This window comes from Salvelinus fontinalis, chromosome 23 (assembly GCF_029448725.1).
Source record: "Salvelinus fontinalis isolate EN_2023a chromosome 23, ASM2944872v1, whole genome shotgun sequence".
Lineage (NCBI taxonomy): Eukaryota > Metazoa > Chordata > Actinopteri > Salmoniformes > Salmonidae > Salvelinus > Salvelinus fontinalis.
The window spans coordinates 36,323,374-36,611,731 of record NC_074687.1 but is presented as its reverse complement, the minus strand read 5'-3'; the positions used below and the strand labels follow the sequence as shown (position 1 = coordinate 36,611,731).

The 288,358-nt window shown below is 41.9% G+C and overlaps 5 protein-coding genes across 7 annotated transcripts; 4 read left to right on the top strand and 1 right to left on the bottom strand.

Annotated features, from left to right (window-relative positions):
* Positions 1 to 1,190: 1,190 nt before the first annotated feature.
* LOC129821217 (ATP-binding cassette sub-family C member 4-like) lies at positions 1,191 to 52,902 on the top strand. Of its 2 annotated transcripts, XM_055878601.1 has the most exons (32): positions 1,191 to 1,319; positions 1,404 to 1,497; positions 2,000 to 2,110; positions 2,432 to 2,552; positions 2,721 to 2,945; positions 3,182 to 3,271; positions 3,359 to 3,522; positions 4,363 to 4,488; positions 5,737 to 5,986; positions 6,331 to 6,441; positions 6,791 to 6,880; positions 7,384 to 7,575; positions 7,720 to 7,814; positions 8,031 to 8,117; positions 8,248 to 8,344; positions 8,706 to 8,927; positions 16,093 to 16,224; positions 16,394 to 16,431; positions 16,763 to 16,863; positions 17,331 to 17,477; positions 25,317 to 25,396; positions 35,401 to 35,551; positions 36,274 to 36,393; positions 36,504 to 36,614; positions 38,191 to 38,291; positions 42,730 to 42,921; positions 44,186 to 44,341; positions 47,584 to 47,673; positions 48,152 to 48,324; positions 48,658 to 48,763; positions 50,480 to 50,614; positions 52,108 to 52,902. In XM_055878601.1, exons 2-32 carry the CDS (start codon positions 1,424 to 1,426, stop codon positions 52,201 to 52,203), a joined length of 3,984 nt encoding a protein of 1,327 aa, XP_055734576.1. In that variant the 5' UTR covers positions 1,191 to 1,319; positions 1,404 to 1,423; the 3' UTR covers positions 52,204 to 52,902. The 2 variants fall into 2 exon arrangements, with proteins under 2 accessions (XP_055734576.1, XP_055734575.1); XM_055878600.1 differs by having other exon boundaries at positions 1,191 to 1,497.
* Positions 52,903 to 82,993: 30,091 nt separating this feature from the next.
* Positions 82,994 to 85,352, top strand: LOC129821216 (transcription factor Sox-21-B). The gene is made up of 2 exons (XM_055878599.1): positions 82,994 to 83,282; positions 83,488 to 85,352. Exon 2 carries the CDS (start codon positions 83,510 to 83,512, stop codon positions 84,239 to 84,241), a length of 732 nt encoding a protein of 243 aa, XP_055734574.1. The 5' UTR covers positions 82,994 to 83,282; positions 83,488 to 83,509; the 3' UTR covers positions 84,242 to 85,352.
* A 23,397-nt stretch (positions 85,353 to 108,749) lies between these two features.
* LOC129821215 (L-dopachrome tautomerase-like) lies at positions 108,750 to 116,589 on the top strand. Its single transcript, XM_055878598.1, has 7 exons — positions 108,750 to 113,758; positions 113,928 to 114,227; positions 114,354 to 114,726; positions 114,951 to 115,130; positions 115,218 to 115,359; positions 115,486 to 115,687; positions 115,804 to 116,589. The coding sequence occupies exons 1-7, from the start codon at positions 113,473 to 113,475 to the stop codon at positions 115,968 to 115,970; spliced, it is 1,650 nt and encodes a 549-aa protein (XP_055734573.1). The 5' UTR covers positions 108,750 to 113,472; the 3' UTR covers positions 115,971 to 116,589.
* Positions 116,590 to 121,330: 4,741 nt separating this feature from the next.
* LOC129821214 (L-dopachrome tautomerase-like) lies at positions 121,331 to 134,005 on the top strand. Its single transcript, XM_055878597.1, has 8 exons — positions 121,331 to 122,504; positions 123,720 to 124,019; positions 124,574 to 124,674; positions 124,767 to 124,933; positions 131,797 to 131,982; positions 132,109 to 132,250; positions 133,474 to 133,675; positions 133,819 to 134,005. Exons 1-8 carry the CDS (start codon positions 122,216 to 122,218, stop codon positions 133,989 to 133,991), a joined length of 1,560 nt encoding a protein of 519 aa, XP_055734572.1. The 5' UTR covers positions 121,331 to 122,215; the 3' UTR covers positions 133,992 to 134,005.
* Positions 134,006 to 135,564: 1,559 nt separating this feature from the next.
* LOC129821213 (glypican-6-like) lies at positions 135,565 to 249,427 on the bottom strand. Of its 2 annotated transcripts, XM_055878594.1 has the most exons (10): positions 248,871 to 249,427; positions 229,728 to 229,886; positions 197,610 to 198,001; positions 183,010 to 183,175; positions 171,783 to 171,913; positions 166,252 to 166,398; positions 164,745 to 164,774; positions 142,720 to 142,859; positions 138,442 to 138,617; positions 135,565 to 138,153 (listed from the first exon to the last, which is right to left on the bottom strand). In XM_055878594.1, exons 1-10 carry the CDS (start codon positions 249,019 to 249,021, stop codon positions 137,936 to 137,938), a joined length of 1,710 nt encoding a protein of 569 aa, XP_055734569.1. In that variant the 5' UTR covers positions 249,022 to 249,427; the 3' UTR covers positions 135,565 to 137,935. The 2 variants fall into 2 exon arrangements, with proteins under 2 accessions (XP_055734569.1, XP_055734570.1); XM_055878595.1 differs by lacking the exon at positions 164,745 to 164,774.
* Between the last annotated feature and the right edge of the window lie 38,931 nt (positions 249,428 to 288,358).

The following is a 288,358-nucleotide window of genomic DNA, read 5'->3' as shown; positions in this document are numbered from 1 at the left end:
TACATTCTGGCATGCGTTAGCATTGGGAAGTGTGGGTTTTTTATAAGGTTTTTTGACATGCTTAACTAACTATAAGCTAGTAGGGCTTCTTATGCATTAAAGTTTGAATTGCTGACTCTTGTGAACCTGCATTTTCCATTGTTCTCACTTTTACCAGTGCTCAGGGCCTAACCATGAATATCAGCCTGAAATGTGTGTGTGTTAGAGAGAGCGCTGTACTGTATGAAATATGTGTGTGTATGCAACAAATGTATCAGTAGTGTGGGCGCTGTACTATGTGGCCGAGACTGTGCTAATCTTAGAGAGACACAGGAGGGGGGTGAATCAGGAGACTGCTGACCAGACAATAACAGATAAACTATACACACGAAAAACATGTGAGGTTCTGAGTCATGCACTATAACCCAATACTATAAACGTGATCAGCAACTATATTATATGTGATTGAATACTATAACAAACGTGATTTGATATTGACAAACTGTTTGGGCGCCTGGATGTCTGTGTGTGTGTGCTGGAAGTAACAGTTAGCTCAGATAAGAAGCTGGGAAGCTGTAGTTAGCCTTGAGCGAGAACAGAGGACAATGTATACAGGTGCAGATATCTCAGACAATGTTATAAAACTGTCTGACCCCAGTCTTTGGGGTGAAGGAGCGTAATCTACACAGCAACAGCGTCGGGACATCATATGCGCTAAGGGGCCAGGACTGGCTTAAGGCGCCAACATCAACGATAGGCTGGGTGAGTCTAAACCACGCCCAGTCTCTACTCTGACAGGCCGGCTCGGAAGTGGGAACTAACCTCTGTCACGAGTATAATATAATATTTTTGTCAGAAACAAATCAGTTCTCTGTCTTATCCTGCGTGATGAAACATTGAACCCGTATACTGTATACGGAAATTGTATTTGCCATTTATTAACTTTTGAAATAAACAATTATTTTAACCAAGTTCAGGTGTACTATTGTTCCTATCTCAGTTGAACTTTCGCAACCCTAACAGAAGTCAGATAAAGCGTTTTTATCAAAAGCTATTACTTTCACATGTAAAAACACGGAATCCTACTCATTAGTACACGTTATTAATCTATGTCGCGTTTGTTTTGAGCCGACTTCGCCGTCGTCCAGAACGTGGCACTCTGCTCCAAATTGAATGCAATCAACGTTAACCCGGTTCACCCGGGGCATTAATCGAATCCCCTCAATGGCGGGGTGCGCGGTCGCACTGATGAAAACCGAGCCGCGGCTCTTATGCACAGTTCATTATCTAGCTTCACACGGGTCTTATTATCTGTGTCGATTGTAGGCTATGTGCTGCCGGTGAGAAAATAATTTATATTTTCTATTAAGTTGCCTTCTGTATTTAATGATATCTTTTCAGCTACATAGAGAGGTTGTTTTCAGTTTACAGTCACTGTCAGAGCATGGAACCTTTGCGGAAAGAGGCGAAGGATAATCCATCGGCTACAGCTAATCTTCTTTCCAAGATTTTCTTCTGGTAAGGAAAGTACAGTAACAGCAATGTTTGACAGCCATTGACCGACAAAGCCGACTAGGTTTTGACAGTTGCTATGAATGTTCAAGTGTGAATGACGCTTGCAGTATCGCTACGTGTATCCTACCAGCTCAGTTGCCATATCCTCCTAGAGCGCAAGGACGACTACCGGTAGATAAGGTGCTCAGACAATGGCCTCATCACTACTTCTATGAAAGTTTAAAACATAACTGTCTGTCCACAGGGCTGCTTGGGTTGATTGCTGCGAGTGTGCCTAAAGTAAACATTTACATTTGAACTGTATTATGGTACTTTGTTTATTAATCTAAAACGAATGTACAGAACATGCATTCAAATGTGTTTTAGGCCCTCTTTTTATGCATGTGTGACTAATAAAAAATCCAACATACGGTTTGTTAGCTGTATAACTTACACTGAACTTTACATTCATTATTTACTGTATACATGTACTGTACATAAACACATACTTGATCCTTGTCACCAGCTGGCTGAATCCTTTATTCCGTATTGGCTATAAGCGGAGGCTAGAGGAACATGACATGTACAAAGTTCTCCCAGAGGATGGATCTGAGAGACTAGGGGAAGATTTACAGTGGTAAGTCACACCTGAATGCGCTCCCAAGTGGCACAGCGGTCTAGAGCACTGCATCTCAGTGCAAGAGGCGTCACTACAGTCCCTGGTTCTATTCCAGGCTGTATCACATCCGACCATGATTTGGAGTCCCATAGGGTGGTGCACAATTGGCCCAGCGTCGTCTGGGTTTGAGCGGGGTTGGCCGTCATTGTAATAAGAATTTGTTCTTAGCTGACTTGCCTAGTTAAATAAATGCAACCAGACACATTCTGAGAGTTTGATGAATGCAGTAAGTTGGATGCTATGGCTGTTGTTTGAGTGTTACATTGCTATTGTCTGTAGGTACTGGGATCAAGAAGTACAGAGGGCTGCTAAGGACCTGCGGACACCCAAACTAACCAAAGTCCTCATTGCGTGCTATTGGCGGTCCTATTCTGTCATAGGAATATTTACTCTCATTGAGGTACCACAAACACTGTCTGCAGGCATTTACTTACAATTTTCACAGAGTAGCTTACCCGTGAATATGTAACTGGTGTGAAATGGCTAGCTAGTTAGTGATGTGTGCTAGTAGCATTTCAATCGGTGACGTCACTCTCTGAGACCTTGAAGTTGTTTTTCCTCTCATCAGGAAATTATCAAAGTGATTCAGCCAGTACTTCTTGGGAAGCTCATCCGGTATTTTGAGAGCTATGACCCTGACAATATGGATGCTCTGTATGAGGCCTGTGGCTATGCTGCAGGCGTCTCCCTGTCCACCCTGGGTCTGGCTGCTCTGCACCACCTCTACTTCTACCACGTGCAGCGAGCCGGCATGAAGATCCGGGTGGCCATGTGTCACATGATCTATCGGAAGGTCAGTAACCTCCATCTCTTAGATTAAAGCCTATATAAACAGGGCCCTGAGTTTTATATATTTTTTCCCCCACCTTGTCTCGTCACTATGGAAACACTCTTGGCTATAATGACAGGTCATTCAGCTAGTCATCAGCAGTTTTTAAAATATTTTTACAGTGCATGTTTATCACATGAGGCATACAAATTGACTGTTGCATGAATCTAAATACACACGGTCCTTTGATATCTCCAAAGGCCCTCTGTCTTAACAGCACAGCGCTGGGAAAAACCACCACTGGACAAATCGTCAACCTCTTATCCAACGACGTCAACAAGTTTGATGAGGTATGCGCTGAAAAGACACATTCAAGATATTTGCATATCAAATGACACTGCTCAATAACATACAGCTCTTCTCCTATCCTTCCACAGGTCACTATCTTTTTGCACTTCCTCTGGGTGGGTCCTCTACAAGCAGCAGCTGTGATGGTGTTGTTATGGTATGAGATCGGCCCATCATGCCTTGCAGGAATGGCCGTCCTGGTCTTCCTGATGCCTATACAGACTCTGTTTGGTCGCCTGTTCTCCTCTTTCAGGTACTGTACATGTACCATAATGTATCAATTCAAACTTTATTTGTCACATGCGCTGAATACAACAAGTGTAGACCTTACTGTGAAATGCTTACTTACAAGTCCTTAACCAACAGTGCAGTTCAAGAAGAGTTAATAAAACATTTACCAAATAAACTAAAGTAAAAAATAATAAAAAGTAACACAATAACATAACAATAACAAAGATATATACAGGGGGTACCGGTACCAAGTCACTGTGCGGGGGTACAGGTTATAGTCGAGGTAATTTGTACATGTAGGTAGGGGTGAAGTGATTATGCATAGATAATAAACAGCGAGTAGCAGCAGGGGGGGTGTCTGAACCAGTTTTGCTTTGGCGTTGTAAGTAACTACGCATTTCATGTGTGGATACCTTGACACTGTGAAATACTAGTGGTGGAGAGACTTTTTTGCCTTTTTGCTTTCATGCCAAGGGTTTTACAAACCTGTCTGGTTTATTACTGTATCCATGGGCGCGGTGTCCTGTTAGTCTGCTACAGTACTTGTTCCAGATAGGTTATTACTGTAAGTCCAGGTCTCTTCATTTAAGTGTAGATCAAGTGAGCTTTTGACCCCAGACACTTCCTCTAGGCTGCGACATAGCCATACCTCCTTACCGATCTACAAGGGTGATTCATAATTATGGCCCAGTTTTACCAAGCTTTAGTTTAAATATCAGTTGAAACTCTAAAATGAAAGTCAAAGTGATGAATGAAACATGAGTGTAAAATGAAAACAGTTTTTTCCTGTCATCTGCTGAATGGCAAACATTGCTCTGACTCAAATGCCTAGATAAAGTGATTTGTCTCTTACAATGTTTAGGGGCACAACCGCAGCCTTGACAGACAACAGAATACGCACAATGAATGAAGTGGTCTCTGGGATCCGGATCATCAAGATGTATGCCTGGGAGAAGCCTTTTGCAGCTCTGGTAGATGAAGTCAGAAGGTGAATTATATTTGATTAACTTATTTTGTGTTTGATTTACATGGTTTACGACGATTGATTCTGAATTGTATAGCTTGAAGTCATATTTTAACTATTCAAACTTGTATCAGAACAGTTCTACCATTTCCCAGTGCCTAATCAACCCAATTTTGCAATATGCATTTGAAAGTGGATCCTATCCCAACGCACAGTATTTCAAATGTTGAAGTTTGTGAGAATGGATATCCTATTGCCTCTCAACTTTGTGCTATTGTATACATTAATTAAAGGTAAACTCAGCCATATGATGTAGATGCAGAAAGTAAACAACATAGTGGGTAAAATTCCACAACTAAGAGCGTTGAAGCACGAGGCCCAACTTCTTTGCTGTTTTAGTCCCGTGGCTACTACGCTCTAACAGCAAGAAACAAATCTGTATGCATGTGCAGATACTGTGTGAGAGCGAAGTCTTTTGGCATCGTCATTTCGCTGAGTCTACCCTTAAGTCAGTCATCATAGTTAGCCTGGCCAGGCATGAGGACCTGAGCTAGTCAGAACCTGACAGTGTCCTGAGTTTGACTTTAAATGTTTTAGGTTAGAGTTTCTCAATCCTGGTCCTGGAGACTCAAAGGAACGCACATTTTTTGGGGGGCTTTTCCTCACTGAGACGTTGCATGCATAAACCAATGGTTGTGTGCCACTCATCAACAGTGCTGTCGGGCACCAGATTGCTAGAAGACATGATGTGGTTAGCTGATACAATACCTATTCTGTCATGCGCCAGAAACGTCTGAGCAGAGGAACACAACCTTAGTTTCTGCTGTAGAACTACAGACCTGATTCTACTAATCAAGGGTTTGTTGAGTTTATTACTGGAAGCAGGTGTGTAGTGCTAGGGGGAAGAAGAAAAAAAGGTCCCTAGAACCAGGATTTGTAAAATAAATAATTAAAAAAAACACTGTCAGATACCTAAATTAAAGACCTCTTGTACGACACACAAGTACTCTCTTCATTCAATAGAATGTAATCTACTGCCACCACTCTCCCCACCACAACCTTAGTCCCCCTATTCTAAGAGGGAACGTTAGACATGATCAACACGTTTGTTCTAATAGTATACTGTAGGCTAAACTCAAGAGATCAACATCAGATTACATCAGATTTGTGACCTAGCAGCCTTCTGCTCCTTAGGCATGGAACTCATAGTACTGTAATATCTTTGTAGCAAAACAAACATCTGAAAACCTCTCCCTCTCCTTGTACTTTCAGGAAGGAGATCTCCAAGATCATGAAGAGCTCTTACCTGAGAGGCCTCAACATGGCCTCCTTCTTTGTGGCCAGCAAGATCATAGTCTTCATCACCTTCACTGTCTATGTGTTGATGGGGAACAGGATCTCTGCCAGCCGGGTATTTGTGGCCGTTTCTCTGTACGGGGCTGTGAGACTCTCCGTCACCCTCTTCTTCCCCAATGCCGTAGAGAAGGTCTCTGAGGCTCTCATCAGCATCCGCAGGATCAAGGTAAATGCTCCTGGATTATATTTCCCCTAGCTGCAGATCTAGTGATCAGCTTCCTCTTCCTCCCATTAACAGTTAGTGGGGGAAATGCAAAACTGACCCACGATCAGCGTCTCAGGGCAACTTCACCCTACACTAAAGTAAATGCACACAGGAATGAACTAGGTACAGCTGGTAAAGTTGAGCATGATACTGCTGTGATTGGACACCTGTAGGCTAGAGTACATCATTATTTTACCTGATGCTCTTATATTCCATTCAATGCAGTGGTGTAAGGTTTATTATGTGCCTAAAATGTGTGTTGCCAAACGGCTCATTCCGGGTTTTTTTTTTCTTCTTTCTCACAGAATTTTCTTATGTTGGAGGAAGTTGGTTCGACGCAGGATCTTGGACTCCCTGTGGCAGAGAAGAAGGACTGTATGGTGGAAATAAAGGATTTAATCTGCTTCTGGAACAAGGTGGGGAAGCCTATTTCAGTATGGTTGTTTTGACCAAGACTCGAGCTGTTTCGGCATCACTAGAAAATAGTGCATGTACAAGCCTGCACCGGGATTTGATACCACGCTCCCATCTCTTATTTACACTCTAAGCCAACCATACAACCATCCTAGAAAGCCGCTAGCTTATCTCTTCGGTAAGGAGAGTTGACCTTCGATCTCAGGAAGGTGATGTCATGACGCAAATTACCAAGCAGTGTCTGCCTTGCTCCTTTGTACGTAGGCCTGACCTTGAAGCTGTATGTGTACAGTGGCCTATGTACTGTAAGGATGTTGTTCACCCACTCATGTTCCTCTGTGGTCCCTACAGGCACTAGACTCTCCGACGCTGCAGAACCTGTCTTTCACTTTGAGGTCAGAGCAACTCCTGGCTGTCATTGGACCAGTCGGGGCTGGAAAGGTCTGACTTTTTGTACTGTGAAAAGCTCACTACAAGTTAGAGATGAAGATGCATACAGTATGTGTTACAGGGCATATGGGGTAGTATTACTCAAAAACCTGAGAATATATCAATGATTATAAGAGCGAGGGTATTACCTTGCCTGTGTTTTTGTTCTTGACAGCTGGCTATGCTGAAAGCTTGACCTTAATCTTCATTAAACCCTTAAATGGGCAGTATGCCACTGCATTCCTTAATCGAATTACAATGTACTTTCTAGTCTTACACCTGGTAGTTGTACTGCTTAATGCCATATCTTAACTTCTGAGAGGCCCACACAGAATGTTGCTGCTCTCCACTGCTGCAGGAATAAAAGGCAATTGAGGATAAACAATATTCTGTGTGCGAGCCTCTCATTTCTTTATCCAAGTATTATTTTGGCATTGCCCCGGTTATCTCAATTGTGGGGTGTGCATATCACCATCTTTTTCTTCGTGTCTTTAATAACTTATCTCATATCTTAGTCCTCTCTACTCAGCACCATCCTGGGGGAGCTGACCCCGGATAAGGGCGTGGTCAAGTTCAAAGGTGAACTGACCTATGCATCCCAGCAGCCCTGGATTTTCCCAGGGACCATCAGGAGTAACATCCTGTTTGGCAAAGCGCTCCACCCTCAGAAGTATGAGAGGGTTCTCCGAGCCTGCGCCCTCAAGAGAGTAAGACTCTCATTGGCAAATATCTATCATCTGAATCATTGCCTTTCTCGATGCAATATATTACTATAAACGTTCTGTGCACTGTGTGAATGTGATTGATTCCCCATGATAAGTGTCGTAGTCTGCTACTGTTTGTATGTGTAGGACATGGAGCTGCTGCCTGATGGGGACCTGGAGGTGATAGGGGACAGAGGAGCCACCCTCAGCGGGGGACAGAAGGCCCGGGTCAGCCTGGCCAGGTACGTCTCTCTTTGTCCTTTATATCCAACAGCAGTAGTGGAACACATCCACTTTATATTACAAATTGGGCCACGCATTTTCCCTAGCCAGGTCACATGGTCAGGAAAACTGATTTCTTCTGTAATTATAACATGTATTGTTTTAAGTGAAACTTGTATTATAGCTGTGTGTCATTGGTTAAAGTGAATGAAGCTGTGTGTGTCCTTCCATCCCAGAGCAGTGTACCAGGATGCGGATATCTACCTGCTGGATGACCCTCTCAGTGCTGTGGATGCTGAGGTGGGGAAACACCTCTTTGAGCAGTAAGTCCTTGAGCAGCTGGGAACATTCCCACTAGCACAGCATCTCTCCCACATGCATTTTGAATCCTTTGACAAAACCAGTAAGCTATTTCTAACAGTTTGTTGTGCTGCTATCTGTCTACTTGCCTAGGTGTATCTGTGGCCTGTTGCGGAAGAAGCCGCGCATCCTTGTCACCCACCAGCTGCAGTACCTGAAGGCTGCAGACCAGATCCTCGTTCTGAAGGAAGTGAGTGTGTCTGTGTATATGCGTATGAGTGGCTCAAATGCTGTACCATACCATCTCTATTCATGGGTTGCACATTTCGTCACTCTTTTTTTTTTAGGTTTAAGGATGACTCCCGGCTGAGAGTTCAACTCAGTGCATAGCAATGTCATCGTGTTTTCAGGCCACTAGTGTAATTTAGACGAAACAGTCATAAGCCCCTGTTCAGAATGGCTGGGCATCTCTGGACGTTTGGGCACCAATATGGCTGCGGTGTCTGTAGAACATTCATAACAATGGCAGCGACGTGGCGGAGGTGCAAACCATGAATAGCACAACTTGGTAAACACACCTCAGAGGGCTGACCTAAGAACTTTCTTTCTAGGGTCACATGGTGGCGCGGGGTACGTTCACGGAACTCCAGGGCTCTGGATTAGACTTCACCTCGCTGCTGAAAAAGGATGAGGAGGATGAGGAGGAGGGGAAGGGGGGCACAGAGCCTGCCCCAGGCACACTCACCGGCTCCCCACACACCCTTTCCCAGAGCTCTATGCCCTCCCTCTCCTCCTCCATGCATTCTGTGATGGAGGGAGTGGACCAACCAGAGGTGGGTAACAGTGTAGTAACACCCTCCCCCCACACATTTCTGTCTGATCCCCTGGGAGAGCACACACCTTCCTATTCTGTCTTGTTTGTCAGAAGAATGACAGGGGATCATATCTGAGGTAGCATCCCAAATGGCAGCCTATTCCCTATTTAGTGCACTACTTTTGACCAAAGCCCATACTTTTGACCATTGCTCTGCCGTCTTCACCGAAGGTGCCTCTTCGGTGAGGCACCTGGGAGTCCTATCGGAGAGAAGGAAACGAAGAACCTGATGGAGAGGCAGACGTGGAGGCATCTTACTGAGATTGAGACGCCTCCATTACCAAGCATGCTACTCCCAAAAATTTCAGTCATTGAACAAATTGACGAATTGAGAGGGAGGATCTCCTTCTAAAGGGACATCCGATTTGGCCTTCCTCCTACATCCAAATGGATTATATACAACCAGCGGGGTTTACAGTTCATTGAGCGAATTAGGAAGCTGACTCTCTGGCAAGAACAAAGGTGGTGGTGTCTGCTTTATTACCAATAACAAGTGGTGTGATGGGAAAACATACAGGAACTTGCAAGCTTCTCCATGGTTTTGTATACACAATCCCGCCTACAAACAAAGACTTGAGGGAAGTTCTGGTGGTCGTGTCTGTTTATAAATGACTTCTGGCGCCGACAGAGATGGAAACTATGCAATATTTAGTTTTTTTACGTGTTATTTCTTACATTGGTACCCCAGGTAATCTTAGGTTTTATTACATACAGTCGGGAGGAACTATTGGATATATGAGCAACGTCAACTCACCAACATTACGACCAGGAATACGACTTTCCCGAAGCGGATCCTCTGTTTGGCCTACCACCCAGGACAATGTATTGGATCCCAGCCGGCGACCCAAAACAACGGCGCCGTAAAAGGGGCAGACGGAGCGGTCTTCTGGTCAGGCTTCGTAGACGGGCACATCTCGCACCGCTCCCGAGCATACTACTCGCCAATGTCCAGTCTCTTGACAACAAGGTAGACGAAATCCGAGAAAGGGTAGCATTCCAGAGAGACATCCGAGACTGTAACGTTCTTTGTTTCACGGAAACATGGCACACTCGAGACATGCCATCTGAGTCGGTACAGCTACCTGGTTTCTTCACGCATCGCGCCAACAGAAACAAGCATCTTTCTGGTAAGAAGAAGGGCGGGGGTGTATGCCTTATGATTAAAGAGACGTGGTGTGATCATAACAACATACAGGAACTCAAGTCCTTTTGTTCACCTGACTTAGAATTCCTCACAATCAAATGCCGACCGCATTATCTACCAAGAGAATTCTCTTCGATCATAATCACAGTCGTGTATATTCCCCCCCAAGCAGACACATCGACGGCCCTGAAAGAACTTCATTGGACTCTATGTAAACTGGAAACCACATATCCCGAGGCTGCATTTATTGTAGCCGGGGATTTTAACAAGGCTAATCTGAAAACGAGGCTCCCCAAATTCTATCAGCATATCGACTGTGCTACCATGGCTGGCAAAACCCTAGACCACTGTTATTCTAACTTCCGCGACGCATATAAGGCCCTCCCCCGCCCTCCCTTCGGAAAAGCTGACCACGACTCTATTTTGTTGCTCCCTGCCTATAGACAGAAACTAAAACAGTAATCTCCCACGCTCAGGTCTGTTCAACGCTGGTCCGACCATTCGGATTCCACGCTTCAAGATTGCTTCGATCACGTGGACTGGGATATGTTCCGCATTGCGGCGAACAATAACATTGATGAATACGCTGAATCAGTTTGCGAGTTTATTAACAAGTGCATCAGTGATGTTGTACCCACAGCGCCTATTAAAACATTCCCCAACCAGAAACCGTGGATTGATGGCAGCATTCGCGCAAAACTGAAAGCGCGAACCACTGCTTTAAATCAGGTCAAGGTGACCGGAAACATGACCGAATACAAACAGTGTAGCTATTCCCTCCGCAAGGCAATCAAACAAGCTAAGCGTCAGTACAGAGACAAAGTGGAGTCGCAATTCAACGGCTCAGACATGAGAGGTATGTGACAGGGTCTATAGTCAATCACGGACTACAAAATAAAAACCAGCCCCGTCGCGAATCGCGGTGCCTTGCTCCCAGACAGACTAAACAACTTTTTTGCTCACTTTGAGAACAATACAGTGTCACTGACACGGCCCGCTACCAAAACCTGCGGGCTCTCCTTCACTGTAGCCAACGTGAGTAAAACATTTAAACGTGTTAACCCTCGCAAGGCTGCAGGCCCAGACGGCATCCCCGGCCACGTCCTCAGAGCATGCGCAGACCAGCTGGCTGGTGTGTTTACAGACATATTCAATCAATCCTTATCCCAGTCTGCTGTCCCCACATGCTTCAAGAGGGCCACCATTGTTCCTGTTCCCAAGAAAGCTAAGGTAACTGAACTAAATGACTACCGCCCTGTAGCACTCACTTCCGTCATCATGAAGTGTTTTGAGAGACTAGTCAAGGACCATATCACCTCCACCCTACCTGACACCCTAGACCCACTCCAATTTGCGTACCGCCCCAATAGGTCCACAGACGACGCAATCGCCATCACACTGCACACTGCCCTAACCCATCTGGACAAGAGGAATGCCTATGTAAGAATGCTGTTCATCGATTACAGCTCAGCATTTAACACCATAGTATCCTCCAAACTCGTGATTAAACTCGAGACCCTGGGTCTCGACCCCACCCTGTGCAACTGGGTCCTGGGCTTCCTGACGGTCCGCCCCCAGGTGGTGAGGGTAGGTAACATCTCCACCCCGCTGATCCTCAACACGGGCCCCAAAAGGGTGCGTTCTCAGCCCTCTCCTGTACTCCCTGTTCACCCATGACTGCGTGGCCGTGCATTCCTCCAACTCAATCATCAAGTTTGCAGACGACACTACAGTGGTAGGCTTGATTACCAACAACGACGAGACGGCCTACAAGGAGGAGGTGAGGGCCCTCGGAGTGTGGTGTCAGGAAAATAACCTCACACTCAATGTCAACAAAACAAAGGAGATGATCGTGGACTTCAGGAAACAGGGGGCTGCTCCCTCTGCTATCTACATTGACGGGACAGTAGTGGAGAGGGTGGATAGTTTTAAGTTCCTCGGCGTACACATCACAAACAAACTGAAATGGTCCACCCACACAGACAGCGTGGTGAAGAAGGCGCAGCAGCGCCTCTTCAACCTCAGGAGGCTGAAGAAATTCAGCTTGTCACCAAAAACACTCACAAACTTTTACAGATGCACAATCGAGAGCATCCTGTCCGGCTGTATCAACGCCTGGTACGGCAGCTGCTCCGCCCATAACTAGAAGGCTCTCCAGAGGGTAGTGAGGTCTGCACAACGCATCACCGGGTGCAAACTACCTGCCCTCCAGGACACCTACACCACCCGATGTCAGAGGAAGGCCAAAAAGATCATCAAGGACAACAACCACCCGAGCCACTGCCTGTTCACCCCGCTATCATCCAGGAGGCAAGGTCAGTACAGGTGCATCAAAGCAGGGACCGAGAGACTGAAAAACAGCTTCTATCAGACTGTTAAACAGCCATCACTAACATTGAGTGGCTGCTGCCAACATGCACATTTGTGGCCTGCTGGAGGTCATTTTGCAGGGCTCTGGCAGTGCTCCTCCTTGCACAAAGGCGGAGGTAGCGGTCCTGCTGCTGGGTTGTTGCTCTCCTACGGCCTCCTCCACGTCTCCTGATGTACTGGCCTGTCTCCTGGTAGCGCCCCCATGCTCTGGACACTACGCTGATAGACACAGCAAACCTTCTTGCCACAGCTCGCATTGATGTGCCATCCTGGATGAGCTGCACTACCTGAGCCACTTGTGTGGGTTGTAGACTCCGTCTCATGCTACCACTAGAGTGAAAGCACCGCCAGCATTCAAAAGTGACCAAAACATCAGCCAGGAAGCATAGGAACTGAGAAGTGGTCTGTGGTCACCACCTGCAGAACCACTCCTAAATTGGGGGTGTCTTGCTAATTGCCTATAATTGCCACCTTTTGTCTATTCCATTTGCACAACAGCATGTGAAATGTATTGTCAATCAGTGTTGCTTCCTAAGTGGACAGTTTGATTTCACAGAAGTGTGATTGACTTGGAGTTACATTGTGTTGTTTAAGTGTTCCCTTTATTTTTTTGAGCAGTGTATAATGTTTACATACCCTACATTACTCATCTCATATGTATATACTGTACGCTATACCATCTACTGCATCTTGCCATCTTGATGTAATTAAATGTATCACTAGCCACTTTAAACAATGCCACTTTATATAATGTTCTCATACCCAACATTACTCATCTCATATGTATATACTGTACTCTATACCATCTACTGCATCTTGCCATCTTGATGTAATGTATCACTAGCCACTTTAAACAATGCCACTTTATGTTTACATACCCTACATTACTCTTCTCATATCATATGTGTATATACTGTACTCTATACCATCTACTGCATCTTGCCTATGCCGTTCGGCCATCACTCATTTATATATTTGTATGTACATATTCGTATTTATACACTTGTGTGTATAAGGTAGTTGTTGTGGAATTGTTAGGTTATATTACTTGTTAGATATTACTGCATGGTCGGAACTAGAAGAACAAGCATTTCGCTACACTTGCATTAACATCTGCTAACCATGTGCATGTGACAAATCAATTTGATTTGTTTTAAATGGTCTGACCAGTCAGAATCCATGCTCTATGACTGTTTTGATCACATGGACTGGAATATGTTCCGGGGTGCCTCTGGGGACTAAATCAATGAATACACAGTCACCGGATTCAGAAGAAAAAATGCATAGATATGATAGTTCCTTTCAAAAACCGTGGCTTGATGGCAACCGTGTAGGGAAAAAGGATAGCAATGCTTCTTATGAATACAGCAAGGAGACCGGGGACCATTGCATGGTTCAACAGTACAAATATGGCCTATGCAGATCGATCAAGATGGAGAGACACAAGTATAGGGACGAAGTGGAGGAGCAATTCAGTGGGTCGGACATGAGGCGTATGTGGCAGGAGCTTCTAACGATCATGAACGCCGCCCTACCGGATGAACTAAACGCCTCCTGCGTCAAGCATAACGGCTCTGAAATGCCGAGGAGAGCCCCTGAGTACAAGGGCTACGTCCTCACGGTCTCCACAGAGGATGTATGGAAGTGTTAACCCTCGCAAGGCTGCCAGCCTAAATGGTATTCCTAGCTGCGGCCTCAGAGTATGTGCAGACCAGCTAGCTGTTGTGTTTTCTGAAAATTTCTCTCTGTAGTTCAGGCTATTATCCCCATCTTCTTCAAGATGTCCACTATCATCACCATGCCCAAGAAAGAAAGTAACTGAACTGAATTACTACTGACCCGTAGCAATCATTTCCGTCATCATGAAGTGCTTTGAGAGGCTACTCAAAGACCACATCACCTCCTCCCTCCCAGACACACTCGACCCTCTCCCTGACAGATCCACAGACAGTGCAATCGCCATTGCACTGCACACTGCCTTTACCCACTCGGACAAAAGGAATGGATGTGTGAGGACGCTTTTCATCGACTACACCTCAGCCTTCAATACAATAGTGCCCTCTAAGCTCCTCACAAAGCTCACAACCCTGGGACTGAACTCCTTCCTATGCAACTGGACTTCCAACTGGACTTCCTGGACTTCCTGATGGGCTGCCCCCAGGCAGTGAAGTTTGGCAACATTACCTCCTCCACACTGATCCTCAACACGGGGGCCCCACAAGGGTGCGTCCTCAGTCCCCTCCTGTACTCCCTGTATACCCAGGACTGCGTGTCCTCACAGTTCCAACTCCAAGTTCGCTGACGACACAGCGGTGGTAGGCATGATCACCAACAACAACTAGAAGGCTACAGAGGAGGTAGGCACTCTGACGACATGGTGCCAGGTAGACAACCTCTCCCTCAACATCAGCAAAACAAAGGAGCTGATTGTGGCCATCAGGAGGAAACAGGTTGGACACGCCCCCATCCTCATCAATGGAGCCACTGTGGAGACTGTCAAAAACCTTCAAGTTCCTCTCCATACCCCTCCCGGTGAGCCGAAATGGTAAAACCACAGACTCCGTGGTGAAGAAGGCACGGCAGTGACTCTTCAGCCTCAGGAGGCTGAAATTCGGCCTGTCCCAGAGGGCCCACAGTGTTCTACAGGAGCACCATTAAGAACATACTGTCGGGCTGCATCACGGCCTGGTACGGCAACTCCACTGCCTCTGACCGCTAGGCTCTACAGAGGGTGGTATGCTCAGTCGAACGCACCTTTCACAGGAAGGCAAAGAAGATCATCAAGGACCTCAGCCACCCGAGCTACGGCCTGTTCTCTCCGCTTCCATCATTCAGACGCAGGCAGTATAGGAGTATCATGGCAAAAACTGTCAGACTGGCCAATAGCTTCTACCCCCAGACCATCAGGCTGCTGAATAGCCATGAGACAGCTACCTGCTTCCCTTCCCCCTCCTTCCCCCTGGACTTCCTACGCCTCATTCACTTATTTTCTTTTACCTGCACTGTTGGAGCTCGGAGCATAAGAATTTCACTGTACCCTGCGACTACATCTGATACCCTGTGACTAAAACTCATCTAATCTGCTGTAGTTAAAACATTTGTCTGCTGCTTCCTCTTTTCTCCCACTAGAGAGCAGTAGATGGTTTCACTTGATCTACCATCACAGTGGGCCTACATCAGGGTTCCCCAACTGGCGGGCAGATTTGTCCCGCGGGTAGTTTTATTTGGCCTCCCAAGTTTTTTTTTTTTCTGAGGCAAAAATAAAAAAGTACAATGTTTGTTGGACATAACAGGCTGTAAAAACACCACAAATCAGCTCCAAGTGATTTTAGTTTGGGATATCCGTTCCAAAGTATTCCCACGCATAATAGAGATCTATGTGATACATTTGTAAGCTAATCAAGGTTTGAAATTGTTTTAGTCAAATATTATAACTTGTTAATCTTCTTGCGGTCAATTTGCGGTCTACAAGTTATTTCCAATTATGTTCTGGTCCCCTGATCATCTGCGCAAGAAACAAATTGTCACGCGGCTGAGTCTTTCTGATTTATTCCTGGTCTACATGTACAGAGTAACGGTCATTTGCATGACTATTTGTGTGTGTTTTTAGCCAGTGCAACACGTGTTGGAGGAGAGTCGTTCAGAGGGAACCATCGGTCTCTATCTTTATCTGAAGTACTTCAGAGCAGGTGCTAACAACTTGGTTCTCCTGGTCCTAGTTTTCCTTAACCTGCTGGCACATGTGAGTGGCTTTTACACTACAACACAGTGAAGGTATTTTAATGTAGCAATAAAACAAAAATCACAAGTTGGCTATTGAACATTTTCTAACATACTGTCGGAGATCAATGTGATTTTAAGGAATAATGTGGACGGTAGAACTAATGTGCTTTTTCATATATATTTTCAAGATCACATATATTCTACAGGATTGGTGGCTTGCTTACTGGTGAGAAATTCAATGTTTTGATTCCGTTAATACCTAAGTTCAGTTGCTGAATTTGTCCCAAAAATGATATTGAGTTAACATCAGAACCTGTTTGCTTACAAATGAATGAAATAATTGGTCAGAACCATTTGAGCGCTCATGGTTGATTGGTCTTATGAAATACCATTGTTTTTATGATCCCGATAGATGGCGTTTTTGTTGACTTTGATGTGTTGCCGTTCAGGCTGACCTTTTATCCCAGGTTAGGAACATATTGCTTTGTACCCTGCCTCCAGATTTCTGCTTTCTTCTATTGATGACTTTGTGGCTTTGATTCCTCTGTGCCGGGCAGGGCCTCTGAACAGGAGCATCTCAATGTGACGGAGCCCATCCACAATGGCAGCAGTGCCACTCAGCAGCTGGACCTTGACCTTTACTTGGGTGTTTACGCAGGTGAGGCACAGTGAGCTCAGCTCCCTTTGTCTGCCACTGAGGCTCCGCACAACCCAGCCATTCACTGAGCACATCCCCGGGCTTTGGCTGGAGCCCAAGGCCTTCAAGGCCCAGTGTCTGTACTCCGTGTGTACGGGCCTCAGCTGCTAGGGAAGATAGGAGTGTTTTTCTTGTCTTCAAGAGTTGGATTGCTCTTAGGTCTGATGTGATTGTCTTCCCGTGACTCCTCACCTCTTCAGTTTTCCCTTCAGCCTGTGTTCGCAATCACTATTGGCAGCTCAGCCTTCAAGAATAAAAAGTGAATCACTGAGGGAGAGTTTGTAGTGGAATCTAGCCCCATTTGGAGTTTTCAGTCCCAACAATGGTGCAGTGAAGTGAACAGTTGACCTACTTGGAGAGGGGAAAAGTACTAATGTACTCTCCATATGTATTTGTATCTTTTTGTACCCTGTTCTGTTTGTGTATAGGTTTAACCGGGGCCACCATCATATTTGGCTTCCTGCGTAGTCTTGTGTTCTTCAACGTTCTGGTGAACTCAGCCCAGACCCTCCACAACCGCATGTTCACCGCCATCCTCCGCACCCCTGTCCGCTTCTTTGACGTCAATCCCATTGGTAAGGGGCCCAGCCATCTCAATGTGTACATTTCTTCAAGGACACACAGTATAACCACATCTGTTTAAACCACAGCGGGCCAGTTAATGTTTCAAGGCGAGATGCCATCCTTACCTATTTAGTTTTAAAAGTACAGTAGGTATGCTTACATTTGAGTCCTCTTAAATAACCATTCTGCCCACTAGAGTGCAGACTACTCCTGGGACATATCAGTTTCTGCATTGGCTTACATATATAGTAGGCTAGATGCTCACCTATGTCTGTCCCCACTTTACAGCTGCTCTCCCCCGAGGTAAACACAAAAACAGCTTTTAGACAAGTTATTTATATATGTTTAAAATTTCAAATGTTTGATTTGATTCAGAAATCAAATACATGCACTATTCTTAGTAATATTGTGTTATTAATCAATCTAAAGAAATCGTTCACGTAGTAATATACCTGCTAGATATGGTTACAATTCCTGGATGACTATCACAGGCTTATCTTGACTTTAAAGAGCTGCTTGCCACTTGTTAGTTATATGGGTACACTTTAGGGGTTAAGGACAATGCTGTCTATTTGGGACATCCCAGAGTTGATTTTTGTTTCAAAGAACCGCTTCATATAAACTGTAATCATAAAACCAATCACCCGAGAGTTCAATTGTGAGTCAAAATGCATGTGAAATAAGTCTGTGCTTAGGTGTGACTTATTTTGAAATGATTGAGAAGAGTGTTATCTATTAACCGTGAGCGCGAACCAAAAAGCAAACAATGATATTGAATGAATACTGTTTGCTCTAGGTCGTGGACAGAGTGTGGTATTTGAACGATAGAGCTGAGCAAATACATGGCCAATTGAACTGTATCAGAAATCTTTGTTTATTTAATTAGCTTTGTAGGCTGTAGCTGTTTGGACAGAGTGGAGTGGGCAGATGGACATGATTTTAAAACTGAGTCAACACTACAACTAAGATGACCGGCTCTAAAGGACACTTCCTCCTTATCTTAATGTACAAGGCTGCTTCACAATACGGCTCCAGTAAAATGACCGTTTCAACAAGTCTACCTAAAATTGTTCAAATTGATTCTTCCCCATTTTTAAATTTGACAATTCATCTGAAAGTTGTTGATGTTTCTGTGGTAAATATATATTTTCTCATTGCCTTTTTTCATTCATAACCCAGGTCAAATGTCATGGGCCACTTTGATAACTACTCTTTTTCTATGCCATTGTTCACCTGTCGGCACATAATTACTCAGGCTAATCTCTCCATAGTGACATGCATGTACAGCACAATCAGCACGGTTGGGCATTTTCAGCATGAAGGAAACTTATCAGTAGAATGAGTCATAATAAGTTGGTAGCAAAACTACAAGTATGATTTGAGGGTGCTTTTTGGTAGTGTTGTGGTTTCTGCATTAGAAGTGTGTGTAGTGATGCAGGTTTCTTTGGAGCAAACCGTGTGGGTCTTAATCTTTGGGTTTTGTTTTTGCTGCTGCCGTTCTGTTGTGTGCTCGTCTACCTGACAGCTTATCTGGGCGTGTACCTCCCTGGTAATCTACACATAGGAGGAGCACAAACAGTTTGAATAATGTAATCATCTGTTTAATAGCGCAGTGAAGGAGAGGCTTAACAGATGCTGCTGTCTGACTGTTGTTGTGTTGCTATCAGTAACCATTGATGGACTGGTCCAATCCTTCCAGCTTCAGCCCTAGACTGGAAAACACTCCAGTATGTCTGACTGGATTCAGATCAGAAACAACCTTTTTCTATTAGTATATAGGTATATAGGTTCTCCTGTGGTCTTGTGCCCCCCCCCCCAAAAAAAAATGTTATTGACAACCTATCAAACCACAACAACATATCTCTGCCTTTTTGAATGTCATTTCTAAGGTTTGTCTTTCTGTTATGAAGTCTTCTGAATCAGGCTGTACTTTTCTCATGCTGTAATTGTGAAGCAGGTACTCCCCTTGAATTAATAGAACAGATGATAGACAGAGCTATTGTCATCAGGGGTATTGTCAACGCTGGTATTACTGTCTCTCGCTGTTGTTTTTTCTCCCAGACTTGATCTGTGTGACTTTCCCTTGTGTTGCCAACAAAGTGTGAGTGATGCACGTGTTGTTAAGGATTTGACAACTGTTTACACTTGTAAGTGATGTGTGCTGCTGCTGAACAGGCCCTGTGTTTGATAAGTTGTTGGCTGACATACAGTCTTACTGGGAGTTAACCATTACCACTGCACAGACGTCTGTCTTGCGATAGATGTGGTTTGTACAACAATTGAACTAATCAATGGCGGATTATGATTGATGGATAGCTATTGTAGCTCCGCAATACTGTTTGGCTAAATGACTTGGTAGGCTTTTTTTCGTATTATACAAAGTTACTGGATTTATTGACAATCTTATGATGTCTCGATAGATTTAGTTGGTTATGATGCATAAAACGACATGTGAACTTTCACCCAACGTCCAGATATAACACGCTAGTTTTGTTTTTCAATATGATACTTATGAACGTGTTTTGTGATTATTATTTTTTTAAATCACTGCTCAACCAATCTGTTCCATTGAAAGCAGCATCATAGAGCAGTGGATGTGTTGAGCTGATGTTGATCCCTTTCATTTAGTGTAGTTGAGTGGGCTAACCCCCCCCCCACCCGATCAGCACAGTTCCATAGTGAAGTACCAACGGTCATCACTCACACATACATGCATTCAGGCAACACGCGCACACACTAATTTAAATACACACACACTCCCCTTTTAACCCCTCACTTATCAGCCAAGATAGTTCACCTCAGCGCCAGGTGTCAGTGTCTGTTGACACAGGGAAACGTCAATACAATGTCTATATAACGACGGGACAATCTAATTGTGTCTACGGAGGCAATGTTTTTAATGTCTATATTTGTGGCTCCAGTATCGGTGTATGAGAGAAGTGGTGAAAGTGCTGCAGAGAGGACGATGATATCGGAGTGTGCAAATTGAATGTGGAGATGGAGCCGTGTGTGTGTGTGCAGTGTGGCTGATATAGCTCCCCTTCGCTCACCACTTCCACTATTTAATTGCATGAAAGGGAAGTGGAGGAGATTGCAGGACCCTGGCGGTGTGAGCGGAGAGAATGGATTTAGAATGTATTAGTATTGGCAGCAAGGTGCCGGCGGTGGGGTGGGGAGGCGGCCCAGGCCTCTGGGCCTTCGCAAGAGTTCAGGTGAGTTGTAGCCCACCACCTCAGCAGCCTCCAGCCCCAGCAGCAGTCAGCCCGCTCCCCAATTCCCCTGCATTATCGCTTCCGCCTCAGTGAAAGGCCGGCCCAACAGCAGCGGGGCCCACACATGGAGTGGCTCATAGTGGCCCCCTTATCTAGATGTTTACAGGGAACAGCGATTTGCCACACGCCCTGCTCCAGCTCCAGACCCCACTGTTCCACTGCTTCAACTCTGATCGGAGAGCCCTGCCCGCCTAATGTCTCCACCCAAGGGGCCGCTACCTCGGTTGGAAAGGCCTGACATTTCGCCAGCCCCCTCCCCCAAAAAAGGGGTGCAAATCACCCCTGGAGACTAACGCCATGAGAAATGGTTTGATATTAATGCTGCTGATATCCTGAAATGTCTATCCCCCTCCACCACACAATAGGTGATATTGTTGACAGCAACCAGTCGTGATTGACGCTATTGTTCCGGACCTGTCTTACCTCATAGGCATTTCCATGCACTGAATGTCTTTGTGTAACTGTATCCCTGAAATGGATCTTACCGATAGTTTGTGGAGGGATGTCAACTGTATCACAGTTGAAAAGGCGAGCTGCTAGTAAAACAGCTGATTTGCTCTGTGATGCTCTCTGGCGTGTACCCCCTGAAACCATGGTATGATGTAACTCGGGGTAATGTATCCTTTTTCTGTACGCTTTGTTTGCTGGATTCACATGGATTTAGGTCATCTATGGCTTAGACAGTAACATTATACATGTATTATAGGCTCTTCCACAAACACAGTTTGACAAATAATTCACCCCCCTCCTGTTTCCAGAAGAAAGCGGAGAGACTAGGAAAATAACAGTCAGGCGCGTTACTTCCCCCTTGGCTTGAGCCCTCCCCTCAGGAAGTCTGCATGCTAAAGGGCCACTCACACTGTGAATAAGATTAGTCTGCCTCCAAGTGTACAACATGCTTACGCCACTTGACTTTGAATCAGCGCTGATTTGGAAGCATTGCTGGGTTGTAAGGGGGAATAATGCTCCGGCTGAGTTTATGCAATGGCTGTTATGAAAAGCCCTGGCCTCGTCTGCATGCATGTTTTTAGGCGGGAGCGGGGAGCGGCAGCGGTGGTTTTGGATAAAGCTGTAAGCTGCTTACGTCCGTGGAGAGTAGTGATTACAGGCCCACCACCATGGGACCCTCTGGGAGCCGCCGAGACAACTTTTAGGTCACCTCCACATCCCGCCAAACCTCCCCTCCATTCCTCCTGCCTTCCTATAGTCAGCTAGTTCCCTCCTGGCTGCTCTAACTGAGATGGCAGTGTGTTTTTAGAGAATGAAGCTCACTACAGGGAGCCGAGGCCCTGAATACTAGAGGCCTGCCTAGCGTACTCCATTTATGAACCAGATACTACTACACGGGCTGTTGCGGTGACTGTATTACCGCCACACCGGCGGTCACAAGTCATGATGGCAGTCAAATTCCACATGACCGTTTAGTCACGGTAATTAGACATCTCCAAGCTCTGATGCTGCTGCTGGTCATTAGTGGCCTACCAAACTTGCAAACTGGAGTATAGCCTACCTGGCTGGCATGAAAATATACCAGGGGGAAAAGCGTCCCCCATTCGCTATTTTAAGTGCATAGATGACATGTATTTTTTTCCAGCTGCCCCCGTTTCGATACAGGTGCATGATAATGGTCCATTCTAAATCGAAACAAATGTCACACATATATTATTTAGCATATGTGAAGATTAAATCAAGAATAGTCTGATGGTTGACAATATTAGCCTATCACTAGTGAATGGTGCCCAGCATAAGAAACAATGCCTTTTTTATTGTGACTTGTTCAAATCATAGTCGCACACCTCATGTAGCCTAGCCCATAGGCCTATATGTTTTAATAAGGTTTGTATCACACCTCATGTAGCGTAGCCCATAGGCCTATATGTTTTAATAAGGTTTATATCACACCTCATGTAGCCTAGCCCATAGTCCTATATGTTTTAATAAGGTTTATATCTCAACTAATGTGGCCAAATAACTTCTTTAAAATTAAGCACATTAATCCGCTTTACAAGGGGTGTAGAGGCTAACGTGTGTGTGTGTGTGTGTATGTATGTATATATATATATATACAGCGGGTGAATTTCAAGTTTGGGGAAGAAAATTTTCACCATAAAAATGCACCTTTATAATAAAAGTATTACATGCATAATTGCATTTGCGTTCACTTTTGATAATGGTGTTTTCCACTAATGAAACATTTGCGGTTATACTGTACTACCATGTGTGCATTGCTGCGCTTATAATGTGAAGAAATACCCTAATCAACATTTTAAGACAAACGTTCTGATCTGTTGCGTCAGCCACATTGCATAAAAACTGTTTTGATGCTAGTGGTTGTATTAATCTGGGACTAATTGCATACCACAACTGTCCCAGACTATGTTTGGAATATTTCTTTCTTGCATAGAATAGGTTGACTTTTGTACTATGGGGGATAGTAGATTGACATAGGCTAGTGGTTTAGCTGTTGGTTAGGACTACTCATCTTGTTGGCTGACAAAGTAAATGTGAACAGTTCTTCCAATTTCTTCAATATTCACCTCAGAATTGGATAAGGACGTGTGCAGTTGCGTCCCCGATGTGTCGGTCTTAACTTGTAGCCTGTGAGAGAACCAATCACCTGACAGAGAGCCGTGTGAGAGAGACGCTTTGGATTGCGCTGCACACTCCAGGAGAAGGGCACAACACAGCATTCTGGACCGCAAAAGGCATGGATTTTCTTTTAGGGTGCATTACGGTCACAAAGGGAATGCCACCATGAAATTTGAGGCATTATGTGCTTGTCAAATTGTGAATGAGAGACCATTGGCGTGTGTACAGCCTGCTCAAAAAAAACAAAGCAGAGCTCATGACTTTCAAACAACTTTTTTCAAATCATCTTTAGTCTCATGCAGCCTTACAATGTCTTAAAAATAAACATATAGCCAACAACAATTCAGCGTATAGGAGTACCTATTTCTTGGTTAACCGCTCGACACAGAATAGCCACATGCGGACTCGCTCAAATCGTTTGGAGAAAATATTTAGATTTTATTCAGCTTTGTTCAATCTTCATACTATAAAATAATGCCACGGAATTATAAGCTAATCTTGTCTGCTAAATGAATTAGCCGCTTGGCATAGCCACTTCAGGACCTAACATAAGGACATCTCAGAGTATGCTATTATTTTCTTCTGAAATAGAATACTTCTGAAAAGGTTCTTCATATCATGCTTCTTTAGACCTGTCTAAAATAATGGATTTGTGAATGTAGAGGCTGTATTACATGGATTTATTAGACTTTCTAAAATGGCTTGTAGGCTATGTGTGGAAGCTAGGAGATGCTACATGTGTTTATGTTAATGAATGGTCAGTTACCGTGAGACCGACAGTTATTTGCTTGACGATCACCGGCTGATGAAATGTTGTGACCGCCACAGCCCTAGTGGTGGCCTGACATATTGTGAGTGGGTTGTTAAGGTGAGTCATTCTGACTCTTATCTTGAAGTGAAGGGGATCACGATCAACGTGCAGTCTGTTAGTGTCCTTCAGCCTATTTAAGTGACCCTACATGGTGCTGAACAGCATCCGGCCACACGGTCCAATCTGAAGTATCCTTTCTCCAAGCCAAGAGATATGAGAAGCTCTCCTTTCTGTCCTGCCAGCCTCTCTGCCCATGGCTTTGGGATTAGCTATGACTGGGCCTTACAGTAAACTGTGTGTGCTTGTGTGCGTGTTTGTGTGAATGCAGCTGGAGTGTAATCTTATGTGCTCGGGGATCAGGCTGGGGAGCAAAGTTTGTAAAGGACGCATAATAAAGGGCGGCAGGAACACCTGCAGAGGCCCGCTCCCTCCTGCTCAAGAATAATGAACACCTGAGCAGATTGGACGCAACTCAATTAACGTCATTGACTCTGGCAGTCAGGACAGAAAGGCAGGTACGGCGGTTCGGTCTCCCCTTTGTTCCCAAACAAAAGGGTCCCCAACGTATTCAGTTTAGAGTAGGACAGGCTTTATGCAACCCAGACCAAATAATGATTCATTGTTTAATTTAGATAAGTCTCTATTTGTCCATCTGATATCGCCCTCTCAAGGTGTATACATCATTATATTAATATCGAGGCCACCTAGGTAACAGATTTAATTTCAATAGAAGCAGCAACCGACTGTTGCAAAATGAATCTAAAACATTGAGTAACGTCTTTACATTGTGTGCAAAGTCTGCGAACAAATTAGTCAGTGGATTAGAAATATAATGTCGTTTTGTTCCTCCCAATGTACGACAAGCTGACTTAATGGTGTGATTCAACAGAAGTCGAAATGAGTCATGTGTTTGCACACCTCCCTGTGAATAGAATTCATACTACTGTAAGTATTAGACAATGCCACATCAAGCTTTCCTAAGGTTTAACTGACATGAAACTCAATCACAACAATTTGTCTTTTTTCTTCTTTTTTTTTTGAAAGCTAATGCTAATCAACATCACACAGCATAGTGAAACTAGAGGCTACTACTTGACAGTACACACATGGTGCAGAATACTCTTTGGTCCACATGTCTAATATGTAACCTCTGTGCTCCATCACCTGTTGTGACCCAGGAAGAATCCTCAACAGGTTCTCTAAGGACATTGGTTACTTGGACTCCCTGATGCCCTGGACCTTTGTGGACTTTATCCAGGTGAGTCTCACCTCACTAGGTTCCTACTGCCTGCCTCTCTACTACTGCACGGGGAGGCCATTTCATGCCTGGCTAGTCCTGCTTTGTGGTCCGGGTCCCCTAATCTGGAAACAATTACTGTAGGATTACCCGCCAGTGCGGCCCAGCGCCCGCACAGATTTAATAAAAGTGTCTGCACATAGGCAGAGGGTGTGGCCACGGCCGCCTGGCGGTGCCACAACACAGGCCGCGTCGCCAGGGAACGTGTCAGGAGACTAGCAGAGTGATTGAGAGAGAGAAAGAAAGGTGCCACAGAGGAAATAGTGGCTACAACAGGAAGATGTGGAGGCGGTGGGAGAGTAGGAAGGAGAAGGTAGGAGGATCTCTGGAGTGGCAAAGAAAGGGAGTGTGAGTAGCAGCCATGTAATATGTGGCTGGATGGACGGAGAGGTGCTGGAAGGGAACAGTGGACGAGGAATGAGACAGGTCAGTTGAAAAGGAGACTGTCCTCTAGCATCCTCTCCTGGCTGCTAGTCCACTGCAGGCCTGGTAGCCAGAGCCCACCCTGACGCATAGCCAGGTAAAGTTACCCAACGCCACCACACAGCAGCGCAATAATCATCTCCCAGGAAAGAAAGGCCCGCGAAGATGAGCCAGCTCATGCACCTAGCACCACAAAAGAGGGAATGTTCGCCGCACAATCCAATGTAGAGCAGCAGGCATGGCTCCTTGGTTAGGGCCAAAGAAAGGAACAAAGCTGGGCTGAAAATGAATCCCTCCTCCACAATGCATGAGTGATGTTTGTGGCAGATACCCATCTCACAGGAGACAAAAGCCATCTTAACTGGTGAAAGCACAAAAGATCATAAGCACAAAGGCTTTTTGTCCACCATAGTTCCCCCATTTTTAATAATAAGGTGGATAATGGGCAGAGTAAAAGAATAGTGTTGCGGAAGGCCAGTAGCACCAACTGATAAACTGTTAAAGCTAGACTAGGTCATGACAGAACAGAGGCTTGTGTTTGTGTTGCACATACACTATATCTTCATGTTTAGCCATCTCTTATTGTAGAAACACAACAGAAGTTTAACAATGCGCAAATAACATACACTATCTTTTAATTATTGTAATTTGTTCTTTGGTTTGCTGTGAGAATGTGTAGCCTAGGCAACCCATGTTAGAACTAGGCTTTTGTTGATTTGAACTACCTGGTCAAATCTAATATTGGCGCCTAGCCAGATACCTTGCTGGTACTATGCATACACAATGTGATCTTATACTGCAAGATAAATAGGGGCTCATTGTGTGAGTGACAAAGATGGCATAATTTCCCTTGCAAAAATTTGGCATGTGTTTTTATTTTGCATCTGTTTTACATGTGAAATAGCTGTTTTCACATGTTGACCTTATATTTCACATGAAACCATATTTTCATATGTATTAAATTTAGAGTTCAACTGTTACCACCACTTTTTTACGTGAGTTGCACATGCAAAATTAATGGTTTCACATTTAAACGTTCATGTGAAAATCACATATGCAGCTTTACATGTGAAAAAAATAAATCATATGAAAATCTAACTTTCACATGTGGAATTGCAAGTTCACATGAGGTGGTGAAATTGTTTTCTCCTTACATGTGAAATTATGGTGTTAACGTGTTGATGAAGCTATATTTCCACACAGTATGGAATTGCAAATTCTGTATTAAGGTAACTTAGCCTAATAATAGTGTGTTTAAAATGATTTTTTCTGGTGTCTGAGCTATCAATTCAGAGAGTTACTGTTGCAGGCACACACCTCTCTTCTTCATACGTTGGTCAGTGACCGTTGGAAGAAGCCCAGTGACAAGAACAGAAACTATTGCTGCTTGTCTCCTTATTTATCCGTTTTAGAATTTAGCACTGTCAGAGTTAAAAAAAACAACATCCAAAATACATAATCTATTCAGGTAAAAAAAAATGTGATGTCAAAATAAGTTTACTTTGACGTGTGTTTTATCAATTTACCTGATTTTGCAAACCGTTACTTTGTACAAAATCTAGGCAGCAATATTCTTGCAGTGCTTTTTGTATATAAAAAAAAAATCTTACATTTCAGCTCAATTTGAGCAAATTATGAATTTGCGTTTTAATCACACCAAATCCTGCAATAAACTCAATTACATTTTTTTATAAATCATTTGACAGCCCAAGTTGACTTTCCGATATGAAAATGCACACGTGAAAGTGTAGTGGACATGAGTAGGTCATGATTGCTCATGGTCACATGATGAGGTAGCCCCGCCTGTGACTTCAACATTAGTGTTGGACCTCTTGGTTCAGTGGTCAAGACGTCAGCATCTCCCGTGGGAAACCCAGGTGTGAATCCCAGCAGTTACAAAATCACACATGTGAAATGTCTGAGTCATTTTTCATGAGTCAGACAGGCGGTTTGACGTGTGACGTTTCAAATGAGTTTTTCATGGTTTTCCCATGACATTTGTCTCATGTGATTTGCTCATGTGAAAAATTAATGTGAAACATCTCACATGTCCAAAAACCATGTCTGAACATTTAACCAAAACCACATGAACATTTAAAATGTAAAAATATATATTTATTTTTTTTACTTGTGAAATGTTTCAAGTGATGCATGGAATTATGTAATACATGTGTCTGAACCATGTTTTTACACGTGATTTTATTTTGTAATGTTGGACAAGTGCTTTTGTTAGCCAGCTCTTTCTGCTCTTGTTTGCAGGTGCCTTTTTATGGAGCACTCTTTAATGCTTTCAGGAAGGAAGATTTTATCAAAGTATTAGCCGGACAGAAAAGCTGCTGATCCTGACCATTGTTGCTCATTCTCGGAGGGACATTTCCCCACAGTCATTGTTTAAATGGTTGTCAGGGGTAATAAAGGTAAACTCCATAAACAATGGCCTAAGTGGTTTATCTCCCTCTGTGGGGAGAGGCTGCCTCTGTGTGGGGATTTGCATCAGAGCTGGGCCCTTTATGGTGGAGTGAGCACTTCACAGCCATCAACACTCCCCCATACATTTCCTAACAAGGGGATTCCCTCAACTTGGGGAACTCAGTTCCATTCCAAAGCCATATTTTTTTCACGGGTCTCATTTAGCCGCAATTTAGTATATTGAAAAAAGTGTCATTTTCTCTTCCCTTTATGTTATTTGGACAAAGGCAGAAATGTCAATTAAAAGCACCTCAGGCAGTGTAGACGGCCGGCCTTTGTGTGGACTTGACCTTTAAATCCTGGGTTGCCTGTGCTTTGAGTTAGGGGGCAGGAGAGGGTGGCAGGACAATACAGGAGGCTCTGAATGGACCCATCCCTTGTGAAGGCTCTTGCCCAAGTCACAGCACTAACTGTGGGGTCCCTGCCTACATTCATTGGCCATCAGTTAAAATGTAGTTTGTCAGTAGAATCTGGGTAAGCGACCAAGTCTGTTTGGACCTATCCCTACATTTTGCGTTGCTTTGGGGGGATTTTGAACGAAATATTCCAATTAGTTTTCTGGTGACCTTTTAGTTTGAGTGGGGCTGACCCCGGTCTCACCAGTTAGTAACAAGCAGAGGCCAATGCAGCCACCAGTCATAAATTACAGCAGTAAAACATCGGTGGTCTGGAGGAGGGAGGAGAACAGTCTGGGTGTACCAGAAGCACTTTGAACGCACACAGGGCAGAGGAGGATGGCCATTGTTTGAAAACACTGACGGGTGGATCAGTGATCACTGTATATTGTGGCACATTGTGTGGTGGGCCTCTTCTCTGGTTTTGTGGGATATGAGAACTGCTGACATAGCCGTGAGTGCTGTGTGAGATGGGGTTTCACTGCCTTTCTCTGGTGCCTTTACCAGCCGGGTGACAGAGGAAGTGAAGAATGCACTGGCTCCAGGCACCAGACATACCTGATTAGTCAGAGAAACACTAGGTGTGTGTGTGTGTAAATAGATAGATCTATCTATCTATCATAAATTCCTATTAAACATTGTTATCTGACAGGACCATTGTCTTGCTGCATATGGTGGAAAAACATGAGTGAGACAAAGGTGAGAGGCTGACAATATTCAGCAAACTAACTTGGGTTGTCAACTACACTTTAATTTAGAGCGTGTGTGTCTGTCTTTTTTGTGCATTAGGAAGGGGGGTAGTTGTGACTCTGACACCTAGCGGTACCACTCATAGTCATGTGATGGAGGGTAGGCACTGGCCACCTGTGAAAAGATCCCAGTCTCTGTGTGTGTGGTCTGGTCTCCCATGGCACTGGTCTGGCATCTCTCCTGACTCAGCCAAGCTGGACAACCACTGCTATGAGCCTGGGAACCTGTAGCGCGCGCACACACACACACACACACACCCTAGTCTACTAGGCTTTGCCCTGAGACCGCACCAACAACTCTGATCAGGAGGAGGATGATACCAAATGATGGCTTTGACAATGCGGTTGCTATTTTGTTATTGTGGAACATGCATTGTGGTTTCCTTCCTGTTTCTACGAAAATGCTCATTTGTTTGTTGATGGGTTGGTGTGTGTGTGTGTGTGTGTGTGTGTGTGTGTGTGTGTGTGTGTGTGTGTGTGTGTGAGTGACAGAGCGAGAGAGAGAAAAGGGCTGATTTGTATATTCTGTATGTGAGGGCATGCAGAGTGCAGGGCAGCTGCTTTTTGGTGGATGCTAGTGATTTATATGAGAGAGGGAGCATTTCAAAGCTTTCTCTTATTTCCAAAATGGGTGTGGAAATCAGCAGCTTGACTGAGCTCAAATAAGTGACTTATCTTACCTTTTCACAGCACACAAAGGCCTAATCCTGGGACTACTTGAACCGCCAATGTAGACGGCGACCGAGACCACCACAGTATGTGTCGGGCCCTCCTCACCACACACAAAACACATTGACTGCAGCTTTATGAAGTGAAAATGGCACAGAAAGGGAAAATGTGAAGGAGGTGTCCACAGTAATTTCTCCCAAAGAAAGGCCCAGCATCTGGGCATTTAGGGGTAAAATAAAGCTCAAAGCAGAGCAGAATGGATTGGGTCACTCCTATTGTCCCAGAGCCCAAGTGGAACGGCCTTGCTTTGTTTCAGTACCACTGACCCCTACATTTTATTGTGCCTACTCTGTCAGGGAAACCCTAACCCTACTCTAAGGCAAAGTGTGTGTGTTGAAAAAATTCCAGCGACGACGGAGGATTTCTTTACCCTTTTTCTCCCTCCATTTCCCGTTATGTATTTCTTTTTTTTTTTAAATCCCCCAGCGGCTGTCTCTCTCGCTCTCGCTCTCAAACACTGCACGCTGTCACTAAAGAAAGGGAGGATGAAAAAAGAGTTGTAAAGAAGCGTACCGAGTGCTCATGTCCGGAGGGATGTTTAATTGTCGGGAAGTGTTTATGCTCCGCTCTGGAACAACAGTCGCTATCAGCGCCCAGCACAAATATAGCAATTAACTTCAATTTTCTACATTTATTTGGACATCAAAGACATGATGGTATCACCTCCCAAAATAAAGCAATTAGGGGTCAGTGGAGATGTGAATGGTGTTTGGGCCCAGCAGTGTGCCCTGTTGGCATGAATGGGCTGCATGGCATCGCATACCTACAGTAGCTTTCTTCTCTGGCTAAAGGGCAATTAGAGGTAATGCTTTATTTAAACTGTTTATATACAAAAGCTTTTATCCACATTTATGTGTAGCTGGCTATAGCTCGCCTCGGACAGGGAGTTGTCCTGTTGTTCCTGTGTGAGGGGCTGAGGTCAGGGTCTATGTGATGTGGATGAGGACAGGGAGTTGTCCTGTTGTTCCTGTGTGGGGGGCTGGGGTCAGGGTCTATGTGATGTGGATGAGGACAGGGAGTTGTCCTGTTGTTCCTGTGTGGGGGGCTGGGGTCAGGGTCTATGTGGATGAGGACAGGGGGTTGTCCTGTTGTTCCTGTGTGGGGGGCTGAGGTCAGGGTCTATGTGATGTGGATGAGGACAGGGAGTTGTCCTGTTGTTCCTGTGTGGGGGGCTGGGGTCAGGGTCTATGTGGATGAGGACAGGGGGTTGTCCTGTTGTTCCTGTGTGGGGGGCTGGGGTCAGGGTCGATGTGGATGAGGACAGGGGGTTGTCTTGTTGTTCCTGTGTGGGGGGCTGAGGTCAGGGTCTATGTGATGTGGATGAGGACAGGGAGTTGTCCTGTTGTTCCTGTGTGGGGGGCTGGGGTCAGGGTCTAAGTGATGTGGATGAGGATAGGGAGTTGTCCTGTTGTTCCTGTGTGGGGGGCTGGGGTCAGGGTCTATGTGGATGAGGACAGGGGGTTGTCTTGTTGTTCCTGTGTGGGGGGCTGGGGTCAGGGTCTATGTGATGTGGATGAGGACAGGGAGTTGTCCTGTTGTTCCTGTGTGGGGGGCTGGGGTCAGGGTCTAAGTGATGTGGATGAGGATAGGGAGTTGTCCTGTTGTTCCTGTGTGGGGGGCTGGGGTCAGGGTCTAAGTGATGTGGATGAGGATAGGGAGTTGTCCTGTTGTTCCTGTGTGGGGGGCTGGGGTCAGGGTCGATGTGGATGAGGACAGGGGGTTGTCTTGTTGTTCCTGTGTGGGGGGCTTGGGTCAGAGTCTATGTTGATGAGGACAGGGAGTTGTCCTGTTGTTCCTGTGTGGGGGGCTGGGGTCAGGGTCTATGTGGATGAGGACAGGGGGTTGTCTTGTTGTTCCTGTGTGGGGGGCTGGGGTCAGGGTCTATGTGGATGAGGACAGGGAGTTGTCTTGTTGTTCCTGTGTGGGGGGCTGGGGTCAGGGTCTATGTGGATGAGGACAGGGGGTTGTCTTGTTGTTCCTGTGTGGGGGGCTGGGGTCAGGGTCTATGTGGATGAGGACAGGGAGTTGTCCTGTTGTTCCTGTGTGGGGGGCTGGGGTCAGGGTCTATGTGGATGAGGACAGGGGGTTGTCTTGTTGTTCCTGTGTGGGGGGCTGGGGTCAGGGTCTATGTGGATGAGGACAGGGGGTTGTCTTGTTGTTCCTGTGTGGGGGGCTGGGGTCAGGGTCTATGTGGATGAGGACAGGGGGTTGTCTTGTTGTTCCTGTGTGGGGGGCTGGGGTCAGGGTCTATGTGGATGAGGACAGGGGGTTGTCTTGTTGTTCCTGTGTGGGGGGCTGGGGTCAGGGTCTATGTGATGTGGATGAGGACAGGGAGTTGTCCTGTTGTTCCTGTGTGAGGGGCTGGGGTCAAGGTCTATGTGATGTGGATGAGGACAGGGAGTTGTCCTGTTGTTCCTGTGTGAGGGGCTGGGGTCAGGGTCTATGTGATGTGGATGAGGACAGGGAGTTTTCCCGTGTGGGGGGCTGGGGTCAGGGTCTATGTGGATGAGGACAGGGGGTTGTCTTGTTGTTCCTGTGTGGGAGGCTGGGGTCAGGGTCTATGTGGATGAGGACAGGGAGTTGTCCTGTTGTTCCTGTGTGGGGGGCTGGGGTCAGGGTCTATGTGGATGAGGACAGGGGGTTGTCTTGTTGTTCCTGTGTGGGGAGCTGGGGTCAGGGTCTATGTTGATGAGGACAGGGAGTTGTCCTGTTGTTCCTGTGTGGGGGGCTGGGGTCAGGGTCGATGAGGACAGGGGGTTGTCTTGTTGTTCCTGTGTGGGGGGCTGGGGTCAGGGTCTATGTGGATGAGGACAGGGAGTTGTCTTGTTGTTCCTGTGTGGGGGGCTGGGGTCAGGGTCTATGTTGATGAGGACAGGGGGTTGTCTTGTTGTTCCTGTGTGGGGGGCTGGGGTCAGGGTCTATGTGGATGAGGACAGGGAGTTGTCTTGTTGTTCCTGTGTGGGGAGCTGGGGTCAGGGTCTATGTTGATGAGGACAGGGAGTTGTCTTGTTGTTCCTGTGTGGGGGGCTGGGGTCAGGGTCTATGTTGATGAGGACAGGGGTTTGCTGGGGGAGGTAGGTCAGTGCTTATCGGGGCTCATCTGTGTGTAGTGTGGGTGGGGGTTGTGGTTTTCTCCGATACTGACATGATAAGCGGCAGACCAGGCAAATGCCTGAGATGAAACAGCTAAGGCCTTGGCGACAGTGTTGCCCAGGGGAGCAGGAGAGGCTGTGGCAGGACTCCTCTCTAATGGATCCTACTGCTTCCTAGACTCCTTCCTTCCTCTCAGATGACCCTACTATCAGACACTCACAGTAGACTGTACTGCTTTTGGGCCCAGCAGCTGTAGACCAGAAATAAATGGGCCCGAACAGGCTTTACACTAGACCACCACCAATCTCAGGGATGTGAAAAGGACTAAACTAGGTTAACGTACTGCACATCGTGACACATCACTGTAGCAAAGCTCCAAAATATTTTTTTGTTGTAAAATATAGTGTCATTTCAACTATTGACAGAAAATAAAATAGACCTACACATTTTGTTGAAACGTGTAAATAGTTGTGCCAGTCACTCAGTGTGAGCTTGGATAACATGCAGTAATAGTGTGCGTCGCTCCCATCTCACTTTGCAGTCCGGTAGCCTTCCATCATAGCCCAGATTGAAACTTATGTACTGTGAAATTCTCGGGATCAGTTGTGCTCAGTAGTTTCCACTCACTGCTTGATTGTGTGTGCTGCAGCGCGGCAGTGGTGGGGCTGGTAATACCCTCTTATCTGCACTGTAAACGGAATTGAGTGGCTTTTCATCATAAAACGACATTGAAAGTGATCATGCTTAAACGTGCTCTTAAGCGCCCGATAACATCCATAATTAAGGTGCTAAATTAAATGTTCATCTGGGAAGGCTAGTCTGAGACCATTGAAGGTAACATACTGATCCTAATCTGTTCCTCATAGAAGTCTTCTGAGTTTGTTTCTAATTTCAGGGTGTGAGGTTTCAATTTTTATCAGCTATCTAGTGAATATCAAATATGCCATGGAAGTATATCTTTAAGGTAGAAGCTGTATTGAAGGACTCTGTCTCATACCGGTTTATCACAATGCAATCTACCAAGTTAAACTGTTTTTAGTTAAATAAAACTCATTTTCAGATTTTTTGAGTTTTGTTTGTACTAAAAGAATGCTACATACAAAGATCATATTTGTGAAAAGAGTCTCTTCACTATCTACTCTTTCCACCAAGTTAAACTAATGAGAGTCGTCTGATATATAATGCACTGCAAGGTCCTCAATCTGTCGTCGGGCAGGAAACGGGTGTCTGCAACCACCAGGGTTTCCGGTGCTGCTGTGTCACTGCCTGGAGTCCCTCCCGTTCAGGCATCAGATTGCATGTGGCTAGTGGTCTACTTGTGTCAGGTCAGGTGGCCATTAACAAGAGTGATGAGTCATTGTGTTATTGAGGCCTATGTGAGGGCTATGTATTCTGTGTGTACTGTAGTATCAGACACCCACAGTGTGGTTCCCACAACTCTCAGCCAGTCACAGTGACTATACAATGCCTACTGGCTGGGGCCACAGCGACTTGGCGAGGGAGGTTTAAACCTCAGGTGTTGAAGGCAAAGCCCATGGGGGTTAGGGTTAGGGAGGCGAGCCACAGAGGAAGAGCGGCAAATTGTCACCTGCCACTAAGTGCCATCGTCCTCTCACCACTGTGACACACACACACACACACACACTAACACACACATTCTTCACAAATATGCTGCTGCTACTCTGTTTGTCTATCCTGATTGCCTAGTTACTATTTCCCCTACCTACATGTACACATTACCTCAACTACCTCGTACCCCTGCATGTTGACTCTGTACCAATACTCCCTGTACGTAGCCTCGTTATTGTTATTTTTTGTGTCACTATTTTAATATTTTTATGCACATTTTTCTTTACTTTACTGCCAACTGCCTTGTTGGGAAAGGGCTCGTAAGTAAGCATTTCATGGTAAAGTCTACACCTGTTGTATTTGGCGCATGTTGCTGTCACCTTCTGCCTTTGGAGCTGTGACAGAAAACAAGTGTGTTTCTTACATCATCCCTAGTGTAACGACAGGCCTCAAACTTCAGCGGTAGCCCGCAAGTCTGCAGGAGTCCATTTACTGAGCTGATGTTGCGCTCACCACACCGCTCTGTTCTCTCTCCCAGGTGTTCCTGCAGATCCTGGGGGTGATCATCGTGGCGGCCGCCGTCATCCCCTGGATCCTCATCCCCGTCGTCCCTCTACTCGTCGTCTTCCTGTTCCTGCGACGCTACTTCCTGCAGACCTCCAGGGACATCAAGCGCCTGGAGTCCACTAGTAGGCTTCACTCTCTTTAGGGACACGTCTGTTTAATGGTGGGAGACAAAGGGAGCGCTAGCACGGGAATGCTAATAGACCATTGAATAGCATTTGAAGAAGGCCTTGGGCATTAGCATAAAAGGATAAAGGTGGATGTGGCCCATGGGTTGCCCACACACACAGTTTCCTTAAGCGCTGGGAGTTCATGGCATCAGATACAATGGAGGAAATGCCAAGTGGGCCCGTGGCAGGCACTAGTTCATCCTCTGTATTCATCCTCTTTATTCTGGGCTGATAGCCCAAAGGCACACAGAAGGACAGGTCTGCTGATCTTAAGGAACAAAAGTGACTATTAAGAAGTTCCAATGGAACATTCAGGCTTTGTCTGTTTTTATGAAGCCTAACGTTAATATATCTGGACAACAGGAATGCTAATATTAGTCATTTTCTTTTTAAACCATTTCTTTCAGAAGCACTGCTTTTGGTAGCAAGGTGTACATGAAAATGTATGGGAGACGTGCATGAGGGGTTATCACGTTAACTGTCGTGTCAGCTGAGCTTTATAGCAAAACAGACAATTGAATGTTTTCATTCGTCTGTATTGAAGCCGGATGTAACCATCTTTGTACAGTCTAGAAAAATGGTGTGTTCTTTTGAAAGAAATGAATAAACACTGTGTATACTAGTGGTGTTTTAAATATTCACGTCTTCATTCAGTATTTGTTTGTTATCCTCTACAGCCCGGAGCCCAGTTTTCTCCCACCTGTCCTCATCCCTCCAAGGTCTGTGGACCATCCGTGCCTTTAAAGCCCAGCAGAGGTTCCAGCAGGCATTTGACGCACATCAAGACCTCCACTCCGGTCAGAACCAGAACTGACATCTAACCATAACTACTACACATAGAATTGCATGTTTTAATTTGGTGTAATAACTATAGTATACAACGAGTAACCATGCTGTTCCTTTGCAGAGGCCTGGTTCCTATTCCTGACCACATCCCGATGGTTCGCTCTGCGTCTGGATGGCATCTGCTCCATATTTGTCACCCTCACTACCTTTGGCTGCCTGTTCCTCAGGGATGGTACCGTATGGGTCCTATATCAACCGTAATGTTGATCACCCAGGCCATACGTATAACCATACATACAGTACCAGTCAAAAGTTTTTGACACCTACTCATTCCAGGGTTTTTCTTTGTTTACTATTTTCTACATTGTAGAATAATAGTGAAGACAACAAAACTATATTATGAAATAACACATATGGAATCATGTAGTAACCAAAAACAAACTATATTTGAGATTGTTCAAAGTAGCCACCCTTTGCCTTGATGACAGCTTTGCACACTCTTGGCGTTCTCTCAACCAGCTTCACGAGGTAGTCACCTGGAATGCATTTCAATTACCTGGTGTGCCTTGTTAATTTGTGGAATTTCTTTCCTTCATGCGTTTGAGCCAATCATTTGTGTTGTGACAAGATAGGGGTGGTATACAAAAGATAGCCCTATTTGGTAAAATACCAAGTCCATATTATGGCAAGAACAGCTCAAATAAGCAGAGAGAAACAATAGTCCATTATTACTTTAAGACGAGATCAGTCAATCTGGAAAATGTCAAGAACTTTTAAAGTTTCTTCGAGTGCATTCGAAAAAGCCATCAAACGCGATGATGAAACTGGCTCTCATGAGGACCGCCACAGGAAAGGAAGACCCAGAGTTACGTCTGCTGCAGAGAATAAGTTCATTAGTTTTAACTGCACCTCAGATTGCAGCCCAAATATATATGCTTCACAGAGTTCAAGTTACAGACACATCTCAACATCAACAGGTCAGAGGAGACTGTGTGAATCAGGCCTTCATGGTTGAATTGCTGCAAAGAAACCACTACTAACGGACACCAATAAGAAGAAGAGACTTGCTTGGGCCAAGAAACACGAGCAATAGACATAGAGAATCTTTCTTTTTGGTCTGATAAGTCCATATTTGTGATTCAATTTTTAATTTAAAAAAAAATTCTGTTTCCCACTGCCGTGTCTTTTGTGAGACTCAGAGTAGGTGAACGGATGATCTCCGCATGTGTGGTTCCCACCGTGAAGCATGGAGGGGGAGGTGTGGGGGTGCTTTGCTGGTGACACTGATTTATTTAGAATTCAAGGCACACTTATCCAGCATGGCTACCGCAGTATTCTGCTGCGATACGCCATCCCATCTGGTTTGCGCTTAGTGGGACTATCATCCATGCTTTGTAAGGGCTATTTGACCAAAGAGAGTGATGGAGTGCTGCATCAGATGACCTGGACTCCACAATCACCTGACCTTAACCCAATTGAGATGGTTTGGGATGAGTTGGACCGCAGAGTGAAGAAAAAGCAGCCAACAAGTGCTCTGTATATGTGGGAACTCCTTGAAGACTGTTGGAAAAGCATTCCTCATGAAGCTGGTTGAGAGAATGCCAAGAGTGTGCAAAGCTGTCAAGGCAGGATGTCTTCACTATTACTCTACAATGTAGAAAATAATACAAATAAAAACCCTTGAATGAGTAGGTGTGTCCAAATTTTTGACTGGTACTATATAATCAACCATATTCACCACAGGCTCTGCAGTACTTAGGTGACCATGGAGTACATTGAGTTGGTTTCTCTCTTTCCTGGTGTGACAGACTTGAAGGCAGGTGCTGTGGGCCTGGCTCTGTCCTATGCAGTAACACTCGTCGGCATGTTTCAGTGGGGAGTCAGACAGAGTGCAGAGGTGGAGAACATGGTAAAAACCTCCTTTATTGATTTAGACCTAAACTCAGCAAAAAAAGAAACGTCCTCTCACTGTCAACTGCGTTTGTTTTCAGCGAACTTAACGTGTAAACATTTGTATGAACATAAGATTCAAGAACTGAGACAAACTGAACAAGTTCCACAGACATGTGACTAACAGAAATGGAATAATGTGTCCCTGAACAAAGGGGGGGTCAAAAGTAACAGTCAGTATCTGGTGTGGCCACCAGCTGCATTAAGTACTGCAGTGCATCTCCTCCTCATGGACTGCCCATATGTGCCAGTTCTTGCTGTGAGATGTTACCCCACTCTTCCACCAAGGCACCTGCAAGTTCCCAGACATTTTTCAGGGGAATGGCCCTAGCCCTCACCCTCCGATCCAACAGGTCCCAGACGTGCTCAATGGGATTGATATCCAGGCTCTTCGCTGGCCATGGTAGAACACTGACATTCCTGTCTTGCAGGAAATCACGCACAGAACGAGCAGTATGGCTGGTGGCATTGTCATGCTGGAGGGTCATGTCAGGATGAGCCTGCAGGAAGGGTACCACATGAGGGAGGAGAATGTCTTCCCTGTTACGCACAGCGTTGAGATTGCCTGCAATGACGACAAGCTCAGTCCGATGATGCTGTGACACACCGCCTCAGACCACGACGGATCCTCCACCTCCAAATCGATCCCGCTCCAGAGTACAGGTCTCGGTGTAACGCTCATTCCTTCGACGATAAACGCAAATCCGACCATCACCCCTGGTGAGACACAACCGTGACTCGTCAGTGAAGAGCACTTTATGCCAGTCCTGTCTGGTCCAGCGACGGTGGGTTTGTGCCCATAGACGACGTTGCCGGTGTTGTCTGGTGAGTACCTGCCTTACAACAGGCCTACAAGCCCTCAGTCCAGCCTCTCTCAGCCTATTGCGGACAGTCTGAGCACTGATGGAGGGATTGTGCATTCCTAGTGTAACTCGGGCAGTTGTTGTTGCCATCCTGTACCTGTCCTGCAGGTGTGATGTTTGGATGTACCGATCCTGTGTAGGTGTTCAACGTGGTCTGCCACTGCGGGGACGATCAGCTGTCCGTCCTGTCTCCCTGTAGCGCTGTCTTAGATGTCTCGCAGTACGGACATTGCAATTTATTGCACTGGCCACATCTGCAGTCCTCATGCCTCCTTGCAGCATGCCTATGGCACGTTCACACAGATGAGCAGGGACCCTGGGCATCTTTCTTTTGGTGTTTTTCACAGTCAGTAGAAAGGCCTCTTTAGTGTCCTAAGTTTTCATATCTGACCTTAATTGCCTACCGTCTGTAAGCTGTTCGTGTCTTAACGACCATTCCACAGGTGCATGTTCATTAATTGTTTATGGGTCATTGAACATGCATGGGAAACAGTGTTTAAACCCTTTACAATGAAGATCTGAAGTTTATTCGTAAAAATCCAATTATCTTTGAAAGACCGTGTCCTGAAACAGGATGTTTCTTTTTTTGCTGAGTTTGTCTTGACTTGCCTGGCTGAAGAATAGGTGAATAATATAATTGTACTAGTCTCCTTTACTTGTATTTAGTTGTGCTAATGTATACAGTGCCTATTATACAGTTGAAGTCGGAAGTTTACATACACTTAGGTTGGAGTCATTAAAACTAGTTTTTCAACCACTCCATAAATTTCTTGTTAACAAACTATATCGTTTTAACAAGTCTGTTAGGACATCTACTTTGTGCATGACACAAGTAATTTTTCCAACAATTGTTTACAGACAGATTATTTAACTTATAATTCACTGTATCACAATTCCAGTGGGTCAGAAGTTTACATACACTAAGTTGACTGTGCCTTAAAACAGCTTGGAAAATTCCAGAAAATGATGTCATGGCTTTAGAAGCTTCTGATAGGCTAATTAACATCATTTGAGTCAATTGGAGGTGTACCTGTGGATGTATTTCAAGGCCTACCTTCAAACTTAGTGTCTCTTTGCTTGACATCATGGGAAAATCAAAAAAAGTCAGCGAAGACCTCATAAAAAAATTGGTAGACCTCCACAAGTCTGCTTCATCCTTGTGAGCAATTTAAACCCCATGGGACCACGCAGCCGCCATACCACTCAGGAAGGAGACGCGTTCTGTCTCCTAGAGATGAACGTACTTTGGTGCGAAAAGTGCAAATCAATCCCAGAACAACAGCAAAGGGACTTGTGAAGATGCTGGAGGAAACGGGTACAAAAGTACCTATATCCACAGTAAAACGAGTCCTATATCAACATAACCTGAAAGGCATCTCAGCAAGGAAGAAGCCACTGCTCCAAAACCGCCATTAAAAAAGCCAGACTACGGTTTGCAACTGCACATAGGGACAAAGATCGTACTTTTTGGAGAAATATCCTCTGGTCTGATGAAACAAAAATAGAACTGTTTGGCCATAATGACCATCGTTATGTTTGGAGGAAAAAGGGGGAGGCTTGCATGCCGAAGAACACCATCCCAACCGTGAAGCACGGGGGTGGCAGCATCATGTTGTGGGCGTGCTTTGCTGCAGGAGGGACTGGTGCACTTCACAAAATAGATGGCTTCATGAGGCAGGAAAATTATGTGGATATATTGAAGCAACATCTCAAGAAATCAGTCAGGAAGTTAAAGCTTGGTCGCAAATGGGTCTTCCAAATGGACAATGACCCCAAGCATACTTCCAAAGTTGTGGCAAAATGGCTTAAGGACAAAGTCAAGGTATTGGAGTGGCCATCACAAAGCCCTGACGTCAATCCTATAGAAAAGTTGTGAGCAGAACTGGAGAAGCATGTGAGCAAGGAGGCCTACAAACCTGACTCAGTTTCTCCAGCTCTGTCAGGAGGAATGGGCCAAAATTCACCCAACTTATGTGGGAAGCAGTTGGAAGGCTACCTGAAACGTTTGACCTCAGTTAAACAAATTTAAAGGCAAAGCTACCAAATACTAATTGAGTGTATGTAAACTTCTGACCCACTGGGAATGTGATGAAAGAAATAAAAGCTGAAATAAATAATTCTCTCTACTATTATTCTGACATTTCACCTTCTTAAAATACAGTGGTGATCCTAACTGACCTAAGACAGGGAATTTTTACTAGGATTAAATGTCAGGAATTGTGAAACTGAGTTTAAATGTGTTTGGTTTAGGTGTATGTAAACTTCTGACTTCAACTGTAAGTATTCACCCCTCTTGGGTTTCTTCACATTTTATTATTATAAAGTGGGATTCAAATTTACTTTTTTTGTCAACAATCTACACAAATTACTCTTATTTCAAAATGAAAGAAAATTCCATGTTTCTTTTTAATTAAGTTGAAAACCAAATATACAGTATCTTGATTAGATCATCTACTTCCTTAGTCAAATCATGTTAGAAACACCTTTTGGCAGCGATTACAGCTGTGAGTCTTGTTAGGCAAGTCTCTAAGAGCTTTGCGCTCTTGGATTGTGTAATATTTGCACATTTTTATTATTTTCAGAATTCTTTAAGCTCTGTCAAGTTGGTTGTTGATCATTGTTTGACAGCCATTTTTAAGTCTTACCATAGATTTTTCAGGCAGATTTAAGTGAAAACTAAATCGGCCTCAGGAACATTCACCGTCTTCTTGGTAAGCAATATGTAGAGTGGTACTCGATGATGTATTGTGTTGGATTTGTCCCAAAGATAACTCTTTGTATTCAGCACAACAGGGAAATTACTTCGCTACATTTTTTTTGCAGTTATTACTTTAGTGTCTTTACAAACAGGATGCATTTCTTTTTTCAGTAAATGATTTTTTCTTTTCACTCTTTTATATTAGTATTGTGGAGTAACTACAATGTTGTTGATCCATCCAAAGTTTTCTCCTTTCACCTCCATTAACCTATAACTGTTTTAAAATTAGCATTGGCCTCATGGTGAAAACATCTTTACCATCTTCCAATCGATGCTCTTTGCGATGCATTGGAACAGCACCCTGGCCTTTGTGGTTGAATCTGTGCTTGAAATTCACTACTTGACTGAGGGACCTTAAATGTAATTGTGTGTGGGATACAGAGATGGGGTAGTCATAAAATCATGTTAACCACCATTATTGCACATAGTGAGTCCATGTAACTTTTTACGTGATTTGTTAAGCACATTTTAACTACTGAACTTATTTAGGCTTGCCATAACAGTGGGTGACTACTACATTGACATTATTGAGCATTTCTGTCTAGATCAGTGACATTTTTTTTTTTTTTTTTTTAATCCATTTTAATTCCACTTTGTAACCCAACAAAATGTGAAAAAATACAAGGGCGGTGAATACTTATGATAGGCACTGTAGTTGATCCTGTTCCTGGTCACAGAATGAAATAGAACAGAATATTCCCTCATAGTTAATATGATCGTGATGTTAATGACCATAGAATAACAACGATTTTGTAATAATGTTCTGACACTCCCAGATGACTTCTGTGGAAAGGGTGGTGGAGTACACAGAACTGGAGAGCGAAGCACCTTGGGAGACAGACAAACGGCCTCCGCCTGATTGGCCCCAGCATGGTTTCATCACCTTCGACCAGGTCAACTTCTCCTACTATGCGGACAGTCCTCCGGTCCTAAAGGATATTACTGCTGTCTTCAGATCCAGAGAAAAGGTGCCCACTACATATTCTTCTGATATGTGTCCATGTTTACGACAATGCACAACACACCCCAACACAATTCAGTTGATATGCAGCCAGTGTAATAGGTGCGGTGCTGTTCTTCTCTGTGTGTCATTATTTTTCAAATCAATTATTTAGGGGACACCTTATTGTGCCGCTGATTCCCAAGGAATATACCATTTGTGATTCATGGAATACATATCATGCAATTAAGACTAGTCAAGTGGATCCATTTGTTCCCATTTGCATTCTAGGAGACCTGACGGTGACAACTGTTTATTCACTATATGAGAGAGAGGAGAGAAGATGAGAGGGAGAGAGGTAGAGATGGTTGAGGGTGATTGAAACCCAGCGTTTTAATGCAGGGGGTGTATTTTTGCATGGCCACGGTTCGCCAGGGCGGCTGATTTCACAATGGATGGGTTGATAAGTGAAGAGGCCTGGGCTCTGACAGCCCATGGGAGGGATCTTCACCCGATGCCGTGGGCCTGAACAGGCTTTGTGTGCATCCTGACAGTCCCCCTGAGACAACGCTTTCACAGGGAAACGAGCACCTCGCACTCTGAACACTCCTCTCTCTCTCTCTCTCTCTCACACACACACACACACAACATATGATTTGGTACATTTACTTTTAACTGTTAACTATGAATTTTCTACTATACATTTCCATACTTCCAGTGTAGTGATTCCACAAGGTGATTCATACATTTACTTTAGATAGCCTTTGCATTCTTTGTTTGAATCCAAGCGGCATTGTAATATTGCTGATTTTAGTTAGAAGCTCATCGTTGGGAATCTGAATCCGAGCTTATAGGCTACTGTAGCAAGCGATATGTGATTGATCCATGCGGAACATGGCTGATAGCACCTACAGAAAAGACACTGAAATGCATACGTTACGATAGCATCTTATACTATCATATCAACTTCAGCGGTATTCTGCTGTTTTAATGTCACACGGCTTGTGGGGCTGTCACCTTAACAACTGATGTGCTGATATCAAACAGGAAGGAACATCTCAACAAAGAGAATCTCTCATTCTGTTGGAGAACTGGCCATGAAAGGCAAAGGTTCCATCGTAAAGGACATAGATGATTCAGTTTACAATGGCGCAATGGGAAGTGAAGTAGACCTTGAATTTAGCACTTGGAAGTCAGCTTTATACATGGAAGTCTTGACATCAGATTTTATAGTAGAGAAAATGTGTTCAGAGAAAAACAAACTAACACTTTCTCTGTATGTTGAACTCTAGGTTGGCATCGTGGGGCGGACTGGCGCTGGTAAAAGCTCCCTGATCTCTGCTCTGTTCCGTCTGGCTGAACCTGATGGCAGGATTTCCATCGACGGCGTTCACACCGCCGAGATCGGCCTGCATACCCTGCGCCAGAGAATCTCCATCATCCCCCAGGTATGTACGTTCTCTGCCCTCTCACTGCCTATTGTAGTCTATTGGCTAGGCTGCATTGTATAGCACATCTTTAGTTTCTTCAGCATAATCCTGGAAGTCCTTCGATAGGACATTTTCTATAGTACACATGACATGACTATGGAAGCTTTAGAATGGCCAAAGAACATTACCTCAGTCATTTGTAGAGCGTTGAGTAAAAACGTTAAAGCCTGAATGTGGGAGTTTCAGGGTTCTCTGACATGATCTATTATATATCTTTAGCATTCCCCAGACATGATGCACATTCAGTGGGCTAGGTGAACTTCCATTGGTAACCCAAACTCTCCTCCCTTTGAGGTCTGGCCTGCTTTTTTACATCCCTGTTGGTTTCAAAGCAACAACAGACTGAGGAGAATTACAGTCGTCACTCAGGGGATTTTGGAAAGTGACACAAACGGATGCCTTGAGACAGTTTAACTTTTATTTCCGCTTGTTGAGAGTGATACGGCATTAGGAAAATGCCACCCCCTGGGTGAGTCAGCGCTCTGCGGCGGTGAAGACTCCCACAGCCCAGCTCTGAGAGGAGAGCAGAGCAGCTCTCTACCCGTCAGTGACAGGAGATTAGCCCTCTACCCCCGAAACATCAGCAAAGCTGCTTAGAAGACTTCTCTACCCATCCCCATCCTCACAGTCTCACATAGGCCTACCAACATCATTTAGCCCAAGTGTTGAACATTTCACACACTGCAGCCAAGGTTTCCCCAAAACAAGTTCATTAAAGGTTTTTGGTGTGGCTTTGATGGGTTTCTATTATCAATAGTTTACCAGATTAACTTTCACTTCTGTATTACAGCTGGTTATGTTTTACCACTACCAGAGTTATGCCAAGGTAATGTTTTCCTATTGGACGCTGCTCGTTCTGACAGGGGGACAGCCAGTTGCATCATGGGGTAAAGCAGCAAACGGGGTGGGGAAAGAGGGGGCATATTTAGATGACTTCTGTTCTGAACTCATAACTGAAACGTTGGCTTATCTAAGAGGAGCAGCACTGTATCTGTACACAAACCGAATAGAGATGATCTATCAGGTTCGATTATTGTCCTATTTTTCCGCTGTAAAAATTCAAGCATGAAAGACGCAGAGTATGATTTGCTATTACTAATATTACAAGGATTGGATTTTTTCTACTTATATTCCCATTTTTCACAACTTCCCTTAGAAACGGAAAAGGTCATTTGAACCCCCCCCCCCGTGTAAGTGATATTCACTCAGCCTTTTAAATGGAAAATGACTTGATATAAGATGCTTGTTGCCCTACCTTGTGATGTGGAATTCTCAGATTCTGATATGTATTCTATACATTGCCAGTGTGAACTTGTATTCTACAGCTTCCACCAGATTTGATTATGATAAACTTTTATTAGTATATGGCATTAAAGAAGAATCCATTTCAGGTTCTATTGAAATCTCAGGAATGACTTCACAGTAAAAAATGAATTCGGCGGCAAACAGAGGGCTTAGAATTGTTGGAGCACATAATCGGTCTTTGGAAAGCTGTGCTTGAAAGCAGTTTTTCCAACTTAACATTGAATCCTCAATTAAAGTGAGTCACAAAACTAGTTTGAATTGGGACTTGAGCTGGCTTAATGACAAGGCAGTCTGCTGGTGGCAGTGGTAAAGCTCATTGGGAGTAGAGAGGTGGAACAGTTTTTAGGCTGTAGAGAGAAAGGGATGAACTCCTGAATGCTTAAAATTCACAGCTCTGTTTTCAAGGAATCCGCTCAAAGTTAAACACTTGCCATGGGTTTCGAGACTGACACAAAAGTCTGTGTGTGTGCACGTGTGCGTTGTCTTCTCAACCTCATGTTAGTGGTGCTGTCACAGTGTTGGCTCAGGGCCTATGACCTGCATCAAAGCAGCCAACGGGGCATGGGTGATATGAGTCACTCTCACACAACAGTCTTCTTCTAACCACGAGACATGATTATGAGGATCACAACAGCAGTAAACACCTAGTGAGTCTTTCCAGTCACTGTGTGCTTCACTCCTGTTCCTGGCCGTATCTCCCAGTTGCCAGGTGAACGTTCTTCTCTTGATGGGTCAGATTAGCGTCTTGAGTAAACTTGATTTATTATCGTCTTCCCTCCACTGCATTGTGGATTGACCGTTTCTCCATATCCTCCTTTATCTCTATTGCTACTACACAGGCCTATACAGACTCGTTAATGTTTTTTTAAAGGGTCATTATGTCCTTTTAAAGCCTCATAAACTCTGTTGTGTGTCGCAGAAGAAAATCCCTCAAGTGTTTACTCAAGTGATAAAACAATGAGGAAATGATCCTGTGGAAATGTAATGCAGTTTTATATTGTTCTGTGTATGCTGTGACGTTTTGTTTATGGCTCAAAAGGAGAGTCCCCTGTAAGTCATATATTTTTTTTAATCGCTTTTATGTTGGGCTAGGATTTCTGAGTAAATATCTTCTAAAGAGACTTGGCATGAGGACGTGTATCTGTGCTCCTGTTTGCCAGGTTTACAGCAAACACAAGGGCATGCTGGAACAGTGCCTTCAGAGTGGCGAGCTATTTTGACTGCACTATAATAAAGAGCTGTATTTGCTCTCTTAAGGGTGGTTGTATGCCTGAACCTTGATACAGGTGTGTAGCTCACTGTAAATACACAGAGCTCCCACAGAACTTCTCCAAGCTGTTAAAAAAATAATTATATCATGGAGAAAAGTCAGCCAACTGAAGGATAACTCCTTTTTACTCATGCACACATTTGTCAACTAAAAACTAGGGATGTTGATTATAAACTTTTTCAACATGTAATTTAGAGAGGGCTCATCTAACTTCATGAATTTGAATGACATTGTGAATTATTTATTTTTTACAGCTTTTTGAGAGATTTAAACATTTATGACTATAGTTTACCTTTTAGGTAATTTGTGAGATGTTTTATGATTTACATGCACCTTTTCTATGTCCAGACATCCTCTATACAGACCCTCTGCTCTCAAACAAGACCACAGCACAAGCTACGGTTTTCCAAAGTAAAAAGATCAACTTAGCGTTGGCTAGTGGGCCGGAGCCGAGTATTGAATCGGGCTCCTGAGTGTGGCATTGCAGGCCCCATTGTGAACACCTCTCCCTCACACGTAGCGCCGCTCTATACAGCCTGTCTTAACCCTCTTCAAACGTCTCCCCCTCGTCATTATCCTAACTGGCCATGGCCTTCTCTTTCTATATCCATCCGTCCCCATGCAGGACCCGGTTCTCTTCACGGGCACCATGAGGAAGAATCTGGACCCTTTCAGCCAGCACACAGACGAGGACCTGTGGAATGCACTGGGAGAGGTACTCCAGCGTGGGCTCTGAATGCTTCCCCCTCAGAGGCCCATGGGGGGATCCCTCTGTCCCCCTCCACAATGCTGCCATTCAGCCTCCCTGCTCGCCACAAGTCATGGGGGGGAAATCCCATTAGGGCCGTGGGGCCCAGCTCAATGTGCGGCTTGTAACTGGGTGCCATTCAAAGTGCTGGGGAGATGTGTTGTGCTGCGTTTGCCAGTTAGTCACTAGAGGATGAAGGCAGGGTTCCCCCACACTGAAGGGCTCCAGCTCCTGCTCCCCAGTCCCCCCGCTCCTCAATGGGTTTGCTGGCCTGGATTAAAGCAAGAGGCTGGACACAAGGGAGCGGTGGCCAAGGTCATCAGTGGACCTGGCCCTGCATTGTGCCAGCCGGTTAATGGGTGTGTGTTGGATGTTTTTTTAAGATACCCCCCCGGGAGGCCTTTCTACAGGCGTAATGGAGGGTCCCTGCTTCCTCTCCCTGCAGGTGCAGCTGAGGACCGTGGTGGAGGAGCTGCCTGGGAGGCTGGAGACCGTGCTGGCTGAGTCGGGCTCCAACTTCAGCGTGGGGCAGAGGCAGCTAGTCTGTCTGGCCAGGGCCATCCTCAGACGGAACAAAATCCTCATCATCGATGAGGCCACCGCTAACGTGGACCCCAGGTGAGAACACTTTGAACACTTTGACCCGCATATTTGTGCTAGTTCTCATTGTAGTGTTGTAACTCAGTCCCATACATCATATTCCATTTTAGGACAAACTCATAATATAGAGGTAAAAATATCAAGGTTTAACACCTTGATGATTAAAGGTATGGCCCCTGGTTCTCTGACACTGTAACTCTATCCCATTTTACTTTAGTACAGCTGCACATACCTGGCTAAGGATTAGCCATTGTTTTGATGTGTAAAGTAAAATCCCTGCCCAGGGGTGTGTAGGAAGAATGTATTGTTTCTGCATGGATGCCGAGGTATTCTCTTCCCCTGCTCCTTTAGAACCGACGGCCTTATCCAGCAGACCATCCGGGAGAAGTTCAGGGAGTGTACTGTGCTCACCATCGCCCACCGACTCAACACTATCATCGACTGTGACCGGATCCTGGTGAGGCCTCCCTCCAGTGTTAAGTAACCATGTGGCTAGCACTGTGTGTGCATTTTCTTCACTGAGCCATTCACAGTACGCTCAATATGAAAAAGCTTGCACATATTTCTGCTTCCTACTATACAGTAGAGATCTTCACGGATCCACCTGTACCCGAGACCCGATCCGTGAACCGAGCAGGTCCGGATTCAGAATATGTGTAATTTTAACTGACTTGTCCGGAGAGACCCATGCAGATCCGACCGCGACGGGGAGAGGGAGAGACTCTTTTTACATGTAACTTGTTGTTGTTGGCCAATCATAAGTCATCAAAGCGACAATAGGCTACAGTCATAGAACCTCTGTGTGGGGGAAAAGGTTTGAGATATTTAATCAATGGATTATAATCAATAGAGATATATAATCAATGGAAGATGGATTTAAAGTGATGGAATTAAAAGTTAAAGGAGAAGGATAGGCTACAACGACCTTGAGCCAAAAAGTAGGCTGCTACTTTATATTCTGAATGGAGTTGTTTGTAACTGTGTAGGACGAGAGAGTGTATGCAGCCTCAATTAGCTTAACTAGCTTCTCGCGGTTTGATGCAGTCAAGACGTGTACTACGTAATCATATTGACTTTACAACCAGCCCAGTCAGTGAAGTACTAAGAGTTTAGCTTTAAGTAACAGCCGGCCCCATTACTCCCTAATCTCACCCCCTCTTAGTGGGGCCAGGTGGGCAGAGACTGAGAAGTGACCAGGCCAGCCCGTGCCCCCCATGCCCTCGTGCCAGTTGATCTTTGGCCTCTTCTAGCCCACTGCCTGCAGAGGTGCCAATTAGTGCCATTTGTGGCAGCATTTGTTTCCTGTCCTCCAGGACATTGGCTGACCCGGTAAATGGCTGTTGAGATGGGCAAGAGGAAAAGCCAAATGTCACACAGCGGGAACGTTTCCACACCTGTCCCCGTGTCAAACGCCCCCAGATTGTCACGCTGTTTGATAGAACAGATTTGGGACCCACCTGAATTGCCTCGTCCAAATGATTAAGCGACACCCCTGATGAATGAAAGAGTTTTCTTGAGTAGGAAACTCTTTAGTCTGCATATGTTCTACGGAGCTAGCTAAGGTAGAGAAATACAGTGTTCTGTTGTTGTTCACACAATGCTATGTGTTACTGTTCCAAAATGAGGCTTAAGATGTAACAGAGTGGGCTTTGCCTATTTTCAGGAGATCTCGCTCCTTTTAAAGGGAGACCGAATGTAATGCTAGGCCTTTATGGAGCTCCTTGAATAAGAGCTATTCTTTGCCTGTTTTACATTGCATGTGATGACAGAGACATGATGGTAATTTTCTGAAGCGTGCTGAAGGTGTGATTGTTGCCTTTGACACAGTTGAGGACCACCCTTGCGGTGCTGAAATGCATGCATGGATAAATGCATGGATAACCTTGCTTAGGCCTGATCTTCTGTCTGACACCGTCAGCGCACACTTTCACAGCAGCTACAGGGAATGTCCACAGCCCCGTCAGGCAATAACAAGCCCTGGTGTTTGTTGTTGGCGTGAGTCACATGAAATGGATGGTTCCGAGACAGCAGAGAACTACTGTTTCTCACTCGACCTCTATTGTCTCGTGTGGATCACTCACCAGTGAAACAGCTGAAAGGCTAGTTTTTAAGTATTAAAGTATATAGGCTGTGTGGCTCACGCCCTACTACTCTCTCCTGTGTCTGATTGCAGGTTCTAGATGCTGGGAGGATCCAGGAATATGATGAGCCCTACGTTCTGCTTCAGAACCAGGAAGGAGTGTTCTACCAGACGGTCCAGCAAACTGGCAAGGCAGAGGCAGCCTCTCTGCTCCATGCAGCCAAACAGGTAACCGACCCAGCCAACCCCGCCCTCCTCCTTTGTCCCAACTCAGTCAGCACTCTTAGTGCACACAGCTACACTCACCCTAATCCTTATAACACACACCTTATAACAACTGGCGTCCCTTTGCCCAAAACAACAGTCAGTCGTACACACAAGGGAGTTCTGTGAATATTTGTACTGAAAGTGTGTAATGCTATTTATGTAGCTGCATTTCTATATTCTATACCATAAGTTTTAATTTCATGCGAAAAATTTCCCTTTTGTCATTTTACATGACTCTGATATTATCTAATGAATCGTCCGTGTAATCTATTTCCAAAAATGTAATTTTGAAATCATTTCAGAGATCATTCTAGAAAAGCAGCTTTCTTTGCTCTTTATCTATTTTGAAATATTGGGTTTTAACTTTGTCTCGATTTGGGATAAACTTCCTATGGGGATTACTGTAATAGAGCACATCCTTATATTTTTTGCTTTGAAATTCATTTGTGATGTATTTCCCCTTCAGCCACTCTCCAGATAAGGGCTGGGTAGCTATTCATCGTTCAATTCCATTTTTATGTGCATCTGTCAGGGACTACAGATACGATATTGCAACTTCAAACAGGTCTTTGTGAAATAAGAAAAAGTAGGCATCATTTCATTTTCTCTCTGTCCCTGGTACAAATTTATCAGGAGAACTGTATCTCCCCAGCCACAGACTGAAATGGGTAAAATACTGATTTCAAAGACTCAGCACACTGTCGTATTATTTGGTATCGTCTTCTCCTGCACAGTGGCGGATTGGTAGAGACATTGTTCAGGCCCTTACGTCTCCTTTCTTTATTGTGGGTTGCTCTCTCCAGATCAGATTACTCCAACTCCCAGAACCGCTCTCTAGCACCACTTATTAAATACTGAGACGTCTCACAAACCGAGTGGGAACTTTCTATAGTTGTCAGTCAAGGTTTAAATACATTAAATCATCTGATACCAACCTCTCGTTCCTTTTGTCTGAGCAGAATGAGAATCCCTGAGTTGGGAGTGTATCTGATATTGTGGCTAACCGTTTTCACCTGTTTTCCCCTCTCCGTGTGCTTTCGTGTTGCCAAAATACTTGGTTTGTCATTGCCTCTTTGTGCCGGCTGGAACTAGATAAAAGGACACCTTTTGGCTCTCTGTGGAAAACAACAGTATTTCAATAGCCATTTTGAATGCGTGTTTTGTATGTATCAAGATCATTTTGCTTTAGATGTTGTATCTGTGATAAATTGTCATGTTAAACAGCATAGTCCGTAAGAAACCAGTGTGTTTGAAGTCTACATTAATGTTGTGATTATCGCCGAAGAATTTCAAAGTTCTTACGAGACCAAAATAACCACTTTGCGTGCTCCTGTGGGAGACAAATTCCTCAATCCAGTCTGAGATCCATCCTAAATCAGCCATTCACAGATTCTACCTCAATCGACAAGCTACAGTAGAATCTGTGTGACTCTGCTCTCCTTATACCCTTTCAGGTTCATATGAACAAAAGCCATCCCAATGTGATCAACGGACTGACGGACCTAAGACCGTCCGAGGGGAGCTGTGTCATCTTTGAGACGGCCCTGTGACACCGTTGTCTGACCTTTTCACCCCTGTAATGTGGCCCTCTGTGCTGGCCACACCATGAGGATGCCTCACACACTGTACCAGAGGTGACCAAATATTATCCAGCTCTTGATTTCACAATGCCTTCTTCAACACCGCTGGCAAAGGTGTGGCGATCAGGCGTTTTGCTTTAGCACTTTTCAGTTATATGGGGCAGTGCCCCACCAGTTATGATTTGGGTTAATACTTCTTTTTAAATACGCAAAAGTTTTAAAACAGGGACAAAGTAGGCCTACTGTTTTTTGATTTTCTTTTTTTAGACTCACCTGCCTTGCCTCCTAATCTGTCAATTCGCACACTATGTCCTTCTCATCGGAGTGCTGTGTGGGTGTTGACCTGTCAGATTCATGAAAATCACAGGTCACGCGAATCAGGCATGACGCACGTCTATAGACTCGGATATTATTTTAGCAAACAGGGTAAGAACTCACTCCCGACAGACCCAAGCAAAACCTCTTTACAGAAACATTGTAGCAGCCTACACCTAAACATTAGTGATCTGACATGCTGTATCAGTCTGAGCAACTGTAGGCCTCTATGCGACCTGTCCCATCTGGCTAGGGGAAATGAAGCGGTAACGTTCACAGCCTAAGCCAATTTATTTGTGTTAAGAGAAATTGTGAATATGATCCAATTTGGGATGGAACTTTTGGGGGGGGGGGGGGGGGTATTGGCCATTTCGATCCCTGGGCCTGCCCTACAGCGTTTCCAGTGGAAGGAAAGCGGTGAGAAGCAGTGGGCAGGAGAACCTTTGGGGGTGACGGGAGCTGAACAGGGTGGGACTAAGGTTGGGCAAATTGTATCACGACGCGAGATAAGTTTGGTTGTTTTCAAATCAAAATCCCCTGCCTAATGGAACAGCCAAAGAGAAGGCCAACTTTCCTAACAACTTTCCTAACTGCCAAAAATGCCTTTCACTTAAACAATAGGGATAAACAAGAAATATTAGTTTTAGGCTTAGCCTACTGGAATTCCTTACATTCTTGTTGTTTTCAGTAAAACAAAATCACCTGGGGTGACTTTAGAGCAAGCTCAACTTGCCCGACTGCTCAGTTCACTTGCCCCAGGCAATAGGGCAACCCTTAAGGTTCCTGCTATAACTAGGTTCTGGAGTTTTACCTGGTTACCATCAGGAGAAGAAAAAGAATTCCCCAGCCCTCTGGGAGCTGTGGTGCCACCTCGGTGTGTCACGTGATCAGCATACATAGGCTATGGGTCCATAACTGCCCAGGAGCAATTGTTTGAAGCAATGTGTGCCTTTTATTGAAACAAATGACTGGTTGTGTTGTATTGATTGTTTTGCGCTATTTGTTTTTGTATGTGTGTTGCATGGCCCCTGGGGTAGGATTATTCACAATCCTGCATTTGGTTGCATGTAAAGATTTAGGGGTGTGGAGTGTATAAAAAAAAAAGTAGCTTATACTGGTTGGATACACATTTTAGGTTATTCCGAATAAAACTAGCTGACAGTGGGTTTGACCAGTGAGTGAATAGTTTATAAGTCAAATTTGATTTTGTACTTGTTTAAAAATAAAAAGAGGAGACATGTCTTATTGTTTTCAATAATCATTGTGCCTTGATCAGAATACCGATCCTTTGTAATTGCACTGTGTTCATTGATTGTCTTTTAAGACCAGATCTGGTCTTCTTGCTCTCTGCGTAGAATTACTATTGCTACCTCTGTTTTTGGAATAAAGCTGGGGATGAAAAGCAGGTCAGAAGTAGATGGTTTGTGTGTTCGCATGTGTACTAGAGGACCACTCAAAGAGCTTATGAAATGATGCGAAAGGCATGAATGCTTTTGAAGAAAATCCTTGTGTGTACTATCAACATGTTTTTCCCCACTCTGATCATCTGAGCTACATATGCTGCTTATGTTATATGAATGCGGTTATGGAACTGTTACCATTGATTCAGTGTTTCAGTTTGTGTGACTACTACCATCAGATGATTGACTCTTAAACTTTATCAATAAGCCATGCAACAAATCAAGACACCATATGACCGTTAAAGATGCAATATGAATGTAATCCAATGAATAAAAACTGTATTAGTTGAATACTTAGACAATTCTTATTATTTATTTTAATTTTGCTTAGCTTTTTTATGATCTTGCCATGAGTAAATATACTGAACAAAAATATAAACGCAACATGTACAGTCTTGGTCCCATGTTTTAATGAACTGAAATAAAAGATCCCAGAACTTTCCCATTCGCACAAAAAGCTTATTTCTCAAAATGTTGGTGCACAAATGTGTTTACATCCCTGTTAGTGAGCATATCACCTCTCCTAAGATAATCCATCCACCTGACAGTTGTGGCATATCAAGAAGCTGATTAAACAGCATGATCATTACACAGGTACATCTTGTGCTGGGGGCAATACAAGGCCAATCTAAAATGTGCCGTTAAGTCGCACAACACAATGCCACAGATGTCTCAAGTTTTGAGAGAGTGTGCAATTGGCAAGCTGACTGCAGGAATGTCCACTAGAGCTGTTGCAAGTGAAAGTAATTTTTCTCTACCATAAGCTGCCTCCAATGTTTTAGAGAATTTGGCAGTACGTCCAACGGGCCTCACAACCGCAGACCACGTGTATGGCATTGTGTGGGCGAGCAGTTTGCTGATGTCAACGTTGTAAACAGAATGTCCCATGGTAGCAGTGGGGTTATGGTTAAGGGCGGGCATAAGCTACGGACAACAAACACAATTATATTTCATCAATGGCCATTTGAATGCACAGAGATACCGTGACGAGATCCTGAGGCCCATTGTCATGTCATCTCATGTTTCTGCATGGTAATTCACGGTCCAATGTCGCAAGGATCTGTACACCATTCCTGGAAGCTGAAAATGTCCCAGTTCTTCCCATAGCCTGCATACTCACCAGACATGTCACCACCTATTTAGCATGTTTGGGATGCTCTGGATCGACGTGTACGAAAGCGTGTTCCAGCAACTTGGCACAGCCATTTTAAGAGCAGTGGGACAACATTCCACAGGCCACAATCAACAGCCTGATCAACTCTATGCGAAGGAGATGTGTCGCGCTTCGTGAGGCAAATGGTGGTCACCAGATATTGGCTGGTTTTCTGATCCACGCCCCCACCTACAGATGCATATCTGTATTCCCAGTTGTGAAATCCATAGATTAGGGCCTAATGAATTCATTTCAATTGACTGATTTCCATATATGAACTGTAACTCAGTGAAATTGTTGCATGTTGTGTTTATTTTTGTTCAGTGTACAAACTGTCATAACCGTATAATTTTCTTTAGATAAATCCATATCTTAAGTTGTGTGAATGTCGTTTCACCTCAGGTACCTTACCCTTAGTTAGCAGCTGTGTCGAGCAGTCTTAGCCCTGACACCCCCAACACAACAGGCTGTAAGTGGTACAAGGTCAAACCATACACATAGTTGAACAACATTTTCACAATTAAACATTCTTAGTTTTTACCTTTTATTTTAATCTTCAAGGAATGTAACCAAATATGTTATAATTTAAATATACTATTATCTCTTCAAACTAGGAGAGGTACTTGACTCCTCTCAAACTGAGAGCAGTAATCATCCCAGATTTGGAGAGGGGTGTCAGTAAATATTTATGTCTAAATGGCAGTATTTAGCCTTGGTTAAGTAGGCTCTAGAAAGGAGCCGAGATGTGGGTTCGTGAACTGCAGGCCATTAGGTGCTTTAAAAGCTGACTGATTTACACAATTCATTAACGGCTGTGAATTTTCAGCCTCCGTCATATTAAATGGTTACTTACTCTCAAATAGACCCAGGGGAGTTGAATTGTTGGGTTGCGAATAGATTAAAGTTTACATTGAAACAGAAATTGAATTCCGAGGTAATCAATAGCATAATGGGCCAGTGAGAGGAGTCGGCTGCCTGAAATGAAATTTCCATATTTTTAATCTTAATTTTCCACTCTGTTTATCTGACAGTGTGGATGTGCAATCCAAACAGATAATGAGAGAGTGGGATATTGACACTGCGATCCTCTGGAGTGCTTGTTTCAGTGATTAAACGCTGTGATCTGTGATTACTTTGTGTCGGGTGTCAGGCTGGTGGCCAGGGCCCTGGGAGGGCTTCGGCGCACAGCAGCTGGAGCAGCCTGGCTCTCCGAGGTGCTAATACACCTGACACAGCGTTGACAGCATTCACAACCTATCTGGGACTGCAGCGCACGCCACCCGCCACAATAGGAATACTCGGGGCACAATCTACAATTACAGTCAGCGTATATCCCTATGCTCGCCCCTCGATAACGTCCGCCGCGAGAATGGCAACAACAAAGTTGGCACAATAAGTATTATTAACCTGATACCTTCCACGGTTCACATAATAGGGGGATTTTAAGACATATCTGAATAGGTGGGGAAGTAGCAATGCTGTCAACGTAGTGCTGATGTAGCTCTAATAAATAATAGCCTTCTGAGCAACAGAAAGAGAAACCTATCCGGCCACACAATGAAGTTAATCCCAAAGAAATCAAATACAAAATCAGAATCAGCACAATGAGGAGGCAATGAATGACATGATGGATGAATTCAGACTGTGTCAGTCAGCCCGTCTGCATTTTAAGAGACATATGATATGGTGGTTGCTGAATTTAAAGAGGTGTAAGACATTCTATTCTGTGAAAAGGTGTTTCATTATCAATTGAGTGAAACATAATGTAACAAGAAGTATCCATAACAAGAGAAAGTACTGCAAATTGTGGGAAGTTGTTTTGTTAGGGCTAATAAAGAGCTAGTCACGTGGCCATTTTGGATTGATGGGACAATGTTTTTGTAACTTTTTATTGTGCCAGCATTTTCTTTTGTGAGGGATACTGCTGTTTGACAAATGGAAGCAAATTGCATGGTGTAGGGAAGTGAATGGCAGGGAGGTGTTGTGTCAAACTTTGTGCTGAAAGACGACGTAGCGAGAGCCGCTGGTTTTTGTGGGCGGCTCAGACTTGACTGATCCCAGCATAAAGTAGTTGTTGAAGAGAGGGAGAAAAGGAAAACAGGATTTTGACAGGCTGTGGTGAAATTAGGAGAAATGACTGTGGGGGCTTTGTTCTTCCCTGGTGACATGGGGGAGAGATTGGGAGTCTTGAGGGATTCCCCTGAGACTGTGTGTTTAGCTTTTCTAAAGCGCCGGCAAACTGAATATCTGATAAGTTCCCAAGGCCTTTCATGACTGTCTATGTACCGCTCCGAAAAACAAACAACAAATGGCATCTTTTAAGAGACTTGCTCTGACACTGGATGAAATATGATATGAAGTGGCATTATATCTTGTTAAAAATGTTGTATTATTCCCCGTGTTGATTCCTGTCTGTTAGACTAGAATTATTACCACACAGTCTTGTTTATTTTCCCTGTAAAAGTTCAACTCAAGTGGAACTGAAAAACTGGGAGAACTATGTGACTTAACTTTCTCGATTTCCTCTAAAATCTTTGTAAATAAAATGGTTAGCCTTCACCCCACACTTTTAATCAGCATGTTTTGTATTCGTCTTGTATGTAAGGGAATAGATTCCAAAAGGTTGAAAACTTGAAAGGTTTGACATTAACACAAACGCTTCCATTAACACAAACGCTGACTATTTATTGTTTATGCCACTTTGTCATCACTTCCCTTTCTATTAGGCATACCATGCTGTCTCAGCAGTTTTCTCCCCACCCCTACCTGACCTTACTAAGACCGGGATACTAGTTACACCTCCAATTATATAGCTAGGTGGCATGTGTACTTGTCTGAAGTGCAAAGGTAGGCTCTCTTGGCTGCTGTATGCTCTATTACCCTAAACTGTCTTTGGACAGAGCCTAGCTGTCAAATCAAGATTAGTCATTTTTCATCGCAATTTCATGGAAATTAATCAGATGCAGCCACCACATTTTGTAATCAATAACACTTTGTAATGCATAGTTATGAAATTCCAGGAATGCATAATTTATAACAAAATATGTGATCTGTACAAAATTTGAGAGGTCACAATACTCACAAAATCGTGAGTTTCATACTTTTCCCCAAACTAGCTTCATGAAATAGCAACTATGAATTTAAAACATCACATACAAAGTAAGCCTTATTATACGGTGTAAAAAAAGTGGAAGATATTTTGTAAAAACAAACGGTTTTAGAGTGGCAATGATCTCTACCTGGTCCTGTTGCTTTGAACTGGCTAAGCCTGTGGCCTGTGTGAAAGGCCACCAAATAGGAAACCCTTTGTATGCTTTAGCTCTGAATCCTGTGCATGCTCCGTCACCTTAGCAAAATGCTGTCTGATTTGTCCGCTGCGAGAGGGAAGAGCAAAGTGGAGGGCTAGACAATAGGGAGGGCTTATCTCAACAGTAAATAACATTACTTATTGCTTAAAGCTTGAGGGAATGCTTATTGGTGATGTCATGCCTTTGTAGAAGATTGATGGAGCTTGAGGCAGGGTGTGTGTGTGTGTGTGTGTGTGTGTGTGTGTGTGTGTGTGTGTGTGTGTGTGTGTGTGTGTGTGTGTGTGTGTGTGTGTGTGTGTGTGTGTGTGTGTGTGTGTGTGTGTGTGTGTGTGTGTGTACGTATACACATGGGCCTATATGTGACAGTCTACAAGTTTTCCCTGTTAAACTATATATTACTTTAAAAGTGTGAAATGTATTTTAACTTGCTTTTAAAATTAAAGGATTTCCTGGTAAATCTTTCCAAATTTACGTCAGCGTTCCATCTGTCCAGGGCCTTTTAATCAGGACCTTGAGTGGTGATGTTCTGTGCATGTAAACGTGCAGCATTGGGTAAAGGTGCAGACAGCTTGTGTTCCCTGTTATTGTTGGCCTCCATTTACGTCAGTCCAAGGGCCCAGTGTGTCTTTTGGGCTTACTTTCTCATCATTTTTCCTAATGTAGAGACCCACAGGGTTGGTGGCAGGCCCACAATGGCGCCGTTGTATGGTTACTGTCAGCTCTCTCAAATAAGGCTTCCTGTTCATTAGACTTCTTTTCACCTCAGCACAATGCGCCGGCTTTGCTGCAATACTGAGTCGACGCCCATCTCTTCAATGCCATGTGAACAGTTCTAAATGGTGTTTATGCAAGCCATTGTTGCCTTTTGTATAGTCAGTCTTAATGCACAGTGATTCGTCTGCTTTTGTGGCCTGGGATACATTATCTTGCCTGTGTGGCTTCAGATGCATGCCTAGTCTTTCAGCCAGTAAACAGTCAGTCTAAAGTTAACTCCCCATGGACAATGGTCTAGATGCCTGATAAAGTGGGACAGAGTATACTAACTGGGCTGTTTCGTGTTGCTCTACAATTGCTCAAACAACTTCCGTTTGTCCATTCATTACTGTTTTAAACTGTTGTTTTGTATCTCTTCTCATAGGATTTCACGTTTTGATATTCCAAAAAGGAAATCGCACATTGTTCATGCAATGAACAGTTGTGCTTTTCACAAAAGTTTATTTTGCATAAGGTATTTAGTCACTTGCTTTTATCTTGCAGTTTTGTCACTGGAAATGTGATATGTATTTAATACCGTGACATTCTTAGATTATCGTGACACTATCTGCTGAAACGACTGTCACAGAATGCTCACACACAGGATGGTTTGATATAAGCCTTATGTCTTTATAATGCGTCTGAGTGAATCTGAAACAGTAATACAGATGGACTGCAAGCTAGATAATCTGACACGTATTACAGTCATAGAATGAAAAGAAACAGTCAAAAACCTTAGACCCCCCCCCCCCCCAATGAGCTTATATTGCCTGATAATGTCAAAATATTAGTCTTTAATGCCAAGAAAGGGTATCTGTTGCATGTACACAACTTTCTTGCTCAATCGACGCTACATCTGTTTGGAAGTGAAAGTTAGAAACGGAAAGTTTGAAACGGAGAAAACGAAGTAAAGGAAACAACTTCTCCGAGCCCCGGTCTTGTGTTGATGTCAATGTGTGCTATTGTTGTCAGTTGAACGACCCCCTTCTCCCCAGTCCCCTGAATTTGACACAGTAAACTGAACTAGTCCTGTCCTCGGCTAACTTTGTTTGGTGAGCTCACGACGTCTAAAGTGGCCTGTTGTGTGATGGTTTGTGCGCGACACTTGGGAGACATTATTTTCTTTTAAGTTGAGTCAATTTGGATGGAAAGAGAAGCTTGTGTTTTTGTGCTCCTGTGAAGGAAGTTAGATCCAGTTATTATCTGTAAGGAGAACAATTCTTTTGAAGACAAAAAAACCTTTTTGAAAAATGACACGGAACAAGAAAGGACAGCGTATCATGGTCTTAATCTGTTTGTAACATTGTTCTAGAGAGCATATGCATCACCCCCAGTGTGTAACCGATAGGCCTAGCCATTCTATCCGTGGATAGATGCACAAAAGCAGAAAATATCTGCAGCACGGATGACATTATACCCAGTTCAAAAGCATTCGCTGGAAAAGTATGCAGAAGTCTCCTCCATTGAAAAAGGCTTTTAATGCCGGCCAATGATTACAGGTGAGAGATGGAACTGATATTCAGGGCCATTATTGTAGGGAGATGTGGTATGTTTGACCCCCGCAGCATCCTTTACAACCTAATCTGGCCCAGCCAGACCCTGAGGAAAGGAATGTTATGATTGCTCTCAGTGACTTAATGGACACTGATACAATAATGTCACGCTATATACCTAGTTAGGTTACTCACCCTGGGTAGTCATGAGACGGTGTGCTGATAGATATTGTAGGACAGCGCAGGAGAGTCTCTGTGGAAGTTGTATTTATTTACAGTATGAATGTGTTGTAACAAAGTGTTGTATTCCTGTGGATTGTTTTGAATTTAGTTTTTCAAGCTATTGCTTGTGGTGTCGCTTAGTCATATAACATCCATTATCAAGTCAGGTGTTTTCCACTTTGATTTAATGAACTCGTGTGTTGTGGTGATTCCTTGTCTCCTGCTAGAACCCTGGAAGTGTGTTCCGTGGACTGAAGTAGGAGTGTTGACTTGTATCGCTCCTGGCTGATATTTTCATTAACAGCCATCTTATCAATTAATGAAATAATCTGTCACCTGCCCAGTTTCCACAGTAATGTCTTGTTTCTCATACCAGTTAATTGAAGAGTGCCGCGCTACATACTAATGCTATGTACATCGGAATAATCCCAGACAATGAACCTGTCTCTCTTATGTCCCCCTCAAAACCCTCTTAATTACACTCAACCGAAATAAACCAACGTTAATTGAAATGTGAGCATCCCAATTTGATTGCGGAAAAGTGTAAAATCACTAATGTTTTGTTGTTCAACTATGATCTGTTAGCTTATGGCCATTTAGCATCTCCCAAATGGATCGTTCTTAGCGATGCAACGGGGATATAATAGGAAGAAATCTCTTTACCGTGGCTACACTGAGGAGACAATGTATGCAACCCCTCCATTGATTTTGACAGTAGCATTAATATTCACACACCTCCAGATAATCATAGGACTGTCTACATGATTTGTCTTCATTGATTAAGTGTCATTTCCCAGCTCCTCACGTCATGGTTATTAATATTGTTTGCATTGATATTATATCCACGTTAACAACAATTCCACCAAGTGGGAGAAATTACTAGACACATGCAAAATAGCGTCACCTCTATGGCGCTGAAACCGATAGCTTTAATCAGAGTCACTTTTGATCCAAAATCTTTAGCATTTGAATCAATCTTTGTGGGCAGACCTTTTAGCCGTATGTATATTTGACCAGCGTGGTTTTAAAGAGGCAGTACCACACTGTCAGGTGTTTGCTAATAGTTTAGCAAATCGCAAATCATTGTAGGCATGGCAATGAGGTCGCATGGCCAAGTGATTACTTTGCTATGCAGGCTGTACTACCTACAGCTTAGGTTGCCTAACAACAGTAGTCAGTTGGTTGAAGGTTTGATTGATGCAGGTATAATGGGATATAGTATACTGAAAACAACTTGGCAGTAATAATGCACAAACCGGTATACCACGTACATGCACCATAATACTATCTGTGGGCTGTGAGGGAAATAGCTAACAAAAACCGATGGTAGTCTTTAGATGGTGTTCTAATGTTCGTCACAGCCTGTCTGTTGCTATTTGCATTTGCGTGTCTGATTGATAATTCTGACATGTTCCTAAAATCAGCCTCCTACAGTGGCACTCCCACCAACCACCATGGTGATTAGCTGTCTGGTAAGCTAACAACCAGAACACATGAACACACCACAAGCCTGATGCAACCCAGTACAATGCCAACCTGTTTTCTTCTGAGATGTACCCCACACAATGGAACATCCTGCTATGTTCTATCAAGGCCTATATGTCAAGACTTGTATTGTTATTTACACTGGATATGTTCTTACTCCTTAAGTAATGGCTTTAACTTCAGTGTATATTCAGTTTCCACCCAATATCAGACTCTTTTAACAACAAGGCATACGTCTGTTTATTTATTTAGTCTTTTAGGTTTTTTTTGGGGGGGGGGGGCAGCTAATTTCCCACAATTCTACACTTTGCCATGGGGCAAAGCGAAAATGTGCCATTTTAAAGCTCATTTCCTGCAATTCTACACATATTGCCTTTGGGCAGAGAGAGGGCCCCCCCGCCTTGCGGGGGTGTGCAGTATGCCAGTGACTACACCTGATTTGATCCTTTACAGTAATCCTTTACAGTAATCGAAAGGAAAAGCGTTCCTCCATATGGTAGAGTGTACTGGGTAGACTATCAGAGCTGTCAGAGGCAAAGTGGTTTCAGATAATCAAACGGTGCCAGAGGCTTTCTCAGTGTCTTAAGGAGTATTAGTAGTGTTGCGAGTGGCAGAAGGTTATCAGTAGCGTTAGCCCCTTATGTGTAAAGCCAACCGGTTCAAGTAATCACACTGACCTTCAGTCTGCTCAGTCTTGTTATCGTTGGTCAGACCGGAATGGTTTCTATGGGGAAAAATGAAAAAGATGACTGCTGCCTGAATACTTATACACTCAGAGATACAGTTTGTACAGTAGTCTGTCTACACACTCACATAGGAATACACACAGTTGTGTACATAACAGGGCCACAGAACAGGGCAGGACAATTTAGAGCGCGAGAAGCTAATAATGACAGCATTTCCTGCATTTTAGTGCTGTTGTTGTATTACCACAGAGAGGATGGAATAATTCAAGTACAAATCCATATGATGTGTTTGTTCAGCTTGGTGTACTTTACCTGGTATTGACCTTATGGAGGATTCAGGCCTATCGGATCACACTCCGGTAGGAGGCAAAACTAGCATGGGGCTGAAGGGTCTTATCACAAACATCTAAAAGTAGAGAGGTTTCCTGGGAAATGCTGCAATTTTGACTTAAAGATTTTGCCAGCAGACCAAACTATCTGTTCTCTCTATTTCTAAAAGCATTGATCATCGGGGCATAGCCAATATGGAGTATAATCCATTCCAGAGTCTATTCTATGGGTTTCTTATGGAAGCATATTTACTTAGGGCAGTCATGCAAATTATTACTTACTGCCCTGTAAGCTGATAACACAAATTAGATACCCATTAAAGTTGAACAATGTATATAGAATTAAAAAAAGATTGCAAGTGATACCTGAAGGGATGCTTAAGTCATATGGTATTAAATATGCCTCATGCTTGCAAACTTTAAAAGTGGGGAAAGATGTTTATCCCTGGCACTGTAGATGCATAATGGTAATCTCCAATGCACAGAGGCAGCTGCTAAGTGGAGGGTAGCTTATGAATACAAATGATTATAGGGACCGGGAAACATACTCACACAAAGCAGTGACACACCACCTTTTTTTATCAACAACCCTGTAAATGTGCATATGTGTCCACAAGAGAACCCTCAAAGTATCAAAAAAGCTATATTTATGGTTACAATGCATACACGTTTTGATTTGCAGCATTCCATTATGAGCTCCAAAATTATTGGGACAATGGCACATTTTTGGGGGCGGCTCTGTACTCCAGCACTTTGGATTTGAAATGATACAATGACTGTCAGCTTTAATTTGAGGGTATCTTTACCCTTGAGCACTTTTTGTACATAGTCCCCCCATTCTAGGGGACCAAGAGTAATTCTTTCTGTGGAGAATAGAATGTTTCTGAACACTTGTACATTAATGTGGATGCTACCATGATTACGCATAGTCCTGAATGAATGGTGAATAATGATAAGTGAGAAAGTTACAGACCCTTGGGGGTATGATATTTGCGTGTCTGACTTTGGTGCGATCTTTTTTTTTTGTAGACTAGACACGTGTTTAGGAGAGTTTCTTAAAAGTTTCGATTTTCTTTGGAGTTTAAGACCTGACCTGAATTTGGGTTTGAGAGGTGAACAATAGAGCTGTTAATTCGATCCTGCCACCTGAGGGGCCTGTGAAATCAGTGCTCTTCTCTGACAGCTACACCACTACTCCACTGGGGCTCCACCTGCACACAGTCACACTCCTATCAGATGTACCACTTTAATTAACGTGCCAAACTCCTGCTACAAGTCCTCTCCGAGGTGGCTGAGTAAATGTAGTGCAGGTTTAAAAGGTGACTGGAGGAGCTGCTAACACGGTTTGGTGGAGTTAGACAAGAAGCGGAGTGCCTCAGGGCTCTATTAAGGAACCCCTGGTAAATACTAATTTTGATTTGACTGTTTTCTTTTCCCAATTTCTGCTCTACCGGCTCCATGATAGGGATTCATCTTAAAGCCTCCTTTTGTCTGGGGGACGGTGGAGTCAGCAGTTATTCTCTAACTGACGACTTTGAATGCGGTGCTGTGAAAGTGATGAAGCTGAAACACAAAGGCAAATTAAGGGTACAAAAACACTCGCCATTGTCCCATTGTTGTGGGTCACAAATCGTCGAGTAAAAGCCACACAGCGTGGTCAAAATGTATTCGCCTCCATCCCTCTCTCCCTCCCTCTTCTCTCTCTCTCTCTCTTTATATTCATTAGATTCATTATAGGCCACAAAGGATTGCCAACAAAACAGCTTGTGATTTTAGTTGAATCCATCCCCCTCTGAGGCCTGCAGGGAAATTAAAGTAGGTGACTACCACTGGAGGGGGAGCAGCCTTGACACATCTGAAGCTTTCAGTGATGCTAATAGCCAAGCGTATCCAAAATACACAAGAGCTGACCCCAAACAGATTGTGGGGGTTTAAATCATTAGTTTGCAAATGAAGCAAAAAGTAGATGAGGTGAATGTAAGAGTCAGCCCCCTCTGAACCTTTGATTAGTGTTTGTAAACGCCCCTTTTTCTTCACACTCTCCCGCCCACAACCATTCCAGAAATTAATAAAGGAGACATAGCAACACTTTGGAGGGGAAACGCTTGCATCTCAAGCACCTGTTAAACAAATGCACTTAAGGCTGGAATCAAATTGCAGGCAGGTTCAAATTGCTACAAAATCTTCGTTTAGATGATGTCCCCGGGACCTGCTTATTACTTGAGATTTATATAGCATTAGTTCTGCCTCGCAAATGTGCTACATTCCACCTCACTGAAATATGAAGTGCTTCGATAAAGAGCTACAACAGATTCTCTCATTAAAAAAACCTAAACCTTTTATGCATTCATTAATTGAACTTGTGGCGTGCAGCACTGACATGCAGAGAGCTCTCTGCCTGTGCCTTTGGGCTCTGTACAGTGTAGGCTGATACTGTTAGGAGGATGCTGTGGTTCGTCTGAAGAGGATCGGGAAAGCAGCAGTGGACTCAGAATCTACAGCCTCTAAACTGCTGGTGATGCGTTGGATCCTATTTTATTGTGGCACGTCTGTTTATCATATAGCAGGTCTGAAATTTGTTGCACAATCTAACTACTTTAGATACTGAGCGTGTGGCATCGTACCTGTTGGTTTGTAGTCTAAAGTTTCAGGTTTGAAGCACAGACAAAACAAAAAAAAGACTAGCAATGACCTGCCATGCTGGTGTGAGTGGAGCGATTCAGGGTGCAAGCTGTAAGGGAAGCGCCACAAAGGCATTTCAAGTGTAGGAGTCCCCCTATTGAGCCTGCATGTTTCAGTTACCAGTCTGTTTTATTCTGGATTCTTTTCGATGTATTTACATTTGGCCCCTGCCGGAGAGGGACAGTCTATTGATTTATTGTCCCTGCTTCCTGAGAGTGGCGTTAAGAGTGCACAAGGCCATCCGTCTCCCGGCCCTGCTCTGCATCACTCCTGCATTGTGTCCCCTGCTCACTGGGCTCTGTCTCAGAGATAGGCCCTGTCCAAATATCACAGGGACCCCACAAGAAAAGGACCCCAAGCTATAGGCCTAAGAGAAAGTGCTCGTGCATAAAGTAGCCAAATCTGAATAGTGTCCATGGATCGTTTGCTTCCCACAGAACACTTTCTTTTTGGGATGGGATTCATTTAATTGCTCCCTCCAAAATGTGGATGTAATCATTTTGGAATTTCTTAAAAAGAAAATGTATCTAGATACTATAAAGATATCTATCATCAGCTATTTGTATAAAATGTTGCTGAGTTCTAGTAAAAATACAAACATATATTTCTTGAATTGATAAATGCAGCAACAATGTTGTTTATATTTACCCTTCATGCAGCAATATATTATTTGTATTTGTCCTGGGTGGTTGCTATTCATATTCGATGATGTCTCCTCTTGCAGATTAATATTCACTTTGAAAAGCACCTGCCTCAAAATTCTAAAGAACAATTTATGAGTGAAAAGAATCATTTCAGATGAAAGTTAAAATGCTATTGTAAAATTGCCTTTTCTCTCCTCCTGCTTGAAGATAAACAATTTTCCATGAATATAAGGCAGGGGCCCTATCTCTCACCCAAATCAGAATGTGTCCTATACTGAGCTTATTGTGGTCTATTAAAAGAAATCCTTCCCTGTGGCAACCATTTTGCAGGTTTCAAGTAGATAAATGCCTTCCAAGAGGGATAAGAATGCATTTCTACAAAACTGCATTAAAGAGTAATGTTTGTCAACGACTCCGATAAAAACTTCACAGTCACAATTCTTTTTAGTTGCGGCTAACGCATTGGCAATGCGCAAAGCTGATTGGTCCGGCGAGGCTGCCTACAGGTTAGCAGGCCTCATTTCCAATCTCTGACAGCAATATGTGTCGCCGCACGCTTCATCCCGATTGCTCATGTTCAACACAAACCCTGGTCACTCTATATATGGAAATCACTGTCTTCAGGGCGAAAAAAAATTAAAAAGGTGAGATTGGCACTTTAACCTCCATGGCCCCCTGCAAATATGTTTTAGTCTGATACATTATACTATTGCGAATTATTTATCAAGAAGATACAAGCTTGATATTTCAAAAAATAATGAGATGTTCAGGTGGCAGCTGGAATGTTCTGCTCCAGCGAGCAGCATCTATGAATCCGGGGAAATGAAGTAAATATGGCGGGCCGGGACACACCATGCGGAGAATGTGAAAGAGTGGAGTGCACTGTTTTGGGTGGCATCCGCCCAAAAAGTTTGGAATGGAATATTGCTTTGTGATGTCGGTTTAATCTCATTTTTCAGAATGGAAGAAACTAGCGACATTCAGACCATGCATTAACAATGAACCATTATCATAATTCACCTGAAATCAAGGTCAAAACCTGAAAAAATTACATTGTTGTGCGAATACTACTTTTGAAAGGATACTTAGGATTGAGAATGATGATTTTTTTTTTTTTTTATATCATACAATACTTTAGACTTGAAATGCCTCAATCTTAGTGTTAAAATGAGAAAATTGAGAAATGTTGAAGCTTATGTCAGAAAGTGTTAATCGCTCACAACATGATCAAAGGGACATAGAGATTCAAAGGTATCAGACCAAATAGATGGTGTTGCTCTAACTCTAAGTTGACAGGCCACCACATACACAAGCTGTAGTCAGAGAACAAATCACTGAAGTTATACCAAACACATCACAACAAATGAAGAATCAAAATCACTTCACACACCTTTTGAATCCAGTTGAAGTACAGATGTAGGATCTTAATTTGAGCTACAGCAGGAAAATAATCCTTCAGCAACAGGAAATGTGATTTATGTGAATTATAATTCATGGAAATCTTTTGTTGGGTTTGATGCGTTTTTCATTAGGGCAAATCAAGTCTGAAATTTCAACGTGGAATTTCCAAACTTTAGAAGCCTTTTGAAAACTCAAATACACTACACGTTTGCATTTCCTGCTGTGTAGGAGAAAGCTCAGCAACAGAGTTATCAAATTAAGATCTTACATCTGTATGTCGCCCTGCAGATAATTGTTATAATAAGGAACAAAGCAGACAAAGACTTTTAATTCAGACACTGTCAGTCATTGTGTGCCCTCCTGTACAGCATGTCGCATTTCACACTGGATCCTCATAATGCATTGATACATGTAATACAACTATTATAAACAGATGAATAACTCTTTGTTTGTCTTCATGTGAGAACAGGTTTTTGTGGCTCTATACTGTAGTTCATATTGTTATCGTTAACATATTTATCTCATATTTAAACATTTTAAATAACCTGTTATCTTGTAAAAGGTTTATCCCAAGAAAATCATAATTTTCTTACTTTTGGACTGATACCCAGCTCTTGCCCCAAAACAAGTATGTGACATATATCAAAAACATCAGGCGTCCAAATGATACGTTTCAACTTGTAGATTTAGAAAAGTACATCGAACCACAGGGGAAGAAATTGGTTTGTTTCAGACTGTTTTCTTTCGCTCCCCAACTCCTTTCTTTTCATCTTGATTTATTTCATCCTCTCCAAACGTCCCATTGCTTTTCAGGGCCCCCTTTGTTCTTGGTGAAGGGCCCTTTTTATTTGGGAGAAATCTCCCATCTCAGACCCGCGCTTTGCCTTAACGCAGATCTTCATTAATCTCCTGGGCCGCTGTGGCCTCTGTGGCAAGCAGCAGTTTTGATGGGAATTGAATTTGATTCTGCATTGTGGCTTGTATGGATGCTCACAATGGCCTGTGTTCCTTTCTGTGTCTGGGCACAATCAGAGAGACCCAATTAAATCATTTGGTCCAATAAAGTGGAACAAAAGGATACGCAGGCCTAAAGTGAGGCCTCCAACATTTGCATTCTACCTTTTTTTTGTATCATGTTAATTAATTTGCTTAGAAACCATAGGGAAAAGCACAATGAAAACAGAATAGCTCATTGAAAGTATGTTGGATAATGCTTTATATTCAGATGATGTGCTAAATCAACAATGTACAATAGAATATTCTCTCTATTTCTCTGGAGCGCAGATAACACTCTACCAGTGGCAGAATGAGGTAGCATTTAAATGCTGTTGCTATTTTTCAGTCTATAATTGCTATGTTGGTAATGTGAGCTTTGGACTTGGAGGCCAATAATTATCACATTTATGAAATATGCCCACATTTACAGCTTACTCTTTTGTTTGTTTTATGTATGTTTTATAATGGGTATTATTTATTCAATCCAATGTCTAACTTGACTGGATATTCTATTTGCAAATACATATTGTTGGGTGATAACATGTGAGAAGGAGAGGACTTTTATCAGAATATCTTATAGTGGTAAATGACCACAGATTTGACTGTTATCACATGATCATATGTGACTGCTATCTAAAATGCCTCGGAGAAAACATGACCTGAATTAATAGAATGTTAATCCTGAGATAAATATAACTAACAACTCTTGTTTACAGACAGGATGTGCACCCATTTGTCATCTCCAATGAAGGCTATATGAATAGTCCCTGAGTGACCCATGATAAGCAGTGATGGCTGTGTGCATATGGAGCTGTCTGTGGCCCTCTGTTAGGCTCTCCTGGACCAGCCAGTGTAATTGAAAGAAATGAGCCATGGAACTGACACATTAGCACTTTCCCAAGAGACCGCATGGGAAGACTGGATGGCACGGGCCTCGGCTACAGCACAAATACGTACACAAGCACACACACACACACACACACTCACAAAGCTATCCTCTCCATACCCAGTGTACAAATACTATTAGACCGGTGGCTTCAGCCCAGGTATCACTGGTATGCCTGGAGTGATCCAGCATCACCCAGTGAGAGTGAAAGACAGACGGGGCTAAAGACTCTGGGCCTGGGTGGGTCTGAGGCAGGTACAGGGATAATGAGAAACTGCCCTGCAGCGAGTTAATCAGCTCATCCCTCTCCCTAGCACTCCTATTTATTTGCTGTTTATTCCCCAGTCTACAGCCCCCAGGGGGAGGACTGTCTGCGAGGCAGCACCTGCAGCCTCCCTGCTCCGTGATTTAGGGCTGTGAACGCAGCGTGTGGACTAGATTACGCTGGACAGTGATCAAACCTTATTTGCACTGTGATTAGACAAACTGCTCCCTGCACTGACCAGACTGAAGCAATTCCCCTTTAGTAATGTTATACGGTTGGCCGTGGTAAAAATGATTAACAGTGACTGACTGAACGTGGCAGCCGGTCGTTCACCTCTCCGCAGCAATATCCTAGCAGCACTGCCCGGGTCCTGGGAGCAGCCTCACTCTCTCTGATCACACCATTTATTCACTTTTTATGGACACACTGTGTATAGATAAACATAACTCAATTCATCTTCAGTGCATGGATAATTTTTATCATCATTCAGACGTCTGATGCTATAACTGTGTATTATTATGCATTTCTAGACCTATAGGCCTATTTGTTTTTTTGTTGTTGTTGCGTATTGGTGGTTTGGAGACACGCAAACTAATCCCTCATCAGAACACTGTCTTCATGTGATGGTCTGTGGATATAGTAGGCTACAGTGTTGAGCAGGCACGGTTTGGCCTGTATGGTAGGTGTTGGGTGGGCCACCCAGTCTGTATGTGTGAGAGAGACAATGACACACAGGGACTGGCTGAGTCAGCAGGACACTGGTCCCTTTCACTGATCTTATCACACTCCCTAGGCCCAACAAAGGCAAACTTAGTGGGCCTTTCCGGTTAAAAACACTCAAACCTGCTTTGCAGGAGTTCTTCCGGACAACGTGGCCTGACAAGGAACAACTCTGGGTCCTAAATGAATTCATTCCATTTAGTACATGTTATAATAACTGGCCCATACTGAGTATACTGAAAACTGCCCTTCATGTTGGTAGCTGTGTTCATACAGTGCATTCGGAAAGTATTCATACCCCTTCACTTTTTCAACATATTTCAACACACAAACATAACATGTTACAGCCTTATTAAAAATTGATTAAATTGTTTTTTTCCCTCATCAATCCAGACACAATAGCCCATAATGACAAAGCAAAAACAGGTTTTTAGAAATGTTGGAAAATGTATGAAATAAAAAAACTGATATCACATTTGGCAGCGATTACAGCCTTGAGTCTTCTTGGGTATGATTCTACAAGCTTGGCACACCTGTATTTGGGGAGTTTCTCCTATTATTTTCTGCAGATCTTCTCAAGCTCAGAGACTTATCTCGAAGCCGCTCCTGCTTTGTCTTGTCTGTGTGCTTAGGGTGGTTGTCCTGTTGGAAGATGAACCTTCGCCCCAGCCTGAGGTCCTGAGCACTCTGGAGCAGGTTTTCATCAAATATCTCTCTGTACTTTGCTACGTTCATCTTTCCCTCGATACTCGCTAGTCTCCTTGTCCCTGCCACTGAAAAACATCCCCATGCTGCCACCACCTATGCTTCACCATAGGGATGGTGCCAGGTTTCCTCCAGACGTGACGCTTTGCATTCAGGCCAAAGAGTTCAATCTTGGTTTCATGAGACCAGAGAATCTTGTTTCTCATGGTCTGAGAGTTCTTTAGGTGCCCTTTGGCAAACTCTAAGCGGGCTGTCATGTGCCTTTTACTGAGGAGTGGCTTCCGTCTGGCCACTCTACCATAAAGGCCTGGTTGGTGCAGTGCTGCAGAGATGGTTGTCCTCCACAGAGGAACTCTGGAGCTCGGGTTCTTGGTCACCTCCCTGGACAAGGCCCCCCCCCCGATTGCTCGGTTTGGCTGGGTGGCCAACTTTAGGAAGAGTCTTGGTGGTTCCAAACTTCTTCCATTTTAAGAATGATGGAGGCTACTGTGTTCTTGGGGACCTTCAATGCTGCAGAAATGGTTTGGTACCCTTCCCCAGATCTGTGCCTCAACACAATCCTGTCTCGGAGCTCTACGGACAATTGCTTCGACCTCATGGCTTGGTTTTTGCTCTGACATGCACTGTCAGCTGATATAGACAGGTGTGTGCCTTTCCAAATCATGTCCAATCAATTGAATTTACCACAGGTGGACTCCGATCATGTTGTAGAAACATCTCAAGGATGATCAATGGAAACAGGATCTACCTGAGATCAATTTCTAGTCTCATAGCAAAGGGTCTGAATACTTATATAAATAAGGTATTTCTGTTTTTGAATTTTAATAAGTGTGCAAACATTTCTAACAACCTGTTTTCACTTTGTCATTATGGGATATTGTGTGTAGATTGATGAGGAAAACATTTTATTTTATCCATTTTAGAGTAAGGCTGTAACATAACAAAATACGGAAAAGGGGAAGGGAAAAATACTTTCCGAAGGCACTGTATGTCTGCCATCACACGAAGTCTAAACCTTATTAATGATATGAGTATTCAAAATAAATTAGGTTAGGATTTCAGCAACTGATTTCACATAGGATGTTGCATTGCGTAAAACCGAGGCTCGATGGCCCTCTTCAAACACTTGCACACTTTCACGCACACACACATACACACAAAAACACACACATCATCTCAAAGCAAACAATATCTCATGTAACCTTCATGTGCATTGTGCTTAAAGGACTAAGGTCACTCACTGCATTCTGAACAGAGAGCACTCCTGCAAAGACATTGTACAGCAGATTTCAGTGCTTCAAAGGCACACAAAGCCTGCCTCTTTCTACCCAACGATCAGGCCGTCTTAAATATTTACACAATGCCCCCGAGTCTGAATAGGTACTGTATATAGTGCCCTGGCAAGGTCTCTTTTCTTTCACCTGCCTAGAGAAGTATTAATGAAGCAGTTTTCTGATCTGCTAGCTTTGCAGATGTAGGACCTTCATTTGATCACCCTGTTGTAGTGTGTTTTATGTTCAAAAAGGCTTCTGAAGTTTGTAATTTCCACTTTGAAATTTCAGACTTGATTTTCCCTTACAAAAAAATGTACATCACCTTCAAAAATGTCCATTAATTATAATCCACATAATAATTCACATGTCCTGTTGCTTTCAGGATTATTTTCCTGCTGTAGGATACGGGCTCAAATTAAGATCCTACCTTGATCTTCTCCCATAATGCCAAGCAACAGCATTTCTCCATTTCTCAAGTATTTATTACCCTAGCCCTGATGCAAGGTCCATTTAGAAAAGCCTCTGAAAGATGGGGAAACATTACGGAAAATGTATAACAGCTGAGAAGAATGGATGGTAATGCTCATAATGGAATCTGAAAGCTTTCATTTTTGTTCTCATTGTCTCTCCTTCCTTTTCTAAACAACCTTTCCTTTTCCAGCTATCAATGCGAAGTTCTTTGAGAGAAAATGAAGTGCATTCAGGCTGCCTGAAAGGGGCTTTTAAAGTTGAGTACAGCTCTGACAAAGGGAAAGGTAGGCTAGCGCTGGCCTGAGAATGACTCAATGTGTATAACCTCACCATGTAAGATTCAAGACCCCTAAGAAATGGATGAATACTCTCCACCAATGAATGAAACTGGGTCCAGCACGTATAGTAACCAAACCACAATACCTGTAGCTCACTCTGTATTCAAAGACAGATTTTGATAGAAGAAGAACAAAGGGGAAGTGATGTATCACCAGTGTTGTAGAAATTGTGAAATATTTTAAGATTACAAGAGTAGAGTTCAAGCTTTGCTGTCACTTGAGAAAGACACAGACATTATTGCTGTTGAATTCTGTCTGTGGGCTGACAATGAAAGACTATTTTTCCATAACAATTTTTTGGAGGGAGATATTTCTCCAGCATATTATTGCAGTATTTCTATTGATTTGGAAGCTTTGAAAAGATATGAATCTTGAAGATGAATGTACATTTACGATAAGATACAAAGAGCATTTTTCTTAGCTGTCAGCCCCTCTCCCATAGCTCACGGCCCCCTTCTCACTTCATTCTGCTAACTGGTGCTCAAAGCTTCCCCGTCGCTGACCAAGCATCAGCCTCCCTGCACTGATAAATGGGCTTCTTTGAATTGATGGCAGGCTGGAGGAAAAAGAGATAATCCTAGATAATGTGGATACAGTTTTTATTTCTTGTCACCCAATTAAACTGCAATTATCCCAAGTGGAAGAGAGGAGAAAAGTGGAAAGAATGGCAGAAGAATGGAGGACTGAGGCTCCCTGGGACTCTTTCTAGCAGACACATTAGCCCAGATTTGCTCCATTCTGATAAAAGAGACCATTCCTCGCACTTGGCAGTGCACAGCAAGAGGCAGACCAGCTGCAACCTGCGGCTTAGAATAGAATGCCTGTACAACGTTTGTGCCATGCCTCAAAGTGGCTGGGAAGAAAAAGACCAAGATGTATACAGGTTGTCTCTCGTCTAAAGCAATATGGCATTTGGATGGGGGCCCTTTGTGCCTTTAGTGGAGCTAAGGACATCAAGGTTTTAGCCCCAAATAGTCCCTGTGGACTTTTTGGTTTTATGATGCCCAGGACACAATGTCGGAAGCAAAACAAAAGTGTGTATTATGGGGAACCTTTGTCATCACTACATTGCCAGTGGGATGGACTACACAGGGGTTCACAAACCTGCTTACCATCTCGGGGCGAACCCAAATCTGCATTTGACCCTGAGCCTGTGTGTGCCTACTGTTTCTTCAAAGAATCAACCTGGCTGCTTAAAAAGAGAAGCTTCCTCTTCACATTGTCCGCCTGCAGATGAATTGGGAGCATGTGAAACCAACCACTGGCACAAAATCTAGGCAGTAAATGAATGGTCTTGTAATTACTGTTCCTCGTAGTAATTATCACTGGGCACAATTTATGGATTTCATTATTGATTTGACTTGACCCTCGGCCGAGAGCGCTTAATTTGGACTGCTCAGGCAGACACTCTGGGCTGTCTGATGCCTTATAACAGCTCTGTGGGACTGTAGGGAAGCTGAGCTCTATGGACGTAGCTGTCACTGGCGTCTTTAGCTAAGGACGTCCCACCGGATCATTCAATGTGCTGTGCGAGGGTGCAGCTACCCCTAACCCTTTGGTGTGGCCAGTCGGTTGGGGTGGTGCTCTGCACGGGTATCGACTTTTGCCTCCCATAAAAAGCAACAGCGGTGGAAACCGAAAGGAGCGTTCATAATGACCCAGCATTAATCCTGACGCAACCGTTTAGAGCTTTGAAGTCTTTGATTTGTGAAGGCCCCTGTTCCACCGTATCACTACCCCTCCCTCTCGGGCTCCATAGATGAACAGATTATTTAACTCATTAAGTGAACATTATCTCAACGCCCAAATACAGACTGCTTGCCGTAGAAAACTGATAAGTATATCCCCTTTTGCAGTAGCATCGAATAACACTGCAGCAGCGTGTGCTGCTGTCTGCACAGTAACAGCTCCAGCCGCATGGCAGTAATGTATTGCTGATTATGGAGAGGAGAGTCTACTTTGTCAAAATGTGATCAATAATCCCCATAAATGTCTCATGTGCTCTGCATTAAGAACAGGCTGAATAAGTGACATGTGAGGGCCCTGTGTGAATGTAGCCTCTCCACTTGCTGTGGCCATCAAATCATGAGATCACCTGAGACAGCCCCTGTCACAGCCCCCTCACACAGGACGCGCTGACAGGACACATGCCCTCCCATTGATCACACTGTCATTCAAGCTGCCATGCTCTGCTTAAACACACACATATGCTCACAGTCTGTGTGTGTGTGTGTGAGCTTGTGTGTGTATTTAAGCAGAGCATGGCAGCTTGAATGACAGTGTGATCACAAACAAATACCTACAGTCCATATGCATCAGAAATATATTCATAACGCAGCAACTAGATGCTGTGCGGTTGATTTAAAAAACAAATTAAACTGTGTTGACCTCCATGTTATAACCCAAAACCTTTTGAAAACATATCCCAGTCTCAGGAATGGCAACTTGTTTTGTCACTTTGGCATGTCAGACACCATGGCTATAATAGGTTTACCTTGAGAGATGTGACATTCAGCTGCAACAATGAGCCATCTGCAGGAACACTGTTATTTTAGTCTATTGAAAAGAGAGTTTTTTTTTATTTTCAATGACATGGTTATTATCCTGGTCACTTAATCTCCTCAAATAAGATTGATTTCCCTTTTCAAGCAGTGTTAGACTGGCTCTGTTGGAAAGATCCAGGCCATGGGAACCATAGTCAAGGTTCCAATGCATCCTCACAATTCCTTCATTTGCTACAGCTACTATGGGTGCTCCCTTGACATACTGATGGCCGAACATACAAAGGCTCCTTCATTGTTAGAACTGGTTGAGAAGAGCAGAAATACCTCTACAATTCATGCCTGGAAAATCTATGGTTTTGTGTGTGTCATATAAATGCAACTTTTCTTTATGTAGGACAATCTGGTGCATCTTGATAGACATATGGATGACAGAAAAGAGATGACCTTGCTCTAGTTCTGTGATGTTATTGTTTTACACACAGTGGAGGTGACCACACATAGGAGCTGTTTTTGTTCTTCCTTTCATTCAAATTGCATTCAGCGTTTGCCAAGTGACACTGGCAGGACATAATCCATTTGCAAATCCATTACATGTAAAGTTATCATTATACATGTTGTAAAATAGCTCTTGAAATGTGCGCTGGGTATTTTGAGTACATTTTAATAATGAATTTATAGGCCTAAACTTGTGATCCATGCATGTACAGTTGTATAACATTTATGTAAGGGTCACCATTGCTTCCAATACCCTGAGTCACATCCACACATCTAAAGTCAGAATAGTAAGGCTTTAACTGTGGCGCTATTGTGACACAGGTATTCACATCCCTTCAAGGCTCTATTTTCAGGCCCACAGTAACATCAGTAAAAGTATTAATACAAGTCAAAGGTTGAACAAGATAGATGTACTTTCAACCTTTACATAGAAGTGCCAACGTTGTCTCTGCTTGCCTTTGAGCTTGTGTACAATGTCACAGATGAACAAGGCATTCACTCTCTTTCGCAGAAGGACGATGGCACAATATGAAGGACCAAATAGCATGTCAGTGCGCTGCTACAGGTTCAAGGAGATAGGATCACTTTTTGTGTGCCAAACGGCCTCAATTCTGCCTCCACAGAAAAGGGGAGAGAGACTAAAAGAGGACTGAGAAAGAAGAGCCTTTGTGGGGGCTAAGGGAGAGGGTGGATGAAAAATTGCCTGGGTGAATCAGTTTCCCTCTGATCCCAACTGGAACTATACATGTATCTGAGAGATGAGCTATCTATCTATGGCGCAGCTGCTTTCTTCCCTGTGTGCCTGTGATGAGTTAGCAGGACCTGGTGATAAAGCTGATGGAGGGGGTGCTATCAGGTGGCAGGGTGGGTAATTACAACTCTCTATTTGGGCTGTGTAGCGATGCCGGGCTTGATAAGGAGGGAATAATGAGGAAAAGGGGGCAGCGATAATGCACCCGCTAAATGGTGGGAAATAGTGTATCATGGCAAAAGTCATCTTGATGCCTGCAGGGATACAAGTGTCTTCTTTGGGATTTAAACCATAGGACTCAGCAAGAGAGAAAATGTTTGTTTTTTAAGCTAACGTGTGCCCTGTGGGAGGTTGCCGGGATATCTGCGTTGAGGAAATCTGACTTTTTGACAAAAGGCTCTGAAGGTCGCTCTATAATGATTCAGGAGGTCTATTTAGCCGCCGCTGTTATTTAGTTTTGCCTCGAGGTGTGGCGGTATCCCTCAATGGAAGATTATATGTAATGCACTGGCACGACTTGGTGTTCTTATCAACCTTGGGATTTCCTTGTCCTCCCTCCTCTACAGCTCTTCTTGTTCCATAATGTGCTTTCAAACTTTTGCCATTATATGTTGTATCTGCCAATTCTCAGGTCCAAAAAGATTTGAATTGACAAGCACCCCCCCCCCCCTCCCCAGCCCCCAACAACCCCACATCAATTCAGATTCTTGCTGAGTGAAGCAGGTGAGTTGCTATTACATCCAGTACCACTGCTGTATCACTGCTAGACAAACAGTGTCTACAATACGGTAGAATGCAGCATTCTTCAAGGTAGAGGCCCCTTTACTTGGTTTACTTTCTTTACTGTTGCTTTGGTTAATGCTCCGCTTTTTGAGAAGATCATTTTTATTCATTAAATCGTCTTGATATGCATAATATTTAGGTTTTGGTGGGGTAAATGTGTTGGTTATTTACCACAGTAATTCACAGTAGAACAAAGACACTAAAGTCTGCCCTGAGGAGCAATAAAGACTGTATGATTAGAATAATTACAGAACTGGAGAAGTCATTTGGCACGTAGTGAATGTTTTAAGAACACATCATGCAAAATAGGTCACATTTTTTAAAAAATATATCCACAACAAAATATTAACTTTGCTCACATTAATTATGTATTTATTCCAAGCTCAACATGGCTCATTACAAGTAATGCTGGAGACCTTATTGTTGATTTGCCAAACCTGACATTACGTACCCTGACACTTAAGAACATTTACTAGGCATTGTATTAACACAGAACACATGAGACAAAATTACTTCTAATCTAAATGCAAACATCTTTAAATAGTAATCAATTGGATTTTACACACGACTGAACTGTTTAAGCCATTATCTCTATCTCAAAAGCTGACTAGGTATTTAGATAAGATTCTGAAGCAAACAGTATTTAATGGATGACAAATTGAGTTTCAATAGCGTCTGGCTCAGGAGATCATGCAGAGAACATTTTATCCTCTATGTTTAATTAGATTACATTGAAACTAAACAGCTTTCACTGCTCTGGCGTTTTTTCTTTTGAAATGTAAAGAATTCTGTCCTAATTTCTAATAGCTTTTTGTCATTGTACCCTAATTCTCAAAACACAGTATTGCTCAATGCAGATACACAAAATGGGCTATGTGAGGTAAGCTGGCTCATCTCTCGTACAATTATAGAGAAGAGAATATTGAGCCTGTTTCATTTCAACCTTATCCACAATATATCTCAATACCATCTCAACGATGCAAAACAAAACTGTTTAATTAAAATAAAAATAAAATGATGTGCTCATGCTTTACTGTACATTGACAAGCAGCTTTAGAAACAGGAAAAATAAGGATGGTTTGAAATGTTTTAAAGAAAAACACATAAACAACATGAATACCAGAACATGACCACCTGACTACCTTCCTATTGATCTAATTGGTATAGATCTACATATAGATTGCCTTACTCTCTTCCTTGTTGTCAGGGAGGGAGATGATACAGTAGGGTGAAAGGAAGAAGGCAGTGCTGTGATCATCCAAGCTGAAAGAAAAGGACCACCACATCAGCAACATGATCTGGACCCCTCCCTCTCCACATCTCCAACCCTAACCATGATAATGACCGCACTTTCATGTTGGAGTAAATATGGCCGAGTCCTGTGGTTTGAAGGGGTTGACAGTAGCTGGCTGCTGTTTACCCCAGATCAGTTTACTGTGTAAAAGAAAAGATGTCTGATACCAGGAGGACAAGTCATCTGCTCTCTAACAATTTCCTCTGTGGTAATGATTTGGATCTCTTCCCTCTCTGCTTTGGAGAATGACAGTAAACAACAGGGTGCAGCTATGCCCTGGTAGTGTAATTATCAGTGAAAGGAAAATGAAGAGATAAACTCCACATCCTCTAAGTGTCTTTGTAGATGGGGTTCTATATGTCAACTACAAGATCATAGGGTAATGTCCTTGTCAACTATGTAATACAGCACGCTGCATATTACATGCAAAGCTATAGGGATTTTGCTGCAAGTAAAATAACCAACTTGTGCTCCTATCTGCAAATTCTCTCACCTCTTACCCATTTCAGACTGTATGATGGCTAGAGCTTTGGAGTGAACTGTGCGCGATCTCTCCATAAAAATGTCCCCGTGTGCTTGTTGTGCTGTCTGCCTTCCATTTGCATGCAATTTTTCTTTTCAGCCTTATCACCAGACAGTGTGCTGTGAGGTGGGAGTGCTCTGCTCCCTTCGTTTCAGAGGATGGACCCAGGCTTTATCACAGGTAATTCTCCCACTCTCACTAGCTCATCTTGAATTATTTAACTGTTATTCCCATTCTAACCCAGGCCCCGGGAGAGGGAAACACAACAGAAAAAGCTTAAAAAAACACTAATTTACATCAATTTATTAGATCTTAATTACACATGTTTGCCAAGCTGGGAAATAGTGTTAATGTGTCATTTAAATAGAAAAGGAAATAAATGAATCATTGACAATCTGCTAAATCAAATAGGGGTGAGGTTCAGGTGTGGAAATACTAATTGAATTGAAGGTTTATTCAGCAAGCCCTTATCGTTTATAAGAACTATGGGCATTTTCAGTTAAGTCAATCTCTGGGTGCACACCATAATCTCCTGGTCATGCTTCAGCAACAGGCTATTATGATTCAGTAATTATACACAGTATTAAATACTGCTGAGTTCAGAATTAAATGTGTGTTTTATTTCCCCCCCAACAAATTGCAATAGTGGGGGAGTAACGTTTATAAGGTTCATGATTATGAGAGGATGAAAAACATAACTTTGTGTGCTCAATGGACTGTACGCTTACACACTTACTATCTACAGATGATAACTTTTCCCTTAACTTATTCATATAATTCATAGCTATTTGCGTGTTTGTGTCATAAAATGAGATGCTCTTCAGAATGATTCGCGCGGTTCACTGCTAGAATGTTATCTAAGGCAATGACAGCCCCACAATAGGAGCACACCACAGTGTTGAGAGACGCGAATACTTTCAGTCAAGGCAGCAGCTTGTCTCTCTCAGAAGCGTCATCGCGCACTTGTCAATCAGCGGACGGTCCTCTTGACGCGCATCATCTCCACCTGATCATCAGGTTTCCTCCAGGTTGAGACAATGAGCGGTCTTTCAGTGCCGAGGGCACTATTTCCCGGACACAATGATACAACATTATTCTCGCTCGTTTAGGCTTATTAAATTTGAAAACGTATATCACACCAACTGAGAGAAAACGACAGCAGTCAATGGAGCTGTATTTCCCTTCTAAATAGCGCATCCTATTGAGTTCATCCAATGTCATTCAATCACAACTTTTTTTCTTCCTTAATTGTTATCATGCATGATTTATAGCACATTATCTCAACGTATCGCATCAACCTCTCTCCTTCTATTACTGTTGATTTCAACACTGTAATGGCTGATGGCATGTGCTGGACATGAGAGTTTTCATGAGAATTAATTGAAATTGATGATAAGACTTTATATAGGACACAATTTATATGCAACAATAATAATAATGCTAATGATACTACTAGTAATAATAATAATACAAATAATAATATAGAAATTACAGGAGGAATAAGACTTAATATTGCCACTGTTCAGTTGATTACCAGCTGAGGTGTCAGAAATTTCGTCTCAGCCTACAAGTGCAAATCATTCTTGAAAGACGACTTTATATTTAATTCAATTTGGCATTAATTCATACACTATATCAAATAAAACGCACTGACTATAAATCGGCATTGTAAATTGTTTGATGCAGCCTTATTTTCACTTTCATTTTAATAATTATGCACAACAGAGAAGGTACGGGAACAAACCACTTAAACATACAATTTACTCAACGAGTCTTTCAGATAACTGTAATTGCTTAGTTGAATATTCGACAACCTAATTTCGGTTGTCGATTCGCCGCCCTTGGGAAAGTCTTTTGAAGTGAAAGTGAAAGGGAGAATTCAGGAAAAATAATTAATTTCACCAAGCACGTTTAGAGACACTCTAGCCTCCTCTGTATTTAGGCATATTTATGACAAAATGCTTTTGCACAATATCAGAAAATTAAAGAAGACATTCTTTACCACGTTATCTTGCGTCTAGACGTGTAACGTTTCTGTAATGTTTATGCCACCCATGGAGCATGGGACAGGCAGTAGCCTACCATTCAGGAGGAGATGAAATGACAATATAGGCTACTGTAGTTGTAAGAGCCAGTGCATATTAGACTATAACAGTAGGTTATTTAGATCAAATAACAAGTAAAGACAAAAGTTATTTAGAAGTAAAATAGTGTGCAGTCGGGGAAGAGGGAGAGAAAGAAGCAAGAGAGTAGAGCCTATCCACGTTTCCATCATCACCGCTCTTTCCCCTGTCATTGAGCGTCTTATGCAATCAATTGTTTTAAAACAAACCTTTTATTTAATTTATGGAAACCTCGTGCTCTTAGTCATCTGAAACTTACTGTATATCTTGGGCTGAATTTTCAACGTGCTTGGTGAATTACTAAAGCTAGGCCTAGACAACACTTCTCAGGAACAGTTCACTTTTGGTTGCAAGCCATGTATATGTACCTGAATATGTCTAACTATACTAAAATTAATACTTACCCCCCCAAAAAGTTTGCATTACTACTAATAATTACAAATGTATTATAATATAATAATATATCGTGATAAATGATCCTTATGATAATATGGATAAATTATCCTTATGATAATATGCTTTAAAGACCTGTGCGATTAACTTAACTATAAAGGGCATATAGGATATCATACAGCCAAGTATATGGTGATGCATTTTCCTCCGAGTCCCTGGTCCTCCTCGCGCTCAGGGTGGGATTAAAAGAGCGCTCAGTGTGTGTTAGACGTACTGCGCATGCTCCTGTGGCACTTTCACTACCTGCCTCTGAAAACCTTATTTCACATGGGGCAGCCCGGAGTTATCAACCATTTGCGTAAACGCTGGATTCAAGTGCTGAGTGGCGGTTAACAGTCTCTGGCGATAGCAGCAAAACAAGATAAGAACTGCAGCTCTAGATATATTGCCTTCTGTCTTCGATGCTATATTGTCCTCGTCGGATATCAACATGCATCAGAAAACCTAACTTTTATAGAGTTTCTCATCAGAACGCTGCGCATTGCTCTTTTCAAAACGGATATCTTACTACGGTGTGATGAAGCACTGATATTTTACGTAAGTAAAGGAAACATACTTTTTGAAGCATTTTATCTCACACAATAATGTATTTCTGCGAACTATATTTAATTGGATTATTTAGTTTTATTATATATGTAGGCCTATGTAACTTTGTTAGGCTTTGTTAGGCAAACTGAGACTTTACTGCCATTAAATATTAGAAAGAGACTTGACATATTGTCTGTTGTATTTACCTTTTCAGACCAAAAGTATTTTGTACCAACATGTCTAAACCAATGGATCACGTAAAACGCCCGATGAATGCCTTCATGGTTTGGTCTAGAGCGCAGAGAAGAAAAATGGCTCAGGAGAACCCAAAAATGCACAACTCCGAGATCAGCAAAAGATTGGGAGCAGAGTGGAAACTTCTCACCGAGTCAGAGAAAAGGCCATTCATTGACGAAGCTAAACGACTGAGAGCCATGCACATGAAGGAACACCCTGACTATAAATACAGACCTAGGCGGAAGCCAAAGACTCTGATGAAAAAAGACAAGTTTGCCTTCCCAGTGCCCTACAATCTTGGAGAGCACGACGCGCTTAAAGTTAGCGGTCTATCTCATGGAGCACTTCACGAGTCCCTATTAGGGAACCCAGACAAGGCAGCAGCGGCAGCGGCGGCCGCAGCAGCGAGAGTCTTCTTCAACCCGTCCATGACCACGAACCCCTATTCATTTTTTGACCTCGGGTCGAAGATGTCAGAGCTTTCCTCTCCATCGTTTCCTTACCCATCTCTGGGGTACCCTGGTGGCACGGCTTTCTCTGGAACTGGTAGTGTTGGTGGAACACACACTCACACTCACTCTCATCCAGCCCCGGGCAACCCAGGCTACATGATACCCTGTAACTGTACGGGCTGGCCCTCTGCGGGTCTTCAGCCACCGCTAGCCTACATCCTGCTGCCTGGCATGGGCAAACCTCAACTTGACTACCCTGCATATGCAGCGGCATTATGATAGCCTATATTGGATTTAGGAGACGTTTAAATGTGAAGAAAAAAATATTCATGCAAGAGTTTATTATGCATGCACAAACTTGTACATGTGATGAAGTGCTCGTTGTCTCAGATATCACATGTGTATGTATATTGATTAATGCCTTTATCTAAGGTAATTCTTATATAGCGAACTCTCTAAACTAATATTCATACATCTCCGGGCAAATCCCAGAGGGACAGAACAAAAGGATGGCAGAAATACTGAACTGGGGAGGAAAGGGTAGGAGATCTATTTGCCCGTGTCAATGTGAATACTCATTTGAAAGGTACCATATTTGATTTATATCTGTTGCAAATGCACCTGCTTGACTTGTTGTTATCAAGTAGGCCTAGTTTACTGCATCCCACAACAAATCAGATATAGGTAAACATGAACTGGCCATCATTTTCTTCATATATTGTGTCTGATACTTCAATATTGTTTATAGAGTCTAATCACTGGCTATTATGATTTATATTGTTGGTCAAGAAGGAATGATACTTGTTTGTCCGTCTGGCTTTCTTGTTTTAATCAGAATGACATAAGCCTGTAAATGTGTACAGATAAATGATGCTAATAGTTCATTTGCCATTAGGCTAGTGCTTGAGATAGAGCCTGGAACTGACTGGGTTGCTTGATTAGAAATCCAGTGTATATTTTGAGTTTTTAAACACTGTTTTATAGATGTCTGTACTATTTATTGTTTAGTGGAATGATTATGGTGACCCTGTCGATTGAACAGAGGACATACCTTGTCCTGTAACATTTGCACAGTAAATAGGAAGTGCTTATATTATGTAATTTATTTTAAAGAATGACGAGCCCAAAAGTTTTTTTAATTCGACTACAATCGTTCGCCTTTCTGTCAACATTGGCAAGACACAAAATGATCCCTGATCATTTTTGTTTCTTGAGACCTGTGCATTTACGTGCATAAGGAGCATCATTCGTTTTTACTAACTCTTAATGAAGTTGTCTGTTTTGTGTTTTATTTAACACCACTTACATGTACTTTAAACTCTTAAATGCTATTCTTTTCATTTGTTGAACAAAGGATTATAATAAAGCGTATGCGGACAAACAGAAAGAATCGCTGTAGTTCTTGTTGAATCGCTAACAAGATTTTTATCTGAATTGCCCTGATGTGGTCAGTCCAGGTGGAGTGTAAGGTATCCTCCAAAGGCCGCTTTTGTTCGTGTTGTGAATAGCATTACTCGGAAATCTAAATCAACCCATTGTAATCAAGAGCCAAAACCTGATTTATCACAATTTTAATCGTGAATAGGAAGGAAGATACAACTGAGTGGGTTCCTTTTAAGCCCTCTATTCCCAGTAAAAAAAGTGAGCTCTTCGGGCCTGTAGAACAGGCATCTCTTTGAGGTATAAAACAGGGCCTGAATTAGATCTAAGTGCCAGCGTCCAATTACAAAACACAACTAATGGCATTGTATTTTTCTTATTCAATGAAAATACTTCAATATTCTTAGCTATGGCACAGTTTATCACATCTGCTGTGTGTGCGCGTGTTGTGTGTCGGGGATATCTGAATTTATGCTCATTATGACATGTAATACATTGGGCATGTTATTCAAGCAAACTACCCCTCATAGATAACATTAAGAAGTTAATTCATATGGATCAGAGCGATTATGCAAAACTAATTTAGACTGTCCAGGGATAATTATCTCCGACACGGTTAATTAAATCCTTTCACCACTCTGGATTCTCTATTGTAATACTCCGATCACTTCTCTCCACGGAACTTCCTACTTTGCCCTGGAAATAACGCGCAATTGAGCTTCTTTCATGCAGTATAAAATAGAAAAATATCAAACATTTATCCTCTCAACATTATTTCTGCACATTTGAATGCTTCACGGGGGACTTTATTTGTATCTTTGGTCCCCATTCTGACACCAATATTTTATAACTTGCTGCTTGGCCTTATTAGATAATAGGCCTAAACATTAATAGACGAGAGTATAGGCTATTGTGTGATTTTATTTCGAAAACAGAAAGGATATGTCTTTTGACTGTTTTCTTGAAAGGTAAGCTAGCACTTTATCGTTTTTGGTTTGAAAGAAGATATTTTGAAAGGGCAGCCAACAGTTTGCTGACCAAAACGCCTGAGAAGGTCGCCAGGTTGATAAAAGAGCGCGCATTACCAGCTCAGTGACCATTTCCCTCTCTTTCTTTGCCCTTTTATTATATTTTACTTAAGGAAAGGGGGAAGAAACCCTGAAAGAACTTTTTCTTCACTGGGAGCGTTTAGACGGTCGAGGAGGTTTTGTCTGGGAACAAAACGTGGGTTGGGAGGTTTTTGTGAGAGTGTTGTTTGTTGAAGTGGAGCTCAGCAAAAAGCGGCTGCTTTCCCTCATTGTGATGAAAGCAATCAGTGGTATTTGGAAAACTGTTAGCATTGTGCACTTCTCTGTGTCCATTGTGGAGGATTTCTTTTCACAAGGTTTTTTTTCAGCCGATCCAGCTGGCCGGAGTGAATAGCACTGCAATGTGTACACGCTTTGTCCCTCCAAGCCCTTCAAGTAGCCCACTTTGAATGGAGTGAGTTGACACTGCATGACAGTGAAACAACACAATACAAAATACATGAGCACATGAATAGAAGCAGGAGCATAAATAAATAAAATGGGTGGCCAAAACTGGATAAACTGAATGACAAAACGGTGAAAGGGGAGCAAAATATATATTTAACACGCCAGATTAGCATTAGAATGCAATCTACAAGGCAGAACAATTGATGAATAGGTTACCCGGCCAAGAAAGAAATGGACTAAATGCCTTTTGAATAGATATGCTTTTTCTCCTTTGGAAGAAAATGGACTCAATGGGAAAGGTGGAGATGCAACTATGCAAATAACTAGGGGGAAACTTTTTTTCCCCAGAAAATCTTTTTCCAGAGTTGATTCCAAGATAGGCAAGTCATAGAATTACAGACTTCCAAGACTGAACTCCCTGAATGCGAGTGCCAGTATTGAAAAGGCCTAAAATCCTTTAAACAATCATGCTCATAAACAAGATTGGATTTAAATATAATTTCATTTAGAAAACAATTCTTAAAACTAAATGCACAAGACTGACTGAGGATCTTCATCAAATCCCTCAATCACAGCTCAAAATTGTATTTAATGTCTCTGATTACTTCAGCATAACCAAACTCAGTCTCATATCCAAAACCATGGCCGCAAAAACACCATCTGTCATGCAGGCTCACACTTGTAGAATCCAGAATGGCTGCGGTGGTATGTCTGTTATGTGACAGTCCAAAACATATTGTAGGGTGTACAGCATAAATCAAGCTTTGACCATATTTTTTTGAAATGGCATAATGTAGGCATGTGAACTGAGGGCAGTGTTTGAGATGGTCATCTCTGTCTGTCAAATTCATCCCGTGGGGAATGAAGGGTTGTACTTTGACCCTGCTGAGGTGAATATAGCCAACAGATCAGCATGGAAGGAAACGGCTTGTCTGCAGTTGATTATGCTGTTACACTTTTCGTCCAGACTTACATCTACCAGTATAATTCTATTCAGGTCTGAAAATAAATATTTTAATACACCTCTGTAAATAAACCACATGATTCTGATAAAAATTAGAAATACAGAATCTTTAGCTCTAACTAAGACAAGTGTCAAACTCATTCCATGGAGGCCCGAGAATCTAGGGGTTTTCACTTCTTCCTTGTACTTGACTGATCAATAAGGTCACTGATTAGTTAGGAACTCCCCTCATCTGGGTGTCTAGGTCTTAATTGGACACAACATTAAAAGGAAATAATGAAAACTAGCATACACTCGGCCCTCCATGGAATGAGATTGACACCCGTGCTCTAAGTGAACAGTGGTCAAGCAGCCTTGTGGCAATACGAGCTTTCTGTCTCGCTGTAATTGGCAGATGGTCACTTGCGTGTAGATAAGGGAAATTAAAATGGTACTAGGGCCTTCAATCAGATCAAGCACTAACCAGAAGTGGAACTACGTCGGAGCTGTCAAATCGTTGAGCAGCTGTTCTTGTGATCATTGTGTCGAAGCCACACCCATCTAGCGTTAGAAGTTCAGAACGAGAAAGTGGAGGTTATATATATACATAATATATATAATGACTCTCAAATTTAAAATCATTAAACAAAATAATGATGATTTCTATTTGCCCATGCTCAGGCATAGGGTTGCAAAATTCTGGAAACTTGAACTCTGGAATTCCCGAAATCCCGGTTGTAGGATTCCGGGTAGCAGGACATCCGAAATCCCAGTTGTAGGATTCCGGGTAGCAGGACATCCGAAATCCCTCACCCAGGATTTCTGGAAAACCAGGGAATGTATTGAAAGTTCCCAGAACTTTGCAACCCCTGCTCAAATAAAATAAAAGTGTATTGGTCATGTACACAGTTTTGCATATGTTATTGCAGATATAGTGAAATGCGTACGTTTCTAGGTCCAACAGTGCAGCAAAATCTGGCAATACAATAACAATACACACACAATTCCCACCCACCCCTCCCCACCAAAAAGAAAGAACAAGAAATGAAGACATATTGGAACTAGCAATATCGGAGTCCGGAACATAAATAAATAAATATATATGTATGTGAATGGTGTGTATAGACAGCATGGAGCAACAGTGCCTTCAGGAAGTATTCAGACCCCTTGACTTATTCCACATTTTGTTGTGTTACAGCCTGAATTCAAAATGTATTAAATGTTTTTTTATTCTATCACACATATATACACAATACCCCAAATTTGAGCAAATTTAATGAGAATGAAATGCAGAAATATATAATTTACATAAGTATTCAACCCCCTGAGTCAATACATGTGAGTCTTTCTGCCTAAGTCTCTAAGAGCTTTGCACAATTGGATTGTGCAATATTTGCACATTATTCTTTTTAAAATTCTTCAAGCTCTGTCAAGTTGGTTGTTGATCATTGCTAGACAGCCCTTTTCAAGACTTGCCATAGATTTTCAAGCCGATTTAAGTCAAAACAGTAACTAGGCCCATCGGGAAAATTCAGTGTCGTCTTGCTAAGCAACTCATGTATATTTGGCCTTGTGTTTTAGGTTGTTGTCCTGCTGAACGGTGAATTTGTCTCCCAGTGTCTGTTGGAAAGCAGACTGAACCAGGTTTTCTTCTAGGATTTTCCCTGTGCTTAGCTCAATTCCATTTCTTTTGATCCTAAAAAAACTCCCTAGTCTTTGCCCGATGACAAACATTTCCATAACATGATGCAGCCACCACCATGCTTGAAAATATGAAGAGTGGTACTCAGTGATGTGTTGTGTTGGATTTGCCCCAAACATAACGCATTGTATTCAGGACATACAGTTCATTTCTATGCCACATTCTATGCAGTTTTACTTTAGTGTCTTGTTGCAAACATGGTGCATGTTTTGGAATATTTTTTCTTCTGTACAGGCTTCCTTCTTTTGACTTTGTCATTTAGGTTAGTATTGTGGACTAACTAGAATCTTGTTGATCCAGCCTCAGTTTTCTCCTATCACAGCCATTCATCTCTGTAACTGTTTTAAAGCCACCATTGGTCTTATTGTGAAATCCCTGAGGTTTTCCCTTCCTCTCTGGCAACTGAGTTAGGAATGACGCCTGCATCTTTTTATTGACTGGGTGTATTGATACACCATCCAACATATAATTAATGCTCAAAGGGATAGTCAATGTCTGTTTTTTTTTTTACTCATCTTCCAATAGGTGCCCTTCTTTGCGAGGCATTGGAAAACCTCCCTGGTCTTTGTGTTTTGAAATTCACTTCTCAACTAATGGACCTTACATATGTAAGTGCGTATGTGTGGGGTACAGAGATGAGGTAGTCATTCAAAAATCATGTTAAACACTATTTTTATTAAACTACTATTATATATGATGAGCCATGACTAGAAAACAGTATATACAGTACCAGTCAAATGTTTGGACACACCTACTCATTCAAGGGTTTTTCTTTATTTTAAATATTTTCTACATTGTAGAATAATATTGATGACATAAAAAATGTGAAATAACACATATGGAATCATGTAGCAACCAAAAAGTGTTAAAAAAATCAAGGCAAAGCTGCCCTGATGACAGCTTTGCACACTCTTGGCATTCTCTCAACCAGCTTCATGAGGAATGCTTTTCCAACAGTCTTGAAGGAGTTCCCACATATACAGAGCACTTGTTGGCTGCTTTTCCTTCACTCTGCGGTCCAAATTATCCCAAACCATCTCAATTAGGTTGAGGTCGGGTGATTGTGGAGTCCAGGTCATCTGATGCAGCACTCCATCACTCTCTTTGGTCAAATAGCCCTTACACAGCCTGGAGGTGTGTTTTGGGTCATTGTCCTGTTGAACAACAAATGATAGTCCCACTAAGCGCAAACCATATGGGATGGCGTATTGCTGCAGACTGCTGTGACAGCCATGCTGGTTAAGTGTGTCTTGAATTCCAAATAAATCACTGACAGTGTCACCAGCAAAGCACCCCCACACCTCCTCCTCCATGCTTCACGGTGGGAACCACACATGCAGAGATCATCCACTTACCTACTCTTCATCTCACAAAGACACGCCGGTTGGAATCAAAAATCTAACATTTGGATTCATTAGACCAAAGGACAGATTCCCACTGGTCTAATGTCCATTGCTCGTGTTTCTTGGCCAAAGCAAGTCTCTTCTTATTGGTAGTGGTTTCTTTGCAGCAATTCGACCATGAAGGCCTGATTCATGCAGTCTCCTCTGAACAGTTGATGTTAAGATGTGTCTGTTACTTGAACTCTGTGAAGCATTTATTTGTGCTGCAATCTTAGGAGTAGTTAACTTTGATGAACTTATCCTCTGCAGCAGAGGTAACTCTGGGTCTTCCTTTCCTGTGGCGGTCCTCATGAGAGCCAGTTTCATCATAGCACTTGAGGGTTTTTGCGACTGCACTTGAAGAAACGTAAAAAAATCTGGACATTTTCCGTATTGACTGACCTTCAGATCTTAAAGTAATGATGGACTTTCATTTCTCTTTGCTTATTTGAGCTGTTTTTGCCATAATATGGACTTGGTCTTTTACCAAACAGGGCTATCTTCCGTATACCACCCCTTCCTTGTCACAACACAACTGATTGGATCAAAAGTATTAAGAAGTAAAGACATTCCATAAATGTACTTTTAACAAGGCACACCTGTTAATTGAAATGCATTACAGGTGACTACCCCATGAGGCTGATTTAGAGAATGTCAAGAGTGTGCAAAGCTGTCATCACGGCAAAGGGTGGCTACTTTGAAGAATTACAAATAAAAAATACATTTCGATTGGCTTTTTTAGTTTGCCGACATGATTCCATATGTGTTATTTCATAGTTTTGATGTCTTCACTAATATTCTATAATGTAGAAAATATAAAAAATATAGAAAAACCCTTGAATGAGTAGGTGTGTCCAAACTCTACAGTACCAGTCAAAAGTTTAGACACACCTACTCATTCCAGGGTGTTTATTTGTAATATTTTCTACATTGTAGAATAATAGTGTAGACATCCAAACTATGAAATAACACCCAAACTATGAAATAACACACATGGAATCATTTAGTAACCAAAAAAATGTTAAACAAATATATTTTATATTTTATATTATTTGCCTTGGTATTCTCTCAACCAGCTTCATGGAATGCATTTCAATTAACAGGTGTTTAAAGTTCATTTGTGGAAATTCTTTACTTAATGCATTTGAGCCTATCAGTTGTGTTGTGACAAGGTAGGGGTGGTATACAGTAGATACACCTATTCGGTAAAAAACTACGTCCTTATTATGGCAAGAACAGCTCAAATAAGAAAAGAGAAATTACAGTCCATCATTACTTATAAAACATGAAGGTCAGTCAATCTAGAACATTTCAAGAACTTTGAAAATTTCTTCAAGTGCAGTCGCAAAAGCCATCAAGCGCTATGATGAAACTGGCTCTCATGAGGACCGCCACAGGAAAGGAAGACCCAGAGTTAGTTACCTCTGCTGCAGAGGATAAGTTCATTACACTTACCAGCCTCAGAAATTGCAGCCCAAATAAATGCTTCACAGAGTTCAAGTAACAGACACATCTCAGCATCAACTGTTCAGAGGAGACTGCGTGAATCAGGCCTTCATGGTCAAATTGCTGCAAAGAAACCACTACTAAAGGACACCAATAAGAAGAAGAGACTTGCTTGGGCCAAGAAACATGAGCAATGGACATTAGACCAGTGGAAATCTGTCCTTTGGTCTGATGAGTCCAAATTGGAGATTTTTGATTCCAACCGCCGTGTCTTTGTGTGACGAAGAATAGGTGAACGGATGATCTTCGCATGTGTGGTTCCCACCGTGAAGCATGGAGGAGGTGGTGTGGGGGTGCTTTGCTGGTGACACTGTCAGTGATTTATTTAGGCACACTTAACCAGCATGGCTACCACAGCATTCTGCAACGATATGCCATCCCATCTGGTTTGCACTTAGTGGGACTTGTTTTTTTCAACAGGACAATGACCCAACACACCTCCAGGCTGTGTAAGGGCTATTTGACCAAGCAGAGTGATGGAATGCTATACCATACTTTGAAGAATCAAACATATATTTAGATTTGTTTAAAACATTTTTGGTTACTAAATGATTCCATATGTGTTATTTCATCATTTGGATGTCTTCACTATTATTCTACAATGTGGAAAATAATAAAAATAAAGAAAACCCTTCAATGAGTAGGTGTGTCCAAACTTTTGACTGGTACAGTGTGTGTGTATATATATATATATATATATATATATATATATATATATATATATATTGGGACCTTCATGAAATGGGGTCACCCATGGCTGAGCAGCCACACACAAGCCTAAGGTCATCATGTGCAATTCCAAGCATTGTCTGGAGTGGTGTAAAGCTCACCACCATTGGACTAGGGAGTAGTAGAAACCCATTCTCTGGAGTGATGAATCACGCTTCGCCATCTGGCAGTCCGACGGACGAATCTTGGTTTGACGGATGCCAGGAGAACACTACCAAGTTCCAGTAGCAATGGTCTAGCATCTAGTGGAAGCCTTCCCAGAATAGTAGAGGCTGTTTATTGCAGCAAAGGGGGGTTCAACTCCATATTAATGCCCATGATTTTGGAATGAGATGTTCGACTAGCACATGTCCACATACTTTTGTTCATGTGGTGTAGGCGGTGAAGTTGCCGTACCAGATGGTGATACAGCCAGAATGCTCTCAGCGGTGCATCTGTAGAAGTTCTGGGGATCTTAAGGATCAATCCGAATTTCTTCAGCCTCCTGAGGTTGAAGTGGCACTGATGTACCTTCTTTACCACGCTGTCAGTGTGAAGGAACCATTTCAGGTCCTCGGTGATGTGCATGCTGAGGAACTTGAAGCTTTTGACACTCCACTGCAGCCCGTCCATGTGGATGGGGGCGTGCTCTGTCTGCTTTCTCTTGTAGTCGACGATCAGCTCCTTCGATTTGTTAAAGTTGGGGTAGAGGTTATTTTCCTGGCACCAGTCCGCCAGGGATCTCACCACCTCCCTGTTGGCTGTCTCATCGTTGTTGGTAATCTGGCCTACCACTGTTGTGTTGTCAGCAAACTTGATGATTGAGTTGGAGACATGCATGACCATGCAGTCATGGGTGACCAGGAGGTACAGATGGGGGCTGAGCACGCACCCCTGTGGGGCCCCCGTTTTGAGGAACAGTGTGGCGGGGGTACTGTATTGTTGCCTACCTTCACCACCTGGGGTCTGCCCGTCAGGAAGTCTAGGACTCAGTTGCACAGGGTGGGTTTCAGACCCAGTGCCCTGAGATTAGTGATGAGCTTGGAGGGCACTATGGTGTTGAAGGCTGAGCTGTATTCGATGAACAGCATTCTTACACACTGTAGGTATTCCTCTTGTCCAGGTGGGATAGAGCAGTGTTCAGTGCAATGGCAATCGTCTGTGGATCTGTTGGGGCGGTATGCAAATTGTAGTGGAGTCTAGGGTGTTGGGTAAGGAGGAGGTGATACTTAACTAGCCTCTCAAAGCACTTCATGACAGAAGTGAGTGCTACGGGGTGGGTAGTCATTTAGTTCAGTTACCTGGGCACAGGAACAATGTTGAACATCAAGTGGGGACAACAGACTGGGATAGGGAGAGATTGAATATGTCCGTAAATACTTCAGTCAACTGGTCTTCACATGCTTTTAGGATGCTGCTTAGGATGTCGTCTTGGTTGGCAGCCTTGCAAGGGTTAACACGCTTGAATGTCTTACGTAGGCCACAGAGATCGGAAGCATACAGTCCTCGTGAGTGGCGAGGGCCCACGTCGGCAGCTCTGTGTTGTTTTCACCTGCTGTAAGAGACAAAACATATTTCCCATGTTTAATGAATTGGTTATTACATACTGACTCAATGAACACTACATGTGTGTTATTCAGCACATTGTTTAGTGTGGGTTACTGCTAATGGAGCCATAATAGGTCAAGTAAGCTAGAAAGTCAGCTTTATTTTTCACTGACTATAGGACAACATTTATCAGTAATTCAACTGAGGAGTAGAGGTCTACAAAGATATCATGTGTTGGCGATTCATGCTGTCTATACCATTATGTCTTGGATCTTGTGGTTAAGTAATGGCTGTGGAAATCTTTGCAGGGAACAACGTTTTTGTCATTATCTTGGATGGTAAACCTATGGGGTAAAACAATTCCCCTGTTACTCAAAATTACACAATCACCTTTGGTTAGAGGAGTTGTATTTACGTAATTTTATCAGTGTATTTGAAATGACAATCCCTCTTCAGATGAGGGGGGTCACACAAGATCAATGCAGTAAAGCACTGTAATTTCCCATAGATTACATAAGGCAATATGTCATTCATTATAAATGACTCAATAGTTAGTCATCTCTGAATTCATTGAATAATTTTGGAAATTGATGTTTAAAGTTATTTTATTTCCAGTTACAGAATAAATGATCAAAATAAGTCTCAAAACAAAGATGTTGTGTATTGTAAAAGACAATGTAGTGTATTTGAGAAAGAAGTCTCACCATTGTCAACATATGCAAATGTTTTTTTCTAGTTTCACATTATTTCAGCAAAAAAAGCAAAAAAACTTCCATCTGCATCTACATCAATTACATATTGAGCGGCAATGTAAAGGGTTCTCTCATAGGATTTCAAGCTTTGGCTGTCTCAGATTTTCATAAACCCCTTCTGATGCACTGATATCATTAGTGTCTGAGTGTTAAAGCCTTTATGTGCCTGTAAGACATTTGTAGAGGGGAGATTAGGCAAATTATCATACATATGTAGCGCTGGTTCAACTCTATGTTGACCTCAGATGGATATACAGACGTTTCTACATTCCTAATTGGCTCGGGGCTACCCCAAAAGGGCTTGGATTAAAACCTGGCTTAGATGGATCACATTTAGCATTTCTTTTCTGAGGTGAATAATAATAAACCATCATCAGGTCTTTGTTGTTTTTTTGTATTTATATACAGTATATACGTTATATACATATTATGCATTTACTTGGGGCATGTTTTTTGGGAATCACCTGTATATTCTAATTTAGTATGTGTGGAGTCAGAGAGCTACTGCTATAGGGCATGTTTCTCTCTTAAGAACCTCAAAGAGATCGCTGACTTCTCCAGCTCATTTTAGGCAAATCAAAATGTGAAAAGTTCTCTCCTGAAGCAATCTCTCCATCACCAGGTTGTATCGAGAATGTTTATGAAGGCTATGTGCCGTATTACCTGTAATCTCCAGGGAAGGACCGGCTACATTTCTTGCTTCTCTATGCTCCCAGGAGGTAAAAATGGCAAAAAAAATTATCTTGCTTTGCACCTTTTCCACCACACCTCCATGTTTCAAATCAAAGGCTCCAAACCATACATGTCACTATGCCCAAGGTGACCAGAAGAAATGAGAACATTTCTATATGCAGTACATTCCCATAAACATGCCACATCCTCTGAAGTCTGGCTCCACTTTTAGGAGGTCCAAGTTTGTTTAAAAGTACATAATGCAATGGGTGTATGGACTCTGCTGGGGCTCAGGAAGGCATGCTGCAAATAGGAACTGCTGGGTGAGTTGAAGGTGTCTCTTCATGCCCAGGTGAGAGCATGGTTGAGACCAATGTATTTATCACATTTCCACAAACATTATCCCTGGATATCTCGGAAATATTTGAAGTGGTGATTTTGTCTTTTACCAAATAGTACTTTTAGGAATCCATATTATTAAAAGCCACCACAAGAGGACACATGTTTAACTCAAATAACTGGGTGAAACTCCAACAACTTGACATATGTACGCTTGTACTGTCACTGTGGTACATTTTTTGTTGTTGGTCCAGGAGGAATTTGTCAAACTATTTCCTCGTTCTTGTGTTTGTGGAACATCATGCTTTGGAGTCACTGAGGAATGATATCTGTGATCGTCTGTAAGTATTGTTGGCATAACTGTACACAATTATTCAGGGAAGGTTTGTTCAGCCTTTGTGTGATCATCAAATGAGTCACCGTTTTCCCCCAGGCCAAGAATTCATCCAAAGAAGTCAAGCAGTTACACAAGATATTATGAGGGAGAGGACTGGGATTTCCTTATGATCTTCGCACGAAATAACAAAAATGTTGATCTGCAGTCGATAAAGCAGCAGCAGTTGACTCAGTGGTCAGCTCTTGTGTTCTGTAGCCTGCCAGACAAAGCTAGCTAGGTCATCTAGGAGCCATTTCTATGGAATACCTTGTCTTTATTGACAGTATCAAGATTAGACTTCCTGTAGAAAGTGTTCCGTGCCTTTCGTATGTAGTTGTGGTATATCACAGAGTGTATAATTCAAAATGGTGTCTTTATGAACTCTATCAGTATCATGTCTACTGTCAACATCAATTGCAAATTACTCTAAGGAGAAAGAGGATTCGAACATGAATCGAATTGCCATAGGTGTTGGAGGCAGGTAGGTGTAAGATACAGCTAGGACCAGGGCTACTCCACTGTCTTCATGCCATGACTGTACACTTGTATCCCTTCTTAAATACACATTGAGGACTTGGTAAACAACACTTCGTGAGGCACAGACTCTCCTCTGTTCTTACTGTAATAGGCTGTCTAACACTAAGGCTCCCACTACTGTTTGAAAGACATTACTACACTAACATTCTACGATAAGAAACAGTGGAGCTGCTTGATGGTTCTAGATTGTGTCATTTCAGTTCATGAATCCTAGTGGTTTGGTCCAGGGGGCAGTATGAAAGCTTCCCACTGACACAATGTGAGTCCTTCTACTCAGTGAGTACTCACTGTACTGCTTCATTGTAGGGATTACTGATCGATTAGTCAATGTCTAGGATTACTGGGAATTGTCAATTCAACGATAGAATAACTCTAATATGTTCAAGATTGATCCCTGGTTCAGTAGAATGTGTTTACAGAAATACATGTGGAACATCTATGGAGAGGTATTTATTGTTTATTTTTCTTACTGTATTTTATTTTAAGACATTTAACGTCAAAACGAAGGTGTGATTTGGATTAAGTCTTTTATGTGACGAGATTAGATATGACTCGGATCTGAATCATTTAACATGGAAACATGGTGGAGACATGACAGATAAGTAGGGGAGACCGGGGTTGGTTGTCTCACGGGTTAGTTGTCACAGTGCTTATTAATGTGTAAGATTAAAATGTACGAATTCTTTGAAAGAACTCACCCAGCCTGGTCAATTCATTTCAGCATGACACAAACTGAAACTTTAGAGGTCTTTAAACATTGAGGTGAGGGGAATGTATGTGTTTTTCTAAAAGGGATTGGTATTTTCATTATAAATGTTTGAATTATGAAAGTATACATGTAAAATGATGTTTGTTGAAAAGAGGAAAGAGTGCTACATTCCCATCCTATTTCTGAGTTTCTAGGTCAAGCCATGTGGGGGATTGTTGTCACATGGAAAGTGGGGTTGGTTGTCACTATCAATGTGGGGTTGGTTGTCACATTGCCACTAGTACACAATAAATCCCAAGCTCTTTTGTGCTGTTGCTATAAATATCTCCCTTCCCAGTAAACACGAACACCTTTGGGCAACATATTAAAATGTGTTGGGAATATTTGGTGTGGAGAGCGTTTACACATTGGGAAGTCGTTGCCGAGAATATAATGTTGATGCCTGGGAGACATATAAATGATGTTAGAGCTGTAGAATTCTAAATACATACAGTTGAAGTCGGAAGTTTACATACACCTTAGCCAAATACATTTAAACTCAGCTTTCACAATTCCTGACATTTAATCCGAGTAAAAATTCCCTGTATTAGGTCAGTTAGGATCACCACTTCATTTTAAGAATGTGAAATGTCATAATAATAGTAGAGAGAATTATTTATTTCAGCTTTTATTTATTTCATCACATTCCCAGTTGGTCAGAAGTTTGCATACACTCAATTAGTATTTGGTAGCATTGCCTTTAAATTGTTTAACTTAGGTCAAACGTTTCAGGTAGCCTTCTACAAGCTTCCAACAATAAGTTGGGGGAATTTTGGCCCATTCCTCCTGACAGAGCTGGTGTAACTGAGTCAGGTTTGTAGGCCTCCTTGCTCGCACACACTTTTTCAGTTCTGCCCACAAATGTTCTATGGGATTGAGGTCAGGGCTTTGTGATGGCCACTCTAATACCTTGACTTTGTTGTCCTTAAGCCATTTTGCCACAACGTTGGAAGTATGCTTGGTGTCATTGTCCATTTGGAAGACCCATTTGCGACCAAGCTTTAACTTCCTGACTGATGTCTTGAGATGCTTCAATATATCCACATAAATTTCCTTCCTCATTATGCCATCTATTTTGTGAAGTGCACCAGTCCCTCCTGCAGCAAAGCACCCCCACAACATGCTGCTGCCACCCCCGTGCTTCACGGTTGGGATGGTGTTCTTCAGCTTGTAAGCCTCCCCCTTTTTCCTCTAAACATAAAGATGGTCATCATGGCCAAACAGTTCCTTTTTTAGTTTCATCAGACCAGAGGACATTTCTCCAAAAAGTATGATCTTTGTCCCCATGTGTCATTGCAAACCGTAGTCTGGCTTTTTTATGGCGGTTTTGGAGCAGTGGCTTCTTCCTTGCTGAGTGGCCTTTCAGGTTATGTCGATTTAAGACTCATTTTACTGTGGATATAGATACTTTTCTACCTGTTTCCTCCAGCATCTTCAAAAGGTCCTTTGCTGTTGTTCTGGGATTGATTTGCACTTTTCGCACCAAAGTACGTTCATCTCTAGGAGACAGAACACGTCTCCTTCCTGAGTGGCATGATGCCTGAGTGGTCCCATGGTGTTTATACTTGGGTACTATTGTTTGTACAGATGAACGTGGTACCTTCAGGCATTTGGAAATTGCTCTCAAGGATGAACCAGACTTGTGGAGGGCTACAATTCTTTTTCTGAGGTCTTGGCTGATTTCTTTTGATTTTCCCATGATGTCAAGCAAAGAGGCACTGAGTTTGAAGGTAGGCCTTGAAATACACCCACAGGTACACCTCCAATTGACTCAAATGATGTCAATTAGCCTATCAGAAGCTTCTAAAGCCATGACATAATTTTCTGGAATTTTCCAAGATGTTTAAAGGCACAGTCAACTTAGTGTATGTAAACTTCTGACCCACTGGAATTGTGATACAGTGAATTATACGTAAAATAATCTGTAAACAATTGTTGGAAGAATTACTTGTGTCATGCACATAGTAGATTTCCTAACCAACTTGCCCAAATTATAGTTTGTTAGCAAGAAATTTGTGAAGTGGTTGAAAAATGAGTTTTAATGACTCCAACCTAAGTGTATGTAAACTTCCGACTTCAACTGTAAGTGTATGTATACTTCCGACTTCAGCTGTATATGTCTTGCCAATTAGCAAACAATGTCAAAACTGCATTTTCCCGATGCCTCATGTATACATTGGTTGGGCAGAGGTATCTCTCTCACACACACATTTTTTCTGTAACGCATACTCACACAAATATGTTGTTCTCAAGGCAAAAAATGCAGAATTTTGTTAGGAATATTATTTGATCAAAGAAAGGCTTGGCTATTTCTACCCCTGTATGCTATATTGTTTAATTTCCTGTTGCATAAGGAATAAGTAACTAGCAAATATTGTGACAACCAACCCCATACTGTGTGACAACCAACCCCGCGATGGGGCTTGTTGTCATAAGTGGACAGATTGCGTTTGAGGGGTTAAACTTCATGTTGGAATAAGATATGAGGATAAAAGGGTCCCTATTTCAACCCAAGATCTTGGTTTTCTATTCATGTTGAAAAGATATAACAGAGCTGAGAAATACAGAGGAGTAAAAAGTGTGACAACCAAACCCGATCTCCCCTACTGTGCTGAAGGAAAGAAATACGATTACTCTCATAAGCCAAACGTGTAATTATGTAGACACTAACCTATTGTGCAGCACAGTCAAACAATATATACATTGACAAAATTAGACTTTGTTGAAATATTCCATTCTAATACTGCTCAGTGTGAAGTAAGAGCATCCACTCTCCCCTTCAAAAAAACCAAAGTGTGTGGCATGTGTAGGATTACTTTGTGAATCCATCAATAAATTAAAATACGATGGAAGGTGTACAGCTTTAAAAAATATTCTGTCAACTGACATGACATTTTTTTGTTCCATTTCCAAATGACCGCTGGCAGAGATTGTCAGCTCTCATATTAAATTCTCAGGTTTTTAGGGCAAAATATATCTATCGGAAAGAGAAATAATGAACTTGAAGAGCTGATGCCCCGAGGAGCAGTCACAAAGAATTATATCCTTCTATAAGACAGGACACAGGCAAAAGATAAGTACCTGGCAGTTGGCACACACTGCTACATGTGCCTATCAATAAAACAGATTATTTTCACTGGTTATTACATTGGAGATCTGGGGGGCTCTAGATTGCACCTTTAATGAGAAGGAATGATTCCTTCCCACACTCTCCACAACTACTTGAAGTAAGTGAGATGTAATGCTCATTTTTTCTCAATTTCTCCCAGCACATTAAAATGAAATCTTGCCCACATTAATTCATAGGCTTTATTTATTCACATTTCAACCGGATTATAATATGCAAAGCTTGATTTGGGATTCACTCTGTGCATTGTGATATCATGGTTTTGCACACAAATTCTGCATACTTGCTTTAATTAACAACAACAGCAAAATAGATCATTGCCAAATGATATGTTGTTCCATTACTAATCTCCATGTCCTGAAATTTTTGAATCCTCAGCCCCCACTTTAGTGGATGACAACTTTGGCTTTATCAGTGGAAGGAGGTGCACCACCTGGTTAACATAGTTCCTCTGCAGGAGAGCTGCAGTCAACATTGGATTCTAAAAAGCAAAAGGTGAATTTAATCCCAGTTTACTGATGTCTGTTTATTTTTTAAAATTTAAAATTTAATCTTGAATCGCTCATGGCATCATCAACAACAACCCTGTGTTTACTGTGTCAGAAACACTTTCAAACTATCTTCTGCCTTTACTCTGTCTCTTTACATAGTAAAAAATATTTGCGTACTCTATATATGCAAAAGTATGTGGACACCCCTTCAAATTAGTGGACTCAGCTATTTCAGCCACACCCGTTGCTGACAGGTGTATAAAATTGAGCACACAGCCATGCAATCTCTCCATAGACAAACATTGACAGTATAATGGGCTTACTGAAGAGCTCAGTGACTTTCAACGTGGCACCGTCATATGACCTTTCCAACATGTCAGTTTGTCAAATTTCTGCCCTGCTAGAGCTGTCGCGGTCAACTGTATGTGCTGTTATTGTGAAGTGGAAACGTCTAGGAGCAACAACGTCTCCGCCGCGAAGTGGTAGGCCACACAAACTCACAGAACGGGACCACCGAGTGTTGAAGCGTGTAGCGCATAAAATGTGTCTGTCCTCGGTTGAAACACTCACTACCGAGTTCCAAATTGCCTCTGGAAGCAACGTCAGCACAATAACTGTTTGTCGGGAGCTTCATGAAATGGGTTTCCATAGCCGAGCAGCCGCAAACAAGCCTAAGATCACCATGCGCAATGCCAAGCATCGGCTGGAGTGATGTGAAGTTCACCGCCATTGGACTCTGGAGTAGTGGAAACATGATCTCTGGAGTTATGAATCACTCTTCACCCCTTGGCAGTCCGACGGATGAATCTGGGTTTTGCGGATGCCATGAGAACGCTACTTGCCCCAATGCATGGTGTCAATTGTAAAGTTTGGTGGGGGAGGAATCATGGTTTGGGCTAGGCCCCTTAGTTCCAGTGAAGGGAAATCTTAACGCTGTAGCGTATAATGACATTTTAGACAATTCTGTGCTTCCAACTTTGTGGCAACAGTTTGGGGAAGGCTCTTTAATGTTTCAGCATGACAATGGCCCCGTGCACAAACCGAGGTCCATACAGAAATGGTTTGTTGAGATCGGTGTGGAAGAACTTGACTGGCCTGCACAGAGCCCTGACCTCAACCCCATCGAACACCTGATGAATTGGCCTAATCACCCAACATCAGTGCCCGACCTCACTAATGCTCTTGTGGCTGAATGGAAGAAAGTCCTCGCACCATATTAATGCCCATGATTTTGGAATGAGATGTTCGACGATCAGATGTCCACATACTTTTGTTCATGTAGTGTATATGGAAACAGTGTGAATCATAATTGATATATTACAAGACTTAAAATTGTATGTAGCTACCTCTGTATACCCTGCCTGTGCTGTTCTGGTGTACTGATGGTCACAAAGGCATAATTGTTACGGGACCCATGACATATTCAGCAGCAAATGCACATTTTCAATCTTTATACTTGGTCAGCATATGAAACGTGCCATTCGTTGTACTCGTTAAGAGCGTGACTTCATACCTTAATTGTGAAATAATGTAAAGATCTTCAGAGCAAATCTATTAGGATTGGTCCAGTCAGATTTCACATTTTGCTGTGTGAACACATTACAACAGTTGCTCTGTTCTCAACGTTGCCTGTTCCTTGTCATTAAATACAGGTTGAATAAAAGAGTTGTATAGAGCAGTAGTAGTGACTCTTGAACAAAGTATGTGTATTGGCTTTGTTTTGAGGTAACATGTTCACATCTTCATTGATTCAGCACAAGTCAGGAGGAGGACTGGAGAGAGGGATGGAAAAAGGGAGGGAGGGAGAGAGAGAGCAGGGCCGTAATCAGAGGTCCGTCCGTACTTCCTTTTCTCATTGTGATGACTATAGACTAACAAAAGCATCACAAGGCCAGGCAAGACATGTGGACATTCATTATTCTGAGATCTCTCTCCTCAGTCAGAGGCCCTTCATTTGGAAGAGTGTGCTGAATAATGTTCATGCTTTTTTATATAACTTAATTTATATGGTCTCATTTTGCCCAAGTGCTGCCTTAAAGTGCATATAAAATAGCTCCCATATAAAGCTGCCAAAAGTAACATGAATGGAAAGGCTAGTTATTTGGGCCAATGGTATAGAGTGGCAGCACTGCTTCTGCAGTCAATGAGGCCACAGATTAAACTTTCCTAGGTGGAAAAGGTCTGAAACTGCCTGCACACAAAGTTGTTCAAGCAAATAGGAAATCTAGTTGTTTGTTATAATCTGAAATGGGTCATGTGGAAAAGTGTTTCTTGAATTGCTATTTCAAAATGGGTTGAAGGCTAGAGCTTTCACCAGCGCCCTAACTTTTCCTTATGACTGGTACCCATAGAAATTGTCATAGGTGACACACTAGGAACTTGAATGAGTTCAAACCAGCTCCAGACTTTACTGAAGAGATTAAGGAAGGCAGGTGTAAAAATACATATAGTTGACATAGAGCACTAATGAGACATAGATTTATGGATGTAGGGCGCTTTAGAAATGCAAAGTCAATGACTGGGGCTGTCACCTTAATTTTACTGTTGCGTCATTCACCATGCCAGAGTATATTTTTGCCAAATACATTTCTCACCTATGTCTCATACCACAGACATCTTGTTCTCACAAACATGCAAACAGATATTTGAATATCTCACATTGTTGGATGTCTCTCATATATATTTTTTTGTTTTTTGGTGAACAGCAAGTAGACATGCTGGAATATGCATCCCTAATTTGATGTACAATGCATCTTGACTGCTTGGGTATTTCAGGTAGCTGGATCCGTCAGTTATTAACAGGCAGTTATTCATGCAGTTTCATTTCCCTCTACATGAACAACGTAGCCTACACAATGGGTAGTAGACAGCCCATTATGCTATCAAGATGACCCTTTTGACTTAGTGATCCATTGACTCATTTTTATTTAGTCCCATATCTGTACCACCCAGTTCTATCCCTATCGAACCTATTCCTCACCCAGCGCCTATACAGTAAATATAGAGAAGGCGGTAGAAGAGACAAGGAGTGAATGGAGGGTGTATACATTGCAGCCAGCAGCGATTACAGAGGTAACATGAACACTTGGATCAGATTCTGAGACACAGGGCTCTTTTTGTCTCTCCTGAATTACTGGACAGCTCCAGGGCTGACATTTAAAACATAACATCACCAAACAAAAAACACATTAAAGGAGAATGGCAGAGCAGGGGGTTTAAGCAGAAACCTGAAATTCAAGTTTTGGCGAAGGAAGCTGACCCAAATTTCCTGCCCCTTCTTTTCGGTAACGTGCTTCTGCAACCTGGGCCCGGGGGTGACATCGTATCCCTTACACAGGGATTGCCAGTGCATTTACATAGCATGGTTAATGAGAGATCAACACCAGGAAAGCGTCTCGAATATAAAGCTTTCTTGTAAAAATAATGAGCGAGCGATTGATCCGTACTCAAACAAACCGGTTTGCTGAGTTAATACCAAAGGCAGATTAAAGCCAGTGCCAAAAAGTGCCCTGGCATGCAATGCCTTTCGCTTAGAGGGTCCCCAAACTTGTCATCACATTAGCACATGGTCAAGGAGTACATCCTACCACTCTCATAATCTGCTTTCCTGCACAATTAGCCTTCTATAATAAGGCAGCTGTCAGACAGCCCACAGGATGAAAAGAGAAAAAAGGGAAATCACTGAGTCTTTACAGGCGAGGATCTTTTACTTCTTCTGAAATGTAGAAGTTAATGTTATTTTCCCGCTCTTACTTTCCCACTTGCTGTGCTGGTATTAAGTCTGAATGTTATGACAACACAGAGACATTGCTGCTTTATTGTGCAGACAGGCCATTGTGCTTTGATGAAGCCAGACAGAGACGAATAAGAAGAGAGAAAGAGAGAGACAGAGAGGAGGACTCCAAACCAGGGTGGATCTTTCCTAGCTCCAGAAATCTGATGTTAGAGAGGGTCTGGTTGGCAGGAAAAATGACAAGTTATCTGAATAAAATAATAGATAATTTCATCCCGACAAAGGAGTGGAAACTATGGACAAGAGGAGAAAATAGCAGGAAGGTATGGAGAAGTGAAGGGCTATGAAAAGAATAAGGAGAATTCAGTGCTGCTTCTTGCAAGGGAAAAGAGAAAAAAAACATTGATGACACCCGGTTCCATTCTTCCGCTCTCCCCTTTCTCTGCTCTTCGCCTCGCAGCACGGCGGGCTAAGCTGGGAGCTGTAATGTCATTAAATTGCAAATGCTTTTTTTTCATTTCCGACACACACTGTTTACTTATCTGGCAAAAACATATGTTGGAAGGAATCCGTTAAATTCTGCCCATTGCCTTGGGTGAAAGTGCAATAGAAACGGGCCCACTGAGCTCCTTCTGTCGTCTCCTTTTAGCACTTTGCCTTATCTACAAGGCTGCTTAGCAGCAAACTGGCGAGTTCAATGAAAAATGAAGATACAGTGCAAGATTAGGGAAGAACAGTGAGGGGAGAAATGCTTGGAGAGAGGGTCATCCCATTGCAAATGATTTCACTCCTCTCCATCTGCATAAATGACTATTTTTAAGGCATCTCCAGCGTCTGTATATTTTTCTCACTCTGCCACACATTTAATTTCACGCCCCGTGTTCTGAATATGCTTAAATGCATATCTCTGATGCACCTTTAAGCCAGAGGAAAGAGGATGGGGGGAAGGGAGGGGGGTACGAAAGCAAAATTAAAGATAAAATGGTGTGATTTGCACTACAAGTCTATTACTTTATGGCATTTACATATAGTTTACCTCTGCAATTCTAAGATTTTTTTTACCACCTTCCTATCAGCATTTGGGCTTGTATAAATATGTATAAATCTTTGTTGAGAAAAAATAGAATTCCCAGCTGTTGTGGAAAGTTTGAAGGGTGCACTTTCTTCCCTCAACTTGTTCCCCTGCTCCCCCAGTAAACTTACGATAGACACACTGGGGGGTGCTCCCTGGGCTGGCCCCACAAAGACACAGGCATGGACCGCTTTGTGTCCCGTGAGCCCCCCAGTACTCCCCCCTCAGTGTTGTGACGGAGTAGAGATGCTCTGGGTCTGAGTCAGATTGGTAAAGACTCAGCAGCATGATGAAGTATCCACCTCAAGGTATCCACTGAACAGAGCACACTTCAACAACATGGTTCTCAGCGTTGGCATAGTGTCACAACATATTCTGTCAAAATAACAGATGTGCTCTATAACACTTGTTAGAAAAGTGACACATTCAATAGTACCCAGCTACATGTCAAATATAGCCAGGCTTTCAGGTGGCTGTGTTTGTTCTACAGTGTTGTGGTGTGGAAGTTTGAGCTGAGAGAGAAAAGCCCGCCCCTCAGAGTAGGGAAGGAAAAGGCCTTGGATTGGCCTGGGAGTGAAAGAGAGGGCTATTCAGAGCACGATTCCTCTCATTCATTGTCTGCCCCCTTACATTTGAATACTCTCACTCGCTGCAGATGAGAAAATTCTTCAGCCTTTGCATTGTTGGCTTTCTCTCTCTTCTTTTCTATTTGCAATTAAATGCATTTCAAATGGAACAACTGTACAGAAAGCAATTCTGATAACAGAGAAATCCATTGCTTTTTAACCTCCTTTGTTAGGGTTTTGCATTTTGGAGTGCGTTTTTTATTATGTGAATTGCACAATCAAAAACACATCTTTGTGGAGAAAACACCATACAACTTAAATAGTTCTTCATTGAAAATTAAATTGTGTTTGGAAAAATAATTTGCGTCCCATATTTTCCCTCTATTTTGAATCCAGAACCTGTGTTTCAATGAGGTGCTTGTATGCAACATCCGACAGCAGCCTTGTTGTCCTGTGTGGTATCATAGTCTCCACCCAGGTCATGTGATGGGATCAGTTTATTAGCATAGACTGTCGTCTGGTCATTTACAGCTTAACACCCTCCATATGCATTGTGTTTGCTTTGTGTGCAAAGCATCAACTGCAAAACAAATCTCTTCCTCCAGCCATGCATTTTGAAGGATTTGAACGCTGTAAATAACTCCAAAACCTCTTCTTACGAGGTTTACCCCTGGAGCACTTTGTAACTTATCAGGGCTGCCTTGTGCCTCCTCTAATGCCTGCATTATGCTCAAATGTAAATCGGTAAGCTGCCAGAGAGGTGGGCGGGAAGCACTGGAGAAAGAATCACTGAATGGTCTAGCCAATATTCTGATTTTGGCATAGCAAAAAATAAATAGCAGTTTTGTTTTCAGCAGCCATTTCCACAACAATATACCATATTTTATTCCCTTGTTATACTGTAATTGTTGAACAATTCTGTCTGTGATTTGGAGATCCTGAGATCCGGGACAAGGAACAAAGGGTAAACCCAGTGAGCAAAATTGTGCTGAAATTAGGTACATTTTCGGTTATTAATGAATGTTGAAAATAATATCTTCCGGATGTTGAAAATAAATTATTTTGGTCATTGTTTCCATGGCCAAATTTCAACAGTATGTACATTCACTTATGTCTACATGTCAATGAAGAAAGCACTATATCACATTGAAATGCTTTATTACAATTAAAATAGGAAAATGGAGCACACTAAAGATTGCAGTATGGAATATGTATTATTCCTCCCATCTGTCACATGGACTTAGGTTAGCTTTCTCAAAGGCTTTCAAACTTGTAGTGATCATGTTAAAAGTTTTTAGACCAATAGAAAAAAAACAACAGAACACTTAAACTACAATAACATTCTCAGTAACGGTATCAGAAAAGTTTTTCTTGCTCTGACAGTGATATGTGGTTGTTTCTCTACCTTAGTTGAAGGCACTGTTAAGTCGCTCTGGATAAGAGTGTGTGCTAAATGGAAAAATTGTAAATGTGAAAAGAAACACTTTCAAAGCATGCTGGGTATTATTCAAGTAAGCTTCTGGCGCCCAAACAAGACCAAATTTGGTTGGACCAGATATCTAAGCTGACTGGATATCTATGTCTCACAAGTACAGTACAGTAGAGCACAGTAGTGTTAAGTTCAGTACAGTACAGTAGAGTTTAGTTCAGTAGAGTACAGTACAGTAGGGTGCAGTACAATATAGTACATTATACTATACTTTACTGTGCTCTACTGTGCTGTACTCTACTCTATTGTACTGTACGGAAATATACTATACTCTACTTTAATGTACTCTGCTGTGATCTACTGTGCTGTACTGTGCTCCAAACCTGTGAAACTTGGACATCTATGTTTAGGCCAAATCAAATTTCAATGTCTTTTCAACGTCCAGGGACGTCGGTGTCGGACGGTGCTCACTGGAAATACTCACTTAAAGAGGATCCTGCATTATAGCTCTTGACAGGATTTGTGAGAAGAGCATGGAACAGCCGAGCACTTTAAACACTCAACGCTCTTTTTATCCCTCTATAATGCAACTTTAATGTATTCTGATTGAAAAGTGCCCAAGGTCTTTTTTGTACTTCTAATTTCCATTTCTAATGGTACAAGGGGAGAGATTAGTAATTAGGCCAGGGCCCTTTAAATGCATGTAATAAGTGTTGGTTGTACTGTACTATAGGTTGCCCATATAAACCTTATGTTGATGATCATGGATAGCGTCTCGATTAATTTCAACGCATGTTGACTTTTAATGGCAATTTATCTAAGAACATTGTTTTTCATGCTGCTTGTCCTTGAATTGGCTTTACAATTTGAAGATAACATCATGGGAATCTTTTAAATAATTGACCCGAAGCATTATTTCACGGCAACTACTAATCTTATTTTCCAGTGACTAATTAGGCCAGTTTGTGACAGAAGTTGGTAAACTAGTTTGTTGAGGACATGTTGCCTCTAGTTATTAGTTTGAAGGTGGATATAGAAGTCTTATAGAGGATTAAGACAGTATACTGGGACACTCAATGGGCTTACATCTATAGGCTACACCACCCAGACCAACGTAAAGGCAATATACAGGAAGTTATTGCCTGGAATGGTTGGAATTTTAAATGGTGGCAGTTAATTTCCATACCTAGACTATTTTTTATGGTGTTTTTGGGAAAGCATCATGAAGGCAAAGTAGGCGGCTTGGTCAATCATGCCCCTGAACAAAGACCACAACCAAAACAATACTGCCCCCCTGATGTCATTTAAACATACTGCATCTCTCTCTTTCTCACTCTCTCTCTCTCTAAAAGTTCCTATAATACAATGTAAATGTAAAGTAATTCAACAGGTGATGACCTATCAAGAAAGGTGACTATACACAGAGCTGGTGGCATGAACTATCATGAAATATAACCCAAAAGTAGAAAGGGGGCCACACCTGTAACCTCATATTTGCATTTGAACTGTACCTTCTATAATTCTAAATCAAGGTTTCTAACACTAGCATGGGTAATCGGGTTTACACTGTACCTCTGTTATAAGCAGAGGTCAAAGCATCCTTTCAGCTGAACGTATTGAATCTGAATGGCTTTCATACCCAACATCACAAAATAAACAAGGCAAGGTCTTTCTTGGGCAACAATGAATAAGAGTGGAAGCATCCACCATACTCCAGTCCCGTTCACTTTTAACAGTGTGTGATTGCCTCAGCAGGCTATCAATCGTGATCTGAGAGGACAAAAGATGCCTTTCTATCAATTAGACTGAGGTGCTGTGAGTGTGGCTTAGAGTGCTGGTTTAAAATCAGGTGATTCAGCTGCTCCTCCAATCAGTTCTTCCCGTTTTCAGACCACTGAGCTCGGTTCTCAGTGAATGAAACTGAAGTACTCTCGATTACAATTTGAAAAGGCCCTCTTTCTTCCAACCAACACATTATATTCCTCCAAATGTGTACAGAGCACAACGCGCTGCACAGAATATTCACCTAGCCATTAAGGAAATGGATGCATTTTGCCATCAACATGGTAATAAGTAGATCATTTCACAAATTAAGCATCACCTCCTTCTGTGATATCTCTTTGAAATGCTATTAAAGGAGAATTTTCATTTGCAGCACTTCAAAGGCTGAGCAGCACTTTTCCTTTATGTAATGCTGGCCTTTCATTTGGAACTTTCCATTTTAGAACAATGCCACTTCCATTGAGGCTGATACGGGTAGGACTCTCAACACAACCGGGCAATATTGTGTCTCAAACAAAAACAAAAGAGGACAACACTGCATGCATATTCCACACTGGTTCAATTAGCAGCTCAAAAATCAACAGCACTCAAATTGTTCTCCTACGGTGGTCAACCACTCAGTGCAAAATCAAAGGGTAATAATACATTAATTTAAATGATAATGGGGATGAGGTGAAACAAATGGAGTGGATAAAAGCATTACCGGGCACAATAGACGGGTTAGCTGACAACATCACAAAAACGATGCGCATTGCTTAATGGGTCAGAAGGCCATGTGTTGTTGAGATTCTGGATGGCCAGATAGCTAGAAACAATGACAAGAAGCTGCTATATGGGGAATCGTTGGTGCCTCGTTTCAGCTAGTTTTATCTTGTTCTTGATACCATGTTTTGTATTGAGGTGTTTTGACTGATGTCACGTTTATGCTAATATGCAGGGCCGGCTCCAGGGGGCCAACCAAATCTCGCTTAGGGACCCGAAAGGCTTATGCCTATTTCTGAGTATTTCCTGTGTTTACTTAGAATGTAATATAACTTCAGGACATCAGGGCCAGATTAGGTATCAGTAGGTGCCAAATCTCAGGAAAAAAACAAATACGTTATACGTCTGAATAACTGTGTCGTTCCACCAATTAGGTGCCTTTTGAGTAGTGTAACTTGGGGATTTTTTTTGTTGTTGTTGATTTCACCTAATTTTAGTGTTCTGTCATTAAGAGCCCATGTTCAATTTATTAAAAAACATTTTCCCATCTCAAGAGTTTAAATTAAAAAAGGGACTATAGTAAGTGCCTATTCAGCTAAATAAAGTAACAGTGTTGACTATTTCATCTTAAATCAGCAATAAATCCCCCTGTGACAGGGGGAATGGAAGACTGTTGTGTGCAACAGGGAGGGGCAATTGAATGCAAGCTTCACAATAAATTGTAATTGTGGAAAAATGTCTAGCCTCTCTATTTATGGGTAACAGGGTTGACGTGTTACACTCAACCCACTCAGTTTTCCACCGCAAAACCAGTGCCTAGAAAAAAAGAGTAGAACCAGCTCACCTGCATTTACACCATGATTTGACTATTAGATGTTCAATGTTTCTTTAAATTCTTTAGAAAAAAAAAGATGTAAAAAGGAATAGTATCACCATATTAAAACTAGAGTTCAGTTCAGTTCACGTAACATGGTTGACCTTAAAATCAGGGACAGGTTGTTTTTTTTAACCTTAAAATTAATCCCTAATCACATGAAATCAATAATGCACTTTAGAAATGACTTTGTCAAAGCAACAGATTTCAGGGTTAAATGGGTTTAAATCTCCATAGAAATCACAGAGGATGCACAGAGGGAAATATCCACATGCTGATTTATTGCATTTTCCATGTGGTCTATATTAAAGGGAACTTCATATAATATAACAGGCTTAAACAATTATATATTTGCGCACAATTTCTATTTAAAATATCAAAGGGACCCAAAAGGCACTCATTTCGTGGAACGACCCAGCTACAGCCCATTTATCTGGTAATGCTTGTACTTTCTAAAGCTAAAGCAGGAAGAAAATGTACCATGTAACGTTGGAGTGCTGGACTAGAGTGACAATCTGCACATAAGAAGTAACTTATACAACTGTGTACATACCCTCAACTACTTATTTTCCAGTACACTTGCCGCCATTGTATTTCAAAGATGGCTCTCTAGCACCACCATGCGTTTCAATGGAGGTTTTGGGGTTCTATATGACAGATTTCACATTCCATGAAATGCAAAAGCTTGACTTAGGATATAATGTAATTCATTGAAGGTGTTCTAAAGATCTATTGAAATGAATGGTTAATCATAAGGATTTTTGTGTCCAAGAAAATATGATTGCTTGTGGTACATGATGAGAACCATATGCACAAATTCTAAAGTTGTTTTGTTGAAAAGTGCATACTCACCGAGGGAGGGGCAACATTCAGTTGAACACATGATTTGAAAGAGGTCCTTAGGGGTCGATCAGATGACACCAGTATGACTATAGTCAGAGTACATGAAAGGTTAATAAACAGTAAACAGAGAAAGGTAGACTCATGATGATAAAAATTTCAAATGTTCAAATTGTTCATGACTGTGGAGATGAAACACCTACTGAACTATGCCTTTTTGCATTAAAAGCACCAAAGTTGAAATTCATGCCTTCTGCCAGAGGGCAGTTTTAGAAAGCAATGGTAGAGTTGAAAGTGGTGTGAATAATGTCAAATAGTTACAGTTACTGTGGTACTTCTGTGGTTGGGAATGAGCATCAGATGAACGGTAGGAGAAAAAACGGCTTATCTTGTCAAATGATCAATTGCCTGGAGGCCCAATACTTTTTTTTTTTTCTCATCTGCTACCATGGGATCTTTAACTGAGGGCAAGCATTGTGCAAACATATGAACACCATTGTTCTCGGGGTTCTTAAAAGACACAGGGTGGGTATTTTTATCACTTGTCCCCAGAAATCTTAGTTTATGATTTCTGGGAAGAACGGTTGAATTTACTGGAGGCCTGTAGCCCACTGTCAATGCTGTCTGTAATTGTGCTGAATGGATTGGAAATTACGAAGTGAGCCTTGAATTTTTATTTTATTTTTAAATGGGAAAGACAAAGACCATGACATTGAATTAGTTCCATCTCTGTGTCTTATTGGAACTTATTGACCACATCATTGCTGTGAACAGGTGTACAAATCAATTTTTAGGGAGAAGGCAGAAGATTACAGCTGCGTGAAAGATGAGGGCTCTGGTGCTGGGGCTGTTTTTTTGTGTGACATGGCCCGATTCTACAGAGGCTCAGTTTCCTCGAGTCTGCAGCACGGTAGAAGGGATCATCTCAAAGCAGTGCTGCCCTGCTCTCGGCTCTGATCCTGCTAATGTCTGTGGCACTTTATCTGGACGAGGAAACTGCTCCAATATCAGAGTCAGTACCAAACCCTGGGGCGGACCGTATCGAATGAGAAACCGAGATGACCGTGAAAGGTGGCCAACAAAATTTTTTAATCAAACTTGCAGGTGCTTCGGTAAGTATTGAAGTTATAATATTGAAAATGTTAAACTGCAGACTTCCTCTAAGGGATCTCTATTATCTGTATAAGTATCTAACTTTAGGTTCAAATTACATGTAAAAAGTGTATTAGTATGTTGTACAGCATAACTACATTATGATCTATATTCCCTTCATGTGTCTAGGTAACTTTGGTGGCTTCGACTGTGGCCAGTGTAAGTTTGGCTGGACAGGACCAAACTGTGACGTACGTAAAGCCCCGGTGGTGAGGAAGAACATCCACTCTCTGACTCCAGCTGAGCTTCAGGAGTTTCTGGATGTGTTGGACCGGGCCAAGAAAACCACCCACCCAGACTATGTCATTGCCACACAGCACTGGCTGGGCCTGCTGGGGCCCAATGGAACCCAGCCCCAGTTCTCCAACATCTCAATCTACGACTTCTTTGTGTGGCAGCATTACTACTCTGTCAGAGAAACGCTCCTTGGTAAATGTGATGTACCACACAAACAACCAAACAAGAAAGTATAATGATGAACATTTACATGTGCACAATGTTAAACAATTGAATATCTATTACATATCTGTGACCAGTACTTTTAATCTTTTCTAGGACCTGGACGTCTTTTCAAACACATTGATTTCTCCCACAAAGGACCTGCCTTTATAACCTGGCACAGGTACCACCTACTCAGTCTGGAGAGAGACCTGCAGGCAAGAGTGAGGTCATTTCTTTGTGGCCTTATTTTTCTCACGAGTATGTACGTTAATGGGAAATGTCTACAGAATGTGTATAGCAGATTGACCTCTCTTCTGCAGAAACTGACTGGCAATGAGAACTTTGCTGTTCCATACTGGAACTTTGCCACAGGGCAGACTGAGTGTGACGTCTGCACAGACTCTCTGCTGGGGGGACGCAACCCAGACAACCCCTCCCTCATCAGTAAACAGTCCAGGTTCTCCAATTGGGGGGTGGTGTGTAACAGGTCTGGAGCAATTTATGTCAAAATGCTGAGTGTATGTGGCTAAGCATAGGTGAATGAGTGTTTGTGTCTGTGCCTGCACGCCTTTGTGCGTGTGTGCATGCATGCACAGGAGCGTGTGTGTTTGTGTGTGTGTGCACGCATGCACACAAGTGCGTACCTTCACTTATGTGTACAGGGGATAGCATCTCTATTCATAATTAAATAACATCTATCTTCTCTCCCAGCATGGATGAATATAACCGCCTGGTCACTTTGTGTAATGGGACCAGTGAGGGACATATAAGGAGAGGACAGGTAGGGAGGAGCAACATGAGTCTTCCCACAATGAATGACGTCAGGAGCTGTCTCAGACTCAGAGACTTTGACAGCTCTCCCTACTACACTAACTCTACCTTCAGCTTCAGGTCATTTTCCTTCGATAACTCACTTTTTCTCTTGGCAAAAGGGTTATGTGTGTACGCTAACGATAAAATATGATCTGTTATTAACAGGAATTCTCTTGAAGGCTATGACAAGCCAGATGGCGAGGCAGAGCTTGACTCCTCAGTGGACAACCTGCACAACCTGGTCCACTCCTTCCTCAATGGAACCAGTGCTCTGTCTCACTCTGCAGCCAATGACCCCATCTTTCTAGTAATGAAAAATCAAATAAATAAGATATAATTTAATTAAATAAAACAAAACAAGTACATGTACATTTCATAATGATAGAAATGTGTTTTTACTTAGTTTGTATAACTGATAAATGTATTTGTATAGGTGCTCCATGCTTTCACTGATGCCATTTTTGATGAGTGGATGAGGAAATCTGTTCCACCAAACTCCAGTTTCCCCGATGAGATGGCCCCCATTGGTCACAACAGAGATTACAACATGGTGCCATTCTTCCCTCCTGTGACCAATGAAGAGATTTACGTTGCGTCTGACCAGCTGGGATATTCTTATGCCATCGCACTGGATGGTTAGTGATTCAACATTTCAACAGGCGTTTGCACTATGCATTCAACGCTAATGGCAAGAAAATGAAGTAAGCACCAATTCATTTCAGAGTTTGCTTTCTTTCTGTTTGTCTTTCAGAGAATGACGGTAATCCTGTATTTGTCGTGAGAGCTACTTTGACAGGTGTTTTCGTGGGCCTACTGGCTGTGCTCATGGTAGTCGTGGTTTATATGCTGCACCGGCGAAGAAAGCATGGCTTTGAACCCTTAATACAATACAATAGGAAGTACATAGACAACTCTTGAACATTTCTTGAGCGAAAGTCTACAGTAACTGAAAGAAAGCCTACGGTTTATCTGATTAAGCTTGTATGCAATGTTCATATTAACGTAATACACAGTCATACTTATAGGACCAATTGAAACGTACTGTAACTCAAGATAAGTACTTATTTCATCAACATAAAATCCTGAGGGTAGAATGTTTGAGACCTGTAATATTTATATTCAGCCAATCAGAACCACACAAGGAATGAACCCATACAGAATAATGAACACTTACTGAATATTTATTCATTTATTGAGAGCCCATTTTCAGTTCCTGTTCTTCAATGTTTGATTCTGTGTCTTGGACAAAAATGTAGTTTATGTTTGAGAATAAATATGTGTACACCCTTTGATTCTGATTCCAGTTATGTTTCCTATCCTTTGTTTTCAATTAGGCCCCTTGCTTTTTAAAATGTTTACTAACAACATGCCACTGACTTTGAGTAAGGCCAGTGTGTCTATGTATGCGGATGACTCAACACTATACACATCAGCTACTACAGCAACTGGAATGACTGCAACACTTAAAACAAAGAGCTGCAGTTAGTTTCAAAATGGGTAGCAAGGAATAAGTTAGCCCTAAATATTTCCAAAACTAAAAGCATTGTATTTGGGACAAAACATTCAATAAACCGTAAACCTCAACTAAACCTTAGATAATGTGGCACAGACACATGCATAAACACACACACACACACACACACACACACACACACACACACAGAATAATATATGCACTATACACACACACACAATAACATATGCACTATACACACACACACACGATAACATATGCACTATACACACACACACACGATAACATATGCACTATACACACACACACACGATAACATATGCACTATACACACACACACACGATAACATATGCACTATACACACACACACGATAACATATGCACTATACACACACACACACACACGATAACATATGCACTATACACACACACACACACGATAACATATGCACTATACACACACACACAATAACATATGCACTATACACACACACACGATAACATATGCACTATACACACACACGCACGATAACATATGCACTATACACACACATACACGATAACATATGCACTATACACACACATACACGATAACATATGCACTATACACACACATACACGATAACATATGCACTATACACACACATACACATGGATTTAGTGCTGTAGATGTGTGGTAGTGGTGGAGTAGGGGCCTGAAGGCACACAGTCTGTTGTGAAATCTGTGAATTTATTGTAATGTTTTTAAAATTGTATAAACTGCCTTAATTTTGCTGGACCCCAGGAAGAGATCCATAATAAATACAAATAGATATTCAATTGTGTGCATTAAGTTTTACTTGAAATATATTATAGCTCCATGGTTTACTCAATTCACTTCTTCTTTATAATTACTATAACACATTCCATTTGGCTTTTTCCAGTAATCCTACTGGCTAATCCTGTTAAGTGCAGTGAACCTTTTACTACCCGTTGTATAAGGCAATGGCTCCCATACTGTGTGTCGGGACCCACTTGTGGGACGCATTTTTTGTACGTACAAATAATGTCATTATTATACAGTCGTTTTCTTAAAATTGGTCACAAGAGCCCCTACTCAAATCCACATCCAGTTAAATGTTTTGAAGAAAAGGGTTTTATTCATCAATTATTAACTTATTATTTTGGTCTGGGTATGTTTTTTTCACTGCTTAACCCTGGTAGGTCATGAAGCAAAATGTTTGCTAACCCCTAGGAACGCATAGAATTTACATACCTCTTGAATGTTATGTCAAAATGTATATTACCACCTAAATAGACAGTAAGTTTATGGTTGTCATGAATCTTGCCATGGAGGCAGAACTGAGCTATTTCCGCTAGATGGGCCAACTGCAAAGTCAAAATGGGCTATATCGTAAAGATTCATGAAAACAAACATCTACTTTTTGGTCTTAATTTAAGATTAGGGTTAGCAGTGCGGTTAAGGTTAGGGTTATGGTTAGGGTCAAGTTTAAAATCTGATTTTATAACTTTGTGGCTGTGCTAGTTAGTGACCATTCTGTAGAGCTGCCTCCAGGTCAAGATTCATAACAATAAATGCCAACCTGCAAATAGACATTCACAAAAGCAATATTTTTTTCATGAGATTGCCATATACAATAACTACTAATGCTACATCCTTCTAGAAAGGTCTAGATCTCACCTTTCGGGTAAAATATTTATAAATTACTGTGGTGTAGTCACTTTTAAGTACACAAGCTCAAGTACATAGTTTACGAAAATATAAAAATAAAAGAGATTCTTTGTCTGGATAGGTCAGAAAATGTGACACACTCCCTATGCAAATGTGGGTCTGAAACCTGAGACATCAAGTCAGCCCCACTGACAGAGTCATAGTGGAAAGCAGATAGATGGAGCTTTCTGGCACTATAAGGCACTGGACCCTGCCTCGTTCACTCATCAGTCAGAACCGGTCCAGAAAAGCTCACAGTCCCCTAAATAGGGGACTTAACATCTAACCCTATCTAAGAGGTATGGTCACACAAAGGGAATTTTCTCAGGGGCTATTTTCACTCTTGATAACCACACTACATTCTGACTCTTTCTGTTGATTTCTTACATTAGGTCCATAAAATGTTGGCTTTTGAATAATTCAAAAACTGCGTAGACTTGCAGAGAGAAAATATGATTGTGTCCATTAAATAAACAACATATTAGTGTATCTTTCTTTATGACAATAATGGACAGTGTTAAAATACCAGCACATTGTTTCTACAAACCTTCACAGAATAGTATTTCTTTAATTTAAAAATGTATTTTGGGATTCAGTATTTTTTTTCTTGGATTCAGTTTTGTATTTTTATCAGGGGATTTATTTGTAAAAAATTATCTCATGTCCTCACTAGCAGTATATGTAAAAAAAGAAATGTCCCATTTTCAGGACCCTGTCGTTCAAAGATAATTTGTAGAAATCCAAATAACTTCACAGATCTTCATTGTAAAGGGTTTAAACACTGTTTCCCATGCTTGTTCAATGACCCATAAACAATGAATGAACATGCACTTGTGGAACGGTCGTTAAGACACTAACAGCTTACAGATGGTAGGCAATTAAGGTCACAGTTATGAAAACTTAGGACACTAAAGAGGCCTTTCTACTGACTCTGAAAAACACCAAAAGAAAGATGCCCTGGGTCCCTGCTCATCTGCGTGAACGTGCCTTAGGCATGCTGCAAGGAGGCATGAGGACTGCAGATGTGGCCAGGGCAATAAATTGCAATGTCTGTACTGTGAGACGCCTAAGACAGCGCTACAGGGAAACAGGATGGACAGCTGATCGTCCTCGCAGTGGCAGACCACGTGTAACAACCCCTGCACAGGATCGGTACATATGAACATCACACCTGCAGGACAGGTACAGGATGGCAACAACAACTGCCCGAGTTACACCAGGAATGCACAATCCCTCCATCAGTGCTCAGACTGTCCGCAATAGGCTGAGAGAGGCTAGACTGAGGACTTGTAGGCCTGTTGTAAGGCAGGTTCTCAACAGACATCACCGGCAACAACGTTGCCTATGGGCACAAACCCACTGTCGCTGGACCAGACAGGACTGGCAAAAAGTGCTCTTCACTGACGAGTCACGGTTTTGTCTCACCAGGGGTGATGGTCAGATTCTCGTTTATCGTCGAAGGAATGAGCGTTACACCGAGGCCTGTACTCTGTAGCTGGATCGATTTGGAGGTGGAGGGTCCATCATGGTCTGGGGCGGTGTGTCACAGCATCATCGGTCTGAGCTTGTTGTCATTGCAGGCAATCTCAACGCTGTGCGTTACATGGAAGACATCGTCCTCCCTCATGTGGTACCCTTCCTGCAGGCTCATCCTGACATGACCCTCCAGCATGACAATGCCACCAGCCATACTGCTCGTTCTGTGCGTGACTTCCTGCAAGACAGGAATGTCAGTGTTCTACCATGGCCAGCGAAGCCATTGAGCAGGTCTGGGACCTGCTGGATCGGAGGGTGAGGGTGAGGGCCATTCCCCCCAGAAATGTCCTGGAACTTTTAGGTGTCTTGGTGGAGGAGTGGGGTAACATCTCCCAGCAAGAACTGGCAAATCTGGTGCAGTCCATGAGGAGGAGATGCACTGCAGTACTTAATGCAGCTGGTGGCCACACCAGATACTGACGGTTACTTTTGATTTTGACCCCCCCCTTTGTTCAAGGACACATTATTCCATTTCACGTGTCTGTAAAACTTGTTCAGTTTATGTCTCAGTTGTTGAATCTTGTTATATTCATACAAATGTTTACACATGTTAAATTTGCTGAAAATAAACGCACTTGACAGTGAGAGGACGTTTCTTTTTTTGCTGCTGAGTTTAGGTATTCATGTGACTTTTCACTCAACAGTCACATGCCAGGTCATAGGTAAGAGGTGGAAGGGAAAATCCAGCTAATCCCACGAGCACAAAGCATATGAAATCAGACATTTCTGCACTGGCGTACAAAGCATCATTTACCTTCATTGATGTTTTTGGAGCTCCTCCCACAGAACAAAGAATGCTTGGTTCTCAGAAAGATTCAAACATCATTTGATGACTTTTTCTCCAGCGCAGTATAAGAAAAAATTCTTAGTACTCCATTATACAATATAGCCTACTTGTTCATGATGTTGCTTAAGGCTAACATGTCATTTAACTCTCCCAGTCCATAGAAGCAACCCTACAAGAGTAGCCTACATTAACCGTCTAAATGTAAGAGTTTGGTTGTGGTTGGGGAACTTTCTTGTCACAAGGGTGACCCTTTCAGCAAGCTCTGCACTAAAATCTCAGAGGACAAATATCTCATGACCCGAGGACTTGTTGAAATACGTCAAAGGAAAGGAGATTTGGTACAGTAATACACCAGAAGTACAGCGTTAGACTGAAACGTCTGAACATAGTTTAGATTATACCAGAGAAAAGGGAAATGATTGGTCAAAGTGTAACATTTCAGCCTGCATGTTCTTAATCCGCGTGGCCTCCATACGCCAAAATTAGCACAATCTGATCAAGGTATTTTAATCTCTTTTTCCCGATGCAGAGTTGTAGCTTGTGTGATTCGGGAGTCTCTTTAGTTTTTGTGTTCAGATGAAGATTTCTTGCATGAACTATGTGAGCCATGTTTTATCATGATTTAAACGATTTAATGTCATGCGATAAAATGGCAAAAACAATCTTATAAATTACACTAAGCAGAACTGATGACTGGATTATAGTTTTTTTTATAATTCTTTATGACCTTTTCTCCACAATTGGTAGTTACAGTCTTGTCGCTGAAACTCCCATATACACTCGGGAGAGGCGAAGGTCGAGAGCCGTGCGTCCTCCGACACAACCCAACCAAGCTGCACTGCTTCTTGACACAATGCCCACTTAATCCGGAAACCAGCCGCGCCAATGTGTTGTAGGACTGTGCACTGCACCCATCCCACCACAGGAGTCACTAGTGCACGATGGGACAAGGATATCCCTGCCAGCCAAACCCTCCCCTAACCCGGACAACTTGTGTGCAGCCCCATGGGTCTCCCGGTTGCGGCCGGCTGCGACAGAGCCTGGACTCGAACCCAGAATCTCTGGTTGCACAGCTTGCACAGTTAGCACTGCGACACAGTGCCTTAGACCACTGCGCCACTCGGGAGGCCTGACTGGATTATAAATAGTAGGTTATCAGACTTGCAAAAGTGATCGGATTTCAATATCTGTTGTTAAATTGTGTGAACTTTTTTTGGATTATTCATGGGACTAATATTGTGCGTTTCACAGTAAATGGAAAGATACCATATTCTGTTGACTACCCAACAGCCCATGTATTTTGGCCTGAGGCGTTTCACTGGTCACCGGTATGAGTCCAGCTCATAGTCCGCGTGTGTCAGGTGATTACCACGAGACCATGATCTTAATCCTTTCTGACCATACTTATAGAGGGCACATGCATTGGAGGCTTTTCTAACGTTCCTGAGACTGACTGGATCACAGTGTACTTTCTCTCAGGCTGTCCCTCATGAAATTACATTTATGACTGGAGCCAAATGTTGAATACACAACTGAGGAGCGTTGCAAATGTGATTCCATACCCTTTAGGGGAAAATAATTGAGCACGTCATTGCTGTGTGCTGGTGTACAAACTGGTTTGTGAGTGGCCAGAAGAGGACAAGAGGTATTGAAGATGATCAAGGCGCTGTTGCTAGGTTTGGTTTGTTTTGTGACATGGCCCGATTCTACAGAGGCTCAGTTTCCTCGAGTCTGCAGCACGGTGGAGGGGATCGTCTCAAAGCAGTGCTGCCCTGCTCTCGGCTCTGATCCTGCTAATGTCTGTGGCACTTTATCTGGACGAGGAAACTGCTCCGACATCAGAGTCAGTACCAAACCCTGGGGCGGACCGTATAGGTTGAGAAATGTTGATGATCGAGAAAGGTGGCCTATCAAATTCTTCAATCGGACATGCAGGTGCTTTGGTAAGTCAAATTAAAATGAAGTGTTACATTTAAAGGGGCAATGTGCAGTTGCTACATAGATTTTTGGAATTGTAAATTAATGATATGTACCCATTGATTATTGAAGAAAATAACTTATAAATGCCTCATAAGCTTAGTTCAACTGTTGTATCCCATCAGACACCAAAATATAAGCTTGTTTTACTCCTTTGTTTGTAAACAAAGTTAATATAAACAAACACCATATAGCCTAAAAACATGGTTAAACTCTGTCCATGAATTTGAGAGTGGTTACATTTCTCCAGCCCCATCCCTCGGCTTTTTATCGAATCAGGGGCGGGGTGTGGGTTTGTTATTGTTTCAACTGCTGATTGCGCCTTAAAGTCTTACGTAAATGTTTTCAGCAAATCAGTGTTCACTATTGAATAATATAGGTTTTTGTTTGGATCACATTAGAACCTAAAACAACAATTGAAAATTGCTAAAGGGTAACTTCACCACTTTTCATCCACACATGAATTATCTTTAGCACCAAACCAGTGTCTGAAAACGGAATGTTATTATGATCTGTGGTTAAAGAGATAAGATGAGAAGGTCCTAAAGAATGCTTCTCTGTGACATAGTACGATTAAAAGTAAGAAAAACTGGGATTTTCAAAACCTGCAATGAGTTTCTAGCCAGAGGGAGGGTATTTTCTAGCCAGGGTGAGGGCTCCCGAGTGCCACAGCGGTCTAAGGCACTGCATCTCAGTGCTAGAGGTGTCACTACAGACCCTGGTTTGATTCTAGGCTGCATTACAACCTGCCGTGATTGAGAGTCTCATAGGGCTGTGCACAATTGGACCAGCGTCGTCCGGATTAAGGTTTGGCCGGGGTAGTAAATAAGAATTAGTAATTAACTGACATGCCTATTTAAAGAAAGGTTAAATAATACATTTTCTTGTTCCCCATGTCACTATTTCTAAAATGTTGATGACGTCATTAGGTAGAACTTTTAACATTGCATTTTTTATGCAAAACTTCGAAATGAGCCATTTTCACATATGTAGACACTAGTTTGGTGCTGGAGATAATGAATGTGACGTTGAAAAGTTGCGGAGTTGCGCTTTAGGTGGGAATTGGGATAATTGGGAATTGTGATAATTGAACTGTCCCCATAAGTATATGGAACGGTCCACATTTTTGACTGTTCCCATATACTTGATTTACCTTATATATATTCCCTTCATGTGTCTAGGTAACTTTGGTGGCTTCGACTGTGGCCAGTGTAAGTTTGGCTGGACAGGACCAAACTGTGACGTACGTAAAGCCCCGGTGGTGAGGAAGAACATCCACTCTCTGACTCCAGCTGAGCTTCAGGAGTTTCTGGATGTGTTGGACCGGGCCAAGAAGACCACCCACCCAGACTATGTCATTGCCACACAGCACTGGCTGGGCCTGCTGGGGCCCAATGGAACCCAGCCCCAGTTCTCCAACATCTCAATCTACGACTTCTTTGTGTGGCAGCATTACTACTCTGTCAGAGACACACTTCTAGGTAAAACACCCATTGATTATTTTATAATTTCATACATTTATAGATTAAATAATAATTTCAATATATTTAAATATATAGCAGCGTTGCAGTTCTTGACATAAAACAGTGCCTACTACCATACCCTGTTCAAAGGCATTTAAATAGTTTGTCTCGCCCATTCACTCTGAATGGCACACATACACAATCCATGTCTCAATTGTCTCAAGTCATAAAAAACATTTTTTGTACCTGTCTCCTCCCCTTCATCTACACTGATTGTAGTGGATTTTTCAAGCGACATAAATAAGGGATCATAGCTTGTCTACGTCATGGAAAGAGCAGGTGTTCTTAATGTTTTGTACACTCAGTGTATATTAAATGACATTCAACCTTCAAGCTAATCCCTTCTTGGTTGGAACATAAATGAAAGACAAATGTTATAAATGACTCACTTGCTGTGTTACTTATTTACTAGTTATATGTTTATATAATACTCTCCAATCTCCATGTATTGTATAGATAGCAGAAGAGAACATTCAGAAGTTGCTCATGAAAAACCTTGTGTTTCTCTGTAGGTCCAGGTCGTCCTTTCAAGGCGATTGACTTCTCCCACAAAGGACCAGCCTTCGTCACCTGGCACAGATACCACCTACTCAGTCTGGAGAGAGACCTGCAGGTAAGAGTGGGTTTGAATGATGACGAGAAAGACGTGAAAAACTGCTTCAAATATTGATGAGAATAAAAGTAAACCTTTCCTCAATTCTGCAGAGACTGACTGGCAATGAGAACTTTGCTGTTCCATACTGGAACTTTGCCACAGGGCAGACTGAGTGTGACGTCTGCACAGACTCTCTGCTGGGGGGACGCAACCCAGACAACCCCTCCCTCATCAGTAACCAGTCCAGGTTCTCCAATTGGGGGGTGGTGTGCGACAGGTGCGTTTTTGGACAGAAACGAGTTAAAAACATTGTGGGCAGGTTACCCGGAAACAGATTAAGGCCTGGATTCAATCAGATCGTGCGTTAACCAGTGTTAACCACCATTGTTTTGGCGGGGTTGGAGGTGTAACTGTGGTATGAGCTGACATATCGGTGAGCGTCTGCTCTTGTGTGTCACAAACCACTTCATTATTACCCCTACGGTGTTAGAGGTTCAAACCTGCGCTAGAAAGTGCAGCCATTATCGATATTCGAAATAATGACTCTCAAATATCAAACCATTGATGTGTTAGGCTCAGTGGCAATTTTAGCATGTAAATCTTGGTGGGGCAAACTTTTTTTTTTAGATCCATCCCAGCAAATACACTACACAACTCAACACTAAACAATACATTAGTTAAACTATAACGGTGACAAACGGTGCCCACAAACGGTTAGAGCCTACATAAATCTGTCCCGACAGAGGAGCTTTCTTTTCAGCATCATGGAATGAATCTTTATTACCGCTACATCTGGCTATCAGCGTAGCCTCATCTGGCAGCATTTACAGCCTTTTTAAAAAACAATGGCTGATATGGCTGACTTGCTTAAATAAATATGGTTTCTACTGACTCCTTGTGGATTTGTGTAACTCGATAAAAACTGCATTCTCCTTCTCCGACATCGGTTTTGACTTTTAAACCATGCACAAACATTATTACATTTATGTTCAGTAGATTCATAATATCTGTTCTTATGTCACTAAAACTAAGCTCAAAGTATAAGCAAGTGCAAGCAAACAAGCTGCGACGAGGTAGGCATTCGCTCAGCACTTTCAAAATAGAAATTCAGGTAGGCGTTGGTTCAGATAAATTCAGCAAGAGCTGTTAACTTTACTCTTCTTTAAGTCCCCACAGAGAGAGAGAGAGAGCGCGCGAGAGATACACGGTTAGCCTACCATTTGAAGTATTTTCTTAGGCCTATACCAAACAAAACAACCCTTGCAATATCAACTGGAATTACATGGGTCTATTACTTCCTGGCAAACATGGTTACAGACCCAACAACATTATAGTATCCCCTCCTCATGGAGAAAAGCACATGAATTAATTATACCTCACAAAGTAAGCAGAACAAAGAAATGCATCATTCCAAAATTGCCTAAAATGAGGAATAAGAAACTATTGAGATAGAACTACAGTGCATTCAGAAAATATTCAGACCCCTTGACTTATTCCACATTTTGTTACGTTACAGCCTTATTCTAAAATGGATTAAATTGTTTTTTCCCCTCATCAATCTACACACAATGCCCCATAATGACGAAGCATCATTTTTTGTTTGCACATGTATACAAATAAAAAACTTCAATATCACATTCACATAAGTATTCAGACCCTTTATTCAGTACTTTGTTGAAGCAGCTTTGGCAGTAATTACAGTCTTGAGTCTTGGGTATGACGCTACGTTTGGCACCTGTATTTGGGGAGTTTTTCCCATTCTTCTCTGCAGATCTTCTTAAGCTCTGTCAGGTTGGATGGGGAGCGTCGTTGCACAGCTATTGTCAGGTCTCTCCAGAGATATTCGATTGGGTTCAAGTCCGGGCTCTGGCTGGGCCACTCAAGGACATTCAGAAACTTGTCACGAAGCCACTCCTGCGTTGTCTTGGCTGTGTGCTTAGGGTCGTTGTCCTGTTGGAAGGTGAACCTTCACCCCATTCTGAGGTCCTGAGCGTAGTAGGTAGTAGGTTTTCATCAAGGATCTCTCTGTCCTTTGCTCCGTTCATCTTTCCCTCGATCCTGACTAGTCTCCCAGTCCCTGCCACTAAAAAACATCCCCACAGCATGATGCTGCCACCACCATGCTTCACTGTAGGGATGGTGGAAGTTTTTTCTGGTACCCTTCGACTTCATGGCTTGGTTTTTGCTCTGACATACACTGTCAACTGCGAGACCTTATATAGACAGGTGTGTCTTTCCAAATCATGTCCAATCAATTGAATTTTCCACAGGGAGACTACAATCAATGTTGTAGAAACATCTCAAGGATGCACTCGAGCTAGATTTCGAGTCTCATAGCAAAGGGTCTGAATACTTATGTAAATAAAGTATTTTTGTTTTTATTTTTATTTAATTTGATAACATTTCTAAACCTGTTTTCACTTTGTAATTATGGAGTATTGTGTGTAGATTGACGAGGAAATTGTTTTATTTAATCATTTTTTGAATAAGTCTGTAATGTAACAAAATGTGGAAAAGGGGAAAGGGTCAGAATACTTTCCGAATGCACTGTAAGCAATATCACAATTGAGATGTAACAAGTATGGCATAAGGGAACGATGTGCAGATAAGAAGCAGTGGTCTGTATTCATGGATGCCAAGGGAAGCCAGGCTTCCCCCAAAAATCGACCAAAAGTAAAAATGTATTTTGTTTCTCTGTTTCATAATTTTCTTTCAATTCACAAGAGGCTGAATGTATCTCACAAGAGAAAGCATCTGAGCGAGCGAAACAGCACCCCTTTGTTTCTCTACGTATAGGCCATCTATCGGACGCTATGTGGTCCAATTGAATTGTTGCCGCCCGTAGCATTGAAGTCTAGGTAAGCCAGCGAGCATCTGGCCTCCCTTCATAAAAAAGTATATAAGCACCAAAAAAAAGTGTCAAGGGAAGCCAGCTTGGATTTGGCGTCACTCCTATCGAATCCCATTTAGAGCATACGGCATTGACTTGAATTGTTGCATCTCATTGTGTTGTTGTCATCTGGTGGCTAGCTAGTCAGCTAGCTAAAATTGTCCCTTTCTTAAATTAGCCATGGATGGAGATAGGGATTTGGACTTGTGGTTTTACTTAATTCTCCGTAATGGTCAATGATTATAATAGTGATTCTGATCCAACCATTAATTCATACATTGTTGTACCCCTGGCCTGAGAGGATGGAAGTTCAATATGTAGCTAGATGTAGAAGGCTAATGTTAAATATTAATGTTCAGTGGTCTAAAGTACTTAAGTAGAAATACTTTAAAGTACTCACTTTTACTTGTGTCATTTTCTATGAAGGTATCTTTACTTTAACTCAAGTATTGCAATTGGGTACTTTTTCCACCACTGCTAACGTTGCCCATGAATGGAAGTTAGGCTAGCGAGCAAGCATTTTAGCCAGGTAGCCTAGGACAACAAAAAATAAAAGCGTGTACTGTGTGACAGAGTAATAGACCTTTCGTCAATATGAAAGAGAGGAGGATGGCATTGGCGTTTCTCTACAAGTAGGGTTAGTCAACATGTTTTTCTACACACACACTCACACACACACACAGAAATCAGAACCATGGACAGCCACATCATATTTAGCATTCGTTGATTGGACTAAATTGTTTTTGGTATCTTTTAGTTGTCATTAGACTAAGCAGAGGTGATTTTATGATGTTGAAGTTGAAATGGTGCTGAAATAGTGGAGGCAGTCTTTGCAACTTGCAATATTTGTGTTTGTATTTATTAAGGATCCGGGTTAGCTGCTGCCAAGGCAGAAACTGCTCTTCGTTGGGTCCAGCAACCTTAAGGCGGTTATATACAGTTTAAAATATTACATGACATTACATTTCATAACACTTTACCCAATATATTTATGTTTTTCCCTCAGGCCACTACTCCACTATCAGATATTTACAATACAATATCCATGTGTACGTGTGTAGAGTGCTTGTCTTATCATGTGAATGTGTCTCTGTGCCTGTGTCTCTTCACAATCCCTGGTAACTCTCTGTGGTTCTAAATCAATAGTTGTTTAGTGGTCCGAAAATGTGGGAAACATTAACTTGCTTGACCATGCTGTAGGTCATGTAAATGTCTCTTACTGTACATGCAATATGCATTATGGACAGAGGTTGCTATCCAGTTTTGTGATAAAACAAAGGTGTGGTTGAATGGATTGTCATTAGGCCCATATATCATGGTGGCAAGGCATATGAATTAACAGGTTATAGAGAAACAACGCAATTATCTCAACACATAGGTTGTAATATGGCTTTTTTTTTGGGGGGGGGGGGGGGGGGTTTGGCCAGTGATTTTACCCACGCACCTCTACAGATAAGAGACGAGTTGTAATTTCGATTAAGACTAATGAACAAGCTCAGATGGACAATATGCCTACTTGTACAGCACTTTTGAAATGGACAGCGACAGAATACAGAACATGGTTCGTGCCAACATGGCAACAACATGGTAGCGATACAACATGGCAGCAGCGCAACATGGTAGCAACACAAACATGGTACAAACATTGTTGGGCACAGTCAACAGCACAAAGGTCATAAAGGTAGAGACAACAATACATCACGCGAAGCAGCCGCAAGTGTCAGTAAGAGTGTCCATGATTTAGTCTTTGAATGTAGAGATAGAGATAAAACTGTCCAGTTTGAGTATTTTTTGCACCTCATTCCAGTAGCTAGCTGCAGCTAACTGAAAAGAAGAGCAACCCAGGGATGTGTGAGATTTGGGGAAGTTCTGAGGGGGAGAGGGACCAAATTTGTAGGGTGAGACAAATCAAATCAAATAACAATAACAAGGCTATATACAGGGGGTACCGAGTCAATGTGCGGGGGTACAGGTTTGTTGAGGTAATTGAGATAATTTGTACACGTACGTGTAGGTAGTGGTAAAGTGACTATGCATAGATAATGAACAGTGAGTAGCAGCAGCGTAAAAAAAGGGGTGGGGGTCAATACAAATAGTCCGGGTAGCCATTTGATTAGCTGTTCAGCAGTCTTATGGCTTGGGGGTAGAAGCTGTAAACCACTACGGGATGGTTGAGCTAACGTAGGCTAATGTGATTAGCATGAGGTTGTAAGCAACAAGAACATTTCCCAGGACATAGACATATCTGGGCAGAAAGCTTAAATTATTGTTAATCTAACTGCACAGTAGCTATTACAGTGACATAATACCGTGCTATTGTTTGAGGAGAGTGCACAGTTATGACCTTGAAAATGTATCAATAAACCAATTAGGCACATTTGGGCAGACTGGATACAACGTTTTGAACAGAATGCAAAGGTTCATTGAATCAGTCTAAAACTTTGCACATACACTGCTGCCATCTAGTGGCCAAAATCTAAATTGCACCAGCATCCCGGAGTCGCTTCTTCACTGTTGACATTGAGACTGGTATTTTGCGTGTACTATTTAATGAAGCTGCCAGTTGAGGACTTGTGAGGCGTCGGTTTCTCAAACTAGACACTCCAATGTACTTGTCCTCTTGCTCAGTTGTGCACCGGGGCCTCCCACTCCTCTTTCTATTCTGGTTAGGGCCAGTTTGCGCTGTTCTGTGAAGGGAGTAGTACACAGCGTTATACGAGATCTTCAGTTTCTTGGCAATTTCTCGCATGGAATAGCCTTCATTTCTCAGAACAGGAATAGACTGAGTTTCAGAAGACAGTTCTTTGTTTCTGGCCATTTTGAGCCTGTAATTGAATCCACAAATGCTGATGCTCCAGATACTCAACTAGTCTAAAGAAGGCCAGTTTTATTTCTTCTTTAATCAGAACAACAGTTTTCAGCTGTGCTAACATAATTGCAAAAGGATTTTCTGATGATCAAATAGCCTTTTAAAATGATAAACTTGGATTAGCTAACACAACGTGCCATTGGAACACAGGAGTGATGGTTGCTGATAATGGGCCTCTATACGCCTATGTAGATATTCCATTAAAAAACTGTCCGTTTCCAGCTACAATAGTCATTTACAACATTAACAATGTCTATACTGTATTTCTGATCAATTTGAAGTTATTTATTTATTTATTTATTTTATTTTATTTTTTTTAATTTTTATCCCATTTTCTCCCCAATTTTCGTGGTATCCAATCGCTAGTAATTACTACCTTGTCTCATCACTACATCTCCCGTACGGGCTCGGGAGAGACGAAGGTCGAAAGCCATGCGTCCTCCGAAGCACAACCCAACCAGCCGTACTGCTTCTTAACACAGCGCGCGTCCAACCCGGAAGCCAGCCGCACCAATGTGTCGGAGGAAACACCGTGTACCTGGCCCCCTTGGTTGGCTCGCACTGCGCCCGGCCCGCCACAGGAGTCGCTGGAGCGCGATGAGACAAGGATATCCCTACCGGCCAAACCCTCCCTACCCCGGACGACGCTATGCCAATTGTGCGTCGCCCCACGGACCTCCCGGTCGCGGCCGGCTGCGACAGAGCCAGGGCACGAACCCAGAGACTCTGGTGGCGCAGTTAACACTGCGATGCAGTGCACTAGACCACTGCGCCACCCGGGAGGCCCAATTTGAAGTTATTTTAATGGGCATTTCAAAAACAAGGACATTTCTAAGTGACCCCAAACTTTTGAACAGTAATGTATATATATATTATATATTTTTTAGCTAAACAGGTAGAGTCACCACTGGTTAGGCTAACGCATGTTTATATGTTCATTTGGCTGGGGGGATTTATGCCTATGAGTCTAACTTGTAACTGTGGGCTGCATGGAATTTGTCAGATTATAGTCGAGTGTGGTTTTGTTGCATCCAATGGCAGTCTCTGCGATAACGCAACAAGACACTTGTGGATTTGACAGATCTAAAGTAGTTCCACCTTCGACACCGCCAAAACAACGCTATGTCAATCGGATTGAATCTAGCCCAAAACCTAGTCCTGGACTAAAAAGCATGTTCAATTAAAAAGTTTCATTGAAAGTAAAGGACCAGGCTTAATCCATGTCTGGGAAACCATGCCCTGTATGTACTATACCTGTGCCGTTTATGCTTTGTGGGCCTATGATGGTTTTGATACTACTGGGTACATTTTCATCATGTATTTTGTACCAGACTCACTGTCCTAAAATGCTGCTTGAATTCCCCCCCCCCCCCCTCCCCAGCCTGGATGAATATAACCGCCTGGTCACTCTCTGTAATGGGACCAGTGAGGGGAGCATTAGGAGAGGTCAACTGGGTGGCGCGAGGTCCGACATGAGTCTGCCCACCATGAATGATGTCAGGAGCTGTTTAAACATCAGAGACTTTGACAACGCCCCCTTCTACACTAACTCTACCTTCAGCTTCAGGTGACCTAATCTATTGACACTGACCTGGGACTTTACACATATGGTATTATCCAATAAAGTAACGTTGAGTAATCTGTCTAAATTGCATTGTTTCTGACTTCCAACTGTAATTTGTTTTCTATACAGGAATTCTCTTGAAGGCTATGACAAGCCAGATGGCGAGGCAGAGCTTGACTCCTCAGTGGACAACCTGCACAACCTGGTCCACTCCTTCCTCAATGGAACCAGTGCTCTGTCTCACTCTGCAGCCAATGACCCCATCTTTCTAGTAATGATCTAGTTTGTACAATTGCTTATGAGTCCATGTATTGCAGTATTGTATTTGACTGTCATGTGGGATAAAGTAAACTATTTTGTAGTTAGCCGTTTTCTGTGCAGAAGATGCTTAAATGTTTGATATCAGCTTATATTGAGTTGTCCCTATTACTATGTAACTACACATAGTAGTGTAGTTAACTGTAATAACAACATAGTAGTTACTATGTATTTACATGATACTAGAGTTTTAGCGGTTATGTTATTACACAATTAGAACACGGACTTTGTAACTACACATCCACTTGCTGAAGGTTATCCCACTGATGTTATTAAATATTTTCTTGTTCCACTATGCAACTAGTTTGGCTATAACACGTTTGAAAGTGACCTGTGAATGATCATTTTAATAACTTGAACCAATATATGACCTTGTTACTACACTATACAGTGCCACTACCATCAAATCCACAGGTAATCCCAGCGTTGATACCGTCTTGATGTAATTGTGTAAATAGGCTAAGACCTAGTAACAACAATTGTAACAAGGCACACCCTCTCATTAACTACTGGTTATTTTAAATACATTTTTGTCTGTGTTATTACCTGCTTCTAAGGTTATACCGAATAAAAAGTAATGTAAGAAGAACGTAGTTGAATGGGATACACTTGTAATTATCATGTACCCAGCCAGGACCAAGCTACTTAATGTGAAGGGAAACCCAGTAGGTAATAATGCATTTCATTACTATGTGGTTAGCATGTAACAGCCTCTCATGTCCTAGTCTATTTACATCATTAGATCAAGATGGTATCAACCCTGGAATTACACTTGAGTTTGATGGCAGTGTAGTTACATGTAACAAGGTCATATTTTGGTTTGACTAACTATTAACATTGTAATTCACAGGGGACTTTCAAATGTGTAATTACAAAACAGTAGTTACATAGTGGAACAATAACATGTGGAATAACATGAATACTTTCCATGTGGGATAACCTTCAGCAAGTGGATGTGGAATTACACAGTCCTTGTTCCAATTGTGTAATACCTGATACCGCTAAACCCTATTACAATGTAAATGCATAGCAATGACTATGTGGTTACTTTATTGTTACTACAGTTAATACTGTGCAGTTTCTTAGTAATAAAGGGCAATTTGATGTAGTGTTGGCAACTTAATTTAAAGTGTTACCAAATGTTTTAAAATGACATAACTCTCTGTCTCTTTAAAGGTGCTCCATGCTTTCACTGATGCCATTTTTGATGAGTGGATGAGGAAATCTGTTCCACCAAACTCCAGTTTCCCCGATGAGATGGCCCCCATTGGTCACAACAGAGATTACAACATGGTGCCATTCTTCCCTCCTGTGACCAATGAAGAGATTTACGTTGCGTCTGACCAGCTGGGATATTCTTATGCCATCGCACTGGATGGTTAGTGATTTCGCAGTCGTCTTTGCAATAAAATGAATCGTCATCAACTTTTTCTTATTTTATTATCAGGTCAAAATGAAATAAGAAAGCTCTCATAAAGGTCTTGTTTGAATTAAATCTCTCTTCTTATATCCCTTCCTCAGCTTCGGACAGTGGATTTGTGTTTGTGCTGGGGTCCACTCTGGGCGGTGTTTTCCTGGGTCTCCTGGTTCTTCTACTTGTCTTGGTCCTCTACTTGCAGCAGCGCAGGAAACGTGGCTTTGAACCCCTTATCAATGCACAGTTCACCAACAAAAAGTACACAGAGGAAGCCTAAACAGTATGTACTGTACACTTTGGGTTAATATCCTTGTTGCTTCTCATGTTGAAATGTACCTCAGTACTAAATGACTCGCGCTCTGTCAAACCAGACATTGTTGATGGGAATTTACAGTACAATGTATTAGTGCTTTGCTTCTTCTTTAACCCTCTTCTTGTTCTGTTTAAAAAAAGAACAGAGCATACAGTAGGACATTTTGTTTATGTGAAATTATTTAATAATATGATGATATTGTCACCTATACTGTATCCATTATTACCTAAGATTGACATTATCCAGTTTTTGTCCCTAACTGAAGAATCCATTATAATTTATCGATAAAAAAATTATAATTAAATAACATTTTCAAAAATTGCAAAGCTATTATTATCTTTTTAACAAATATTTATTTGCATGAAAGAGTAACAAAACACAGATGCAACCATTTTAATTGCATTAAAAAACTGTAAGGCATATTTGTTTGTACGGTCTTTATGTTAACTAGATCATCAACCTTATTGGCTTGAAACTGTTTTCCAACTCCAAGCAAGATGTTATCATGATCGTATTTTTTTTGTTACAATAGAATGCATTTGATTGTATGAAATGTTGATGAATAAGGTTTCTGAAACATTCGTTTTTTTACATGACTTTTGCTGATCCATGAACATACAGTACTAGACAAAATATAAGACAAATATGACCATTAAAAGTGCAATAATACAAACAAATCTAATCTGCATCCTGCGAGATCATTATTCATAATAAAGAATCTTATTTTAAGGACACACTGACAAAGAGACAAAAATGTTTGTTCTCCATTATCTTGCACATCATCATCATCATTTGCCAAGGTGAACACTAATACTGGTTTATCAAGAGGCAACGAAGCAAGCTCACAAATGATATGCTGCAACAAGGCCAATAAGAGATGATAATAAGAGCTGAAGGATATTAATAAAATACTGGCTAACACCCTTGATATGTATGCTTAGCTTAGCTGGCCTTCATGGTTTACTGAGTTGACCGGCCGGCCCTCTGAGAACACCATACTACTTGAGGCTGGTTTTGTTGGCTAGCATTTGAGGGGGGAAATACAGTACGCCCCCTTCAGTAATGCCAATCCTTTCCCAGTCTCTGTAGGTACGCTCTACTGCCTATCCTCACTGGAGCATTCAACCCTGTCTAGACACTCTCCACCTTCTAAGATTCTCATTTCACAGGTGGCTGTAGTCGGCTTTGAGCCTGTCTCTGCACACAGAACCACTCAGGCGCCAGAGATAAATGAAGGGGCCTTTTTTTCTTTTGCCATTTTTTTGTCTTCAATGTGCTATGTTTTTACCTACTACAATTTGACACCTCATCTTGATCCTCATTCGTTCTCTCTTGTTTTTAGTAATGAATGAATAACTACATATAAACAACATTTTGGTTTGAATCAATGTTATGTGTACTGAAATTTTGTCAGATCTACTTGTGAATTATAAAGACATTAGTGGTTACAGTTAAATACAGATGTTGACATTAGCTCACTTAGCATTAACTTTAACTGCACATTTATCTTCCATAAAACGGATTAATTAATGATCTTGTCAATAAAGGTTGGAAATCTTGAAATCTGAGGGCCTCAGCTGAGTTCATAAGAAGTGCTTGCTAGAATTGTTAGAACATGGTGTCTTACTGTATCTAAATTTGCCTTCATAATGACAGATGGGAAGTTGGACATCACATTGCAGGTAATGAAAACACTAGATGAACATATGCTTATGAAGTTAAGCATGTGCAGTTCAAAAAAAGTTGAATTAACATTAAAAACATCTCAATCCTGAGTTATCAGGTAAAGGTTAATATCTGAGGATATAAAAAATATAAGGGGGGAAAATTATGTAAACTTTCAATAACCTCACACCAATAAATGCAGGCCGATCCTTTCTAAATGGTTGGACATTCTCTTATTCTCTCCAATTATGGCAAAATCTGACATAGTGGATATCACCATATAACCTAACCTAAAGCAATCATTCTGATGAGGTTCTTTGTGGTATGATAACATCTGCACTCAAAACAACAGAATGCAGTAAATGGTAAAAACTTATATTAGATTCACTACATGGCCAAAAGTATGTGGACACCTGCTCATCAAACATCTCATTCCAAAATCATGGGCATTAATATGGAGTTGGTCCCCCCTTTGCTTCCATTCAGCCACAAGAGCATTATTGAGGTCGTGCACTGATGTTGGGCGATTAGGTCTGGCTCGCAGTCGGCGTTCCAATTTTTATTTGATTTATTTCACCATTTCATCCCAAAGGAGTTCGATAGGGTTGAGGCCCGGACTCTGTGCAGGCCAGTCAAGTTCTTCCACACCGATCTCGACAAACCATTTCTGTATGAACTTTGCTTTGTGCACGGGGGCATTGCCATGCTGAACAGGAAAGGGCCTTCCCCAAACTGGTGCCACAAAGTTGGAAGCACAGAATCGCCTAGAATGTCATTGTATGCTGTAGTGTTAAGATTTCTCTTCACTGGAACTAAGGGGCCATGAAAAACCGCCCCAGACCAATATTTCTCCTCCACCAAACTTTACAGTTGGCACTATGCATTTGGGCATGTAGCGTTCTCCTGGCATCTGCCAAACCCAGATTCGTCTGTCGAAACTGCCAGATTGTGAAGCGCGATTCATCACTCCAGTGAACGCGTTTCCATTGCTCCAGAGTCCAATGAGGGGCGAGCTTTACACCGCTCCAGCCGACACTTAGTATTGCGCATGGTGATCTTAGTCTTATGTGCAGCTGCTCGGCCATGGAAACCCATTTCATGAAGCTCCCGACTAACAGTTCTTGAGTTGACATTGCTCCCAGAGGCAGTTTGGAACTCGGTAGTGAGTGCTGCAACTGTGGACAGGTGATTTTTATGCGCTATGCGCTTCAGCAGTCAGCTGTTCCGTTCTGTGTGCTTGTGCGGCCTACCACTTCACGGCTGAGCGGTTGTTGCTCCTGGACGTTTCCACTTCACAATAACAGAACTTACAGTTGACCGGGGCAGCTCTAGCAGAGCAGAAATTTGACAAACTGAGCTCTTCGGTAAGGCCATTCTACTGCCAATGTTTGTCTATGACAATTGCATGGCTGTGTGCTCGATTTTATACACCTGTCAGCGACGGATGTGGCTGAAATAGCCAAATCCACTAATTTGAAGGGATGTCCACATACTTTCGTATATATAGTGTATGAGTTATTCAATATCTTACTTTACCTGATTAACATTAAACATGTTTCATATGTATCATTTTCTGTCAATGTAGAAAAATATTCAATAATATTTAAAGCAGATGAACCAAGGAAGAAATCAACAATTAATGTGAAAGCCATACTGTATCTATGGTATTTTTCTGTGATTTTGGGGAATTCGGGTTTGTTTTGTGAATGAAGAAATGCACTGCTGACCTGTCAACAAGTAAAGTACCTGCCAGCTGAGATCACCTTACACCATAATAGACATGTTCTAGTTCTAACTTCTGATCACCTCTTGGTGCATCCTCTCCACAATCTCACAGTGGTACAACATAATAATCTTCTATAGCATCAAAAAAATGGACCAAAAGTGCAATTACTACTTCTCATGGAGACCTAATAACATCTGCCTTATGCCAGAAAAAAAGTAATTCCTTTGGCCTTCTTGAACAATGTTTGACGGTGGATCATCTGTTTCTATTTTGGAGTGACGGGAGTCATGTGAAGTCCTGCCTAAGGATGGCACCAATGACCAGACACTTTAGGAGGAGGAGGGGGGATCCAGGATGCATGACTGCTGTCTCCAGAGCAGAGAAGACCCCTCTACCTATCCGAGAGGCCAAGGCTGCCTGAATACTGTCTGCTTGACTGTAGCTCCAGTCCGCTTGAGTAGAAAAACACACCGTAGAGAGAGATCCTTCTGTCCACGTTGGGTGAGTTCCCCCAGCATTATCTCCATAGCCTGTGCAGTGCCAGGGCTGAAAGGGCCAGGCTGGCCAGCAGGGCTGCTGAGGGGGCAGGGTGTGTGGCTGCTGCTGAATCCTCCATCGGGCCGCTCCCGCTCCGGTCCGCTCCCACCACCGGTGCCTCGGTGCTGGCAAAGTCAAACTCAGTGACGCAGGTCTCCGTGCAGCCGCTGCCACTGCCTGAGCCACTGCCCTCATCACCTGGACAACAGCACAGAAACATAGAGGGCACAGTACGCAGTCAATAAATATACAGAGAAAGTAACTGACAGAGAGAGGACTATTGATATAAAATACATTTTCAACGTTGAAGTGATCACATGAATTTAGAAATAATTACTGCATTTTTTGAACATGAAAAGGTGAAGTATAAAAAACAAAAACAAAAACTTCTATACTTGTACAGTAGGTATACTGGGAAAAACTGTATAGCTACAGTATTTCTTAACAATATAATATATATTTAAAAAAATGTGTGGAGTTACTTACTTGAGTCTTGAAAGTAGATATCATTGCCATTGTAGGCATTTTTTAACTTGTTTGTCATCACTCTCAGAGCCATGATCTGCTGGCGAATGAACGTGTCCGGCCTGGTGATGTCCACGCCCACCTCCGGGTTATTCACCTGATTGGTCAATCCGTCTTTCATAACCTCTGGGAAATACCTGCCAGGCAGGACAAAAAGAAGATGACTTCATTTCATATGTACTAAAAAGAGAGTTACCATAGTTACCACTGAAATCCCCTGGAACTGTTTTTGATAGAAATCATGTCTTAAGCACACTGAGAGAAACCAATTCATTAGGCAATTAGCAGAACATTTCATGTGTAACATTGGAGCAACACACTGGGGTGAACGAGAGTAATGCCAGAGCGGTTAATGACACTCGACAGCCTCATTAACCCTTAGCCTACAATTTCCGCAGCCCCGCGGAAGTCAAATTTACATAATACAAAAATCCCCATCAAAATCCATCTGTTTAAGCTAGAGATATTTTTTTGCATGGGCTGCGTCTCAGTCCACAGAAATCAGCCTTCTGCATCTGCGGTGAAAGGTGGCAGAGCTAGAGCTGTGTTTGTCAGTGTAACGATGTGCGCTGAGAGTCGGGTTCAGGGAGTGAGTGTTTAAATAAATAAACACAACATAATACAAAATAAGAAACACGAACAACGCACACACATGACACAGGAACAGAAAAAATAATGCCTGGGGAAGGAACCAAAGGGAGTGACATATAGGGAAGGTAATCAGGGAGGTGATGGAGTCCAGGTGAGTCTAATGATGCAGAAAAATGTATCCATGCTTTTGCCACTTCTAGGTTAAACTACTGCGATGCTCTACTTTCGGCTACCCGGATAAACCACTAAATAAACTTCAGTTAGTGCTAAACACGGCTGCTAGAATCTTGACTAGAACCAACAGATTTGATCATATTACTCCAGTGCTAGCTCCCTACACTGGCTTCCTGTTAAGACAAGGGCTGATTAATGTTTTACTGCTAACCTACAAAGCATTACATGGGCTTGCGCCTACCTATCTTTCCGATTTGGTCCTGCCGTACACACCTACACGTACGCTAAGTTCACAAGATGCGGTTCTCCTTACTGTCTCTAGAAATTTCTAAGCAAACAGCTGGAGGCAGGGCTTTCTCCTATAGAGCTCCAATGGTCTGCCGACCAATGTGAGAGACGCTGACTCGGTCTCAACCTTTAAGTCTTCATTGAAGACTCATCTCTTCAGTAGGTTCTATGATTGAGTGTAGTCTGACCCAGGAGTGTGAAGGTGAACGGAAAGGCACTGGAGCAACGAACCGCCCTTGCTGTCTCTGCCTTGCCGGTTCCCCTCTCTCCACTGGGATTCTCTGCCTCTAACCCTATTACAGGGGCTGAGTCACTGGCTTACTGGTGCTCTTCCATGCCATCCCTAGGAGGGGTGCGTCACTTGAGTGGGTTGAGTCACTGACGTGATCTTCCTGTCTGGGTTGGCGCCCCCCCCTGGGTTGTGCCGTGGCGGAGATCTTTGTGGGCTATACTCGGCCTTGTCTCAGGATGGTAAGTTGGTGGTTGAAGATATCCCTCTAGTGGTGTGGGGGCTGTGCTTGGCAAAATGGGTGGGGTTATATCCTGCCTGTTTGGCCCTGTCTGGGGGTATCGTCGGACGGGGCCACAGTGTCTCCCGACCCCTCCTGTCTCAGCCTCCAGTATTTATGCTGCAGTAGTTTATGTGTCGGGGGGCTAGGGTCAGTCTGTTATATCTGGAGTATTTCTCCTGTCTTATCCGGTGTCCTGTGTGAATTTAAGTATGCTCTCTCTAATTCTCTTTCTTTCTTTCTCAGAGGACCTGAGCACTAGGACCATGCCTCAGGACTACCTGGCCTGATTATTATAAGTACATTTGATTGATGATGCGCAGGTGCGCGTAACGATGGTGACAGGTGTGCTTCATAACAAGCAGCTTGGTGACCTAAAGGCCAGAGAGAGAGCACACTTGACAGTCAGGCCATGAGACATCCTGAAAAAGGGCTCCTCTCACAAAAAAGTCTGTAGTGTCCGAATGGTTTGGCAATCGGCTTCACAAGACTCGTCTGAAAGTCGGTACAGCCTCTTCTGCCAACTTCTGTCTATAACGTCTGAATGGTTTGGGCTACACACTAATATGTCCTCTGAAGGTTCCCGGTACCAGTTAAAACAATGAATGGAAGTACAGTATATATGGAGATAGTTTAGTGCCTAAAATAAGGGGTTAAATACATGTAAAATACATAAAAATAGTTTCCTGAGCTTTCTTATATCTCTTAGATATAGGACAGACAATTCAGAACAAACTTCGTTTCGATTTTTTTTACGGACTGTCTGTTCCATGTAGTGAATCTGTTATTCAATGTGTTTCTATTGGCGAATAGCAGTAATGCCAAATTCAATGTTTCATCAAATAATTGTTTTATATATATATATTTTAATACCTTAAGGGATCTTAAAATTCTGAATCAATGAGCTAAATGGTCCTTGGTATGACCATCTTAAAACAATTCCATATGTTAGCTTAAAAGCCCTCCCCCAGCTTAGACAGGGCTTAGACTCTAGAGGGTTTAAAGTCTGTTCTGGCCTCCCCTGCATGCTGTGTCTGTTACACAGAATTCTCCAGAACAGGCTGTGGGCTCCGCACCCGCCAGTTGAATAAGAAAGGACAGAGACAAAGGCTGGACCCTCAATGTAGCTCTCTACCATGTTATTTTGTCCTCTGCTTTCCTTCTGACAGGCATTAATAGCACAGGTCTGTTAGGGGTCACCAGGGTGAGTAGAGTGAACTCTTGAACTGCACATGTCTCGGAATGTGTTTACACATCACAATATATTTCACCCGGGAAAATGTTACAGGGGGCACTTTCTGTTTTTTTTTCACAACTCAGTTGCCACTGCCACCCACAAGGGGCTGTGCTATGTTATATTTAATCTCCAATACTAACTTTGTTTTCCTACATCCACCTATCCGCGCTAGTCTGAAACAGTCTGGCAGCACACCAACACACCAAGAAGTACAATTTTTGTACGAGTCATAGTTGAAATCAGGACCTCTTGGTCATCAAAACAAGAAATGCTAAACTCACAAATAATAGACATTGAGCTGTTACAAAAAAAAACAATTTCCTACTATTTACCAGCGTAAAGATCTATCTGCCAATCTATTATCCTTGGAATACCCACAAGACCTATCACTGGTTATATTGCTCAGTAAGTGGAACAAAACTTGGAATGGAGTCAAACATGTGGTTTCCATATGTTTGATGTGTTTAATACCGTTCCATAAATTCCATACCAGCTATTACAATGAGCCCGTCCTCCTATAGCTCCTCCCACCAGCCTCACCTTCCTCGGAATCTTTAGTTATGTTTCTATCTCAACCTTTGGATGTTAAACGAGGGCTAACCAGTAGAGGCAGTATGTTTCTATCAGACAACCTGGCATATCAAGAAAGACGGGAAACAGATTTTCAGTAGGAAACACACAACAGGAGGCTGCCAAGGGGAGGACGGATCACAATAATGACTGGAACGGAAAAAATGGAATGGCATCAAACACATGGAAACCGCTCCAGTCATTACCACGAGCCCGTTCTCCCTAATTAAGGTGCCACCAACCTCCTGTGAGACACACACAATCACAATTGTTGAATAAATGCAACCTCTATGTAATTAGCATATACTTAGGAAACAACAAAATATTACAACATAAATGAGCTATGCTATTATTATTCAAGTGAAGTCACCCAGCAAGTAGTCAATATGCACATGTTAAAGTGGATTATGACTTTGGAATAACAGTAGTTTATTAGTCTCCCCTTTTGGGACAAAGCAGCATTTAACTTCAATTGTCAAACATTTTGGTTGCTAATGCAATTAGTTCCAGCAACGGGGCATCATGCGGGTTATAAAAAGACATCAAAGCAAATGAAAACAAATATTAAAGGCCCTCTCCAGGGAAGGCTCAGTTTGGTTCTGACGCTTTAATGTTTCCCAACTCCTCGGAGGACTTTGGAGTGCACAGCAATTTGTCTTCCACTTGTTTTGCCATGCCTCTGCCAGAAATGTCAAGGCTCTCCAATAGTTAGTTGTCGTATTTGGGTCAGTGAAAAATACATAATAAAAGAGGTACTTAATTCAGGGATCAGACATATAATGGAAGTCATTTAGTGTTAGTTTACCTAAGTGTTCAGGGTAAGCAGCCTGTGTTTGGGTGCGACTACAGATTTCTGTAGTCCAGTTTTACCTGCCCTTGGTGTGCCCATTCCAACACTGGTCGTCATCGGTGGCATTCCCTGCTGTCACCCTGTGTGGCTGGCAGATGTCCTCAGGCAGGTTGGACCACAACTTCTTGAACAGCTTCAGTTTCTCCTTGATGTCAATCACCTGAGCATGTGAAGTAAAGGGAGACCAATTGACAGCATTGACTTGGGTATGAGACTCAATGGTCCATAACCTCATCATCGAGTGATACTTCATTTTGCTAGAAAGACTGTAGTGTACACTTGACACTCTATCAAGACATTGAACACAGATATTGCAGCTAAAAGAATGGTCAAATTGTGAATGTACATTCTGAGAGTAAACACGTTTAAAAATCAATTTCACTCGTAGCTCAAGGAGACAATGAAGCTGTCCCCTATAGAGAACGTATGGGATGAAGGCTGATGTAGAGAAAAGTCCAGACCAGCAGAGCCCTCCAAAGACACATTTACCTAGCAACCACGCATCACAACCACAACATGCCTGGCAACTTGCACCATCAACCTGGATGTTGTATTAAAAGTTTGGATTTACGTCGTTCACAGAAGTTGAAGGGAAACCTGAGTGTCCCCCTTATCTGTCTCCCCTTGTCATGCTATGAGCAGCAGGGGAAATTGTAGTGAACCTGTAGTTGAACATGAAAGGTGCAGTACTGACAGTGGGGTCGCTGCTGTAGGCCACTGCCACTGCTTTTGATGTGTTAATCCTGTCACACGGATGCCAAAGCATGTTAGCAGCTCTGATGCTGCTGCCCAGAGGGGCCAGGATACCACTCAGTGCACTAACATCACCGGCCATGTTTCACTAAACCACACAACTGACTGCACTAAGATTCAATTCTTTGGGGATACACTGGGTGCAAATGGCTTCCTATTGCCTATGTAGTGCACTACTTTCAACTAGGCCCATATGACTCTGTATAATATACCTACCATTATATGAGCTAAGATGACACCGGGAAATATGGATCCATGTGATCTCACCATCAACAAATACAGAGATTAGACTGACACAACTCCGATACGTTCCTTTCTACGTTTATACGTCCGATACGTTCCTTTATCCGATACGTTCCCTGATTACCTTGTGATCTGAGGAATAAAACATACTGTACTGTGCAGCTAGAGAAGGCAGGGGTGGCTTTGTTGGTTGGTGGATGGTTTTAAAAGAACATTCAAGAGATTCATTTGGGGCAGTCTGCTTTACAGAGCTTTGAGAAATAAATGTGGGCTTGAGCTTTTGTACAGTGCATTCTCATGCATTTTCCTTCATCAATCTACACACAATACCTAATAATGACAAAGCAAAAACAGGATTATAGACATTTTTGCTAAAAAAAAACAAAAAAACACTGAAATATCACATTCACATAAATATTCAGACCTTTTATCCAGTACTTTGTTGAAGCACGTTTGGCAGCGATTATAACCTTGAGTCTTCTTGGGTATGAGTTTCTTCCATTCTTCTCTGCAGATCCTCTTAAGCTCAGTCAGGTTGGATGGGGACCGTCGCTGCACAGCTATTTTCAGGTCTCTCCAGAGATGCTAGATTGGGTTCAAGTCCGGGCTCTGGCTGGGCAACTCAAGGATATTCAGAGATTTGTCCCGAAGCCACTCCTGCATTTTCTTGGCTGTGTGTTTAGGGTTGTTGTCCTGTTTGAAGGTGAACCTTCGCCACAGTCTGAAGTCCTGAGCGCTCTGGAGCAGGTTTTCATTAAGGATCTCTCTGTCCTTTGCTCTGTTCATCTTTCCCTTGATCCTGAATAGTCTCCCAATCCCTGCCGCTGGAAAACATCCCCACAGCATGATGCTGCCACCACCACGCTTCACCGTACTGATGGTGCCAGGTTTCCGCCAGATGTGAAACTTGGCATTCAGGCCAAAGAGTTTAATCTTGGTTTCATCAGACCAGATAATCTTATTTCTTATGGTCTGAGAGTCCTTTAGGTGCCTTTTAGCACACCAAGTGGGCTGTCATGTGTCTTTTACTGAGGAGTGGCTTCCGTCTGGCCACTCTACCATAAAGGCCTGATTGGTGGAGTGCTGCAGAGATGGTTGTCCTTCTAGAAGGGTTCTTGGTCACCTTCCTGACATAGGCCCTTCTCCCCCGATTGCTCAGTTTTGCCAGGCGGCCAGCTCTAGGAAGAGTCTTGGTGGTTCTAAACTTCTTCCCTTTAAGAATGATGTGTTCTTGGTGACCTTCAATGCTGCAGACATTTTTTGGTACCCTTCCCCAAATCTGTGCCTCAACACAACCTTGTCTTGGAGCTCTACCGACAATTACTTCGACCTCATGGCTTGGTTTTTGCTCTGACATGCATTGTCAACTGTGGGATCTTATATAAACAGGTGTGTACCTTTCCAAATCATGTCCAATCAATTGAATTTACCACAGGTGGACTCCAATCAAGTTGTAGAAACATCTCAAGGATGATCAATGGAAACAGGATGCACCTGAGCTCAATTTCGAGTCTCATAGCAAAGGGTCTGAATATTTATGTGAATAAGGTATTTTTTCATATAGATTTGCTAACATTTTCTTAAAAACAGTTTTAGCTTTGTCATTATGGGGTATTGTGTGTAGATTGATGAGAAAACATATTTAATACATTTTAGAATAAGGCTGTAACGTAACAAAATATGGAAAAAGGGAAGGGGTCTGAATACTTTCCGAATGCACTCTAATGGTAGTTGTGTTTAATGTGACTTTAATGATTTTATCATGAAATTGTGATGGGGCTCTAGACTCAACAGGTTGTGTTATCTTACGTCGCTCCATATTCTCATTGATCATATTAAGGGGGATCCATTCTCAAAATTCATTCCAAAATAAGTGAATAGATATTAAATATATATTTCTTTATATCCCATATTCTTAACATTTAAATATATAACTTATATTCCTACAGAGTGAACAAAGACCATCTCCAGAGAGAGAAAATATACTTTGAATGGAATCCAAATGGAATTTGACTTTCTACCTCATTCTCAAATACTTTCAGAACACCAAAGGAGTGAGAATAAAGAAAGAGGAGAAGGGAGAATGTGCTTTAAAATAAATAAATAAGTAGACCAAATGCAATTTACTTCTATAAACTGTTTTTGAATCTCAGTCCCCCTCTTCATTGTGCATTCCCTATGAATAAATCAAATGGTATGATGACTGCATCAACAAGCTGATACAGGCAGGATGGCAGTATGGCATACTATGACCACTAGATGGCACTACATCTCTTAGAAATTGAGGGAGTGCGTGTGTATGGTGTGAGTAAGTGAGAAAGAGAGAGACTGCAAATTCAACTGCAAATTCAACACTGTGTACCAGCCTTTATCCATGAATGTATTACATTATACATGAATGTATATTAATGTACACTGAGTGCACAAAACATTGGGAACACCTTCCTAATATTGCATTGCACCCCATTTTACCCTCAAAACAGCCTCAATTCATCAGGGCATGGACTCTACAAGGTGTCAAAAACGTTCCACAGGGATGCTGGCCCATGTTGTCTCCAATGTTTCCCACAGTTGTGTCAAGTTGACTGGCTGTCCTCTGGGTAATGGACCACCCAAAACAGTTCTTGATACACTCAAACCGGTGCCGGCACATACTACCATACCCCGTTCAAAGGCACTTCCATATTTTGTCTGGCCCACTCACCCTCTGAATGGCACGCATACACAATCAATGTCTCAATTGTCTCAAGAATTAAAAATCTTCCATCAACCTGTCTCCCCCCTTCATCTACACTGATTGACGTGGATTAAATGTGGCATCAATAAGGGATCATAGCTTTCACCTGGATTCACCTGGTCAGCGCCTTCAGAAAGTATTCACACCCCTTGACTTATTCCATATTTTGTTTTGTTACAGTCTGAATTGCTCACCCAACTACACACAATACTCCATAATGACAAAGTGAAAACATGTTTTTAGAAATGTTTGCAAATGTATTTAAAATTAAGTCAATACATGTTTGATTCACCTTTCGCAGCGATTACAGCTCAAATCAAATCTAATTTTTTTGGCCACATATACATGGTTAGCAGATGTTAATGTGAGTGTAGCGAAATGCTTGTGCTTCTAGTTCCGACAGTGCAGCAATATCTAACATGTCATCTAACAATTTCCCAACAACTACCTAATACACACAAATCTAAAGGGGTGAATAAGAATATGTACATATAAATATATGGATGAGCGATGTCCGAGCGGCATAGGCAAGGTGCAATACATGGTATAAAATACAGTATATACATATGATGAGTAATGTAAGATATGTAAACATTATTAAAGTGGCATTATTTAAAGTGGCATTGTTTAAAGTGACTAGTGATCAATTTATTAGTGTCCGGTGATTGGGTCTCAATGTAGCCAGCAGCCTCTGAGTTAGTGATTGCTGTTTAGCAGTCAGATAGCCTTGAGATAGAAGCTGTTTTTCAGTCTCTCGGTCCGAGCTTTGATGCACCTGCACTGACCTCGCCTTCTGGATGGTAGAGGTGTGAACAGACAGTGGCTTGGGTGGTTGTTGTCCTTGATGATCTTTTTGGCCTTCCTGTGACATCGGGTGCTGTAGGTGTCATGGAGGGCAGGTAGTTTGCCCCCGGTGATGCGTTGTGCAGACGGTACCACCCTCTGGAGAGCCTTGCGGTTAAGGGCGGTGCAGTTGCCGTACCAGGCTTTGATACAGCCGACAGGATGCTCTCAATTTTGCATCTGTAAAAGTTTGTTGGTTTTGGTTGACAAGGCACATTTCTTCAGCCTCCTGAGGTTGAAGAGGCGCTATTGCGCCTTCTTCACCACACTGTCTGTGTGGGTGGACCATTTCAGTTTGTCTGTGATGTGTACGCCGAGGAACTTAAAACTTTCCACCTTCTCCACTGCTGTCCCTTCGATGTGGATAGGGGGGGGGGTGCTCCCTCTGCTGTTTCCTGAAGTCCACGATTATCTCCTTTGTTTTGTTGTCTTTCCGGGTAAGTCTCTAAGAGCCTATAAGAGCTTTCTTTTATAATGTTTGCCCTTTTTTTATTCTTCAAGCTCTGTCAAGTTGGTTGGTGATCATTGCTAGACAGCCATTTTCAGGTCTTGCCATAGCTTTTTTGTCTATTTAAGTGAAAACTGTAACTAGACCACTCAGAAACACTCAATGTTGTCTTGGTAAACAACTCCAGTGTATATTTGGCCTTGTGTTTTGGGTTATTGTCCTGATAAAAGGTGAATTAATCTCCCAGTGTCTGTTGGAAAGCAGACTGAACCCGGTTTTCATCTAGGATTTTGCCTATTCTGTTTATTTTTATCCTAAAATTCTCGCTAGTCCTTGCAGATGACAAGCATACCAATAACATGATGCAGCCACCACCATGTTTGAAAATATGAAGAGTGGTACTCAGTGATGTGTTGTGTTGGATTTGTCCCAGACATAACACTTTGTTTTCAGGACATAAAGTTAATTTATTTGCCAAATATTTTGCAGTTTCACTTCAATGCCTCATTGCAAACAGGATGCATGTTTTGGAATATTTTTACTATGTACAGGCTTCCTTCTTTTCATTCTGTCATTTAGGTTAGTATTGTGGAGTAACTATAATGTTGTTGATCCATTTTCAGTTTTGTCCTGTCACAGTCATTAAACTCTGTAACTGTTTTAAAGTCACCATTGCCCTCATGGTGAAATCCCTGAGTGGTTTCCTTCCTTTCCGGCAACTGAGTTAGGAAGGACACCTGCATCATTGTAGTGACTGAGTGTATTGATATTGATCCAAAGTGTAATTAATAACTTCACCATGCTCAAAGGGATATTCAATGTCTTTTTATTACATTTTTACCCATCTACCAATAGATGCCCTCCTTCGAAAGGTACTGGAATAAAAACAGTGGTCTTTGTGGTTGAATCTGTTTTTGAAATTTACTGTTCGACTGAGGAACCTTACGTATACTTTTATGTGTGTGGTACAGGAATTAGGCAGTCATTCATAAATCATGGTAAACACTATTATTGCACACAGAGTGAGTCCATGCAACTTATTATGTGACTTGTACATTTTTACTCCTGAACTTATTTAGGCTTGTCATAACAAAGGGGTTGAATACACTTCAGCTTTTCATTTGTTATGAATTGGTAAAAATGTCTAAAAACATAATTCCACTTAGACATTATGGGGTATTGTGTGTAGGACAGTGTAAACAAATCAGGCTGTAACACTACAAAATGTGGAAAAAGTCAAGGGGTGTTAATACTTTCTGAAGGCACTGTATGTTGTGGAAAGAGTTTTGTACACTCAGTGTATAATAGATACATTAATGTATATTGTGTACTGACATCCACGCACACAAGCACATGCACACACACATTCTATAAAAAATGTAAGTATGGATCATGCAAATGGTATCCATAATTAATACTTAACATTAAAGTAGCAAGGTCATACTTTAAACTATGCTGCCTCTTGCTGTGCTAATATGCCATGGGATTTGAAGTATCTGCACCAGCAAGTGATAATACAAATGAGTTACATAAGTCTATATATACAAACAAATGCTTTACACATTTACAAGATATTGCAAGGCTCCCAAGTGGCGCAGCTGTCTAATGCACTGCATCTCTGTGCAGGAGGTGTCACTACAGTCCCTGGTTTGATTCCAGGCTGTATCACATCTGGCCGTGATTGGGAGTCCAATAGTGCGGTGCACAATTGACCCAGCGTCGTCCGGGGTAGGCCGTTATTGTAGGTACGAATTTGTTCTTAACTGACTCGCCTAATTAAATCAAGTTTACTTTTTTTATCATAAAAAAAAATCTTCAAGGTAAAAAAACATGGAAAGATACACAGAGATTCTCAAAATGTAAAGAACCTTATAATCTCAGCTCTCGATAGAGCCACTTTTACTGAGAGGAAGTTTACTTGAATTCTCTAGTGCATGCATGTATGCATAAGATGTGGAGGGTACATAGGCTGAGCAGCACTGACAGACAGGTACAGTATGTGCAGGGTGTAAATGAGAAGGGAATACGGAGAGTAGAGAGAGAGAGAGAGAGAGAGAGAAAGAAAGACTAAGAGAGAGAAGGAGAGAGAGAAGGCAGAAAGAGAGAAAGAGAGAGAGCAAAAGAGAACGACTGAGACAGAAAAAGAGAGAGAGAGAGAGAAAGAGACAGAGAGAAAGAGAGAGAGAGAAGAGAGAGGAAACTGAGATTATGTACATGACCTTGATCATCTCTCTAAACAGCTGTCAGACAATAGGAGGTATTTCCATTAAAATCCCAAACATCCTTCAAATACTCCAAAGAAATGAACACCACTTCCTGTTTACTCTAACATCCACACTGATTGGGTGATAATGACAAATGTGAAGCCACAGGACATTAAAGGTATGGTTATTAACCATGGTTAATATCCATATATATATATATATTTATATATATATCAAGACAGAGAACACAGGGCTCTAATGTAAGTCACTTTGGATAAGAGCGTCTGCTAAATGACTAAAATGCAAAACAATTTAAATGTAATGCTGACACGAGAAGTATTCACCGTGAAGACAGAATGAAGACATTTCCTTTCATGTGCCACTTTAATGCACATTTGGACAAATTACATGTTGCACCACAGGAACAAGAAAATGTGCCATTATATGAGCTGTGTGTTAAATAGGTAGCTTTCAACCCTATTCACTAGCATTCACTGTTGAGGAAATAAATACAGTAGAAATCACTGTAGAAATAATGTTAGTAATAATATTAAGGATATTCGATAGAGAATATCATAATAGCTATCACGAGAGCACTGCTCAGAGTTTCTGTATTTGACTAGCTAATCTCACAATGGAGTCTTTCCAGTTTAAACCCAGGACTACCCAATCAAAGAGCATGGGCTTGTGTTTCTGCTTCTGAAGTCATATCTACATTCTGTTTAATGGATCATGCCATCTATAATCCATCTCTCTTCAAAGCACGGAGCGGTCCTTTAGGCTAATGACAGAATATTTAGAATACCTCCAGAGGACGCGTGCCTGCTGATTGCGTTAGAATGACTGCCACTAGGCAGCGATATGCAGGGACGGCCACAGAACCTGACAAACAGGGCAAAAAGTAATTAGGAAATGTGAAATTGTTTCAGGATTGCTGGGGGTTGAGGCTTTCTGAGCTTCAAATGACATTTCCAGTCTCAATGCTTGTTTGTATTCATAATGAAATACATATCGTTGTGACAAAGCTTTTCACATAAAGGTTATGGGGGGAAAAAGTGCTATGGTTTGGATGGAATAATGTGTGAAAACATTGAAGATTTAACATGAAATTAAACAGAGAGGATCAAATTCTGCAGCAAAGTCCAGCCTAGCCTTCTGCCTACTCTCTCTCTCTGTCCTGAGCCATACAGTACATCTCTCGCTCTCACTCTCTCCCTGTTTCTCTCTCTCTTTCTCTCTCTGTCCTGAGCCATACAGTACATCTCTCGCTCTCTCTCTCTCTCTCTCTCTCTCTCTCTCTCTCTCTCTCTCTCTCTCTCTCTCTCTCTCTCTCTCTCTCTCTCTCTCTCTCTCTCTCTCTCTCTCTCTCTCTCTCTCTCTCTCTCCCCCTGTTTCTCTCTCTCTCTCTGTCTTGAGCCATACATTACAACTCTCGCTCTCTCCCTGTCTCTCCCTGTCTCTCTCTGTCCTGAGCCATACAGTACATCTCTCGCTCTCTCTCTCTCTCTCTCTCTCTCTCTCTCTCTCTCTCTCTCTCTCTCTCTCTCTCTCTCTCTCTCTCTCTCCCCCTGTTTCTCTCTCTCTCTCTGTCTTGAGCCATACAGTACAACTCTCGCTCTCTCCCTGTCTCTCCCTGTCTCTCTCTCTCTCTCTCTGTCCTGAGCCATACAGTACATCTCTCACTCTCTCCATGTCTCTCTCTCTCTGTCCTGAGCCATACAGTACATCTCTCGCTCTCTCTCTCTCTCTCTCTCTCTCTGTCCAGAGCCATACAGTACATCTCTCACTCTCTCTCTCCCTGTCTCTCTCTCTCTCTCTCTCTCTCTCTCTCTCTCTCTCTGTCCTGAGCCATACAGTACATCTCTCGCTCTCTCTCTCCCTGTCTCTCTCTCTCTGTCCTGATACAGGTACATCTCTCGCTCTCTCTCTCTCCCTGTCTCTCTCTCTCTCTCTTTCGATTTCTCCCTTTCCACCTCTCTCACTTTCTCTCCCCTCCCTCTCTCTCTCTCTCCCCCCTCTGTCTGCAGCTGTCTGCAAGGGGATTACCAATGGGAAACCAGCAGGTCTAACTAATGGATGTAAAAGGCAGTACTGGGGATTAATCCAGCTGTAAACATCATTAGTTATGTGCTAATGCCACCGTAAATTACACACACACTACCTGTCATACAGCGGACATCACGACTTTACTTTTCAACTCAGATCGACTAAAGTGCCTTCAAATTCAAAGCAGTTCGCTCCAAAGCAAACTTACCATGCACACTATATTTGCTCACTGTGGGAAATAATTGGGTAGTTCGGAATAGACAAATACATGGGCAGAGTATTTACAGATGATTGTCATCTGCCTAGGCTACAAGAGTACAATGCATTTTATATACTCTAAGCAAATAGTTTATGCAGAAAAATATATGCCTTTATTTGTAGTAAAAAATTAACCTAGTATATCTGTGTGCAGTGATAAAATGACCCTTGCCATATCACTTTTTTTTTTGCTCGTCCCTCTGTCCTTCTATCTGTGTTGCCTTTGCCAATCTCCAGATCAAAAGCTGACGTGTTACCGGCTTTCAAGCCAAAGTCAACCTCCTGGCTGTTCTACAATGCTGCCAGGGGCCGGAGACCAAACGCTATCAACTTACTACGGGATGAGCACCAAGGTGACTAATACCAACTTCCGTTGGCTGTCAGACTGCAGAGGTGAGACACTGTATATAAAAAGGGGCGTGCCTTAACTTGATTCAGCACTGCTTTCATTAAACCTATTTTATTTCCATTTTTTTATTTACGGCAAGGTGTCACTTCCTCAGAGCGTCGTTAATGTGGATTTGGAAAATATCGTTTTAAAAGGTACACATGTTCTATGTCACAAAGTACATTATGATGATTCATCAACTGTTAATTATGGGTTTCTAAATGAATAACAAAGGATGTCATCGCTGCTGCATATAAAAAGTATCCTTCAGTCACAAGTCTCTACTAAATGAGTGCAGGCTGAGCTCAGTCTAATCATAGCATTTACAGAAGGTCTGGCCACACAAAACCACAAGGGGCAGAGAACTCCATGATCAACCTATTTTCCCTGGCAACAGTCACTACTGCCTGCTTTAAAATAGGTTTTCATTTGATATGAATGCTGTATTCTAGCTGCATCTCAATTACAGTACAGAGCTCAAGGAGTCTGCTCCCTGCAGCAAACTCCTGCCATACTCCATATGTCTGACTCTGACCAACAGTGAGGTGGAATGGATGACCCTGACACCAGACACTCTTCTCTCATCGGAGTCCACAGTAACAGGGATATTTCAGTCTGCTACAGTAGATCCAGACCCTAGGCTACTCCATTGGGCAACACTGCTGGTTGTCATCCTAACCCTCTGAGTAGAGACTGATTCACACCTGTGATAGTGGGTGAATTAGACATTCCCGCCCTTTGTCAAGGTTGGTGGAATCCATACAATCTTTTCACACTCCTTCACATTCTTCACAAATGCTGCTGCTTGTCTATCCTGATTGCCCAGTCACTTTTCCCCTACCTACATGTACATATTACCTCAATTACCTCAACTTCCTCATACCCATGCACATTGACTCGGTACCGGTACTCCTTGTATGTAGCATCGCTATTGTCATTTTATTGTGTTACTATTTCCTTTTTTTTGTTGCTATTTTTTCTCACGTTTTAACTCTGCATTGTTGGAAAAGGGCTAGTAAATAAGCATTTCACGGTTGTATTCGGCACATGTGACAAATACAATTTGATTTGATTTTGATCTTAAATAAGACTATTTACCTATCCTTTATGTTTTTAAAGACTGCAGATGTCCCTGTTCCCCAGCTCCAGTGTGGAGAATGGTGGCGGTGGAGTGAGCCCCTGTGGGTGTTTGTCCCTCGACACGGCTATTTAATCACTGGTGTCTAACACCTCATAAACCCTTCCTCCTGGGCCTGGGTCTCCTCATAAACAGCACAGCCTCTCAACCACGACACACCATCTGTCCCAAAACACACTTTGCATATTAAAAATCTCCAAAAAAGAATATTGCCCCCCCCCCCCCCAAAAAAACACATACTAAGTAAATTACCTATGAGATTGTGTTGGGAATAAGACTTTCCACAATGGCATGACCGTTGAATTGTGTGTGTATCCTTGGAAGAAGCTAAACTCTGAGAGGGGACCGGGGTTACTGCATAAAGCAGCTAGTGTAGTGCACATGGATGTGTTGTCTCATTACACCCTAATCAATAACAATCAACAGAGGGTAGGTACAAAGATGTTTCCCCTTTGTGATGCTGTATTGGGCGACCCCTAAAAGAGATCAAACAACTGTTAATCCTTTCAGTTTAAGCACAGACGGCACGGATATACCTGAGCAGTTCCTCCTTCAAACTCAGGTCAATGACACATTCGGTCTTTACAGTAACTTCAATGTGTTGTTTGTATTATAAAACTAGCTCACTGCAGTGCAACTTCCAAAACACACAAACCCTGATGGCATTGGCAAACGGCCATACATGATTGTACAGACTCTAAGTGAATATCTCCATGAGTAACAAAGCAACTGTGTTTCAGTGAACAACTGGCAGAAAGTAAGCTGTCACATTGTCTTCAGCAGCCCCTCTGAAGTTGTCAGCAGCGTTCTGAACCTGTCACATGTATCAGCAGCACTCTGATATTGAGTTTGAATAAAGTGGTTGAATCAGTGGCGAACTGTGAAATATCTGTGCTACTGTGGTATATTTCAATGGCCACAAGATAAACGTTTGGAAGACAATTACTATTTATCCATGCCACAACAGGTGGAGACCAATCATCCTGCAGCTCTAGCCCCAGCCACAGCCTCACGCTTCAGTATCAGCAGCCAAAGTCCTACCCTCAGCGCCAACCTTAACATCAGCCCAAGCCCCAACAGCTAACTCCTGCCTCAGCCGAAGCTTTAACCCTTAACCCCAGCAGCCCTAAGCCCGAGTAGCACCAGCCCTACCCCCAGCCCCATGCAGCCCCAGCCCCATGCAGCCCCAGACCCATGCAGCCCCAGACCCATGCAGCCCTGGCTTGGTTCCCTAGAGTCCTGATTATGTCTCTGCATTAAATCTGCCGGAGCGTAAGGCTATGATTTAACACAGAGATCTCAGCATAGTGGTGGTGTGTCCTGCCTGTATATCATTCCAATACCCAAGAGTGATGGCACCATATGTCTGTGAAGCCCTGTCTTTGTGACTGTTATTACAATGTTTCCTGGCACAGCACATAATTGACGCGAGGTGAGAGTCTTATTGTCATTCAAATGTGACTATTATTTTCAGGTTACTTTGATTTAACTTTGGAACAGTGAGAGAAATGTGGCAGGATCTCCCCCAGTGTTATGGTTGGCAGAGATTGAAGGCATGACAGATGCAAGCAAGGCTACGGGAACAATGGCAATGAATATTTATCACCACTCAGAAGGCTCCCCATATATCAAGTGTTTGAAATGTTCAAGCCTCATATTAGACAAGGGAATAACACGTACATAGAGCAATGATGAAACAATATTCATATCTACAGTACTTTTACTTGGAAATTCTTCTTGTAATGCTGGTGCATAATGATGAGCGACTTTAATCTTGATCCAGTGCAGCTTCACGTACAGTAGAACAAACAGTTATGGTTGGTGTCATATGTTGTTTATGTGGACAATAAACTGCTGTTTTGACTATTTCCCAAATATATATTGAATTGTAGCCTATATTTTTTTAATCCCTTGAGGATATGTAGTTTTGTTTTACACAATTCAACCCAACAGTATTATTGCATGAGAGAAATCCTTCAACATGCACATCATTTCATGTACTATACGTTACGTGTCTGGGATTTTATCTTAGTTCTCACTTCTCTCGGTCCTTAAATAGTATAATAGTGTTGTTTCAGGGGACGCATAATTACCTGTTAATGGATTCTCTCTCAGAGGGATAATTTGGTCAAGTTCCATCACAGGCAAATCAGTCCACTTCTCTCTAATTTCTAATTTAAACCCCCATGGATAGATAGTAACATTGAGAGGACAGGACAAGACCAAATACCTGAAGAAACCAATGCTTTACAAGGAGGAGTAAGTGTGTTATAGCGTACCATGTTCAACTAATTAAAGAAATACAGTATTATAGTGCTCTGAAATATAGCACCAAACATACTGCATTAGCATACAGTATGTCACTGTGCAGTAGTTGTGAGATCTTTAACCTTTTACTAACTCTTGCATGCAGATTCCAGTGGGAGGACAGTATACTAACGAAGGGGTTGAAGAAGGTCCAACAATAAGTGGCTTCTTTCAATTAGTTGTTGTTATAACAGCCTTTAACACGCAGTCAAATTGTCCCAGCGTGCCGTAATCAGAGTAACCCCTTTTTACATACCCTGGAATCAGTCCCTCAACGACTAGCAGTTAAGCAATACACTTGATCATGGTGCGCTCAATTTATCAAACAGGGATGCCTTGGTGGGGCAAAATGACAGAATATTGATGAAATGGTTCTAAGTTTGTGCTAGTGATTTGCCCTAGGCTAGGACTGGAGAAGTGGTTGAGCGAGAGGAGATGATTAAAGGGAAGCTCCATGCTGTTCAGAAGAACAGAGCAATCGGGGGCCTGCTCTTCCCCGGCTGGCCCGGCTCTCCGGGGAAGCCTGCAAAGGCCCGGGTGTGATGGGGCCAATGTATCTCATTAATGTATTGACAGATATGAAGAGGAGCAGGGCCTTAATGGCAACACCATTAGTTAGGATGAAGGAATGATCCATGGAAGGAGACCCTGCTAACAAGAGACGAAGAGGAACTTGGTGTGAAGCTGCCTGAAATTATTCATATCAAATCCCTTGATGATTACAGCGCTGTTCCTCCAAGTGAAACATCAAATATCGGCGTATAATAGCCATATGAATAGCCATATTTATTTTTCAAATGACATGCAGTTAGTTTCAAGTTATACGTAGAGGTGAGTGGTACAGAGTGCCAGGACTCATTATGAGATAACAACTTGCGGTGGTGTTGCTTGTGGTTGTGGTGTTTGTGCATGTGCGTCTGGTGATGGGAGAGAATGTGTAATTTGGTGACTTTCATGTGAGAACAAAACTGTCTATTTGTACCATGGCTACCGCTGCAAGCAGAGCAGAGTGATATCGTGACATCTTCAGGAATAGAAATGACTTCCTTCCTTTTATAACTAAACACAGCTGTGAAAGAGCCTAGTGCCATGCCATCTTTACCATCCTTCTGCTGCCTGACACACAGCTCATTGTTTCACAATATCAACTATTTGTGGATAGAAAGTGCTAATTCACGAACTGAAATAGAATAAAACACCACAACTTTTTGGTGAATGACTGATCATTGGATTACAAGGTGAGATGCAGTGCCTTTGGAAAGTATTCAGACCCCTTGACTTTTTCCACATTTGGTTACATATTCTAAAATGTATTAAATAAATAAAACATCTCAGCATTCTACAGACAATACCCCATAATGACAAAGCAAAAACAGTTTATTTTATTTGAGCAAAATCAAGCCGTGAGGTCAAAGGAATTGTCCGTAGAGCTCCGAGACAGTATTGTGACGAGGCACAGATCTGGGGAAGGGTACCAAATAATGTCTGCAGCATTGGAGGTCCCCAAGAACACAGTGACCTCCATCATTCTTAAATTAAAGAAGTTTGGAACCACCAAGACTCTTCCTAGAGCTGGCTGCCTGGCCAAACTGAGCAATCGGGAAAGAAGGGCTTTGGTCAGGGAGGTGACCAAGAACCCGATGGTCACTCTGCAAGAGCTCTAGAGTTCCTCTATGGAGATGGGAGAAACTTCCAGAAGGACAACCATCACTGCAGCACTCCACCAAACAGGCCTTCATGGTAAAGTAGCAAGACGGGAGCCACTCCTCAGTAAAAGGCACATGACAGCCCGCTTGGAGTTTGCCAAAAGGCACCTAAAGACTCTCAGACCATAAGAAACAAGATTCTCTGGTCTGATGAAACCAAGATCAAACTGGCCTGAATGCTAAGAGTCACCTCTGGAGGAAACCTGACACCATCCCTTATGGTGAAGCATGGTGGTGGTAGCATCATGCTGTGGGGATGTTTTTCTGCTGTAGGGACTGGGAGACAAAGATGAATGGAGCAAAGTACAGAGAGATCCTTGATGATAACCTGCTCCAGAGCTCTCAGGACCTCAGACTGGGGTGAAGGTTCACCTTCCAACAGGACAACGACCCTAAGCACACAGCCAAGACAACGCAGGAATGGCTTTGGGACAAGTCTCTGAATGTCCTTGAGCGGCCCAGCCAGAGCCCAGACTTGAACCCAATCGACCATCTCTGGAGAGACTTGAAAATAGCTGTGCAGCAACGCTCCTCATCCAACCTGACAACGCTTGACAGTATCTGCAGAGAAGAACGGGAGAAACTCCCCAAATACAGGTGTGCCAAGCTTGTAGTGTCATACCCAAGAAGACTCGAGGCTGTAATTGCTACCAGAGGTGCTTCAACAAAGTAATGAGTAAAGGGTCTGAATACTTATGTAAATGTTATATTTCAGTTTTTTATTTGTAATAAATTTGCAAAACTGTCTAAAAACCTATTTTTGCTTCGTCATTATGGGGTATTGTGTGTAGATTTAATGAGGAAAGAAAACATTTAATCAATTTTAAAATAAGGCTGTAACGTAACAAAATGTGGAAAAAGTCAAGGGTTCTGTATACCTTCCCGAAGGCACTGTACATCAAATATCTGGCAGTATTATAGAATGTGTGACGTCTATTTTTGAACTAATTCTACAACAGGAGAGAGTAGAGACTAGTATCTCCTCAGTGAGATATCCTGTGATGGAGGCATGATAATAGAGACATTTGCTAACTTGTCATCCGTTTGTTCATCCTCATTTCCCTTGAAACAGCCTGGCAAATGATTTAGCATACATGCAGCTCTAGAGACCTTGAAGTAGAAGGAAACACTAAACCGTTTGTATCAAACCCATTGTGATTCGGGAACATTCTGAATGTAGTCTCGGGTGGTTATCCGAGATAGCTGGCATTTGCTGAATTTGTCAGGCTACCATTTTCAACCATTACATTTGTATGCTTGAGTACCACCCTTTGTTCAGAGATTCCTAAATACACTGTCAAATAATAGGACTATCCATCTTTACCCTATTTGTTTTCATGTGGTTTTGGGGGAAACTAACAATTATGTTAGAATCTGTGGAATCTACGTAATAGCATGGCTAGAATGGATATGTGGATAGGCCTACTTACTCCCATTAAGCCGTATCTAAAACAAGAATGTTTCAGAGGCTTAAAGTGATTCTGCATTGCAGGCGGTTTATGTATGGGTCAAGACTTAGAAAAAGGATAGAATGAAGGTTTCCAGGCCGCAGTATGACCCAGGCCACCACAGCGGCATTTCACATTTGTTCCCATGCGCATGGCTGCAAGTCACAAGGGATCTGTACAATAGGTTTCACTTGCATGAGAGACTTCTTTCTATGAGACCCGATTCTACGAGACCTACATCTATTATGCTCCAGAGCGAAATAGGTAAACATTATATATATATTATTAAACATATTATAAATATAAGTCAGACTATGAATAAAAGTAATTACAAATATAACAGGCAGCGTAGAAACTACTGAGATGGAGCATGAGACCAAAATCAAAAGGGCAGCATACAAGAGAAGCTACCACAGACTGTTGTTGTGTTCCAAGATTATGCTCATCTAGCTAATGAAGATAGACTGTAGCTTGGTTTCTATGGCACTGTTCTGGAGTTATCCAATTTCCTTTACTGCACATTAGGCGCCACATCCATGCACAGCTAGAGGACTTCAGTCTCCCAAAAGCAATCAATGAGGCCAGCACAATTCATTTACATCCACACAACTGAATTAGGGCTGGCGAGCGCACGGATCTGCAAGTACATGGAAATGGACATCAGCCTATCGAGTTACCAAAATATGAAGCAAAGAGTATAATTACACAGAAATAATCCACCGAATGTAGTTAACCAACCTCTTGCAACATCCACGTTCAGTTGTGGAACGATTTATGCTGACGCCGAAGCAATAGTATGCTAAATCCATGTTGTATCACGTACAATATACATTTCCAACTAAAAGGTTGTAAATTGCAACTAAACATTATTTTAAAATTCAATAAAATAACTTTTTTGCTTCCTGTTTTTCCTGTGATTGAAAAATGACCTTGGAATAGATTTCATGACAAGGACGCCCCAGGAGAAGACAATGAATAAAACAACTTATACTAAATGGCACATTAAAGGCCTGCCCTATCATCAAACACCAGCCGTTAAAGGCCCTCTCTGCCTGACACTCTGTAGTGCCTTCATCTCCCTTAGGACGTTCAAAGATCCATTCCTCCCACAGGACTGTGATGGCGGATGGTGACAGGATGTCAGGAAATTAAGCAGTCATGGCTCATGGAGCTGGAGCCTGGAGGTGGACCGGCTCTTCAGGGCTTCCCCATAAGCACTGCAACACAGCCAGACGACGACAGACCCTTCCTGAGTTCCTGCCATCCCTGACTCAGCTTGCATCCTTTGACTAGCTAATTCACCGCTGAAGTCAGACACTAACTCCAAATCAAAGGACTCCTTAGCAACATCACTGGGAGTGTCACTGATAATTATGATGTTATGGAAGTTAAAGGAAGACAGTGAGTGGGACGACAAAGCAGCGGAAGTGAAAGAGGAGGCCTCCCACTGGGTATCAGACACCTCTGACGGTGAATAAACAGATGGGAACAGTGACATTGATAACTGCTGCAGCTGTGGGGACTGCAGCTACTGTATGAGAAACCACAGGATCCGGGTTAATAACTGTCAGTTACCTGGCAGAAGGCTGCTTCAATGAGGGAAATACATGTATTTAGGTATCTGGATGAGCAGACACCCCCACAATCCCAAGCCTAATGCAAACTGCAGCAACCTACTGCCTTGGAGATAGCGGTTCATAAATGAATTTAGGCTTATCACATTTATCACGGCCGCTTCTGGATGGATATTTCAGTTGTCTGACTATTGATGGTTAAAGTTAAAGAATGATAAGGTTACACTACCATGCACTGGGCCAATATGTATGCACTCTCTGTTTTCCCAAAGCCTTTAACTTACAAGACATTATATCCTTACTGTTTTTACATTGCTTATTAAAGCATATACAGTGCATTCGGAAAGCATTCAGACCCATTGACTTTTTCCACATTTTGTTACGTTACAGCCTTATCCTAACATTGACTAATGTATACATAATTATTATTTTTTTTTAAATAAGGTATTTCTGTTTTTTATTTTTAATACATTTGCAAACATTTCTAAAAACCTGTTTTTGCTATGTCATTATTGGGTATTGTGTGTAAAGGGATGAGGGGAAAAAAAATATGTAATAAATTATAGAATAAGGCTGTAACGTAATTAAATGTGGAAAAAGTCAAAGGGTCTGAATACTTTCACTGTAACTCATAACTATATAACCTATAACTCACAGATCAAGGAAAACAACATTCGGACAGACAAAAGTATTATTGTATTCAGAAAATCCCTTCTCTGTGGCCAGTGTGATTATTTTAAGACAGTCCAGCTTCCCATTACATCCTAATGATGGACTTTGCACAAATAAACACACACCGGTGTGTCTGCTTAAAGTAACTGCCCAGTGTTTCCAGATTTCTATTAAATATGACCTGTAATGATTTACAATATAACTGAAATAGTTTTCCTTCCAAATAATGATAATTAATTACAGTTGAAGTTGGAAGTTTACATACACCTTTGCCAAATACATTTATACTCAGTTATTCACAATTCATGACATTTAATCCTAGTAAAAATTCCCTATCTTAGGTCAGTTAGGATCACCAGTTTATTTTAAGAATGTGAAATGTCAGAATAATAGCAGAGAGAATGATTTATTTCAGCTTTTATTACTTTCATCACATTCCCAGTGGGTCAGAAGTGTACATACAATCAATTAATACTTGGTAGCATTGCCTTTAAATTGTTTAACGTGGGTCTAATGCTTCGGATAGCCTTCCACAAGCTTCCCACAATAAGTTGGGTGAATTCTGGCCCATTCCTCCTGACAGAGCTGGTGTAACTGAGTCAGGTTTGTAGGCCTCCTTGCTCGCACACGCTTTTTCAGTTTTGGCCACAAATGTTCTATAGGATTGAGTTCAGGGCTTTGTGATGGCCACTCCACATTGTTGTCCTTAAGCCATTTTGCCACAACTTTGGAAGTATGCTTAGGGTCATTGTCCATTTGGAAGACCCATTTGCAACCAAGCTTTAACTTCCTGGCTGATGTCTTGAGATGTTGCTTCAATATATCCAGATAATTTCCCTGATGATGCCATCTATTTTGTGAAGTGCACTCGTCCCTCCTGCAGCAAAGCACCCCCACAACATGATGCTGCCACCCCCTTGCTTCACGGTTGGGATGGTGTTCTTCGTTTTGCAAGCATCCACCTTTTCCCTCCAAACATAACGATGGTCATTAAGGATAAACAGTTCTATTTTTGTTTCATCAGATCATAGGATATTTCTCCAAAAAGTACGATCTTTGTCCCAATGTGCAGTTGCAAACCATAGTCTTGCTTTTTTATGGCGGTTTTGGAGCAGTGGCTTCTTCCTTGCTGAGCGGCCTTTCAGGTTATGTCGATATAGGACTCGTTTTACTGTGGATATAGGTACTTTTGTACCTGTTTTCGCCAGCATCTTCACAAGGTCCTTTGCTGTTGTTCTGGGATTGATTTGCACTTTTCGCACCAAAGTACGTTCCTCTCTAGGAAACAGAACGCGTCTCCTTCCTGAGTGGTATGACGGCTGCGTAGTCCCATGGTGTTTATACTTGCGTACTATTGTTTGTACAGATGAACGTGGTACCTTCAGGCATTTGAGAAATTGCTCCCAATGATGAACCAGACTTGTGGAGGTCTACAATTTTCTTTCTGAGGTCTTGGCTGATTTCTTTTAATTTTCCCATGATGTCAAGCAAAGAGGCACTGAGTTTGAAGATAGGCCTTGAAATACATCCACAGGTACAACTCCAATTGACTCAAATGATGTCAATTAGCCTATTTAGAAGCTTCTAAAGCCATGACATAATTTTCTGGAATTTTCCAAGCTGTTTAAAGGCACAGTCAACTTAGTGTATGTAAACTTCTGACCCACTGGAATTGTGATACAGTGAATTATAAGTTAAATAATCTGTCTGCAAACAATTGTTGGAAAAATGACTTATGTCATGCACAAAGTAGATGTCCTAACCGACTTGCCAAAACTATAGTTTGTTAACAAGAAATTTGTTGAGTGGTTGAAAAACGAGTTTTAATGACTCCAACCCAAGTGTATGTAAACTTCCGACTGTTAAAAATCAGCTTTTCTCTGTTGAAATGGTGTAGGTGTACCCCAACAATAAAATGGTTTGGGTGTATACCGGTTATTAAAAATATGAATGCAAATAGACCGCTGATTGGCAAGCTCATCCTACTTTAGACCGCTGATTGGCCAGCTCATCCTTCTCAGGGAGATGACATCATGTTCTATGAGGAAATAGCCAAGCATTTTTTAAACTGTCTGTTTGAGATACAAGTTTGAGGTGGGGTTTTGGAACAATATTTCCTCCAATTTATGCTTTGGCCACAAATACGAGTATAGGACGAGTCAACAACATTACTTGGATATGAGTTAACAGAACTTTTTATAGTCAGACTTTACTTTAACATTCAGCCTCTCGCCACCACCACTACAGTTCACAGCTTTATTATTGAAAGAACTCTATGGTATCATGAAACTGAGAGAGGACGGCTGTCTCTAGAAAGCTACTGTACTCTAGCAACTTTTTGTGGAGCCAGTAGAAACCGACTGTGAACCAGCCAGCACAGCAGAGAACTCGACACCCCTTGACTACAGTGCACATGGATCCTCATAACGGAGACCCTCATCAGGTGTCCTTGTCCAGCCGTCAGATGTCCATAATCAACCTCTGTCACTCAACTCAACATCTAGAGGGAATCTCCAAGCGGGCTAATTGCCCAGTTATTCATGAGGCAGTCTGGAGGCCTCATTTCACTCTGTCTGCCATTTGAGCAACCGCCCAGACACCACCACCACCACCAACCAACACCCCTCTCAGAGTTCTCCTCTGCCAAGCTCTGATGGAGTAGGTCACCTGGTTATTGCCTGGGCTCCTCCAGGAGTTGACTCCATTAGCTAAGGCAATGTGAGGTCTCTGATGTGTCTGTATAGATATAGTGGGTAAGGGAGGAAAAACATGGACCGGCCTCTAGGGAAGAGTCCTCACTACCTGAAGGAACCGCAGCTCCTTCAACTCCCTCGTCTATAGCACCGGTCTTGGTGGTACACCTGACTACTAATGCAATGTTTAACAGCCAATATTGTTACGGAAGACCATAAAACACTGAGGCCATGATCAAGGTCTCAACAGCTCCACAAATACATTGCTTTGTAAATCAAACACAGACTACTCCGTAATAACATAGAAAAGGTTATTTGAAAGTTGACTCTTTTGGGAGTAGTGTCTGAGACAGTGGCTGAGATGGAATATATATCAGGTTTACCGTTGGGCTTTGGATGTCACTGTACTTGTTTACAACAGTAGTTGCCAGGTAATATACAACCATACCTCGTCTATGGAAACTATGAGTCTGTAATTCTTCTTATTTAGTGACAAAACATTAGGGAGTATGGCATAGGAAACAAGATGTGACAAAAGGGCCCCACACAAACTGATTTAGGTTAAGAGTAGAATTCATAAAGCTTACACTGTGTTGCATTGCACTCCAGACAGTCCTCTGGTAAGCAGCATAGCAATGGGAAAGAGAAGCATTTTAATTAAATAAAGTAAGACAGTGGAGGAGGAACGAGGGAGGTACACAAAGACATTACATCCAAATGCATACATCCAAAGACATCAGAGTCCTTCAAAAAGAGCTAAGAGGAGGAACAAAGTTAAGGGAAATCATAATTACTATTCATTAATGAAATTGATGGAAGAACATTTATATTTTCTTATAATGGGATTCTGGCTTTAGCCCGAAGCCACGCAGCACATTATTTTCTCAATTCATTTAAGGATATTATTTTCCTGAGTTACAAAATAATGTGTTGACTTTCTATTGAGTCCATAATTAAAATAGTGCGGTCCCAATGAAAAGAAGGTACTGTATGTGGTTGAATATTATACAGGTGTAGGATTTTAATATGATCAGCAGGAAATGCAAACGTATGGTGTATTCAAAGTTTAAAAAGGCTTCTAAAGTTTATAATTTCCTTTAAATAATGGCAGAGTTGATTTGCACTAACAAAAAATGTATCAACCCCTACAAAAACGTCCATTAATTATAATCCACCTAATAATTCACATTTCCTGTTGCAGCAGGACTATTTTTCTGCTGTGAGAAACTGGTCAAATAATATTGACTACAATCAAAATGAAGTGTTTGAGGATTATTGAGAGAGACATATTTAACCTTGGTTTTTGGTCTCCTACAAATATTGCACTGCATGATAGTGACAGACTTTTCAAATCGGTCAATTTGACAAGCCTTAACTCCTGGCTCTCACATTACCATCTGCATGCAGAAAGAGAGAGCGGGGGGGAGAGAGAGAGAGAGAGAGAGCGAGAGCGAGAGAGAGAGAGCGAGTGAGAGAGAGCGAGAGAGAGAGAGAGAGAGCGCGAGAAAGAGAGAGAGAGAGAGAGAGAGAGAGAGAGAGGGGGGGGGGGGGGGGGGACTGTAGTAAGGATAATCCATGATGAGAAATGTCCCTCACCTGAATTGGACTGTCAGCTATATGTTGACCTCTACCCTTAGCAAAACATCAAGTTAGGTGTCACTGTCAAGGTTGTATGAGATGAAAATCGGAAAAACAAGATCTAATGAAACAAAACAAAGCTAATCTGATCGAAAGCAAAGGTTTACTTTATACAGCAAACACCTGACTTTGTCAATCTCACAAATTCCATGAATCTTTTCTGTCTAATTTGTAAGGTACACATAGACAGGAAGGGCACAGGATGCTGCACACTTCTCTTTGCCCTCCCGGGTAAAGCTGATGATTTGTTAACAAACACGGATCGATATAGAGAGAGTGAGTGAGGCCTGAACGGAGGACGAGCACAAATAATTAATTTCCGGCTCCGGGGGCCCTACCATGGCAAATCACCAGCTTTAATAAACAGTGTCAAGGCAGAAAGACAAATGATGTTTACTCTGAAGCAGTGGTCCTGTGGGCTGTGAGTGGGCTGTGTGTGTCTCTGCTTTTCCTTACCAGTCTGTCCAGGCTGGTGCCAGCTGCAGTGGTGGGCCGCTCCTCTGGGCTGTAGGGCCTGAAGCGGGCGTTGAACACGTCCGAGACGCCCCGAGTAGACCTGCCGCCCATTCCTGAGGGCTTTGGTTGGCCGCAGCCTTGAAAAACCTGCAATTACACAGAGAAGGACATCCAACTGTTGGACTGCAAGAGGAGCTAGAATTACTTGGGATGTGGAAAAGAGGGAAAACACAATGTTTTGTTAAGGCCTTGTGGATCCTACAGCCCCCATATTACCAACATGACAGTGCTCAAAGTCACATTGATCTAACCAGAGCCGACAGGTTTTTCAACTTGTGCAAGACCAGCCATATATAATATCATGGAGTTAACTTTTTAATGGATTATGGGCAATTCACCACATATACTTTAGAGATAAACAAAGCTGCATCTGCATCGTGAGAAAGCCAACAGAGCATTTAGTCTTGAACGAGAGCAAGCACCCCACATTGCGTAGGCTGAAGAATCTCTTCACAACCACTTCATTTTTTTTGCAATGACTACAATTTTGTGGGCAAAGTAAAATACAGTAAAACACTGGAAACACATTAACTACTGTTAGTTGAACTAAGATTATCTGACCATAGGGAAACATGTAATTCAAATACAAAGACCTAAAATGTGATATAATTAGAATGGGTAGCAATACACACCTAAAACATGATCCAGTTGGTTTTCAAATATGAACTGTACGTGACAGAATACAGACGTGCCATCCTTCCCTTGTTCTCTACTCCCACATTAAGTCTGTAATGCCATAAACGTGTAATTAGTGTGTTAATGGACTCTATTGTTCTAGCATTCACTAAAATGTTGTGCACAACATCTGTAACAACCACCACAGAACATTCCTCAAAAGTTCCAACTCAGGAAGCGTGCAGACCATCTACCGCTTCCAAGTATATCACTCGCTAATGTTCAATCTCTGAATAATAATGTAGAGGAGCTCAGGGCGAGGATCTCCTTCCAGAAAGACATCAGGGATTGTAGCATACTCTGTTTCACGGAAACATGGCTCTCTAGGGATATACTGTTGCCGTCCATACAGCCATCTGGGTTCTCAGTACATAGCGCAGACAGGAATAGAGAACTCTCCAGGAAGAAGAAAGGCGGGGGTGTATGTTTCATGATTAAACACTCATGGAGTGATTGTGATACATACAGAAACTCAAGTCCTTTTGTTCACCCGACCGAGAATAACTCACAATCAAATGCCAACGGTATTACCTCCAAAGATAATTACCTTTGGTTATAGTCACAGCCGTGTATATTCCCCCTCAAGCCGATAAGACGAAGGACCTCAAATAACTACACTGGACTTTATGCAAACTGGAAACCACATATCCTGAGGCCACATTTATTGTAGCTGGGGATTTTAACAAAGCAAATTTGAAGAAAACACGACCGAAGTTCTACCATCACATTGACTGTAATACTTGCGCTGGTAAAACATTGGACCACTGCTACTCAACTTTTCTAAAAGTCTAAGGCCCTCCCCCTGCCCTCCCTCTGACAAATCTGATCATGATTCCATTTGCAGTGCTAAGGTCTATTCAACGCTGGACTGACCAATCGCAATCCATGTTCCAATGATTGTTTTGATCACGCAGACTGGGATAGGTTCCGGGTAGCTTCTGAGAATAAAATGGACGAATACAGGGATATGACTGAGTTCATCAGGAAGTGTATAGGAGATGTTTTACCCACTGTGGCTAATAAAACCTACCCAAACCAGAAACTGTGGATAGATGGCAGCATTCGCGCAAAACTGATAGCGCGAACCACCGCAACCATGTCAAGGTGACTGGGAATATGGTCGAATGCAAACAGTGTAGTTATTCCCTCCGTAAGGCAATCAAACAGGCAAAACGTCAGTATAGAGACAAAGTGGAGTCGCAATTCAACGGCACAGACACGAGACGTATGTGGCAGGATCTACAGACAATCACGGACTACAAAGGAAAAACCAGCCACGTCCCGGGCACCGGCGTCTTGCTTCCTGACAAACTAAACACCTTCTTCGGCCTGCTAGCAAGGACTGTGGGCTCTCGTTCTCCATGGCCAACGTGAGTAAGACATTTAAATGTGTTAACCCTCGCAAGGCTACCGGTCCAGACGACATCCCTAGACGCATCCTCAGAGCATGCGCAGACCAGCTGGCTGGAGTGTTTACGGACATATTCAATCTCTCCCTATCCCATTCTGCTGTCCCCACTTGCTTCAAGATGTCCACCATTGTTCCTGTACCCAAGAAAGCAAAGGTAACTGAACTAAATTATTATCGCCCCGTATCAGTGCTTTGAGAGCCTAGTTAAGGATCATATCACCTCTCCCTTACCTTACCTGACACCCTAGATCGACTTCAATTTGCTTACCACCCCAATAAAGCCACAGACGATGCAATCGGTATCACACTACACACTGCCCTATCCCATCTAGACAAGAGGAATACCTATGTAAGAATGCTGTTCATTGACTAAAGCTCATCATTCAGCACCGTAGTACCCCCCAAGCTCATCATTAAGCTCGGGGCCCTGGGTCTGAACCCCGCCCTGTGCAACTGGGTCCTGGAGGAGCCGCCCCAAGGTGGTGAAGGTAGGAAACAACACCTCCACTTTGCTGATCTTCAACACAGGTGCCCCACAAGGGTGCGTGCTCAGCCCCCTCCTGTACACCCTGTTCACCCATGACTGCGTGGCCATGCATGCCTCCAACTCAATCATCAATCATCAATCATCTTAAGGCCATCATACTGTTAAATAGCCAACACTAGCCATGCTTCCACCCAGTTACGCAACCCTGCACCTTAGAGGCTGCTGCCCTTAATACATAGATTTGGAATCACTGGCCACTTTAATAATGGAACACTAGTCACTTTAATAATGTTTAAATAATGTTTACATACTGCTTTACTCATCTCGTATGTATATACTGTATTCTATTCTACTGTATTTTAGTCAATGCCACTCCAACATTGCTCAAAAAATTGCTTAATTCCAATCTTTTACTTTAGATACTACTGCACTGTTGGAGTTAGGAACACAAGCATTTCGCTTCACCCAAAATTACATCTGCTAAATATGTGTACGTGACCAATAAAATTTGATTTGAATTATTTTATTTTATTTTATTTATTTTTTTTGGGGGGGGGTGTGGATCAGCTTAATATTGATTTGATTTGAATTGATGATTTGAAGTTCTCATTAAGTTTCCCGGTAATGTAATACATTTATGAAAAAAAAACCATGTATTTAACCTTTATTTAACTAGGCAAGTCAGTTAAGAACAAATTCTTATTTACAATGACAGCCTACACTGGCCAAACCCGGACGACGCTGGGCCAATTGTGTGCCACCCTATGGGACTCCCAATCACGGCCAGATGTGATACAGCCTGGATTCGAACCAGGTACTATAGTGACACCTCTTGCATTGAGATGCAGTGCCTTAGACTGCTGTGCCACTCGGGAGCAGTAATAAGAAAATGTACCAATTATGCAAACCAAAATTGGGTCTGTGAAAGTGCCCAGAACATTTGTTAAGTTATGGTAAATGTTCTCATAACATAAAGACTGTCCAGTCGTGCTGATGATTACACAATGTTTGTATAAAACATTCACCTGATGTTTGCATTACTGGTACATTGTGTTATTACATTACCTGGAAACCTAATGATAACTTTTGGGCAATCCAGTCAGAAATGCAGAATTTAGACTAACTGTAATGAATCAAATATTGTCTAAAAATGTGCTGTTAAACTTTTTAAAAACGCACCCGTTATAATTCCTACTTTGAGACGCCTGATATGACCCCCCTGTCTTATTTGTCATGATCTGAAAAGCAAAACTGATCCTAGATCAGCACTCATAGTCTTGTAAATAGTAACCCAGAGGATGGCAGAAGTGATGGTGAATAACCCAGTTACCAGTACTTCCCTGGGTTAGTTATGTCTAAGAAGGCTAAACAGGAAGCCTAAAATTCATTATTGACCACACTGCCAAGGTTATATAATGAAAAAAATATGTAAGAGAGCTTCCCTGGTGGCGTAGAGAATAAAAGACCTGGCTTGGGATCCAAGTATTGCAGGTTCCAAGTACTCCACATGTGCAGATTGAAAACATATGAAGTGTAAGAAATACGGTAGGTGTTTGTATGATTAAATGCTCTTCAAATGTCCTATGAATGAAATGAAAATGCCATATATCACCTACAACACAGTCCTCAAATGAGAATTGCCATTAAATCTGCAGAGAAACATAATGGGGATGTGTTCCAATCTGCTATAGGGAGCTACAGATTTGCATGCTGAGAATGTTTTGGTAATATTAGGTCAAACTTAAATATTGCATTTTAGAAATGTTATTGAAATGGACTATTATGTTAAACCTAAAACAAATATGCTATGAAAGTCATATAAAATGACTTATTTGGAAATTGTAGAACATCGTGCAACATTGTGGGAATGTTCTGTGCAACCTATGCAAATATCACAATAATATTATTGCAAAATACCCAGACAACTCCCATACTTTAAATGGTGTGGGAACCTTTAAATAACTTAGAACAGGTGTTCTTCTCACAACATTATAGGATTGTCCTATGCAACCTAACTTAAAACATTGTATGAATGTCATCACAACTGAGCATATTTTGTGTTTTCGAAACGTGTCTCTTGTAATGTTCCCGCACTGTTCCCACAACCTAATGATGTAAATGTTCTGGTAACCTTTAAGTAGTACACAGCGTTGTACGAGATCTTCAGTTTCTTGGCAATTTCTCGCATGGAATAGCCTTCATTTCTCAGAACAAGAATAGACTGATTAGTTTTAGGAGAAAGTTCTTTGTTCCTGGCCATTTTGAGCCTGTAATCGAACCCACAAATGCTAATGCTCCAGATACTAAACTAGTCTAAAGAAGGACAGTTTTATTGCTTCTTTAAATCAGGACAACAGTTTTCAGCTGTGCTAACATAATTGCAAAAGGGTTTTCTAATGACCAATTAGCCTTTTAAAATGATAAACTTGAATTAGCTAACACAACAGGCCATTGGAACACAGGAGTGAGGGTTGCTTATAACGAGCCTCTGTACACCTACAGTATGTAGATATTCCATTAAAAAAATCAGTCGTTTCCAGCTACAATAGTCATTTACAACATTAACAATGTCTACACTGTATTTCTGATCAATTTGATGTTATTTTAATGGACAGAAAATGTGCTTTTCTTTCAAAAACAAGGACATTTCTAAGTGACCCCAAACTTTTGAACGGTAGTGTATCTCATTCTGGGAATTATTTGAAGAACAGGTTAAATGTGTTCTTGGAACATCAGGCATATGTTTTACACAGTCATCAGCACGACCGGACAGTTTTTGGGTTATGAGAACTTTTTCCTAACAAATGCGTTCGGGAATTTCACAGAAACAATTTTGGTTTTCTGGGAAGACACCTTGTTGGCTTCTGGGAATCAGTTTGACTAATTTGGTTGACATACCCTGTAGGAGACTTGGACACTGTTATCTTGCATATTCATGATGGCCTCCGAAATCTTGACATCAATGGGTTCCATGACAGACTCGATGTTGAAGGGTCCCTCCAGCCTCTGTGCCACCAGCAACATGGCATCTGTCGAGAGAGAGACAGAGTGAGAGTGAGAGCGAGAGATTGAACGCACGCGTGCGAGAGAGAGAGAGAAAGAGAGGAATTTAGCCACAATGACTGCCAAAGGCTTGAGTTGGAAGACTTATGTGTCCAGAGAAAGCAGATTATCTTCCATTTGTATTCAATGCTTTGCCTTGGTATCACGAAGACAATTCATGTATCACTTCAGCAAAATGTATTTTTATATTTATGCAACATGCAAAACACCTTTATAATTTGCTATTTGTCAATATTCATCATTAACTGTCATACTTGTCTAAGGAAGAAGCAGCATCTCATTACAGCGTCTCATCATAACAAATTGTTATACTGTATGTGTTTGGCACTTGAAATAAATTACCGCATCCAATCACAGCAATACATAATTATGTATCATGAATGCTTCTGGGGGTATATTCAATTTCTATGTAGATCAACTCAATAGATTCAATATAAATGGAGTTATACGAAATGAAAAGAACAGTGATGATCAGTCGTTGATTTAATGGAATTTCTCAAAGCGAAGCACATTGAGGCCTTATTTACTTTCGCTCCGGGCACGGATGCTATAAGGTCACCACCTCATTAATATCACTGTGTAGACTAAAACCATACGGCAATGTCTGTACTGTATATGATTATCACAACACCGCATTTACTTACAGCATATTAATCACCCCACACTGGTCTGGAATTATAATAATATCATATGATCCTTGAACCAAGAGATCAATGATGTCCAATTCAGAAGTATTGCCACACATACAGTATCACACTGTCTTTCTTATTAATTATACTGTATAAGAACATTTCCTGATTCTCATTGCGGTCTTAGCCCTCCGGAGTTGCCCTTTACAAAACCATGGGCTAATTGTTGTTGTCATGGAACAGAGCTGCTGTGCTCTATCTTGGGGGGATATCCATGTTCAATGTGGGACTGGGACTGTCTGTCTCTGTGTAATGACAGTTTGGAGTGGGAGTGGAGATCCACAGGCATATGGGGACCTGGCCAGCTAGCAGCCCCATAGGGGAACAGCGAGGCCTGGGTAACACTGCTCTAGGGCTCTTGTAGAACTTCTCAGTCATGCCCAGGCAGTCTCAGCCAGTAGACCTCCCAGGATAGGACCTCACCACCCACACACTGTCATAATTACTCTGTCATTACTTATCTACTGAATAAAGTAATCATTTAATTTAGGGCATGGAAAACCATTGACCACAAGTCATAAATTGATATGCATTACCATGATGTTTTTCCCAGGTGTGTAACCTTCCCAACATCACAGGTCATTTGTTGTTAAAATACATTAAAAATTGGTTCTATGATGCGGCTTTGTATTGTAATACAAATCCTTTGGCTTGCTGCCACAGTCTCCTCTTCATCATTCAATAAGCTGTTTTTGAGAACATTTGTTGATTAACATGCTCAAATGGCAGAACTATGACTGTAATCATAACAAGATGAACAATTTGTTGACGCATTATTTTCCATAAACATTAAAATTACTGGTTTGGAAATCATTGCTTACTTGTATAAAATTATGTAAAAAGGGAAGCTTTGATGATTTCTCTGGATTTCAAATAAGTTATAATCGTGAAATTCCCAGTCTCCCATAACTACTTTAGATGTTTGCAGAATGAGGCCACAGTGGTCTTTGGGGACCTGCTATTACTAATGGTAAGGAGAAGAGCTGGCTGGGCAACGTTACCTCAGTCATCTCTGGTGCCATTTCCTTTCCAATTATGTCTGAAGCCGGCCCTTTGAAGAGCACTTGTGTTTGTTTACACTGGGGCGGCAGATAGCCTGTGATGCTGGGTTAGAAATCCATCATCACACTGGCTAAGGTCAGGAGTCAGGCACTAACTAGGTTTCTTTTGGTTTCCTAGCTGCAGTCTGTGAAGTATCCACAAGCAAAATGAAGTTCACCTTATATTTTCATAGGATGTGGATTCGGATGTCTTAAGGCAATGACACGTTACATTCAAAGAACGTATGTCAACAAAGCTTAACGTACACACATTGCTAAATCTAACAATGTCAGTGTCCAAGCTAATAATGTATATGTAATCTGAATGCATGCAGCAGGTCTCAGGTATGATGTAGAGAAAAATAACGGTCACACACTCAAATTCAAATGTTCAAAAAGTGACAATCCAGGTCAGAGCAGCCAGTGGTGAGCTCCTCCACAGATCTCCCATGCAGAGAGTGAATGGAGTTGCCTTCAGCAGCACAAGGGAAGATGGCAATCTTTCCCAGCCATGTGGAGTTAAGATATGTTTATCAGATGGGCACTACAAACACAGGGAGCCCAGGATGTAGCGCCTCATCTCACACAATCCCCAAAGAGAGAGAGAGAGAGAGAGAGAGAGAGAGAGAGAGAGAGAGAGAGAGAGAGAGAGAGAGAGAGAGAGAGAGAGAGAGAGAGAGAGAGAGAGAGAGAGAGAGAGAGAGAGGAGTGAAGAGAGAGAGAGAGAGAGAGGAGTGAAGAGAGAGAGAGAGAGAGAGAGAGAGGAGTGAAGAGAGAGAGAGAGAGAGAGGAGTGAAGAGAGAGAGAGAGAGGAGTGAAGAGAGAGAGAGAGAGAGGAGTGAAGAGAGAGAGAGAGAGAGAGAGGAGTGAAGAGAGAGAGCGAGAGAGAGAGGAGTGAAGAGAGAGAGAGAGAGGAGTGAAGAGAGAGAGAGAGAGAGAGAGAGAGAGAGGAGTGAAGAGACAGAGAGAGAGGAGTGAAGAGACAGAGAGAGAGGAGTGAAGAGACAGAGAGAGAGGAGTGAAGAGACAGAGAGAGAGGAGTGAAGAGACAGAGAGAGAGGAGTGAAGAGACAGAGAGAGACTGGTGTAGTGTGTACTGCTAGCAAGGAGCCAAGACAGTGATGCTGATTGGGTCAAGTCAGGGCAGGGCAGGACAGGGCAGTCAAATTGCAGTTAGCCACAGTGCTGCGTCTCTGAGGAGAAGGAGGAACGCGGTAGCGCTCTCTACCTACATGGAGAATTAATGAGTCTCATTTATGAGGAGAGCACAGAGTCTGGTCCACTGTGACTGGGCTGCTGCTCCTGCGTGCCAAGCTCAGCTCTCCCTGCTTCACTTTTGTAGTATGGAGATAGGCCACCGGCCAACAGGATGAAATCTGGTTATCATCACCACACAGCCATGAAAATAGCGCCCATCTTGTCCTATTTTGAGACAGGAGGCCAAAAATGATGATGAGGGAGCTGTTAGTGACAGTAGTTTCTTCCAAAATGAACACACTAAAGGAAAGACAGTATTTTCCTGAAATTGAATAATATAAACATAGATTTTTTTAGAGGCATGTTCATTTATTTGAATTGAACACTCTATTACAGTAAATTGTAATACAACCACACAAAAAGGAAAACCCTGTCCTTCAGACAATCTCCTATTTTCAGCTATCGAAATTGTTGCCCCTAAAATAGAGGCTATCTGCTAGAAAAGCTCCAGCAGACAAGGACAAATAAGGAAAGTGAAAAGGCCCATGTATGGCTCTTTACCTCTGAAGAGATCCCTGAGATGAAAAATGGCTCTCATGTAATTTGGATTCTGTAAAGCATAGCTCATCTGTGGTTCACTCAGCCAACTAATGGTGTTATATGACACCGTAGAAAAAAATGGGCAGGGGAAAGCATATTGTTCCTTGGTCACAATTTGTCCTGATAAAAAAGTCCTTGAGCACACATACGAGCGCATGCACATGGTGTGCGTGTACGCATGCACGCACACACACACACACAGACACCAGAGAGAAACAGATGAGACTATCCACAGCTCTTTTGAAATATTCATAGCAATGATACACATAAAAAAAGACCTTCCAAGATTGGCTGAGTTAAATCTTTTTCTATCAAGCCATAAAAGCTTTGCGCACATGGTAATTGCCTTTCCAAACACCCATTTATTTCCTAAAAGCTCTCTATTCATTCACAGAGTTTTCAAATGGCCACACCACACCAGATAGTAGCACATTCCCGATACCAATGTTCTGTGGAGACTTGTTCTTTTGTTCTTTCTGGCTGTGCAGAAACACAAAACAACAGACACTTGATTTTCTGTCTGATTCATAGATCAGACAGGCTATTTGACTTGAAATGCATACAAATATAGTTAAATCAAATGTAACATGCAAGAAGGTAGTTATTGCTGGTTTGAATGTATGTCTGGAGGAGATTTAAATGGGTGAACCCAAACGCTGACGCCACCGGCACTTCTATCATGTTCAGGTCTACAACTGGATGAGGTCTGACACAGGTTGCCTTTAATCTCGGGATAACACTGGGGAAATAGACTCGTTTTAAAACACCCTCATGAATATTTAATTGACAGATAAAACGATCTGCATAGAAGACGTCCTCCCCAGTCGAACGACAAAAATAAGGCCCCTCGCGACTAGCAGTAATCCTATGAGTCTCATGAGGATATGGATCGGAGAGACAACTCTTGCACACTGTTCAAAAGACTGTTGAAGTGCATTAAAAGTATACCATTGAAACTTATGAAATAGCGCCGCTGTAAAGTTGGATCAAATTCACTGGGGTTTGATTAAAAATGTATCTAGCAATTAGGCATAATTTATGACAATTGTGTTTTACCTGATAATAGACAAATAGAAGGAAACGATTACATCGGTAGAAACTGATTATATCCTTTGAGCTGCACCACTATTCTGATGTAGTTCTTCAAAGCAAAAAACTTGAGTCCTGGCATGCATTCTGTTTGGACAGAAACTATCCATTTATAGTTTATGCCGATTATCTAGCATTTCCACATGCTTATTAAACCTACATGAGTGTTCATTGCCTTCAGCAACACAGAATAGCAACCTATACTGAATTGACGTACTAAACAGAAAGATAAATGCAAGTGTTAATCAGATTTTTCTTCATATCCTACATGTAATTATCAGTTGTAACTGTATAATAGCTCATAATAAGAAGGTATTTTTAGCCATAGAAAACCTACGTTCTCAGGGGCACCAGTGATTGCACAGAGCAGCTAGTCCTAATGAAATTCTGCAGCAGAACCCAATAGCGAGGCGTTCTCCAACGGATCCCGTTACTAATGGGGTGAGGGATGTCATGGGGATTGTCTTTGAACCGAGCATCTGTCCAATGATCTCTAATGCAGGCTGACAGGGGTGTTTCAACGATTTTGTCCACAAATATGTAGAGGAAATCCTTGCTTCCAGTCAACATCAATTTTCTCCTCGTAAAACCACATGTTTGAGAAGTTGGTAACACATGATTACCACAAAACCCAAACATGATCTGGACAAAGTATCACCTGCTGAACCGCTCTGAAATCAGAAAAGGAATGGATGTGACGACGCAATGACTCCAGCAGGCATTATGAAACCCATTTCTCTCTATATTCCGCAACTCTTTTACAAATCTTGTTCAAATTTATGGCGAAAAAGTTATTCCATTCAGGTGAATTATGATTATGTCTGAGTAACAGGTTCACAACCACTGTTTTCACACACTGCTGCCTTACTTCATCGATAAAACACACAAAGCAAATGCTTTCTTGCTGCGATGTCTGACTTCAATCTGGCGGCAGATTAGGTAAAGACATTATTTCACAGGCTCTACCTACAGTACATCAGGAATGTATTCTTAATGTGTTTGGGTTTGTGTTCTAGCAAGGCAGGGCTCATTAAAGAAGCAATTTCTTCTAACAGCTTTGACTATCCAACCCTCACCTTTCCCCACAGCTAGGGACATTAATGGATTCCAGGATTCTATCAACTGTGGTCACATATCACAAAGGATATAAGATTACTTATTTGTATTTGCTTAACCCCGTGTCCCTGTGTGGTGGAAGTGGCCACAAAGATTAGTCCGAGAGCAAACAACCATTATAAACCCATTTATCCATTCCAGTGGTGGGGTGAAATAGCACTGGGAGACCATGCTAAATCGCTCCTGCTCAGAGGTCTGCGTGCATCACCAGGAGGGGCGAGTTCAGACCTCACTGATTTAGCTATAGGCAGAGAAGAAAACTAAAACAATCTAATGGAACGGAATAGATGGTTTTATACTTTAGGTCGGTTCCGTTGCTACATCGCATCACAAAGGGATGCAATACAATTTCAGGGCAAGGAAACTGATGTTGACAGTCAGATGAGCTATCAAAATGAATCTTCATATTCAATGAATTCTTGGGTTTCCTCAGGAGTGGGTGGTAAGAGTCTCTACACCTACATGATGCTGTCTAAATCCCAGCTCTAGAATGAGACCTCATGGCACCTGGCCTGGGTCTACTGCTGAAGATACATGGTTCTCTCTCTCTCTTTGACACCCACACTACCCCTGATTGCACCTTCAGTTTTATTATTAGACACATGATCAAATTTCAGGTCAACTCCGGCATTTCTTCTAAGCATAAAGTCAGGACTTACACAAGCTAAAGAGTGAGCAACGAAGAGAGGTAAGCTGTGCAGACTATCACTAAAGAGAATCCAGACAGGGATCCTACATGTTTTATTAGTCTTTTCAAACTCACTTCTTTTGTCATAAAATGTCAGTGTCTACCTGATACAAACCCAATTACATCCATCATAATGATCCATTAGTACTGCAGATCCAAGACGGAGTATGAAATGTCGCTTCGAATGATGTATCTGCCGCTTTTGTATTTCAGTCAGAGAGTTCCGTCTCAAAGTATAAGTGATTATATCCTATTTTTGGAGACAGAAAAGCATGATAATCACAAATAATAAGCAGCACCCCATGCAAGTCACTGGTGCACACCTAGATTCCTATGTCTATGAGAGAGAGAGACGGACATAGCTTAATAAAACGCTGTTGCGTTAGGTCCCTACTGACTGACTTCATTAGCTGCTGTGGTGTTGAGGCATAAGAGGCAATTCATTAGATCCATGTTTAAACATATGTAAGGACACACAATTAATTAACAATATGATCACTATTTCCATTTCCTTTAGTGCGGTGCCCTTGCAGAAGAGGAAAACTTTTGGCACAGTTGTCTCCTTCTCAGCCACAAGCAGTCCTCTAGTGGTGTGTTGCTGGGAGTATTTATTTTCCATCCTCTTCTATATTTTATTAATGAGGAAATCTTCACAAAGGACAGGAAATGTTTTTCATGAATTGTGAGGTTGTGACTGTCTCCAGTTACCCCAGTGAAACAAATCACGCAATTAAAAAGAAATGAGCAAATAAAATCAATGCAGATCACTTACACTGTGGTGACATACGGCCTCCAGAGAGAACGATACTAGTCACTATTGCAATGAAGCCAAATAATAGAAGAAAAAGCTGTGACACCATTGTATAATACACCTTTGGATTGTCCCAGAGTATTAGCAAATGGGTAGGCCTAGTCTTGTGTGCATTGCGGTAGTCAAGCAAGAAGGAAAATCGCTTTCTTTCACCTGTCAACACAAAAAATGATAATGACACGTGGGGTGTAAACTAGAGAGGGCCACATATATCACCACAGCATGTGACGGATGTTCAAACGCCATAGGGTGATCGAGACATCAATTCTCTAGGACAGCCAAATACATAACCTCTTAAAAAGTGTTTCACATATATGACATTTTAAAACATCATTCAATAAAAAAAGTACGATTCCCAATATGAAAACTCTTCAAAGGCACCTCAAAGACATGTAAATATAAACAGCCATCGTACAAACTGAGATTCGATGCATATTTCAAGCCTAATGCATCATGTAATACAAAACCCTGGAGGAGTTGGTGAATCCAGCATACTGTATGTTCAGTGATGAGTGTTCAGGTGTGAACTGACAGATGTTCTTCAGTTAGCCTACCCAACGCTTCAGATGATTCATCCCATTAAAAAACATCTGACTTCTCATCTAATCGTACTTCACATGACATTCATCTACTGCTTTTCTATTACTTGTATATAAGATGAACATACATTTTGTAAAACAAAACGAACCCTGGAGTGATCTGATTCACATGCATGCCATAATTCTGTTGCAGGGATGAATGCAGAACGCAGGTTGAATAAAGGATGATGTCGGCCACCTGTTTCCATAATTCATAGACTGAGCCACTTGTGTTGTTTTTTCATGCAAAATAGCAAGAGGTCAGAACAAATGGTTCCAATGGGAACAAATGGATTAGAGACTGGCTAGTCAGTGGAACCAATATAATCCATGATTTATTCCTTCTATTTTAATTACATGAATACTTGAGGAGGGAAAACAAAACCCATTTTGCTTGAATTCAGCTGACAGATTTGCATATTTAAACATGGGTCCTTTATACTGTCTGATTCATGTTTGATGTGCAGGCAGGTATGCATAGATAAAACCTCTGAAAATTATCTTCAAGGCTGTAATGTTTAATCTGATACCATTTAACCCTTGGTTTAGTCTGAAAATGTGTTATTAAAATTTACTTGTCTACTCTACTGATATTTTGATATTCCAGATTTTGATATTATGCCATATATTTTGATATCATGATATTTTACCTGTATGACAACATGACCTCCTACGATCAATCAATCTCTATAGATACAGCACCTTTCCACTCCTGTAATTCAGCCCTTTTCCTTTAGCACGAAATTATCAAATGAAGTTCTGCTTATTTTAGCCATGAATTCTACTAGATTCACTGAACATTTCACATTTTGTTCTACGTGAAATACCTCAGTCATATTTCATTTGCTTGGCCCATTTGCTTCCCGCCTAAGGCAAGAAAAGAGAAAGAAAAAAAAGTACAAACTTGCTGGTCTTACCACCTGAGAGAGAAATAAAATAAAATAAACCATATTTTATTTTCTAAAATAAATGACTGAAAGCAAGTTCCTGCAAGGGTATATCATTTGGGTTGGGTTGGCAGTGGGGTCTGGCTATGGGCTACATAATAGCTATATGTACAATAAAATATACAAAAACACACAGAATTCAACTGATTTGTAGTGGCACATACTAATAGTTCCATCGCTCGTAGTACATAGTACCAAGCTTCAACTCTATTTTCATAAATAACATATTGAAACCCTTTCAGAGAGGAATAAGAACATTCAGACACACCAATATAATGGGAGCTTTATACAGCCTCTCGTATTTCCACCCCTGTCTTCGACTATGCATAAACGGAAGCCCCGCATTGGCACACAGCTATTATAAGAAGAGATGGATGTTTAGGAGCATTCCATATTTCGCTAGCTAGACTGAATGAATGGAAGCAGAAGCACAGCTGCACTGAATGAACATCTGTTTTGGCTGCTTTTGGCAGTGGCACCAGAGTCCCTTCTCTGCCCCCCACACATTCACACTGAGGATAAATGAAGGTTAGGCTGAGGGTAATGTGAATGGCTGCCTTTTTGTCCAACTTTTGTCAGAAGTTCCAATGCACTGTGTCAGAGAGTGTTATTTTCTGCTAGTGGAGCTCTAGCAGTGAGGAGGTGCTGAGGGAAAAATCATTGCTATCGGGAGCTCAGCTTCCAGCTGTAAAGGATTTCTCACTCCTTGGTTGAATTAGCTTTTCACCTTTCCGGTATCTCGTCTTCTCTGGTCAGCGGAGCAGACATACGCTGTTGGGCTAGATAGATGCCACTGGAATCAAGATGAATATCTTTCCTTAAGCTCTGGTGCCAGTTCCATGTCAGTCTCCCAGGCTTTTGTGTTTTATTTCACTCTAAAGCCCTGTAGTCACCAGCTTCTCCCTTTCTATTCACAGCAACTGGAATAGCTAAAGGTTTTCATGTGAGTTAAAGTATATTACTATAATGTAGCCCTATACGTGGATGAAAAGACATGTTCAAGAGTATGATAATCCTATATTGGTTTGTGAGCTTGTATGCAAACTCAATGGATTTCACCATCACGGCAAAAACCACCAATGCCCTACGCTGCAAAGCAAAGCCTATGTACGATCATCCGGCACATGTGAAAGAAAAAAGGCGTGTTATTAGAGGTTGGAGTTCATTTTCACGGGGTCTATCCTCCTCTCAACTACTTAAAGAACAGTGAGAAGCACAGGGGACATTTGGCAGACACGCAATCACTATTGTAGGCTGTGAAAGCCCAATCGATATCCTCTGTGCGGTTGGACCTTGAGCTAATTGAAAATCTTTCAGCCTATAATGAATATGAAATGTCAGAGAGCCAAAATATATGAAGTGACATTTAATCTCCACCCCTGGAACAATTCTCCAATTGAAAGTACGGAAATGTTGACATCTAGAAAAAACACAGTACCACCCAATTATCAAATAGAAGGACATAAAACATAAAACTGTTAGATAAATCGTATAAATCTTGTACTACTGGACATTTACTGTAGTGACTGATGTAGCCTACAGTAGAGAGCCATTGAAGTGGCCAAGCTCTGTAATAGCGAATCATACAGTGCATATACAGTAAACACACACCATCAGCTCTACATTTAGTCCTGGGTAACAAGTCTCTAATAGTCAACCTGATGCTACCATTGAATATTAATCTGACAGATGTCACACTGCTCCACCAACACCTCGATGCGCTGTACTTTACATTGGGCCTCCGATGTTCTGACATGGAACAACTATCCAGAGAGCTGTGGCCCCATTTCAGCTGCTTGTTTCTGACAGCAGCATGCTTGTCATGTGTCTCTAAAGTGCAGATCGCAGCTAGCCTGCTCAGCTTTAGTTCACTTCAGCAGTCTTGACATATCTAAATGAAAGCTCCAAACTGAATTAGGCAAAAATAACTGCCATGCCAAATAACTGTTATATTCATGTTTGTAATCTCCCCAAGTTAAACGAGCTCCTGTTGAACTGCTTTCTACAAAGCTCAGCGTTTCCCACAGTGTGCTACTATCCCACTGCAAGTCCCCATTTAACACAGCATGAGCCCACCAGCCAATGAGTTATGGCGTTTTCATCCAGTATAAATTGTCAAAGAAACAATGAAGATTCAAACAGTAAAACGGAAATGTACCTTCTTATCACAGTGCCCAAGTGGTGTCCACGGGACTAAACACAGACAAATAAAACATGAATGACATCTCACCATAAAAAGAAAAAGACCAACCAACAATTCAACACAGCATGCATTTTTTTATACAAAGGCAAAGGGAGGGGTCTTACCGATGTACTGGTTCCACTCTGGGTCCAGATCGGCCTGGTTGGCGAGGCAGCCCTTCATGACGTTCAGACAGTAGTTGTTACAGGGCTTCACGGAGGGCATGGCTTGGCAGTATGGGCAGTACATCATCTTGGTCAGTGCTCGGATACACGCCGGGGTGCTGCTCACCTAGTGGGTGGATATAGCGTCAGAATAAAGATCAGCTACATAACAGATACGATATACTGTTTTACACATAGGATACAGAAAACTGTAACTTCCTGTCTTGGATGAATAATAAGATACTAGCTGGCTAAGAAAGCTAACAGGAAGTAAAACTATGTTCTACATAAACCAGTATGATTCCTCCCAGGCAACATGTGTCCAGATTGAGGGCCCTTTACCAGGATCACAGCACAGTGAGCGAACAGGAGAACAGTATGAGCTTTCTACTGTGCTTTCTGTTCTCAACAGAGCCCTACAAAACAATTCTCATGAGGTCAAATGGAGTTCGAGAATGTCAGGCTTAAGACACAGTTTAAAATGCAAAAAGACACGCCGGCTGCGCCACTGTCCTGACATCTATGGCGCTCAACAGAAGCTCAGCATACATAAACAGGAACGACATGAACAACAGTTGTAGCTGGTGAAATTGAAAATATGTGAAAAATACAGCACCAGATATGTTTGGTCAATAATGCAAATATCAACATATTTTTGTTTGAAGTCAAGGCTCCCGGGTAATGGCTAATGGCTTTATCTATTTAACAAACACCAACACAGACAGGCCCTTAATAATAATTTCTTAACCTTGTTACTGCATCTCAGGCCTATGTGAAAAAGCAATTCCCTAACCACCATTTCTGTCAGGGCATCAGTTTGCTTGTGTGTGTGTGTGTGTGTGTGTGTGTGTGTGTGTGTGTGTGTGTGTGTGTGTGTGTGTGTGTGTGTGTGTGTGTGTGTGTGTGTGTGTGTGTGTGTGTGTGTGTGTGTGTGTGTGTGTGTGTGTGTGTGTGTGTGTAAGTGGATGCCTACATGTTTTATGCATTTTATTGCAGTAGAGTTTGAGCTTCTTGTTACTCTGGCCAAAATACACTACATGACCAAAAGTATGTGGACATGTGCTCGTTGAGCATCTCATTCCAAAATCATGTGCATTATTATGGAGTTGGTCCCCCCTTTGCTGCTATAACAGCCTCCATTCTTCTGGGAAGGCTTTCCACTAGATGTTGGAACATTGCTGCGGGGGACTTGCTTCCATTCAGCCACAAGAGCATTATTGAGGTCGGCAGTGATGTTGGGTGATTAGGCCTGGCTCGCAGTCGACGTTCCAATTCATCCCAAATGTGTTCGATGGGGTTGAGGTCAGGGCTCTGTGCAGGCCAGTCGAGTTCTTCCACACCGATCTCGACAAACCATTTCTGTATGGACCTTGCTTTGTGCAAAGGGGCATTATCGTGCTGAAACAGGAAAGGGCCTTCCCAATACTGTTGCCACAAAGTTGGAAGCACAGAATTGTCTAGAATGTCATTGTATGCTGTAGTGTTAAGATTTCCCTTCACTGGATCTAAGGAGCCTAGGCCAAACCATTAAAAACAGCCCCAGACCATTATTCTACCTCCACCAAACTTTACAGTTGGCACTACTCATTTGGGCAGGTAGTGTTCCCCTGGCGTCCACTAAACACAGATTTGTCCATCAGACTGCCAGATGGTGGAGCGAGATTCATCACTCCAGAGAACGCATTTCCACTGCTCCAAAGTACAATGGCGGTGAGCTTTACACCACTCCAGCCAACGCTTGGCATTGAACATGGTGATCTTAGGCTTGTGTGCGGCTGCTCGGTCATGGAAACCCATTTCATGAAGCTCCCGACGAACAGTTCTTGTGCTGACGTTGCCTCCAGAGGCAGTTTGGAGCTCGGTAGTAAGTGTTGCAACCGAGGACAGATCATTTTTACATGCTACGCGCTTCAGCACTCGGCGGTTGCGTTCTTTGGGCTTGTGTGGCCTACCACTTCGCAGCTGAGGCGTTGTTGCGCCACAATAACAGCACTTACAGTTGACCGGGGCAGCTTTAGCAGGGCAGATATTTGACGAACTGACTTGTTGGAAAGGTGGCATCCTATGACGGTGCCACATTGAAAGTCACTGAGCTCTTAAGTAAGCCCATTCTACTGCCAATGTTTGTCTCTGGAGATTGCATGGCTGTGTACCCTATTGTATACACCTGTCAGCAACAGGTGTGGCTGAAATAGCCGAATCCACTCATTTGAAGGGGTGTCCACATACTTTTGTATATACTGTATACTGTAGATAAAATAACACATTCCTATTTCGTCAGGTTAATCTCAACATCTTTAAAATAATAAAGAAAACACTCAGTCTCTGTTCTGAATTGAAAATACATTCTGAGCGAAGTATAATTTTACGCAACGCCCAAAATATGTTGTGTATTTCCAGTGTGAGCAGATGTACTTGTCTAAACTTCCCAAAGTACCCAGACACTGCATGAATGAGGTGAGAGAAGAGGCACATCTCGGCTGGAAGTCTGTGTTTTGAGTGGTTTCTGAGCTGTCTTCATGTTTGATGTGATTGGACCCCTGTCTCTCTCAACCCAACAGTGAGGATCTGCTGAGGGGAAGGAGAGGCGGAGGTATCAACAGCCTCCACAGAGTCAGGCTTGAAGACATGGATCAAACAAACACACACACACGCTGACTGACTGATACGCCTCAAACATCTACTGCTAGCTTCCTCCGTCATTGGCTTGACTTATCACAAAAGTCTGATGCTGATCACTCAAACAATGTCATGTACCCACTGCCTTCCAAAGGAACTCACAGGTGTGGGGGCTGCGAGTTGAAGATATCAAGGGGGTAATCGTTTATTTAGATTCTCTGCTACCTGTGGTGGCTATACAGTATGTGCCTTCAATATTTGTGACATTTCAGATTGCTTTGTTCTGCAGTTGCATAGCAACTGTTGGTGAATACAATTCATTCATTTCATATGGATGCGATAAAAATAAGTATTCTTCAGATTCTAAGATCTTAAAAGGGTCATTTGAACCCGAAATCCACTTTATTTTAAAATACTCCACTGGAAGAATCCTTCATGTGCATTTCCGTACAGTAAGACATGGTATAGAGTTGCTTCCCCCCTTTTTCAATTTGCAGAACTGACACCTGACAAATGCCACTCTTCCCCACAAATGGCTTTGGTGCAGACCAGCACTTAGTATGTTGCCATAATGTCTGCTCGACTCTCCCCTATCTCTCCCTGGACTGCTTGCTTCTTTGAGCGCATTACACCATTTGCAGAGCAGGTATTATTCTAATGATACAGGCTCATCTAAGCGCATCCTATTATTAGAATCAATCAATAGCCACATCACTGCTTTGCAACACTGAATAACAGAAATACACGGTGTATCCATAATGAGAATGCAGTCTTTGATACTTTGAGAACATTTTGGAGCCTTGAGCCTTGATATATCCTTGGGTATATCTTTTCATATCAGAGGTTTAGAAAAATGGGTAAACACCAAGCCTACGCTGGTATTTATGCTGTAATAAGTGTAATTGAATGCCAAACTCTGATTGATCATGGGTAAACTAAACTGCCAGGCGATATACAAACGTGTGTCTATAGTTACTCAGGGAGTGCCTCCAGTCAAAAGCTGAGTGTCTCAGTCAAAAACTGTGAACTGCTAGGATGTGATGTACTACACCAGCTCCTTTAACTCAATAAAGTCCCCCAGCAGCACTCGGCATAGATGTCACATCTCACTGTAGCCGGGTGCCAGGACACCTCCTCTGGGGTGTCTTATTCCATTATGCTTACACCCAATCTCTTCTGATGAGTTGAGGCCCCGTGGATCAAAGCGCCTTTGCCCCCGCCACATGACCTGTGTCTCAGGTCCCTGGGTAATGTCAGAGGTGAGGTGGGGACATGGCGGCTGCCAGGGAACCCAGGATGTGTGTCAATACCACAGATGCTAACAACTCATCCTCAGGGTTTGCTCATAGAGAGGGTTTCATCAGGCAGCCCTGTCTGGAAATGGGGAACTGATATGGCCTGGAGGTGTATGAAGTGATCACACATGATTGTGGTTCACGGAGTTCATCATGCTTGCTGGTAATGAATGGCCCGCAGTGGAAAGGTTGAGTTTGTTGGATGTTCATGGGTTATACATCTGATTCTCCGCAGGCAGCTAAATCACCTTGGGTTTCCTCGTGCCTTTGACCGTATAATACTGTAGCTGCGCTAAAATCCCCATGACGCACACCCTATTTATCACGAATTATGATGAACATAAACCCATTGACCAGCAACAGTTGCATAAGGACTCAATTTCCAAATAGGATATTAACTGTTTTCTAGCCTTGATGTCCAGGCTTCTCCTTGGACTACGCAGAACAGTTTACACAGTATTATCAATACCAATAATGGTAACAAACGCGTGCAATTCCGATAAATTGCTTGTGACCACCGAAGCAGGGGAAGCAAATTGTATCTATAAAGCCAGTGTTTTAATGTTGATATTAACTGTGAACACGATCTAGAAAGCAGTTGTTTTTGTTGTTGAGTGGAGCTAATACCAAGCATACATCTCTTGCTATGCCTTTAATCTTCCTTTGCACTGGATCGAAACTAGACACACTCCTAAGGCAGTGATATACTGCAGCAACAGCTAGCTGCATTAAGATTACATCACATCAAACAGAATACTTACAGCAAGATTAATGGGGACGGTATACAGACTTAACAAATATTGGACGATAGAGATACAAACATCCATAGCAAATTATATTTCCTCGTAGCTTGGAGACAGATACTCTTCCCATGCTTAAGAATTCCTTGTGAATAACGGGAGGCCCCATCAGTAGTCATTATAGAGTACTCGAGAGGGCAGCCATGAGCCTCAACCCAAAAGCCCATAGGCCCATACAAAGAGGTGGTGCTAGTGGTAAGTCAGTAATATTATACTGTAGGGGATCTTCTGGGAGAGAACAAAACCTCACCCAGAAAGTAAATTAGAACACCTTCAGCATGTTCAAGAATGTGTTGGATTCTGTTAAAGGCCTACTTCTTTCCGCACCGGTAAAATCCATTCCAACACCAACTCCAACACCAACAAATTGCTCCGTTTTATGATCTCAGGTTTTGGAATTAAATATTTATATGTGATAATGATGGATCCAACACAATCAGTCCATTGTTCAATTCTGGGAAAAGTTTTAATATAAATCAATACAATAAAAAATTTACATTAAACAATTGGGTCAAAGGATTCAGGAGAAAATTCCCTTTGCAATGGGAAGTGGTGTATTCCTCAGAATTAGCATTTTCACCGCTGCACAATAGTAGCAAATTTGGCAAAAGCTAAAAAAAAACCTAAACTCATAAAAAAAGACTACAATTTACTAAAGAATACTACAGTACTTACTATAGAATTCTAGTATTTTATAGTAAACTGTATATTCTAGAATACTGTCACACCCTGATATGTTTAACCTGTCCTTGTGATTATCTCCACCCCTTTCCAGGTGTCACCCATCTTCCCTTTTACCCTCAGTGTATGAACAGTTGAAGTCGGAAGTTTACATATACCTTAGCCAAATACATTTAAACTCAGTTACTCACACTTCCTGACATTTAATCCTAGTAAAAATTCCATGTCTTTGGCCAGTTAGGATCACCACTTTATTTTAAGAATGTTAAATGTCAGAATAATATTAGAGAAAACTATTTATTTCAGGTTTTATTTCTTTCATCACATTCCCAGTGGGTCAGAAGTTTACATACACTCAATTAGTATTTGGTAGCATTGCCTTTAAACTGTTTAACTTGGGTCAAACGTTTCGTGTAGCCTTCCACAAGCTTCCCACAATAAGTTGGGTGAATTTTGGCCCATTCCTCCTGACAGAGCTGGTGTAACTGAGTCAGGTTTGTATGCCTCCTTGCTCGCACACGCTTTTTCAGTTCTGCCCACACATTTTCTATAGGATTTACGTCAGGGCTTTGTGATGGCCACTATAATACCTTGACTTTGTTGTCCTTAAGCCATTTCCCCACAACTTTGAAAGTATGCTTGGGGTCATTGTCCATTTGGAAGACCCATTTGCGACCAAGCTTTAACTTCCTGACTGATGTCTTGAGATGTTGCTTCAATATATCCAGATAATTTTCCTACCTCATGATGCCATCTATTGTGAAGTGCACCCGTCCCTCTTGCAGCAAAGCACCCCCACAGCATGATGCTGCCACCCCCGTGCTTCACGGTTGGGATGGTGTTCTTCGACTTGCAAGCCTCCCCCTTTTCCCTCCAAACATGGTAACGATGGTCAATATGGCCAAACAGTTTTTTTTTTCTTTCATCAGACCAAAGGACATTTCTCCAAAAAGTACGACCTTTGTCCCCATGTGCAGTTGCAAACCGTAGTCTGGCTTTTTTATGGCGGTTTTGGAGCAGTGGCTTCTTCCTTGCTGAGCGGCCTTTCAGGTTATGTAGATATAAAACTCTTTTTACTGTGGATAAATACTTTTGTACCTGTTTCCGCCAGCATCTTCACAAGGTCCTTTGCTGTTGTTCTGGGATTGATTTGCACTTTTCACACCAAAGTACGTTCATCTCTAGAAGACAGAACGTGTCTCCTTCCTTAGCGGTATGACGGCTGCGTGGTCCCATGGTGTTTATACTTGGGTACTATTGTTTGAACAGATGAACGTGGCACCTTCAGGCATTTGGAAATTGCTCCCAAGGATGAACCAGACTTTTGGAGGTCTACAATTTTCTTTCTGAGGTCTTGGCTGATTTCTTTTGATTTTCCCATGATGTCAAGCAAAAAGGCACTGAGTTTGAAGGTAGGCCTTGAAATACATCCACAGGTACACCTCCAATTGACTCAAATGATGTCAATTAGCCTCTCAGAAGCTTCTAAAGCTATGACATAATGTTCTGGAATTTTCCAAGCTGTTTAAAGGCACAGTCAACTTAGTGTATGTAAACCTCTGACCCCCTGGAATTGTGATACAGTGAATTAATTATAAGTGAAATAATCTGTCTGTAAACAATTGTTGGAAAAATGTATTGTGTCATGCACAAAGTAGATGTCCTAAAAATGAGTTTTAATGACTCCAACCTAAGTGTATGTTAACTTCCAACTTCAACTGTATACCGTGGTCTCTGTTTGTCTGTTGTCCGTTTGTCTTGTCAAGTCAACCGGCTTGTTTTTCCATGCTCCTGCTTTTTCCAAGTCTCTGTTTTTCTAGTCCTCCCGGCTCTGACCTTTGCCTGCCCTGACACTGAGCCCGCCTGCCTGACCATTCAGCCTGCCCTGACCTCGAGCCTGCCTGCCACTCTGTACCTCCTGGACTCTGACCTGGTTTATGATCTTTTTCCTGTCTACGACCTGTCTCTTGCCTGCCCCTTGTTTTATGGATTTCTGGATTCCGTCTCTCACAGTTGAAGTGTACCTATGATAAAAATTACAGACCTCTACATGCTTTGTAAGTAGGAAAACCTGAAAAGACTCTAACCATCTGCCTCCCTTGTCTGCATCTGCGTCTCGCCCTGTATCGTTATAGAATACTATTATCCACACTGTATTTTCCCTCCAATCTTTGTAGTACTTACTATATAATTGTGTAGTATACTGTAGAATAATATACTCCACACTGTAGTATCCCTTGACCGTTTAGTGCTTACTATAGAATTTTGTAGTATACTGTAGAATACTACAAAATGATCTTCAATGCTGTAATGTTTAATCTGATACCATTTAACACCTGGTTTAGTCTGGAAATATATTGGTAACATTTTCTTGGCTACTGTACTGAAATTTGTATATGTTTTGTACCCCAAGTGTATGTTTGATTTGCAGGCAGGTACGCATATACAAAAGCCTCTGAAAATGATATTCAATGCTATCACTCCTGGTAACATTTTCTTGGCTACTGTACTAATATTTTGATATATATATATAAACACACACACACACACACACACACACACACACACACACACACACACACACACACACACACACACACACACACACACACACACACACACACACACACACACACACACACACACACACACACAACTGGTCAAACGTTTTAAGAACACCTACTCATTCAAGGGTTTTTCTTTATTTGTACTATTGTTTTACTACCTACCTCATGAAGCTGGCTGAGAGAACGCCAAGAGTGTGCAAAGCTGTCATCAAGGCAAAGGGTGGCAATTTGAAGAATCTCAAATAAAAAATACATTTAGAATTTGTTTAAAAAAAATGGTTACTACATGATTCCATGTGTTATTTCATAGTTTTGATGTCTTCACAATTATTCTACAAAGTAGAAGATAGTAAAAATAAACAAAAACCCTTGAATGAGTAGGTGTTCTAAAACTTTTGACCGGTAGTGTGAGATGCCTCACAAGTCCTCAACTGGCAGCTTCATTAAATAGTACCCGCAAAACACCAGTCTCAACGTCAACAGTGAAGAGGCAACTCCGGGATGCTGGCCTTCTAGGCAGAGTTGCAAAGAAACTCAGACTGGTCAATAAAAATAAAAAATTAAGATGGGCAAAAGAACACAAACACTGGACAGAGGAATTCTGCCTAGAAGGCCAGCATCCTGGAGTCTTCACTGTTGACGTTGAGACTGGTGTTTTGCGGGTACTGTTTAATGAAGCTGCCAGTTGAGGACTTGTGAGGTGTCTGTTTCTCTAACTAGACACTCTAATGTACTTGTCCTCTTGCTCAGTTGTGCACCGGGGCCTCCCACTCTTTCTATTCTGGTTAGAGACAGTTTACGCTGTTCTGTGAAGAGAGTAGTACACAGCGTTGTATGAGATCTTCAGTTTCATGAAAATGTATCGCATGGAATAGCCTTCATTTCTCAGAACAAGAATAGACTGACGAGTTTCAGAAGAAAGTTCTTTGTTCCTGGCCATTTTGAGCCTGTAATCGAACCCACAAATGCTGATACTTCAGATACTCAACTAGTCTAGAGAAGGCCAATTTTATTGCTTCTTTAAATCAGCAGAACAGTTTTCAGCTGTTCTAACATAATTGCAAACGGGTTTTCTAATGATCAATTAGCCTTCTAAAATTATAAACTAGCTAACACAACGTGCCATTGGAACACAGGAGTGATGGTTGCTGATAATGGGCCTCTGTACGCATATGTAGATATTCCATAAAAAAATCTGTCGTTTCCAGCTAGAATAGTCATTTACAACATTAACAATGTCTACACTGTATTTCTGATCATTTTTATGTTATTTTAATGGACAAAAAATGTGCGGTACTGTATATATATTTACAGTGGGGAGAACAAGTATTTGATACACTGCCGATTTTGCAGGTTTTCCTACTTACAAAGCATGTAGAGGTCTGTCATTTTTTTATCATAGGTACACTTCAACTGTGAGAGACGGAATCCAGAAATCCAGAAAATCCAAAAATCCAGAAAATCACATTGTATGATTTTTAAGTAATTAATTTGCATTTTATTGCATGACATAAGTATTTGATCACCTACCAACCAGTAAGAATTCCGTCTCTCACAGACCTGTTAGTTTTTCTTTAAGAAGGCCTCCTGTTCTCCACTCATTACCTGTATTAACTGCACCTATTTGAACTCATTACCTGTATAAAAGACACCTGTCCACACACTCAATCAAACAGACTCCAACCTCTCCACAATGGCCAAGACCAGAGAGCTGTGTAAGGACATCAGGGATAAAATTGTAGACCTGCACAAGGCTGGGATGGGCTACAGGACAATAGGCAAGCAGCTTGGTGAGAAGGCAACAACTGTTGGCGCAATTATTAGAAAATGGAAGAAGTTCAAGATGCTGGTCAATCACCCTCGGTCTGGGGCTCCATGCAAGATCTCACCTCGTGGGGCATCAATGATAATGAGGAAGGTGAGGGATCAGCCCAGAACTACACGGCAGGACCTGGTCAATGACCTGAAGAGAGCTGGGACCACAGTCTTAAAGAAAACCATTAGTAACACACTACGCCGTCATGGATTAAAATCCTGCAGAGCACGCAAGGTCCCCCTGCTCAAGCCAGCGCATGTCCAGAGGGGGAATGGGAGAAGGTCATGTGGTCTGATGAGACAAAAATAGAGCTTTTTGGTCTAAACTCCACTCGCCGTGTTTGGAGGAAGAAGAAGGATGAGTACAACCCCAAGAGCACCATCCCAACCGTGAAGCATGGAGGTGGAAACATCATTCTTTGGGGATGCTTTTCTGCAAAGGGGACAGGACGACTGCACCGTATTGAGGGGAGGATGGATGGGGCCATGTATCGCGAGATCTTGGCCAACAACCTCCTTCCCTCAGTAAGAGCATTGAAGATGGGTCGTGGCTGGGTCTTCCAGCATGACAATGACCCGAAACACACAGCCAGGGCAACTAAGGAGTGGCTCCGTAAGAAGCATCTCAAGGTCCTGGAGTGGCCCAGCCAGTCTCCAGACCTGAACCCAATAGAAATTCTTTGGAGGGAGCTGAAAGTCCGTATTGCCCAGCGACAGCCCCGAAACCTGAAGGATCTGGAGAAGGTCTGTATGGAGGAGTGGGCCAAAATCCCTGCTGCAGTGTGTGCAAACCTGGTCAAGAACTACAGGAAACGTATGATCTCTGTAATTGCAAACAAAGGTTTCTGTACCAAATATTAAGTTCTGCTTTTCTGATGTATCAAATACTTATGTCATGCAATAAAATGCAAATTAATTACTTAAAAATCATACAATGTGATTTTCTGGATTTTTGTTTTAGATTCTGTCTCTCACAGTTGAAGTGTACCTATGATAAAAATTACAGACCTCTACATGCTTTGTAAGTAGGAAAATCTGCAAAATCGGCAGTATATCAAATACTTGTTCTCCCCACTGTATATATATATATATATATATTTAAATGTATTACAGATTTTGATTTTGTAATATTATATATTTTGATATCATGATATTTTATCTGTATGACAACAGTGCCATGACCTCCTACGATCAATCAATCTCTATAGGTACAGCACCTTTCCACTCCTGTAATTCAGCCCTTTTCCTTTAGCATGAAATAATCAAATGAATAATCAAATTCTACTAGATTCACTGAACATTTCACATTTTGTTCTACGTGAAATACCTCAGTCATATTTCATTTGCTTGGCCCATTTGCTTTCCGCCTAAGGCAAGAAAAGAGAAATAAATAAAGTTGCTGGTCTTGCCACCTGAGAGAGAAATAAAACAAAACAAATTTTATTTTCTGAAATAAATTACAACTTGTAGAGTCCATGCCCCAACAAATTGAAGCAGTTATGAGGGCAAAATGAGGAGATTCAACTCAAAATTAGGAAGGCGTTCCTAATGTTTGATACACTCAGTGTACAGCGCATTCGGAAAGTATTCAGACCCCTTGACTTTTTCCACATTTTGTTATGTTACAGCCTTATTCTAAAATGTATTAAATAGTTTTTCCCCCTCATCAATCTACACACAATGCCCCATAATTACAAAGCAAAAACAGGTTCACACATTTTTGCAAATGCATTAAAAAAACTGAAATATTACATTTACATAAGTATTCAGGCCCTTTACTCAGTACTTTATTGAAGCACCTTTGGCAGTGATTATAGCCACGAGTCTTCTTGGGAATGACGCTACAAGCTTGACACACCTGTATTTGGGGAGTTTCTCCCATTCTTCTCTGCAGATCCTGTCAAGATCTGTCAGGTTGGATGGGGAGCGTCACTGCACAGCCATTTTCAGGTCTCTCCAGAGATGTTTGATCGGGTTCATGTCCGGGCTCTGGCTGGGCCACTCAAGGACATTCAGAGACTTGTCCTGAAGCCACTACTGCATTGTCTTGGCTGTGTGCTTAGGGTCTCTGTCCTGTTGGAAGGTGAACCATCGCCCCAGTCTGAGGTACTGAGTGCTATGGAGAAGGTTTTCATCAAGGGTCTCTCTGTACTTTGCTCCATTCATCTTTCCACCAATCCTGGCTAGTCTCCCAGTCTATGACGCAGAAAAAAACATCCTCACATCATGATCCTGGATGGTGCCAGGTTTCCTCCAGATGTGAAGCTTGTCATTCAGGCCAAAGAGTTCAATCTATGTTTCATCAGACCAGATAATCTTGTTTCTCATGGTCTGAGAGTCTTTAGGTGACTTTTGGCGAACTGCAAGCGGGTTGTCATGTGCCTTTTACTGAGGAGTGGCTTCTGTCTGGCCAGTACCTTAAAGGCCTGATTGGTGGAGTGCTGCAGGGATGGTTGGCCTTCTGGAAGGTTCTCCCATCTACACAGAAGAACTCTAGAGCTCTGTCAGAGTGACCATTGGATTCTTGGTAACCTCCCTGACCAAGGCCCTTCTCCCCCAATTGCTCAGTTTGGCCAGGCGGCAAGCTCTAGGAAGAGTCTTGGTGGTTCCAAACTTCATCCATTTAAGAATGATGGAGGCCACTGTGTTCTTGGGGACTGCAGAAAGTCCTGCAGAAAGTCCTTCAATGCTGCAGAAAGTATTATGTTACCCTTCCCCAGATCTGTGTCTCAACACAATCCTATCTCGGAGCTCTACGGACAATTCCTTCGACCTCATGGCTTGGTTTTTGCTCTGACATGCACTGTCAACTGTGGAACCTTATATAGACAGGTGTGTGCCTTTCCAAATCATGTCCAATCAATTTAAATTTACTCCAATCATGACTCCAATCATGTTGTAGAAACATCTCAAGGATGATCAATGGAAACCGGATATACCTGAGCTCAATTTTGAGTCTCGTAGCTGGGGGTCTGAATACTTATGTAAATAAGGTATTTCTGTTTTTTATTTGTAATACTTTTGCAAACATTTCTAAATACCTATTTTCCCTTTGTCATTATGGGGTATTGTGTGTAGATTGATGGGAATTATTATTTTGTAAATCCATTTCAGAATAAGCCTGTAACGTACACTACCGTTCAAAAGTTCGGGGTCACTTAGAAATGTCATTGTTTTCCATGAAAACATACATGAAATATAGTGAAGACATTGACAAGGTTAAAAATAATGATTTTTAATTTAAATAATAATTGTGTCCTTTAAACTTTGCTTTCGTCAAAGAATCCTCCATTTGCAACAATTATAGCCTTGCAGGCCTTTGACATTCTAGTTGCCAATTTGTTGAGGTAATCTGAAGAGATTTCACCACATGCTTCCTGAAGCACCTCCCACAAGTTGGACTGGCTTGATGGGCACTTCTTACGTACCATACGGTCAAGCTGCTCCCACAACAGCTCAATAGGGTTCAGATCCGGTGACTGTGCTGGCCACTCCTCTGTCCAGTGTCTGTGTTCTGTTGCCCATCTTAATCTTTTCTTTTTATTGGCCAGTCTGAGATATGGCTTTCCCAGAGTCGCCTCTTCACTGTTGACATTGAGACTGGTGTTTTGCGGGTACTATTTATTGAAGCTGCCAGTTGAGGACTTGTGAGGCGTCTGTTTCTCAAACTAGACACTCTAATGTACTTGTCCTCCTGCTCAGTTGTGCACCGGGGCCTTCCACTCCTCTTTCTATTCTGGTTAGAGCCAGTTTGCACTGTTCTGTGAAGGGAATAGTACACAGCGTTGCACCAGATAGTCAGTTTCTTTGCAATTTCTCACATGGAATAGCCTTCATTTCTCAGAACATGAATAGACTGACGAGTTTCAGAAGAAAGTTCTTTGTTCCTAGGCATTTTGAGTCTGTAATCGAACCCACAAATGCTGATGCTCCAGATACTCAACTAGTCTAGAGAAGGCCAGTTTTATTGCTTCTTTTATCAGAACAACAGTTTTCAGCTGTGCTAACATAATTGCAAAAGGGTTTTCCAATGATCAATTAGCCTTTTAAAATGATAAACTTGGATTAGCTAACACAACATGCCATTGGAACACAGGAGTGATGGTTGCTGATAATGGGCTTCTGTAAGGAAATTTCTAAGTGACCCCAAACTTTTGAACAGTAGTGTACATTTTTGGGGAAAAAGTCAAGGGGTCTGAATACTTTACGAATGCACTGTATGCTACACACTGTAGTATCCTTTGATCATGTAGCACTTACTGTAGAATTTTGTAGTATACTGTAGAATACACAACGCACTGTAGGACCTTTCATTCATTAATAGCACTTTCTATAGAATGTTGTACTTCATGGCAATAGACTGTCCCATAACAATTTTTACTTGGTAATCATAGCATGAAGAAGATTATTTTATTACGGAAATAAGTCATGGTTAACACCCTCATACCCAAATGGAAAAAATACTATAATTGACTATATAATACTACGGTACTATATAATTATGTACTACATTGTAGTAAACTGTAGTAGGTTATAGGTTATAGAAAATAGCAGAAATGTTGAACCTTGCCATTAAGACTCCTGTCCTACCTACTTACAGGTTATGTCAAATGTGTTATTTTATTATTTGTCCAGTAGGTTTCTGCAAAGAAAAATCACCTACTTTGGATCCTTGAAAAGCACTATATAAGTCCTATTTATTATTATAGTAAATACTGCAGTATACCCTAGTAATATCTGCAAAATAGTTTTTTTATGAGGGCACATTCATTTCCTTGGCTTACCTTGGACACCCTGTTGGCCACCTCTCGGCCAACCGAGAGCCCCTGGACGAATGTGCGGGCTGCAATGAAGGCCCTTGTAACCTGAGCTTTGAGCTTCCTGGGCACGTCTCCAAAGGGTTTGAGCTGGTCTGTGTACTTGCTGATGCACTCCAGATAGTCATCTGTGATTACGTACTGGGAGTTGAGCAGCGTGAACATGCGCTCCAGCAGCCGCGACCAGAAGTCGTTGAGCATCTCCTCCAGGTTCACGTTGCCCCCAGTGTAGTAGCGCTTCAGCTCGGCAAACAGGTTCTGGAAGACTTCTGAGTTCTGCATGTAAGGCTTGCCATAGGTCCGCACGAACATCTCGTTCAGGGACTTCTCCGTGTTCTCCAGCAGCTCCAGGAAGAACTCTTGGTCAAGAGAAGAAAGAGAGAGACAATTCAAATAATGTATTATAAAAATAATACTAATTTTTGTTGAGAACTCAGTCGGAGTCTCAACTTAATGTTAAGAGTTAGAATAGTAGAATAGACCAGGTGCAATTTTCTAAATTTGGTTGTGCATCAGCAGTCTTTCTTTTCTGCTTTTCACTGACAGCTATCTAAACTTCTAGTAACCATGGTCAAATTACCGACCGGGGGACCCCCATTTGTTTTATTAGTCACTCTCAGTCAGATATCATATTAAAACGGCAAACATTTCTCTCACCCTATGGCAAAATAAGTAGAATTGCAAGTAATTAGCTGTAAAATTGCACATTGCATGAAATTAGTTATAGAATTTGAAAAAATTCTCTCCACCCCATCACAAAATGTGGAGAATTGCAGCAAACTTGCTTTAAAACGGCAAAATGTTCTCTATGCCCAATGGAAACATGTGTAGAATTGCAGAAAACTTGCTTTAAAACTGCACCAAAAATTGTACGGGCCATGGCAAAATATGTAGAATTGCAGGAAATAAATGTTGTTCTCTCTGCTGTCAAGAGGAGGGGCCGATAAAATGTTTTGCTTGCTCGCAGGGTGGGGGACCAAAAGGCTAGGGCCGGCTCTGACTGCATGTGTGGGTATGGATGTGGGGATGCAGATCCGCGAGCCACTGCGGCCCCTCATGACAACTTCAGATTTTTTGTGAATCCCACCCCATTCAAAGTTGCCCATCTCTGATGTACAGCATATCCTACATATATATACAGTTGAAGTCGGAAGGTTACATACACTTAGGTTGAAGTCATTAAAACTAGGTTTTCAACCAATCCACAAATTTCTTGTTAACAAACTATAGTTTTGGTAAGTCAGTTAGGACATCTGCTTTGTGCATGACACAATACATTTTCCAACAATTGTTTACAGATAGATTATTTCACTTATAAGTCACTGTATCACAATTCCAGGGGGTCAGACGTTTACATACACTAAGTTGACTGTGCCTTTAAACAGCTTGGAAAATTCCAGAAAATTATGTCATGGCTTTAGAAGCTTCTAATAGGCTAATTGACATCATTTGAGTCAATTGGAGTTGTACCTGTGGATGTATTTCAAGGCCTATCTTCAAACTCAGTGCCTCTTTACTTGACATCATGGGAAAATTAAAAGAAATCAGCCAAGACCTCAGAAAGAAACTTGTAGACCTCCAGGAGTCTGGTTCATTCTTGGGATCAATTTCCAAATGCCTGAAGGTACCACGTTCATCTCTACAAACAATAGTACGCAAGTATAAACACCATGGGACTACGCAGCCGTCATACCACTCAGGAAGGAGACGCGTTCTGTCTCCAAGAGATGAACGTACTTTGGTGCGAGAAGTGCAAATCAATCGCAGAACAACAGCAAAGGACCTTGTGAAGATGCTGGAGGAAACTATATCCTATATCGACATAACTTGAAAGGCCGCTCAGCAAGGAAGAAGCCACTGCTCCAAAACCGCCATCAAAAAAGCCAGACTACGGTTTGCAACTGCACATGGGGACAAATATCATACTTTTTGGAGAAATGTCCTCTGGTCTGATGAAACAAAAATAGAACTGTTTAGCCATAATAACCTTTGTTATGTTGGGAGGAAAAAGGGGGAGGCTTGCAAGCCGAAGAACACCATCCCAATCGTGAAGCACGGGGGTGGCAGCATCATGTTGTAGGGGTGCTTTGCTGCAGGAGGGACTGGTGCACTTCACAAAATAGATGGCATCATGAGAGAGGGAAATTGTGGATATATTGAAGCAACATCTCAAGACATCAGTTAGGAAGCATTTTGCTACACTCGCATTAACATCTGCTAACCATGTGTATGTGACAAATAAAATTTGATTTGAGGAAGTTAAAGCTTGGTCGCAAATGGGTCTTCCTAGTGGACAATGACCCAAAGCATACTTCCAAAGCTGTGGCAAATGGCTTAAGGACAACAAAGTCAAGGTAATGGAGTGGCCATCACAAAGCCCTGACCTCAATCCTATAGAAAATTTGTGGGCAGAACTGAAAAAGCGTGTGCGAGCAAGGAGGCCTACAAGCCTGACTCAGTTACACCAGCTCTGTCAGGAGGAATGGGCCAAAATTCACCCAACTTATTGTAGGAAGCTTGTGGAAGGCTACCCGAAACGTTTGACCCAAGTTAAACAATTTAAAGGCAATGCTACCAAATAGTAATTGAGTGTATGTAAACTTCTGACCCACTGGGAATGTGATGAAAGAAATAAAACCTGAAATAAATCATTCTCTCAACTATTATTCTGACATTTCACATTCTTAAAATAAAGTGGTGATCCTAACTGACCTAAGACATTGAATTTTTACTAGGATTAAATGTCAGGAATTGTGAAAAACTGAGTTTAAATGTATTTGGCTAAGGTGTATGTAAACTTCCGACTTCAACTGTACATACACTGAGGTTAAAAGGGAAGATGGGTGACACCTGGAGGGGGGTGGAGACAATCACAAGGACAGGTGAAACATATCAGGGTGTGACTGTATTCTACAATATACAGTTTACTATAAAATACTAGAATTGTGAGAATTGTGAACTGAGTTTAAATGTATTTGGCTGAGGTGTATGTAAACTTCTGACTTCAACTGTATATATATATATATATATATATATATATATATATATATATATATATGTCTACAAATGCTTTACGTGCTCTCATGCTGTGTATATGCTAATGGTATATCTATTGACTTTCATGCTGTGTATATGCTAATGGTATATCTATTGACTTTTTAACATGAGTTAACATTTTTACATTTTCATCCTTTAAAAGTAAAGGCACTGTACACCAGTTTGCCTTTTGACGATGAAGGTTGTCTGAGTGTAAGATTGGCACACTTCCATGCCATTTTCACAAGACACTCTGTTGCTAAAATTAAACAGTGAAGAGATGGACGTTTTTCAGGTTACCACTGAGTGTCTAGTCACACTGATACTATGTCTATCTTCACATTCTCCTATAAACTTCAGAAGTGTTTATGATTTAGTAATTTTATACTGCCGGTCACTCTTAATAGGCTGGCCCTATTCAAGCACACATGGACTTCCTAGAGTCCATTTTGCTTTAGCTATGACAATCTGTTTTGCTCAGGTTTGATTTGTGGAAATACATGTGACTTGACAGTGGAGGTTTGTATATTCATACCATTCAATAGTGCTATTATACAGTGCCTTCAGAAAGTATTCAAACCCCTTTACTTTTTCCACATTTTGTTGGTATAGCCTTATTCCAAAGTAGATTTTTTTTAAATCCTCAGCAATCTACACACAATACCCCATAATGACAAAGAGAAAACAGTAAAACTTTAATTACATAAGTATTCAGACCCTTTGCTATAAGACTTCGAAATTGAGCTCAGGTGCATCCTGTTTCCATTGATCATCCTTGAGATGTTTCTACAACTTGATTGGAGTCCACCTGTGGTAAATTAAATTGATTAGAAATGATTTGGAAAGGCACACACCTGTCTATATAAGGTCCCACAGTTGACAGTGCATGTCAGAGCAAAAACAAAGCTGTTTTTGGTTTGTCATTATGGGGTATTGTGTGTAGATTGATGATGAAAAAAAACTATTTAATCAATTTTAGAATAAGGCTGTAACATCACAAAATGTGGAAAAAGTCAAGGGGTCTGAATACTTTCCAAATGCCCTGTACAGAACACTGAGTGTATCAAACAATAGGAACACCTTCCTAATTTTGAGTTGCATCTCCTTATTTTTGCCCTCATAACAGCCTCAATTTGTTGGGGCATGGACTCTACAAGTTGTCATTCATTTCAGAAAATACAATGTGGTTTGTTTTATTTCTCTCTCAGGTGGCAAGACCAGCAACTTCTGAATACTTTCCGAAGGCACTGTATGTGATACATCTAAAGGTTATTGCATGCAAATCTCTATACTTAATGGTATCTCTATTTCTTAAGTTGTCAAAAGGCACAATGGATTTTCTCCAAAAGCATGGTTTAGGGAATAAATAGCATCTGCTGTGGATAACACACCAGAATAACTAGAATCGTGACCATGCTGTGATATCAAGCTTGTGACTGAGAAGCAATTAGCAAAGAAAGTGGAATACATATGGTGCAGAAAAAGGCAATGTGCATATCAAAGTAACAGACAGCAGGATATTCTCCATTGTAATTTCAGAAGTTAATTCACTAAGATCCTTGCCAAACAAAGACTACCTGTCAAAAGGCCCATTGTTTGTTGCCCTGATTACATTCTGATATGAATCCACACATTTTGGGGATTTTTTTCAAATCCAATATAAACTACCGTTTGAAATGACAAAGGATGCTCTCTTGGTGTGATTCTGGAAAGCAATAAGGCCTGTATTTGTGGTGAAGGTAGATCTTTATTTCTCTAGATGACACCTGCCATCCTCAAAAACACTCTGTTGGACATTAATGGGAATGACAACACATCAAGTACAAACAGCACGGACACATTCCATTTTTCCCCCCTACATATTACGAAAACACTTTTGAAGTGATACTATAGAGGACAATAAGTATGCTTGCCTTTCTCAACGTCTTCCTTTCCTGCGTTATTCACTTCCTACGCACAGCTTATTGTTTACCGAATGACCTATATGGGTCGTCAGTAACGGGAATGAGGTGATAATGTCTCCCACCATCTGCTATCAATGATGATAGCCTTGCCACTCAAGGAACCAGATTAAATTTGAATAGGGTTCATGCCACTTCCTCCAAATTAGGAGCACAGGGTGTGACAATTCAGGACTAATCATAGCAGACACCTCCATGACTTCCATACTAAACCAAGGAAGGTATCAGAGCTTGGATTAAATCTATTACTCCTGTCTCAGATACTCATACTTTAAAAGCCAAGAGATCAAGACGCTCCTATCTTCATAAATATAACAGGGTATGATATAGAAAGTAAGACCCTGGGCGGTCTCTGTGCAGTTCATGTTGGGTCACATGCTGTTTAGCCAAGAGCCCAGAGCCGTACTGCTCTCAATATGGAGCTGTGCATTTCAATCACTTATCAGGCCAGAATCAGAGGGGCCTTGTTAAAATTGCAATGGCTCTAAGTGTTCATTAGCGCTCTGCAATGCTAGTGAAATTAAATTACATTAGGAGCAACACATTAGCGAGAATCTAAACACCAGAGAGAAACGATCCCTGGGAAATATGATCTGAAATGCTTTAATACTGAATCCGTCTTTTGCTAGAATACGTGCTATCTGCATGCAAGGCGGATGCATTTAAGTAAATGCTCAAGTTGTCTTGTCTTGCTCAGTATGTTTTTCTCCCTCCATTAATTATCCTACCTGAAGACATCATACTGTAACTTAATATGCAACCTAGCATAATCTAGCTTCATCAAACTGCTTGTACCATGTCCTTGGTGCAGTAGCACCACCACCAGACACCTTGGTTGTTCTTTCATTACAATCTCTCACACCTGCCTACATGTGACTGGGAAGGTAACCTTGATTATTTACATCCTTATCCCTTAGAGACAGTGTTGAAGATAGATTGCTTCAGATTTACCAGCAGTTGGTTTTCTACTCAACATGGCTCAGTATTTATGACATCTAAAGCCCACTGAGACGAGAGGATAAGCGTTAAATACTGATCTCCAAGTACAGTACTTTATTATGTCATAGAGAATACAGGACAGTGCGTTCACTCATCTGTATTAACGAGGCAAACAGTTGTTATTTTCATCCAAAAGTGTATTAAAAGAGCTTTCGTTATGCTTAGAAATACATTATGCTGGAAGAGTGTGGTGGTACACTGTTAACACTTCTCTGAAGCGTGACAGATTGAAATGTCTCAACATTTGGGTGTTTGCATTATGGGGTGTAATTGGCATGCCATTTCCGGATTCTATTTTCACTTTATAACAAATCCTTTAGTCTTTCTGTTTTTACCTGTTCTTTAATGTTGCTGTTGTTGGACTCCAGTGACATGTTTGCATCCCGTGGGACATAATAGCATCAAATTACATTTCCACACCTTTGTCTTTTACCAGTGTGATGCGTTCAGAAGAAACACCAATGACAAATAATTTGTCATCCTTTAATTTAGTAAACGTACTTATCACTTCCAGAAAGCAGTTAGCACGTGTTAATCACTTCCAAACAACTTCCAGAAAGTAAAGTTTTGTCTTTAGTGAAGTTTGTTTAAATAAGGTCATTTTTTTAGCACCCTTGAGAGAATTGAGACACAATGGAAGACTATATATTGAATTATTTAAGCAAAGATTTGTACTTATTGCAGTGTGTTTCAAGCTCGTCTTGTGCTTAATCAACTTCGCTTCATTAATTAAAAATTAAATATGGCACCCAGTGATATCTCTTCTGATTAATGACAGCTTTGAAACTAATTTGATTAAGAATGTGCAGCTGAGGATAAGAAAATATCTGTGTGCAGTCAATTCTTCTCCCTTTCGGATCAGCACGGCTATTAATCGAATATAATCAACATAATTAAGGCGGAATATATTTTTTTATATAGTCAGAATATTTGATACCATTCCAAGCTTTATTCCAGTACAATTAGGATGAATAATTATCACTCACATTATGGGTGACCTCAATACAGTTCAGTGAATAATACATTTAGTAAAAAAGACGACTTAATATAATTACAGCAAATCCATGAATAGGATCATATTTTACAATCAGGTATTAAGGAATTATGTCAGAAACTGCCAATTACAAGTAGAGCTCACTTAAGGCCTCAATACATCGCCGTAATTAAGAGGTCTGCCCAAAATGACTGGCTGCGAAAGCTGTGAGCCAAGAGGACAATGAGGCAGAAATGTTGGACAAGAGCGATGTTAATACCCCTAACTGGCAAAGAGTTCATTACTTTCAGCAGATAAAGCTCAATATGTCCGCCATTCCTCACAGTGAGCACAGGAGAGGAGGCTAAATGGAGCCATTCTCACTTTGACAAAGTGTAGCTACGTCACTGCTTCTCTAGGATGCAGTCACTCTCTCACTGAGGTCGACCAGAGCGGTCAGAAGTCTATCTGTTCTAACAAAATGTAAGTATCTGTGTATGAGAACGTCCACAAAGAGAAAAGGCAAAACAAGTTCTTGACAACTCTTTGAGAACTAAGATTTATTTTGTGGGGCACTCCAGTGTCTTGATCATTGTTTTTTGAAGATAATTGATTTGGGTCATTTGGGGCCTGTTCAGGGGCCACAGTGTAAAGTGGGTCCTTGTGGGCTATAGTTAATTATAGCAATGTCCCCTGAGACATTACCAGCAGTAACACACTACAGGGCTTTCAAAAACAACACAGAAGCCAAAATAATTGTGATTCATGAAAGCTATGGGACAAATCAAAATTACAGAGATTCACAGTGATCCAAAGCTTTTCCACAAATGCAAAAAATGTCCCCAGTCTTCAAGGCAACACTTGACAGTTGAAGCATTCACCCAGTGACATTGTGGATTCTGAAGGCAACCGAGAACGTTCTGATGCTGCTGGCGTGAGAGAATACTTCAAGCAAAGCCACAACGCCAGGAACGTTCAAGCCGACAGTAAAAATGTGGAGGTCACATAATTAAGGAAACATCCTGTGGTAACAGGAGACTATTTAAACGCTGCCATCAATCACCATATGGTAGGTCATTTATAACAGCGTCAATATTAAAGATGCAGCCACCTCAACATTGACTTTACGTGATCATCCTTTTGCAGCCCTGAGCATCAGGGTTTTGATTGAACCTCATGACATCCACTCACAGCATGGGAATAAAATAGTTTTACAGTATAAATCAGTAGATCAGTAGACCAAAACGATCAAATAATCATCCTTTAAATCAGGGCTTGGAACTAGTTCAGGATCGAAAACCAAAAAATAACGTAATTATTTTAGGAACGGAAACAGAGCCGGAAATAAAAGTGATCTCTAGTGTTCCGGGAACAGAACCGTCATGTTCAAATTTTGACAACCGGTTCATCATGTTATTTTTTGTTCCAAAAAATATTCCTAATGTCTAGTATATAATTCTGTAATTCAGTGAAGTTATAACTTAAATATCCTAAACACATTCCAATTCAAGTCATATCATGATGCTCAGCACTTCAAGCCAACCCCACTCATGTCCACTCTCTCTCTCGCTCTTACCCTACCTGTGAAATGTAAGTCACATCTCACACCTGCACTTACAGTATCTGTGCATCAACCATGTAAACAACTAGCTTACCCGTTCCATAGCAAGCTGCTCTATCCACACTAATTGGTGGAGTACATTAATGAGCTAAATGTAAAAACTATGTTGATTTCACTGGGATTTTATTTTACAAAAAGGAACTATATAAACTGTTACTTTTTAAAAATGTTTTTATTTTTTTATTTCACCTTTATTTTACCAGGTAGGCCAGTTGAGAACAAGTTCTCATTTACAACTGTGACCTGGCCAAGATAAAGCAAAGCAGTGCGACAAAAACAACACAGAGTTACACATAAACAAACGTACAGTCACTAACACAATAGAAAAATCTATGTACCGTGTGTGCAAATGTAGAAGAGTAAGGAGGTAGGCAATAAATAGGCCATAGAGGTGAAATAATTACAATTTACCATTAACACTGGAGTGATAGATGTGCAGATGATGATGTGCAAGTAGAGAATCTGGGGTGCAAAAGAGCAAGAGGATAAATAACAATATGGGGATGAGATAGGGGGTTCGAACTGGTTCAGAACTTTATTATGCTGGTCGGAACACTGGAACGGAATGAAAGAAGTAGGGGTTTTGCTTGGAACAGAACGATTGGAAAATCATTTTGTTTCCAACCCCTGATTTAAAATATAGACTTCAAATTAATGTTGAATTATCGACGGAGTAAACAGCGGGGATTGAATTCAGTTTTGAGTTGGTTTTTCTATCAATCAAATCATATGTATTTTAAACGCCCTTTTTATATCAGCAGTTGTCACAAAGCGCAATTTATTTTATTAATTTAACTAGGCAAGTCAGTTAAGAACAAATTCTTATTTACAATGACGGCCTACCCCAGCCAATCCCAGTCGACGCTGGGCCAACTGTGCGCCGCCCTATGGGACTCCCAATCACGGCCGGATGTGATACAGTTGGGATTCAAACCAGGGACTGCAGTGACGCCTGTTGCACTGAGCTGCAGTGCCTTAGCCCTTTGCGCCACTCTGGAGCCCAATGCATATACAGACACCCAGCCTAAAAACCGAAAGAGCAAGCAATGCAGATGTACAGTAGAAGCACAGTGGCTAGGAAAAACTCCCTATCAAGTGAGAGATCACTAAATCCATACCCCATCCATAGATTAAAAGCTACACTCGTTCATACAAGTAAGCAATTCAAGAGTACTGTATCAGCGAAGCTCCCCATTGTGCTTCACATCATAAAAATGACATTGCCTGTGATTTCTCCTAGAGCAGAGCACACACACCATCTTATCTCCATCCATGCTACTCTGGGCGCTATCCTGCAGGGATAAAGCCAGCCCACAGAAGAACACACTCCCTTTCTCTCCCTCCTCTTTCTCCATCTCTCTCTGTTTTCCTCTCCTGTCTCCCTCTCTCACTCTATCTCTCCCTCTCTCGTGTGTTTATCAGGGCTGCATGGATTTAGGATGCTCGCCTCGGCATATATAAGCATCTCCTCTATCTTTAATGCCTCTGCTTGAAACCTGCACTTTTCCTGCCCCGGGGAAAATAATCCCAAATCCACCTGTCAATCAGAGGCTTGCATTACCGAGAGGAGAGGAGCCTGCCATCGGCCCGATGGGGAGGACGCTGTCTGAGGGACGGGAATGAGTCTGAGAGGAAGGCCTCCGTTACTGTGGAGAACATGACAGCCTGACCTTTTATACCATGCATGCCTGGGGATTATTCCTCTGGGGCTGCTGTTGTGAGTCATATTCTACTGGCTGGGGTGAGAGGGCTGTTGGCGTGGGCCCTGTCAATCGACAACCGGCTAAAAAAAGGAGAAGAAAAAGGAACTGAATTCCATTTGCCTCTTCTCCTTGAACGGGTGTAATTGTTATGGCATAGTGTTCATCCGTATGAGGGGCAACGGAAATCAATATGATCTCGGGCAAGTAATATGATATCGACAAATGCCTCTTAATCTTTAGGAAGCTCAATGCAAGTCACATTGGCCTATTAGTGTGGAAGGGAAATTGAATTGGGATAGTCATGAACTCTTAACACCACGATCAAGACAACACATCATTATGTCTAAATGGGAATTAAAGCAGGGGAGAAAAACAATCAGAGCAAAGACAATTACCACAGATCAGACAGACCTCTGTCAAAGGCATGAAAAGGCAGTTTGGAAGGATGCTATTTCTGTGTGTGAAAAACAAAACAATTCAAATGTTAGTCTAAAAGCACTGCACCACAGGCATGGCGCTGTTTAAGAGTCTGTGGCTCTAGAAAGAATCGATAATGCCGGTCTCACTACATTAATATTCTGTGTAGATCGGCAGCACCATGGTGTTAGTGGTCAGTGGAGGGCTAGGACATTGATTAGTAATTAAGACCCCCACCTCAGTATTTAATGAGCTAAACGGGAGAGAAATCTGAGGGCCTGTTATTTTTCACATTTCTCAGAGCACAACAGTACTGTTTCCCAGGGTCCTGGGATATGGATTAGCGCCAAGCCACTGAAAAATATGCTATGCATAAATTATCCACCAGAACATAGGAAAATCATAATAAATCACACTAATAGAAGCCGTGTTATTGACATTGGTAGTTGAGATGATGGCCTCTATTTTCTCTTGTAGGTCTATGTTACAGCTGCCTAGCTGATGGAGTAGATCTTTGGGGGCGATGTGGGATATTTCTGCCAGGAACATCTTGGCAGAGGATGGCGACGGTGCACTCTCTCACTGTTGTGGTAGTGACACGTAGGCAGTGGTGTCAGGTATGTGTGGGCTGCTCTGTCAGCTGCAGAAAGTTCATGGCCCACTCCACACGGAGTGTAGGAAATACCTGAACGCTCACCCTGTGTGGGTGGGACTCTACAAACAGGTGCTAAATACATGGTAAATAACATTTAAATGAGACAGCTAGCACTGAACATTAGGTAACAATACTTACTTGTCCAGTGTCCGCCAAAGGGCCAGGGTTTCAGTCTAGAAGCATGGTTTCGACTGCTTCTACAGTTTTGCTTCGATACTGCAGTTTAATTGACACATGACCCAGAAAGCAAATTTCCATACACGACCAAATAGAGAAGTCCGATTTCAAAATTCCTAATAAGACACTTTAGTCATCACCTTTGTGCACAAAACGTACATTGAACTATTCAAAAAAAAAAATCTTCATCACTCACAGCCGAGTATATTAACATTTTATATTCATCCAATGTCTACCATGTTTTTGGATAAGGTGATGATGTCACTGCTCGCGCTGCTCCCTGTGTACACCGAGTGCTAGTGCGCATGTAATGTTTGTCCATATAAACCGAATGCAACCAGGATATAGACGGTCCATGAATCAGCGTATGCGAACGTAAGTTGATTACCTTGAAAACAAGACATCTTGGACGCATTCTCCAGTTCTTATTATACCTCAGTGGTGTCCTACTCAATGTTATGGGCACAATAAGTGTAGCCTGGTTAAACACTAAGTTCAACATTGTTTCACTTCAAACAATGGTTAGCAGTCTGGTTTAACTCGGCTACAGTAAAAAAGTAGATTTTTTAATCAAATATAAAGCATAAAATACTGTATGGTATAGTTGGCCTCTGATTCCATCCTTCTAATACTAACTGATGAAACACAAATCCAATATAGATGTTGAAAATATTCTTAATATTCCTTGGCCAGGAAGGTGAAGGCTGACCTTGCTAAAACAACTCTAGAATTCTTCATGCTTTTACATTTCTCCAAAGTGATTGGAATTATAGATAACCGACACATGAAGGAAATCAGAGTCCAAATAGGAATGTCTCATGTTTCCTGTGTTGCTAGTCAGCAGAGACCCTCTCCAGACTCTGTGTCTCCTATAAAGCTTGCAGCCAGCAGAAAGCTGCAGCATGGAAACCTTCATACAGCATCCATCCTGACACTGATGAAATTATGGAGAGTGGCACAGGGCCCCTAGAGGAACAGGGGTGCCTGGTGCCATGGATGTAAGTGCTGCTGGACAAACTCCATTTACTTCCCCCATCCCCATCCGTGGAGACTTACTCTCCTCTCATGACATTCACTCTCCCTGACAGAGACCGATCAAAATAATACTTATTTATTTATGCATGATTGCTTCCAGGAACGGCATGTGTGCTAAAGATTTTGTTTTCCTGGAAAAAAGAACACACCGACGTTCTGACATTGAGTTTCTGAGCAACTATGCAATCATTTGATAGGCTGTAATTCAATAGCCCACAGTTTTCGGATCAGATACGTTGAAACGTTTAGAAGCAGTGGGCATGGTGAATCATGCCACTTGCTGCTGGGAATTAGGTTGAAGTTCAAAACACTCAAGAGTTGTGTGATGTTGCATGTATGTTTGTATTGTAAAATGTGTAAAAAGTGTGACATTTGTCTTACATGAAAGTATATTCTGGTCTTCATAATGAGGTGCTAGAGGCTCAAAATGCTGAGTTTAATGCAGATGTGTTTTACCTGGGTTGCAGTTTACTACGGACAGTGCGAGCAGTGCCGAGGCAGGTTTAATGAGGATATCTCGGATGAATAATTCATATTATCATCTTAAGTAAGCTCAGCCTGGTGGGTCAAGAATGTAACCTCTGAGCTCTGAGAAATATTGCAGTTCTTTTGGATTTAGGTAAATAGGATTGGCCTGTTATTGGTTTGTGAAGAGGTAGCGAGGCATTCAACTTTGTGTATTATAATTAAGAGTATGTGATGACAGTGCAAGAACAATATCAACAGCATAAGCGTATCCCAATAAATTTAGGAAAACAGAAGCAGAAGGAAATACATCATTTGGACTAAAATATTCAGCTAAATAATCACCATGACCATAAATTTAAACATTTGCTTACTAATAAACCTTTTTGTGTCCCCTTGCCAAATAAAAGTCATTTGACAGAGTAGCTACAGTAAACTTGTAATGACTTGGTAATAAAACATGTTCATCTTCATTTGTCAATGGTCGATTAACAAGATTCGCCTAGTGTTTTACTAGCGTATTCATGATCATTCTGTAATTGCCCTAATGTTGTTACTGAAGATTTGTAGTAATACTCCTAGGCATGTCTGCCAAGTGCATCATACTGCATGAAAAATGACTCTGCTTTAAATCTCAGCTGCAGGATTTAACATATGCACTGCTCTCCATTGAATAATTGTGGGGCATACAAAATGAATTCAAAATATACTTTATCAGCACTGCTAATTTTTCACATCCTCACACATTAAACATCAAAGCGGTGTTTGCATGTTTGCCCTTGACATTAGCTAAATTGTATATGTTTTTTTACAAGTGTTAACAGTCAAAACTTGAATACTATTCAATCTTGAATTCAAGCATTTCTTAGTTTTTTGAGAAACTATAAGGTGAGGTGTTTGTGCTTTCCAGTTACGTTCCACTTCAGAAAGAGAGAGAGAGAGAGATAGAGAGATAGAGAGAGATTGGATTAGATGGTTCGATGAGTTTATTAGTCACATGCACAGGGTCGCAGATGTAATTGCCAGGTACAGTGAAAATCTTAAGCTCCAAGCTCCAACAGTCAAGGTCAAAAAGAGAAGTGAATGAAACAACAATAATAATAATAATAATAATATCTACATATTTATAACTGTAACAATGATAAATGTCCATTGGGGGGTGGTGGCAGGGTAAATGTGCAGAGGGGAAGGGGTAGAAGGGCCCTAACTAATCTGTGAAAGCCCATAGCTCCACACACTGGAGAGAGCATTGTTATATCAAGGCCACTGCTTGGTTTAACATTGACAAACTCCCTGAATTCCCTGTGTTAACAGCAAACCAACTGAAGCAAATCCAACCCAAACAGAAGCACAATATGGTTTTGGTTCAACAAAATAAGTTATGCCAAAGAGCACCCATCTGGGAGAGGGAGAGGCAGCACACAGGCACTTTCTCTACAGAGCTTCTCTAACATAAATCATATATTAAAACAACTTTATAAAAAGCAGCTGAGTGAAATGAGGTGGACGGCTGTGGAAATGGATCTGATAATTGACATGATTTTCTTCTCCATCTCCTCCAAAGAGTCCTGATGAGCAGCTGCTGCCATTGGAAAGTGTTATTGCTCATTAAACCATAACTAGCATGGGCTCACTGGGAAGAGGAGGATCAGGAGAAAGTGTGAAAGTCGAGGCCGAGGTGTAAAAAAGAATATATCTCTGCAAATAGAAGGTCCATTCTCTGAGCCGAGGGGGCCAGGAGGGGTAGTCAGTAGTCGGTGTGGGGTTAAGTCAGGATCACACATACTGCAGCAGCAGACCTGCTATAGGAGCTTTATTTGAGGAGGACGAGGCACTCTGCTCCTGGTTCCAGCTGTCAATCTGCTGCGCAAGGGGCCATGCTTGTCTAATCCAAGGAGGTACTCAGACTCTTCATGAGGATTTAGAATTCAAAAGCACTCCTGAGCGAGTTGACTAAATTGCAAACACAACAGTAAGCTAAACTGCCACAGAACTGATACAAACTTTGTTAATCAAGGATCCTCAAAACTCAAGTACACTCAAGGAGCGCATAGGCTATAAGTAGATCAAATGAAAGAGTATTGCGTGAGAAACACTTAAGAAGAGGGTATCCAGATAAACAAAAGCAGAGTTGTTAGAATACCAGATATGGAAGGTTACTTGCATAGCTCCGGATCTCTGATATCTCTAAGTAGCTCGAAGAACCAATTATACATGTTCGTCAGAGACAGACAGGTCGAGAGGCGAATGAGGGAGCCCCTCCCCTCATACTAAAGAGCCACTCGCCTGCCCTCTGATCATTCTCGAGTATGGAGTACTTCCTCACACTCTTGTGAGTAGGGGAATGTGATGAGATATAGCATCCATAATATCAGAGAAGTGGGGTTCGCAAGTAACTTTAAGTTATCTTTGAATTATTAGTTTCGATATCTCACAAGTGGGATATGGCCAACTACCGTATTGCACATGCTCTCCGAAGCCAAGCGGTCTCACGTATCAACCCTCAGAGGCCCTGGCACTGAGGACAATTTGCACCAATGAAGGTACAGACACGTCTAGACGGTAGAACCTCAAAAGTATGAGGGGATGCCCAACAAGTCGCATCACAAATCTCCTGTAAGGAGATGCCCTTGAACAGTGCTCAAGAGGTAGCCATACCTCTGGGGGAGTGAGTCCTCAGGCCCTTCAGAGGCTGTAACCCCTTGCTATTACAGGCCAATATAATAGCTTCCACAATCCAATGTGGACCCAAACGGTGGAATTTCTCCTCATCCATAGAAGGAAATGGCGGCGGGTGGAAAGCCACAAGCTCCAAGGCGAGACAATGTAATTGCTGCTAACCTTAGTAATTGGGCAACAAGGTAACCTTGGAAAAGCCCCGGGAAAACTGTAGTCACGAATGGTGAACTGACAGTATTTGCAGCTCACTCACTCATTTTGTGGATGTAAGGGTGACCCGTAAAGCGATCTAAACATTAGAACCGCCATAGGCCAACAGCTTTTTTGGCTTTTTTCAGCTCCCCAAAAAAAGCACCATTCTGCTCCTTCCTTGACTTTTTCTTAATATTTGTATTTTACATTTCTACATTTTTAAATCACAAGCGGAAAATTATTTAGAGGATATTTACCTGTTGTTGTATTTACAGCTATTACTACCTTAAAAGCCCCTCACCGCGGCACAAGGAACGGGGCGTGGGCGGTAGTGGGTGCCCACGTTTTCATTTGCGGAGGCTTTCCAGACAGACAAGCAAGCGGGTTTGTATACTGTATAGCTCAATTGGTTCCCCTGTGTATGTTAAGTACCATTTTGGGGGGGAACTATGCAGATAGAAATACCATGAATATACCTGACATGATTCCTTAGAATCAGAGAGGCATATTTGTTCTATCAGGACTATTCAACCTGGGGGTCCGTGACTCCCTAGGGGTCCGCAGAGATACTGCAGGGGATCCGCAAATACATATTAGAAAAATATGTTTGAACGAATATCGCTAGCAACAACATACTTAACCAATTTTGAATGATATACTCATTGTAGTAAATATGGTCATATGCTTCTAATGACATCAACTTTATTTCTCACGTAATTTACATCATTTAGCAGATGCTTTCATTCAGAGTGACTTACAGTAGTGAGTGCATACATTTTCCCATACTGCTCCCTCATTGGAATTGAACCCACAACCCTGGTGTTGCAAGTGCTGTGCTATACAAACTGAGCCACACGGGACCCACTGAAGTAGATGACATAGCACCCACGAGTACCAGTTGTGGCAAGTGACGCTGGCTGCTGGTAAACTTTCTTGACTTGGACATACATTTTTGACAACACATGGCTAACATTTTTTTTTAACAGCTAAACAATTGCTATTAGTGAACATGTTTTTGAATGAAGGCTGGCAGAATGATTGTATATTAATCGGCATAATCGGCTTAATACATTTATTTTCGGAGAAGGGGGGGTTCAACTTTTTATTTAACTTCATAAGAAGATACAGTGCCTTCAGAAAGTATTCATACCCCTTGACTTATTCCACATTTTGTTGTGTTACAGCCTGAATTCAAAATGGACTAAATAGTTTTTACACACAATTTCATTTAATGACAAAGTGAAAACATGTGTTTAGGAATGTTTGCACATTTTTTGAAAATTAAACACAGAAATACAGCATTTACATAAGTATTCCCACCCAGAGTCAATACTTTGTAGAAGCACCATTTGTTATTAATCAGGTCAACACCCGCAAGGCCACTGAGCCCGACGGTAACTACTGGCAGGCATATTCACGGTCATTTTCAACCCCTCACTGTCCCAGTCTGTAATCCCCACATGTTTTAAGATGACCACCATCATTCCTGTCCCCAAGAAGACTAAGGCTTCATGCCACAATGACTACCGCCTTGTAGTACTCACTTCTGTAATCATGAAGTGCTTTGAGAGACTGGTTTGGCACACATTAACTCCAACATTGCAGACACCCTAGACCCACTCCAATTTGCATACCGCCCCAACAGATCCATTGATGACGCAATCTCAATTGCTCTCCACACTGCCCTCACCCACCTAGATAAGAGGAATACCTATGTAAAAACACTGTTCATTGACTACAGCTCAGCATTCAACACCATCGTCCCCTCCAAGCTCGTCACCAAGCTTAGGACTCTGGGTCTGAACACTTCCCTCTGCAACTGGATCCTGGACTTCCTGACGGGCCGACCCCAGGTGATGAGGATGGGTAACATTACCTCCTCCACGCTGTCCCTCAACACAGGGTCCCTACAGGGGTGTGTGCTTAGTCCACTCCTGTAGACAACGTGTCTGTATTCCCTGTTCACCCATGACTGCATAGCCACGCATGACTCCAACACCATCATCAAGTTTGCTGACGACACGATGGTGGTAGTCCTGATCACTGGTGATGATGAGTCAGCCTACAGGGAGGAAGTGGTCAGGTGTGGTGCCAGAACAGCAACCTCTCCCTCAACGTCAGTAAGACCAAGGAGCTGATTGTGAACTACAGGAAACGGGTGGGTAAGCACGCCTCCATCCACATCGACTAGGCTGCAGCGGAGCAGGTTGAGAGCTTCAAATCCATTGGTGTCCAAATCACTAAAGAATTTAAGATCCAAATACGTGGAAGAAAACATGGGCCGCTGGTTTGCTTGGGCGGGGGTCCCTGGGTAAGAAAATGTTGAAGACCCCTGTTCTACATAATACATTTCTATCTGAACATTGGCCAATGGCCCTGGTACCCGCTTGTCCCTACCTATGTGAAGCTAGGCACGTTAACGATGAGCCACAAAAGTGAAATTAGCAGTTCACCTTCAAATTAAAAGTCCCTAATTGAAAGTGATGCAAATGGGTACAAATAGTGGAATTATGCTATATTTGGACTATATAATGCTAAACAAGGTTGGAATGTTGTTACATCATTTAAAATTAAATACAAAAATTAATTTGTTTGACAATAAACAGAAAAACTGTTGAAATCCCACTGCGGACATTAGACTGCATAATTGCATTGGGCATACTTATATGCACCGTACAGCGTTACCTATGGATTGTGCACCCATGAGATGGGGTATCATCCTACTCTGTGACACCCACAGAAAACAATTCTCAAGAGTTTACATAACAATTTGCATCTTAGCTCATATTGCAGGACTTTGACTAAAGGAATTCACCTTCCCAGTCAGCCTATTGTGAGTATTGAACATTCATATTGCACTGTACAGCCTTACCTATGGATTGTGCACTTATGAAATGGGGTATTAGCCTACTTAGTGACGCTAATTTGTATGTAAACTCTAAATAGTTGTGTTCTGTGGGTGTCACTGAGTAGGCTGATTCCCCATTTCATGGGTGCACAATCCATAGGTAGTGCTGTAGAGTTCAATATAAATCGTCTACAATGTCATTGTATTCTGTAGTGTTAAGATTTTTTCACTGGAACTAAGGGGCCTAGCCAGAACCATGAAAAACAGCCTCAGACGATAATTTATCCTCCACCAAACTTTACAGTTGGCACAATGCATTCGGAGAGATAGTGTTCTCCTGGCATCCGACAAACCCAGATTCATCCGCCAGACGGTGAAGCATGATTCATCACTCCAGAGAACGCGTTTCCACTGCTCCAGAGTCCAATGGCGGTGAGCTTTACACCACTCCAGCCAATGCTTGGCTGCTCGGCCATGGAAACCCTTTTCATGAAGCTTCAAACAAACAGTTATTGTGCTGACGTTGCTTCCAGAGGCAGTTTGGAATTCACTAGTGAGTGTTGCAACCGAGGACAGACAATCTTTACACGCTTCCCACTTGTGTGGCCTACCATTTTGCGGCTGAGCAGTTGTTGCTCCTAGGCATTTCCACTTCACAATAACAGCACTTACAGTTGACTGGCGCAGCTCTAGCAGAGCAGAAATTTGACGAACTGACTAATTGGAAAGGTGGCGTCATATAAAGTCATAGCTCTTCAGTAAGGCCATTCTACTGCCAATGTTTGTCTATGGAGACTGCATGGCTGTGTGCTCCATTTTGTACACCTGTCAGTTACGGCTGTAGCTGAAATCGCCGAATCCACTCATTTGAACGCGTGTCCACATATTTTTGTATATATAGTGTATTTCACAGTGGCTTAGACGGTACAATGATAATCTACACCATGCTTGCTTTGTCACATAACGTGAAATTAGGCAAACTATTAGAATTTTCGGAACCAGAAAATAACGAAGCAATTTCTGCATTGTGCACCTTTAAGGGACAAAGACAACTGAAGTGTAAGGCATTGGTACCCAGGCTCTAATACAGTATGCCTCTCTCCTCATTGAATGGTGATAGAAACCACTAGAAACTGATGGTTGTAATCTGTGATGATTGAATTTGAATGAACGATGAGGATGGAGGGGGGTGAAGATGGGTGATTGAATTTAGAACAATAGTGTAAGAATTGTGGCAGCAGAGCCTCCTGCTCTTCCCCAAGCGCACAACAACTCACAACCAGGAAAAAGAAACCTCTTGTTCATTCCTACTTTGTCAGAAGAAGCTGTAACTGGAATGTATTACTTACCAGTGGTGGAAAAAGCACCCAATTGTCATACTTGAGTAAAAGTAAAGATACCTTAACAGAAAATGACTCAAGTAAAAGTCACCCAGTAAAATACTTGCGTAAAAGTCTAAAAGTATTTGGTTTTAAATATACTTAAGTATCAAAAGTAACACTTGGGGAAAAACTGTAAGGAATTATATTCAAATTCCTTACAGTTTTTCCCAAGTGTTAACACACGTTTGCTGAAACGACATCTCAGGTACTCAAAACACAGTTAGCTAATTTACAAACCCCACAGACATCTTGTAAAATGAAACACAGCAATCAAAATCATGTACTCCCTGCTCAAAATTAGTTTTTCACAATTGTTTACACACGTTTTCTTAATCTTTGGGCCATATTCCCAAAACTCTAGACACCAAACGCAAAACTCTACCAAAAGCAAATACTGCATTCAAAACTGTTCTTTCCAAAATGTTATTTTTTGCATCAAAATTAATAGATCTGTCTACCAACCAACACACTAATGTGCGCAACAAAAAACACTACTACAGTATGAATATCCCATCAGTAGGTTTATGCCTTTTGCATTTTCAGTGTTACACTGTAGCCGGTTGTAAAAGATTGTTACAGTAATGTATACCTATTCAAATATACATAAATTCACACAAATGCAATACAGTAAAAAAAAAGAGAAAAAAAAAGTCATTTATTTCCAAAATAAAGTATTTTTTAACAATTGTTTCGTATGTAACACTTTCCATACTCAACAGGAGAAAACATTCAGTAAGATAAAGGGTTTTCTGTACAAAAATTTTTTTTTTTAAGTGGCTCATTCTTTCAAAACACAAAAACACACGCAAAATGTAAGTAAAAATACATTAGGCTGCATCCTGCCTCCTATTTTGGTCTGGCCACAGCACCTCATCTACATCACAAGCACTGTTCTCCCTGGCTAAACAGCAGGGAAAGAATCTTCTGGTCGTGACGGATCCAGCCGAAGAAAGCCCCCGCATCAATTTCACCACATGCATCCTCCATTGCCTGGAGAAGAGGCATGTGTGCGAGGGGATGGCGGTCGTACACCTTCCATCACCATGACGAAAAAAACTCTTCAATTGGGTTTAGGAATGGGGAATATGGTAGGAGGTATAGAACAATAAATTGTGTGTGGTCGATGAACCAGTTGCGGACCAGAGCAGCCCGTGAAACTCAAGTTGACAACATACCTGGGCTGCTCTGGTCCTCTGCTCGGCTGCAATGAGGATGCCATGTAGTGTGTCCAGGAATGTGATGGGAAGGGCGGTGTAGTAGGGACCAAGGTTGGCATGGTGATGGAGAACGCTGTGCTGGCTAACGGCTGAACACATGGTGATATTCCCTCCACGCTGTCCAGGGACATTCACAATGGCACAGTGGCCAATAATGTTCCGTCCCTGTCCCCTTTTGGCTAGGTTTAAGCCAGCCTCAATGTAAATATAAAAGTGCTGAATTGCAGCAGCATCCAGCTCCAAGACTCTGAAACAGACAAGACAATATGTGACATAGACCTAGAGCAGTCAATATGGTGAGACACAATACACTGGATTACAGTACTGTAATGTGTCTATACAGTGCTGATATGATAGTAAATTCACAGTATAGTACTTACTTGCACATATTCATAGCGCTGTTCTTTAACCCTCTGAGTTTCGCTCAAATGGCACCTTGTAGACCTGTTTCATCTGGATTCGGTTGTGCTGTAATACACGGTCCAATGTAGACAAGCCCTCCTGGTGAATGTTATTGAATATTGTGTTGTCTGCAGTTATGTGGTTCTGGATTTCTCGTTGTCTAATGGTATTGTTTGCCACCACCATGTTCACAATAGCGGTCTCCTGTTCTGGTGTGAACAGCCGGTGTCTTCCACCATGGCCTGGCCGTCTCTCAGTTCTGCAGAAGATCCACCAATATGATTGGTTACAGTAGGCTAAAGTAATCTATTTTCTTTCAATATGAAATGACATTACTGTAACATTGGCCAACAATCACTGAGTAACACAGGCCTACTGATATGTCGGACTGCAGGGTACATACATAAAAAGCATAGCGTAGATGGTAGGTAACCTACCGGTTGTCATTTCTGAATGTACAGATGATAGATGCAACCGTGTAGTGGCTCAGGTTGTGTTGAGCTCTCTGCCCAGCCTCCCTCATACTCAACCCATGGTTGAGCACATGGTCAACCAATGTGGCCCTGGTCTCATCTGAGACAACTGTCCTTCCTCGTCCTCTCACTCCTTCACCTCTAGCTCTTGCTTCACCATTGACTTCCATTTTCCTCCAGAACAGGAGAGCTCAGCTGTGGCTTTTTATAGTGCTTAAAGCTCTGATTTCTAAGTGAACAAATGAGCAACTAGTGTTTACACCTGTGAGGAGTGGGTGTTGCCAATTGATGTATAGAGCTTGGCATTGTGATTTGCATTGTGAAGGGACTAAATAGATTTGAATTTTGAATATTGTGCCTAATGTAGAGAACTGTGCGTAGTGATTTGCAAAATGTGTGATATAGAATTGAAAACTGAGTGTAAAGCAGGAAATGTGCTTGCAATTTTTGCAGAATTGTTTTAGGGATTTGGTACATGAGTTTCAGGTTTCAGTGATTGCGTTTCAAGTTCCAATTTTAGTGTGTAAACAACTGGGAAAAACTGTAAACTCTGCATACAAATGAGACACACAAACATCAAATGAATCTAACTTACTGACAACCGAGATCACACTAATATGACATTCAAAACACTACTATGAGAATCTATTTCTGTGTAAAGACTAAGATGTTGTTGTTATACTGTATACTTTTTGTGTGTACTCAAACAAGAGAGGAACACAAATGCAAAACATTTCGTTTTATATTTCAACACGGTCTGATTGCAAAGTGAACATTTACGCAATTAGTGTTTGCACACGTCAAGAGTGAAAGTGATGAATTGGTAATTGAGCTTAGCTCTTGAATACAATAGATTTTAGTTGTGATGGTGGTGCCAAAGGTAGAGAATTGTGTGTTGTGTTTTGCAAAATGTTTGTTATAGAATTGCAATCGGAGTGTAAAGAAAAACAAACATGTGCTAGAAGTATTGCAGATTTGGTGTATGGTTCTGCTAAATGAGTTACAGGTTTGGGTAATTGTGCCTCATGGGCCAGTTTTAGTGAGTAAACAATTGGGAAAAACTGTACTAAGTAAACCAGACAGCACCACTTTCCTGTTTTTTTAATTTACGGATAGCCAGAGGCACGCTCCAACACTCAGACATCCTTTAAAAATGAAGCATTTGTGTTTAGTGAGTCCGCCAAATCAGAGGCAGTAGGAATGAGTATGGATATTCTCTTAATAGGTGCGTGAATTGGACAATTTTCCTGTCCTGCTAAGTATTTAAAATGTAACAAGTACTTTTGGGCCTCAGGAAAATGTATGGAGTAAAAAATACATAATTTTATTCAGGAATGTTGTGAAGTAAAAGTAGTCAAAAATAGAAATAGTAAAGTACAGATACTGAAAAAAACGATAAAAGTAGTACTTTAAAGTATTTTTACTTATGAACTTTACACCACTGTTACTTACTTTAACTCTAGTTATAATGGAATCTACAAAACAAATGTATCTAATGTATTACACTATAATGTTTTTCTTGTAAGAAAAAGGAAAATAGTCGAGGCCTACATGTTGCAGTATGCCTTTGTAGAATAATGCAAAATATAGCCTTGACTCTGTTTTTTTTATTACTTTAAACAATTTATTTAAACAAATACGTGTCTTTCTTTATGCAATATTTTCATATTTTTTTTTAATGCAATGTATCCTTTACAATTGTTTACGCACTGTTTATAAAAACGTATTTATCAAATGTTGGTACTTACCTTCACTGCAAATCATTTGACTGCTATTACTAATCGAATCTAAAAATAACATGTATTACACTGTAATGTTTTTATTGTAAGGCTGTAAATGGTATATAAATCTCCCCTCGGTGAGAGTCAAATCAGACACTGAGTTCAGAGTACAATGTGTGTAGTTCACAATGGACGCACTGACAGCATTGCAGATCCTGCAGAATTTAGATGAGCTGGAGTCGGATGGAGGATCGGATATTGAGCCCGAAATCGACTTTGCTGATGACAATGGGTCTTCACCCGATTTAGATGTTGACTTCGAGCCACCACCTCCGATGCCTGAGTTTGGCCGCAGAAAAAAACAGAACAGGGCCAACTGAGAAGGTGATCCCAACCGGGCAGTGAGACAGGAGTCTGGGAGGGATGGCACCGTTTGGGTAGAAAAGAGTGACAAAAGCGCGTTTGACCTGCGCCTCTTTTTCATTCTACTTTGACAAAAGAAGCTGTAACTGTACTGTATTACCTACTATAACTCTAGTCTACTTGTTGTTTATGCATACAATTATTTATGTTTTAGGCTATTCATCAAACTGCTTAGGCCTACCTTTATGGCAAATAATTTGACCTGCACGCCTTGCTGGTTGATAATCTCTTTTTCGTTTCTACTTTGTCAAAATAAGCTGTAACTGGGTAAGTGGACTCTATTGCTAACTATAACTCGAGTACAAATAAAATCTACCAATGAAATTTAACAAATGTATTACACTGTAATGTTTATTGACAGAGAAATGAAAATAGGCGAGGCCTACGTGTTGCAGTTTCCTTTGTAGTATAAAGCATATCCTTACATAAATGTTATTTACTTCAAAATATACGATATACAATTATTCAAAATAACCTAAATATTCTTAAGACATTCAATCAATCAATATTTTTTTTAAACAGTATTTATTTAGGTTGATAACACAGTATAGGAATCTGATGCGTATGATTACGGCGACGGCTGACAACGTTCTCTAGCGGATACTTATATGCTGAAAGGCCCAGCGGTTCAAGTGTTAAAGGAGAGATGTTTAATCTCTATGCTTTCCAGCAGCTCAATAGGCTGCTGTGAAATAACCTCAAGCACAATAGACCACTCCCATGGTGGGACTAAAGCGTTGTGAACTGGTCGTAACCGACGCGCCCCCTTCATGAAACAACATAACAAGGGATGTTTATCAGGGGTGTTTTCCCACCGTGTTCTTGTCAAAGCCTATATGACAGGCCGAGATAGCGGCTAGATAGAACCGTGGAGAAAGCCTTCCCTCTGTCCAAAAGGTCCGGCAGAAGAAATTATCCGTTTTTGGTCACACCACTTCTCAAATATGCACCACTTATTTCCATACAGCATGTAGAAGAGGCCCTAGCTCTCTGGATAGTCTCAATGACTTAGAGAGGCAGGCCTGTCTCTCACGGGCCAGGATGGCGTTCGGGAGAGTGTGGAAAATCTCTCCGTTCGCTTGGGTCAGCAGATCCCTGCATAACGGGAGTTGCCAAGGATCATCGTACCGCAGAAGAATGATATGTGCTAACCAGAGCCTGCCTGGCCATTGAGGGACTTCCCGCACTCGGACTAGTGGGGAATATGAGGCTCAGAGGAGAACTGTTTCACCCTTTGGGGATGGAGTTTCCATTCCCCATGATGGGGATTCCCTGTGGACAATAAGTCAGCTCCTACATTTAGTACGCTTCGGACATGAGTCACGAGTAGTGAAATGAAGGTGTGCTTTGCTCCCCAGAATAATCCTGACGTATAGTCTTTATAATTGACATTCGGGCGCCGAAGACGTGGATGTCGATTAAGGCAGCCCCCCGCACCTCTTTGATTCAGAGGGGTTGGGTTAAATGCGGAAGACACATTTCAGTTTAAAGCATTCAGTTCTACAACTGACTAGGTATCCCCCTTTCCCTTCCCTTTCCCTTAAAAAGCGCAGTGAGCGAGTGCCGCCCTGGTGGTTGATGTATGCCTTCACAGCCGTATTGTCCGTTCTGATCAAAATGTGACAGGGAGGGTAGAAAGTGTTTCAGTGAAAGAAATGCTGTCAGCAATTCGAGGTAATTTAAATTCAAGGTAACTTCGTTTATTGCATTCCCCTCGTGAACTGTGCCCCAGCTCGTCTGTCGCCCCCACCTTCCTCGTTGCCACTACCCCTAAGGGAGTGACAGAAACGAAGATCGAGGGGCTCTTCCAGTGACGGAGAGCTGAGATACATGCGAAGGTCACCTTATCTGACGATTGATGTGACACGTGCACACAGACGTTGGGCAGACCCCCAACGTTGGAAGTCTCTCATCCTCAGTAGGCCAAGTGCTACTACTAAGATGGTGGACGCAATCAATCCCAGCACTCAGAGACATATTCTGAGCGTGACCGAGCACCCCCTGTGTAACAGGAAGAGGCACTGTCGGAGTGACGTGGTGCAGTTGTCCGAGAGTGTTGCCTGATAAGTGAGAGAATACAGCATTACACCTACAGTTGAAGTCGAAAGTTTACATACATTTAAGTTGGAGTCATTGAAACTAATTTTTCAACCACTCCACACATTTCTTGTTAACAAACTATAGTTTTGGCAAGTCGGTTAGGACAATACTTTGTGCATGACACAAGTAATTTTTCCAATAATTGTTTACAGACAGATTATTTCACTGTATCACAATTCCATTTGGTCAGAAGTTTTACATACACTAAGTTGACTGTGCCTTTAAACAGTTTGGAAAACTCCAGAAAATTATGCCATGGCTTTAGAAGCTTCTGATAGGCTAATTGACATAATTGGAGTTAATTGGAGGTGTACCTGTGGATGTATTTCAAGGCCTACCTTCAAACTCAGTGCCTCTTTGCTTGACATCATGGGTCAATCAAAAGAAATCAGCCAAGACCTCAGAAAAACAATTGTAGACCTCCACAAGTCTGGTTCATCCTTGGGAGCAATGATGCCTGAAGGTACCACGTTCATCTGTACAAACAATAGTATGCAAATATAAACACCATGGGACCACACAGCCGTCATACCGCTCAGGAGGAGACGCGTTCTGCCCCCTAGAGATGAACGTACTTTGGTGTGTAAAGTGCAAATCAATCCCAGAACAACAGCAAAGCACCTTGTGGAGATGCCAGAGGAAACAGGTAGAAAAGTATCTATATTCACAGTAAAACGAGTTCTATATCAACATAACCTGAAAGGACGCTCAGCAAGGAAGAAGCCACTGCTCCAAAACCGCCATAAAAAAGCCAGACTACAGTTTACAACTGCACATGGGGACAAAGATCATACTTTTTGGAGAAATGTCCTCTGGTCTGATGAAACAAAATAGAACTGTTTGGCCATAATGACCATCTTTATGTTTGGATGAAAAAGGGGATGCTTGCAAGCCGAAGAACACCATCCCAAACGTGAAGCACGGGGTGGCAGCATCATGTTGTGGGGGTGCTTTGCTGCAGGAGAGACTGGTGGACTTCACAAAATAGATGGCATCATGAGGCAGGAAAATTATGTGGATATATTGAAGAAACATCAGTCAGGTTGTTAAAGCTTGGTCGCAAATGGATCTTCCAAGGACAACAAAGTCTAGGTATTGGAGTGGCCATCACAAAGCCCTGATTTCAATCCTATATAAAATGTATGGGCAGAACTGAAAAAGTGTGTGCGAGCAAGGCCTACAAACCTGACTCAGTTATACCAGCTCTGTCAGCAGGAATGGGCCAAAATTCACCCAAATTAATGTGGGAAGCTTGTGGAAGGCTACCCGAAACGTTTGACCCAAGTTAAACAATTTAAAGTCAATGCTACCAAATACTAATTGAGTGTATGTGATTGAGTGACTAGGGTGGGTTATCTAGGTGAATAGTGATCTATGTTGGCCTGGTATGGTTCCCAATCAGAGGCAGCTGTTTATCGTTGTCTCTGATTGGGGATCCTATTTAGGCAGCCATTTCCCCATTGTGCTTTGTGGGATCTTGTCTATGTATAGTTGCCTGTTAGCACTATTGTTAGCTTCACGGTTCGTTTTGAGATTTATTGTTTTTGTTTTGCTGTGAGTTTTACCTAGTAATAAAAAGATGTGGAACCCAGATCACGCTGCGCTTTGGTCCACTCATTATAACGATCGTGACAACAGAGTACTAAAGGTCAATAGGGAATTATCAATGGAAATAGTTGGTTTTCAGTTCAACATCTGTTAGGAATGTCAGTACTGAACTCATAGCTATATGTGGCACGTTCTCGTTGGTCCAACCTGAAATAGGATACGTTATTTGGCCATTGGCCCAGTTTTATTGCAAGGAATTATAATTGGTCAACCACAGGCTAGGGCTGGGTTATAAAACTACATCCTATCCCTTTGTTCTGTGGAGAGAATCACTGAAGAGAATCACTGGGGAGAATCACTGAGGACAGGGGAGCATGAACATCTACCATCTACTTCCAAACATGATTTGTCTGCTTTGAATAACCCTATTTTCCTCCCCCTGATTTGCTTTGGGGTCTGTGTTATTAAAGAATAACATCAACTACTACCATACCGCTTGCTCCAGGGATGGGGAGCAAAGCAGGTAATCGTATATGTAGGTGTGTTTCTCAGGAGTGTGAAAGCTGCCTCTACACATTTGCTGAATGTTCAGGGAGCTAGCACTAGCCCAAATAGGACAGCGAGGTAGTCTTAGGCTGTGCCTTGACAAGCAAGACTTAGAAAACTCCTGTGTGCTGGCAGTTTATTTGAAAAAAGTTTCCTGCAGGTCGACTGATATGAACCAGTCGCCTAGATGAATAGAGCGAGACAGCACATTAAGCTTAATGGGCGCATCTTTCTTTTGGGAACCAGGAAGTACCGGGAGTAGAAGCCTAGATGGCTCTCTGCCGATGGTATTACGCTGGCCGTCCACTTCGCTTAATAGAGAGGAGATTTCCTGCTTTAGTATCTGTGTCGAGTCGCCAGTCGTTATTGATTGAAAGGGTGGTCTCAGAGAAAACTGCAGTCTGTACTCCTTTGGAACTGTGGACAAGACCCACGGCTGGACTGTGCTTGTGCGCCAGTTCCCTGCTCTTGCGGTGAGTAGCCCACAGGTTGGTTGACTCACGCTCACCAGTGGTGCCGGAGCGCCCTCTGGTAGCATTAGAGCGAGTCACCCCTTCTTTGTATTAATTGATAAGGGCAGCGTTAAAAACACTGAGATATGGGGACAGTGCTAGGTGGCTAGTGACAGTTTGTCTTCCTGCCTCAGCTGCTTGAGAAAGAGCTGAGGGGAGAGCTGTGGCACGGAGGGCACTCAGGGTTAGAGTGGGCATCCTCCATCTTCCTTGAGAGCGAACGCATGAGAATGGGTCGCTGCACAAAGGAAAGGGGAATAGGAGCACAGATGTGCCTCTCCCCCATTGTGGTGTGTGCTCCACCCAAAAGGTGGGAGACTAGAACACAGAGTGATCTGTTGGCTGTCCTTCTCTGCCGCTGAGGCGGGCGCCACTTCTTTCCTACAGGAAAATCAACTGGACGGGACCTCGATGCGGCTGAAGCGAAGGGCCGCTTCCCCACTGTCTGACTCTGTACTAAAACTTGGACCGTAGGTTTGCTGTATGCTCTGTCTTTGGTCGCTCAGTAGCACTGGCGCTACAGAACTGCCCATCTCCCCGATGCGGAGCCTTAGCTTGTAGAGAGGTAGAGTGGAGACCAGGTTGCCACGATATCTGGGTCTGCCAGGCAGGTGGTGGCAAGGCAAGCTAAGATAGCGGTGAGCTAGCTGAGGTAGGCTGCTGAACGTTTTGCCCAGCATAGGTTAGCAGTGGTACAGCCAGCCTTGTCGCGTTAGCTAGCCTATCAGAGGCCGTCTTGTGGACCGGATCACAGCGTAGAGGGACCGGTTCAGTTAGTAAGCACTAAGCAAGTTAATGCTAGGCGAACTAGAAAACGGGAACTAAGCTAACAACAGCTAGGTGGTGGTAGTTAGCATTAACCGTGATGGCTAGTGGCATAGCTTAAGTTAGCATGGGCCGGGAACTTGGTCAAAACCTTATAAAACTTGCAGGACTCGTTAGAATGCTGCCTGAGCATGTTCATTTCCCATGGAGTGTAGGTCCCATTATAACTCTGGGAAAAAAGTTTTGACAACTGGGTTAGGCGTGAGATAGTCAACGCTTAGCCGCAAGGCTCTTGTGTTAGCCATCCAGTGTTCACCCAGTGGGGTAATAACCTAGCTATAGCTAGCACCTCGTTAGCCAAAGAGATCTGCACCAGTAGCATTGCTTCTTCGGTCTAGAGAATGTATTTTGACCGTAGCACGGTGTGGTGTATCCGATCAGCCAATGAAACGATTGAAAGTTAAACATACTAAATGAGAGAGCAAGCTGGTAATACCACAGTAGGTGGGAGAGCCAGTAGCAGCCAGCATCGTCGAGCTGCCAGCGCAAGAGCAAGGTGGTTTGTGTGCCTGCCTCAGGCGGGGTAGCAGTGGACACAATTTATTGATCCGGGGATTCAGGTTAGGCTGTTGTTAATCCACTATTACCCTTCCTTTGTTCCTAATTTGTGGAAAAAGGCCTGCTAGCCTGATAGCGCCTGCTGCAAATTAGCCTTGACAGGCGTGAGCTAGCTTATTAGGTGCCTAATGGCTAGCTGGGGCGGGAACTGTGTATAAAAGCTATAGCCGTGGTGGGCTTGTGTAGGAGTTAGCTAGGTTCTTATAAAAAGCAGTGCTTGTGTTACCATATATGCAGGTAGGGAAGTCAGTCTGAGCTAGCAAGCAATGCTTATGTGGATAGCTTGCTTTCCAACGAGCTAGCCAAGTTAGCTTGCGCCTTGCAGCGTGGGCTTACCAAGTCTCTGGGCTTACCAAGTGGGCTAGCAGCCTAGTTAGTTAGCACAATGTTAGAGAAAGGAAGATAGCTCTTTGTTATTGTTGCGACAAACAAAAGCGTGGCTCTCGATCGATAAGCAGTGACTCTCGGACGGTCAGTAGTGGGTTGAGCTAAACAAGAAAGCGAGCTATCAATTCTACCCTTTCAAGTCGAAAAGTTAGTCGGTAGAATAGCTAGCATTGTGGCGAGCTAGCCAAGTCTCAGTAGCTAGCTGTGTGATGCTAGCTACGAAAGGAGATGAGGGAAGAAAAGCAGTGAAGATAATTCTTACCTGAAACGGAAACATTGCTTTCGGTAAAGTCACCCAACACAAAAAACGAAAGCTGAAAAACCCAATAATGTGTGATTGTGACTCGGAATGCGGGGTGTTCCTGCATGTGGGCATTCCTGCAAATACATGAACGCCCTCCCTCGAGCATCCCATTGGTTCCTGCATGTACGCCCCACTCCATGCACACCATCTTCATGCTTGCGTGACAGTTTTGATATTCTGAATTTCCCCTGATTGTCTATACGATTAAGTGGGTCAAAAGTAAAAGTATTATCAGAGATTTTCAGGGCCTTTCTACCAGTGTCCTAGATGGCTAGCTGCTGGTGGCGCCCCCGCCTCCCACCTGCTGTTTAACGGCATCCTCCTAGCTAGCTATAACACAGTGTCCTTCACTCCCGCCTGCCGAACACCTGCCCTCACTGTTGTTAACAGAACTGCGGGAAAGCAGTGCCTGACAGGCAGGGGCAAAGGACACTGTCTGCCGGTGTCCTAGTTAGATGGCTACCATTGTTGCCCCGCCTGTTCTTCTTCTTGTGGGTTTATCAGGAGTCGGCATCCAACGTTATGGAGCACAACCTGTGTACTGGAGTCCTAGCTTAAAAATTTACCAATAGAAGTAAAAAGAGGAATGCCCACAAGCAGGAACGCCACAAATTGTGGCCACAATATGCAGAGTGTAGCGGCAGCATAACCTTAACGGCACACCTGTGAACAGTTAAATAGGAAAACAGATCAAGTCATGCTAAGGAAAGCTAGGCAAAACTCTTCTGTGACAAAGAGAGGTGAGAATGATCAGAGGGTCGGCGAGTGGCTCTTTAGTATGAGGGGAGGGACTCCCTCATTCGCCACTCAACCTGTCTGTCTCCGACAAACATCGTCTATGATTGGTTCTTCAAGCTACGTAGAGATTCTGTTGAATCCCACTTGTGAGATATCAAAACAAATAATTGAAAGAGAGCGTCTCTTACCATCAAACTTTTTATGTCTGGAGACGAAGGTGCTTCGCAATTCTTTACTAGTTTCATCAACCAGGTTCTCTAACTCCAGCTTGCTTTGTTGGCCAAACTTGTCCTCCATTTCTGAACTGCAACAGGTATTGCCCGGGGGACATACCCGGAGATGGTCACCTGCAAACAACAGAGATGGTATTCAGTCACACAGATTCCTCATGACCCCCATGCAATGTTCCCTCTAATTTCTTTGCGCACTGAGCAAATTTCAGGTCTGCTGTGTGCAAACTCGAACGTTGTGAAAATTCTATGCAGCTTCCGGCGTGCGTTTACTGTGAACACTGAGGCTGTACCCACTTTTAGGTTACAGTTTTAACAGTGGTGAAGTAGGCTACTGTGGCTATTTGATCATAATGTAGGCCTACCAGAGTGGCCTACCATAAAAAACGTTGGAGAAAAACTTATAACATTTTAACATGGAAATTGCTGTTTTGTCAGCCTACAGTAGCTGCCAATGTGTGGTGTTCAATGCCTACATTCCATGAGAACATTTTTTTTAAACATGCAGGGCTTGACATTAACCTGTTTATCCACCTTAAGATAAGGAGGTGACTGAAAATGTTGTGTTTGATGCAAGAAACCACTTTACAAAATAAAATGCTTTATTAATTCCATACCATTATTACAGAGAATCAGACAAATTATATTCCACTCTGCCTATTGGCTACTTAGCTTATTCAAGACCGTCTTAAAGTACAACACTTTCCCTTTAAGACATAAAATAGCTCTTTATTATACCTCGATGAAAACAGCTTGTCTTGTCTGTTGGACATAAATATTTTTTGCATCTGAGCTCCTAGAGTGTGCGGCTCTCCTTTATTTTTTTAATAAAATAGCTCTTTACCTGACTTACTTTCCAAAGTTGACTAGAAATGCCTACTTATTGTGCTCTTGTTGGAAGCAACCACTCAATCACTGTTGACTAGAAATGAGCTATAACTGGGATTATAACTCAGTAACTAGGAACGAATATGAACACATGCATGTGGCTAAATGCAGCTCTCACTTTGATCTCAAAACAAGCGCATCTACACATGACCAAGTCCAGTTCAAAGTGAATGGCACAGATCCATATATGGCAATGGCTATTTGCCTATTGTAATGGCAGTCTAAGTCGTCCTCCTCCTCAGACGAGGAGAGGTGAGAAGGATCTGAGGACCAATGTGCAGCGTGGTAATTTTCCATGATTTAATTAACACAAAACAAGACACTATACAAAATGACAAAACAAACTAACAGTCACAGTCCTAGCTGGTGCAGACAAAACACAAAGACAGGAAACAACCACCCACAATCCCCAACACAAAACAAGCCACCTATATATGATTCTCAATCAGGGACAACGATAGACAGCTGCCTCTGATTGAGAACCATATTAGGCTGGACACAGAAACAGACGAACTAGACACACAACATAGAATTCCCACCCAGCTCACATCCTGACCAACACTAAACAAGCAAAACACATAAGAACTCTGGTCAGGACGTTACACATATAGGCCTCCCGCAGCCTGAGTTTGTCACGTTCGCTGGAATAAATATCGGACCAAAGCGCAGCGGATGTTGAGTTCCACATAATTTAATGATAAAGTGAAACTTAGCAAAGACAAAAACAAATACACAATAAACTAACAACGAACCGTGACTACAAAGGTGCTATGTGCACTAACTCAAAACAATATCCCATAAACACAGGTGGAAAAAATGCTACTTAAATATGATCCTCAATTAGAGACAACGATTACCAGTTGCCTCTAATTGGGAATCATACCAATCACCAACATAGAAAAACAAAGCTAGAACCCCACATAGAAATAATAAACTAGACCAACCCCCAGTCACGCCCTGACTTACTCTACCATAGAAAATAAGGGCTATCTATGGTCAGGACGTGACAGAGTTATGCATGTCAATGCAATAGAATCCTAATCCAATGCGCTCAGCCTACAAGAAAATCTCTTGCACAGCTAGATTTGCATAATAAATCTTAAATAGTTAGTTTTGTTTCCGTATATTACATGAAAGTGGCTAATATTGCTTTGATTTGACCACAATTCCTTCAGTAGAGTGAAACGTCGATAGTGATAACTAAAGGGGAAAACTGTAGAAAGTTGAGTGAAGTCCAATCTTGTGCTCCTCTGCTTCTTCTGCGGCAGTCCGAGGGGAGCTGCACGCCCTGCATGTGTGCAGCTTAGAGGGAACATTGCCCCCATGTAATAAACAGCAGACCCAAAACTAGAACACAGTTATACTCATATTCTGATCCAACTAACACAAGGATGGTTGATAAACCTACGCTTTTGCTGTGACAGAAGGGTTGCTGATGTGAATATTTTTAGAGTCATATTAGTAATGTCAGACTAAAATCAGCATCAATCATTATCTTTAGGACATTTACAGTATTGTTGGTGGTCTAACAATGCCTTGCACTCCTCGCTCACTGTCAATATGCAGTCGCCTTTCCCTATTTAATTATTAAAGGCATATTTGTCAAGCTGTGCTGCTCACAACATGATAACAAAGTGCTGTTTATGCCTTTAACACAAATGTGGGCCAAAATCAAAATCTCTCACATAAGCTAGGGGTTAGCTGCTGAACCTGATTGGATCAATTCTAGTAACAGCTTTTTAATACACTGTTGTCTCACTTTGAACCAGTCTCTGCATGCAACCACTACTGAATTGAATTAAAGAGCCCAATGTTGTAAAACGGACAGATATTTTCAGGTCTACCGGTAAGAGAATGCCATGGTTGTTGTTGTTTTTTGGTTCTAACAGGTAGCTATGACAGTGAATAATAATACACCCATCAGATATCTAGAGGCGTTGATTACTCTAGTGTGTGTTTCTGTTGACTCTACATGTTACTGTATTTTCAATACCGACCATTAAAAGGGGGGTGTATGAGGGTGTGCCTGTGCAATGTACTGTATGACATTCTGCTGCATAACAAAGTCACTTGTGCCTGATGGGAGGAATCCCTACATATGAATTACCCGTGGTGTGTGACTGTGAATTCAGGCATGAAAACATGTTGCAGCATCCATCAATCCAAAGCATTAATACATCCAGTATTTGGATCAGATATCAGCGCTAGCTAGTGTCACAAAGTAAAGCCATTGAAAACATCATAGCAATATGCCAGAAATAGCCTATAACAGTAATCATAAATCTGGTTGGATGAGACAGTGGCAGACAGCATTTCCTCAAACACACACACACACACACACACACACACACACACACACACACACACACACACACACACACACACACACACACACACACACACACACACACACACACACACACACACACACACACACACACACACGCATACACGCACAGACACACACATATAGAAATGTGTGTCAGAGTTGTTACCTCTCCCCATGCAATCATTCCGTTCTCCCAACATTCAGCCAGCTCCCTATGAACAAAATGAAATTAAAATTGCCAGCAGCCCACAGATGAAATTCATGCCCAGCTCCACTTGAGGACAAAGACATGTGTTTCTCTGCTGTTTATGATCCCTCTCTCCTACTGAGTGTTCAAAAACATTCATGGTGGTTTTTGCCAAACATTTACAGTAAATTAAGGAATCATAAGACACAACATGAGGAAATTTTGATTTGACAATGGCTGTAGGATTAACATTTGTTTGGAACAATGACTGATCAGTTCATAATATTTGGAAGTTGTCCATGGATCATAATGTATTAATGAACACCTTCCATGTCTTTCTGGCTTCTGTTTCCTACCATTTTTTAAATGGAAAGTGTAACATTGCCAATAAGTCGTCAGTGTAGCCAGTAGGGAGAACAGCGTGAAATACGATTTATGATATAGCCTACCATTCAGAAGGAAATCACATTGCAATTGATGACATCCATGAAACACTGAACTGAATTAAAAGTTAATGATCGACATCATCATTCCATTTTCCCAAACAGCCATTTGTAGGGCAATGGACGCTGATTCAGCTCTCTCTCCATTTAGTAGTCTCCACACACTAGCCCAAATGCAATATCACTTTGAAGACCAATGATGTGGCTAAATAATCTGATCACGTTATGACTAACCAATGATTCTTGACATATAAAAATTGCTATGTTAAGTGTGTTTATCATGTAGGCTTCATGTTTTGTTAAAACCTAAAAGCAACCAACCATGTCGCCCAAACAGCCCTCTAAAAATGACCTAATTTCCGAAGTCTCCTCTCTCTCGCTCACTACCCAAATAGAACTGAGATGTAATTTACTCAGACACCTGAAGGCTAACCAAACTTTGAGAATCAGTTCAGCTTCATCTGAGCTGACCTCAGCCATTAAGTAGAGAATTAACACCCACCAGTGAGGGCAGGAGGTGATGTGAGGCCCGGAGGTTGAAACCCACACACAGTTTGTTCGCAGCTAACTCTCTTATTTATCACAGCTTATGACTGTTGCCTGCACCTTAAACACAGGTTTGTTTAGTTTCCAGGTCAAAAGAAAACTCAAAAGCTTTAGGTAGGTCACTGCCTGTGTATAAAGGAAAAGTTTGAGAGACAGTTGTTTAGCGGACACTTTAATGGGCCAAAGGTTGGAAGGAGTCAGGGAGGTCCCACTGGCCACAGGTCTGAGTGCAGCTCTCCATCAGACGTGTCACCCACAAAGAGCTCCTCCGCACTGACACTTAGACCGTGCAGAGTGTTCCCGCCGTCTCAACAGAGCAAAACATCACTTAAAATGAGTCTCTCGTACATCAACATCCCATAAGGGGCTTTCAAGGAACTTCTCCACTCAACCAAGGTAGCCTGTATATCCTTTATGTCCAAGGTTAAAACAGCACAGTGGACACACAGATATATTTTTGTTGGTACACAATGGAATACAATTCCCCATTAGGCAGAGAAGAAAGAGAGTGGTTCACACAGCATACTCTTTGAATAGCTTTAGTGCTGAGCGATTAGTGCTTTTTGAGGTCGGGTAGGTTTCGGTTCGATTATTTAAAAAATGTATCACGGTTTTCAATTTCAGTTTCGATAAAAAAAAATTATACATTAGATGCACTATGCATTACGTGGGTTGAATGATCTAACAACACGTAATAAAACAATGAATACAAGTCCTATGATGGTAGTGATTGCCCATTACTGCTTATCACTTAGTAACCATCATTTATTCACATTACTTTACTTTAATAAAATATTTGTTTTATTTGCTGACTTTTTACATTTTATTCCAAGTCATCATCTCATCTCTATGCTGTCTGACAAAATCACTATTTTAGTAATTCTTCAAAGTAAATAAGGCATACTTTTATGACTGCTGTCAACAAGGTCTCCGTGTGTGCTCCACACAGACCGGGCAAGCTGGTGCGCAATGGATTATGGACACTGTAGTTAATTACCACGTTTTCTGCACTAAACTATGTAGAACAGGGATTTATTATTATTATTTATTTACCGTTATTTTACCATGTAAGTTGACTGAGAACACGTTCTCATTTGCAGCAACGACCTGGGGAATAGTTACAGGGGAGAGGAGGGGGATGAATGAGCCAATTGTAAACTGGGGATTATTAGGTGACCATGATGGTTTGAGGGCCAGATTTGGAATTTACAAATCTGGGCAACTGGCCCCCAAAATTGTTTTTATTTATTACATTTTTTAGGAACTCAGTCGGGGTCTCAACTTACTATTGCGAGTTAGAATAGTAGAATACACAAGGTGCCATTTTGAAATGTGGTTGTGCATAATCAGTTTTTCTCTTGTTATGTCAGTCACTGATTGTCAGTCAATTAGTCCATGTCAGCAAAATGTATTTAGAATGCTAAGATAGTTTTGCGGCTAGCTATCTAAACTTGGCCAAATTACCTTATGGGGGGGCCCCCATTGATTTTGTTCCTTGCAAGCAACTGCTGCCCATCATGACAAGTTCAGATTTTTTGCGGCCCCCAACCCATAAAAGTTTCCCATCTCTGATGTAGAAAATTGGCCTGTTGGAATCTACCACTCCCTACTAAATCACACAGTTCAGGCTGGATATGATTTTTCTACAGAAACTGAGCATTGAGCTCACAGAAATACCCAAACTCAAATCATTGAATCGATGTCTAAAAATAACCTAAATGTTGTGTAATCGCTAAATAGCTTTAAAAAGGCCTATCTTTAGAAAACGACAGCTTATGCCCGCAACAAGATAAACATTTATTGCACTGTTTATACGAATTCCATTCTGGGGATATAGTGCAGAACACTGTATATCAGGGTACCTGGTCTCTCATAGTAGGGTGCAAAGCAGTGCACTACTGCTCCCCATTCCGTAGCTCTGGCCCTGACCAGTCATACAATAGTTTTGCCTAACATGGTGCTCAGTGTATTGTCAGCTGGACTTGGACCTGGTCTGTAATGGCTGAGGGGGACATTATTTCCTGCTAATATCCTAGTATCAAAGTGGGCCTCTGGCGAGTCATCTACTATTAAGAAGGCTGCGAGGGTGAAATAAAGAGAAGTGTCCCAACGCAACCTTGCGGCAGCACCAGCCCATCCCCAGCCTCGTCCCTGTCCTCTCGGCTATCAGAGTTGTCAGGATGCAGAACTAGGGCTCTACTCCTTCTTCCCTCCCCAGACACAGCACATTTACACATGCATGCAAGCATATGCTTGTCCTCACATTGTCATGTCAGCGAATTAAATCGGGAAAAATATAGAGAATATTGTTGCAGTGATTAGTATACTGGTGAGAGTGAGACAGAGTATGAACAATGGTGTTCACAGACTGGAGATATGTGTGTGTGGGCAATAGCCTATACTTGCTATGTTTCTTCAAAGGCACAAACTAAAGATGTGTGGGGGCATACAGATATCTCATTGTAATACTGAATATGTGCAAATGCGGTTGCGAGGTAATGAGGCTTATGCATGCATTCAGTGTTTTATCAACAGCTATATGAGCTGCCTTCGTGAGTCGCAATTACTTCCTGTCACTCCAGTGTCTGTAATCAAGCAGAGTGTCAGTCAGATCACCTCTCCCATTATCTGTCCTGATGAAGCCTTTCCCTGGGCCTAATACAGGAAGACATTCATATTCCACACACTACCCCACTAAGGTGTGCTTGTCTTTACTTTGCATACTCAATGCCATGTAGAAAGGAAGCTTCTTACTGCCACTTAGATGTGAATTTACTCATGGACTGATTCTAATTGTGCTATGATTTTAGCGTTCAGAGTAGCACAGGGCAAGTCTGTCATGTTCGAAGCACCTGACCCTCGATAGCTATTAGGCTTGCTAATCATCCTGTAATCTACATGAACACCCTTGTGAAAATGGTTTAAAACAATCAGTAAAAAAGGACAAACAATTGTACAGCTAAATCAAGTCATTGCAAGCCACTGTGTAATATAAAAAGTGTTATCGCAATATTTCACATTCACAACCTACACTGACAGGGACCTATTTCAATTGACATATCAAACATTAGGACCACCACCACTGTAGAAAAAGTTACTCTACCTATTCCGGTTACTCTACCTATCCCGGAACTGGGATTAGCCAGCTTTGGGAATTAAAGGTGTTCAAGTTACATTTCCATGCCAGAAAAGGTAGGCCAACTCTCAGAAGTATTCATCAGTGTACCTGGCCAAACAGACCCAAAGCATATGTGCACTGCCATCTGGTATACCTCCCATGGCTCCTGCTGCCATACGTTTACAGGCCTGATGCTTAGAGCAAACGCTGCATCTTATAGAACTAAAACAACATAGCCATCAGTGACATATTAGTCATTTCGGGAAGGGTCAAGAGGTACTCATGATGTCAAAATGTCCAGCTGCTTTATAAATGAATCAATTTCACAGAACTACTGCATAAGGTTAGGCAATAGGAACATTCGAAAAATTCCTAAAGCGCTTTGGCCCTGGACATTGATTTAATCTGCCCACTCATTCCACTGCCTAATTAAGATTCATATCATGGCTAAAGAGTTATGACTGAGTTATAGCCAGCATTGATCCAGGTCAGAGGAAAGCTCTGCTCTGTCTTTGGGACACACCCAAAGTAGTTATCTACTGTGCTTTAAGGGTAGATTACATGTTCGATTACATTTAGTTACATTTAAGAGGTTTAAGGGGAGCCTGAGAAAATGATACTATAAATATTTGTGCAAATGCCAAGTCAGAACAAACATAGTTACTGTGGCACTATATTTATGAGTCACAGAGACAGTAAAGGTGTTATTATGGTCAAAACAGAAAGAAGGAGAGAGGAGTTTTACCCATCCCTCCCGTCAATGTCAGTGTACATTTTCCTCCTTATCTTAATATTCACACTTTACAACTTAAAATGTGTCCACACGAATACTATTGAGATATCACACTATTTTAAATAAAGTAATTGAGGTTACGAAGGAACTTGATCGTGCCTTTTTGAGTGGTAGCTCAAGGAGAGTTAAAAATATCAACATTGATCTGAAAATTGCCATCTGTGTTTTCCTCACTACCGGAGGCATCATCCTTTTAAGAATATCCCAACAGGTGTTATTTGGAATAGCAGATTCTAGCTAGGACTTACATCAATCAATATGGAATGACACTGTATTCCCCTAGCATACTACACCATGCCAGGACTCCAAATTAGAGGGATGCCCCATGTTTTCAAATAACGTTATATGCTGATAAATGTCCTTGAATGAATTTGCAAATGTTCAAATAAGCAGCACAGTAGGCCTACAGATGATTGTGTCATGTTTTACCTTCAACATAATGACATGGTGGTCTGGTCTGCGTCCTCAGGAGAGTCAAATGTAAAGGAGATGTTGGACTGTCAAATGTTAATATCTAAATGTCATTGTCATTGCATTTCAAATTGGGCCAAAAACTCGCAACTCGTAGGGTTGTGGCAAGAATAACTGATTTGTGAGCAAATTCATTCTTATTATAATAAGATGTTTCATTGCAAGAAAAAAATTATATCCTAAGGGAATTTACACAAACAAGACAAAAAGAAGAAAAAAAATGTATTCGGCTACTCCCTCTGCTACTGAAAGGAAATGCTGTTTCAAAAACTGTGCCATATTCTCCGGAGAGAAGTTGAAAAAGCCTTGTGGGTAAACGGGCTCTCTAGCCAATATAATGCATTTTCAGGATCTGTTGATCCTGCCATACACAGAAAATAGCCATTCAATGACATTTGAAATCTGGAACATTCCATTTTCGAAGGCCCTCATGCTGCAGCTGAGGTGAGTTGTACATCATATCAGATCACTCTACTGTGGACTCCCTTAAAATTCAAGGCTAAAGGTTCAAAGTCTAAAAATTGCTTTCCAAAAGTATTGTGGAAGTCACTTCAAAGCAATTAAATGTCACAGCAGTTGGATTCAGAGCCAATAGCGGCAATGTGACTGGGATAGCACCTCATTGGATGAAAATGTCTACGATGATACCTTTGATACTGTACCAGAATAGGTACCTTCAACAATGATGATGCACACGACAAGAGGGCATATATTGGAAATGGTAAACCTATAGACGATCCTGTAAAGAATACCCAAAGACCATGTACACTACAGTGTGGAATGAAAAGCAACGCATAATCAGCATACATACGACCATGTCTGGCTTTGATATTTATTGGGGACTATGTAATAAAATGAGTGGAGGAGGAATGGGAAAATTGCTGAGGGCATTTGATATACATGGGCAGTGGGCCTAGAAGCCCCAGAGAACGACGTGCTGCTAGCGAGTGACTCTCTTCTGCGTCAACCTGCTAACTGGAGCATGGCAAAGGACTTACAGGTAGCAGCTGGTGGCTGAGAGTAGATACTAGGAAGGCCCTAAGGCCTGTACTGATCATTACCTTTCACTCCTCATTTACAGCTTACTACCAAGGCACTGGGCTTCATTAGTGCCTGGTGGCTTGTTACACTTCTGGTATACCTCCACCCTCCACTCAGTGGCCAAGTGGCCTGAGAGGGGAGAGGACACACTTCTAGCACTCAATACCTCCCCTATGGCCCCTTACGCAACATGCAAACTCGTTGGCCCCTTCCCAGGAGCCGTGAAAAAACAAAGCACTCCTACAGGTGCACATGTCTAGTCTGATGTTGTCAACAGGACTGACGTGACAGACATGGGGCTAAAGATAGATCCAACGGCAGCGACGAGGTATTCAAGGGAGCTTTGTTTTCTGATGGCTCACTGTTGTGACAGGCTGAGGGGGAATAGGGAGCTATAAAGTATGACTGAACCTTGTTGCAGCAGACACGGGCCAGGTCTTTTTTATCAATACAAGAAGATCCACTGATCTCCAAGGAGGGTATGTAAATGATCAGTGCTTCCAGAGTTGCTTGAAAAGTTAGGAGTTGACTAAAAGTTACACACATTCAATGTGTGTAACAGTGAATAATGGCGCCGGAGGAGATGACTGCCGTTTTACGATCCCCTAAACAATTCTGCTATTTTGTGTTTTTCCGTGTTATTTGTAACTTATTTTGTACATAATGTTTCTGCCACCGTGTCTTATGACCGAAAAGAGCTTCTAGATATCAGGACAGCGATTACTCACCCCGTACTGGAGGAATCATTTTTCTTTAACGAGTCGGACAGGAAGGATTTACTTCAGACGCCCGACAAGGCCCTCATCCCCGTCATTCTCAGGAGAAAGAGATGCAGATATCGGGGACGAAAGTCTGGGTGCCTTGCAAGGATCTGACAGCGAGTGGGTAATCTCCCTTTATCATCTGTCCTATTAGCCAACGTACAATCAATGGATAATAAAATAGATGAACTACGATCATATATATCTTAACAGCGGGAGATTAAAAACTGTATTATCTTATGTTTCAAAGAGTCGTGGCTGAACGACAATATGAATAACATACAGCTGGTGGGTTTTACGCTTTTTCAGCAGAGTAGAACAGCGGCCTCTGGTAAGACAACAGCTGGTGCACAAAATCTAAGGAAGTCTCAAGATTTTGCTCGCCTGAGGTAGAGTATCTCATGAAAATCTGTAGACCACACTACCAAGAACATTTTCATTTATATTCTTCATATCTGTATTTACCACCACAAATCGATGCTGGCTCTAGGACGGCACTCAATGAGCAGAGGCGGCACTCCTAGTGGCTGGGGACATTAATGCAGGGAAACTTAAATCAGTTTTACCTCATTTCTACCAGCATGTTAAATGTACAACCAAAGGGAAAATAAACTCAAGACCACCTTTACTCCACACACAGAGACGCGTACAAAGCTCTCCCTCGCCCTACATTTGGCAAATCTGACCATAATTCTATCCTCCTTATTCCTGCTTACAAGCAATAACTAAGCAGGAAGCACCTTTGACTCGGTCAATAAAAAAGTGATCAGATGAAGCACATGCTAAATAATAGGACTGTTTTGCTAGCACAGACTGGAATATGTTCCGGGATTCTTCCGATGGCATTGAGGAGTACACCACATCAGTCACTGGCTTTATCAATAATTGCATCGATGACGTGACCGTACATACATACCCAGACCCAAAACCATAAATTACAGGCAACATCTGCACTGAGCTAAATGGTAGAGCTGCCGCTTTCAAGGAGCGGGACTCTAACCCGGAAGCTAACAAGAAATCCCGTTATGTCCTCCGACGAACCATCAAACAGGCAGAGCGCCAATACAGGACTAAGATTGAATCGTACTACACAGGCTCCGACGCTCATCGGGTGTGGCAGAACTTGAAAACTATTACAGACCACAAAGGGAAGCACAGCCACGAGCTGCCCAGTGACACAAGCCTACCAGATGAGCTAAATTACTTCTATGCTCGATTCGAGGCAAGTAACACTGAAACATGTATGAAAGCATCAGCTGTTCCAGACGACTATGTGATCACACTCTCCGTAGCCGATGTAAGACCTTTAAACAGGTCAACATTCACAAGGCCGCAGGGCCAGACGGATTACCAGGACGTGGTACTCTGAGCATGCGCTGACCAACTGGCAAGTGTCTTCACTGACATTTTCAACCTGTCCCTGACTGAGTCTGTAATACCAACATGTTTCAAGCAGACCACCATAGTCCCTGTGCCCAAGAACACTAAGGTAATCCGCCTACATGACTACTGACCTGTAGCACTCACGTCGGTAGCCATGAAGTGCTTTGAAAGGCTGGTCATGGCTCACATCAACACCATTATCCCAGAAACCCTAGACCCACTCCAATTTGCATACCACCCCAACAGATCCACAGATGATGCATGATCTCTATTGCACTCAACACTGCCCTTTCCCACCTGGACATAATGAATACCTATGTGAGAATGCTATTCATTGACTACAGCTCAGCATTCAACACAATAGTGCCCTCAAAGCTCATCACTAAGCTAAGGACCCTGGGACTAAACACCTCCCTCTGCAACTGGATCCTGGACTTCCTGACGGGCCGCCCTAAGGTGGTAAGGGTAGGTATCAACACATCCGCCATGCTGATCCTCAAGGGTGCGTGCTCAGTCCCCTCCTGTACTCCCTGTTCACTCATGACTGCATGGCCAGGCACGACTCCAATACCATCATCAAGTTTGCCGATGACGCAACAGTGGAAGGCCTGATCACCGACAATGATGAGACAGCCTGTATGGAGGAGGTCAGAGACCTGGCCGTGTGGTGCCAGGACAACAACCTCTCCCTCAACGTGATCAAGACAAAGGAGATGATTGTGGACTACAGGAAAAGGAGGACCGAGCACGCCCCCATTCTCATCGACGGGGCTGTAGTGGAGCAGGTTGAGTGCTTCAAGTTCCTTGGTGTCCACATCACCAACAAACTATCATGGTCCTAACACCCTGAGACAGTAGTGAAGAGGGCACAACAAAACCCATTCCCCCTCAGGAGACTGAAAAGATTTGGCATGGGTCCTCAGATTCTCAAAAGGTTTCACAGCTGCACCATCTAGAGCATCCTGACTGGTTGCATCACTGCCTGGTATGGCAACTGCTCTGCCTCCGACCGCAAGGCACTACAGAGGGTAGTGTGTACATTCCAATACATCACTGGGATCGAGCTTCCTGCCATCCATAACCTCTATACCAGGTGGTGTAAGAGGAAGGCCCTATAAATTGTCAAATACAATGGACCTAGACTCGGAGTGCCAAGTCTAGGTCCAAAAGGTTTCTTAACAGCTTCTACCCCCAAGCCATAAGATTAACCGGTGCCCCCGCACATTGACTCTGTACCGGTACCCCCTGTATATAGCCTCGCTATTGTTATTTTACTGCTACTGTTTAATTATTTGTTACTTTAATTTTCTATTTTTTATTTATGTTTTTATTTAATTTTTTATTTATCACTTCTTTTTCTTAAAACTGCATTGTTGGTTAAGGGCTTGTTAGTAAGCATTTCACTGTAAGGTCTACACCTATTGTATTTGGCACATGTGAAAAATTACATTTTACTTTATTTTATTTGCTGTGAGCAAAGGTGATTATTCATGACTTTCAATTTCCTAAAATATTGGTCTTTCACATAGGTTTCATATCACTACAATCAAATCATCTTCTACAAAACATCCCTAACCCAAACAAGATATTAATGTCAGGTTATATTAACATCACCAATCAATGAAATAACATATACAGTTATATTTTAATTGGATATCTCTGACAGATTAAAGACCTAGAATCCATTCTGACAGTGAAAGTATATTATTTCACACAACACAAAGTAATGATGACTTGCGTTTTAAAACATTTATTGTTTACAGTCTCATGAGAATTATTGGTATTTCTTGTAAATATGTATGCTCTATATAGTTAATTCAACAGTGATGAGATTTTCAGACATGTATTATTTATTAATAATTTCTCATTATTAGTGCCAAGGAGGATGCCCTGCCTATGTGACAATGTGTGCCATCTTCTCTGAGATTACACGAGAGAACTGACAAGCCTAATTTAAATAATAATGAAAATAATTAAATAAACCGTCACACAATTCTACACTATCTGTCAAGACATTCAAGTTCAAACAGGGACAAGGGACAATGAAAAAGTAAAAAATAAAATAAAGTCATGGAGAGACTTTTACCTTGACAAGTTTTTAACTATTATCCATCGCCATTGAAAATCAAGGCAATTACAGTCTTTATTGCTTTAAGAGACTAATTTAAAATCAAGAAGTGTACAGAGAGGTTTAAACATAAAGAAAAAAAGATGTGCGTGCATATGAAAAATGGCAACACTCAAAACTAGAGACCACTTAGTGCTAAAATCAATCACAAGGGTGTAATGGTATAGGAATTAGCATTTAATCTTCCAAGCTCTCGCCTCGAAATCCATCTCCCTTCTATGGCTTGAATTATAATGACACTATACTGTATCTAGAGAGATGGTAGAACTGAACACATTGTGATAAAAAGCACTTTGTCAAGTCAAATATAATTCTGCTTACATGGAAACTATGCATTACATGTTTCCAGCAATTAGTTTGACGGCACGTGTGATGAAATGTGCAAACTGTATTGGTGGGAAGATAATCAAAACAGTGGGCCAAGTGTGAACACACAGGGAGTTATATCAACAAGGAACAAAGAATGAACTAGGAACATTGGAATAGCCTAGATTAATTATCCACAGCAAGATAAATGCTCAATTACACATTTATATCCAATATAAAATAACTAAACACAAAAGGGGACAAAAAAAGTGTATCCTCTTGTCAACTTAATTTCTTGACAAAAGATATTGGCAGCACCAGCGTCTATACTCTGCAGGAGCTTGTTGATATGCTTTGAGCGACTGCACTGTTATTCTGTTATTCTCCCTGAGAGGCTGAAATACTAGCAGGCAAACCAGAGTCATTCCTCCTGCTCCAAGAGGGAGCTCCTGTTGAGAAACCCCATCATGCAGCCCATTTTAGTATTCATGAGCATGATTAATCGCATGGAGCTGGAAGAGGCATTTGAGAAATCCACTTTGGCATGGAAAAAAAGAGATGAGTGTTTGGGTCCCTGGCTTTCCTGATGATACCTCCTGTGTGTGTGTCACGGTAGGAAATATTCCGATTAAATCAACAGACTATAGCCCCCACCACCACAACCGCCACCACTGCTATTATTTACATCAATTTCAATCACTGCCAATCCCAACAGTTCAATTAGTTACAATTCCATCACCATCCTTTTTATCAGCTGGACATTAAAATACAGAGGCATACCACCACCACATGTGATCCTTGCCAGAATTCCCCTCACAGATCCCTCTCCTCATCTGTGTGTGTCAGTGGGGAGGTCATCATAATCTGATAATGCATCATAGTAATACGGATGTATGCCACAGAGGCCAACAGATTCACTTGGCCGTTCTCTCTGCTCCCATTTTGCCCTTTTCAATCTATTCCACAACTTAAGTCAGGATGAGGACCTGTGCACATTACACGGCTCAGCAGAGATAATTTGACTGCTTGTGTACGCAGCCATGGACCACATCAAATATCAGCACCGTTATTTCGGTCCCATTCCACTGCTGGGAACAGGGAGGCTGAGCTGGACATGAAATGATAGGGTCGAGCTGGGACATCTTGAGAAGCTCCACAGACACAGCTCGGGGGTGTGTGTGTGTCTGTGTTCCTAATAACACACATCTACCAGGAAGGGTCTAGCAGTCTGTCTGACTCATCTTCCAAGTCAGTAAATGGAACCTGAGATAGATCTTTCACACGCCTGCATGCAGGTCTAGTCTTTCACCAGGGCATTGATGGGATTGGATGAGGGAGGCCGGTATGTAAGGAACTCACTGACAGTTTATTTAAATACAGAGGCAAGAACTTGTGGAGGAGATGGAGGAGGACCGGACAATTTCTGCTGCGCTGACAGTCCACTGATTTAGGGCGTAAGGCAGCGGTGTCAAACTCATTTTTCCCCGGGGCCGCATTCTGTTGTATTTCCTCGCTGTCAAATTTTGCAACAAATAGTCCTCTATCTATTATTTTAAAAATGTTCTATGCTTCTTGACTGTCTAGCTTTCATTTCGGTGATTATTAGTGAGCTGTACACAGTCAAGAAACTGTACCAATGTAGGTCCATTATAATTTCTATCAAGTTTCGTATATTGAGTTTGTCTGGCCCGTGGGCTGTATGTTTGTCACCCCTGTTGTAAAGCAATGCACTATGCAGCCAGTCCACTTTTCCAGTCACTCTTGTACTTGCTGACAACTTGGCCCAGGGACTCTTCAGAATGTACAGGCCAGGTCCCGGAGTATTACTGTACCAACTGGGCCTGCAGGCACTGACTCATTGCAGCACTTCTATCAGTAACGCTGACACCACAGCTGACATTCCACCTGACCTGGCCGATGCTGACCACACACGCTGCTCCAGCTCAGCCGTCCAATATCAACTACTGGTCTCAAACGATAGGAGTGGGTGTAGCATGCATATAACTGGAGGATGGACTCTCTTGAAAGTAGCTTTGAGAAAGCTTCAATAAGCCTAAATTATGATTGACAACTTTCTTATGTTGGCATATGCGACAGCAGTTGGTTCCTCTGATACTGCTTTAATGCCGCGTTATATGAAGGCATTACATTCCAATGAAGTTCTATTTAAACCCCTAATGAATTTGAACTAAGTGTGAGATACATAGAAAAGGGTTGAGATGGTGCCTATTGAGTAAAAAAAAGAAAGGACAACATGAAGCCAAAGGGATTCCATAAGGATATGAGAGGAATTCCAGTGCCTTACATCTAATTTGACGATGTCCAACATCTTTAGTCTCTAAGGCATCCGACATCAAAGTCATGCTGGCACACCCATCTCTTTTTGACCACAATTAGAGGTTGATGGCCCTCCTCTTGGGGAAATGGCCAAAAGCAACAGACCTCAACTCAACTGATTATTCAGTGAACATCCTTGAATAGGATTTAATCATAACACATTGTGATTCAAGGCAAACAAAAAGTAAGCAATGCATAGAGCTACTTGCCCTATATCACAGTTAGAATTCATGTTAAATATTTTAAGGATTGGCTTCGCACCAATGAAAATGTCAACCTCGACAGATTATGCAGCAGATAGACTTGTTTTTTTCCACCTCAATTGTACATTGGAACTACATTGATTGCATTACTCAGATCAGCATGTTCTATCGACTGGCATGCTGGTTGTATACTATTGAAACTTGACAAAAATCTTAGATGAGGCAACATTTCTGAGTTTATTGCACACACGGTGGTAGTGACACAGGAATGTTAACATCGCTAGTATGAATAAACAAAGGATATGCACACAATTGTGTCAGCTAAACACACATAAATTCTTTCAGCCATCCGCTGCTGAGGTGTTGACATTGCATAAATCATATAGTCAGTCATTGCCATTCCTCAAGACAAATGGGGTCAACACCCATGTGGATGTCATCAAAGCAGTGCCATACAGCTGCATCACTCAGAGATGAGAGACACTGAGCTTTTCATTCATTGGAGAGTAGATGTCAACGACAGGAGCGTGCCTACATCTGAGGGATTTAATCAGTTAGTTATTCAAGCCTGTCTATGAACAGGTGTGCTTGTTATCAAATATGCAGCCTTTTTACCTGTGCCAGATTTCTGTCTGTAACTACAGAATTATAGGATCTAAGCCATGATGACATTAATGGTCTGGGCAGACAAAGTGCATATTCATATGGGGAGGGAACGAGGAAACAACTAACATCCTAAAAATAACATTTTGATCCACTTCATGCATCAACCTAACAATACATACACAAAATTGTTGAAATATTCCTCCTGACAACTCTCTTGCGCAAATGTACCCTTGTGAATGCTTGATCAGAACAGTGAAGCAATAATGTTGATTCTGACTGAGCCAGCCAGCCAGCCAGCCAGCCACAGCTTGACTTGGGTGGGTCAGAGAAATCCAAGCCTCCATGGCCTGAAGTAGGGAAAGTTCATATAAATATTTCTGAAGACCAGCTGGTTATCATAATATTTACATACATCTTACAAAAACTATAATAATAGCATCATGCCAGCATTAACCTATGGTTGACACATATGTGAAGTGGAATGGATATTGGATGGAAATTGAATTGCACTGACTTGAGGGATCGTTACATGACAGTGTCATTGTCACTTTATCAACAGGACAGAAATCAATCCAGTGCATGCCTGAGGATGCATTATTTCGACACAGAGGCGCATAGGAGACACAGAGACCTCTACTGGTCACACCAGCAAATCTAATACCACCAGGATTATTCTGCTGCTGTCATTTACATATTATGCAGCATGTTAGAGGAATAAAGAAATCCCTTTATTCAGTCAAATATTAGAATAGCAATATGTCAAGGACTACTTATATTCTATTTTAGTGTAGCGGATATATTTAGGATGAACTTTTAACCAATGAACGAAAGCATAGAGAATGGGAATGTTATACACTTGGCTATTGTGATATATCTGCATAATTAGACTACTTTGAGTTTAAATTGCCAAAGAGTTTGATTTATGAGGGATCGTATTGTTGGATGGTCATAAAAAAATATTTACTGCCATCCCGTTGAAGTAACCTAGATAAGGACAGTGTTAAAACAGTGTGTGTTAAGTTGTACTAGGCTAATTATTATTATTTAGAAAATATAATAACTTTTTTATTATTATTAGGCTACATTTATATCATAATACATGTCCTTCATAAATAAAAATCAACCCCAATTTATGGATGACAGGTGAGTATAGTCTTCACCTGAATCTGCCTTCCATCTGAATCTGCCTTCCACGCAGAACAACGACAGTACTTTCATAAAGGCTACTTGCACATATATATCTGTGCATTATCATAATGAACAGTTATATCCCTCAATAAAATCAATGTGCTTCATAGTGTAAAGGCACCTGTTTTCAAAATGTTCTTTCACCTTTACTTGATCAGTGTAAATTACTCCCATAGCAGTCAGTGTCGGTAGTTACATTTTACAATTTGAATAATACCGTATATGAGTTTCGCTCATAAAGCAAATTCTTATCCAGATGATATGGTTTATTATGCAATAATATTACTCACTTTACAACTATGGACTGTGTTGAATAGTTTACATAGCCTAGCCTGCGTATTGATAGGCAGCACTCAAATCATTCCGTTCTTACCTGACATTTGTTGGAGAGGAACATTTTCAAAGCTGAAGCCTTTTGCAATAGAAGCTTCTTTAACCCCACTGCAGTTACGTGCTTTAAAATCGGATCCAGCTGCAACAGACAGCAATGAGAAAGTCCAAAGGACGGTCTGGTATCTCAGCATCGTGCACTTCTGTGATTAATCCTTCTTTTATCCTCTGCTGATTCCAGTTTAGAGAGGAACTCCACTGCAGTGCATACGCAGGTAGCCTCAAACAACTCAACGTTTAGTGGTTGACACTTTTCTACAACTGTGCATCAACACTTCTTTCTCAATCAACGTCTGTTTATTTTGCCACCAACCGTGGCTGAGAGTCCCGCGTTGCGGCAGAAAAGAGAATGTGTGTAGTGAGTCCAGGTAAAGCCACAAAGCCACATGGATCCAACAGAGAGCGGGCTCCTCAACGTGTTCACTCAACTTCACTAAGAAAGCGACGTCCGGGAGGATACATTACTGTAGAAAGTCGAAAAGCTGAGGACTGGAGAGGAGACCGCTATGTGCTCAGATGCACAGAGCGGGCGCGAAAACACGGAGTGGAGTATATTGTCAGAGAAGGTTTTTAGTCAAACCTGACATTGATTATCAGAAATAAAACCTCTGGAATAACTAACCTCTTTACAGCTGTGCTGTGACTGAGAGTCCAATGAGATTAAGTATCCCTATGTGGTACTGGTATATTGGGCTGTGTTGTGTGGAGACCATTATTGAACATTTCAGTGCTTTATTGATTTTCGAGCAGTTTAGTCCAGGGTAGATCAACAGTGGATTATCATCATGGCTGCAATAACACGGTTATACAAGGCGAGGGTTGGTGGTGAATGCTACACTTCCACCTCTGTTAAGCTTTGTTTACATTGGCAGTTTGAAGTGACTCACATTTATTTGCATATCTGATTTGAATCTGTTATTTTTCCTCCAGTCTGAACAGCCAAAAAGCATATGGAATCAGATATTTCAAGCAACATTTCAAACCACCTTTTTAGAATATTATTTGGCATATTGTGTTACTTGCTAGCTACTCAGTTGACAGTTTTGACAAGAACATGTGGCTAGTTTGTTTGTTAATGGTTTACAAACAAATGAGTGATGTGCTAGAGAGCTAAACAGCTACCTGGCCAGCTAGTTTACATTTACATTTAAGTCATTTAGCAGACGCTCTTATCCAGAGCGACTTACAAATTGGTGCATTCACTAGTTGACTGCTGTTGACTGCTGTGGCTAGACAAAAATGACTCGTTTTGAAAGTTGCATCATCTTGTCTTTTGGGGCTTTAAAAGTGTTCTTACAATATAATGTTGAACATTCAAAGAAACTGGGAAATGTCCATGGCAGGCATTGTTGTCCCCTTACCTTGCTACATAACTCCTGAGTGGTAGGAAACATGAGCACCACCATCAATCAAAACAAATCAAATCAAACTTTATAGTCACATGCACCGAATACAACATGTATAGACCTTACCGTGAAATGCTTACTTACACGTCCTTAACCAACAGTGCAGTCAGCTTACACCATTGCTCACACACCCGCCATTACTATGACAACTAGCGTAGCCATGTCAGCAAATGACTGCTGTCTGAACACACACAAATTCGATTTGGTCACATGCAGGTGTTGGAACCAGTTCAGGGAACAGAACCGAAAAAAGGAAAATACTCAGTGGGCATACGCTATAATAAAGACATATTTTTCTGGTTGAAATCTGGTCGGGACGTCACATAACTAAATCACAACCAGATTAAGATGTCTTTTTCAAAGATCTCTTATTTTGGTTGATCAGTTTTTTGGTTGAAATCTGATTAAAATATCTAAATGTTATCTAAATGCTACTCAATTAATAGACCCCAATCTATGTACATAAACAAGTGCATAGTGTTTGTGGGCCATTACACCCATTGGGTATGAGACCATAACAATTAATACAATTTGAGTTCTGTCACAACTTCCACCGAAGTCGGCTCTTCTCCTTGTTCTAGCCATCGCCGCTCCATTTCTCATTTATCCATTTGTTTTGTCTTGTTCCATTACACACCTGGTTTTCATTCCATAATTACTGCATGTATTTAGTCCTCTGTTCCCCACCATGTCTTTATGTGTAATTGTTTATTGTTATGTGGATCTTGTCAGGCGCTATACTTTTGTTATGTTCCGTGTTTTTGGCACATTATTGTTCATATGTGCTGTCATTTTTGGAACGGAATTAAAGTGCGCCTGTTTATTACACTCTGCTCTCCTGCACCTGACTTCGCCTTTCGTACACACCCCTGACAGAATTACACACCGAACCATGGAGTCAGCAAGAGCAGGGACCCCGGTTAGAGGAGTCGAGGAGCGCGTCCAGGAACATTCTGCTATGTTACATCATCTTGGTGCCATGATGGATCACGTTGTCCAGACTATGGACCGCTGGGAGAGACAGGAAGTCTCCCCAGTGCCTCGACCAGCGCAACCGGGGTTACCTCTACCCGTCCCGTCCGGAACCAGTCCCAGTTGGATGCGTCACCCCTGACAAGTTCTTTTATTTTCAGCAGGATTTGCATGATTCATTTTAGAACGGGTTAGCAAACAGTAGTAGTTCATGGGTAAAATCACTGGGGAAGCCAGAAAAAAAACCATATTACCTGCGTTGTTTGCTCTATAACCTGTTAATGCATACATGATATATGGGCCTAAAGGCCGAGACAATAGACACAGTGGATGAATAAATTCAAGCACACCTTTGTTTTATCACAAAAACGGCTGGCAACCTCTGTCCGGTGAAGTTCACAAAGCATGTTTGCATGTCACGGACAGTTACATGATCTACAGCATGGTCACGCAAGTTAATGTTTCCAACATTTTCGGACCACTTAACAACAATTGTTTTAAAACCACAGAGGGTTCCCACAAGTCGCAAAGAGAACAGGCGCTGCCTCCACTATTCTTGCACCATTTCAACTTCAACATTTCAACATCATCAAATCACCTCTGCTTAGTCTAACAGTGACAACTAAGAGATGCCAACAACTATGTAGTCCAATCAACGTGAGCTAAACATGATGTGGCTGTCCATGGTTCTGATTTCTCTATGTGTGTGCGTGCGTGTTCGTGCGTGTTGGTGCAAGTAGAAAACTATGTTGACTCATCCAATGCCATACTCGAGAAGTGACGAGAAGGTCACCTTGTCATACAGTACACGATTACATTTTTTGTTGTCTTAGGCTACCAGGCTAAAATGCTTCTTCACTGTTTACTTCCAGGCTGTTTCACAACCGGCTGTGAATTGGAGTTCCATAGGGCGGAGCACAATTGGCCCAACGTCGTCCGGGTATGGTCGGTGTAGGCCGTCATTGTAAATAAGAATTTGTTCTTAACTGACTTGCCTAGTTAAATAAAGGTTAATATATATATATATATATATATATATATATATATATATATATATATATATATATAACTTCCAATTATGTGTAATGTTAGCTAGTTAACGTTAGCCATCTACATCTAGCTAAACTCAGCAAAAAAAGAAACGTCCTCTCACTGTCAACTGCGTTCATTTTCAGCAAACTTAATTAACTTGTGAATATTTTTATGAACATAACAAGATTCAACAACTGAGACATAAACTGAACAAGTCCCACAGACATGTGACTAACAGAAATGTAACAATGTGTCCCTGAACAAAGGGGGGGGTCAAAATCAAAAGTAACAGACAGTATCTTGTGTGGCCACCAGCTGCATTAACTACTGCAGTGCATCTGGTATTGAGATCTGGGCTCTTCGCTGGTCATGGCAGAACACTGACATTCCTGTCTTGCAGGAAATCACACACAGAACAAGCAGTATGGCTGGTGGCATTGTCATGCTGGAGGGTCATGTCAGGATGAGCCAACAGGAAGAGTACCTCATGAGGGAGGAGGATGTCTTCCCTGTAACGCACAGTATGGAGATTGCCTGCAATGACAACAAGCTCAGTCCGATGATTCTGTGACACACCGCCTCAGACCATGACGGACCCTCCACCTCCAAATCGATCCCGCTCCAGAGTACAGACCTCGGTGTAATGCTCATTCCTTCAACCCGAATCCGACCATCCCCCCTGGTGAGACAAAACTGTGACTCGTCAGTGAAGAGCACTTTGTGCCAGTCCTGTCTGGTCCAGCGACAGTGGGTTTGTGCCCATAAGCAACGTTGTTGCCGGTGATGTCTGGTGAGGACCTGCCTTACAACAGGCCTACAATCCTTCAGTCCAGCCTCTCTCAGCCTATTGCGGAAAGTCTGAGCACTGATGGAGGGATTGTGCGTTCCTGGTGTAACTCGGGCAGTTGTTGTTGCCATCCTGTACCTGTCCCGCAGGTGTGATGTTCGGATGTACCGATCCTGTGCAGGTGTTGTTACATGTGGTCTGCCACTGCGAGGATGATCAGCTGTCCGTCTTGTTTCCCTGTAGCGCATGTCTGGTACGACATGGTAAGTTTTAATTTAGATTTTTTTTTTACTAACGTTTTGACATGTTGATATCTGCTTAGTTAACAACAATACGTGTGTGTGTGTGTGTTGGGGTGCGTGTGTGTGTCTTGGGGTGCGTGTGTGTGTGTGTGTATTCATGGATGCCAAGGGAAGCCAGGCTTCCCCAAAACATTTACAATGAAAAAAGAAAAAACATAAAATAATTTACCTTTTATCTCTGTTTTTCATAATTTTCCTTCAATTTGCACAAGGCTGATTGTACCTCACCGGAGAAAGCATCCGAGGGAGGGAAACAGAACCCCTCTGTCGCTGTATGTGTAACCCATCTATCTGATGCTGTCTGGTCAAAGAGAGTATGACATTGTTGCCGCCCGTAGCATTGAATGCAAGGGAAGCCAGCGAGCATTTAGCCTCCCTTAATAAAAAATGATACAATAATAGCCAATCCCTTTTAAGCTAAACAGAGTGAGCTCAACTGTGAATGGTCCTAGCACACCAAATAAAATTGTCAAGGGAAGCCAGTAACACCAATCATATCACATCAGAAGCCAAACGTCATTGACAGAAAAACAACTTGTGTTATTGTACTCCAATGGCTAGCTACAGTGGCTAGCTAAATTGGCCCTTTCCTAAATTAGCCATGGATGGAGATAGGGATTTGGACTTTTACTTAATTATCTGTACTGGCCAATGATTACAACAGTGATTTTGTTCCTCTCTGGCCTGAATTAATTAATTAATTAATTCATACATTGTTGTACCCCTGGCCTGAGAGGATGGAAGTTCCAATATGTAGCTAGATGTAGAAGGCTAATGTTAACTAGTTGGCTAATCGTTGTCAGTTGTTCCAATTTTTCTTGTTTACTATTCTCGTGGGGACTTCTGGTCCCCACAAGAATAGTTCAACACTTCCACACACAAACACACACACACACAGAGAGAGAAATCAGTACCATGGACAGCCAATTGATACTTAGCTTACGTTGATTGAACTAAATTGTTATTGGAATCTTTTAGTTGTAACTATTAGACTTAAGCATAGGTGATTTGATGCTGTTGAAATGCTGAAGTTGAAATGGTGCTGGAATAGTGGAGGCAGATTTAGGGTTACAATTCGGTTTAGTGTTAGCTTTAGGGGTTAGGGAAAAGAGTTAGGAAAGGGAAAGGGGGATGCCTTAATCGACATCCACGTCTTCGGCGCCCGGGGAACGGTGTGTTAACTGCCTTGCTCAGGGTCAGAAGTAAGGGTTAAGTGTTAGGTTAAGGTTTAGGGTTAGGTTTAGGGTTAGGGTTTAGGGAAAATAGGATTTTGAATGGGAATCAATTGTTTGGTCCCCACAAGAATAGTAAAACAAACATGTGTGTGTGTGTATGTGAATGGGAGATAGAGAAAGAAACTTTAGAAAACATTGTCATGTCAAAGCTGTGATGCTACCTGTGTGTATGTGTTTGTGTCTGTATGTTCTGTGTGTGTGTGTGTGTGTGTGTGTGTGTGTGTGCGTGCGTGCGTGCGTGCGTGCGTGCGTGCGTGCGAGAGAGAGATAGAGTGTGTATATATATATATATATGGTTATATATATATATATATATATATATATATATAGAGAGAGAGAGAGAGAGAGAGAGAGAGAGAGAGAGAGAGAGAGAGAGAGAGAGAGAGAGGGAGAGAGTGTGTGAGATGGTTGATGAATACAAATATAGGAAACATTGATTGGGTGTGTGAGACATGGTAAGCTAGTCTAATTCTTGAAACGTGTTCCCCCCTAATATGGATGTAAAGTTTTTATTGATTCATTAGGGATCCTTATGTTTTTGTGTATTTTGTATTTGACAATACAATACATTTTGCCTGTCCCCCATCAATACTCAATCGAAAGTTACACCTCTCAATTGCCTTTTTCAATTATTGATTCTCTTTTTTTGCAAAAATCTTCTAACTTGGATAGAAGGATGAAGGAGGAAATTATGGGAAGCTGTACAGTAGCTATTCAGCTTGCTGACTAAGAAATGTACAGTGCATTCGGAAAATATTCAGAGACCTTCACTTTTTCCAAATTTTGTTACTTTACAGTATTATTCTAAAATTGATTAAATAATAAAAATCCTCATCAATCCACACACAGAACCCCATAATGACAAAGTGAAAAAAGGGGTTTTAGAATTTTTTGTACATTTATTAAAAATAAAAAATAGAAATACCTCCTTTACATATAGTACCAGTCAAAAGTTTGGGCACACCTACTCATTCCAGGGTTTTTCTTTATTTTCACTGTTTTCTACATTTAAATTTATTAAATAAACAAGTGTACAGTCAATAACACAATAGAAAAAAAGAAAGTCTATATACAGTGTGTGCAAATTCCATGAGGAGGTAAGGCAATAAATAGGCCATAGTAGCAAAGTAACTACAATTTAGCAGATTAACACTGGAGTGATCGATGAGCAGATGATGATGATCAGATGATGGTGTGCAAGTAGTGTTACTGGTGTGCAAAAGAGCAGCAAAGTAAATAAAAACAATGGGGATGAGGTAGGTAGATTGGGTGGGCTATTTACAGATGGACTATGTACAGCTGCAGCGATCGGTTAGCTGATGTTTAAAGTTAGTGAGGGAAATGTAAGTCTCCAGCTTCAGCGATTTTTGCAATTCGTTCCAGTCACTGGCAGCTGAGAACTGGAAGGAATGGCGGCCAAAGCAGGTGTTGGCTTTGGGGATGACCAGTGAGATATACCTGCTGGAGAGCGTGCTACGGGTGGGTGTTGTTATCGTGACCAGTGAGCTGAGATAAGGCGGAGCTTTACCTAGCATAGACTTATAGATGACCTGGAGCCAATGGGTCTGGCGACGAATATGTAGCGGGGGTCAGCCAACGAGAGCATACAAGTCGCAGTGGTGGGTGGTATAAGGCGCTTTGGTAACAAAACGGATGGCACTGTGATAGACTACATCCAATTTGCTGAGTAGAGTATTGGAAGCTATTTTGTAGATGACATCGCCGAAGTCGAGGATCGGTAGGATAGTCATTGTAGAATAATAGTGAAGACTTCAAAAGTATGAAATAACACATATGGAATCATGTAGTAACCAAAAAAGTGAAGAACAAATCAAAATATATTTTATATTTGAGATTCTTTAAAGTAGCCACCCTTTGCCCTGATGACAGCTTTGCACACTCTTGGCATTCTCTCAACCAGCTTCATGAGGTAGTCACCTGGAATGCATTTCAATTAACAGGTGTGCCATGTTAAAAGTTAATTTGTCGAATTACTTTCCTTCTTACTGCGTTTGAGCTAATCAGGTGTATTGTGACAAGGTAGGGGTGGTAAAGAGAAGATAGCCCTATTTGGTAAAAGATCAAGTCCATATTATGTCAAGAACAGCTCAAATAAGCAAAGAGAATCAACAGTCCATCATTACTTTAATCAAGACATGAAGGTCAGTCAATGCAGAACATTTCTAGAACTTTGAACGTTCCTTCAAGTGCAGTCGCAAAAACCATCAAGTGCTATGTTGAAACTGTCTCTCATGAGGACAGCCACAGGAATCAATTTTAGAATAAGATCAGCGTGGAGGAGGGGATGTTGCCTACCTTCACCACATGGGGCCGGCTTGTCAGGAAGTCCAGAACTTGGGGTGTTGCGGTGTCCGTATTACTGCCACACTGGCAATCATGAGTCATGATGGCAGGGTAGCCTAGTGGTCAGAGTGCTGGACTAGTAACAGAAAGGTACAAATCGGTTGTTCTTCCCCTGAACAAGGCAGGCCACTGTTCCTAGGCTGTCATTGAAAATAAGAACTTGTTCTAGTTAAATAAAGGTAAAAAATAAATAAAAATGAATGCAGTACAACAGCATTGAGTCATGGTAATCACCTTTTATGCACTCTGGACAAGCATTGGTAGTACCCAACTCACTAACGACCATCAGGTCACTAATGGCCTGGTACTCAGGGCTCTATTGTTCCTCTAACCACTCTGACATCAATGCAAATGCAACCGAAAATCACATCAAACACATCAAACCAGTATGGTGCTTTTAAAACTCACCTCACTCAGATTGATACATTTGAAGAAAGGAGTTCATCAATAGGTTGAAACTGAGGGGAAAACATTGTGGATATTGTCCCAAAGCCTAACATAACAAAATGGACAGGGTTTTCTAAGGCGATGATTAATTCAAAACACCCATACGCATATTAGAGTTTATGCATATGCATAGGCCTATATAGGGAAAGGGGGGATACCTAGTCAGTTGTACAACTGAATGCATTCAATATGAGCCCAAGCATGGAAAAAAAGCTGAATTCAAATAAGGATTGTGTCGTTTTACAATACATAGCATACCGCATAGTACACATAGCAGAAAAAAACTGTAACGCTCTGAGTGTCGGGAGGTGCGAAGTCAGACGCAGGAACAGCAGAGCTTCAATATGTTGAGTTCTTTAATACTCAACTTGCACACACAATGTCCAACACGGACGTACTGGGTGTCACACACAACGGTCCAATGACACGATAAACAAACCCAGTCCACAATAATAACATCCACTCCCGAAATCCAAAAGCCACAATGAAACAATCCCGCACAAAGAAGTGTACGGGCTGGCTGACTAATAAAGCCACACTAATTAACAATTAACTGAACACAGGTGATACAAATAAACACATAAGGAGGGGGAGGAAAAAGAGTCAGTGGCAGCTAGTAGGCCGGTGACGACGACCGCCGAGCGCCACCCGAACGGGAAGGAGAGCCTGCCTCGGTTGAAGTCATGACAAAAACTGATTTTAAAATGTCTTTGGTACTTCATTTGTGTAGCCTTTACTGCAAAATTAAACAAATTCTAGTAATCACGTCTAATATAATATTAACTTATAGTAATAGGGTCTTGTTCTGGTGACATGATCATCGATGCTTGGCTGCCGTTTGACAAGTAGAAATAATCTTGCTCTTTTGTCCATGATAATCTCATCATGTATGCTATACTTGAGCTCTAGAGCGCATGTGCCAATACCGGAGTGGGCACACTCGCTATACCAGTCAAAAGTTTGAACACACCTACTCATTCAAGGGTTTTTCTTTATTTGTACAATTTTCTACATTGTAGAATAATAGTAAAGACATCAAAACTATGAAAAAACACATATGGAATCATGTAGTAACCAAAAAAGTGTTAAACCCTTTAAAATTAGGATCTGTGAAGTTATTTGTATTTTTACGAATTATCTTTGAAAGACAGGGTCCTGAAAAAGGGATGTTTCTTTTTTTGCTGAGTTTATAAAACAAACACTCTATAGTAAATACTACATTAATGTCTGCAAAAACACTACAGTAAATACTACAGTCCGCAAAAATACTACATTAAATACCAGGGGATGGAACTGGTTCTGGTAACAGAACTGAAAATTGTAGAATAAAGAACATTTTTAAGGATCAGAACCGAGAACAAAACTGATCTATACTGTTCCAGAACAGAACCATTATTTTAAAAGCATGGGAAGCGGGGATTAACATTATTTTACGTTCCGCGCATTTTTTTTCTCCAGTCCCTCAAAAAAAGCAACAAAGCGCCTATGCAATGCACTCACTTTGTCATTCAGAAACTTATTCCAGTGTCTGACTGCCAGCTGAAAACCTTAGCCAGTGTATGTGTGTAGGCCCATGCCCCTCCCCCTCCCTTTGAAGCATAGTCTACCTTAGAAGCATGATTCAAAAGATAGGGAGAGATATTTTTAATTAGAGAAGAATAGATTAACTTTCAATGCTAGTTAAGGACACTATAGTTATCACATTTCATATTGAATTTATTAACTACAAAAAAGGTAATACGTGTTGTCATATTAATTCTGGTGCAGCTCTGCACACACAAGCTTGTTAGCTAGCTCTGGTCTAGCTCTTGAAAACTGTAGGCGCCATTATATGTAATGTAATGGAACTGAGAGTCATGATCAAGGGCTCAAAGATGTTCAAAGTTCAATCATAGAATCCACTCCTCCGTAGGTATAATTATGTGGGCCTAATTCAGATAATGCATTTCATAACAACAAGATGCCCAGCACTTCATGCCCAGTGTTCTCCTCACCAGCAAAATGTCAGTCACATCTCACACTAGCTTGCCCACTCCATAGCAAGCTGCTCTATCCATTGGTGAAGAAATGTTATGTTGAGCTAAATTTAAAACAATGGTGATTTCAGAGGTTTAAAAAGGAACAGAAAGAAACAAAATAAACCGTTACTTTTGTTTGGTTCGAACCGGTTCAGAACTTTAATTTGCTGGTCGGAACAGCAAAAATAATATTTCTGTTCAGAACGAAAGGATTGGGAAATTATTTTGGTTCCAACCACTAGTAAATAGTACAGTATACATACCACAATCTGCAAAAGCACTAAATTAATTACTATAGTATATATTACCATTTTCATTTAGTACAGTATTTATAATATTGTTCACTGTAAATACAACAGTATTCTACAGTAAATTCCACAAAAAGCGGAGCAACCCAGGGATGTGTGTGCTTTGGGGACCTCCAACAGAATGTGACTAGCAGAATGGGTGTTGCATGTGGAGGATGAGGGCTGCAGTAGTTATCTCAGATAGGGGGGAGTGAGGCCTAAGAGGGTTTTGTAAATAAGTATCAATCACTGGGTCTTGTGACGGGTATACAGAGATGACCAGTTTATAGAGGAGTATAGAGTGCAGTGATGTGTCCTATAAGGAGCATTGGTGGCAAATCTGATAGCCGAATGGTAAAGAACATCTAACCACTCAAGAGCACCCTTACCTGCCGATCTATAAATTACATCTCCATAATATAGCATGGTAAAATTTGGTAGCTGTGGTGAAAGAGGAGCGATTACGATAGAGGAAACCAAGTCTATATTTAACTTTAGCTGAAGCTTGGTTATGTGGTGAGAGATGGACAGTCTACCGTCCCAAGTACTTGTATGAGGTGACTACCTCAAGCTCTAAACCCTCAGAGGTAGTAATCACACTGGTGGGGAGAGGGGCATTCTTCTTACCGAACCACATGACCTGTGTTTTGGAGGTGTTCAAAACAAAGTTAAGGGCAGAGAAAGCTTGTTGGACACTAAGAAACCTTTGTTGTAGAGCGTTTAATACAAAATCCGGGGAGCTGAGTATAAATCCGGCCAGCTGAGGATAAGACTGCATCATCTACATATAAACAGACGGTAGAGGTTCCTACTGCCTGAGCTATGTTGTTGATGTAAATTGAGAAGAGTATGGGGCCTAGGATCGAGCCTTGGGGTACTCCCTTGGTGACAGGCAGTGGCTGAGACAGCAGATGTTCTGGCTTTATACACTTTACTCTTTGAGAGAGGTAGTTAGCAAACCAGGCCAAAGACCCCTCAGAGACAGCAATTCTCCTTAGCTGGCCCAGAAGAATGGAATGAATGGTCTACCGTATCAAAAGCTTTGGCAAAGTCAATATAAATAGTAGTACAACATTGCTTAGAATCAAGGGCAATGGTGACATCATTTAGGACCTTTAAGGTTGCATTGACACATCCATAACCTGAGCTGAAACCAGATTGCATACCTGAGAGAATACTATAGACATCAAGAAAGCCAGTCAGTTGATTATTGACAAGTTCTTCCAACACTTTTGATAAACAGGGCGAAATAGAAATTGGCCAATAACAGTTAGGATCAGCTAGATCTCCCCCTTTAAATAAAGTACGGGGAGAGACAGGTATTTGTATTTATTATGGATCCCCATTAGCTGCTGTCAAAGTAGCAGCTACTCTTCCTGGGGTCCAGCAAAATTAAGGCAGTTTATACAATTTTAAAACATTACAATACATTTACAGATTTCACAACACACTCTGTGCCCTCCGGCCCCTACTCCACCACATTTCTACAGTACTAAATCCGTGTGTGTGTATGTGTATGTGTGTGTGTGTGTGTGTGTGTGTGTGTGTGTGTGTGTGTGTGTGTGTGTGTGTGTGTGTGTGTGTGTGTGTGTGTGTGTGTGTGTGTGTGTGTGTGTGTGTGTGTGCCAATGTTTGTGTTGCTTCACAGTCCCCGGTGTTCCATAAGGTGTTTTTTTATCTGTTTTTTAAATCTAATTTTACTGCTTGCGTCAGTTACTTGATGTGGAATTGAGTTCCATGTAATCATGGCTCTATGTAGTATTGTGTGCCTCCCATAGTCTGTTCTGGACTTGGGGACTGTGAAGAGACCTCTTGTGGTATGTCTTGTGGGGTATGCATGGGTGTCCAAGCTGTGTACCAGTAGTTTAGACAGACAGCTCGGTGCATTCAACATGTCTCATAAATAAACATAGTGATGAAATCAATCTCTCCTCCACTTTCAGCCAGGAGAGATTGACATGCATATTATTAATATTAGTTCTCTGTGTACATCCAAGGGCCAGCCGTGCTGCCTGTTCTTTTTTATGGCACCTAACCACACGACTGAACAGTAGTCAAGGTGCAACAAAATTAAAACCTGTAGGACCTGCCTTGTTGACAGTGTTGTTAAAGAGCATCGCTTTATTATAGACAGACTTCTCCACATTTTAGCTACTACTGCATCAATATGTTTTGACCATGACAGTTTAAAATCTAGTGTTACTCCAAGCAGTTTAGTCACCTCAACTTGCTCAATTTCCACATGATTTATTCCAAGTTTTAGTTGAGGTTTAGGGTTTAGTGAGTGTTTTGTTCCAAATACAATGCTTTTAGTATTAGAAATATTTAGGGCTAACTTATTCCTTGCCACCTACTTTGAAACTAACTGCAGCTCTTTGGTGAGTGTTGCAGTCATTTCAGTCGCTGTAGTAGCTGACGTGTACAGCGTTGAGTCATCCGCAGACATAGAAACTCTGGCTTTGCTCAAAGTCAGTGGCAAGTCGTTGGTAAAAATTGAAAAAAGCTACCCTGGGGAATTCCTGATTCTAACTGGATTATATTTGATAGGCTTCCATTAAAGAACACCCTCTGTGTTCTGTTAGACAAGTAACTCTTTATCCACATTAGCTACACACTAATATTATTTTTTGCTATCTGTTTATCTACGTATGAAGGTGGAATTCATTGTGTTTCTATGGGCTAAATAGCAGTAAGACTAAATGTAATGTTTCATCAAATAATATTTTTATATTTATATATTTTGGATGTCTGCCAATTTGATTTTGAAAATTACATAATTTTTGTTATATTTGTTAATGCAGCAAACTGTAACCTACATCATTGCAGCTGCGAGGAGGAGGGTTTATTTTTCAAAAATCTAATTGGCATCGTTACATCTTTACAGTTACAGTGACCAGGCTTTTTTCTCCAGTGATGATGAGCCAAAATGTGACATAATAACCAAATACTGCATTACTGATCATCTGGGGGTGATGGCCAATTGTGGATATCTGAAAGTAAATCCTTAAGATTAAATCCTTAAGGTCATACCAAGGATCATTTAGCTATTTGTTTTTTAAGTTTAGGACCCCTTATTAAGGTATCAAAAATATATACGAATATTATTTGATGAAACATCAAATTTGGTCTTACTGCTATTTAGCCCATAGAAACATATTGAATTACACCTTCATACATGGATAAACAGATAGGGTCATGTTTTGGAGGATGCATGGTTCTCGACCTTTCGCCTCTCGAGTCCTTACGAGAGTTGCAACGATGAGACAAGACTGTAACTACCAATTGGGAAGGATTTACTTTCAAATATCCACAATTGGCCATCACCCCCAAAAGATCAGTAATACAGTATTTGGTTATCATGTCACATTTTGGCTCATCATCACTGGAGTAAAAAGCCTGGTCACTGTAACTGTACTGATGTAAGTTACAGTTTGCTGTATTAACACCCCTGAACATTGTGTACCAGCCAGTCTGAATGAAACAGTAACAGGCTGGTCTCATAGACTAGACATAACATAGTCAATTCAAATCCTGGACACTCAAATTGGTATGATTTGGTATGGTTACATAAGACAGAAGGTTATTAAAAAGTGCTACATATAGGATTTCTGAAAATAGCCATGTTTCCATCAAATTGGTGTCAATATTCATGTGAACATTCTAAATTCAGCACAAAAACAATATGCACATTTTCCCACCATTTTCGATCAAATTGACATGTTGCAGACAAAAGCCTGTGCGTGATGACGTAGTGCAAATAATTATACCTTTTGCTGTTAAATTCCCATGTACCAAATAAGAATTATAAGTTAAATGGTTTCCATTCAACATTGTAGAATAATAGTGAAAACATCAAAACTATGAAATAACACATATGGAATCCTGTAGTAACCAAAAATGCCATACGAAATATATTTTAGATTTGAGAATCTTTAAAGTAGCCACCCTTTGCCTTGATGACAGCTTTTACACTCTTGGCCTTCTCTCAACCAGCTTCATGAGGTAGTCACCTGGAATGCATTTCAATTAACAGGTGTGCCATGTTAAAAATGTATTTGTGGAATTTGTTTCCTTCTTAATGAGTTTGAGCCAATTAGTTGTACTGTGACAAGGTAGGGGTGGTATACAGAAGATAGCACTATTTGGTAAAAGACCAAATCCATATTATGTCAAGAACAGCTCAAATAAGTCAAGAGAAATGACAGTCCATCATTACTTTAAGACATGGTCAGTCAATACAGAAAATTTGAAAAACGTTGAAAGTTTCTTCAAGTGCAGTCCCACAAACCATCAACCTCTATGACGAAACTGGCTCTCATGATGACCGCCACAGGAAAGGAAGACCCAGAGTTACCTCTGCTGTACAGGATAAGTTCATTAGAGTTAACTGCACCTCAGATTGCAACCCAAATAAATGCTTCACAGAGGTCAAGTAGCCGACACATCTCAACATCAACTGTTCAGAAGAGACTGCATGAATTAGGCCATCATGGTCGAATTGCTGCAAAGAAACCATTACTAAAGGACACCAATAATAAGAAGAGACCTGCTTGTGCCAAGAAACACGAGCAATGGACATTAGACCGGTGGAAATCTGTCCTTTGGTCTGATAAGTCAAAATTTGAGATCTTTGGTTCCAACCACGTCTTTGTGAAACGCAGAGTAGATGAACGGATGATCTCTGCATGTGTGGTTCCCATTGTGAAGCATGGGGGAGGAGGTGTGACGGTGTGGGGGTGCTTTGGTGGTGACACTGTCTGTGATTTATTTAGAATTCAAGGCACACAACCAGCATGGCTACCAAAGCATTCTGCAGCGATACACCATCCCATCTGGTTTGCACTTAGTGGGACTATCATTTGTTTTTCAACAGGACAATGACCCAACACACCTTCAGGCTGTGTAAGGGCTTTTTGACCAAGAAGGAGAGTGGACGAGTGCTGCATCAGGTGACCTGGCCTCCACAATCACCCGACCTCAACCAAATTGAGATGGTTTGGGATGAGTTGGACCGCAGAGTAAAGGAAAAGCAGCCAACAAGTGCTTAGCATATGTGGGAACTCCTTCAAGACTTTTGGAAAAGCATTCCAGGTGAAGCCGGTTGAGAGTGCCAAGTGTGTGCAAAGTTGTCTTCAAGGCAAAGGTTGGCTACTTTGAAGAATCTAAAATATAACATATATTTGAATTTGTTTAATTCTTAAGATTACATCCGCTGAAATGGCAGAGCGCGAAATTCATTATTTTTTGTTGTTGAAATATTTAACTTTCATACATTCACAAGTGCAATACACCAAATTAAAGCTGAACTTCTTGTTAATCTAGCCATCGTGTCCGATTTCAAAAAGGCTTTACAGCGAAAGCACACCATACGATTATGTTAGGTCAGCGCCTAGTCAGAGAAAAACATACAGCCATTTTCCAGCCAAAGAGAGGAGTCACAAAAAGCAGAAATAGAGATAAAATTCATCACTAACCTTTGATGATCTTCATCAGATGGCACTCATAGGACTTCATGTTACATAATACATGTATGTTTTTAAATAAAGTTCATATTTATATTGAAAATCTGTTTACATTGGCACGTTATGTTCAGTAATGTTGTGCCTCGAAAACATCTGGCGAATTTGCAGAGAGCCACATCAATTTACAGAAATACTCATAATAAACTTTGATAAAAGATACAAGTATTATGCATAGAATTAAAGATATACTTCTCCTTAATGCAACCGCTGTGTCAGATTTAAAAAAAGCTTTACGGAACAAGCACACCATGCAATAATTTGAGAACAGCGCCAAGCCACAAAAACAAGCCATACAGATACCCGCCATGTTGTGGAGTCAGTAAAAGTCAGAAATAGCATTATAGATATTCACTTACCTTTGATGATCTTCATCAGAATGCACTCCCAGAATCCCAGTTACACAGTAAATGTTCGTTTTGTTCGATAAAGTTCATCTTTGTATCCAAATACCTCCTTTTTGTTAGTTCACCAATCGAAATTCACAAGGCGCGGGCAAGTCCAGATGAAAGTCCAGATGAAAAGTCAAAAAAGTTCTATTACAGTTTGTAGAAACATTTCAAACGATGTATAGAATCAATCTTTAGGATGTTTTTATCGTAAATCTTCAATAATGTTTCAACCGGAAAATTCCTTTGTCTTTAGAAATGAAAAGGAACAGAGCTCGCTCTCACGGCCACGCTAGAGACTTAGCTCAAGGCATTCTGCCAGACACCTGGTTCAAACAGCTCTTATTCACTCCCCCTTCATAGCAGAAGCCCAAAACAAGGCTATAAAGACCGTTGACATCTAGTGGAAGCCGTAGGAAGTGCAATATGACCCCATTTACACTGTATATTCAAAAGGCAATGACTTGAAAAACTACAAACCTCAGATTTCCCACTTCCTGGTTGGATTTTTCTCAGGTTTTCGCCTGCCATATGAGTTATGTTATACTCACAGACATCATTCAAACAATTTTAGAAACTTCAGATTGTTTTCTATCCAAATCTACTAATAATATGCATATATTAGCTTCTGGGCCTGAGTAGCAGGCAGTTTACTCTAGGCACACTTTTCATCCGAACGTGAAAATACTGCCCCTATCCCAAACAGGTTAAACACTGTTTCCCATGCTTGTTCAATGAACCATAAACAATTAATGAACATGCACCTGAGGAACGGTCGTTAAGACACCAACAGCTTACAGACGGTTGGCAATTAAGGTCACAGTTATGAAAACTTAGGGCACTAAAGAAGCCTTTCTACTAACTCTGAAAACCACCAACAGAAATATGCCCAGGGTCCATGTTCATCTACGTGAACGTGCCTTAGGCATGCTGCAAGGAGGCATGAGGACTGCAGATGTGGCCAGGGCAATAAATTGCAATGTCCGTACTGTGAGACGCCTAAGACAGTGCTACAGGGAGATAGGACGGACAGCTGATTGTCCTCGCCGTGGCAGACCACGTGTAACAACACCTGCACAGGATCGGTACATCCGAACATTACACCTGCGGGACAGGTACAGGATGGCATCCACAACTGCCCGAGTTACACCAGGAACGCACAATTCCTCCATCAGTGCTCAGACTATCCTCAATAGGCTGAGAGAGGCTGGACTGAGGACTTGTAGGCCTGCTGTAAGGCAGGTCCTCACCAGACATCACCGGTAACAACGTCGCCTACGGGCACAAACCCACCGTTGCTGGACCAGACAGGACTAGCAAAAAATGTTCTTCACTGACGAGTCGCGGTTTTGTCTCATCAGGTGTGATGGTCGGATTCGCATTTATCGTGGAAGGAATGAGCGTTACACCGAGGCCTGTACTCTGGAGCGGGATCGATTTGGAGGTGGAGGTGGAGGGTCCGTCATGGTCTGGGACGGTGTGTCACAGCATCATTGGACTGAGCTTGTTGTCATTGCAGGCAATCTCAACGCTGTGCATTACAGGGAAGACATCGTCCTCCCTCATGTGGTATTCTTCCTGCAGGCTCATCCTGACATGACCCTCCAGCATGACAATGCCACCAACCATACTGCTCATTCTGTGTGTGATTCCTGCAAGACAGGAATGTCAGTGTTCTGTCATGGCCAGCGAAGAGCCCGGATGTCAATCCCATTGAGCACGTCTGGGACCTGTTGGATCGGAGGGTGAGGGCTAGGGCCATTGCCCCCAGAAATGTCCGGGAACTTGCAGGTGCCTTGGTGGAAAAGTGGGGTAACATCTCACAGCAAGAACTGGCAAATCTGGAACAGTCCACGAGGAGGAGATGCACTGCAGTAGTTAATGCAGCTGGTGGCCACACCAGATACTGACTATTGCTTTTGACCACCCCTTTGTTCAGGGACACATTATTCCATTTCTGTTAGTCACATGTCTGTGGAACTTGTTCAGTTTATGTCTCAGTTGTTGAATCTTGTTATGTTCATACAAATATTTACACTTGTTAAGTTTGCTGAAAATATACGCAGTTGACAGTGAGAGGACGTTTATTTTTTTGCTGAGTTTACATAGAAGTGGCGGCTTTCTACCTACTGGATAAATACTAATAATTTTATTTTCCAGAACCTATCGGTAGGACTGGGGTGAACAAATAGTTTAGAGCTCCTGCTCTTTTCTATAAACTGTAGGGAACACAATATATGGTCTGTACTTGGCTAGTAAGTTTCTCATTTATGGGTGGCACAAATTGAAATATGGAAGAGGAGAATGGGCAGGGTATATGCTAATTAAATACTGTAATATTAACTATAGTTAAAGTTAAGGTGTAGTGTTTTCGCGGACTGTAGTGTTTTTGCAGATAATACTGTAGTATTTTCTACAATGCTTTTTTTCGGATAATACTGTAGTAATTACTATAGTATTATACAGTATACTACAACATTCTATAGTAAGTACTACACATGATCGAGGGATACTACAGTATACTACAGTTTACTATAGAACTCAATAGTAGGTACAGTAGTATTCTAAAATACCTTGGCTTTGCCACATTTGCATAAGACACATGATTTATTTAATCAATGTGGTCTCAGGGCGATTCATATTATTTTGTATGTAAATCTGTGACACATACTACATTTAGTATGAAATGTTACGTTAGGTTAAATTATAAATGGAATAGCGGTCATACAATAGAAAACAAATTGGACGATTTAAGTTATCATTTGTCTTGGAGGACGTTTAGTATTGTGAGTCTTTCTGTGAAACCAGGTTGCTTGTTGTGTCAAAACAACAAAGAACAATTACGTGGAGAATATAAGTTGTTGGTAAGGTGAACTAACGACAAAGGTTAGGATAATTTACGTGAAAGGTTAGGGTGAATTTCTGTGAATTGGGTTAGGGTTTAGAATAAGGGTTAGGGAAAAGGTTAGTTCAAATTGAATAAAATTGTATTTGTCACATGCTTCACAAACAACAGGTGAAGACCAACAGTGAAATGCTTATTTACGGGTCCTTTTCCGACAGTGCAGATCTAAATACACACAGAGGTCTCCGGCATAACTTGAACACGCAACCTTTTGTATTGCTAGACAGTCGAGGATAACTCCCACCCACATTCCCCCGACCAACATACCTACTTTCATTTTTGTCTAAAGTAACTAGACCAATAGTAGGTATCATACGCCTTGGAGGTGCTCAGAAATACGTAAAGTATGTTTCTTATGGCTCTGAGGCCAGGCTGATTTAATTCACGTGGGACGTATGCTATCCCCTCCAGCTTATTTACAAGACTTAACAAAGAGGTCTCAAGGTTTGTTTGGAAACAGTAATGACAGGAATCTTATCGTAAAATATGGGAGATGGAAAAATGTACACCGTAATGTATATGGGGGTCTGCTGAATATATTAATCGAATGTCAAAGACAATTGCTCTGTCTTTTCCTGGAAGAGTAGTTCCACATAGAATAAGAGTGTAAAGGCATGGTCAGAAAGGTCTACATTACATTCTGAAATGCCTGAGGCAAGAGAAGACTCAAAATACATTTACATTGCTCTCTCTGCCCTCACTTTCAGCAATGGCTTATTGTGTCAGAGACAAACATGTCTTTGGGGTATTTTTGATGCTGACTCTGAGAGATTAATCGACTGAATAATGGCAAAAGCAACAACAAAAAGCTACATTATGCAAATATAGCGAGCAATAACAACTGTATTCATTTTCTCCTTGACAGACTCTAGCTTTTGATTTTAATTCAATAGCAGAACAATTCTTTTCAACATAGTCACACACCAGTGGGAAACCGTGGTTTAGTTGTCAAAGAGAAAGGGACAGATTGGCAATTGAGATCTGTTATGACAAGTGCTAAAAATCATTACCCCTTCTGACCTTTCTAAAAGCTCAATCTAAACTCGTACCCAGGGCCTGTCACTTTAACTTAGAAACCCCAATTAGCGGGATAGCATAGCAGGATCATCAGAATGTAGCCCACCCTGAGCAGGGAATTCACCTGACACAGCCTATGAACCATCAGCAAACAGCCCGGTGAAGCAATAAAGCTGGGTAGATTAGGAAATAAAAGTAAGTGCACTGCCATTGCACTTGACCATTTCGATTGATCTCTCTGGAGTATATGGGTCTGGAATATGATAGTCTAATTTAGTCATGGCTGAAATTGTTATACTATCGTTCAAGGATGGTAGTCTAGACACCATTACTGTTTCACAGAAGATTGCTGTTATTTGGGTTGCAGGTCTGTCATCTAGTTTTCTACTGTTGTTGTTGTTGGGAATTTATATGCACTGCAACACCCCCCCAAAAAAACATCTTATCTGTAAAGCTGTGATAGTCAACCACTATTTCAAAGATTAAGGGTTGGGGGAAAGGATGGAAATGTCTCAACTAAAAAAGCCTGCAACGCAACACATTTTATATATTTTTTTACATAAGGAGACAATGACCATAAGCCTGAGCATCTAAAAACCTGGTGGATAAAGAATACATGAACAGATCATTTCCAAAACACTATATCCACCCATTTTCACATTTGTTTATTTTTTTTTCATCAGAAATCATTGCTTATGGGTATCTTCATGAGTGTATAAAATATTACTGTTCTCTGATTTTTACGGTGGATTGCGAAAGTATTCACCGCCTTGGCATTTTTCCTATTTTGTTGCCTTTCAACCTGGAATTAAAATGGATTTTTGAGGGGTTTGTATCATTTGATTTACACAACATGCCTACCACTCTGAAGATGCAAAATATTTTTTATCGTGAAACAAACAAGAAATAAAACAAAAAAAAATGAAAACTTGAGTGTGCATAGCTATCACCCCCCCCCCCCCCCCCCTCCCAAAGTCAATACCTTGTAGAGCCACCTTTTGCAGCAATTACAGCTGCAAGTCTCTTGGGGTATGTCTCTAAGCTTGGCACATCTAGCCACTTGGATTTTTACCCATTCTTCAAGGCAAAACTGCTCCAGCTCCTTCAAGTTGGATGGGTTCCGCTGGTGTACAGCAATCTTTAAGTCATACCACAGATTGGCTTGAGATTGGACCACAGATTGGATCTCAATTGGATTGAGGTCTGGGCTTTGACTAGGCCATTCCAAGACATTTAAATGTTTCCCCTTAAGCCACTATAGTTTTGTTTTAGCAGTATGCTTAGGGTCATTGTCCTACTGGAAGGTGAACCTCCGTCCCAGTCTCAAATCTCTGGAACACTGAAACAGGTTTCCCTCAAATTTCCCCGTATTTAGTACCAACCTTCCTTCAATTCTGACCAGTTTCTCAGTCCCTGTTGATGAAAAACATCCCCACTGCATGATGCTGCCACCACCATGCTTCACTGTGGGGATGGTGTTCTCGGGGTGATGAGAGGTGATGGGTTTGCGCCAGACATAGTGTTGGCCTTGATGGCCTAAAAGCTACATTTTAGTCTCATCTGACCAGAGTACCTTCTTCAATATGTTTGGGGCGTCTCCCACATGCCTTTTTGCGAACACCAAACGTGTTTGCTTATTTTTATCTTTAAGCAATGGCTTTTTTTCTGGCAACTCTTCCGTAAACCCATCTCTGTGGAGTGTACGGCTTAAAGTGGTCCTGTGGACAGATACTCCAATCTCTGCTGTGAGCGTTGCAGCTCCTTCAGGGTTATCTTTGGTCTCTTTGTTTATTTATAACCAAACCCTGATCTGTACGTCTCCACAACTTTGTCTCTGACCTGTTTGGAGAGCTCCTTGGTCTTCATGGTGCTGCTTGCTTGGTGGTGCCCCTTGCTTTATGGTGTTGCAGACTCTGGGGCTTTTCAGAACAGGTGTATATAGACTGAGATCATGTGAAAGACCATGTGACACTGAGATTGCACACAGGTGGACTTTATTTAACTAGTGATGTGACTTCTGAAGGTAATTGGTTGCACCAGATCTTATTTAGGGGCTTCATAGCAAAGGGGGTGAATACATATGCACGCACCACTTTCCGTTTTTTTTCTTGTTGTTTAGAATTCTTTGAAACAAATCATTTTTTTCATTTCACTTCACCAATTTGGACTATTTTGTGTATGTCCATTACATGAAATCCAAATAAAAATCCATTTCAATTACAGCTTGTAATGCAACACTATAGGAAAAACGCCAAGGGGGGATGAAGACTTTTGCAAGGTACTGTCACAGCCGTCGTAGGGAGGAGACCAAGGCGCAGCGTGGTATGCATACATTCTTCTTTATTAAAAGAACGAACACTAAACAAAACGTACAAAATAACAAACAAACCGTGAAGCTATACAAAATGAGTGCTGACAGGCAACTACACATAGACAAGAACCCACAAAACCAAAAGGGAAAATGGCAAAAGGGTGGCGGCTTTGGTTCTGGACGCCGCCCCCCCTTCTTTACACAGATCCCTCCGCCTATGTAGATCCGGACCGTGAATCATCGCCGGAGGCTCTGGACTGCGGATCATCGCCGGAGGCCCCGGACCGGGTACCCTCGCCGGAGACCCCGGACTGTGGCCCGCTGTTGGAGGTTCCGGACTGTGGCCCGTCGGAGGTTCCAGACTGTGGCCCGTCGTTGGAGGTTCCGGACTGTGGCCCATCATTGGAGGTTCCGGACTGTGAAACGTCGCCGGAAGTTCTGGACTGGGTACTGTCGCCGGAAGCTCTGGACTGGGTACTGTCGTCGGAAGCTCTGGACTGTGTACTGTCGCCGGAAGCTCTGGATTGTGTACTGTCGCCTGGAAGCTCTGGACTATGAAAGCGCACTGGAAGCCTAATGCGTGGTGCCGGAACTGATGGTACCGGGCTGAGGACACGCACCTCAGGGCAAGTGCGGGGAGGAGGCACAGGACGTACTGGACTGTGGAGGCGCACTGGAGGCCTGATGCGTGGTGCCGGAACTGGTGGTACCGGGCTGATGACATGCACCTCAGGGCGAGTGCGGAGAGGAGGCACAGGACGTACTGGACTGTGGAGGCGCACTGGAGGCCTGATGCGTGGTGCCGGAACTGGTGGTACCGGGCTGATGACATGCACCTCAGGGCGAGTGCGGAGAGGAGGCACAGGACGTACTGGACTGTGGATGCTCACTGGAGAACTGATGTGTGGGACCGGTACCGGTTGCATCGGGCTGATGACACGCACCTCAGGGCGAATGCCATGCATACTACGCCAAATCAACAGCTCTCTCTCTTCACTCTCCTCCAATTTAATCAACAACTACTTGAAGGTCTCATAATCTCCCCTCCGTAGTCTCCCACTCATCCCTCAACTTCGCCGACTGCTCCATGTGCCCCCCCCCCCCCCCCCGACATTTTCTTGGGGTTTCTGTGCCCTACCTCCCCGACGTCGTTGCTGTCCTCTCTTGCTCCTAGGCGACTCCTCAGCCTGCGTTCAGGGTCCTGCTCCGTCCAAAATTTCTTCCCAGGTCCATTCCTCCTTAACACGCTGCTTGGTCCTTTTATGGTGGGTTCTTCTGTCACGGCCGTCGTAGGGAGGAGACCAAGGCGCAGCGTGGTATGCGTACATTCTTCTTTATTAAAAGAACGAACACTAAACAAAACTTACAAAATAACAAATGAACCGTGAAGCTATACAAAATGAGTGCTGACAGGCAACTACACATAGACAAGAACCCACAAAACCAAAAGGGAAAATGGCAACCTAAATATGATCCCCAAGTAGAGACAACCATAAACATCTGCCTCTGATTGGGAACCAATTCAGGCCACCATAGACATACACATGCCTAGACTTACCAACTTACCCCATGACATACAAAAAACACTAGACAACACAAAACAAGCATACCCACCCTCCTCACTCCCTGACCTAACCAAAATAATAAAGAAAATATAGGTAACTAAGGTCAGGGTGTGACAGGTACTTTAATTAATAGATTTTAGATGTGCATGATCTTTTTTTATTTTTTATTGCAAAATGCTATATATCCATTGTTTAACTGGAATGGAATGTTCGTATCTTGCATATTTGGCTGTGATATTTGGTTGTTCCGCCAAGCTATCTTAAAGAGATTCTATGGTACTCTGGTATACTTTTTAGCCAGTAGTTCTGATAGTGGTCACGGAAAATTACATACTACTGTACTTCACAGTCACTTTCAATCTAGGGATTTTGTTGGGTAATTGAGGTAAAACAGTAATTCTGCTCATAGATTATGCAAGTATGAACTAAACATTGACACATCCAGCCCAAAGCTGGAGGTTTAAAAAAAAAAACTTAGTAGTCACCAAAGTTCCGGAGCATATCTTTAATATGAATGCGCTTACTGTAAGTCACTCTGAATAAGAGCATTGCTAAATGACTAAAATGTCAAATGTAAATGTTTTCAATACAAATTTCATATTAATGTTTTACACATTTTATATATATATATATTGATGTCATTGATGTCTATCATTTGTACAGTTCTTTATTAATAATGAAGTTATTTGTTGCATGTGACTGTGTTAAACCTAGCAGTACTAATTATTTCTCTGAGAGTGAGGCGGAAATATCATCTGCATTTCTTGCTCTTTGGCGGTTATTGGCTTGGTTCCTGTATAAGTACATTGTGACAACTGATTTGTGACAACGGATTTATAAATACATTTGATTGATTGATATATAGAATTTTGTAAAGAAAATGACATGATTATTTGTTTCTCCAAAATGAAACCATCAAGTGATAGATTTCAAACAAATACATGTCTGTCATTGAACAACCCCATGCCATGATTAGATGGTAAAAAGACGCACAATAAAAGCTCATTTACCAACATTTCTGAAAATGTATATACAGTATAGTGTTTTGGAATTAAACTTTTTATTAGTTTATGTTTGCTCCTCAATATTTTCATCTTTCACATTTGTATCCTATTGTGCATCTCTTGTTGACTTATCTGGAGCAAGGTTGAAACAAGGATGACAAGCAATGCAAGGTTAAAAAATTCAGAGAATTACACATTAATATGTTGGACATCAGTTGGATTAGATCGAATTGAATTAAGTGAATTTGCAAGACAATTGTGTAATTTTGCCAAATCTTTCAATAGCATCTCTTGAAATTAGATATTGTGAAGAACTTTATTGTGGTATAAATGTGATCATGTATGCTATGGACGCTTCAACAGAATACCCACTGGGCACAACACTTAATATTTGGTTGAGACATTGATCAATGCGATTACAGCCTATATTCACCACTCAAAAAGACAGCCAAAAGTTTGTTGAATTCTCATGTGTTATCACTGTGCTTTCAACCATCTAAAACCACATCCAAATCCCAAAGGAAGAACAATGTCAGAATGTTGGTTTAGTTGTCACCTAAATCTGCTTTACACCATTTTAAAGCACAACAAAGTTCAAATGGGAATACGTCAGATATACAATTTGTTTTTAATGTATATTTTAAAGCACAACCAAATGACCTGGATTGCAGTTGAGATTACATTAAAAGTAAAGCCGTTCAAGATTCTGCAAAAATAATTTTAGCAATTGTGAAGATCTCCACAAACTTTTGCATGTTATCTTGAAAATGCACACTTTCTATGATTACATGTGGCCATGGATGTGTTGCTCATTTTAAGGTTGAATAAATACTATTACATTCGTTTGTAAAATAGACTTAACTTTAGGATATTTACTCTATTACAAAGTAATATTGAATTGTGTTTTGACAATGCAACCAATCATTTAAAGGAGATGTACAGTGCACTCGCAAAGTAATCAGATCCCTTTACTTTTCCAAGTTTTGTTACTTTACAGCCTTATTGTAAAATTGACAAAATATTTTTTTCCCTCATCAAGCTACACACAGTACCCATAATGACAAAGCGAAAACAGGTTTTTAGAAAATAAGAATTCAGACCCTTTGCTATCTATGAAACTCGAAATTGAGCTCAGGTAGATCTTGTTTCCATTGATCATCCTAGAGATGTTTCTACAACTTGATTGGAGTCCACCTGTGGTACATTAAGTTGATTGGACATTATTTGAAAAGGCACACACCTGTCTATATAAGGTTCCACAGTTGACAGTACATGTCAAAGCAAAAACCAAGCCATTAAGGTCAAAGGAATTGTCCGTAGAGCTCCGAGACAGGATTGTGTCGAGGCACAGATCTTAGGAAGAGTACCAAATAATTTCTCCAGCATTGAAGGTCCCCAAGAACACAGTGGTGTCCATCAAAATTAAATGGAAAATGTTTGGAACCACCAAGACTCTTCCTAGAGCTGGCCACCCGGTCAAACTGAGCAATCGGGGGAGAAGGGCCTTGGTCTGGGACGTGACCAAGAACCCGATTGACACTCTGACAGAGCTTTAGAGTTCCTCTGTGAAGATGGGAGAACCTTCCAGAAGGACAACCATCTCTGCAGCACTCCACCAATCAGGCCTTAATGGTAATGGCCAGACGGAAGCCACTCCTCAGTAAAAGGCACATGACAGCCCGCTTGGAGTTTGACAAAAGGAACCTAAAGGACTCTTAGTCCATGAGATACAAGATTCTCTGGTATGATGTAACCAAGATTGAACTGTTTGACCTGAATGCCAAGCGTCACATCTGGAGGAAACCTGGCACCATCCCTACGGTGAAGCATGGTGGTGGCAGCATCATGCTGTGGGGATGTTTTTCAGTGGCAGGGACTGGGAGACTAGTCAGGATTGATGGAAAGATGAACGAAGCATTGTGCATAGAGATTATTGATGAACACTTGTTCCAGAGTGCTCAGGTCACAACGCCCATTACACAGCCTAGACAAAGCAGGAGTGGCAGTCTCTGAATGTCCTTGAGTGGCTCAGCCAGAGCCCGGACTTGAACCTGATCGAACATCTCTGGAGAGACTTGAAAATAGCTGTGTAGCAACGCTCCCCATCCAACCTGACAGAGCTTGAGAGGGTCTGCAGAGAAGAGTGGGAGAAACTACAACTGTCCTCAAATACAGGTGCACCAAGCTTGTAGCGTCATTCCCAAGAAGACTCGAGGCTGTAATCGCTGCCAAAGGTGCTTCAGCAAAGTACTGAGTAAAGGTTTTGAATACTTATGTGATTGAGTTGGAGATGTGAATCCATGTCATTTTTTTATTTAAATTAACTGGTTGACAAGTTGATATGCATGGAAGTTCAGAGGGGACATATTAATAAATATACATTTCCCTTGTCATGTTGAGAACACATGTTATTTATCTCATGATCACAACATAACAAAAGTTGTTTTGTCGAGATCACAAGATAAACTCTAAATAGGATTGGACTCATTGATGACAGATTAACAGTATAGCTGAGGCAGCAGAGCCCACAGTGGATCAGCGAATGTGTTTTTATTGATTGCTACACTAAGGGATGGTTCATTTCATGCTAACATCATGCTTTCATTGTCAGTTTATAGGTTAGAATGTTAGCAAGCTAAATGTCCCTTACCTTGAGCTAAGAGCTCTCCATTTAAACCCTGAACGATGGCTTTTTATTTTATTGAACCCCTATTTTACCAGGTAAGTTTACTGAGAACACATTCTCATTTACAGAAACGGCCTCGGGATTAGTTACAGGGGAGAGGAATGGGGATGAATGAGCCAATAGGAAGTTGGGGATGATTCGGTAGCCATGATGGTATGAGGGCCAGATTAGGAATTTAGCCAGGACAACAGGGTTAGCAGGGTCTTTAGTGACCTGAATTCTCTCACCCATCTACACACAACACCCCATAATGACAAAGTGAAAACATGTTTTTAGTCATGTTTCAAAATGTATTGAAAAAATGAAATACAGAAATATCCCATGTACGTAAGTATTCACACCCTTGAGTCATACTTTGTAGAGTCACCTTTGGCAGCACTTACAGCTGTGAGTCTTTCTGGGTAAGTCTCTAAGAGCTTTCCGCACCTGGATTGTGCAACATTTGGCCATTATTCTTTAAAAAATTCTTCAAGCTCTATCAAATTGGTTGTTGATCATTGCTAGAGAACCATTCACTATCTTCTTGTTAAGCAACTCCGGTGTAGATTTGGCCTTTTTATTCTGTTTATTTTCCTGTTGAAAGGTGAATTCATTTCCCAGTGTCTTGTGGAAAGCAGACTGATAAAAAACATGAGCTGGCACACACCCAGAGAAAATTATTTTATGTGGTGTTGACTAACAGCGAATAAACTATAAGCTATAAAAAAATAAAGAGAGTCGCACACTCTATATATAAACTCCCAGTCATTTATTGGGTAAATCACCAATGTTTTGGCATCACTGTGCCTTCTTCAGGGTAAGTAGGCTGAACCAGGTTTTCCTCTAGGATTTTGTCTGTGCTTATCTCCATTCTGTTTCTTTTTTATCTTGAAAAACTCCCCAGTACTTAACGATTACAAGCATATCCATAACATGCAGCTACCACTATGCTTGAAAATATGCAGAGTAATGCATTTTATTGGATTTGCCCCAAATATAACACTTTGTATTCAGGCCAAAAAGTTAATTGCTTTGCAACATTTATTTTACTTTAGTGCCTTGTTGCAAACAGGATGCTTGTTTTGTATTTTTTAAATTCTGGACAGGCTTCCTTCTTTACACTATGAGAATTAGGTTAGTATTGTGGAGTATCTACAATGTTGTTGATGCATCCTCAGTTTTCTCCTATCACAGCCAATAAATTCTGTAACTGCCTTAAAGTCACCATTGACCTCATGGTGAAATCCCTGAGCGGTTTCCTTCCTCTCTGGCGACTGAGTTAGGAAGGACGCTGTTAAAAACTGTTATTGCACACAGAGTCCATTCAACTTGTTATGTGACTTGTTAAGCACATTTTTAGGCTTGCCATAATAAAGGGGTTGAATACCTATTGACTTAAGACATTTCAGGTTAGATTTTTTAAATAACTTGTAAAAATTGAAAAAATATAATTCCACTTTGACATTTTGGGGTGTTGTGTGTTCACCAGCGACAAAAACGCAGGCTCGAAAACAACAAAATGTGGAAAATGTAAATGGGTGCGAATGCTTTCTGAAGGCACTGTAATTTGGCAAGTCGTGTTAGCTAGCTAGCTAGGTTGTTATATTTGCTGGTTGTTAGCTGATATGTGTATAATTGTAAGGGACAATTCATGTTTATGGACAAGGCAGCATTCTTGATTCATCAGCCTATGAGGCTTCTAATGAATCTGATCAGCCTGCCTGGAATAGAGCTCACTCACTCTGGATGATATGCATCAGCCTATAACACGCTGACAACTAATCTTCCTGTCAGGAGCTGTGCCTACAAAGCCGCATCCTGACATCAGCTTCTGAGACTGCCATTGAATGTAATCAGCCTGTCAGGAATGGAGCTCACCCACTCTATATGTACATATTATCCACAAAACATGAAGTTCACCTTATAACTATACAGGACCAGTCAAAGGTTAGGACACGCCTACTCATTCCATTGTTTTTTGTATTTTTACATAGTAGAATAATAGTGAAGACATCAAAACTATGAAATAACACATATGGAATCATGTAGTAACCAAAAAAAGTGTTAAACAAATCAAAGTTGTACTGTGACAAGGTAGGGGTGGTATACAGAAGATAGCCCTATTTGGTAAAAGACCAAATCCATATTATGTCAAGAACAGCTCAAATAAGCAAAGAGAAATGACAGTCCACCATTACTTTAAGACATGAAGGACAGTCAATCCAGAAAATTTCTTCAAGTGCAGTCGCAAAAACCATCAAGCGCTATGATGAAACTGGTTCTCATGAGGACCACCAGAGGAAAGAAAGACCCAGAGGTAGCTCTGCTGCAGAGGATAAGTTCATTAGAGTTAACTTCACCTCAAATTGCAGCCCAAATAAATGCTTCACAGAGTTCAAGTAACAGACTCCTCTCAACATCAACTGTTCAGAGGAGACTGCATGAATCAGGCCTTCATGGTTGAATTGCTGCAAAGAAACCACTACTTAAGGACACCAATAAGAAGGGACTTGCTTTGGCCAAGAAACACGAGCAATGGACATTAGACCGGTGGACATCTGTCCTTTGGTCTGATCAGTCCAAATTTGAGATTTTTGGTTCTGTGTCTTTGTGAGACGCAGAGTAGGTGAATGGATGATCTCTGCATGTGTGGTTCCCATCATGAAGCATGGAAGAGGACGTATGATTGTGTGGGGGTGCTTGATGGTGACACTGTCAGTGATTTCTTTAGATTTCAAGGCACACTTAAGCAGCATGGCTACCACAGCATTCTACAGCGATACGCCATGCTATCTGGTTTGCACTTAGAGGGACTCTCATTTGTTTTTAAACAGGACAATGACCCAACACACCTTCAGGCTGTGTAAGGGATTTTTGACCAAGAAGGAGAGTGAATGAGGGTTGCATCAGATGACCTGGCCCCGACAATCACTCGACCTCAACCCAATTGAGATGGTTTGGGATGAGTTGAACCGCAGACTGAAGGAAAAGCAACGAACAAGTGCTCAGCATATTTGGGAACTCCTTCAAGACTGTTGGAAAATCATTCCAGGTGAAGCTGGTTGAGAGAATGCCAAGATGCCATGTGCAAAGCTGTCATCAATGCAAAGGGTGGCTACTTTGAAGAATCTAGAATATAAAATATATTTAGATTTGTTTAACACTTTTTGGTTACTACATGATTCCGTATGTGTTGTTTCATAGTTTAGATGTCTTTACTATTATTCCACAATGTAGAAAATAGTCAAAATGAAGAAAAACCCTTGAATGAGTAGCTGTGTCCAAACCTTTGATAAGTACTGTACATATATTAGTTACGCAAGCTAACAACCAGCACAGATAACAAGCTATCTTGCTAGCTAGCTAACACGCCTACATAGCTAACTAGCTAGCTCACAAGACTAGCAAGGTTAGCTGTGTTGTTCCTTGCATGCGATTGGCTGTGGTCTTGGGGCGGCAAACAGCCTTGGAGACAGGGTTGCCTGCCAGGCATTGTTCAGGGCTTAAATGCCACACATTGTGATCAAAGCAGCCAAGGGCTCTTTGATGAAGTGGTTATTGTGCATCTGAATAAATGAATTGATGATGTAAGGTACTTTTGATTATCTCGTGATCTCCACTAAATAACTTTTGTTATGCGCTGTGTTGAAACCATCGTGCCTCCATCTTGGCATTAGCCCACCATTGTAAAACATTTATTCTATCCATATCTATTCTATTACAGACACTTTATTGCATACTTTTAAATTACTTTAGGTGAGCTAAACATACAAATGTGACTCGTTTCAGGAAACTCGGCGTATGTCGCACTTCACAAGAGTGCCATTTGAATGTAAAACATTTTTTTAAACAAAATGCATTTTTTGGCAGAAATGCCTTCTGGAACATCTGAACTTTCATGTGCCTTTATAGCAAACTTGTATTCCATCCATAAATACGTATAAAATGGTTAAATTACGAGCCTCGTTGGTTTAGCCACGGAAAAAGCCAAGAACCTTCATGCCAGCCATGATTGGCTGGGGTAATGGCTGGGCTGGACTTGTCAGGAGATGAGTTTTGATTGGTCTGCCATGCAGTGGGCTTCTGTCTATAACGTGAGCTGTTCAGTATGTATTGACAGTCGCTGTTTTTGAAAGATATAATGTTAGCCATCGAGAACTACAGAAGTATGCTACTTTTCTCAACAACATTGATGACCTGAATTTAGCAGGTGCTATCGACAGATCAGTTGGAAAAAGTGATGGGCAACTTTTTGCACATGCCACGGTCAGTGTGAACCGGAGTGACATGACACGACACTGGCCAAACAAGATGTAGCTACAAACCAAAAGGAGTTAAATGGTTCCAGTCTACCATGAATCACTCCTCCGTGTATGCGGGTAAGAGTCTAGCTACATTTTCAGATTTTTCAAATTTTGTCAGAAAGTAATTTTTATTGCAAGTTAAAGCGTACTGTTTAGTTAGCAAGCAAACATTAGCTTGCTGGCTCACTAGCTAACGTTACGTGTATGATCTGTGATGTAATATTATTAAATTCCATTTGCAATGCTAGTTATAGCCTAATGTTAGCTAGCTAACATTGAACCTAGTTTGTTAGCTTTAGCTACTTGCAGATTCATACTACAGCTATGAAAATGTTTGTAATAGTAGTAGTATGACTTGGGATTATGCCGGTTCATTGTTTAGCTAGCTACCTAACTAGATACATGTCTTAACAAAAGACTCCTCTTCAGCCGGAATATTACACGACCCACCAAATTAGCCAGCGGGTAAGCGTCATCTAATAATGATAAAATATTTATAAAATATTTTTATCTGGACATTTTTTGGATATTGCTACTATGCAAGTAATCACTTCACTGTACTGTTGACACCTTATGTATCATATGTGTCATGTTCTGACCCTAGTTCTTTTGTTATTTCTTTGTTTTAGTGTGGTCAGGGCGTAAGTTGGGTGTGTTATCTATGTTTGTTTCTCTATGTCAGTTGCTTTTGTCAGCACTATTCTTATTATAGCTTCACGTTCGTTGTTCGTTTTATTGTTTTGTATAGTTCGTTCAGTGTTCTCTGTCTATTAAATTCATGATGAACACATACCACGCTACGCTTTGGTCCTCACCTCTTTCTACAGACGACGTTCGTGACACTATGCATGTGACATATAAACTTAGATTTGATTTGATATAGTGTGTGTTTACCACATGGCACATGTGAATCCTTAAAGAGAAGGGCTTAAGAAGGTGTGAACAATGCCGAATGGGTTTAGACAAAGAAGAGCTCTCCAGTAGGTGTACCAAAAATATTCAAGGGGCATTTTCTCAAAAGTGGGGTTAAACGTTTTCAACTTTCAAAGCAGAATTACTTTCCCATTGTTCCTCAAAGACCGAATTGTCACAAATAAAAAATGAAACAAATAGTAAGAAAATACAATTCCTTAAAGTATACTTTTATTTAGATTACCGATGTTACTGTCTCCACTACAACAAAAACATACTAAAATACATGTAATTTTGTCCTCTAAACACTTAATTGAAATTCCATTCATTCCTGTGGAGGACTACGCCTAACGGGAGTTGCCAATATCAAATCAAACTTTATTTGTCACATGCTCCGAATACAACATGTGTAGACCATACACTGAAATGCTTACTTACAAGCCCTTAACCAACAGTGCAATTCAAGAAAGAGAAATATTTATTTATTTATATTCATTGTTCAGCAGTCTTATGGCTTGGGGGTAGAAGCTGCTAAGGAGCCTTTTGGTCCAAGACTTGGCGCTCGGGGAACTGCCTGCCGTGCGGTAGCAGAGAGAACAGTCTGTGACTTGGGTGACTGGAGTCTTTGACAATATTTTGAGCTTTCCTCTGACACCGCCTAGTATACAGGTCCTGGATGGCAGGAAGCTTGGCCCCAGTGATCTACTGGGCCGTACCCACTACCCTCTGTAGCGCCTTATGGTCAGATGCCCGAGCAGTTACCATACCAGGTGGTGATGCAACCGATCAGGATGTTCTCGATGTTGCAGCTGTCAGGGAGAGGTTGAAAATGTCAGTGAAGACACTTGCCAGTTGTTCCGCGCATACTCTGAGTACACGTCCAGGTAATCCATCTGGCCCCGTGGCTTTTGTGAATGTTGACCTGTTTAAAGGTCTTGCTCACATCGCCTACCATGAGCATGATCAAACAGTCGTCAAGAACAGCCGGTGCTCTCATGCATGCTTCAGTATTGCTTGCCTCAAAGCGAGCATAAAAGACATTTAGCTCGTCTGGTAGGCTCGCATTACAGGGAAGCTCGCGGCTGAGTTTCCCTTTGTAGTCAGTAATAGTTTTCAAGCCCTGCCACATTCAACGAGCGACAGAGCCGGTGTAGTAGGGTTCAATCTTAATCCTGTATTGATGCTTTGCATGTTTGATGGTTTGTCTGAGGGCATAGTGGGATAAGCATCCGGATTAATGTCCTGCTCCTTGAAAGCAGCAGCTCTAGCATTTAGCTCGATGCGGATGTTGCCTGTAATCCATGGCTTATGGTTGGGATATGTACGTACGGTCACTGTGGGGACAACGCCAGCGATGCACTCATTGATGAAGCCGGTGGCTGAGTTGGTATACTCCTCAATGGCATTTGATGAATCCCGAAACATATTCCAGTCTGTGCTAGCAAAACAATCCTGTAGCATAGCATCCGCTTCATCTGACCACCGTGTTGAGCGAGTCACTGGTACTTCCTGCTTTAGTTTTTACTTTAAAGCGGGAATCATGAGGATAGAATTATGGTCAGATTTGCCAAATGGAGGGCAGGGGAGAGCTTTGTATGCATCTCTGTGTGTGGAGTAAAGGCGGTCTAGAGTTTTTTCCCCCTCTGGTTGCACATGTTGATAGAAAGGAGATAAAACGGATTTAAGTTTGCCTGCATTAAAGTCCCCGGCCACTAGGAGCGACAATTCTGGATGAACATTTTCTTGTTTGCTTATGGCCTTATACAGCAGGTTGAGTGCAGTCTTAGTGCTAGCATTGGGTTGTTGTGGTAAACAGACGGCTACGAATAATTTAAACTCATCAAAAAAAGAAATGTCCTCTCACTGTCAACTGTGTTTATTTTCAGCAAACTTAACATGTGTAAATATTTGTATGAACACAACAAACTTCAACAACTGAGACATAAACTGAATAAGTTCCACAGATATGTGATTAACAGAAATGGAATAATGTGTCCCTGAACAAAATGGGGAACAAATCAAAAGTAACAGTCAGTATCTGGTGTGGTCACCTGCTGCATTAAGTACTGCAGTGCATCTCCTCCTCATGGACTGCACCAGATTTGCCAGTTCTTGCTGTGAGATGTTATCCCACTTTTCCACCAAGGCACCTGCAAGTTCCCGGAGATTTCTGGGGGCAATGGCCCTAGCCCTCACACTCTGATCCGACAGGTCCCAGACGGGCTCTTCGCTGGCCGTGGCAGAACACTGACATTCCTGTCTTGCAGGAAATCATGCACGGAACGAGCAGTATGGCTGGTGGCATTGTCATGCTGGAGGGTCATGTCAGGATGAGCCTGCAGGAAGGGCACCACATGAGGGAGGAGGATGTCTTCCCTGTAATGCACAGCGTTGACATTGCCTGCACTGACAACAAGCTCAGTCCGATGATGCTGTGACACACCTCCCCAGACCATGATGGACCCTCCACCTCCAAATTGATCCCGCTCCAGAGTACAGGCCTCAGTGTAATGCTCATTCCTTCGACGATAAACGTGAATCCGATCATCACACCTGGTGAGACAAAACCGTGACTCGTCAGTGAAGAGAACTTTCTGCCAGTCCTGTCTCGTCCAGCGACGGTGGGTTTGTGCTCATAGGCGATGTTGTTGCCAATGATGTCTGGTGAGAACCTGCCTTACAGCAGGCCTACAAGCCCTCAGTCCAACTTCTCTCAGCCTATTTTGAACAGTCTGAGCACCGATGGAGAGATTATGCGTTCCTGGTGTAACTCGGGCAGTTGTTGTTGCCATCCTGTACCTGTCCTGCAGGTGTGATGTTCGGATGTATCGATCCTGTGCAGGTGTTGTTACACATGGTCTGCCACTGCAAGGACGATCAGCTGTCCGTCCTGTCTCCCTGTAGCGCTGTCTTAGGCATCTCACAGTACGGACATTGCAATTTATTGCCCTGGCCACATCTGCCTTCCTCGTGCCTCCTTGCAGCATGCCTAAGGCATGTTCACGCAGATGAGCAGGGACCCTGGGCATGTTTATTTTGGTGTTTTTCAGAGTCAGTAGAATGGCCTCTTTAGTGTTCTAAGTTTTCATAACTGTGACCTTAATTGCCTACCGTCTGTAAGCTGTTAGTGTCTTAACGACCGTTCCACAGGTGCATGTTCATTAATTGTTTATGGTTCATTGAACAAGCATGGGAAACAGTGTTTAAACCCTTTACAATGAAGATCTGTGAAGTTATTTGGATTTTTATGAATTATCTTTGAAAGACAGGGTCCTGAAAAAGGGACGTTTCTTTTTTTGCTGAGTTTAGATGAGAACTACCTTGGTGGATAGTGTGATCTACAGCTTATCATAAGGTACTCTACCTCAGGCGATCAATACCTCAAGACTTATTTAATATTAGACATTGCGCACCAGCTGTTATTGACAAATAGACACACACCCTCGCCCCTCGTCTTACCAGAGGTAGCTTCTCTGTCCTGCCGGTGCATGGAAAATCCCGCCAGCTCTATATTATTTGTGCCGTCGTTGTCTTGACTCTGTGAAACATGAGATATTACCGTTTTTGATCGTAGGTCAAACATTTTATTTTCCAATGATTGCACGTTGGCCAATAGAATGGATGGCAGTAGGAATTTACTCACTCGCCTACAAATTCTCAGAAGGCAGCCCGACATCAGCCCCCTTTTTCTTTGTCTTTTCTTCACGCAAATGATGGGGATTTGGGCCCGTTCCTGAGACAGCAGTATAATCCCTACCGCCGCACTCATTTAAGAAAAATTATTCTTCCATTTCGAGGTCAGTAATCATTGTTCTGATGTCCAGAAGTTATTTTCGGTCACAAGAGATGGTAGCAGCAACATTGTGTACAAAACAAGTTTAAAAATAAGTTACAAACAATGCGACAAAATGAACAAAATAGCACATTTGGTTAGGAGCACTTAAAAAGTCAGCCATTCCCTCTGGCGCCATTCTACAAATATGGCCGACCGGTGGCTTCAAAGCCTCTCAATGGTCAATGCATATCAGCAATCCAGGGTTTATATACATAATTGATTAAGATCTTCAGTAGATGGATGATACCCTGATCTCAACAGACTTACTCCGCCCATCAACATAATATCCTGGTGGGTTTAATCAAGCTCTGGGACCAAACGTATCTCACTCTGGCAAATGACTAGATTTCATTTTGTTATGTGTCACTTTCAGTCCTCCAGGATTAAAGCCAGGACCAAGCGTTCATTGAACTCTTACTGCAATGTTAATACGTAACAGGTCAATATGCACTACTGACCTCCTCATCCTCTGGCATTAGGGGATTTCTGAGTGCCTTGTGAATGATGCCTGTGGATCAGACACAGGGCAGAGTGTGAGGGAAATGGCAATGTAAGCAATCTGCTGAATGAATATACAGGAAACATTGTGGCACTGTTCATTTCAGACCCTAAATGCATTTATTCTGGTTTCAAATGAGGTAGCCACTTGATCTATTCAAGACAAAGGCCATTTTACATCACGTCTAACAGCTATGATCCAGATGGGGACCCTATTTTCAGGGAATTGAGAACATTTGCAAGGCTTGTACAGGATGTGTTGCTGGTTTTCCCAAGCACGGAAGTCGTGAGACGTGAGACACTGCATTCGGGAAAGTATTCCGACCCCTTCACTTTTTGTTACATTACAGACTGATTCTAAAATGGATTAAATTGTTTCCCCCCTCATCAATCTACACGCAATACCCTATAATGACAATGCAAAAAACTGTTTTTTGTAAAATATTTCATTTGCATAAGTATTCAGACCCTTTACTCAGTACTTTGTTGAAGCACCTTTGGCAGCGATTACAGCATCTTCAATGCTGCAGAAAGGTTTTGGTACCCTTCCCCAGATCTGTGCCTCGACACAATCCTGTCTCGGCGCTCTATGGACAATTCCTTTGACCTCATGATTTGGTTTTTGCTCTGACATACACTGTCAACTGTGGGACCTTCTATAGACAGTGGGTGGCCTTTCCAAATCATGTCGAATCTATTATATTTACCACCGGTGGACTCCAATCAAGTTGTAGAAACAACTCAAGGATAATCAATGCAAAATGGATGCACCTGAGCTAAATTTCAAGTCTCATAGGAAAGGGTCTGTAAAGACTTATGTAAAGAATGTATTTCTAAATTTCTGAAAACCTGTTTTTGCTTTGTCATTATGGGTTATTATGTGTTGATTGATGAGGAGAATGTTTTCTTTAATCGATTTTAGAATAAGGCTGTAACGTAACAAAATGTGAAAAAGTGAAGGGGTCTGAATACTTTCCGAATATACTGTACTTGGGATCAATCTCCTGATGAGCGCCCTCAAGGCAGTTACAGGCAGTTATCAAATTGAGCAGATGTAATTACAATGTTGATAGACAACCTGCAGAAGAGGCAATATCAATCATTCAATTAAATATATTCATAAAGCCCTTTTTACATCAGCAGATGTCACAAAGTACTATACAGAAACCCAGCTTTAAAACACCAAACATTAAGCAATGCAGATGTAAAAGCATGGTGGCTAGGAAACACTTCCTAGAAAGGCAGGAACCTAGGAAGAAACCTAGAGAGGGTCTAGGCTCCGAGGGGTGGCCTGTTCAAGTAGTGGCACTCTGCACACTACTTTAAAGAGCTTCAACTGTGTTAATACATCTGGTGACCAGTGGAGGGTAATGGACAGGTGACGGTGTCTAACATCGTAGGCATGACAACAGGTTGCCTGTTCAATGCATGATCAAAGGAAATATTCTGCTCCTGGAGTTATATCCTCAGTCACTGGGAATTAACATTTTATTCTTCCTTTACCTTTCCCGCAGTATTACATTGAACCGCTGTATCATTCGCTTTCTCCAGACACGGACAGAGGGAACGGACAGTGAACATTCATATTCTTTGATATCTTTGTCTCTGCCATTGGATTTGCATGAATGTTTAACAGGACAGGTTTAACATGTAGGAGGTTCAAGTAGCAAGACCAGAGCCTTTAAGCTGTGAATACC

What these genes read in the sequence shown, in the direction of transcription:
- LOC129821217 (XM_055878601.1), top strand. Translation starts at nt 1,424, where the DNA reads ATGGAACCTTTGCGGAAAGAGGCGAAGGATAATCCATCGGCTACAGCT. An exon ending in GCCCGGGTCAGCCTGGCCAG is followed by an intron (nt 7,815 to 8,030) that starts GTACGTCTCTCT and finishes CTTCCATCCCAG; the next exon opens with AGCAGTGTACCAGGATGCGG. An exon ending in AGATCCTCGTTCTGAAGGAA is followed by an intron (nt 8,345 to 8,705) that starts GTGAGTGTGTCT and finishes CTTTCTTTCTAG; the next exon opens with GGTCACATGGTGGCGCGGGG.
- LOC129821216 (XM_055878599.1), top strand. Translation starts at nt 83,510, where the DNA reads ATGTCTAAACCAATGGATCACGTAAAACGCCCGATGAATGCCTTCATG.
- LOC129821213 (XM_055878594.1), bottom strand. Translation starts at nt 249,021, where the DNA reads ATGCTGAGATACCAGACCGTCCTTTGGACTTTCTCATTGCTGTCTGTT. An exon ending in CAGACATAAAAAGTTTGATG is followed by an intron (nt 198,002 to 229,727) that starts GTAAGAGACGCT and finishes CTCTTGACCAAG; the next exon opens with AGTTCTTCCTGGAGCTGCTG. An exon ending in TATCTACTTTCAAGACTCAA is followed by an intron (nt 138,154 to 138,441) that starts GTAAGTAACTCC and finishes GCTGTTGTCCAG; the next exon opens with GTGATGAGGGCAGTGGCTCA.
- LOC129821214 (XM_055878597.1), top strand. Translation starts at nt 122,216, where the DNA reads ATGATCAAGGCGCTGTTGCTAGGTTTGGTTTGTTTTGTGACATGGCCC. An exon ending in TGTCAGAGACACACTTCTAG is followed by an intron (nt 124,020 to 124,573) that starts GTAAAACACCCA and finishes GTTTCTCTGTAG; the next exon opens with GTCCAGGTCGTCCTTTCAAG. An exon ending in GTCTGGAGAGAGACCTGCAG is followed by an intron (nt 124,675 to 124,766) that starts GTAAGAGTGGGT and finishes TCAATTCTGCAG; the next exon opens with AGACTGACTGGCAATGAGAA.
- LOC129821215 (XM_055878598.1), top strand. Translation starts at nt 113,473, where the DNA reads ATGAGGGCTCTGGTGCTGGGGCTGTTTTTTTGTGTGACATGGCCCGAT. An exon ending in TGTCAGAGAAACGCTCCTTG is followed by an intron (nt 114,228 to 114,353) that starts GTAAATGTGATG and finishes AATCTTTTCTAG; the next exon opens with GACCTGGACGTCTTTTCAAA. An exon ending in TGGGGGGTGGTGTGTAACAG is followed by an intron (nt 114,727 to 114,950) that starts GTCTGGAGCAAT and finishes CTTCTCTCCCAG; the next exon opens with CATGGATGAATATAACCGCC.